Below are 255,834 nucleotides of genomic sequence, written 5' to 3' on the forward strand. Positions count from 1 at the left end.
TGAAACCTAACAAATAAATGAGAGTCTAACTGTGTAATATGTTCTAGAACTGTGAAACCCATTCATTTTTACATTACAGAGCTCTGACTCTTTGAAAGCACTTGGTTAAATATGAATCATGCTTCTAAGGTTAGGCTAAATAGTAAATGGAATATTTGAAAACATTTTAAGCAGTAAAATTACATATTTGTTTCTCATAACATGTTAAAGAAATTATTTCGATTCCATCCACATTTTATGATGGTGAAAATACACATTAATGAAAAACCTGTCTAAACCTGATTAGGAAAGAAAATGAGTTACCTAAAGAGTCTTGTTTGCCACTCTTTCACTTGCATGGGCATATACTTGGTGTGTACAGAACTGAGACTAAAACCAGAAGGGGGCAGTGGCTGCACATCATGCATCAAAAGTAATTTAAAAAATAAATAACATCCAGTAGCACATCTGGGTGGGAATGGGCTGTGAATGTGTACTTGAGACAATATTTCAGATGTGGACATCATGACCTTGTATAGCAACTGTTTAAAATTTTGCATGAGCAGAATATTTTTAGTCCGGAAAAGGTTAGCTTTCTGACAACTCATAATGGTTGATTTATGCTAATGTTTCTGATTTTGTCACTTTTGGTCTCTGTTCATATAGCATTGGTCAGCAAACTCCTGAGGGCTCACATCCAGCTATAAAAGCCAACAGTTTCTAGTTTGAGCACACAAACATCACAAGGAGATTGTGTATGAAAGTTAGATCACAAGGAGTTGTGTATGAAAGTTACCCCCAAAATTACCCCCCAAAAATACCTTCTGCTGGGCCAGGTCAGCTGACTCAGGCTCGCAGGACTCAGGCTGCAGAACTATAAACCTGTGGCATAGACTTCAGGCTCAGGCTGGAGCCTGAGCTCTGGGACCCAGTGTGGAGGGAGGGTCCCTGAGATCGGGCTTCAGCCCTTAGCCCCGTGAGCTCTAGTCATCTGACACAGCCACAAATGTTTAATAGCTGTGTAGCCAGCTATGGGAGATTTATAAAGCACTTGGTAGATGAATAATAGTACTATATGAGTGCAAAGTATTGTTACACTGATTTAACATGCAGACTTAGTATATATGTAGAACAGCTGAGGAATCTACTAAAATTCCTAAACTTAGTTCAAATCCCAAAGGCCAAACTTGTACAAAAAGTCCAATTGAAGTAAATTAACAGTGCCAATGGCAAAATTCCCATTGACTTAAGTAGGGCCAGGTTTTCATCCCTGGGTTCTGTAAGGAGACACCAGGATGAATGATCTGACATACCATATGATTCTCAAAATGTAAGAACTGATTTAAAATAGGGCTGTCGATTAATCGCAGTTAACTCATGTGATTAACTCAAAAAAATTAATCACGATTAATCTCAGCGTTAAACAATAGAATACCAATTGAAATTTATTAAATATTTTGGATGTTTTTCTAAATTTTCAAATATATTGATTTTAATTACAACACAGAATACAAAGTGTACAGTGCTCACTTTATATTATTTTTATTACAAATGCCTGCACTGTAAAAATAATGAAAGAAATAGTATTTTTCAGTTCACCTCAAAAAGTACTGTAGTGCATTCTCTTTATCATGAAAGTGCAACTTACAAATGTAGATTTTTTTTTTGTTACATAACTGCACTTAAAACCAAAACAATGTAAAACTTTGGAGCATACAAGTCCATTCAGTCTGACTTCTTGTGCAGCCAATTGCTCAGACAAACCAGTTTGTTTACATTTTATGGGAGATAATGCTGCCCACTTTTCTTAATTACAATGTCACCTGAAAGTGAGAACAGGCATTCACATGGCACTTTTGTAGCCAGTGTTGCAAGGTATTTATATGCCAGATACACTAGACATTCGTATGCTCCTTCATGCTTCGGCCACCATTGCAGAGGACATGCTTCAATGCTGATGACACTTGTTGAAAAAATAATGCGTTAATTAAATTTGTGACTGAATTCCTTGGGGGAGAATAGTATGTCTCCTGCTATTTTATCAGCATTCTGCCATATATTTCATGTTATAGCAGTCTCGGATGGTGACCCAGCACCCGTTGTTCTAAGAATACTTTCACTGCAGATTTAACAAAATGCAAATAAGTTACCAAAGTGAAATTTCTAAAGATACAGCACTCGACCCAAGGTTTAAGAATCTGAAGTGCCTTCCAAAATCTGAGAGGCATTAGGTGTGGAGCATGCTTTCAGAAGTCTTAAAAGAGCAATACTCTGATGCAAAAACTACAGAACCCAAGCCACCAAAAAAGAAAATCAACCATCTGCTGGTGGCGTCTGACTCAGATGATGAAAATGAACATGCGTCAGTCCATGCTGCTTTGGATTGTTATCGAGTAGAACCCGTCATCAGCATGGACGCATGTCCTCTGGAATGGTGGTTGAAGCATAAAGGAACATATGAATCTTTAGTGCATCTGGCACGTAAATGTCTTATGACTCTGGCTACAACAGTGCCATGCGAACACCTGTTCAGACTTTCAGGTGACATTGTAAACAAAAAGCGGGCAGCATTATTTCCCAGAAATGTGAACACACTTGTTTGTCTGAGCGATTGGCTGAACAAGAAGTAGGACTGAGCGGACTTGTAGGCTCTACAGTTTTACATTGTTTTGTTTTTTAATGCTGTTATTTTTATACATAATTCTACATTTGTAAATTCAACTTTCATGATAAAGAGATTGCACTACAGCACTTGTAATGGGGGAATTGGAAAATACAATTTATTTTGTTTTTTACAGTAAACATATTTGTAATAAAAATAACTATAAAGTGAGCATTGTACACTTTGTATTCTATGTTGTAATTGAAATTAATATATGTGAAAATGAAGAAAACATCCAAAAATATTTAAATAAATGGTATTCTATTATTGTTTAACAGTGCAATTAATCACGCGATTACTTTTTTTTAATCGCTTGACAGTCCTAATCTTAAAATGGAAAATAATTTTATGTTTTAAAATGCTAACATGAAATGCAACAGGTCATGCTTAGGATGTGAATGTACTGATATTAATACAATATGTAGGTACAATATGATGAATTATGGTTTCCTGGCTCTTATTGGTAAAAATCAGTCTTACTGTTTTTAAGATCCCTTGTCATACTGCATTCCTGTGTAAGTGTCCGTCTAAAACAAAGGTGAGCCAACTGTGGCCCGCGGGACCATCCTGCCCAGCCCCTGAGCTCCTGGCCCGGGAGGCTAGCCCCCAGCCCCTCCCCCGCTCTTCCCCCCTCCCTCGCAGCCTCAGCTCACTCTGCCGCTGGCCTAATGCTCTGGGCGGCAGGGCTGCAAGCCCAGTCTGACCCGGTGCTCTGTGCTGTGTGGCGCAGCTGCCTGTCCTAGTGCAGCCACTCCACCAGCCACCAGTGCTCCAGGCAGCACGGTAAGGAAGCAGGGAGCAGGGGGGTTGGATAAAGGGCAGGGGAGTTTGATGGGGGTGTGTGGATAGGGGACAGGGGGGTTGAATGGGGGCAGGAGTCCCGGGGAGGGGGTCAGTCAGGAAGGAGAGGAGGAGTTGGAAGGGGCAGCAGGGGGCAATCAGGGGCAGGGGTTCCAGGGGCAGTCAGGGGACAGGGAGAAGGGTTGGTTGGATGTGGCAGGGGTCCCGGGGGGGCAGTCAGAAAGGAGAGGGGAGTTGGATGGGTCCCCGGGGGGCCATCAGGGAACAGGGGGAGTTGGATGGGGCAGGAGTCCAGGGGAGGCTGTTGGGGCAAGAAGCGGAGGGGGGGGGGGTCAGATAGGGGGCAGGGGCCAAGTCATGCCTGGCTGTTTGGTGAGGCACAGCCTCCCCTAACAGGCCCTCCATACAACTTCAGAAACCTGATGCGGCCCTCACGCCAAAAAGTTTGCCCACCCCTGGTCTAAAAGTAGCTTACATTGTAATTCCTTGTGCAAACAAATGGGACTGTTTTCAACTTTTAGTATACTTAGTCTTTATTATTTATTACTTTTGTTATACTAATAATGGACACAGTGCTTTCCCATGAACATAGTTTAAATTGTTTAACCAGGTTCTTGCCCTGAAGAGCTTTTGATAGAAGTTGGACAGACTCAATATAAAGACAGGAAAAGGTGGGTGACTTTGTCCACGCTGCCAAAAAAAAAAAAGGGTGTGTTTTTACTGCAGGATAACTTATGTGCCTTAGCTACCCTGCTATAAAATCCTACTGGCAACAAGAAGGCACTTGGGGTTTACTGCAAGGTAGCTAGGTGAGGTCAACCGCAGGTAGAGGTGCAGTGTTGACCTTGCCTGGCTACCTTGTGGTATAAACAAGTGCTTATTGCCAGTAGGACTTTACAGCAGGATAGCTCATATGCATTAGTGATCCTGCTGTTTAAAAAAACATCTGTTCTGCAGTGATGACATAGCCTTCGTGTGGGAAGACATGGAAGGTTAAGCAAACATGGAAGATTAAGCAAGGAGCAATTTGAAGGAGAGAGAGATTGAGCTTAGAAAAGGTGGAGTGGGAGAAGGAGACAAGAGAATGGTTTCTTTCATCTATTAATATCTTGATCAGCTTCTCTCATTGAATCATCCTTCTGTCCCTCTGCACCAAGACTGCACTTGAATTTGGAACACATCAAATAATTAGGTGTCCTCTTTAAAATTGTTGGCTACCTTTTCAGAATAGTTACTTATAAGCCACTTTTCACAGATGTGAAATTAAAATTTCCCCAAATGGACATCAGTGTACCTGCTAAAAATCCACACACCCATTATGCCCACAAAATCAGCATATGTTGATGCAGATAAGCACAGCTGTACAGTTGAGCCCCAAGTTGTATGTGCTATGGCAGGTTTTTCCAAATGCCCCCATACTGCTGACTTTTACCCCAAGTGTAATATATTATTTTCATTGCACAGGGCTTGGGAGGAGGGTGGGGGTTGTGCACAGGTTGTACTAATTGTGTAATGGGATTGCCTACAAAGACCCCATAATATATTAGCCATTTGTGTTGTTATTTTCAGAAATTATTAGTCACACTTTCTCAATCTGAAAATCAGCAGGATATGTAGAACTTCGAGACTCTGTTTCTGCCCGTTTGTCTTTTTAAAGTTACTTGGAATTACACCCAGGAGGGGCCTATGTGATCCTCTCTTTCGTTCCTGTGAGATTTGCAGATACCACTATTTCTGAACCTCCAGTGCTCCTAATGCCACTATTGTTATTCTACCCGCTATGACTGTGATCCTTAGCTGGAGCCCAGAAACACAGAGGGCCGCTCAGGAGAGAGGGTGCAAAGATGGGTTTGGCCCACCTTTGCATTACATTTGTTACTGCCCTGTTCCTGGTTCGGCTATGTGCCTAGCCTGTCCCCTGACATAAATTAGAGCTACCTGAAGGGTTCTCATGTCAGTTAAGTGATCATCAGCATCAGCAAGGAGTCCGCAATTAGTCCCAGAAAGGGTAGTACAACCTGCACAGTCCCCCTGTACATGGGGCAGCTGAGGCAGCGACTCTCTTTGAGGTAAAATCCCTGTCTAAAACTTCCTTTGGGGCAGAGCAGCTCCGTCCTACTCCTTGCTTTGACTAAATGCCTAAATTTGCCCTGGTTTTGAGGAATGAGTGGAGCTCTAATAAAGAACATGAAACATGCAAATGAAACACTTGATGTTTGTAAATGAGCAAAGTCAAAAATGAAAGTTATTTAACTTCTGATTATTTGGTGGTGTCTCTTCAGGTGTTCATTGTATATAGCCAGCTTCAAATTATAGAAGCTGGGTAACCAGACAACACATACGGCAGTTAAAATCAAACTATACTCAGTGAATCATTAAATTTTCCCAATAAATTTATATAGTCCTACTTGAATTCAAAATGTCCACAATAGGAAGAACAGAATGTGAAATATTTCCAGCGGGCAGACAACTTTGAGGGTAGTATGCTTGTCACACTGTAGAGCAGAGGCCTGTTGTTTGAAAGTTTGCATAATAACTCCATTAAGAATATTTTTGTATTGACGTAAAGCTTTACACCTGCACTGTTGGCTATGACAGCTGATAGTTGTATTTGTTTTACATATGTACACAGTCGATTTAAAAAAAATGTCAGTTGTAACAAACATCCTTTCAAGGTGGAGTGAACGGAGTGCTGAAGAGTAAACAGTCAGATTGTTGGAGACTACAAGGTAAAGTCCTTCCTCCCTGAAAGTTATTTATATAAAGTAAGGAATGTGCAAGTCATACTGGCATGAATGTGGCAATGTCTTGTTTATTGTGGAATTTAATGTAAGCAGGAACAAATCTAAAACCCATACTAGGTGGCTTCAGAGCAAGAGTTACTATAACTTTGCCTTTTGAATCACTTCTTGCTATGTAACGTATAGTCCAGGGAAGACTTAAAAATATATGTATGGACAAATCCTCAGCCCAGGTAGAAGGGCAGATTGGAGGAACAGGAGTTGGAAGGAGGACTCCCAGAGCAGCTATGGAGCTTCTCCTTAAAAGTTATTACAGTTCAGTGGTTGTAGCAGGCTACATGGCTCCTTATATGCCCTTATCCTGTAAGGCCTCCTGGAATTCTGCCAATTCCAAAAGGCGCACACACTTTGTGCTGCAGAACCATGCCAGTTCCATTGTCCCGGGAGCCTCTGGGCTTGAGGAGTACTGTTTTTCTTTTCCCAGCAAGACAGAACCTACACATTTTAAATTCTTCTTTGAGTGGAGGAGGTTTATCTTTTAACTCAATGAGCTTTCGTTTGGGTCACTTACAGTGTTGTGGGGCACCAGTCCAAACCTGCTCTGCCTTGTGGACCCCATGAATTCTGTGCTTCCATGCATCCTTTCTGGAACCTTTAATTAAGCATTGGCAGGCTTAATTTCTCCTAAATTAAGCTGTCTGCTGTTGTCCACTCCCAGTTTCTGGCAGTTAAAGGCTTAGGACACCCGAGGCGCATCTGCACTTAAAATGTTACATCAATGCAGCTATACCAATGTAACTGCACCACTGTAGCACCTTAATGAGGACAGTGTACCAGCAGTTGTCAAATTGTGGGTCAGGAACCCAAAGTAGGTCACAACCCCATTTTAATGGGGTCGCCAGTGCTGGCTTAGACTTGCTGGGGCCCGGGCCAAAGCGAAAACCCGAGTCCCAGCACCTAGGGCCGAAGCCCAAGCCCCACTGCCTGAGGCCAAAGTCAAAGCCTGAGGGCTTCGTCCCTGGGCAGTGGGGTTCAGGTTGCAGGTCCCCTGTCTAGGGCTGAGGCACTGTACTTCAGTTTTGGCCGCCTCCACATGGGGGCGGTAGGGCTCGGGCTTTGGTCCCCCTTCCTGTGGTCATGTATTAATTTTTGTTGTCAGAAGGGGGTCGGAGTGCAATGAAGTTTGAGAACCCGTGCTCTATGCCAATGGGAGAGCTCTCTCATCGGCATAGTTAATCCACCTCCCCGAAAGGCAGTAGTTATGTCAGTGACAGAAGCTTTGCTGCTGACATAGTGTTGTCTACCTGGGTTCGGTTGGCATAACTCACTCGGGGGACTGGAGTTTTCACATCCCTGAGTGATGATGTTATGCCCATCTAAGTCTGTGATGTAGACTAGACCCCAGAGCATGGGGTTGCATCCCTGACTATCTTGGCTAATTGCCATTGATGGACCTATCCTCCATGAACTTATCAATTCTTTTTTGAACCAAGTTATATTTTTGACCTTCACAACATCCCCTGGCAACAAGTTCCACAGGTTGAATGTGCGTTGTGTGAAGAAATGCTTCCTTTTGTTTGTTTTAAACCTGCTGCCTATTAAGTTCATTGGGTAACCCTGGGTTCTTGTGTTATGGGAAGGGGTAAATGACACTTTTTCTCCACACCATTCATGATTTTATAGGCCTCTATCATACCCTCTCTTTTCCAAGCTGAACAGTCCCATTCTTTTTAATTTCCCCTCATATGGAAGCTCTTCCTTCGCCCAATCATTTTTGTTGCCCTCTCTGTACCTTTTCCAGTTCTAATATATCTTTTTTTTTTTTTTTTGAGATGGGGCACCGGAACTGCACACAGTATTCAAGGTGTGGGTATACCAGGGATTTATAAAGTGACATTATGATATTTTCTATGCCTGTTCAAGTATGACAAAGGAAAAAAAAGTTACAGATGACTGACCTGCATGAGATACATATCAATATGCAGGTAAGACAAATCCCTTCTTAGGCATCTCAGGTAAATTGAATCAAGTTTTTTACCAGCATTATACCACACCCTAGCCCTGTCCTTATCTTTTATTATTCCTTGTTGTGCTATATCATTTAAATTATAATCTTTGGGGCAAAAGTTGTCATTTAATAATCACCTCTAAACTGCCATACATACCTGTGGTACTGTATAAACAATCATACATTTCTACTATCAAAGGGAAAAAATTCTACTATCTGATCCATTAGGCAGACCTCAGCCCAGCTATTCCGGTCTCCCTACTGTTCAGAGTTGCAACCTTCCCCAGAGTACAGCAGTAAATCAAGAATCACCAGGCAGCTCCGAGAACAGAACTTTGCCCTTTGATTGCTTTCCAAAGAAATGTCCTCAATTCCTTTCTCTGATAGATACACATTGTGGATCATATTAACAAATTTTCCCAAGCCTTCTTGACCCCTCCCCCAGTAGTTAATGAATTTGTACTCGTGATTGGAAGACCCGTAGAGAATTACTACATTTTCCCAATTTAGCAAATGAGTGCTAAAATAATCTAGGTCCTGCGTGAAACGAAGCATTTTGTTCATTTACTTGGAAAAAATGGGACTTGGGATGTTTGTAATATTTCACTGTATGTTAGCGAATTGTCTGCACAATGTTTTACTGAAGTAATGCAGCCTAGAAGCATTGCTTTACTACCTTACCCAGGGCCCAATATTGATTTCAGTGGGAGTCGAAAGTACGAGGCATCTTGCAAGACCAGAGCCTCTGCTACTAAATCAGGGTCAATGGCATTTGTCACAACTAGTGATTCTTTGAATTAGCAACGTGAGAAACGGTGAGTCCACTCTGATTTTTGTTGCTACTCGCAGTTACACAAATGTATGCCAATTCCTACATTTTGTAACATGAGCTACAGCTAGATGGAAAAATAAGAATCTTTTTCTCACACACACACACACACACACACAAAGATCCTTTAATCAATATTTTTTTGATTTGCTATAAAAAACAAAAATTTACCCTGGTATTTTTTTTAGTTGAGGTTTCAACAAAATATATTGCCAAAAATCTATATTCTGAAACATTTCAAGCAGCTATAATGGCAACAGGTTGTTTCAATTTGCAGCAAAACATTACAACAGCAAAGAATACTAACAATATATCTTGCGAGGACAAATGCTTCAGCTGGTATAAAGGGTCATAGTTCTACAAAACTCAGTGGACATATTAACAGGACCTGGCCCTGTGAACTTTCACACTTCCGATCAACTCTAGTTTTCCATTAATAATATAAATATAGGGACAGATTTTCCATTGAAGTCAATGGATAACACTGTTTTACCTTAACTGAGGATCTGGTCCTTCGGATAAAGTTATATGAAGACATGGTCATGGTTTATTTACGTTTTTGTTGATTGTCATACAAATTTAAACTAATGGGCCAGATTCTGAAGAGGGTTTTTTTGGTTGATTGGTTGAATTCAATGAGTTTTAACTGAGTAAAAACAGAACTTCAGGATTTGGTCCATCAATCTTAAATCAAAAATTCTAGTATACTATTTCCAAGTTTCTGTTTACACTCAGAATTAGAAATGTACATGTTTTGTATCCGTGAAAAACATTTTGATATGAAAGAATTTGTTATTCCTGTGCTTTGTGTCAACAATCAGGAGTAAACCTTTGGATTTATTAATTCCTAATCTTTCAGCTATCTTGCATCATTATAATATAATGAACTAGAACTCTGTATGGTGCATTATCAATAAAATCTAATATTGAAAAGAGTACTGATCGTCTAGTGCAAATGGAAAGCACAGTAAATGATTTAGAGAATGTGTTAAACATTAAAGCTATCTAATACCTTCTAACAAAGATTGATACCCATAAATCTAAGATAAATGACCTGTAAAATTACTTAAGAAGAAATAATACTCATTTAATCAGGCTTCCCGAGAAAAGAGGGGAAAGGTTGGAGAGAAACTCATAAAGAATTATTAAATCCCTTCAAATTCAATACTTAGCTGATCACAGAGAGCAAATGTCTCTCCAAGCCCAGACCAGATAAGCAGTTTCAAAGCAGCACACCTGAACCTGTCTTTGTGAAATGGCTAAATTACAAACATCATTGAAAAAATCCCTGTTTGCCATCTCTACTGATTTTACAGTTCTGCTGAACATTCTCTTTTCCAGATTCAGCATTGTTTGTATCAGAGCATGATGCAAGGTGCATTTATTTGACTTAGCATTTGATTGTGTCCAGGGCTGGAATGTTAGCTTGATTTCTGGCTTTTTGACTGTAAATATTTTTCTACTGGTAGAAGTGATAGCTTAGTTTAATGCTCTCCATTGACCATTCCTGTAGGGAAGAGGGGCTAATTTTATATTGAAAGGAACACCTGTATGAAAATCAATTAAAAATTATGTTGGTATTCTATGCATGTTAGACTGAAGACAAATCTGCTTCCCATTCTGCTGATAAGATTAACTTTACTTTTCAAATCCATTTTAGAGTTTGAGTAACACGGATGCATCCGATGAAGTGAGCTGTAGCTCACGAAAGCTTATGCTCAAATAAATTAGTTAGTCTCTAAGGTGCCACAAGTACTCCTTTTCTTTTTACGGATGACAGGAAAATTTGGCCATTTTTTTTTCACTGCTAAGTAAAGACCTGATTATTTAATTGCTGCCCACTCAAAACTGCCACTGATTTCAATGGGGCTTTTGTTTGCAAGATGAAGGCTCGTTGTTTGCAAGATGAAGGCAGTAAGTATTAAATATCAGAATTGCTGTTTTCAAAAATATAAGTAGATTATTAGAGCACAGATGATCTACTTTGTTTATCCTTTGGTTTTATTATTATCTTGAGCTCAACACTATTGATGGTGAAAGCCTCTATTAGAACTCAACACAGAACTTTTCATGAAGCAACACAGTTGTACTTTTATCGGGGAAGGAAACACTTTCTAAGTGTGAGTCAAACTCCATTCTGAATCATGTGGATCTGCTGTAACTATTGACCTTCATGTAGTTAGTCGTCATTTACATAGGGGCACAAGACACCAGCATCTGGCACTTTTCATTTGATCCTGTGTGTGTAACATGCAAACACTTTTACTTTAAATACATATTTTATTGTTAAAAATTGTATCTGAATTCTTGCTGTGAAAAATAGGAAATTTGTTTGGAATAGAAAAATGAAATCCACGTAGTGAGCATAGCTGATCCGATCAGAACCTCTTGACACTACAGAAATAACCATATGATAACATGGTTGTGGCCAGCCCATGTTATAACAGTTTATTTTTGCTTGTGTTAACAGGGGAAAAATACATTATACCATGGTTGTGGTCACATCATGTTTGTTTAACATGGTTCTTTTTGTAATGTAGATGGGGCATCAGTGTTACAAATTGACTTTTTTTTTTAATAAAATGGTGTAATGTTAGTCAACAAAGGCCTGTTGGCTGAATTCTGCTCTCATTTGAATGGGCTTAAATCCATAAAATCTCCACTGAAACACCAATCTGTGAGTAAATTTGGCCATATATGTTAAAGGGTAAGAAAGTGTTGCAGTATGTGTTTCTGAACCCTATCACTCCTGACAAGCAATTCCTTTCCACCCCTTTCCCCTGCTTATTGCTGAAAACACTCAAGTATTGTTACTCTCAGACTCAATGATTTGTAGAATGGTCCATATTCTTGTCTCCTAGAACTCAGTAAGATAGCTGAATACACTTTTCTCCTATATGTTGTTTGCCAGAGGCACTGTACCGAATGGCTAAGAACGAGTGCAGAGAAAATTTCACATGCACTTCAATCTTCCTGGAGGAGCTCAAGACAGCAGCACCCACCAGATACAGTGAAGTTTGAGGGACTGAATTAGTTGGAATCCGTTTCAGAGCTGCTAAATTTTCACTTCAATGTATATATTCTTTTAAAAAAGAAAGAGTATGAGAAATTATGAAATTAGGCTGGAAGAGAAAGATGCATGGAAACCTCTGGCAGGTATTGCTGGGGGGAAAGGAGGAAATGGGGCTCTTGTTAATTTGAGTTAATCCTGTGAGTTGCTGTTTGACCATAACTCAGCAGAAGTGGAAATCACTCAGCATCTTACTCGAGGTGCTCAGCAGTTTGCCTGATTGGGCTGTTGACAGTCAGCTGAAAACTATATATAGTGCAAATCATCAACTGCTGTAAATTATCATAGCTCCACCAATGGAATATGGCAGTTTTTACACCACCTCAGGGTCTGCCCCCATACGAATGCTTCTCCCCTATGTTTGACACTCCCTAAAACTGAGTATGGGGAAGATTCCCTCCCCCATCCTCATTTACACACACATTCTCCCAGTTAGAATTAAATTAAAATCCTGCTAATCTCAGAGTTTTCATGTCAGGTTCTCTTCTAGAATAAGCTGTTCTTTCATTTTCATACTCTTCTGCTTGAATCCCAAGCTATCAATGCCCTTAAAAGAAAAAGGAGTTTTGCTTTAGGGGAAAAAAGGCTATTCAAATTATTCATGATTTATATCAAGAAGGGACCTTTCCATCTTTCAACTAGCAGAAAATGGAAGTTTGATCTTCCTCAAAATCATTTATTTGAGAACCTTCTAAATTTCTTTCTAGTAGGTTAACTTTCTTACAAAGCATCAGTATTCAGCACAATAATGACTATTATTATATAACTGAAGCACAGTACAATAACCATCGGGCTAATAAATGGTCTCCTGGTTCTATAGAAAATTTAACAAATCGTAAAAGCATTTATTGGAGCTAGGCCAAGCACAAATGACAAAGCAAGTTCAATGCTGCTTTTGGAAATGAGTCGTGGTCAGAAATACTCTCTGGGACCAAAACCATTTCTTTGAAAGTCAGAGGTAAATTTACTCACCTTAATTTTCAGCCTAGATTTTATGTTGATTCTGAAGCACTGAATAAAGTCAATTCCAGCAGAGCTGCCTGCTACTGCAGCTGTTCCAGATGTTAATGCAAAGAGGGGCATTTAAAAGGATCTGTTCACTTGAATATGTTGTTTTGAAATTATGCAGATTATATTCGAATATGACTTGATACTTCCCTATTATGTGTTTTTAAGGGAATAGAAAGATGCTACGCTATTAAGTGGTTTATTAACATTTCTAATCACAGCTCTTTGACTTAGAAAATAATTGTTCTATTGTGTGCTGCGAAGCTGCCTGTAAACAACTGGCAAAGGGATATACTGCCTTGCATTCCCCATAGAGAAAATATCAAATTCAATTGATTAATCAAAGGAGACATTCTTTGATGGAACCTTTTCAAACTTTATTAAAGATACTGAATAAACCATAAGCAATCAGAGATCATAATCTGAAATTCTGCTATGCTCGCAAATACAGTAGCTGCTGTGTAAACCTTTAACATAACTCACAAGCCAGAGATGAGATGTATGTGATAATTTTTTTCAGTGCTACACACAATCTTGATTTGAAACATGCAATCTTGATTGGGACCTCAGACCAGTGTAACTCTGTTGACTTTATTGGAGTTGCTCTGGATTGCCACTGGAGTGAGTGATGTTAAAATCAAACCCATTGGTTTTTTTGTTTTTGTTATGTTTTTAATCAGTAATTCAACAACTGAAGTCCTGTGCTTCCTGGCTCTTGCAGAGTTCTTTTCTATGCTCTTCTTGAATGCGGGTAATCTAGCCAGATCCCTGTCCACAAATACACTCAATCCACCCTTCCCCTTCTCCAGAATAAAGGACCGGAGGCCAGGAAAGGGAACAGCTGAAGATTGAAGGTGATGAGGAAGGGATGTTAGCAGGGAGGAAAGGAGAGATCAAGAGGTGAGTTGAGGTGGGGTCAGAAGAGCTGGAGAAGAATTTGGAATGCATCCGATGAAGTGAGCTGTAGCTCACGAAAGCTTCTGCTCAAATAAATTGGTTAGTCTCTAAGGTGCCACAAGTACTCCTTTTCTTTTTGCGAATACAGACTAACACGACTGCTACTCTGAAACCTGTCTTTATTCAGTGAGAAATTCAAAGACCTGATTTCCAGATCCCAGCCTTCACATCCATGGATAGCACACATACAGATGATCAGTTGATATGTAAGTGCAGAGATAGATAGGCTTTGCAGAATTTGATTTTTTGAATAATTGTATTGAATAGTATCCATATTTATTTTTAAGAATTTTGAAACTATTAATTTAACTTTTCACAATTGCAGAAATTCAGGGGGCTGTCAGAAAATAATTATTTAATGGGGGTGAATGGCGAGATTCAAAAAGTTAAAGCTTTATAACTACTAAAACATAAATCATCACCATCACATATCAAAATATACAAAATTAATATCCTTAACACAAACTCCAGTTCTCAAGTAGCATTATTCTTACTTCGCTTATCTGCAAATTTTGATTACTGTGCATGGAAATATTTTTTTCGTTAGTTTGTGCGTGTACAGTGGAATCAACGTTTACCTATAAAAAGCAAATCCTTCCAAGCCTACAAGTGTAACAACTGTCTGTAGTGCGTGTCTGAAAATCTGGGCTTAAATTAACTCTTTTGCAGCTGAGAATGTTCTTATTCATCGTTGGCTGCAGAGGCAGGTCTGGAGGGCGGCAGTGAAGGTGATGCACTGCTAAAGCAGTGCCTTTCCATCTCTTAGGGGTAGAGCAGGGAGGAAAGAGAAACTGTAGCTGCTGCTTGGCTCCCCTGTCTACTCCACAAAGGAGCGGGGTCAAGGGCTACTGCAGAGTTTCCTTGCCCCAAGGAGGGGGAGAGAGGGAAAAGGAAAGAGCTCTGGTAGGCCTCCTCACTCGACCCAAGTGGGGAGAAGAAAAGAGAAACAAGCTCCTGTTGACCTCCTTGACCTCTAGTTGCTCTGTCACCATGGTATCTAACCCTGCCCTGGAACACTGGGAGCAGTGGGAGAGCTGGCGTGTTTCTCTGCTGTTTTGCCCTCTGACTGATTCTCATCTATGGTTGGCGGCAGCTCTCTCCCCACCGCATCTTCCACTCTTTGTGGTCTCCCTGGTAGGTGTTTCCTCCTCCATACTATTCAGTGGGGAAGCAGAAAAAGGAGGCATGAAGAGTAGCTGACAACAGGAGGAGCAGTGGTGGTGCTGATCAGAGAGGACAATCCCATGCAGCAAACGATCCCCATCCAAGCCTTTGAAGGGGAAGAAGCAGATCTGCTGCTGCAAACCCACCTATCCCTAGGATGGGCAGTGGGGAGCAGAGGATATATAGTCTAATATCCTTGGGGATCATTACTATTTGGGACTAGCACTGAGGTAAGTGAGGCTGGGGGAGGGGTTGGGAGTGGGAGAAATCAGGAGTAGGTAAGGATGAGGGTGAAGTAGAAGCTGAAGCCTCTCTTTGAAATGTCAGGTCAGCTCTGCCCTTGGTGATTGGCGCTCTGCTCTCCTCTCTGCCTATAGCATAGATAGAATAGAGAAAAGAAGACAGATCACAAGACAGGCCCATTGGTGTTACAGGTGCTGCTCCCACCACCTGAGCTCGCCTCAGGGAAAAGAGGGCAACCTGGCTACTGAAAACAAACTCTCAATAGCTTGAAGTCTTTTGGATAAAGTGGGATAAAGTGAATAAAGAGGATAAAATGTAAAAGGGAGAGAGTCAAAAATAAGAGGGCCAGACTCTGATACATCAAAGCCCTTAAGCATATGCTTAACTTTAAGCACTTAAATGCTTAGGTCCCACAGAAGCCAAGTTAGCCTTTTCTGAATCAAGGCCTCAGAGAGCAACAGGGAGCCTCACAGGGATATATGGATGGAGTGAAGATATAAAGGACTCCCTTAATATCCTGAGAGTCTAGAAATCATCTTAGCAGATAAGTGAAAGAGACCCTGACTTTAAGCTCTTGTGTTATACAAGGTATTACTATGCTCGAGCAACACCAACAATATGCTAAGTCAGGGGTCGGCAACCTTTGAGAATTGAGCTCAGCACGCCTCCGGTCTGGGGTTCTGTTTGCCGGGTCCTGCCAGCTGGGGTCCCGGCCGCCGGCCCCGCTCAGCCCACTCCCGGCCAGGGGTTCTGTTCACCCAGGCAGGCAGTGGGCTGAGTGGGGCCGGCAGCTGGGACCTCGGCTGGCAGCAGCGTGCCAGTAAAAATCTGCTCACGTGCCACCTTTGGCATGCGTGCCACACGTTGCCCACCCCTGTACTAAGTTTACACACATGAAGCCACAGTCCTTGTCCTGGAGAACTCACATGGTGCATATAGGCATTTATGTGTGCCCAATGCACTGGGGTAAATTTCACGCTCTGGAAATATGCACCAGGCCTTCTCTGTCCTCCCAACAGAAAAGCCCCAGTTTTAGTTTCTCTTCATCCCTGCAGTGCCCATAGCAAAGGAATCACTTAGCACTTTCCAGATTTCCGTTACTAGTTTAAGCTCTCTTTTGGTACTTTTAGCTCCTCAGCTTAACTCATGGGGTACCCAGGAGAGACTATTCCATATGTAACTCCTTTGGGCTCTGAGATGAGGCTAGCCCCTTGGTGGGTGGGGGGTTGTATTATCATCTACATTTGTTTCAATAAAAGATGAGAAAAGCTTCTCAGGCATTTATAACAGTTAGCATTCCATTAGGGTTTTTCAGACTCCATCCCCTCAGTGTCATCTTTCCCCTCTATCTCTCGTTCCTCCTTTTTCTCCATCCTCTTTCTTCTGCTTAATCCCTCCCCTCCTTCTCCATACCCAAGGTCAATGGCCCTTTTTCTTTCCCAGTGTTTGGGAGGACAGAGAAGGCCTGGTGGGTATTTCTGGAGCATAGGATTTACCCCAGTGCATTGGGCTCACACAGGGGCCTATGCACCATGCAGGCCCCATTTAAAGCATTAAAGGCAAAGCGACACTATCCTGCCTCCAGTTAATCCAGTAAGTGAATGTTTCCTCATTAAGGCCAAATTCTGGTACACTCACTCATGGTGGGTGGCACCTTACCCCACACCTAGTTTCATGGGAGTACTTCAGGATTAAGGTGCAACCTAACATGCATAAGGATATCAGAATCTGACCATAAGAAAGGTTGTAAAGGCAGTGTATGTATGGCCTTTAGTTTGGTAATTTAACACCACATAATTCCAATCTGTGTTTCAAGCAATTAAGTTTAAACTGCATGCAGTCACAACAAACTACGTGTAAAGCATTGAAAGGACAGGGTGTGTAGGCGCGGTGGGTGCAATGTTGCATTCCCTTATCTGTGCTCTTGAGGTCTTCTGTGAAAAGAAACATACTAAAATATCCTCCCATATCAAACATCTCTATGTTCCTAGCTTCATCAAGGTCGCAGCTGGAACAAATTAGAAATTAGAATTAGAAAAGGGAATGATAGCAATAGTAAAAATAATACGTTATGTTTTCTTGTCAAATGGATATTGTCCTTTTCACCAGAGTCATTCATTTAGAATTTTAATTTGAATAGGGCTTCTGTGATGTGATTTGCTGCCTGCCATATTGTTCGCTACTTTCTCATATTTTCAGTCTCTTTTCAGTTGTTGTTTTTTTCCTTTATAACTTCTCCCCAGTGGTTGAATCGGGCACTGGTGCTCATTTTTACATTAAATACACAAACTGTGTCTACAGATTTATTGCTAGTAAATTTTCTATTACTAAAGTTAACTGTGTACAAGTGTTGGGAGTGGGGAGGACGACAACAGACTATCAGCAGAGAGTGAACAAGATGGAATATAAAGAAATACTAAGTGTAACTATAAAGCCTTTGATCTCCATTGGAATGATAGCTGGATTCAGTGAAGCATAATACGGGTAATAACATTACTTAGCACTTATAGCAACTTTCATCCCTAGATCAGGTGTGAAAATTCATATGGGAATGTGGCCAGTAAACTATACGTGAGAGAGAGACCTATCAGTAACCTGTGGGCAGATCCTTAGCTGTGTAAATTGTCCTAGCTCCATAGCAGTAAATGAATCTGTGAAGGAGTGTACTGCCTCTTTAAGGGACAGCCTGGAGTGCAGTCAAGGTGGCCCTACCCAGTTCTAGGGCTGGGCTATATAAAGGAAGAGGAAAGCGGGGAAACTGAGCAAGGAAGAGGGGGAGTAGAAATTATTCAGGCTGTAGCAGGTGGTGATTTTCCTCTCAGGTTCCAGGAGACTAGCCTCATCAGACTCAGAAAGTTGGTGTTTTAGCTGTCAGGTATGGGATCTCTGCACCATGCTCCTGAGGTGAGGATCTTGTGTGACAGATATTGCAGTATCTCTGGGGACCATGTTGTATTAAGTTTATGAATGATTTATGGATCATTGTAGGCAAGGAATTGTTGCCCCAGCTCTCCCCAGAACTAAAAATGGGGAGAAGGGGATCATTAAGGTCAATTGCCCAGGTGGTAAACCCCTCCAGAGAAGTACTGCCCCCATGGGGAAGCTAACACATACTGGTTCAAACTGGGTTTTCCATAGACCAAGAGACATGGGGCTTTTGGTGTAAAAAGGCTTTGTTTTAATGGACTTCCTGCTAGTCCAGCAAATGGGGACTCCCTCTGTCCAAGGGAGTGGCCCGGGAGGGGGGGCACACTTGCAGAAGGGTTGGAAAGACTTTTCATCGTAGGGCCCCAGAAAACTGGGGGGTGCCTTCTAGTAAGCTTTTAGCACATGTAGGTGACTCTTATTGGTTTTTATGCGTCTATCTATCTTTGTCATGCTTTTGCCCTAAGATCAAAAGCAGTTTGCTTATGAAAGTTGGTTGATAACTGCTGTACACTGTTCTAGCCTCTGGAGAAGGAGTTAACTACAGGTGCTGGACCCTGGTCAGATGAGCTGGGAAGTTGCAGTGAGATACAGGAGTACTGCAGGGCTAAGCCCCCTGGTCTGTATGGGGAGAGACGTAGGTCTCTGGTCCAAGAGAGGTGGTGGCTGGGAACCCTAAAACCTTAAGTGGTGCCTTCAGTGATGACCCAGGGCAGGGAGTGTCCACCTGTAAAACTGTGACAGACCTTATGAACTATTTCTTGTAACTGCTTCTGTCTGGAAGCCTTACTTTTGTTCTTTTAAAGTGCTGTTTTGTTAATGTACATTGGCAGCTTCTTGGCCTGAGCTGTTAAAGTGAATCTATTGCTGCCAATCAGGGGAGACTAAGGTGGGGTATTCCTGCAGGACTGCATCAGGCCACAAGGGGGTGAAAGGACTGCCCAACAGAGTCTATGACCATTCATATGAGCTGAGGATCTTCCCCCTGGGTTGTAGTATTGGTAATTTAGGCACTTCCTACATTTTTAAAACCTCTTCTGTTTAGAAAATATTGCTTCCCACTATGATTTCTGTGATTTATTCATCCTGTTTTTTTCAGTGCCTGCCCATGCACCCCTGTTGTATGCAATGCTGCAAAATGAAAGCACCTTTATATTCCATTATAATAAGCTAACACGTTAAAACAAAAGAGAGAGCCACTCCATATAACAATTGCTTCACAGGGAGTTACTGACACGTTAAAACTTGAATTATCCTCTATGGAGGAAAATTTTCTAAGGACAAATGCAAAACAAAAGTGATAGTGAAAAAAACCTGACAGTATATTGCACAGTATCATTTATTAGGTCTCTGTAATTGAAAATTTACATCAAACTCGTTAATTTATTATTAAACTCTTCCCTTTTATCTTCTCTGTGTGTGCATGTGTCGTATCCCCTCCCTTTTTCTGTGCTGGGGAATGTTTTACAGTTATGACCATCAATGAGAGATGGTCCAGAACTGTAACCTTAGATCCAAACCCCTGGCTTTATTGGTGCAGGGCATCTCAAAGGGTTTGGGTTTAAATCTCCAGATTCAAACCCATCTCTTTTCTTGATTCTGGATTGGGTCAAAATGGGAAGATGCCTCATTCTGACCTCGATGTGGCTAATATCTTGCAAAAATGGCTATTCTTAGGGGAGGATTACAGCCATTTTGGCCAAATCACATGAGAACATCTTACTAGATTTAAGCACAGTCTATCTGCCACTCAAATGCAAGCCCTGATTCAGCCTCAGACAAACAGTGAACTTTAGTCCTAAACCTATTCACATCTGGATCCAGCTCTAAATATGGTCTCCTTGATCTATTACTAAAATCACTTCATAAAGGGGAGTTTGCACAAAATAGCATTCTCAACCAGCTAGAAACAAGTTGGCTGATGATGGAGACTATCCAAAGGTCATTCTGTCACCTCCTAGAAGATGTGGCTGAGTGGGGAGGGCATCCATGGCTCTTAAGAGCTCAGAAAGTTGTGAGTTTCTTTCCCCAGATGTCTCCATGTGGTTTGTGCCCAGCGGCATGCCCCTATACATTGCAGGTCTCAGTGAGTGATGTATGCCTTTTCTGTCAATCTAAAAGTAGTTTAAAAACTGTCAAGAGCAACAGATAAAATGACCTCAAACAAACCCAGATGAAAGTCCTTTGTTTTTATTTTTGGAGCACTTTGCCAGCTTGATTCTTTCATAACCCAATATAAATTTCAGAATGTTTTATTTCAATACAAATACATGTATATCAGACCTGGCGCTATATTTTAGTGCTAACACTTTGAGCAAGAACATGAACTGAACAAGTTACAAGTGTCCAGAAAATTACATCACTTTTTTCCAAACTTTTAACTCTGTTTTCTCATCTTTATTTAGAATATTCTTTTCTCAAATGGATTTACAACACTTATCCCTATTGCACTAGGATTTATAAATAAAGGGCCTGATCCTGGGAAGTGCTGAGTACTCTCAGTTCCCACTGACTACAGCTGGAGTTACAGATGCTCAAAGCACCTTGCATGAGATGCTTAGCACGTAGCAGGATCTGTTTCAAATACTGTTTGCTGGGTGCAAATAACATGGAAGTCTCCCTGTTTCTAAAATTAAACTGTCTCTTTGCAACTGCAGCTAGTATTGCAGCCAGCTGTGCACAGACTGGCTTCCTGGTGCCTCCTGCAACCTGGGCCCTTCTGTCCCCATTCCAGACAGGTTGCTCTAGGATTTAATCTTTACATTATAGGTCTATCTGCATCTTTTCTTTGCATTGATAGACCTTACATCTTAGGTGTTGATCCCTGCAACTCATTGGGAATGGCACTGTGCAGGTGTCTGCCTGAATGCACTGAACTGCATGATCAGAGACTTATTCTGTAAATGAAGCCAGCTCCCAAAAAGAATATCTCTGCTGTGGTTTTGATGCCATTTAAATTTCTCATTTTACTCTGAAAAGTCTCAGAGATTCCAGGAGAACACCACTCGCTGTGAAACAACTCAGGTAGCTTTTAATAAATCATAGTACCTTTGTGTTATTGAAATGCAAGTGGATTGTCTAAGTCCTGTAATAACAAGTCTTCAATGAGTCCAGAGGCAGCTGATCCAGAGCAGGCAGGGCAGGCAATGCCTACTCTATTTTTCCAGGGTCTGTGCAAATCTCAAAGAGAAAAGCAAGGAGCCTCGTCCCCCAGCATGAAGTGCGATAAATAACATATCAGTTTGTTTGTCCATTTGTAGATGTCACCATGCTTCACTGAAAAAGTCTAGTAGGGCATTAGAGACCCTTAATCACACTCCAGCATTCATCATGAAAGCATTTTCTGAGTCCCTGCACAGCACACTGTTGGTCCCCATAAGCTTCCTGTAGTTGTTATAACATATATACTGCAGTAGTGTCCAGAGGTCCCAATCAGGTGCGGGGTACCATTTTGCAAGATGCTGTACTGTATTCTCTCCTTACTTGCATTTGAACCAAGGATTCCCGGCTTGAAAACCTTCAAAGATTTGTTTGCATACTTGCTACATCAGAGATGCAGGCTCAGGATCAGCTTGCAGCAAGAATGAAAGAGCAGAGATTCCAGGAAGGGTATGAAAGGGGGTGATGGAGTATAGAAATGCAGTAAGCTTCCCCAGCAAAGGTTTGAGGCTTTTCATGATGCAACATAGCAGGTGGACAAAAGAGAAAATGTCAAAGACAAGATAAGGGAGACAGGAAATGGCAAAGCCTCCTGATTCCAGATCATCACTCTCAGAAGTTAAGAAGATAAATGGAAAAGGCTACCACTGATGTTTTAATGGTACCAAAAATGAAAGGACAGATTCTGCCTTTAGTAAATTATAGAATCATAGAACTGGAAGGGACCTCAAGAAGTCATCTAGTCCAGTCCCCTGCACTCGTGGCAGGACTAATTATCTAGACCATATCTGACAGGTGTTTGTCTAACCTGCTCTTAAAAATCTCCAATGATGGAGATTCCACAACCTCCCTAGGCAATTTATTCCAGTGCTTAACCACCCTGACAGTTAGGAAGGTTTTCCTAATGCTCACCCTAAACCTCCCTTGCTGCAATTTAAGCCCATTGCTTCTTGTCCTAGCCTCAGAGGTTAAGAAAAACATTTTTCTTCCTCCTCCTTGTAACAACCTTTTATATACTTGAAAACTGTTATCATGTCATAGAATCATAGAATATCAGGGTTGGAAGGGACCCCAGAAGGTCATCTAGTCCAACCCCCTGCTTGAAGCAGGACCAATTCCCAGTTAAATCATCCCAGCCAGGGCTTTGTCAAGCCTGACCTTAAAAACCTCTAAGGAAGGAGATTCTACCACCTCCCTAGGTAACGCATTCCAGTGTTTCACCACCCTCTTAGTGAAAAAGTTTTTCCTAATATCCAATCTAAACCGCCCCCACTGCAACTTGAGACCATTACTCCTCGTTCTGTCATCTGCTACCATTGAGAACAGTCTAGAGCCAACCTCTTTGGAACCCCCTTTCAGGTAGTTGAAAGCAGCTATCAAATCCCCCTCATTCTTCTCTTCTGCAGGCTAAACAATCCCAGCTCCCTCAGCCTCTCCTCATAAGTCATGTGTTCTAGACCCCTAATCATTTTTGTTGCCCTTCGCTGGACTCTCTCCAATTTATCCACATCCTTCTTGTAGTGTGGGGCCCAAAACTGGACACAGTACTCCAGATGAGGCCTCACCAATGTCGAATAGAGGGGAACGATCACGTCCCTCGATCTGCTCGCTATGCCCCTACTTATACATCCCAAAATGCCATTGGCCTTCTTGGCAACAAGGGCACACTGCTGACTCATATCCAGCTTCTCGTCCACTGTCACCCCTAGGTCCTTTTCCGCAGAACTGCTGCCTAGCCATTCGGTCCCTAGTCTGTAGCGGTGCATTGGATTCTTCCATCCTAAGTGCAGGACCCTGCACTTATCCTTATTGAACCTCATCAGATTTCTTTTGGCCCAATCTTCCAATTTGTCTAGGTCCTTCTGTATCCTATCCCTCCTTCCAGCGTATCTACCACTCCTCCCAGTTTAGTATCATCCGCAAATTTGCTGAGAGTGCAATCCACACCATCCTCCAGATCATTTATGAAGATATTGAACAAAACCGGCCCCAGGACCGACCCTTGGGGCACTCCACTTGATACCGGCTGCCAACTAGACATGGAGCCATTGATCACTACCCGTTGAGCCCGACAATCTAGCCAGCTTTCTACCCACCTTATAGTGCATTCATCCAGCCCATACTTCCTTAACTTGCTGACAAGAATACTGTGGGAGACCGTGTCAAAAGCTTTGCTAAAGTCAAGAAACAATACATCCACTGCTTTCCCTTCATCCACAGAACCAGTAATCTCATCATAAAAGGCGATTAGATTAGTCAGGCATGACCTTCCCTTTGTGAATCCATGCTGGCTGTTCCTGTTCACTTTCTTCTCATGCAAGTGCTTCAGGATTGATTCTTTGAGGACCTGCTCCATGATTTTTCCAGGGACTGAGGTGAGGCTGACTGGCCTGTAGTTCCCAGGATCCTCCTTCTTCCCTTTTTTAAAGATTGGCACTACATTAGCCTTTTTCCAGTCATCCGGGACTTCCCCCATTCGCCACGAGTTTTCAAAGATAACGGCCAATGGCTTTGCAATCACAGCCGCCAATTCCTTCAGCACTCTCGGATGCAACTCGTCCGGCCCCATGGACTTGTGCATGTCCAGCTTTTCTAAATAGTCTCTAACCACCTCTATCTCCACAGAGGGCTAGCCATCTCTTCCCCATTTTGTGATTTTTTTTGCCCAGCGCAGCAGTCTGGGAGCTGACCTTATTAGTGAAAACAGAGGCAAAAAAAGCATTGAGTACATTAGCTTTTTCCACATCCTCTGTCACTAGGTTGCCTCCCTCATTCATGTCCCCTCTGAGTCTTCTCTTTTCCAGACTAAACTAACCCTTTTCCAATCTTCCCTCATAGGTCATGTTTTCTAGATCTTTAATCATTTTTTTTTGTTCTTCTCTGGACTCTCTCCAGTTTGCCCACATCCTTTCTGAAATGTTGCACCCAGAACTGGGGACAATACTCCAGTTGAGGCCTAATCAGGGCGGAGTAGAGTGGAAGAATTACTTCTCATGTCTTGCTTACAACACTCCTGCTAATACATCCCAGAATGATGTTCACTTTTCTTGCAACACCGTTACACTGTTGACTCATATTTAGCTTGTGGTCCACTCTGACCCCCAAATCACTTTCCGCAGTACTCCTTCCTAAGCAGTCATTTCCCATTTTTTATGAGTGCAGTGGATTGTTCCTTCCTAAATGGAGTACTTTGCATTTGTCCTTATTGAATTTCATCCTATTTACTTCAGACCATTTCTCCAGTTTGTCCAGATCATTTTGAATTTTAATCCTATCTTCCAAAGCAGTTGCAACCCCTCCCAGCTTGGTATCGTCCTCAAACTTTGTAATTATACTCTGTGTGCCATTATCTAAATCATTGATGGAGATATTGAACAGAACTGGACCCAGAAATGATTCCTGCGGGACCCCACTCATTATACACTTCCAGCATTACTCTGAACCACTGATTACTTTCTGGGAACAGTTTTCCAACCAGTTTTGCACCAACCTTATAGTAGCTCCATCTCGGTTGCATTTCCCTAGTTTATTTCTGAGAAGGTCATGCAGGACAGTATCAAAAGCTTTACTAAAATCAAGATATACCACGTCTACTGCTTGCCCCCTATCCACAAGCCTTGTTATCCTGTCAAAGAAAGCTATGAGGTTGGTTTGACATGATTAGTTTTTGACAAATCCACGCTGGCTGTTACTTATCACCTTATTATCTTCTTGATGTTTTCAAATTGATTGCTTAATTATTTGCTCCATTATTTTTCCAGGTACAGAAGTTAAGTTGACTGGTCTGTAATTCCCTGGGTTGTCCTTATTTCCCTTTTTATAGATTGGCACTATATTTGCCCTTTTCCAGTCTTCTAGAATCTCTCCTGTCTTCCATGGCTTCTCAAAGATAATCACTAATGGCTCAGATATCTCCTCAGTCAGCTCCGTGAGTATTCTAGGATGCACTTCATCAGGTCCTGGTGACTTGAAGACATCTAATTTGTCCAAATAATTTTTAACTTGTTCTTTTCCTATTTTAGCCTCTTCTGATCCTACCCCATTTTCACTGACATTCACTACGTTAGATGTCCAATCACCACCAACCTTCTTGGTGAAAACCGAAACAAAGAAGTCATTAAGCACCTCTACCATTTCCACATTTTCTGTTACTATTTTTCCCCCCTCATTGAGTAATGGGCCTATCCTTTCCTTGGTCTTCCTCTTGCTTCTAATGTATTTGTAGAATGTTTTCTTGTTACCCTTTATGTCTCTATCTAGTTTGATCTAATTTTGTGCCTTGGCCTTTCTAATTTTGTCCCTACATGCTTGTGTTGTGTGTTTATATTCATCCTTTGTAATTGGACCTAGTTTCCACTTTTTGTCGGACTCTTTTTTTATTTTTAGATCATTGAAGATCTCCTGGTTAAGCCAGGATGGTCTCTTGCCATACTTCTTATCTTTCCTACGCAGTAGGATAGTTTCCTCTTGTGCTCTGAATAATGTCTCTTTGAAAAACTGCCAACTGTCTTCTATTGTTTTTCCCCTTAGACTTGATTCCCATGGGATCTTACCTACCAACTCCCTGAGTTTGTTAAAGTCTGCCTTCTTGAAATCCATTGTCTTTATTTTGCTGTTACCTACTATTGCTTAGAATCATGAACTCTATCATTTCATGATCTTTCACCCAAGCTGCCTTCCACTTTCAAATTCTCAACCAGTTCCTCCCTATTTGTCAAAATCAAATCTAGAACAGCCTCTTCCCTGGTAGCTGTCTGCACCTTCTGAAATAAAAAATTGTCTCCAATACATTCCAGGAACTTATTGGGTAACCTGTGCCCAGCTGTGTTATTATCCCAACAGATGTCTGGGTAGTTGAAGTCCCCCATCACCACCAAGTCCTGTGCTTTGGATGATTTTGTTAGCTGTTAAAAAAAAAAGCCTCATCCACTTCTTCTTCCTGGTTAGGTGCTCTGTAGCAGACCCCCTACCATGACATCACCCTTGTTTTTTACCCTTTTATCTTTACCCAGAGACTTTCAACAAGTCTGTCTCCTATTTCCATCTCAGTCCAAGTGTATACCTTTTTAATATATAAGGCAACATGTTATCCCTTTTTTCTCTGCCGATCCTTCTTGAGCAAGCTGTACTCTTCTATACCTATATCCCAGTCATGTATATTACCACGTCTCTGTGATGCCAACTATGTCATAGTTGTGTTTATTTACTAGCATTTTGAGTTCTTCCTGCTTATTCCCCATACTTCTTGCATTATATACAGACATCTAAGATACTGATTTGATTCCCCCCCCCGCCCCAGTTCCGTCTTGTGTCTCCTTTATCCCTGATATAACAGCCCATGCTCCCCCCAAATTCCAAACTTTCTCCCAGGTCTCCATGTTCTTGACTTACCTGTGGGCTTTGGTCACCTGCCCAAATCCAGAGTAACTGCAGTGAGCCCAATTAAATTGAGTAATTTACATCAGTGTACAGAGAGCAGATTTTTCTCCTGACGTAGGTGTGATGATGTTAGTCATTTGGATTAGGATTATCCAACCGCAGATACAAACTCAACAAATTATTTGCCTTGCTATCTGTAATATGTTAATGAAAGTGTTAAACTGTGACAGAGACAAGCCAAGCCAGGAACGATAAGCTTGTCTTGGAGAATTTTGGTATTACAAACAAAAGGATACAAAACTGTGTCCAAGGTAAATATTGATATGACTCAAGAGGAACTAGTAAAACTTGCAGTATTTTCAGCTTCATTACATGTGGGAGATGTTTATTATAAAATATGAAACATTGGCGTGCAAATGACTTACAGAGTAGAGTTATTTTTATGTTAACCAATTTGGAAGAATGACATCTTTTGAAAGGAGATGTAAGGTGGGTGCATGTTTTTTGTGAAACATGGAAAAAGTGTAATGTAATAAAAATACAAATGAGTAAGTAATTATGGGACATTCAGAGTAGATTTAGACGAATAGATGCTCCCAATTCGTCACTATTCCAGAATCCATCCATTGACTGCTGAACTTACTCCCACTACAGCTTCAAATTTACCCCCTTACTCCATATAGGGTATGTCTACGTTGGGAGGTGCTTCTCAGCATGGGGAGACAGACACGTGCTAGCTCGGGTTGAGCTAGCATGCTAAGAATAGTAGTGTGGCTGCCATGACATGGGTGAGTTGCCTGAGTACAATCCTGGCCAATCCCCTGGGTATGTACTTGGGCAGCAAGCCCAAGCCTCCACTGCAGCCACCCTGCTATTTCTAGTGCACTAGCTCAAGCAGAACTAGCATGTGTCTGTCTAGTCCTGCAGGGAAGCACGCTTCCAGCTGCTGTGTAGCCATACCCATAAAGTCACATTTGTTGAGAGGCTCAGCAAAAACACAATGACATCCAGAAGGGCATTCCTCAAAGACAAACTAGGCTGAGAGAAGAATGTTGACGCAAATGGAAACTACAAGGAGTAGTTGTCAGTGCTGGGCCCTGTGAGATGGCTCTCAGCCAAGATCTACAATGAGCAAGGAAAGAAATAGGAGGAAAGCTATTAAAATAAATCAAGATCAAATAAGACATCAAATAATGTTGTTGTTGTTTTTTCAAATGTGATTGATTTTGTGTTCACTAAACCATTGACTGGTTCTCTTTTAAGAATATTGGGTGCGGGGGACGGACTAAAAACCAGATACACATAATTCCTTGAAGATTTTTTGTTGTTGTTTGTTATCTTTTTGCACCTTACTCTTAATGTTGTCTTTACACCAGGTCTGTCACTTTTCTTTTCTTTTTTTTCAGGATATCATTACATGTGTACTGACTTGTAAGTAAGAAATTGCAACCATAAACATTCAGATTGTTACATGGACCGTGTTTTTTAAAAATTACATAGGAAAATTCCACAACTCTAGTTAATTTTCACAGATCAGATCAGATCCTCAACTGATGTAAACTGGCGTAGCTCTATGGGTTCCAGTGCATTTGTTTCAATAAAGTAGTTCCTCAGTTGAGTGTGTTTCAGGACAAATGACTTGCTATGGAAGATAATGTTCTTGGAGAACAGAATATCTTCTTGGTCCTATAATACTCAGGAGGGTCTTAAGCAATAGATAACTAACATGGTAGGCTGGAGTTCTGGAGAAATGTAAAACCAAAGAAATTAAAAGAGGGTCCCCCCTTCCCCACCATTTATGGGGGGTCTGCCAGGAAAATATTTTAAAAGCTATGGATTATTTATTTAAAATCAGATAGTTTCTGCATCCTTTGGCAATGGTTGTGAAGTCACATTGCAGATGATAGTAGGCATTGAGAAGTCCACAGCCCTTTCAGGAGCTGAAGCAAACTGGTCACTGGAATTTTCAGGTTCAGTTCAGTAGTCCCAAGCCAAGGTGTTTGAGTACCCTGGTAGTTTATGAACCCCAGCACACAGAAGAGTCTTCCATTTAAGATTTTTCCTATTCACAAATTTGTATTTATTTTGAATGGTGTTTTTTGTCACAAGAACGTGGTGTTAAAAAGACAATACATTGAAGTTGTAAACATTTAAGATCCCTTCTTTAAAACATGTCTAAAAATGTTGCTGTTGGTGGGGGATAATTCCCTGAATGTTGTCAAATTATGAAAACCCACCCCAGGAGGGGAATTCTTGAAGCTGCACGTTTATTTGGGGGGTATGGCTAATAAACACTGTACAGCATGGTGATCTGTCTATGTAGAATGGAGTTTTACTGTACTGTGTACTCTGGAAGTAAACAGGGTTTTTGTTCCCCCAGCTAACTGCCTCTAAGCTTGTATCTCTCACACCAACTCCTTGTTGTTCACACTTCACTTTCCTTGTGAATCTTTCTTTGCGGGGAAAGCATGTTACCAAAAGGACTGATCTTATGATCTTTAAACCTTAAAAAAAAAAAAAAAAAAGAGTGAATTCTGGATTATCTATGACACTTTGGAAATTCAGACAATTGTTTCTGCTGTGTCACTCTATTTATCTTTTCCTTTTGTTCTCTTTTCATTTCTGCTTCACTTTTTAAAATATGTTTCTAGGCTTGGTGGAGATGAGGGATCTGCACTTCCTCCATTCAAAGGTTTAAAAATGTCCCTTTGTAATGTACAAGAGCACATACATTTCTTTATTGTGACTATGTCTAGCTATAAACTATAAAATGAGGTAGAGATCATATTGATTCATATGTTTTAAGGGTATTGCTCCACTTTCTCTGTATTATTGAAGTAATGATCAGTCGCTTATTTTAAAAGGATTTATAAAAGTAGACCCAACAGAGAAATAACTTGGTAGAAAATAACTCTGCATTTCAGAAGGGTTTGGGTTTACCAAAATTTTCAGGGCCTGTGATCCTCTAGCTGCAGGGCATGGTGCAGAGGCCTCTCCTCCTTTAGCACCCCCTGCTGACAGCCAGTCCAACCTTCTTATAGATTCATAGATACTAAGGTCAGAAGGGACCATTATGATCATCTAGTCCGACTTCCTGCACAGCGCAGGCCACAGAATCTCACCTACCCACTCCTGCGAAAAACCTCTCACCTTGCAACTCAGCCCTCCAGACAAGTCACTTTTAATCCTGCCTCTTGTGGGGAAACCCAAGGTCAATATGCTACCGGTCTGGCAGCATCACACTGGAGGTTCAGCTCAATATCAGGCTTTTGGGTCTCCTAGCCTTTGGCTCTGGGAGGCAGACAGAGAAACCCAGGCCTGTGCCCTACTTTGGGTTCCAGCTCAGGGACCTTGTATGAAGCAGATGAGATCTGTTTGTTCAGAACCTCTGCTGTATCCATGGGCTGCTTCCTACGGTGGCCTGCAGCTAGGCTTTTCTCACAGGCTTGCTTCATAACGGCTGGAGCCAAGCTCATGGAAAAACACAACAGCAGGAGTAGAAAGGGTCATCCAGGTCCATAGATAAAAATCCCAGTTTTAAGGTAGCTCTAAGAGTGAACATAAGAACTGCCATTCTGGGTCAGACTAATGGTCCATCTTGCCCAGTATCCTGTTTGAGACGGTGGACAGGACCAGAGCTTCAGCGGAGTGTACAAAGAAGGGCAAGTGGAGTGATCCATCCCATCTTCCTCTCCTGGCTTCTGGGAGTCAGAAGGGTCACCCTGAATATGGGGTTGCATCCCTGCTCATCTTTGCTAATAGCCATTGATGGACCTATCCTCCATGAACTGATCTTGTTCTTTTTCAACTCAATTATAGTTTTGGCCTTCGCAACATCCCCTGGCAATGAGTTCCACATGTTAATTGTGCACTGTGTGAAAAAGTACTACTTTGTATTAAACAGAGGGTGACCCTTGGTTTTTGTGTCATGGAGAAGGGTAAATAACACTTCTCGATGCACTTTTTCCACACCGTTCATGATTTATAGACCTCTGTCCTATCCCCTCTTATTTCTCTCTTTTCTAAGCAGCCCTAATCTTCCATCTGTCCTCATATGGAAGCTATTTCATACCCTTGCTCATCTTTGTTGCCCTGCTGTGAACCTTTTCCAGTTCCACTATATCCTTTTTGAGATGGGGTGACCAGAATTGGACACAATATTCAAGGTGGGGTTCACCATGGATTTATATAGTGACATTAGGATATTTTTCTGTCTTATTTTCTATCCCTTTCCTAATGTTGTTAGCTTTTTTGACTGCTGCTGCATGTTTAGCTGAAGAGGGATAGACTAACCTCAATATCTGGGCAGGCACAGTGATTCCAATGATGAATCAACAGCACAGAAGTCATCAAGGGCCACCACTAGAGTGTGATCAGCCCTTTAGCCTTTGTCCCTCCATACTGAGCTTGCTTTGGCCAACACTGTGCTGTGAAGGCCATCATTATGTCTCATTGCTGCCACTGGGCATGGCAGCATGGAATTCTTCTGCAGGGAAGATTTACTGTTGGTGTAAACATGTTGCTTAGATATTGGAAGCCTCCTGAGAAGGAACAGATTCTCCTTCCATACCCCCACCCTGTCAGTCTTTCTGTCTACCCTGCCTCACCCACACATATTGCTATTCTATTTTTTCCTGATAATATTCACCCACTCTTCCCACCTTAAATATTTTATTCTAATTATGAGGTTTTCACAAGTCCACTGCATGATTCTGGAATGCATAGACTATTAAGATTTTGCCAGGTGGTAACCTTCTTTACGAAGTCAGAGAGACTGAGCCCATTATAGCATGAAGCATTTAAAGAGCTACAGATATTTGAAAGAAAGAATTCAGTGCTCTGAACAGATAGTCTTTTTGTATAAGAATTTCAGGCTTGCTGGAATACTACGTACTAGGGAGAGAGTTATCAAATGTATTACTTGATGTTTATTATCATTCAAAATGATAATAAACATAGCAACATCAACAGTTGTTTTCTTCTGATCAGCTAAATGTATTTTGATCTTTTGGATTTTAATCGCCTGAACCTTCAATCAATGTCTAGCCTACTAGTAGCAGTTGATTCTCAAGAAATTCCATTGGTCCTACAGCCATGGAGTCCTGCAGCCAAGATGAGAAGAACATTCATACCTCTGTGACATAAATGAAAACACAAGTTTTTACACAATTCACACTGTGATTTTATTAGCTAGATAATTCCCTTATCTAGAGAGTACTTAGTTCTTTGTTTCAACACAACTACTAGCTACCCCATCTTAATGAGACACACCTCTAAATCTGGAGAAAATCTGCCATGGTGACCCCATAAGGTTGTAGCAGCCACTGTTAGCTGGGGGATTGTCCTTCGCTGTGTTTCAACCTTTTCCCAGAGTTCCAAAGGTTGATTCTGCAAAAGCATACCAGTATTTAATTAAAAACCTGAAACAGAACTAAACTGTATATATAGCAATTAATAAAATTAGCAACAGATGCTGAAACAACAAAACTCTGATGGCTGTCTTTTGTGTATGTGTGTGCTCAGTACAACTTCCAACCCTAAACCGGATGCCAGGTTGACAGTTGGCATTCTCAGAAACATATGCATCTGATATGTCATTGGCACTGCCTGTTCACCTTTGGACAAACTTTCACATCTTGCAAATGCTTCAGAAAGCTTCAGTTAGTGCACAGATTTTGTGCCAGGTCCTTGCAAGTATTTTGCATTATACCTAACTATAAGCAGCCTCTCTGTGACTGAATTTTCTCTGCCCACACCTCCACCCCCAACTTAGTAAACTGTGCACATACCAGCTGGTCAGTGTGAAAATCTCCACCCATTTATTTGGATACTGTACCTTACTGTGTGTTGTTGTAAAGTCAGGCACAATAACAAGACTTTTTTTTATATGAATAAGTTAATGACGCTAGAGCGATTTTGTGCTATCTGAGGATCTCACTTAGATCTGTATCCAGAAAGATACAACTGTGTCATTTATTGCTCATTCATTATTACTGCTATCTTTCAATAAGGCCATAAATTAAGGTTAAACTTGACATTCCTTCCAGAGATAAATGATCGAGAACAATTCTCTTTAAGCAGTGTAGTAAAGGAGGAGTCAAAAGTGAGAACCTTTAAGAGACAACCTGAGCTTTTAAAATGATGTGTTTGGCTCTTAGAGTCTTTGGTGATGGTGCATTAGAAATTCCTGGATATACAAACTGAATAAAAACCTTGTGTGTGGATTTGCTACTGTTCTCTTTAATTTCTCGACAAAACACAGCATGCAGTCAACAAAGGAATGTTGTGTGTCAATAAAAACGTACATTGATCATCATCAAACAAGTTGATGATGATCAATGTATATTTGACTGGGTCTAATTTTGCACCTGCAATTCTGCATGCAATTTAAGTCAGTTAGAAAGCAAAGTTCCTGAGTTGAGTAACCCGGTGACCTATTCTGAGGGCACAAATGATTATCGATTTAAAAAAAAATTACATTTGCATTTCTTTGCACCACAAAAATAGGGGCCTGGTTAGGAATGAGCTGAAAATCTGGCCCTATGCAACTGTTCAGTGTCTGTGTGTATGCCTATCTTGGGGTTTTATAGGATCACCCATTACAGTAATGACTTAGCATCTGCCACATAAAATCAGCAGCAAAAGCGAAGTCCCTAGTGGACTTCCTGAAGTCTCTGACCCTTCTCCCTGTGTGGGGTGAAAACTCTGCTTGGGGTGGAGGGCCATTTTTGGGGAGTGAGGGGGTTAGGAATAGAAGGGATGGTCTTATTGTGAGCATCACTTATGGTGGAAAGCCTTTCTCAAAGAAGAAGTTTTGGCATAGTTTCCTAATGAGGGCCAGATTCAGGATTTGCCTGCTCTCTTCTGGAAGATTGTTCCATAGTTACTTGATAGCTGGGGACAAAGAGTTCTCTGTTACATGCTTTGTCCTGGGCTTAGTGATGCGCATTGTCCCTGAGACACACAGCTGTCCTGGTGGTTCATAGATCATAATTCAGTCTTTGATGTAGCTGGGGTGTGATCCATTAATTGATTTGAGAAATATGATCGAGGCCTTACACTGGCCTTGGTAATCAGTGATGGGACTTTAGCATGGGCTTCCTGTGTTCATGGCCGCCTAAGCCATGGAGAAGGGAGGCAGGTGTATTCTGTAATGCTGGAGCCCGTGCATCATTTTCACTCTCAGCTTCAGATACAATAAGTTACCCAGCCTGGAGCAGTGACAAGGTACCATGGTCCAAGCACTGAAGTCATGCCAGGGCCCATAAAGTTATTGGGGTCCAACCAAACAGAGTGGTACTCTGGCACTTCACCTGGTGCATGGACTTGCTATGCTACTCACTCACATTTGGCCCAGCCACCCTTTCGTCATGACTGGGGGGTGGCCAGGCCAAATCTGAGTGAATGGCATTGCAACTTGGTGCATGGGGTCACAGTGCCACTAGGGGCCCCATCACCCCTCCATTATGAAGGAGGGTGGCTGGGCAGGCCAAAGCCGAGTGGCGCTGTGACTCCATGCACCAGGTCACAACTCTACTCACCATTCAAATTTGGCCCATTCCACTTGAGTGTATGGGATGATGGGACCAAGAAGAGCCACTAGGCAACTAGGATTGGAAGGAGCCACCATAACCCAGGACAGGAGTGGAGCACTGAGCCAAGGGATGAAGGTGCCAATGAGTGGCCAGGAAGGTCCTGGGGCCAATGGACCAGGAGCTGCGGGGCAAGCTGCAGGTGGGCTATGGGTGAATGGGGAGTGTTTGGGGAGGAGGGGAAGAAGGATAGAGGGTGAACGAGGGATGTTGAGGGCAAGCAACATTTCTGATTTCGGAATCGGAAACCTATTCTTGCACCAGGACGCTCTGGGCCTTATTCCACCGGCCTGGAGGTGATAAAGGCATGGCTCACTGTGACCAGGTCCTCATCCATGAGGAAGGGACAATGTTTCCGAGAAAGCTGGACATGAACAAGTTATTTTGGGAAACAGAAGCTACCTGGTCATCCAAGCTGAGTTGAGGAGTCAAACAGGACCCCTGGGTTTCACACTACTGTGCTGTACACTTTCAAAAGAAAATGGCCACAACCTCAGGCCCAGCTCTTTGAAGAGGTTCTTCATTCTGACCAGTATTGCTTTGATCTTGCTGAGTTATTCTTGAACCAGCTGCTCTTCATCCAAGAACTGATTTCCTGTAGGCAAGTATGAGTATAAAAGCATCTGCCTTCAACAGCTGGCATGTCATTTTCCTGCCAGTATCCTATATCAAACCTACTTCTTGTTTATAAGCAAGGAAACGTTGGTGGCAAGTTGGGGCTGCTGAGTCTGGAAGTTCTGCAAATTCATAGCCCCTCAGAATGGGAAAAATTCAAATATTCTTTGAGCCCAACCATGCCAGGCAAGCAGCTCCCTTCTGCACCCTGCAGGAGACCAGAAAAGGCAAGACACATGGTGACAGAGTGCAGAGGAACTGCCTGCTCTGCAGTACACAAAGAGTGAAGTCCATCTTGCTTAGCCCCTACCCCTTTACAGGGAGGCATTCAGGGCAAGGGATATAAGAGGAGTGTTTGGGGACAGTGGCTCCCTGCTCAACCGTGGGATGATCCCCAGAATGCAGTAATGCTTCTCCTGCTGATGCTACCTCGTTGTGGGTTGTATTTATAAAGATGCCCTCCTGCTGAACAGGCCGCCGTGCCTGTAGCTCTGTTTTGCTCCTGCTTCAGCACCCCCCCAGCATGCAGCTGCATATTTCATTTGGGGGGAAGGATTACAGTGGCTGCTTTTAAAAGAAGTAGTACAAAAAAGCCAGGCAAGCACCTTACCACAATTAGAGATCTCATTCAATGCCATTAATGACAGTGAAAATTGCTAATATTTAATTAAAGGAAACGTCACTGAATCAATGGGACTGGTATAAAATAAAACAAAGTTCCTTTCCCTGAGGCACCCATCTGTCAATCTGGTGCTAGGGGGTTAATGGGGAAACCTCAGTTCTAAGCTGCTAAATGTTTTGCCTTGTTTTTTCTAAAATGGAGGAAACACTAGGAATACTGTATCAGGGGATGGACATAGCCTAATCCAAAGGAACATCCTGGATAATCACCCCTATTTCTCTTGAGCTGCGGTTTTGATACTATGGTGTGTTCTGGGAGGTATTTCTAATGGAAGGAACACCAGCCACCATCAGGAAACTTCCCTGCCCTCAGCATATGGCGGAGGAAGCAGGAAAGGGAATGGGGCTGGGGGTTGGTATTGGTGTGGCAGGGTTAAAACACTTCAGCTAGAGCTAGGAGGGCTCCCCCCCAAGCTGTGCACAATTTGGCAGCATAGGTGAAATACAAACTAGACTCAGGAGTCCCAGTTTTACAGGTAGCAAATTAATTTATGTTTTGAGATGTTACATGTAAAATGTTCAGTAAAGAAACACCATGTTCAATAAAGAAAGATACTATGTAGGACCAAGGAGACGGTTAAAATCTTGCCCCCAAAATAAAAGACAATTAGCAAACATTTGAGGCCAAATTTCCCCCACGTTGATTCTTCTGCTAGTAAACATCATCCTGGTTATACCTATATTCTTTGTTGTCATAGGTCTGCCTCACAAAACCTTCTTTTAGATGCATTAGTGAATATAACTGTCTTAGGACTTATCTGTATTAGAGATATTTGCACTGATGTAGCAAATTGGTGTAGTTACCCTGATGCAATTTAGAGTCTAAAGAAAGCATCTGAAAATGTCCCTTTAAGAATGGACTGTGCCAAGGTACCAGAAATAGGTGAATCTGATTTAGCATCCAATCAAAATTATTAATCAGCAATTTAAAAAAAACTGATTTAAGATGGTAGACAACTAAATTGATTGTTCTTAGTCAATTATTTGAAAAATGTATTCCTGTGGACTGCATTTTCTAGAGCTGGAAGAGCAGAAGGTTTCTCATAGGATTGTGAATACGATATTTAAGTTATGTTAGAATTTATTGCCTTATCGCATAACAGAAAACGGTGGCCAGATTTTTAAAGATGCATTAACTCAGCCTATGTTACTGGCATAATTTTGCCCTTACAAACCTGGAGGCATTTTTATTTATTTTGTGAACTAGCCCCAAACAGTGTTTGCCTGAAGCGTAATTTATGACTAAGAAAAATAGCAAGGCTATAAGTAACAATCCTTGATTAGACTGTAAGCTTTTGCAGCAGGAACTGCTGTTTGTTAGATGTTTGTACAGCACCTAGTACAATGGGACCCTGACCTTGCTAAAGCCTCTAGATGCTATCACAACATGAATGTTAAGAAATGGTAAGTGTAGAAAGGTGGAGGCACTAGGATAACTCTTTTATCCTATATTGGACTTACGAGATCAGGGTTAAAAATCCCAGTTAGCATCTGAACTGTGATTTTATTTTCATTTATATAAAAGGATTTTAAATCCTCAAAAACACTGCATTTTTTTAAATAGGTCACAGCACACTGGGTGTTGGCAAAAGCTGCATTTATCACAGGAGAAAGACACGCTCAAATAATATAAAACAAATAACAGAAAAATCAAAGTTAGAGAAACACGTGTTTTTAACTCAGCGTTGATGAGTGTCATATTTTTGTTTCAGGAAAGTGGGCCTTCGTGAAGCTGTAGGTATGATCCAGAGACTCTAGGTAACAAACTCTGCAGTTCAGCAAAACATCACTATTTCACACCACATAGGCTGGTGCAAAGAGTTTCTGATGTTTCAGTTCACACAGGTTCAGGGCCCCCTGAACTGTGATTTAAATTTTTTGGGTTCATTGATATTTCAAAAACAAAAAAATCACAAAATTTCGTCTAAAACCATAAATCCAGCCCAGGATTCCTCAAAACAAAGTTAAGCCTTGAGCAAATGTTTCTCAAGTCAGCAAACCTTTTGACAAACCTAGAAAATGTTTCCAGTTTGAAAATAAGACCCCAAACCAGGTGATTTTTGTATGGGTTGGGATTTTGCTACTGAGATTCTCTCTAGTTCTAAGCTAAATCCCCTCCACATGCTCTGATTGTGCTTTCACTGTTCATATTTTCTGCTGACATTCTAATTCTTCACTGACAACAAAGCAAACACATAAAGATAATAAATACAGATCTTTAACTGTATTTATAGCGCACCCAGTAAAAGCAATTTTGGGGTTTATTCAAGTTCTGCTTATGTCCATTCATATGTATCAATTTGTACAGAGCCTATTATTTTAAAGCATTAAAACAATGTAAAAATCCACATATTATATTTTTATATTGCAGAAAATTAATCCAGAATAAGAAAAAAATTATGCCACATACATTTTTTGTACATTAGCAGAAAAATGGTGATTTTTTTTTTGCTGATCGTTAACACCTCACCACACCTAATGTGATATCAGAATTTCACTTGCCCAAGGAAATTGGAAGTATCAGGACACATCCTGATGTTGCCTTAATTTAAAACTGCTGCCAGGATCTGCAAAATGTAGCAGCTTTAAAGCAAATGGTTGAATTAAAATTATACCAAACCCTTAAAGGTTCTGCCTTGTCTAACTGGTGTATATCAAGTAGCAAAATAAAATATGATCCTGGTATAAGAGTATCTGAAAATACATACAATCCTGCAACAGTAAAGTTAAGGACAGTCTAAGCTTTTTCTTAAGTGCCCTTATTTAAAGCTTTAGCTCAGCTAAGTGGAGACACCTGGTGTTTGTTGTTGCAATTCCACTAATACATCAAAGGTCAGAAAGCAGAAGTGTAATGCTGTCAACTGGGCAACTATGGAAAGAGCACCTCCCAATGTATCTGGGAAAATAATCTACCCCTGCAAGGGTCTTCCACAAGCCTAACGTTTGTTCTTGCATTCTTTGTGTAATTAAAAAGGCAATGTGAATAGATAAGTGCTTTGAATTGACACCCACCAATACTGCATGTATTTAAGGGGGGAAATGCCTCCTTCTGTCAGGTATTAAGTAAAAGTGCTAACTTTTGTGTAATAACTGTTTTGTAATACTTAATAAGTAGCTTGTGTAACACAGTTCCAAGGGAGGGAAAGTTTATACAAGGCCAAAAGAATATTAAAGTTTCACTATAGAAGAAATACTAGGGCTGCCAAGGCCTGATTAGTCATAAAATCCACAGCATTATCATCATCCATCACTGCCTGCTTTTAATGACTAAACTAAAGAGAGAGACAGCAGAGTTTTTAAAAAAAAAGTAAGTTTCTATAAATGCTGGACAAACACTAGATTCCAAAATACTTTGATAGAACCCTAACCCAAAAAATCATTTGAATGAATCACAAAACATATGTTGTTATGTTTTGCTCTAAAAGCCATGAAGTTTATGCAGAGCTCTATTATGGTAACTGGTTGGCTTTTCATGCATTCCTAAATTACCATGTAATCTAAAACCTTGTTTTCAGCTGCTCTATATTGGAAAGTCCCTTGCAATAATCAGGATGATTACAGGCTAGGAGGAGAACAAAACTTGTTTGTATTATTGCAAAATAAAATTGTAATTTATCAGACATCCTATCTTTTCAAGGGGAAATAATCAGAATTCATTTTTTCCTCTTCCTGGAAATATTTTAAACAAAGGTTTAATTTTGGCTACTCTACAACTTTAAAACACATGGATACTTGGTGTAAAAAATAGTTTCTTTCCTGTAGGGACTTGACTGTAATTGGTGTGCCAAAACTATCTCAAAGAGATTTCATTGTCTTATCTACTTACATCATCTTAATGCGATTTTATTTTACTTTGTCAAAGTCTTATTAATGTAAATGTGTTCTTGATAGCAAACAGAGTTCTTTTTTATGCAAAACAGGATTCAGCTGACTCTAATAAAACAGCTTGCAATCCATTAGACTATAACAGTAATGTACTTATTTTGTTTCCAAATCAAGACTGTGTCAGAAAGCTATATAAGGAAATTTGTCTTGTTTTTCCACAATAATTTCTTGGGTGGGGTTACATTATGATCTTTAAATGAATAGTATCGCTTAGAACAAACACTTCATATATCTTTTATCTTCCCCTGCATACAGTTCTGAGTTTTCTTTGAAAATGCAAAGCTACTTTTCCAGATAAGTCATCAAAATGTTTCCAAAGTATTTTAACTGCCAGATTAACTATATCTTGAACACAAAGATAGATTGCTTACATTCTTTATGCAGAAATCCTGCCAATGTGTGGCAACTAGCAACAAATTAATTTCTTTTGCAACAATGCAAAAACGTTTTGCTAGGCAAAGCTCAAAAAGGTAAATAGATACTTAAAAAGAAAATAAGGTTACTCATTCTGAAAGGGTAGTCTGTAAATGAAGAACAGAGGATTAAATGTACTCTCTCTCTTTTTTACATCTCTGTTATCGCTTCTGTTAATGTATTCAGTTAATTAAGGATTGCAGCGACCTTGTGGCAATTTGTGAAATCTAGGAATTTTTTTAATTCTGCCTCCCCCACAGAGTCTAACATAATCTGTTTCACGTCAAAGTCTGTTTATGTCAGCAATGTTCATAGAACCTAACTCTAAAATGTTTTAATAAATTTATCAGCTGGAAAATATTGCAAACATTTCATTTCCTTTGATACAGACACAAAAAACCCTCTTCCTTCATTGCAAATTCTTGCTCATATGAATCACTCTGAGTAATATTTGCTTTAACTTTCGTGTGGTTCTACAAACAGCCTTTATATGGCCAAACTTCAAAGCTGGTAGAAATAAAATTTAGAAATGTGATAGGAGTAATCTATTATTAGGCATGAAACATTAAACCACTTTTAGTTATAAACCTTAAAATCTGAATAATCTGGGTTTTTAACTTGCTGTATATTTATTGTGTTTTCACTTACTTAGGCGTATATCATGGAGGGCTGTTTTGAACAGAAATATTTTCCATAGGAGTATGAACCACAATTGGATTTAATTTATCCTAATATTTAATTTAGAAAAACTGTACTGTTATAACAGAGTTCTCATATGTCAAAGCAGAAATACTTTGCTTGGTGTTTCTTGCAGTGTAAAATTAATCTGTTACCAGCATGCTGACCTGAAAGTCAGGTTTCAGAAAAACAGGCATGGGGTAAAGGAAGGGGATTGGGGAGGAAGAGATAAGATCTTGTTCTTTGACAAGGGGGAGGAGGGAGGGAAACAGGAATGTCACAACCCACCACTGACATCAAATAATAGAAAATAAACCAAATGTGTATTTGAGTGAGGAGTTCTAAAAAAAATTTATTCGCTTCATCCATAGCTGCATACATGGCAGGAATGTTAATTGTTAAAATCTGCACTGTAGTATTTCTTCTAAGCAAAAGAGTTGTATTTAATGTGAGTTCATGTTTGTCTCTTCTCCACCCCACTCCCCCCACCCCCGGTATATTTACAGTGACAAGAATGTACTAATGTTCAGAAATGAGTCAGATGTCAGAAGGAGATCTTTATGAAATTAGGGAACTTTGAACTGATATGTGCATGTAGGAACAAAGCAGCATCGGTAACATTTTGTTCTTGATTAAGTTTGTGCACTAATACAGTAGATTAAAAATAAATCCAACAGTTGAAAACACATTACAGTTCAAACAGAGCAGGTCAGCCAGAAATAAACTATCATTCAAACCCCAAATTTAAAATTCTTGTGAGTCTTGGAAAAACAGGGATACAGCCTGGGAAGCAAAGTTAAACAACAGTAGGGCCAGATTTTGCTCCTCCTGAAACCAATGGGAATTTTGCCATTGATTTCAAAGGGAGCGGGAACAGGCCCATGTCCCCTAATTTTTGGTTTGTTTATTTTGTGGCTTAAAGCCTAAAAATGTCATAATGTTTTCTTAGGTCATATTGTGGTCAGCACAGGTTTCGTTTTGTTATGTTTTCTCAGGTTACAGATGCACAGGTTTCATTGAGGTGCCAGCTGAGAGGTGTCATGGAAATACAGTTGTATGCTTTTGCATGCGCTGATGCAATATTCAGGGTCCAACTCTCCAAGCCTTCCAACTGGGGCACTCCTATAGAGGTCAGTTCTGATACGGATACTATCACAGGGTGGCACTGGCCGTTTAAGAGCGAAGAGGCTAGTGTACCTGTGACTGGTCATCTGACCCCCCAGATGGGCTTAAAAGAGAACAATGGGACCAAAATGGGGGTGAGAGCTAGTGAGTGAGGGTTGTAGCACAGACTGAGTTAGTCAGGAGAAGAGCAGGTGAGAGCTGTTAGAGACCGGGGGAACTGTGGAAGATCCTGGAAGGCACAAGAGCAGCAAGAGGGGTTTTGCTGGCTTACTTCCCAAAGCCACAGGGCCAGGGCTGAAGGCAGAGAGCAGCAGAGGGCAGTGAGTGGTGATGCTTAAGCTGAAGAGGCACAGCCAAGGACCAGAGAGAGTTGCACTGGAGGAGCTTACCTGATGATACCTCCATGCCGGAGAGCTGGCTGCAGGAGAATAGTGAGAGAACTCTGGGCCTGGGGGAGGCTCTCCTGGTGAGGAGGCTCTCCCAGCAGGGAGGCTTTGGGGGTTTCAACTAAGAAGACTGGGATTCCACTCTAGTTAGAGGGGCTGTGGTGGCTGTCTTGGCAGAGGGACAAAAGAGGACTGGCAAGGCAGAGGACACCAGAGTATGATGTGGAAGGGCTCCCAGCAGAGAGGTTGCTGCGGGGGGCCCCTGCTGGGAAGAGCAGGGTTTTAAGGACTATATCCACTAGGTGTGTGAAATTGACTATGTTTAAGACTTCTTGTGTTGAGGATTATGTAGTCTACATTTTGATAATAAATTAGCTCCAAGGAGGGGCATTATTAAGGCAAGTGAGCTGTTGTGGAGTTACTGGCAACTCTGAAAGGGAAAACTGAGGCAGGTGTACTGATTCTGCTCCGGAAGGGTTGCCTTATGTTTGAGATCTTGTGAGAGTGCACCCTCAGCTACAAAGGAAGTAGCCTAAAGTCACTGATCACCTGAGAGAAACTAAATCTTTGTCATGTAAAAACAAGTGAAGGGGATGATATTCCCATTAGAAAGGAGTCTCAGGGTCCCAGTGGTCTCATTTTATATAAGTGAGACTTGGAAGATATTCCAGAACTTTGCTTCCCCAGAGTTCCTGGGACTGTTTCTCTTGGGTTTGGTCCCTGGGGGGATTTGTGTCCCCCAGTTTGGCTTTGAATTTTAGGTTTTGAACTCAAAACTCAGTCAAAATGGACAAATTTCCCCTGACTTCACAGGGAAACACCATAGGCAACCATAAATTTTACAAGATGTCAATTAGGAGACGGATGTTGTTCTAAGTCCAGGGATGAAACTGGGCCCAGATCTGTAGGAAAGAGCCATGAAACTTAGCAAACTTTCTAACGAATCTGGACAGTCTTAAGTGTGTAACAAAAGCTGAAACCAAGCAACTTTCCTATTGTTCCAGATTCTGTTGGGACCATTTCGCTCAGCTGTAGTTTACAAACTATCAAAAATCAGTACAGAGGAGAGTGGAAATAGCTCTTCAGCTATTTACATGTATGTCTGTGAAACAATTCAAGCCACACCCACATACTTTATTAGCTTTAAAAAGCACCAACTATTTCCTCCCCTTTCCCTCCACGAGACCCAATATTTCTGGTTTAATAGCTTACCCATAGCAAGTGCTGTCACATCACAGAGCTTGTGGTATTGTGTAGATTTGCACATTCACAGGAAGCATACGTGCACAAAGCTGTGACAGTCGCAGCCTAAGGAGTAATAGCTCCAGCAAGCAACTGGGAGGGCTGTTAATATTGCGGGTGGAGGTGAAACATAATTGAAACCGTTTATTTTGGGGCATTGGGGACTGAGCAGTTTCTGAGCAGCAAATGTCCATAATTCATGTGTCGTGGCCTTATAGACTTCTAACTTGCTGTACAAATTTGGGTAGTTGAAGGAAGTGTAAACACCAAACGCTGCTCACAGTGGTCCATTTGACATTAACTTATTGTAGATTTAAAGACCTGTCTTATGATCTTAAAAACAGAAAAGGACAAAGATCCCAAACTAGTAGGTGAAGCTAGGTTGATTGTGAAGAAGAGTTTAGGGTGTTGCCGTCCAGCTTTGATATTTGAAAAGGACCTTTTGAAAATCCCAGCTACTGAGTCTTTTTGAGTTATTTATAACATTCACTGTAACCAAATTGTTTGCTTGAATTGAATTTTCCCCACCTAGCAGTGTCCTCTCAAACCCGGAATCCCCCATTCAGGGGCCAGATTCTGCCAGCTTCGCAGCTGAGCAGTCAGCTGTGCCCTGAATAGGCCTATTGACTTCTATGGGATTCCTTGTGAGCATGGTATTGCTCAGCGCAAGAGTAGCAGAATCTGACCTTTTATTCTCCCTTTCTTCAAAGGGCCCCAAGTCCCAGTAAACTTCCGTTCACTATATACCCCATTTAAACAAATAGCTGAGGTGCTTTCTGAGTTGGAACATAGGCTGGGATTTTCAAAGGAGCCTAAGGGAATTAGGTGCCTGACTCCCATTGAGTCCCCCATTAAGACTCCCATAGGGACCCTAGAAAATCCCACCATAGTCATCAAAGCACTGAGCCTCTCTCGATTGGAAGGGTGTTTGGAGCCCGCTGGGTAGGGCAGATCATGCTCCTTCTGTTGTCTGCTTGGTATCTTGGGATCAAAGAAGGGCTCTTTTATTAGCAAAAAGGGGGTCTTTTTATTAGCAAAAGATGGGGAAGGGACAGAGAATGAAGGTTAGAGAAAATAGGTAAAAAATTGGGGTTGGTGGAAGGGGAAAGAGACCAAAAAGAAGAAATCCCTGTATCGCCATTCTTTTCTCCACTCGCTATTCCTTCGGATCCCTCATCTTGGCCTTCCCATTTCCTCCAATCTCCTGTCCTAAGTTCACTGACCTCTTTAAGAGTTAAATATGCAGTTGCCACTGTTACCTCTAGCCCACTGGTCAGACACTAGAATACAGTGCTTTCTGTATGTGAATCATAGAATCATAGAAGATTGCGGTTGGATGAGACATCAGGAGGTCATCTAGTCCAACTCCCTGCTCAAAGCAGGACCAACCCCAACTAAAGCATCCCAGCCAGGGCTTTGTCAAGCTGAGCCTTAAAAACCTCTCAGGATGGAGATTCCACCACCTCCCTAGGTAACCCATTCCGATGCTTCACCACCCTCCTAGTGAAATAGATTTTCTTAATATCCAACCTAGACCTCCCCTGCTGCAACTTGAGACCATTGCTCCTTGTTCTGTCATCTGCCACCTCTGAGAACAGCCTAGCTCCATCCTCTTTGCCCTGGTTGTAGCTTACAAGCTAGTTAAGGTAGGGGTTGTCTCTTTACTAATGTTGGTACAGAGCAAAGGCCCTAGGCATTTTGCCAGCCAGAACAGAAAATATTTTTGGCGCACATTCACCCTCAAACAGCAGAGCAACAAAAAAAAAGTGGGGCAGCAGTTCAGTGGCCCCTGAAAGAATTGATATCCAGAGGCCCATCCTGCTTGCCTGCCTGCCACCCCTAGAACCAGCCTTGTTTGTATAGCACAATGGGGCCCCAATCCTAGTAGGCATTACTATAATATAAATTTTAATTCAGCTAAAAAGGGGGCAGATGCAATTGTGTTAGGACCAGAGTATAAAATGTCTGTCACACAACTGTTAGAAGAGGCACCCAGAGATTCAGTTCAGGCAGCAGGTGTTTTGGTAATTTCATTGGTAACATTGCGCCACCTCAGAACCCGGTGGACACGCCATGCTGTTGTACATTGCTGCTGATATTCCTAACATTCCTTAAAATGGTGCTTTGGTTATGATGCTTCAACACTGGGAGATAGTATTGCCATCAAATCGGAGACCCCTACTAGTTCAGAGTGTCCACAGACAGGTTGGGTATTTGGCAGGCTGTGTCTGTCTGTCTTAGGTGCTTCTATACTGTAGTATCTGAGAACTTCAGTCTCTGATGTATTTATGCTCACAACATGTCTATTGTGTATGGAGGAGCGCTATAGAAATCTATGTAAAGCAGGGGTTCTCAAACTAGGGGTCAGGATCCTTCAGGGGGTCATAAGATTATTACATGGGGATAGTGAGCTGTCAGCCTCCAACCCAAACCCCACTTTATAATGGTGTTAAATACATAAAAATTTATTTTAACTTATAAGGTGGAGTCGAACTCAGAGGCTTGCTGTGTGAAAGGGGTCACCAGTATGAAAGTTTGAGAATCAATGATTAAAGGAATATCCTAAATTAGTAGCAACCAAACAATAAATAAATTGAATACCAAGCAAATGCTGCAAGTGTTCTTGTCTTCAGTGCTTTTCCTGGGGAAGTGGTTTGGTGGGGGTTGTTTAGGGCAGTTGTTGGAGGTGGAAGTTATTTGATGGCTGGGGAGAACAGGAGGGATATTTCTGATATGTTATAGTTGTGTTCATGATCTGTAAGGGGCAGCTGGGGTCATGAGGTGACTGTTTTGTTTTAAGGCTAGGTAGATTGTTTTATGGTACATTTGATGTAATGTATGGGGCTTTCTAAAAATATTGTAAACAACAAGGGATTATTAAAAGGCACAATAAATCTTAAACCTTATCTGCACTGGCTGCCTATTGATTTCTGGGTGGAATTTAATATGTTGATTTTTAATCTATGATCTTTGAGGTTTTGTCTTGAGTAGGAAAAGTGACTGAGTTTAGGCCGGCTCATAGAGCATGTGCTAGCTAAGCATGACCTTTTTCCTTTCCTAGATGCAGGGAAATACCTTGTAGCTGTAATTAGCTGGTCCAAGGCTGCACCTCAACCAGCTAAAATCAAGCTACAAAATGTTTCCCTCTGTTTAGATGTAGGCTGGCTTTGCTAGCATGTGTTAGTTAAATCTCACCTAAACTCAACTGTTTTTTCTAGTCCAGACAAAACCTCTATGGCTTAGGAGCTACCTGATTGAGAGATCACTTTCTCCCCCTGCCCTGCCCATCTGCCATAATTCAGATCAGCTGAGGCATTCACGCCAGACTCTGCTCAGTTTAATTCACGAAGGGCCCTCAGCTATAGAGCCTGCCTTCATCTGAACCTACTTCATATTTTTTCCATTTAATAACCATGTTTATGGCAGATCCTAAGGGCCAGCAAAGAATGGGGCCCCATTGTGCTAGACACTGTACAAACAGTAGATGGGACATGCCCCTAAGGGCTTACAATTCATCAGAAAATTTTGATTATTTTTTTTTTTTAGCCGCAAAACCAACAATGTTTGATCCAATGCCAGTTTTGACCAAAATGTTTTTTTGGTTTTCAATTAAATCTAGACATTTTCTGTGGAAAGCAGACACTGTGTGCAAAATGAAGTGTTTATTCAAAAACCCAATTTTCCATTGAAAAACAGTTTCAACTGAAACTTTTCGACCAGCTCTCTCCTGGAGTAAGGTCCTACACAGTATGAGTGGGGGATACCAAAATCTGGGTTTGGGGAAAGATGAGGTTTGTTGAGAGCTAATGTTTGGGGATCTGTTGCTGTGAGCAAACAATAAGTTTGCTAATGTTTCTGTTTGACTTATTTTAACTGCTCAGCTGCCCAGGGTAATACAGACATGCCTTTCATGTAAACTTTATTAAAAATCTCAAATAAGTAAACAGTCCTTTACTTTGCAGACAGATTTCAAATCAGTGTGAATATGGCACAGAGGCATCAGTATCATCTAGATAACAATATAACACCATCTTTTGTTAAAATACGACTTTTTTTTAAAGTTCATTCTTGGATTTTAGCTCTGTGCAGACCTTCCCGTAGCTTTTAGCCACGGTATTTGCACTTTTGTTTCACATAACTAAACATCCAACACTACTTAACAAAGAAATAAATAACATATCAATAAAGTAGTAGATATTTAGACGCAGGCAAATGCCAAAGCCGTTATCTATCAAGCAACGGCTGTGAGCATTCCCTTTGATTAATCAATAACGTTCTACAATAGGTGAAGGAATGTTGGTCAGGGCTCCAGGGGAATCCCCTATGCTTTTCTAAACAACAAGGTTTGTTATCTTTAAGCAGAACTTTTAATCAGGACCTTAATTAAATATAATACCCAAAAGCTCCTCAAGACATGCCTCACTTCCAAAGTACACTAAACGGTGGTAGTTAAATTATGCCCAACCAAAGGCCCTTATCTACATTTGAAGGGGTTTGCCAGTAGAGATATACTGGTAGAAATATACCAGCAAGCCCCCTCTGCAGAGAGTTATTTTGCCAATAGCTTTTACCAGTTCTTAAAGGGAGTAAGCTATACCGTCAAAGGACCTTTTTTGCTGGTGCAACTGCCTCTACACTAGGGTTTTTGCATCCTAAGCCATAGAAGAGCTATAAGCAATGTTCCCCCTAATTTTTGACAGGCCGCGTGTGCAAAAAATTTCTTCTGTGCAAATTGTACTTCTGTGCAAATCTTTGTGCGTGCGGTGTTTTGCCGTGTGTGCGGGGTTTAGGATCTGTGGGCGCATGTGCACAGTTTAGAGGGAACAGTGACTGTAAGTGCAACATTTTTCAACATCTTGGTTTCTAAGTGCTGATGGCAGTTCTGGAGTATTTTAGTTTCAAATAAAATAATCAAAACCTAACTGAATCCAGTCCCACTCAGATAAATGATACAAAGTGAAATCAAATTAAATGTACTGTACCGTTTCCATTAGAAAAAGAGTCGATACGTCTCAGAAGAACCTTGCTGACTATGAACCTGGCCCAGCACACGATAAAATCAAGGGGAATTTTACCATTTACTTTGAGTATGAGATCAGGCCATCTGTTGGGATAAGTCTTCCATAATATTTGTGACACCACATGTCAAGATGTATAGTTTGCAAGGACAAATTTGATCTGGCTTAAATTTAACAAAGAAAAGAATTGTGAAAATTAATCTTAGACAAATATATTTCACCCTGAAAAGTTGGATTCATTTTGATCGGTTTTTTTAAACAATGAATGCGTTGAAATTGATGGAGGTTGTCTATGGAATTTCTTTCCTCCATGAGACAGGGAAGCATATCAGTATTCCAGAAAGTGAGGGCAATTCTAAAAATATTTGGCCAAGCTCCTCCCTAGCGTAATTCCACTGGCTTCAGAGACTAGGAGAGTGTAGTTATAGTGGGGATGATTCTGGTCCACTAGATTGAGTAATGCAGTGTAAAGGGTAAGATACAAAGATGCCATACTAGAAAGACAACATACTAATTAATTATAATATATATTTATGAAGTCCAAAACAAGATCATCTTTCTCCAGGACTGGAACATACTCAGAGAAAAAACACCTTAACAGAGAACTTGCTGATTTGCCATTAAAGTTCATTTTATCTTCACTGGAAGAAAGTTTGCTACCCTTTTTGGCCCAAGAGATTAGCCAGTATTCAGGGTCTTGCAGGTTGCTCCTGCTAGGAGAAGAAACTGATGATGGAGTCAGGCATTTATTTAATGCAATCCAATTTATTTAGAGGGAAAATACACCATGTCCTGTTTCTCTGAAAACAGTAGGGGATGAAGCAACAAGAGGCAGTTTCCTTGCTCAAAATTCCAATCCTGCTTTTCTAGCTAGCACTCTACCCAAAAACCTTTCTCTCGGGGCTTTCTTTCAAGGGCACACTACATGTGGTTCTCTTCCTGTCTCCTGGCTTTCTTACTGCTTCTGACGCAGACACACAGCTCCACCAACTATACATCAGCCCCTGCCTTTATATACAGTCTAGTCTTTGGACAGAGATGAAACAATGGAAGCCAATCACTTAAACAAAGGGGCATTTAATTTTTCCTGCATTGATCCTGAATGGCAGGGGCTAACAAGCTCATCAGCTTCAGTGAGGTCTGTGACTGCCCACAGATGCTTGCACAGAGCCACTCACCTTCATCATAACATTTCAAGTACGTCTAGACTAAGATTTTCCTAAGTGTCTAGTGAGTTGAGTGCCTCAACTGTTAGGTGGTGAACTTGAGATATTTTAAGAGTTGTTAATTTTCAGACCATGAGTACTCAACACTTTATGAAAGTCCAACCCCTTTAAGATATCTCAGGTGAATCACTCAAGAATCACTAGTCATTTTTAAAAATTGTCCCCTAAATCATTCCTATGACTTTTCTTGTGTAGAAGTTACTGACTCAAAGATGCCTTTCCACTGGGTTCCCAAAATAAACAAGGTTTCTTCTGATGGGGTCTCCTTATTCAACATTGTCCTTTGACTACCTCCTCTAGCCTTTCCTTTTAAATGTGGGCACATAGGCAACTGTATCATTGCAGGATACCCAGGGCAGTTTAAATCAGGTTAGGTATAATCAAGACGACCCAGAGCATCTGTCTCTCCAGAAGATTACAAAGAGTCCACCATCCCCCAAAGGTTTGGGCCCATAGTGCTTAGAGTTCAAAGACCCTTCTGTCCCTAGAAAGTGCCTAAAATCCTCTTCAGTAAGAACAGAAATAAGTTACAAAAGAGGAAACAGAAGATTCTTTCCTTGGTATAACTACTGTCCCATACAAACAGTAGTTGGAGAGCATCGTATGTTTAGCAGAGCTGGATTTACAAATCAATTTCATTTCACTTCCAGTGGTTTAATTTGACAAGCTTACATGAACCAGTAGAATGGAAAATTATTTCTGCACAGTCTCTGGTATTTATTAGGTAAATGATGTGTTTAAAAATCTATTTAAAATAGCCAGGCATGTCAACCTGGTTCTAACTAAGGTTTAGTGAAAGGCACAGCAATGTCAATCAATCATCCTGCCATTGGGATCATAGTACTCGGGAATAGAAAAGAGCTAGTAGATTATTGAGTCCATTCCCCAGCACATGCAGAATATAACCTGGTGATTTTGGGGTGGGGGGCAGGTGCCAAACCAACATTTGCCTTTGGTTTAGTTACCCCTTCATTCTGGGCCAGATCCTGAAGTCCTTTTTCAAGCAAAACTCCCGTGAAGTTCAGTGGTTAGAGCACTATCCTGGGACTGAAGAGGCCTGGGTTCATTTCCCTGCTTCTAAAAACCTTGGGCAAGTCATTTTGCTTCCATTCCTCATCTGTAAAAGGGGAATAATAGCACTGCCTTACCTCACAGGGGTGCTTTGAGGATAGATATGTGAAACACTGTGAGGTACTCGCTTGCCGGACAAATGGGGGTCATAGACATGCCATAGACAGAAACGGACTCTAAAGCTTTGGCTAAGAATAAAAGGAAGACACGACCAGATCAGTTGCAACCAACCACAGGCTATTCATCCAGCAATAACATAGAATTAACTATACCTTTGTATTAAACATGATCTCCTTGAGATGGTTTTGAGTACAAGACAAGTATAAACTGAGGGCAGCACAATATTGTTCTCATATGGAGAGTCCTGAACTCCTCCACCTTCCCCATATCTTTCCTTGGGATTTCCCTATGAAAATTGTGATTCCTATTAGGAGTACATGTTTGACTTTTCTTGTTTCGTCTCTCAGCACTGACACTGTGTAGTTTAAAAGGGCAGATCGGGGGGGTCCCATATGTTCCTATTTTTGATTTAATTAATTTACTCCAAGCAGTAAGGTTAGTCATGTGTTTAATATTTAAGTGGTATTTGATTCCAACGGAGTGTCCTTTCTTATGGAAAATAAATCTTCACCACAACAGCCCATGAGGACTGAAAGACATTTAAGCCTTGTCTCTTATTACAAACAGAACCAGATTTGACATTGGTTGTCAAACACAGCTCCTCACCCCCTAACCATGGCGGAACACTATCATCCTGCTGATGTTGACGGGTTCAACCAAGGTCACCTGTTTGTAAGAAAGAGGCATCAGACTCTTGTTGGACCTACTGTCTACCATACTGTATTACAGTGGGTGTTTGGCTCCGCCCATGCCAGGGGAATATCCATTCTCACCATGGCAAAGAGGAAAGCCATGTTTGAAAACCAGTGGCTTTCAAAGTATAGACACAGATTAATTTTGGAAAAACGGAGAAACATGTGAGTTGAATAGGATAATACCTTACATGCCATACTTATATAAGAGCCTACAGAGATCCAAACTCCTGCATCTACCTCCCTTTGAGAACTGGAACAATCTGTTTGTTAACCTAATTTTACAACTATTATGCATATTCATGTGAGTAGTCTCACTAAAGTCAAATGCACTACTTGAGTGAATAAGTGCTATTCAGTGAGCATAAGCTGAGCTGTTCCCTTAGATGGCACTTATGTTGACTATTAAAGCCTCAGACACAGTGGGCCCAAGTACTTGGGTGCACATATGAACAAATAAAAGGCCACAGTAGTGACTTAAAGAAAATATACAGAGTGCACTGGTCAACTCTCAAAGTAGGTGGATATTTGTCATAAATCAAAGCTGATTAGTTCTGGTGCTTCCATACAAGGAATGCCTTATAGCTGATACTCGCAACAGGAGTGGTGGTTCTTTGTCCCCCACTGACTGTTCTCCAAAAGAGTTTTCTACAGTGGCCAGCTCGAGAACTCAGTCCTTAAGCTCAAGTAGTAAAGGCTCATGCTTTTAGGGCCTGATCTAAAGCGCTTTGAAGTCAATAGGAGGATTGCCATTGATTTCAATGGACTTTGGATCAGGCTTTAGTACTGCTGGTCAAGTTCAAACCCAACTGGTGGCCACAGTGGGATCAGTTCTACAGCCATTGTGCTTGCTGTATAGTATAATCTGTGACTCAGAAGCATGTAACTCATCATGCCCAGTAAAGCTGTGCAAACCACCACTTTTTCAGTTTATGTACCAAAATGAAAAATCTAAAAGAAAAAAATGCTTTGGGTCAACATGAAACTCAAGTGTTTTGAAATTTGTGATTAAGAAAAAAGGTTGACAAATTTCAGCTGACTCAAAAAGAAACAAGGTGGGTGAGGTAATATCTTTTACTGGACCAGCTTCTGGTGGTGAGAGAGACATGCTCTGCGTTGCTCAAAAGCTTGTCTTTCTCACCAACAGAAGCTGGTACAATAAAAGATATTACTTCCCACACCCTGACTCTCTAATATCATGGGACCAACATGGCTCCACTGACATTCCAAAAAGAAACGTTTTGTTCAGTTCTGAGTTTCAAATTTTTTATTAAAATTTAGGGAAATTAAAAAAAAAAAAAGTCTTTCCAAAATGAGAAGTCAAAATATTTCATTTTGGAAATGCTGAAATGAACCCTTTAACACTTCTGATTTTTCTTTCTTTTGCCAACCAAAACAGTTTGTCAAAATCAACACAAGCTCACAAATTGTTTCAGTTGACCCAAATCTGAATTTTTTTGCAAAAATAATGGTATTAACACACAAAATGTCATGAGCTCTAGCATCTAACACCATTGCTGGGAATAGGAGATTTTTGAATAGTTTCCATATGTGACGCATTGCCTTGTGGAATGATATTGAGGACCAACTTACATTCTGCAGCTTGCAACATTTGTGTCTCCCTGTCCCCACTGGGGATAAAGCACTGTAGATTGTACCCAATCTGCCAGATCTAAGCTCATAGGTGTGACAGCCACCTATTACAGACACTGTTTGTAAAATCCCTTTTATGTGTAAATGCAAGATGTTGTACAAGTACTGCATATGAAGACATTGCAAGCAGTGGTTTCTTGCAAGCCTTTGGCATCTTGGTGGAAGCAAGTCTCATTCATACATTCTGCACTGGTACCTGAAAACATCTCTGTCCTCTCTACATTGGTATTTAATTTCTTTCCAGAACTAATTCAAGGGGACCCCACTGCTGACAACCTTTTTCAGCAACAGGTCCATTTCCTAGTGTAATCAGGGCTCTACACGCAGATTCAAAAGCAGGAGTGAATCACCCGTAATGACCACAAGGTCAGATGTCATGATGTAAACAAAAAATGGAAAACTGGAGGGAAAATACAGTCCAAAATGAAGGTGTAAATGAAAATGTCACCAACAGCACACAAAATTGTGGCAAAAACATTCCAAATTAATAAGGAAATGAGAACTGCCTTCCTGGGCTCTCCATGTTGGGGGCAGGTGAGAAAGAGAAAACCTATGCTTGGATCATAACTCCACCAGGAAAGAATCCCATATTTCCCTCCCAGAATTGTTCCCATTTCTAGAACTATGCCTTTCTACTTGGAAACATCTGATCACTATAACTGATGCTTCCGGCTCTGGTCAACCTAATTCATAAAAACTAAGTATTTCTTTTGCTCGGAATAAAAACTCTATGGCTAAAATGAAGTGGAAAGAAGACAATTTGTTTACTTCAATTGATTGTAACCTGGCATAGTGAGAATAGCAACTTGTTTTGACCTCTGACTTAAGTAAATGTGGCATGGGATTCTTATGAGGATATTTACAACTCCAAGCTGTCGCTATGGCAGAGGAGAATATATATATATAGTCCACTACAACAGTTTGAGGTAAATTATTTGACAGGAGATGGATGTGAAATGGTTGGTGTGCATATTTCCTGTGCATCATTTAGAAAATGCAACGATATTTAAAGCCATAACAGCCGTGCTTCCTTTCTGTGAGCTATGAATAAAAAACTTTTGGTTGCACTTATTATTGTTTCCATTGAAGAGGTTTTATTCTGGGTTTTGTGAAAGAGCAACTATTTTCAGTAGGGAAATTAGCATGTTTTCTGTAGTTATAGAAACAGAAAAGCCTCGGATAGCTTATTGGATAAAGTGATGGCTTTGAAGTGACAATTCAGCTCATGCAGCTCAAGATAAAATGAACTCAGTGGCCTTTGCTCTGTCTCTTTTTCACATTCGTCCACACTAACACCACACATAACAAGGCATAATTTTACATAACTAGCAGTCTGTGCTCTGAGCCTGTATACAAGTCATACCTGATTGAATAACACTGTTTCAGAACTGTTGTCTGATCACATTTTTTCAGGCTGTATGAACAAAATAATGTTAATATAATTACATGACCATAATTATATAACTATTAATGATATTTTAGATAATATTGCTGCTTCTATGAGCTGTTGTGGTATTAAGAAGGTACGACAGAAAGATATCTGACACCATTTGAAACCCCGCTTGTATTTTCGCATCTCTCTCGCAAGTAATTTAGGGACTTGATTTTTATGAGGTATGGCTCTGATGTCACCAGTGTTTTTGCCCATAATGGGTCTCTCTGGAGCAACACTCATCAACCCACAATAATAACATCTCAAATGTGTACCTTGGTTAATAGCTGGTCAGGTGGAAACCTCATGAATTTTATTTTAGCTGAGTGATCTTCCTGTGCTATTGTAGGAAACTGGTCTTTATTTAGCATGGGGAGATTACTCCAGCTTAATTTTTGCATAGGGCTAAGTAAACAGTTTGTTAAACTGTTGAGGGTCCAGCCCATATTAAGGGGTTCACATACTCAGAATGGTGACATATATCTGTTCTTATGGGCTTTGAACATCCAACGACTCTACCAGTTTAGAAACTTCCATGTATGCTGCAAAATTGCCAGCTTCTCGTTATTTAAGCTTGAGTGTCACAATGTTCAGTGGTTTTCTTAAAGTCCCAGCTCTGGAAGTCATGTAACTATATATGAGAATCTCAGCATTCATGGTTTTTAGAAAAGTAAATTTTTAGTTCTCCTGGTTGCAGAGAAAAACTGGAAAACATGATGCCTAAAGGCTCAAAAATGAGAGGGTAAATAAAAGGAATGCTAAACGTACTTGTCTGGCTTAAAAATCATAACATGGGAAAACAAACAATCATATTTTGGGGGAGCCTGACTCATGAATTTTCAGTGCTTGATACTGTGATCTGAAGAATTCCATGACACAGCACGTGGCCCAATGCCCAATCAAGTAAATGTGTGGTTTGGATCATGCCCTTCTCTCTGGCCTGGTGTGCTCAGGAGCTTGATTGTTCCTTGATCTAACAAACTGAGCACTTTCCCCAAAGCTCCTCCACAATTTAAATCCCTGGGAGAGCAATGCTCTAACCAGAAAATAAATAAATGAAATAAAGCAACAAGCCTGCTCTCTCCACACATGCAAACATACAAGGCTTAGGATTGTATCTCGGCTGGGTTTCATTCTAAGTATAAAAATGGGCTTAGAAGACTTCCATTTAAAATTGTTTCCTGTCTCCTACCATTCCTAACCACAAATATTTTTAATTGTAAGCCATGAAAATAAATTTACACTTTAAATGCTTTTTGGTTCAACTTTGACTGTTTTTAATAAACAGTCTTATTTTGGCTTTTATGTATTCAGTTCCAGCTACTACGCTGTCTGTACCCTATCTTATTTCCCTCATGTAATCTACAGATCTTCCGTTATCATTGCTATGTTTTATGGTTTTGCATTACTTTATTGACTCATTGCACTGTAGTTTCTCTCCCCCTCCCCTCCCCCTTTGAAAATAGCCTTTTATGAGAAGCTTAAGTAAAAGCCTGGAATGTCCAAAGGAAAGTGCGGAAACATTACAACAGTTTGCAAATTTCTTCTGTCCAGAGAAAGTTACAAAATATTCATACAAAGAAATGTAGCCAGTGCCTGCAGGACAAAATCCAACTTCTAGTTATACATGGAATTTAAATTCCTGCTATAAACAAACTATTTAAGTGTATGGAGTTTGGAAAAAAAGTCTATATAACGTATGCCAGCAGAGCAATGATGAATATATATTCTCTTGTTACTGGGAATAAATGTTCTACAGCATCATGACAGATGCTATTGATACCACATTTGAAATGTTAAATACATTTTAAACTTAAACAGGATGTCTACAGTCATAAGAACAAATAGAGTTGGTTAAAAAGACACTGTCACTATCAGCTCAGAAAATCACAACCTCCCTCCCAGTTCCCCTGCTGCTCCAGGGTGGGAGTCAACTGCCCCGGGTCTCAACTCAGCTCAGCATATGTTCCCCAGTATACTGGCACAGCTATGCTAGTTGCATTTTGGAATGGCAGAGCCAAAACCCTCTCCAGATCCACTTCAGTCCACCCATTCCTTCCCACCTACGAAGATCCTCCACCCCGCTCACATTGCTACCGGTAATGCAGGTACTGATGGGATGGAAAGATGTAGCCCCGGTGCCAGCTGAGCCACACTTTGGCCCTAAACAAACTGGAAGACAGACAGACAGACATATGTTTTCACCTCCTTCTTTCAGTTACAGTTATTTAGGTGTTACTAATAACTATTATTTAAATCAATGGGTCTACTTGAGGAGTATCGCAGATGAGTATCACTATCTGGCCTGCTGGTAAGTATTGCATTTTCAGAGAAGTGTGTAATTTTTCAGGTTGATGGTATCCCTTTAAGAGGGCCTTCCAAAAACTCAATTTGGCAATGCTCTGAACATTTTTGATTTCTAAAAAGACAGCTTTTTAATCTGACACAATGAAAAGAAAATGCTAGAGGGATCTATGCGGGAAAATGCTATAGCAAAATAATCTGATACTGGGTATTCACATTTTTCATCCATGAGTGCATGCATTCATGTAAGGTATGGCTATTTGTGTATGTTAAATTAGAATACAATACAGTACATTACACTTTTGGCATTAAATCTGCCATTAAGGGTCTGCATCCTGAAAGATAAAACTCCAATAACATTTGGGCCAACCCCACATTTGAAGGTGTTTGGAAATGTTATTTTGGATTAACCTTTTATAGAAATGGGATCAGCTGTGAATTTTGGAGCTGAACTTTCCCAAAATCTGGAGATGTTATCGAGGCTGGTCCTTAGCTTTGATCTTTGGCAGATGCTCCACAGCAAGAGAGGCTTGAAGGAGACTCAATCCAACAGATCAGAATGTAGAACAAGTTTCTAGGCTTACTGCATTACTACACTTAGATAATGCAAAGGAGTCAGAAGAACTCAAACATGGATGGAGAGTTGGGGTTTTCTTGCAGTGCTCACAAATTACTTTGGATTTGTTTGAAGAAATATTGATAGGAACAAGAAGATCAACCTTCCTGAAGTAAAACAAATAACCAAATAAAAACCTATTTGTGCCAAATACCTTCTAACAATTGTCCAAGCCTAGTTTATCTCTTGTGAGACTATAACGCCAATAAATCTTCCAAGGTCAGTGAGATGTAGGGTGAAATGCCGCAGAAATGCAAGTTACACTGGCTAGAAGTTTGCTGTGGGCAAAATTAACACACACACACACAGTTCTTCAAAGGGATTTAAAAACCACATCCCCCTCACTTGCATTATCTCCTTCCCCTTTAAGAAATGTTCTCGCCCCTTTAAGATGGCAACACTTACTAGTAACAAGCACCAGATTCTAGCAGAAAAAGTGGCAGCTATATGCAATTCAAATGAGAGTGAGAGGTGTTCTCCCACTTTGTCCATGTAAGATCCACATAAGAGAGAGCTATATGGAATAAAAATGAAAGCATGATGTTTATATATGTTCGACTTCCTTGAAACGTGCCTATCCAAATGTCCAACACTAAAGCCCCCAACTAAATCCCCACATCTGAGCTTTCCTATCACTTTCCCTATCGACTCAACTCTTCCCCCAAATAACCTAACAACCTGGGAAAGTGGAAAAGCTCTCCAGTGTGACCTGCAGGTCTTGGACTCTAGAAAAACAACAGGGGAAGCAAGAACCATGTTCAAGGACCCCTCACTGAAAGTGCCCGGCCTCCAGCCCCCTCCTATTTAAGCCAAAAGGCTGTTAGACTGAGCACCAGATGCACAATATAAGGAAAGAGGGGGTCATAGAAGTGTGCAGGATCCAAACAATTTAGAGCTTTGTAGGTTAAAACCAATGCTTTGAATTTCCCTGGTGAATAAATTGGAAGCCAGTGCAGCTCATGAAACAAGTACAGCATGCTCACTGTGAGAAGCACCACTGAAGTGACCAGTGTCATTTTGCACCACATGAAGTTTTCAAGTGGTTTCAGGGTGCAGCCCTATGCAGAACTCATTACAACAATCTAGCCTAGCCATGACAATGACAGGAATCACATTGGCAAAGTCCATATATAAGAGACAAGGTTGCAAAGTTCTGGTCAAGTTAATATGGCCACTGCTGCTATCTGTGTGGATACTTATTTGGCCTCCAATACCTTAGTATCTGAGTGCACCACAATCATTCATTAATGCATCCTCTCAGCCCTCCCTGTGAGGAAGGGGAATTGTATCCCCATTTTACCAATGGCAGAGAGAAATTAAGTGATTTGTCCCAGTCACATTGGAAGTGTGTGGCAGGTCTGAGAACAAAACTCAGGTCTCCTGAATCCCAATCCAGTGCATTTACTCCAAGACCTTCCTTCCTTCCCTGAATCTTGTGGGGGCTGTGGAGAAAGCAAGTTTGGCAAAGGGCCCTCAGTCATCACAGGAGATCCTCCTTACCAGCGGGTAGACCAAAGGCCAGACTCCTTGCTTTGGAAAGGCTTATTTCCAAACCAGGGTTGTGATTATCTTTAAAAGAGAGAATCACTACATTCCAGGGGGCTTCCTTTTGTTTTGTCAAACAGCTGGAGATAAACCTGCAGAGAACAAAGCCTGTCATTTTGGCCCACAGCTCACGTGGCATTTCCTGATGCCTGGGTCTGGGAACTGGAGGGTGATGACTGTGAATGACAGTCATGCAGAGGAGTTAGAACATGGAGTTACCCATCTGTTGAAGTAGTGGGATAGAGAAACCTTCGGGATAGCCATTTGAACACAGAACTTTTTACCGGAGTTCCGGTATGTTAGATCTATGAGTTATAAGGTGCGCTTTGGTTTTGTCATCAAATAGCTCTGCTTAAAGATGTGCCTCCTTTCAATAAATTGATGAGACTATAGTATCGTGTATCGGTGTCAGTTCATTTCTCTCCCAGACCTATTCCTGGAAACCAAACCTTCCTCACTGATCAGAAGCTGGAATGAGGGCACGGCAACACTACAAAAAGCTGGACAGGGAATGAATAATATTGTATCCAACCGAAACTACAGGGGAATTTAGGTAGGCATAATACCAACTTGCCCAACTTGGAATCAGTCCAAGACACCTGAGGCAACCACCTCCTTTTACAAGTAGAGCTTTGGGAATGTTCAGTGTCTTGATTTAATGCCACAGAGGGCATTTACTTAGGCAGTATATGCTAAATTGGGGGAGTATGAACTGGATGATCTAATAGGTGCATAATTGTTGTGAGCATACTTGGAACCCAAGGGCTGCACCTACCTTTCACATCAGTATCATCCCTTCTTGTTGAAAGCCCAGGTACACACTCCTATTTTTAATTCTAACTTCTTTGATTTGGAGAAATGGCTCCTTATTGTTCACCACCACCAACAACAACCTACAGGTGATCAGCATCGTCCGTGCCTTACAGTTACTCCTAGAAAGCAACCTCAGAACATCCTGGGTCCTTAGCCCATTCTCGGTGCCTCCCTCCATCACTAGTGTCTATAGTTTACTGACCACAAGTGGGCAGAACCTCAGAGGATGGGACCAGCAACAACAGACCAGCAGCCTCTAGCACTGTGCTAAGGTATTAATTCAGGCCAGCGTTAGATGAATGAGAGCCATAAACAAACATCACGCCCATCAATTCCTGCAGTACCCTGCAATCCAAGACTGAGATGCTCAGAGTTCTAGTTGTTGGCACAAATAAAACATTACACTACATTTTATCAAAGCAATGTACTTCATGTGCACAACATGTGATTTTAAACATGGAACACTTATTTCTAAACCAAATATAATCAAAAGCATCATACATTTGCCCTCACCCAGACTCTGATCCTGCAAGCACTTAGGCATGTGCTTAACTTAATGCATGTGAATAGTTTCATTGAAGCCAATGGCAATGTGACACTGAAGTTTAGCATGTGCATAAGTGCTTGCCACGTCAGAACCACTGGGGCAAGTTTTGCCTATGGATATGCACACAAAGGTACTCATGGACTTCCAGGGGAGCATCGTGCACTTTAGAGAGCAGAATTCGCCTCTTAAAAAACGTTATATTTAAACTTTAAAAAGGCATCCCTGGCCAGGAAACAAAAGCCACACACAGAGTATAAAGCAGAAAGACCTCTTCCCCATGCTGGCTAATTCAAAACCAGCCAACTGGAATTATAGAAAAGTTTATTATTAGTAAACATCAACAGTGAGCTTGGCTCCCCTACAAAACACAAAGATAAAGACATTCCTGCCCTCCAAAGCTTGCATCGGAGAAGTGTATTATTTTCTATTATTCATATGGCAATGACAAGCACAATCCTCAGTTCGGATCAGAGCCCCATTGTTCCAGGGGCTGTATGAAGACATAGTAAAAGATATCCTCTGCCCCCCTTAAAGCTTGCAGTGAAAGAGAGTTTTGAAAAAATCTTAAAAACTCCTTTTGGATCAATTAACAGCCACTAAAGGCTATGTTTCCATGAAGCTGTAAGTGTCTTAAAATAGCAGTTTACTGGAGAACTAGGCTGGCTACGACAAATAAACTCTATAATAAAACAAGATCAAAAACACAAACCAACCAAAACACAGCCCCGCTGCTACCCAGACTCTGAGCGCTAGGAGTCGCAAGAAAAGCAATGACCAGAGTAACCTGTCTGATTTCTTCCCCTTAACCAATAGACTTGTTGCTGCCTCTCATTAGCATAACCCTGGGTTATGTTGGCTCATGATGTAAATACTCCTGCCGTAATAATAGTCATTAATAAGGACAGCGGTTTGAGTCTTTTTTTCCAGGGCTGGAATGTAACTGCTGCGGAGAGGGATTGGCTTGTAAAGCACATCCTATTATCAGCTGTGATCAAGCTTACAAATTCCCCAGTCCGCGCATCTGCCCAGATGGTCTTTTGGGGGGGAAAGGGAGGGAGAAGCGCTTCAGATCGAAGATCATTACAGAGAAACGTCGCTGCTGAGGAACAGATTCTCCGGGTCTGAACAATGGTTTAGCGCCTCCTTGTAAACACAGCCCCGCACACGCGAAAGGAGCCATGCCAGTAGGATTACAATCACTGCATTAAGTCTGCCAAAGGCCCTGGCTACCCCCAACATCTCTTCTTTTCTCTTTATGCTCCCCCCGATCGGACCCACTGACGTGTCTGACATGTGGATGGAGATTACGGGACAATTTGCTTTCTTTCTGTTCTGGTCTCTTGTGTCGCTGGAAAAATAAGCAGCTCCTAGCAGCGAAAGGAAGGGGGGAGGGGGGTGCGCACAGCCGGCTTGAGTCTCCAGGCTTTCTCAAGGCATTCGCTCACCAATAAAAGAAGGCTGCAATTGCAGATTCAAGCCACATGCGGTAGTGTGTAGCAATTAGTAGATAAACCGCTGACTAAAGTACTAAAACATGAAGTATTATTGAAGTCAAGGTCAAAAATGCTTCAGTTCTCTTGCAAAATAATAATAACAAAAAAAAAAAAGTGGGGAGAAAGAAAGGAGGGCGGGACACTTGCACTTTCCAAGGAAGGTCCAATTTCTGCACACTGTACTTTTTATGACAGTGTTGATTACAGATGAAGGTCCCCTGATTGTTTCACTGCTGGTTTTGCAACTAACTTAATCCGCCAGTTCCTTTATGAAACGGTTCACAGACACATTGAATAACATTCCCCCCTCCAGCTATCCCCCCCCCCGCCCCGCCTCCAAGAAACCAGCTAAAAAGATGACACAGGACTTTTTAAAAAATGTATATCTGTGTGTGTTATATATATATACATATGGCAGGAAAAGCAGTACTAGAGGCGTGTGGCTGCAGGTGACTCAATCTCAGACCAGGAAACACACTAGAAATGGCTGGGAATATAAACACCCCAAACTGCTTATTTCACTCCTCTTTTATATTCAGAAAAGCCTGGCTACAGGCTTTGATAGATAAATAAAGCAATTGCTTTCATGATTATAACTGTCCTGAATGGATTGTCTTCCTACACCATTCAATCTGTTATGAGTATTTACTTTACATTAGTAGAGAGACCCTGCACTGCAGGAGTTTGCTGCTTTTCCCCTGGGTGTCAGTGTCTGAAGCCTTACATCTGCTCTGTGATTGATGGAGCCTTGAATACACGTTATTACTCTTTCACAAGCAGAAATCAAACAGGCTATTAACTACATTACTTCAAAGAACAGTTTCAATACAATCTACTTATCTTAATTGAAACTTTCTTTGTATGGATATTTGCAGAGGAGATAATTTACAGGTGTGTAGCAAGCATCACATTAAGGGAAGGTAAAGTAGAGGTGGATTTATACCATGATTTTTAAGATACACATTTAAAAGCCATTCACGGAACTGGACGCAAAATTTTATTTGAGGTAGTTTCTTGGGGGTGGGCTATCATTATGCCTTGGGGTTGGGTCTCTGCAGCACGAATTTGGTTACAGGACTGCAGGTTTTCAGAACTATCCAAGGCATTGCACCGCAATTGTTAACATCAGAAAAACCTTATCACAGATTTTTTTTTTTTCTCCCTGTAAGGATTACGCAGCATGCAGTACTATAGAGCTCCTACCTTTAACAGACAGTGATACAGTGTTTCCAATTAGATAAAGTATCTTATAGACACTTGGAGACCACAGCTTCAAACAAAACAGAAGTTGCTCAGCTGTTGTAAAACGTTGTGCATTGGGGGGGGGGGGTTAATATACAATAGAGGAATGCCCGGAGGCTTTCTATTGAGGTTTCCTGCATAAATGCTGCTGCATTGCTTATACAGGAAACTGACTCAGTCAATCTTAAATATGATCTTGTCAAAATACTGCAACCCAAGTTCTTTAAAACAAGCTTACTTCAACTACACTAGATGCTTACCAGAACAGTGCACTGCCTAATACACGTATCAGTCACCTCTAACGTTAAAGCAATCTTTAAATGCCCTCTGGCCACCAATAGGCATACTATTTAAAGATGGATAAAGTAGGTTAATTTAATTAAATGTATACTATACTTACTGCATGATAAAAGAAAGCAACACTGAAGTGTCATTTAATTCAGTAACCCCATATTCTAATTCAGTAACCCCATATTCTACACTACATACTATAATGATCAGATGAAATTTCGAGAAAAGCTCATTAAAGAGTGATGCCAACAGATCACCTAACGTGGCTATGCTGAAGAATGGAAGAGAACAGTATAAATTGTTATATAGCCTCCTACATCTGGCAGAGTTGTAATATTAGTTTAAATTATTAAAATAGTTTTCGACAGCTTTCAGTTCTTTGGCATGGGCTTTTATTTCTTATTGTAATTTGAGTATCTGCCATTTTCTTTCGTTTCTCGCTGTGTGTATAGAAACAAGCTAGATCTTGCTTTTATTACTTCACCATGTTTTTTTAAATGAGGTTTAGATAATGTTAAATACTCTAATCTTACCGAAATGAGCGCCTGCATTAAGAAAATGTAAAAAAAAAATCTATGCTCTAAGCCGCTAGTCACTGAGAATCCACATTTATCACCCCTAGTTCCCCCCCCCCCAAACTATTAACTTCAACCATGTGAATATAATTTTCATTAGAGTAATCCTGTTTCAGCTAGACGCTGTGACTAGAGGTGAAATGTTGCGAAAGCGTTAAAAATAGCTTACTAGTAATTTCAACATCCTGTAATTTTATCACAGATCAGGTTTCAACTGTCATACTGTACAGACCTTATTTCCCATATATTACATGTTTACTTTTTAACATGCCAGACCTACTTTGGTAGGATCGGTGCCAATATAATAACATTAGAAGAGAGAAAGCGAGGGTGCACCATTTTACATCAACACTGCGAAAATGCATCTAAAGACTGCTGGTGAAAACATAGGGGCTGGATTGGTGCTGGGCTTTGCCATTTGATTTCCTTGCTCACTGTGCCCTTTTCTTGTTCTGTCGCTCTTAAGTTTCTCAATGTTTGCATAATAACCCTGCATGCAAACCTCGTAATGCTTCAGGGCTCCAGGACAATAAATATACACATTTAAAGCCTTTATTGTCTCACGGTTCATGCCCCCGGTTTTAAACAGCTTAATTTCTAGTTATATTTAACTAGTTTCCAAATGGATTTTTTCCCCCTCTCCTCCCCCTCCTCCCGGTTCCAAACTATTACTGAGGTAGCGCTCTAGCTCTCTCCTGTGTGTGTGTTAAAGTCAGTATTTCTGCAGCACTTGGTTATATAAACACATTATGATTTGAGATCGCCCTTGGCAGAGATCAGCATTGTAAACACGTACTAATGTATATACATCAAAATTAAAGTATGCACACGCAGATCTGGGAGCAGCCTGAATTCCTATTCCGAGAAGACCCACTGCTCCCATTTATTGATTTAGCATGCATCGTTTATTGTTCCATTCCCTATATGCAGTAGCTGTCCGTTCAATATTATTTGCAAAATCCAGTGATTGTGTGTGTGTGTGTGTGTTGTGTTCATTAGTCTCGTCTTTTTTTCCAAAGCGAACAACTGCATTAATATTTATATGTTTATATAATCGATAACCCACTTTCTTCCTTTCCCACACAAAACAGGCATCAGGCAGCTAATGTAACAGATTAAGTTCCTTGAAAATATGACAGTGAGGGAACGTCATTTAACTATCAAACAAATCTACATGTCTAATAAAGGCAAATCTGCTAAAGAGAATTAGAAAGACGAGCTGCGCCCCAGAATCTCTGCAGGAAACGTTCTTTATATTAGACATATACAAGCAGGTCCTGTCAGATCCGCAGCTGAACAGGGCAGCTTTTCTGCCTATCAAAAATGAAACGGTGATGCTATCCATCATCATTGGGACTTTGCAGGAATTAACTCATGTCCCCACACAGGCTCCAGCTTTGCAATATTTTTTTTAGGTTTTAGATCTCAATTTTGCCTTGATCCATCCGCCCTTGTCCTATGCTTTGACTCAGCCCCGTCCCATGTTGCCAATTAGATCAGGCAGCAGTTGGGGAAAAAACTCGTCTTTTCCACACCTCTGGGAAATTGGGGGCCAGGAGAAATATTGGGCTGCTTTTCTGGTCATTTTGGGTGAGCTGGGAAGGCGAGGTTCAGGTTTTATATTGAGGGTTCGGGCTGGCTGCTGGAGGAGAGAGCTTTACCCTGCCAGGACCTGATGCAATCCATTCAAGCCAACAAGTTTGGAGAGAATGTTGAGTTCAATCAATTCAGAACGCCGAGATGGAGCCCAACTCAGTCCAGGTATTCGTCTCTCCTCCGCTTCTCTGCTCCGATTCCCCCCCCCCCAGCCCCAGCCCCCCACTCTCTGGCCCCCGCCCACAAACTTTCCACCAAACTTTCCCCCTCTGCACCCCCAAATGGCATTTCCCCCCTTTATAGATTCCTTCACTGATCATACATAGGCACAAATTATTATTATCATGGTGATGATGATTATTTTTCCCGTGGGGGGGGGGGGGTTCTTTGCTGGGTACTGCCAGACTCCTTATTTTAGATGATGATATTCCCACCTTAAACCTGTGTGTGTGTTTGTGATCTATATACGATTGCCTGTCTTATTTATTATGATGATTATATTTATTTTATTGACTTGATTTTTTTTTAATTCCCTGCAGTGGGTCGGCTCTCCGTGTGGTTTGCACGGTCCTTACATTTTCTACAAGGCTTTTCAGTTCCACCTTGAAGGCAAACCAAGAATTTTGTCCCTTGGCGACTTTTTCTTTGTAAGATGTAAGCCAGAGGATCCGATTTGCATAGCGGAGCTCCAGCTGTTGTGGGAAGAGAGGACTACCCGGCAACTTTTATCCAGCTCCAAACTTTATTTCCTCCCAGAAGATACTCCCCAGGGCAGAAATAGTGACCATGGCGAGGTGGTAAACATATCTCACTCTGTCTCTCTCTGTGTGTGCGTCTGTGTGTATCTGTGCGGATTTTTCCTCCCCCCGTAATGTTTATTAAAGGACAGGATTGAAATGTTCCCTTCTGCAGGCAACGTAAGACTCTTTTAAAGGGGTAATGCCACAAACAGGGGCTTGAGCTGTTTGCCATTGTAAGAGTTTCGATGGCAGCTCTACCGGGGGCGAGGGGGGATGCTCTTTAAAAAGCCACAATCAAATAACTTGGGGGGAGGGGGGATTTAAGGATTTTTTAAAATGATTTTTTCCACTTCTTGCTGTTGCTGTGTGAACGTCACATGCTTTGGTGTTTTGTGTGCCCCCCCCCTCCCCGTTTTCAGTGTCTGGTTGAGGAGTGGGGGATTTGGTGGATTTAGATATTGTTAACATTTTTTTTAGTATTTGATATGTTTAAGAGGGCGGAAATTACGAAATGGAGGCTGAGTGAGATCAAAAGCTATTGAGCTGGCAAAGACGTGTTGAATAAAGTGATAAATGACAGGTACTGGAATAATACATTCAAATAACTTGCAGAGATGCCTGGGCGTATTTCAAAGCAGTCATGTAACCAGCACAAACACGTTAAGCATTAACAACGATCTCTCTTTTCTGGTGCATTTCACTAGATGTGTTAGTTTAAAATTACTATGAAAAAAAGTGGACATTTTCCAGAAAGACCGGTGGGTGGAAGGGAATGAGTTAAAGGCTAATGCTGAAGTCAAGCTGTTTCGTTTTACAGTCCCCCTGAGTTACTTCTAATAGGGAGAACCCATTGTCAATTTCATCCTGGAAAGTTTGATTAGAAGTACCCCATAACTGCAAAGCTAAGGTCTGGAGCCCAGATTGCGTTTACAGTGTATTCTTCTAGCTCTGTAATTTCATGTATGACCGCAATTTTGCTGGCTACTCTAGTCAGCTGACTGCACTGTTATTGAGGAACTATTTCAGTGTAGTGTACAAACGGGGCTATGTTTATGCGGAGAGATGGCCAGTTCAAAAGCGCTCAGAAATAGCCAGATGTGGCTGCAATAATATTTCAGCTGCCTAAAGTGCAAGCATGGGGGGAAATGACTGGAAGCCTTCCTTATCTCCGCAATAAGCCCCCATACCATCCGAGCTGCCAATTCCTTCAACAGTCCATAGGCTGATGGAGTTAATTGTAGTTTTTCTCAAGCTCCCCCCCCCCCCGCCCCGAAGTATCGAGTTACCCATTCCTATTACATGCTACTTAATTATTGTAACCTTTCAAACATTCCCTTATAAATTGCTTCTTCTGAAATAAATATGTAGTTCTGCTGTCTTACTTTTTTTTTAAATTGCCCATCTTTTCTGATGTCAATAATTAAGACATTTTGGAGCATGGAGAGGGTATTGAAAAACATTAACAGGTTGACCTCTCTTCCACTGAAAGTGCCTCTGTCCCCTCCCCCTGTCCAACTTTCCTGTGCAGCTGTCTCTCTTCCCCTCCCCCTCACTACTACTTATTATTTGCTTTTCAAATTTATTACTTCAACATGGGCTGTGATCTGGAAAAGGGGAGGATTAAATATCCAGAAAAGACTACAAGTGTAATAGACATTCTGCTAAACCAGACAGGAAATCATTCTGAATTTTATTAGATATTTTGTGGTAACTTCTTTTGAAAATGTGTTTGAAACATTTCTTTTAATCCTCTTCTCAATTTACCACTTACCTATTTTAATTTCTGTGTTCGCAATTTAAATTGAGGACCCTCTTCTAAGGATAAAAAAAGATGACAGTGAAGGATGGAGGTTCTAAAATTGCTAGTAGTGAATATTTAGAAGCCATACTCCTGTGTGTGTGAGTGTTTTAAATGAAAGAGTTTTGGATGAGAGGGGTGGGAAATGGGACACAAATCATTTTAATATGCTTTAATGATCAGCTCATGTTACTGTGGTATGAACATCAGAGAAAATTAATCCTACCATTACATGTAAGAATGTTCTTTCTATGCAGTAATTCTCAGCTGCATGTACATTCGTAATATTATGCATGATTTGATTTTTTTAAAAATGCAAACACTGATAGTAATTAGCTGTATGATTATACTTGTATATTTCATTAGGGCTTTAACTGATGTCATTCTGAATTATTCAACCATATGAAAACAATTTTCATTTGAGATAATGGCATGCCTTGGAATTATGCAAATTATTATTGAATTGTATAGAAAAATTATGACAAATGTAAAGCAGGTAGAAAGTTTCCTAATGCAGGTCTATTTTACACCCCAATGATGTCATTTCCCCTCTGGCCTAAGTTAGTCATTCATTAGCAGAGTAGCAGCCGCAGCAAGAAATAGCAACAGCTCACAGAGATACTTCTTTGGCAGAGAGCCTACAGAAACTAGCATTTAGAGCCAGGGCCTAGAGAGGGCAACATAACACTCCCATTAAGAAATGTACTTTGTTTTCACTTACTCCATTAACTTGTTTATATACATTGACATGATTTTTTATCATTGATTTTAAATAGTTTTGAATGATAAAACCTGTTCATAAATGTGCAGCTAAAAGACAAAAGGCTGCATACTGATTGGCAATGTGTTACTTAAGGAAACATTTTACATATTGTATTAGTATGTAGCACAGTTATTTTAAGTCACTAAACCAGAGTAATAATTCTTTTATGTAAATGGCAGCCACATCTAGTCCTAAAGCACAGGCAGGGCTGTGTTTAGAATAGAGATGTTTTGTAACCCTTTGTATGTCTTCTGTGTATGGAAATGCTATTCTTGAAATACAGGTAATTATAACAATAAATTTAATAATTTAATAATAAATTGGTTTAAGAAAATATATGGATTTAAACTCCCTATCTTGCATTCAGAAAACTGGTATAAAGTGAGGTTGCACTTTTATGTGTATTGTAAATCTGCTGTATCAAAGGTTTTCTGTGATGTCAGAGGTCAAGAGAGGCACTTGCTGTGAGTAAAACTGTTGATTAGCAGAGCAACTGGTTTGATCGTAAACTGTTGATCAAGCCAGTCAGAGGTATAATTATTGTCAGGAGCAGACATCCTCACTAGTTTGAGGATTAGGAGTGCTAGCCTTTTCTAAATGTGGTGTCTGCAGTACTAAGGAACATAGAATCATAGAAGGTTAAGGTTGGAAGGGACCTCAGGAGGTCATCTAGTCCAACCCCCTGCTCAAAGCAGGGCCAATCCCCAATTTTTGCCCCAGCTCCCTAAATGGCCCCCTCAAGGATTGAACTCACAACCCTGGGTTTAGCAGGCCAATGCTCAAACCACTGAGCTATCCCTCTTCCCAACTGAGCTGTCCCTCCCCCAATTTCTTACCGTTGTAATATTCAGTCAGTGGCTACTTATAGAGGAAATAGCGAAGTGTGTGTGTAATGGTTCTGTTACTCAGAAATTACTGATGGCATATTTTATCTGATTGCCAAATGTTTGAGCTAATCAGAGATGGGTGTATACAAAAGGCTTTTTACGAAAGGCCCGTTTATCCATCAGCCATATCTATATTTAACCATCTGTACTGGTAAAACTGGATTTTGTTAGTACACGGGCTCTATTTTAAGCATGTTTGCAGTTCCCTTGATGCCAATAGAACTACTCATCTGCTTATAGTTAAGCATGCTGGATGAGGCAATAGAGCTCCATCATACAATCAAGCAAACAAAATTTAGCTGACTTCAAATTGAATTTTGAATGTGTAACAAATGCAGGATCAGTCTCTTCCTTAGCTGAAAGCGTCAGTACTAATGTCACAGAATTAACCTCTCTGGCTACACCCATGAAACCTGAGTTAGAGACGTGGAAACGAGAGCAGAACAGAGCCCTGTATGTCAGGCTTATGCTGATGTTCTCTCAGTGTGCTCTTGGTGTATGTCAGTGAGAGCAGTGGGATGGCTGACATTGCGTGAAAGTACCACACCGCTATTTTCTCTCTAATCACCTGGGTAGGATGGGTGAGGTTTGCCTTCTGGCATAGTATAAGGTGGTGTTGTCCTCCAGCTCTGTAGGTGGCCCGAGATCCATGGGGAAAGCTTTCAGGTCCTGGGGCATTCACAACACTACTCTTTGAGACCCCATAGGGAATCAGGTTGCCAGGAGTTCCGGAAATGCCCCACAGCCAACTCCTCTAGGCCCCATCCCGCAAAGCACTTAAGCACATACAGTACTTAACTGAGCACAGGACTACTCCTTTTGAAGTCAGTTGGACTAATCATGTGATGATAGTTCAGCATGTTCTTAAGTGCTTTGCTGGATTGAGGCCTCAAGTACAGCTGAAAGTGTCAAGTGGGAGTTTGTATAAAACAGGGCAGACTGGATCAATATAATTTGATGTGGCATGGGGCAGGGGAGGGAAGGTTCCTAACGGATTTGCAGGGAACTGATGCCATGAAAGCATCCTTGACTCTGCCCCCTCCAAACCCTTCCTGCCCCCAAATCTACAGCCCTGGCTCAAGCTCTCCCAAGCTCAGTCTACACACACCCCAGCAGCATGTAGCTCCAAACGGGTAGCACTCGCATGAGTCAGATGAAACTGGGGATGATGCCACATTGGCTTAACCACACCTCACAAACCCAACAGAATTGTAGTTAAAGGCTTCTGCAGATTTTCTGCTCATTTAACCCTCTTCAACACAAGTTGCAGCAGGGATAATTTGGCCCTCTAACACGATTGACCTTTTTTGAGAAGATATTTGAGAGAAGAATGCTTGTTAACAACTTGCATTTTCATGTTTTTAAAGCTGTCAACATTAATTAGCCTATTCTTTAAAAAATATGAAAAGCAGAGTTCATTAAAAGTAGGCATGGTATTTGATAGGAAGTATACATGCTAAAAATATTAATTTTCTTAGTGTGAAATGTCACTCTTTTGAATACATTGTTGTTAATTTTAATTCTACTTTACTTTGAGTGAATTTATCTAAATCTAGTTTTAGTAGAGATCAAACATTGACTCAGTCTCTCTTACCAAATGATGATCTGATCTTCTACCTTTACTCATGCAAGTAACCCTTACTAACACAAGTAGTCTGTATGAGTAAGAGTTGCTCATATGAGTAAGGGAAGCAAGGCCACCACCCCTGTTTTATTACAGACAGTATTTTGTATTTTCAGACTATTTTTTTTAAATTTTACTCTGTTAAAAAAGGTGTAATTTATAATAACAAGACTGATTTTTTTCAGAAAGTTTTGGAAAGCAACAAGTTTCCAAATCTTAATGGGCAGCAGATTTAAAACAAATAAAGGAAGTATTTTTTCACATAATGTACAGTCAACCTGTGGAACTCCTTGCCAGAGGATGTTGTGGAGGCCAAGACTATTAGAGGGTTCAAAAAAGAACCAGATAAGTTCATGGAGGATAGGTCCATCAATAGCTATTGGCCAGGATGGGCAGAGATGGTGTCCCTAGCCTCTGTTTGCCAGAAGGTGGGAATGGGTGACAGGGGATGGCTCACTTGATGATTAACTATTCTGTTCATTCCCTCTGGGGGACTTGGCATTGGCCACTGTTGGGAGACAGGATACTGGGCTAGATGGACCTTTGGTCTGACCCAGTATGGCCGTTCTTATGTTCTTACATTCTTAAATTTATCATTTTTTCATTGAGGGTCTGATTCTTTCACCTTTACAGATGCTGAGCAGTAACATGCTCCTCAAAGAGTCTCCCTGATTTCAATGGGATTACTTAGATGAGTAAGTGAGTAAGGGTGGCAGAATCTGGGCCTTAAGCAACTGATTGCATTCTTATTCCCATGGTCACGTATTGCCACCTTTCCTGGAAAACCTCCTATGTCGCTTGCATATGAATGGATTTTCTCAAGATCTGTAAGGATTGGTATTCTCTTAGTTGAAATTAGAACTGAGTCCTTCCTTAGAATTCAGAAGGGTTATCTTGCACCAGGTCTATCCACACCAATAAAGTCAACAAATATGCAGAGTACAATTATTAAAGGGTGCTTTAAAAATCAAGCTCATAGCATCAATTGCCAATGTATTGTTGCTCAGATTAATGCAGCATTGGAAATCAGGTACACCTGTAATAGCAATGTTAGAGATATGATATTCCTCATAAAAGATCATGGTTTTGGTAATTGCATATCCACTCTTTATATTTATGTCTCTCTCACTACCAGTAACATACATTGGCAAAGGAAGAAGAGGGAAATGACATTACTCAGTGAAGCCACATGTTGCTAGCCATTAGCCAGCAATCTGGTGTCTATGGTCACTTAAGCAGATTTTTTTCCCCTTACCTTTCATTTCTCAGTGTATTCAGACTGTAAAATGCACCCACTGCGCTCCATAGTCGCTTTTCCCAGCCTGATCAGTGGCACTAAACATTAAACTCTTGTCTTTTGAGAATAATAGGCTTTACATGCTACACCCTCAAGCATGTTGAGATACTGTGCAGGCTGGAAAATAAAAATGTTCTAATTGTGTCTTTTAAATAAGCATAGGAGTGAATTAATTAGACTATATTTTGTCTTTAGTTGCTTAGTTACACAATAGTATTCCTAAGCACAAGTAAGATAAATTGGCTCTTTTTGTGCTGCTTGTCCCTTAATCACAATTACTGTATTGCTCAGGAGAGTAAAGCATACATAGGTTTTGCATTTTTAATAATATTCAAACAATATGCATATGATATAGAAAGTATGTTCTGGTTCAAGTTCTTATGTGCTTTTATTCATGAAGAATCTCTATTATGATGGGAGCAGTATTTGCATTAGTTGCCCAGAGATATAGTTCTGGGAAATGCACAACTGAAATATTCTTGAAATGCCTATTCTGGCCCTTTCATTCATATTCAAAATAACAATGCCTCACATCTTAAAACAATCATACATATTTGATTGAAGAGATTTTTCTTTGTGTTTATGTGTGTGGGTTCACACCCTGTTTTAACCCTGTAGAGACTAGATGAAGGTATGATTGATAGTCTCATATCAAGTTGAGCTTTTTATTTTGTAGCTAAAATGTAGTCAGAAGGTCAGAAGGACATTGGCATTTTATGGCATTTATCCAGTGACATTAATATTTGGCAGCCATCCATGTTTCTATGTGAAGGTGCCAGGGTTATACATAATAGAGTTTGCTTTCATTTTCAAGGTATTTTACCCTGTCTGAACAAACTAGCCTCTTTTAGGGCATATTGTGATGGAGCTGCCACTGGCGACCTAAGAACTTTCGTTTCTTTCTGCACTGCACAGTGTTGGTTCTGAATGATGGGCAAATTGATACAGATATTGAACAATGGAAGATTCTGGCAAGAAACCCACTGTAAATGCTCAGTAGATGTATGTGAAAATTGGCTCCATTGTTCCGTTGTATGAAAAGCAAGTAAATTATTTACAGATATTTGCTAATTAAAGCATGTATTGTTTTACCAGCACAATAGAATACAATACAACAAAAGACAAAAGAATAGGCTTGCATAATTTAAATCTGCTAATGCAATGTACTCTTTGTTTAGAAAAATATAATTATGTAATCCACAAGGAAAGCTTTTCAAACTGTAACAGTACTAGGCAAAATTAGCAATGAAATGCTTGTCAACTTGCCTAAACCAAAACAACTACCTGAGATCTGTAGGCCATCTGATGAGAAAATATTTTGAGTGAAACCTATTTTCTCCTTGGTCATAACTTCTATCTGCACTGGCAGATATAAATTCAATTTGAACTTCTGTTCAGAAGCCCTCCCCCCCCCCAGGAGTTGCTATAGAAATCAGAAATCTAAGTGTTTGCACTCATCCCTCTAAAAGCCCCCGCTCCCTTCACAGTCCAGCTTTACTGGTATCCCACAAAGAGCCGGTAATGCTCCATTCCTTATCATTTTATGTGATTCCTTTTGCAAATGCTGAATCATGAAGAGGAGTTTGTACAAAAGATCTATTAATGCCAAGGGAATAGAATTCCACATCGTTTTAATTATGTTACTTTACGCAGATCACTCATGTTGTGTCTTTGCCTTGTTTATGGACCTCAGTAGGCTTGGAGCTATATTATAGGTCCTAATGCTCCCAGGTTTTGCATTTTTGAATATAATTAAGTTGCAAACAAATATGTAAACTAAACACATGCCAGTAGGCAGATCAGAGAAATGGGAGCAACACCAGTCACCTGTATTAAATAAGATCTTTGTTGCCCTTTAAAATTGGCTAAGGATTACAGATCAAAGGTTTTAGCCTAGCTTTTTAAAATTCTCCTGTGTCACTTAATTTTCTGTGCTATATGTATTTACAGTTAGACTTTATACAGTGCCCTCAAGTGCTTGAATGAAAAATGGCGGCCATATAAATGTAATTTTGAGGTGCATATGCTTCACTCCCAGCACACTTGCCTCTTCTGGGTGACTGACAAGTTAGTTGCTTAGTCAAGAAAGCAGTCTGCCCAGATGCCCTTCAGAATGCAGGAGTATGTGCTGGAATCACTGTGTGCCAGAAGCAGTGGGAAGGTTGTTTGGGTATGATGTGCTGAATGAGGAATTTAAGTGGAAAGTGAAAGTGAAAGCATTCTCTTCTTGTTAAAGCACACTACTGGTCAGTCAGTTCACCTCTGGCTCTGCCGCTGACTCACCACGTGACCTTGGGCAAATCACATAACTTCTCTGTGCCTCACTAAACACATCTACAAAATGGGAGGAATGGTACCTACCTCATTTAGTTGCTGTCAGGCTTAATTTGTGGCTTGATGCTGTGGAAATGCAAACTATTTTACTGATTAAATGACAGCCCAAGCCTTCATGTGCTCTAGAGATGTAACGTAGTATCTATTTTGCCACTGTAAGGCAGCTTTGCCCTGCTACATTAAAGTAAACTGTATGTTGCTACCTCTTCTATGAACTTCCTAACGCCCAGTGCTCTCTGCTGCTGTTGACCCTGCACATTAATGGTAGATGGGATGAGGACACACTTTGGAGCTTCATCTTCTGAGATGAGGATTGTTGATTTTGGTCCCTCCAAAAAGCAAAACCCTTCAGGAATAGAGCCATAAACTCCACTAGCTGATTTATCGCCTTATTGTCTTAAATAGTATTTGCCTACAATGGCCACAGTAAATAAGCTTGAAGGGGCAAATGGGAGAGGTTGTTTAAGAATGATTTTCTCCTATAAAAATGTTCCTTGCCCCTTTAATACTCGTGAGGTCACTGGAGGAAGGATGGTTTTGTGGGTAAAGCTATTGGCTGGGACTCAGAAGACCTGGGTTCAGCTCTGTCACAGACTTCAGGTGTGACCTTAGGTAAATCATTTAATTTCTCCGTGCCTCAGTTCCCTCTCTGTAAAATGGGGATGATACTTCCCTAGCTCACAGGGATGTTGCAAGGATAAGTTCATGATTAATATATGTGAGGTGCTCAGACACTGTGGTTATTGGGCCCATGTAAGTAAGTGTGCAGGGATCTATAGTAATCTGCAGAGCATTGGTAGCTGACGTTAAAGCTGCATGCATGAATTTCTTCGAGATTTCCATTTGTTTATAAATTAACTTGATCATTTAAGATAATTTCTCCCCTTTCTTCCCCTCCCCCCCTTTGGACATGCACTGCGGTCCTAACATCTACCAAGCGATCTAAGATGTGCACCCAATTCCAGAGGCAAGAACAACAATTTTGTATAATTTACATGAGGGTCGTGCAGTATCAATTTCCATCTAAATTACAGAAAAATCAAAACTACATGAGGTGTAAATAAAGAGGATAATAGAGCCCTTTATATCAAAATGAAACATACAGTTCTATTATCCTTAGCGAATGTAGTCCATAATAGTCTAATTGTGTTTTGTGCTCCTGTGGGTGAATGTGTTTTCAGCAACAATGCACTGGGTTGTAAAATATGCATCCCCAGCTATCTACTGTGGTAAAGGTTTCAGTAAAAAGGCTGAAGATGTTTTTCTCATGCAAATTATACTGATCAGATAAATGGCACACAGTGTCTCCTATAATTATCAACAACAGTTTTTACAGTATGTCTCCTGTTTCCCTAGGCCATATATTTGATGTTACAAGATCAGTAATTCAGTAGACAGCCGAGCAGGTGTTCAAATCACTCCTGACCTCCAGAATTCTTTAAATGACCCCTGGAAGCACTGGAGTGAAAACATTCTCAGCGTGTCAAAGTTTTGAGATATCTTAGTTGCCATAATTTTTTAAAAACTGCCTTCGTTTCTTTAAAAAAACCCAACTCCTACTTATTGGCAGCGAGTGAGAAGTTGTGATGCACTGTGTGCCCGCTTACACTAAAGTTGTACAGTCGCACCAAGCCTCCCTGTGGTGATCTGCCTTCCAAGAGTTAATTTTTCTTTAAAAAATAATAATAATAATCTGCTTTAAACTGTTCTAACTACCTGCTCTCTTTCCTTCGATGTAAGCATTCCAACCATCTGCTGAGGCGGGCAATATAGGGTTTTGTGCTTTCAGGAGGCTCTGACGGTTGCTTAGACAACAATGACATATTTTAGCATAATGGCTCTCAAAGAGGTACCATCCCTTTTTACTGAACTTCTCCTCCAAAAATAATAATCGGACACCTTCAGTTGGGTTAAAAACAGAACGTAAGAAGGATAATTTGTAATAGTGTCTTTTCTAGCCCTCTCCCCACACCTCAGCTTGATAGTGGCAAATATTTTACTTCACTCTGGAGTCTTGTAAGATGTATTGCAATTATAAGCTGACTAGATGCCACATTTTATTGGAATAGAAGAAAAAAGTGGCTCCTTTTATAGGCAGTTATTTCAAGATTTAGATAACTGCATGGACAGGGGAAACATTCCCGTTGGCTGGTCAATATTCTTAAGAGGGCAGCAGAGATAAATCTAATTCCCAAGCAGAGTTGAAATTCACCTCTTTCTATCACAAACCTAATTTCATTGTTGCAGGAAAAATTTGTAAATGTTGCCTTCATTAAAGTCTTACCATGCAATGGGGATCTCATAAATATATCTCTTCAGAGCATAGTTAATCTCATATGAGTTGAATATTTTTATGCTGTAATCAACTTGGGTGGTTTTTCATGTTTCTATGGAGATATAATTATGGATGACATAAATGGTATACAGCAGATTTCTTTAATCTTCTAAAGGTTTGGTAGTCGTAAGTCACTGCATAGCTGGTTTTTATTTATTTAACATCTCTATTCATTTGTCATCTTGTTTCAAGGGTTTCTTCATAACCAGGGAGTCTAGAAAGAGATATACAACAATGTATGTCAAATAGTTAAGAAGGCTTCACTGTGTTAGTGATTCCAGGATTTGTTGGTTTTCTGAGGGAATCCATGCCCTCAGGAGATTAATAATTTGGTTGTGCCTGATACCTTGAAAAGCCATGGAGGTGCTCGAGGGGCACTCTACTATCATTACTTGCATCATGGAGAAATCAACTCCTTTTGAAGAAATAGTCCTGTTTATTTTCATTTTCTTGCACAAAAGATGTTCCTTCTAGTTTGGATTTTAACGTAACACCAGAGAACAGAAATATGTGTGGTTGGTTTGGGTACTGAAATGTTGAAAGGTGCCACGTAAAACCAAAGGCCAAGATTTTAAAAAGTGACTAGTGATTAGGGGAGCCTCCATTTTTAGATGCCCAATTTGGAAAACTTTAAAGCAGCCTGGTTTTTGTTCAGTTGGTTGGTTTGGTTTTCTTGTTTTAAGAAAGTAATGAGCACTTATCCTTTGAAAATCAGACCCATTTAAGCTGTCTCTCAGTGAGCACCGAACAGGTGAGGCTCCAAAATCACAAGTCAATTCTTGGAAATGTTAATCCAAATCTATTTTGTTTTTAAGGATAAATGTTGATTCTTTAGTATTTAGAACTTGTTACACTGATTATCTGTTTTTTGCAATTTGAAATCCCCCTAAAGAGTTTGGGTGTTAGATACAGTGAAGCTTTGGCCCACACAGCACTGGGCACACCAAGGGCACAGCATAAGCATTGGCCCTTCTCACCAATATGGCTTTTCATTCATAAAACTCAAAGTGCTTTACAAAGTCGGATAAGCATAATTAGTATCCCCATTTAATAGATGAAAGACTGAGATAGTGTGAACTTGGGCAATTGCACTGTCAAAGAAACAGCTGGGACTAGAACCCATGTCTGCTACTCTAGTATCCTATCCAGTGGCCCAAACTGCCTTTTCGGGAAGAAATTCCACATTGGTAATGGACACAAAACACAAGGTTTAGCTTTAAAAATGTTGACGGGACAAACACACAAGCTGACTTTTGAACCAAATGTGCTTTTTGGAAACTTTAAAACATATGCATACCCAAGTCATCAATCTGGGTTGTAAATTTGCTTTTCCCTTAATATTAGTTTAATCTGCCTGAGGGGAGAGAGAGACTGAATATTTTTCAAACTAATTGACTCTGTATGGTTGGTTCCCATTGAAGTCACTCCGCATGGGTAAGGAATCTATCTATTCATGGAGTCAGCTGCAGGAATCAGGACTTAAGTTTCTGCAGTCAGACTGGTTTCAGAGTAGCAACCGTGTTAGTCTGTATTCGCAAAAAGAACAGGAGTACTTGTGGCACCTTAGAGACTAACAAATTTATTTGAGCATAAGCTTTCGTGAGCTACTGCATGCATCTGATGAAGTGAGCTGTAGATCACGAAAGCTTATGCTCAAATAAATTTGTTCGTCTTTAAGGTGCCACAAGTCCTCCTTTTCTTTTTATATCAGACTGTAACCTGAATTATTTACCACAGTGGAACATATCGATAACACCACTGTGGAGAAACTCAGACTTAAGCACTTTTTCAACCATCTCATCCAGGATAAATATTTCTAAGCACTCTAACTGAAGCTGTGGTTCCAATCATTCAATTGTGTAGCTCTTACTCACCCTGGTGTGCACTTATTCATTTGATTGAAGTCAGTGAGGCTACTTGTAGGAGTGAGTAAGTGCTCACCATCATGAGTAAGAGTTACAAAGTCTGTCCCGTAGCTGGCATTGCACATGTCAGGGCTAACCACATGGGTCTGCAAAGGGAGGAATCCAGAGCCTACTGAACTTGATGAAAAAGACTCCCGTGACTTTCAATGACTTTGAATCACAGTGAACAGAATGGGGGGAAAAAAAAGAAATACAGCAAGAGGGAGCATGTTTAAATGATGTTTTTATTTAAGAGGAGGTTACACAAAACAGAAAGATGCACTTGGTTTGTGCTTTAAAGCATGAAATAGCCTGGTATCTTTTGCCATTAATTAGCTGTGCAAATATTACTGTGTTGCTAACTAAACACCCACTTTGTGGCTTGTCAGATTATCCCAAACTGGGAAGGAATCATTGAAATATACAGACAGGGGGGTTTGTATTTTTCAGTTTAAAATTAATTCAAATTTATTTGCCTCATAGAATGTACTCAGGACAAATGGTATGGGCTGGCTTTATGGGTGGGTGATGTGGGCAACTGCCCAAGACACTGTGGTTCAGAGGGCACCATGGTCAAGAGGCAAGGAGCGGGGTGGGCCTCAGGTGCAAGGCCGCAGAATGGAATTTGGAGCAATGAGGGTGCCCGGGGGTGATGGGGAGATGGTTGGGGAGGCAGCTGGGGCCAGGGGCACTGAGTGGAGTCGGGGGAGGCAGTGGGGCCAGGAGATGATGGGGGAGGGAGCCCAGGGAGGCAGCGGGGGCCAGGGGTGCCAAAATACAAGTTTGCCCAGGGCATCATTTGTCTAAGGTGGCCCGGCAAATGGTACATCAAGAGAAGGCAAATTATTGGTTAAATTCACAACAGAACCTTAGAAGCTATTTTAAATACTTAGAAAAAAAAATCCAGGAATCTTGTTTTTAACAAGATTGTATTGGAGTATTGGATTCAAAACCAAAGCTGGACCCAGCTGTCTCCTTATCCTTATATTTTAATGGTCAAGATGGGTGTTTGTGTTTTATTTAATGGCCACAAGTAGGCTTTGAAGTTAATACCCCCAGTAAGATAAATGTGGAAAGTTCACACCTCTGGTGGTGCTGTTGAGTCGACATTTAGGGCCGCAGACTCGAAAACCCTGCAATGCTCATGAAGGACGCCATCACAAAACAGGATTTCTCTACAGTGGTAAAAGTCAGACCTGTAACTCACTGCCAGCACAGCTCTTCCAGTTGAATTGGGAATAGCTGTAGTGTAGACAAAGCTTAGTTGTTTTTAACCACCGTGCTTCGTAACCCCATTGCTGCCCTATTGGAGAATTACATATCTTCTTTGCTTGTTTGTTTCTTGACAAACAGAGAAGGGCTTCAAACACCGAGAGTATCACAAGCCCAAATTTTCCATACACGGATCTGGATTTCCCCTGCTAAAAACTCGTCAGGATATCTTTATTCTAACAGGACACTGAACAAAATAATTATTGGTCCACAAACTGTCCTTTTCTATATAAAAATATTTGCAATAAAGTCAGTGAAATGCTGTAGGAACCAATATAAATATTGTTTGCCCTGGTTTACTTTAAGATTAACTGCCTGGCAAATAAGAATGCACTAAGACAGGGAGTGCCTGAACATAAATGGTTGGTTCATGAGCCCACTTGAAGGGTTGTGTTCCAGTTTAATGTGATGTTGGATAATGTAGCAACATGGAGATCTGCATTGGTTTGGATCAGTGCAGGGACAAATTCTGCCCGCGAGAATAGTTCAAAACTCCCAGATGAGTTCAGTGAGACTGTTGCATGAGTAAAGACTGCAGAATTTAGGTTATAGTGTTTTATATATTAATAACACAATGGGACAGATTATAGTGGCTCCAGTGCCTAAGCACTGGATAGCCCCTACACCTCCAGCCCTCCTTCACCAGAGGTACTCAGAATGCTATATCCATACGTCCCCAAGTGTAGTTGTGAGGTCATTAGCATTGTCAGAGGAGGTGTGTTTGGGCAGGCTGGGGTCATGGCAAGGCCAGCACCCTATGCACAATGGCAAGTGGCAGGAGACCTTTCCTGGAGTAATCACATCACATCTGTTAGACGGGGTTACCAATGGCTGCTAGTGTTCTGACTCCTCTGGACACCAAAAACATTCTATCCATTCTGCCTACCTCTGCCATGCTTTCCTCTAGGCCCCCAGCTAATTCTGACTCCAGTATCCTTAACCTGAGACATAACTCCTATTGAAGTCAGAGGAGCTTTTGAAGGCAATGGGAGTTTCTGCTTCATAGAGACTGTAGAATCAGGGCCTTGAGATACAATTGGCTGCAATTCTGAATCATTTTCATCTTGTTCACAACAAACTCAGGAGCGTGATGCAATCCCTTTGATACAACTCCCCTAAGGAAGCATTAGGAGGAAACTCAGCAGGGTGAGCCCGGAGGACTTTCCAAGTCCCTTTGTCCCCTTTCTGATTCTACTGTGGGATGATATGGCCTTGGCTATTGGCCTATGACATTCACAGTGTAGGTCCTGATTCAAGAAGATACTTGTGTACATGCTTAACTTTAAGTATGTGGGTAGTTTCATGGAGGTTAATGGGGTTGCTTATGGGTGAGATTCTCAAAAATCTAAGGGAGATTCCTGTCTTCACTTAGGCACTTCAGTGGGACTTTTGTGCCTTTCTCCCTTTGGTATTTTTGAAAATCCCATCCTAAGTGTTTAAAATTACATGTGCTTATAGGTACTTTCCTGAATTCATGCCAAAAGCATTCATCATTGGCCTAAATCTGCTCCCACAATAATCAGTTTACTATTGACTTTGGTGGGAGCAGAGTTAGGCCAACATAGAACATTTTTGAAAATCTCACACTAAATAATTTCTTTATAGGTAATGATGCAAACAATTATTTTATAGGCAAAGGAAGCTAAATGATTTAGGAGCACAAGTACCACTGATTTTCAAAGATATTTTTGTTCCTAAGTCACTTAGGTACTTTTGAAAATTCCACCCAGTGTACTTAGTTGCATTTTGATCTATTTCTCCTCCTCACCCATCTATAAAATGTTTAGAAAATGAGACATCCTTAACTGCATCCGTTACCACAGTAACCGGCTAAATTTTTGTTACGGTTTGTATTCATACTCTTGGTTTATGTGCTAATCTGATTCAAAATGCCTTTCTGTGCATACCTTTTGTATTACATTAGCTGCCACAACAGTATTTATGGTCATAATACTTATTTTGCAAATTGCTAATATGATCACATGACAATTTTTGCAAAGATTCTTTTTCTAGCCGTTCACACTGATGTAGGCAAAACTAAGTATAAAATACTTTGGTCATGGTTGCTGGTGTGTGGTCATTTTGCTGTCACACAAAACCTTGTGTGAACATGTGATTTATGCTCTTTAGTGTTTCCTGATACTTATATCTTCCATATTTTGCTGCTGCCTTATCAAATTTCCAACTAAATTCTGGCATATGACTGTATTGCAAAGTGGGTTTGCTGCTGAATTGTTAGTAAAACACACGGGTTGTTTATCAACCAATATTCTTGGATTTATGGTTTCTGTATGTACCGTGTCTGTGAAGGTTGTAGTCTGAAACTGGTTAATTCATTGAAGATGTAACAGTGATTGTACTTTTCTGTTAGTTAATAGGTTGTTTGCTTGGCTAACTTTGTATGCCAGCCAAAGTTAGTCATACCAATTCTTGGAAAGGATATGAAGAAACTGGTAATTGAAATCATAATCATTTGGCCATAAAAGTTATTTTGAAAATAACACTTTAACCAAAAACATATCTAATCTGGAAGTCAGATTTCTATGAAAGATGCTGCTAAATAGAATGTTTCTAAGTACTCTATATTAGAAATTGTGATACTTAATGATTCCATTCAACATCCTATACAGCAGACCCCATCCAGAAGCTGTTAAGTCTGTCTTCATGCAGACTCAATTTTTTCACTCTGACATTTAATAATCACCATGTAATAGCTATAAAATGCATAGCAACTACAGATCTTTTATTTCAAGTGGATGGTGTAATGAAATTGGGTGAAACCATCCATTGAAAATGTACTGTGTAGTATGCAGCATTGTTTACAAAGTAATAACATTTGTCATAAGCAGAAAGTTAAAACATTGTCTTGATTGTTTGTTGTTCAATGGAAGTTCATATTCAGCACAGTGATAAAGGAAAAGATTCCATTACTAAAATTTACTTAGCGTACAAGTATGAGGCTCATTTTTGAGTAAATATTTGCTATTGCACTAAAAGTAATAGAAGATGACTGCTTATAAAACAACTTTGTGTTATACAAGGAAGAGTGAAATATCAGATCTACGTTTTACCAAAGCTACTGTGTAGGTTTCATGTTGTGTGTAACTTATCACAAAACTTACCCACACTTCCCACCCCACCCCCTTTTTTTTTTTTTTTGATGCTATTGAGCAGTATTTTATTTCTTGAGGAATGTGTTAAGCAAAAAATACAGAACCAACCATGCAAGAATTTCTTTCTTTTTTTCTTTTTTCCCCATTCCTAAATAGTTGTGTTTATTTTGGAGAAAGAAAGAATTATGGTTAATATTTTTAAAGTGACTATACTACCCATGTTTTACCTAGAAATGTGTGGTGTGAAAGGTGTGTTATAAGTCAGTTCAAGTTTAAAACATCAACTGTTTCAAATATTTAACTTAAAGATCTCAAGTTTATCTTGGTGGGAGTTGGGGTTAGGTTTTTCTTTTTCTGAAGCCTTCTTAAGCCCTGCCTACAGTAGGCAGCTATAAAACATTCTGCTTATTCATCATGACTGAGAAGAGTTGATTGTTTCCTGGAAGGATAAAAATGTAGCAATTAGAGATGTTTAATTCAAGTATATATTCAGCAGGCTAAACTGAAGTTAAATTGCTTTTTCATAGAATGTATGCTTAAGAAGAGGGAAAAATACAGTTCTGTTCTTGAAAAAGTTTTAAGAAACATGAGAATATGCAAGTTGCTTTTGGTGGGAAACGCATAACATTTATGCAGTATTTCTTTTGGGATTACATCACAGTTTTATTTAATTTTTAGGACAAAAGTTAAATTCAATATTTGTGTATAAGCCAAGGGAAAATGTACCATAAACACAGGAATTTTCTGGTGAGTCAGAGTTCCAAGAATCTAAGATTTACTTAGACCATTTATTTGAGGACTAGCTATAACCATTAGTCATCCAGCCATGAGTTTTTACATTTGCAGCTAATTGCACCTAAAAAGCAAGCTTTCATCCAAGCCTTTGGGATATACAAAATGCACTTTGGCAATCCACATTTAAAATACATTTTAGGACTGCTGCCCTGATGTTCTTGGACATTTTTTATCACATAAATATTTGCTTCAAATAAACAACCAACAGTGACACTAAAATGGCATGCAAATTGCATGAGTTATTGGATATTCTGTATCACAGAAAAAGTAATCTGCCAAGAGCAAGATAAACTTTTCCAATAACATGTCAAAGAGGCAGTGCTACAAACTTATCTTTCATCATAAGCCACACATGACACGCTCTGTTCTCGTTTGACTACATCTTGCAGGATGAAGTTATTGCCGTTTCAGAGAAGGTGACTGTGAAGCTCGAAGATTTGGCAAAATGGGCACATTCAGATTTCTCCAAGTGGAAGTGTGGTCTCCGGGCTGACCCAGTCATTACCATGGAACTGGGCAAGAATGGGCAGAAGGAAGCCTTGATGAGATACAGGCAGTCCACACTCAACAGTGGCCTGAACTTCAAAGACATTCTAAAGGAAAAGGCTGATCTTGGTAAATATAGTTTCCTTTTCTAAAATTGCTGTTTGCCTACCTGTGAATGTATTTCTAAGGGTAACAAGCCCAATCATGCAGTGCTTATTCAGACAAAACTGTCATTGACTCTAAGACTGTAAGCATTAAGGCTCAAATCCTGAAGTTGCAAGCAAAGGTAGTTTACAAGGGCTTCTCACAGAAACTATGTAGGCACTGGGCTCAAGTATGTGCTATACATCATATGGGATTGAATCTGATGCCTTCTCTCTGTGCAATTAGAATCACAGAAGAAAGAGAGAGGTCAAAGACCTATTAGATCATATTGCCTATATTCTTGCCAACAAAGGGTTGTTGCCTATCACTAGTGCTTCTCTAGTCTTTGTCCAATACAGTGTTAATTGTCTTAAGTAATGAGGTTTCCACAACTCCCTTTGGGACACTGTTCCACAGTCCAATGCGTTTTATTTTAAAGTTTCTTGTAACATTCAGCCTACGTTTTTTTAAAAAAATCCATTTAATTAATCATACTTACACCCATTTGTACCGTCACTTTGGTTTCATGATGAAGTGGATCTTTTCTTTCTCACTTTTCCCTCTCTGCAAAAATGGAGAAGCATGGGAACTCAGATAGACAGCTTTTCTGCTGCGTGGGCTCGCTAATGCTTTGGATCTCTGCAAGCAGGCTTACAGTTTTTGGGATGCTTCTTGCTCCCCATATGCATGTAAGTCCTACAAGTTGGTTCACATGGACAGTCTCCTGCACTGCCTGGCTCTCCTTTGACTTCAGTATGTCAGTGGGATGTGGAGGCAGGATCTGCCCACATGTATCAGCTTGCAGAATTGGGGCCTAAGTGGCTACAGAATCTGGGTCTAAAAATGCCAACTTTGTAGAAGTTATGCACACAACTCCCATTTCCTTTAATGGGACACATTCTTATGCAAGGGCCGTAGGATGACGTCTGAGGCAGCTGGTCTTCTGTTGGTAAATATGCCTAATTGCCATTAGCTTTATTGGGAGATTGACATGTACATTGGCTGACAGGTAAATATATTTCAACGTGTGCTTCAGTGAAATTTATTTCCTGTAGTACATTTTTTTTTTTTTTTTAGAAAGCTAAGCTTAGATAGCTTCTAGCTTAGCATATAAATGGATGAAAGGTAAGAAATCAAAAGTTAAGGCTGATACTCTGCCAAGTCCATGTGCAGAATTTTTTTCTCATCTACATGAATTGAAGATAGTGGGCCAAGTTCTCAGTTGTGTAAGCAGCATAACTCCATGGACTACAATGGAGCTATGTCTACCTACACTAGCTGAGGATTTGCCTTATAGAACTTACCTTACAACAGTGCTGAGTCTCTCATTTCCCATCTAAGCAAATGGTGAGGTGAATTTGTCAGTCTTACTTTATAAACTTCATCAGCTAGTCAGGATGATGTTTCATTATGGTTGAAAGTTGATATTTTAAATCAATATCTACAGTAAAACACTTGCAAAACTTTTGTTAGAGGTTTCTTCTTTTTTGTAACTAGATGTACATTTCCTTGCATCTGTTTGGTGTATCAAAAGAATCTGAATGCTTCTCAGACAGAGCTCTTGAGTTTTAACATTCTCTTGTTTTGTTTTTGACAAACAAACAAACAAATCCTTTGTGGTAAGTTTATAAAACCAGTATTATTGACTCAAGAGCCAAAGAAAATTATCTTCAAACGTAGCACACACAGTTCATAGCTGCATGTTAAGCCTTTGAAAAGAGGGGTTACACTAAAAATGCATATGGTATCTGAACTATAACAAAGTAATTGTGAAAACCCAACACTGAGAGCATTGTATGTGGCTTTCTTTTTGGTCATGAATCAGGCTGCTTTGTCAGTGCCTATACAGAAAAAAAGTTGACTCCAATTTTTTTTTAAAGTTTCTCTCTGTGACTGGTTATCATTGGTTTGAAACCCCCCACAGGCACAAGAAGACATTTAGCCATTGGGCATGTTGCTTTTGAGAATGGGTGCAACTGCTGAAAGATAGACAAGAACTCTCTTGCTGCTTGGTTTATTTAAATGTAGTATTAATATTAAAGGGATTAAATAAATGTACAGTAGAACCTCTGATTTACGAACACCTCGGGAATGAAGGTTGTTTGTAACTCTGAACAAAACATCCTGGGTGTTCTTTCTAAAGTTTACAACTGAACATTGGCTTAATACAGCTTTGAAACTTTACTAGGCAAAAGAAAAATTCTGCTTTTAACCTCTTAATTTAAATGAAACAAGTACAGAAACAGTTTCCTTAGCTTGACCAAAAAAAAAAAGAACTTTCCCTTTATTTTTTAGTAGTTTGTTTAACACAGTACTGTACTGTCTTTGCTTTTTTCTTTCTTTTTGGGGGCGGGGGGGCGGGGAAGGGTCTCTGCTGCGGCCTGATTGCCTACTTCCAGTTCTAAATGAGGTGTGTGGTTGACCAGTCAGTTCGTAACTCTAGTGTCATAACTCTGAGGTTCTACTGTAGTTTTTCTGTTCAGTAAATAATGGGGAGGAACTATAGTTTTCTTGGTCAACACAATAAAATTTGTAATACGAATGAGTCCAGTTAGAGTAGGGAAGCTTGAGCGGTTGACCTGCCTGTGCTGAAACTTCTCTCTTGTCAAAATGGCACCTTTAGTGAGTGTAAAGTACACACCCGGAGAACTCTTCCAACACGCCGCATCATGCCAACGAAACAGTGCATGCTGTGGTTAGAAATTTGCTAGCTGTAATCATGGCTAGTAGGGTTCCAAGCATGGTCTCTTGGGCAAGGTTTTTCTTCTCTGTTCTGTAGATGACATACAGCAAATTGATGGTCAGTTTTATAGTGTTAGACTGGCCTTTAGGGGAGGTAGTCTGTAGTCTAGTTCTTACAAACAAATCCCTGCCTGAAGTAGTCAGGAAAACGATTCGTGAACTCTGCTAGCAATACTGATGTTTAATGCTGGTTGTAGGCTAGTAAATTTCTGATTCTTTTGTTGACAAGACCTAGATAAACAATGTGATTGCCTGAAAACATTTTCCTTGTGGAAATGCACATTTCCTTTATGAAAAATCCTATGTAGTTGAATAAAAATGATTACTTTCCTATAGGATATATTTGACCTTCCTCTAAAATTAAACAGAAAATTATATCCCTGCTAAGGAATTCTAAACGATGGCTCAAAAAACCCCATATAATTTTCCATTAAATTCAATAGGTTTTAAAGGTAATTTCTGTAGAAATAGATTACATTTCTATAGAAACTTATTGTTTTCATCCCTATTAAATTATGTAGGTCTTTTCCTTAGGAAGTGCATTAAATATATAAAAATCTCATATTTCTGAGGTTAAGTTTTCAGCCTGAAACATGATTCCAAAAATTCTATCCCTGCCTTTCAGGGTGTGTATTTTATACATTCTCTCTCTCTCTCTCTCTCTCTTTCTTTTTACAAATATGTCATGTGAGTAGTTAATGTCTTAAGTCTATTTATATTTTTCTAACTATTTATTTCAAATGTTGGTACAAATAAGGAATAACAACAATGCAGTATATAAAAATAGAATAGTTGCGTAAATATTATTCATAATAAACATGAGAACCTATTTTTCCAGAAGAATTGGCCTGACAAAACCATTCACTACCAGGGCTTCTAGTTATTTATTTTTGTCTTTAGAATTATTTAGGAGCTTGGGGTTATTTGTAATAAATAGACTTCAATACCCATATTTGGTAAATCAATTGGAAATAGCCAGATGAGGAGTCATTTCATTTTAAATTTTTTTTTCGCAATTAAGCAGTGTAAACACTATCAGTTAAACATGGGTAAGTTACAAATTTGTATTCCTTGGGCTATAGTTAAAAAAAATTCAAATTATTTTATATAACACTGCTTCTTACAGAGTTCCTTTAAGTGAAGTATGAAAGCTGCAATGTAAGCTTTATTGGCCTATAAATATGTCATTATAGTTGGACTACATTTATATGCTTTGGATTGTTGTTTAAGCCAAGAAAATATGTCTCTACAGGTTGACTTTTTATTGAAACCCTTTGAGGCATACAACAGAACGTATTTTAGGCTCAGGTTATTAAAACAGCATTTTCATTTTTGCAGCAGACTCATTGTCAATTATGCTGCCACAAACTGTCTGTGGATAGGCAGTTATGAATGGGTTCATCTCTAAGTGTGTCTTTGGAAAAAGAAATAAAAGATAAAGGAGTCAGAGCTGAAATTGAGAAACGAGACTGACGGGGAAATGACTGAATTTAGTGCTCGGGGGCACCGTTGGTTGGGGTTCTACTGTACTGTGGCACTGCCTGTGGTTAGTTGAGAAATGACCTGCTTTCCTACCTCGTCTGCTGTTGCTGATCGGAGCGTGCAGGGTTTTTAGATTTTTGGGGGGTGGGGGTGGGACGGTTTGACTCCTGACTCAGGGATAGCTTTTTTTTGACTCTTGTCCTTCTTGGGCTAATAGATCAGTTAGGATAGATAGATTGGTTCTCTTGAGCGTTTCAGGACAAAAGCTGTGGGATCTGGGCCCATACCTGTTATTAGGGTTGCACGCACGGTGTTTGGCCTTTTATCATGCCAAAAATTGCGGCTCAGGTTGTCGTACTGTGAGCTCCTTGAAGTCTGCATCCGGTGATGTCGTTTGGAGGAGTCATACAGGTTCTGTTTCTACTGCAACCAGTGCCCATTATTTTGGCTCTTTAGCTTTGAACTCCAAAATAGTGGTGCGGAAAATGAATTGAGTTTAGATAACGAACCTTCACTGCCTGTAGATAATACATTCCTGAGGTTAATATATATTTATGTGGAAGATATTGCTATCCTTACTGTTCCTTGAATAATCTAGGAGCATTGAGCGCTACTTTAAGTGAGGCTCAGCTTTCAGCAGCCCTTCCCTTTGTTGATGGAGGACATGGGGCAAGTCAGATTTTTCCCTTTTCCCCCGGCTGTCTGCTTTTCTGTCAATTCTCTGAAAATCTTTTCTTGTGAACACTTTGGGTCTGATTACCATGGAGTTACACAGGCATAAAGCTGGAGTAGCATGGTGGCAAATCACACGCCTTGCCTTTTCCTGTCTCATCTTTTAATTTGCATGGGCCAAAGAGTGGCCATGGTTCCATGTGAGCTCCCTTACTGCCACATGTGTGACTCTGCAATGTCCTTGCTGCTCCTCAGCACATCACAATGGGTTTGGAAGGAAGAATGGAGCAGTTACCCTGGTGAGGATGCAGACTTCTCAGAATCTGCGTAGCGCCAGGGCGGCATGGAGCACTGCTGCAGTGCCCAGCACCACCTGGCCTCTGTGTCCTGGTGAGAGCAGGGCGATGGCCCGGTGTGTATGCTTGCACTTACCAATAACTGGAGAACAGCTATGGTTTCTCTCAGTAAATATTACGATTTTGGTTATCGGGACATCTGGACTTTACAGTTCTTGATGATTTTAGAACTGGCATCAGTTCTCTTGTTCGTCCTTTATCACATTCTTTGGACTTCTGAATCTTCTGGCTTAACTCAACGTGCTAATTTCTGATCAGCTAAATGTCTCCCATTCAGTATAGTTATTTTTTTTTCCTGTCTTCCCCATGGCTTCCTGTCTTTCTCGTTCTTATCAATCACCATCTTGATCTTGGTTAACCTTGTGTGAGCATCCCATCCACATCACTTCATTTTCCCTTTGATACTCGCTGCCACCTCTGTCCTAGCACTCCTTATTTTGTCCTCTCTTGGGGATTGAGGTGCTCTCTTATTACACTGTTTTAGCCGGTCTTATCAATTCAGCTACTCTTCAGTGAATAAGGGTGATTACCCTCGCTTGTCTGTGGTGCTCTGAGGAGTTTGAGAAAAGAAAGATGGCTCTTTGGGAAGAGGACTGTCTCCGGATATGCGTTCATACAGCTTCTAGCACATTTTGACCACCACTGCATTATAAATAACAATAGATGCAGGCTGGTGTACAGGACTCTAGTGATTGTTATATGGAGCTACTTTGAAGGTTAGGCCTTTTTTTGGTCATATCTAGGGTAGCTCAATTGACGTACAATTTCTAATGTTTAGTCTTTTACTCCTTTTTTAGAAATGGGATGCTAAAGGTACAAAATGGACCGTTAACTTGACCAAAGTCACACAGCTAGGGCCCAATCCTGCAAGATACTGAGGAAATTCCCGCTGAAGCCAATGGCTGCTGCGTTCGCACAGCATTTAAGACCTGTATATGGATTTGACCTTGCAACCTCCTGGGTTCTTATATCTTTTCTGTGTGCACTGGACCAATTTTTTTAAATGCATTTTTGTACTCTTAAATTAAGATTAACCAGGATCTGTAGAATTGTTGATTTATTTAGAATCCCTGGTGCCCCTTAAATGCCGAGCGGCAGTGCTGTTCTTGGGGTTGGCATATCTTCCTAGCTCTGTGACTACTGCCTTTCTCAGACACTAGTAGTGTCTGCACCTAGCTCTCCATTAGTGGTCCTTTTCTCCCCCTCATTTTCCCTTTCCCCAGTCTGCTCAGCCACTGGTTTTCCTCTCTGAACTTTCTTCAGCAACAGTCTGAGGACATGATGGGGTTTTCTGGAGGTTATGTTTGACCACCTGATCTTTCAATTCCCTGGGTAACTTGGTTGCCCAAGGAGCGTTTGTGTGATTTAAGTGCTGTTAATTTCTTCTTTTCTCCTGGGACGACACATTTTGTTACATTTGAAGCTTATGGTGATGCCGTGGCCTAGCTATGGAAGCCCTTCTGTTGTCATTGTTTTGTCTGGAGCCTCTTTTCTATTTGTGGTCACAGGTTATTGAGAAGAGAGTTTTAACACGACACAACTTACCTTATTAAAGAGGCATTGACTGGATCTAATCTCACATTTTGACCTAGTTTAACGTTGTTATAAACTGGGGAATAAAATCCTCTGGATACTAACTAGCTTGGTTTGTAATTTAATTGCCATTTCTTCACCAAGAAATTTAACCAAACCCCAAATAACTACTCTTTTTGTAGACCCTACAGGAACGATGTGTGTTTTTCCTGTGATGATTCCTACAGCAACAGTAAACTAACATTATTCTCAGAATGTACTGATATCAGTTACCATTGTGTCAGCATTTTCAGTTACATATCAGTATGACAGGGCACTTTGTTAGTATAGAGTACAGCCATTTTCATTTCAGTTCCATTCCAAACATTAGGGAAAATCAATGTTGCTAAGTGGGAAAGGACAAAAAGACAAATTCTGGTCCCAGTGAAGTCAGTGGGGCCAAGTTGCACTAGTGTAAACCTGAAACAATGCCAGTTTGCTCCATTTGCCAGGAGTTTTCCCATTGACTTCAATAGGAGCAGGATTAGTCCCAAATCATTATAAGAATTCTCAAACTCTTAAGAAAGTACTACAATAAAACAGTAAAAAGGTGCCAGCTATTATGTGACCATGTCCCTTTAAAAGTGTTAGACAAGCTTAGTCTGGTTTTTGTTTATTTCTTAGCACCAAGATTGATCTTCCCTGGGCCTGAATATGTTTGCTATTCAGGATTTTTTTTCCCATATGGTCTTTGCTGAATTTTACATTTAAATCTTACTAACCAGGAGATTTTGTTCCAGTAACTGAAAACTTGTGTTCTGCCTTCTGATGCAGCACTGGTATGGTTTGAATCTTACCTATTTTAATGCGTAAGTTTCTCTTGGGTTTTTAGGGTGCTTTCTTTCCAGCTAGCCAGTTTCTGATGTTCAGTGATCACGCTGTGCTTAAGGAGCTTGCAAGAGATTTGCTTCGCTCTGTGTCTGATGGGTCCAAATGGCTATGCATAACAACTAGAGCATCACAGTGCCTCACTCAGACTCTCTGTCTCAGGGCCCAGTACCACAGCTGTCACCACTGCCCATATTGTTTCTGGATCCCTCAAGGAAGAAACTGGGTCTTCTATTGTTTTGTGTCTCTTTCTTTCCTTTGCTTAGTACTATTCAGGGATGTGATCAGCATTCTCTCCTCTAATTCTGGAGTATTGTTTCCAGTTCTGGGCACCACATTTTCAGGAAAGATGTGGACAAATTGGAGAAAGTCCAGAGAAGAGCAACAAAAATGATTAAAGGTCTAGAAAACATGACCTATGAGGGAAGATTGAAAAAATTGGGTTTGTTGAGTCTGGAGAAGAGAAGACTGAGAGGGGACATGATAACAGCTGTCAAGTACATAAAAGGTACACAAGGAGGAGGGAGAAAAAATGTTCTTCTTAACCTCTGAGGATAGGACAAGAAGCAATGGGCTTAAATTGCAGCAAGGGAGGTTTAGGTTGGACATTAGGAAAATCTTCCTGTCAGGGTGGTTAAGCACTGGAATAAATTGCCTAGGGAGGTTGTGGAATCTCCATCACTGGAGATTTTTAAGAGCAGGTTAGACAAACACCTGTCAGGGATGGTCTAGATAATATTTAGTCCTGCCACGAGTGCAGGGGACTGGACTAGATGACCTCTCAAGGTCCCTTCCAGTCTTGTGGTTCTGTGATTCTCTAGCTGTCATTTAGAACTGCTGGCCCTTATGGATCCAGGGGACCTTTTCCTGCATTGTATCAATTCCAGTCACATAGATAAACATGGCTGACTGCTAATGTCCCTAAAATGAAGACCTACAAAAGTAGCATTGTTGTTGATTGGGCCCTGCTAACATCTTTTTCTTTCCGCCTGGCTGTTTTCCTCTGTAGTAATTCTGCTCTACCAGAGTCCAGAATTTGGAGTCTTGCTGACATCTTTGACTCCAAACCTCTGTTAATCAACTTATGAAACTGTCTCAGTGCAGATCATGCACTGGTCCAGATTGTGACCTATGCTACCTTGTTAAGATGCTGAAGCTCTTATGTGCGCTATGATGACTTTGCGACCAGATCGTGTAATTCCTTTTGTGGGGGTAAGGAGTAGAGCCAGACATAACTTATTCAGAACCTCACCTCCATGTTGCGCTTCAGAATCAAGAACTATAAGTGAATTACTCCTGTGCCCAGAGAACTTCACTGCCCTTTGGTGAGGAAAAGTAGATTGGTTTTAAATGTCTTTTGCTTACATATGTACAATTCTGCGAGGGTGGCCTATCATCTTCATTTCTCCCAAAACGTCTGTGTCTATCCTCTGTCTGCTCTGCTGCTGAAGACTGTTAATTGTTTCCTAAAATACAGTTTGGATTGAAATCATTTCCTTGCTTTTCTTCTAACCTGTGGCTCATCACAGATTAAGTACTGAGGGGGTCTGTCACTGGTGCCGTGCCGCAGCGTGTGATCGAGACGCATTGAATGTGGAAAACATAAGCAGTATCAGACTGATAGCCCTTGGCAAGGTGATCTAATTAGGTCTTCAAAGTTAAACCCAACGTGCTCGCCATAGCCTCCACGCAAGATACTATCACTCCTCTTGAAAAACTGGTGCGCCATATAGGAACTTGAACAACCAGTCAAAAGACCCCTCTCTTCTCCTGCCTCCTCTGGGCACCACCATTTCCTATTTCAGGAAAGGATCAACCAAGCTCCTTGTGTAAAGTGAGTTCAGTCTTCAATCTCTTGTAGACGGCATAATCTTATTTCATGGATATTTGGCAACATAAACCTCCCTTGTTCATGTGATGCCTGAGGAGGTCACTTGCCAGTACTTGCTTTTTCTTTAGTTTCTCCTCCCTGCCTCCCCTTTATGGGCCAGTCTGCTCCGAGAGAGAGAGAGAGAGAGAGAGAGACAGGGACAAAAATCTGAGGTACACAATCCACTGATCATGACACCCGTCATACATGTGTGAATGTCGGCAGCAAACGCCGGGACAGAGAGGTAGTAGTGCGTAAGGGCTCAGCATCATCTTTGCTAAGCACATCTTCACTTAGGCAGGCAGGAAAAAGTGAGTGACTGGCAGGTGAGAAAAGCAGAAAAAGAACTGAGAATCTTTCTGTGGTTGGATAAGCATGTGACAATTGAATCATTTCCCATGACCTCTGACTTGTCCAACTGGTGTAGGAACTAGCTAACTGGTGTTAGCCTTTGGGCAGAAATGCGTGGGGGACACCTCACTCTGCCGATAGCAACTCCTCAATGATAGATTATGTGGTAGCCAGCTGGCAAACCTGCTTCCCCCTTGGATTTGAGGAGCAGAGATCTGCCTTAGTGTGTGCATAGCTCTTATTAATGTTAATGGGAATTATATACACACACCCCTCAAGAGCACAGTGGACTCTGAGCATTTAGCACTGTTAAATGAAGTCTTAAGACGTCCTTTATTAGTATTGTGACTTCATAATCTCTTTAAGTTAATTTGGATTATACTTGTCATCACTTGCTTGATGATGTTTGCAGGAGGTGGAAGTAATTGATAGTTTTGTTTAACCTAGTAGATGGTAAATCTGAATTGTGTGTGTGTTTAAAAATATATAAAATGCCATGGATTCTAATTTACTGGCTGGGTTCATTGTTGCATAACCTTTATTTACTTCCTTTAATGAAAGCTGTACCATGTAAAATGAGTTCTTCCTTAATTTTATTGCTAATGATAATTTGCTAATAAAAATAAATCCTCAATATTGTGAATGTTCAGCCTGTATCTCTGTCTAGCTGACTCTTATTTTGTGAGGGACAAATACTTAATACCATAAAAAAGCTTCTGTTAGTGATAGATAATATATATTATTTTAAAGGAGTGTATTTTAGTAGCTCATGAAAAATAAAGGTGAATTCTCACATCTGTGCAATGTTGCATAATTGATATAAGCTGAAGCGGAATATGTTTTTATAAAAGCATACATTTGGCTTCCCTAAACATTTAAATATGTATATCACACCGTCATTTGAAGATGCTGGTTAATGACTTTATGATCACGTTTGTAGTCAGAGCATTGCATGTGGTTTGAGAAATGTGTCTGGATATGCTTGGTAAGCAGTATTATTCTGACAATGAACTAAAGGCCATCTTCAGTTTGACTGTGCTCTATTTTGTTATGCTGTGAAAGAAAAGGATAATTCAGCAGAGCATTGTGCTGTCAGCTAGAGACGCCACACTCCAGAATACAAATATTACTAAGGATAAATGAATCATTAAAAGAACAGTAGCATAAAATATTTGATGAATGAACTCCAGGAAGCTGTGTTGGAATATGTTTAGGATTCATGGACAGTACCATAATACATGAACTAATAACATCAGTTCTATGCTCAGATGCCAGAAACATTGATGGGCCCAGAATAATTGTGAATTACAAGGCTACACATACAGAGAGGGTGGTTTGCTGATATCACAGTAAACCAAGAGAAAGTGGTTAGAGTGGTTTCTAAAAGTTACCAGAACCTTGGGATATACTTATAACCTTGTTCACAGTCCTACAGTTTTAGGGGAGCAGTTCTCTCAACACACGCTCATGAATTCCATTTGTGCCAAGGGACGTTATACATGTGTGTCTAGAGTAGAATAGATCCATGTGTGTTTTATAACACAAGGATGTTATAACAAATCCAAAATATAATTAAAATAGAAAATGTGACCTCCAGTTCTCCTTTGAGCTCCCTCATGTCCTATTCTTCTGGTAAAGGGAAATAGGTAGAATGTGAAAGTGTGGCGGCTGCTTTCCTTAGCACTCGACCCACTTTTTCACTGTTTGTTATTGCAAAACAAAACAATCAAAACCCAAATGTTCTGGTCCAAGTTTTATCTAAAATAGAGAGTGATGCATTTTATACGTGGGTTTTAAATACCAGGGAATGTAAGAATAGCCAGCAATTCTGGCAAAAGGGAGGCTTCACAGTTTAGGTGTCAGATTTGTACATGATAAAAACTAGTAATTGATAAATGGAAAATTAGAGATACTGGGGGCCTAAGTCAGCAAGATACTTAAGTGCATGCCTAGCTTTAAGCACGTGAGTAGGCTCAGTGAGGATTCACATATATATAGTTTAGGTACGTTCTGAAATACCTTGCTGAACTGGGGCTGAGCTAGGTATTTTTTGTGCCGTAATGATAACAAGTAATCATGTGACTGTAGTATTTTTAATGCAATTGATTGCTCCTGATGTGCGGGTAAAAATCCATCCCAAATTATTTACAGCTGTATGACGTCCCTTCCAAAGTATGTACAATTTCCACCTCAAGCTGATTTGTAGGATTCTTGTCATCTTATATGTTTGTATAGCACCCACTAGGAGGCCCCAATCCTGATTGAAATAATAACAACAGTAGGTACAGTGAATCCTATACTGGTATCCTTAACATCTTTATTAAACAACATACTATCTAAGGAAACCTCTACACCAAAATATCCCCAAATGTACTGAGTTCAATTTGTGCTCCACCTTCACTAGAAGGCCACCTTTGTTGAGCAACCAGTTTTTGCTGGTCCCTTGTGTGTGGGCTTAAGGCAGATTTCAGAGTATATGCAAACCACTGACTGCAAAAGTTTTCACAATTCAGAAGTTATATGGCAGCACAAATCAGTGCCTGTACCAGATCCATTGGCACCGCAAGACCTCACTCTTCTCCACATTCTTTAGTGCCACCTGATGACGCAGTCCCAGCTCTTTGCTCAAACAGGCATTCCTTCTGCTCACCCCTACTGGCATGTTGATTCATGGCATCTCTCTTGTTCCCTTGCATACCAGGTTGACCCCAAGCTTGGCCAACGTGAACACTCAGGCTTTATCTCCATTCTGCCTTCAGTTGTGTGTGCAATAGTTATGATGGGAAGGGGGTTGTGCTTAGTCCTCCCACACACATGCACGCTCTTTCTTCATGTTTTTTCCTGTTGTACTCATTTAAGGCTTGATCCTTAGCTGGATCAGTCCCTTAATATGTGTGCTGGGCCTATTGTCTATAAAAACTGCTTTAAACAGGGCAGAGGAAGGAAAATGTTACTGAATAGCCACCCATACATAAATAATGGAAGGAGGCCCATTGCCACTGACCTCCAGAGAGGTCAGGATACTTAATGGAGATGGCTAGTTGTCTGATTTCATCAATTAAATAAAGCTCTATTTGGATGGCTCCAAATTAGGCATTATATGCTATGGTTTCCCTGTTTAACGGAGCAAACACAATGGAAAATGTTGGTGCTATTGTGAGGTCATGAGATCATTGGCTCTTTGTTTTTCATTGATTACTGATGACTGTAACTTGATATTTCAAACAAGCTGTAGGTGAGCTCCTGTTTGAAACCCATGTAAGCATGTGTGCGGAATTACAGTAGGTATTTTCCATGACATTATCTTATAACCATGGCCTCCTGTTTTCTTTCATATCCATTATTGTCTAGTAAAAGCTTTCCACAATTAAATTCTTGTGTTCTATAAAGATCTGTTTAAACCCCAAAGAATCTAAAATGTTTTCCCACCACCCTGCTCTCCAAGCTTCTGCACATCAGCTTTATAAGCTCCTAGTTACGGATCTGGACATTCCACATAACAGATATCCAGAAGTGCATGTTGGGGGGAAAAATGCTACCAAAATGACCCCAGATAAGCCTTTTGGAAGTACCAAACAATGACCATTGCCATCCAATTTTTATGCAAATACAGGGGCTGATCCCGTAAAGTGCTAAATGCCTCTTTTGAGGTGGTGATTTCCCACAACTCTGGTCAATGCAGAATCAGGTCTGTATTTTGAATTTCCTTACTCCATTAGTGACACTTAACTTCCTATATGCAGCAAGCTGCACTTTTCATAGAATTAAAAAAAGTGGTGCAAAAGTCCCATTGAACCTGTGTTCCTGTTCCATAACGATATAGTTGGGATAGTATCAAGCATCAACCAAATAATTTTGGTAGTTCAGAGCAAAAACTAAAAATAATCTGCCAGTGTGAATGTAGTTTCATATTTATACTGGTATCTGGCCTTACGTGTGGAATAGCTATTTTTTAAATAGCTTCACTGTAGCTCTTGAATATTTTTTTACTAGAAAAATTACCAGACCGTCATACACCTTGTTTACTATCCATATTAAAAGGCAAAAGAATGTAGAGGATTTCAAAACACCAGTACCTCTCCCCCCCTAATTTTTTTTTCCAAGCATACTATAATATAATGCAAATGATATTTTGGAAATTCTTTCTTTAATTTATTCCTCTTGTGTAGCTTTTGGGTACATATTTTAATGTCACATGTATCAAACTAGAAGGAAATTCTTTAAAAAAAATGTGTGCAATTCCAGATGCCCAACAATAATGGACTACAAGCTTTGGCTTTTTTCTACCAACAAATGTCTTTGGCTCTAAAATAATTTTGCCAGTGGGCAGAGGATATGTTTCATTATCCATATGGGAGAAATAATGGCTAGTGCATCTGAAGAAAAATGTTAAAATAATGTACTAAACAGGTAGACACTATAAACGGGTGGCTAATGATTAGCTGTTCTCAGTTCTAAGGGACAATGTATCTTTTTATAGTTTTATGAGCCTTGTCCAGCCTCTCTTGAGGGGGAGTTGTACGTTCAGAATGATATATTTTGAATGTCCAACTACTTAGAATTGCTAAGCTTTACAGATTTAGAATATCCCTATTTAAAGGCTGTTGGTGAATGTAAACCCAGACTCCTATTCTTATTGCTATATTTTTTTCATTAAAACATTGTGAGGTGAACCTAAAGTAGAGGAGAAAATATCCAGTTTTAAAACTGTAATCCAGAATCCATTTGTGTGAGTCACTAAAGTAAAATCACTCAGTGGTTTGGCTAAGAAAAGGCTTCTCTTCCAAAGGGAATGTTCTATTAAAATTTTTAAGCATTTGTCATGTTTCTTCCTGATTTATGTGTATATTGTCCTTGTGCTATTGTAAAGCATCAGGGGTCAGATCCTATAGCTCTTATTCATGCATAAGTCCCATTATTTCAGTGGATTTGTTGACTTGAGTTGGGGCTTTAGGATTGGATGCTTAGAAATGTTCAGCCAATTTGGGTCACACAGTTGGCTAAATACTCTGATCCTTGTAATTTTCTACCCATAGGAAATCTCTTGACTGTTTCCTGTGACAGAGGAAGGAGACATACCAACTTTCATTTCAATAAAACTTGGAGGTGCTTTTTTAAATAGTTATTCTTAATACAGTTATATGGAGCCCCCAAGCTATGTCCTTGGGCCTAGGTTTGCTCCCTTTGAATTCAGTAGCAAAACTTCCAGTAACTTCATAATGGGAGCAGGATCAGACCCTGTATGTACTAAAGAATGAGTAATCCAAGAAACAAAGGAAAATTGGAGCAATTCTTTCTCCTGCCCTGCTATAACACACTTTAACACAAAAGGAAGCACAATTCTAATTTAATCGTATGAACCATCATTTAATTTCCAACCTATTCCGTCCTTCCATTTTTTCAAGAGGTCAGTGCCCTCTTCCCTATTGTTATTCTTTAACATTTAAAACTAGACTGGAGGAAGCACTTGGAGGAAGGGCTGAGGATTGCTTACTCCACAGTCTCTGCTTCACTGTATTTTTCTTGGAGTAAAGAAAAACTTCTGTTGCTCAATTTTTACTCCATTGTTTTAGGATTTGGCTCTCTGACTCATGTAGAATGGATGTGAATGGTCCAGAATTTGGTTCTGTTTGAGATAACATGGAATTAATGTGTACTTGTTGTGACAGGCTGCCCCCCTTAGGATGCCACCTGATGTGCTGAGATACTACTGAGCCCACCTGTTATGCCAGCCTGGGCACCCTTTCTACCTGTCTTGCTGAGCCAGGCTATTAAGCCTCCTCCAGCACACACACCGGCAGGGCCACACCCAACTGGAGAATGACACAGACACTGAGATCAGCTCTGGGAAGACTCAGCTTAAGGGACTTGCCCCAGCACTCAGGTGTCCACCTCCCCTGGAGTGCAGACCCAAAAGTATATTATGAAATCCAACTCCTCCTCTCCATAGCCTGTCTACCCAAGAAGAAAGACTGCTAAAGACACCTGAAGGGAAGGGAACTGGGGAGTCAGACTGAGCTGGGGTCCAGTGTGAAAAAAAATATAACTGGAACTCTAAACCACAGAGACCTTGCAACCTGCCTAAAATAACATTTAGGGTAAGAAAGTACATTTTGTAACCTGTTTCTTAAGTATATTGAGCTTAGCTTGAGTTTTTCATTTTATTTGCTTAGTAATCTGCTTTATTCTGTCTATCTCTTATATTCACTTAAAAGCCACCTTTTGTCGTTTATAAACTTATTTCTTGTTTATAATATAACCCAATTTGTGCAATTCATAATGGGGGGGGCGGCGGCAGAGGGAAGAGGCTGTGCAAACCTCCCTCAACAGATGAGGGAAGAGGCAGATTTCCTAATATACCTTTGGGTCTGCATTCCAAGGGAGGTGGACACCTGAGTCCTGGGGCAAGTCCCTTAAGCTGAGTCTTCCCAGAGCTGATCTCAGTGACTGTGTTGTTCTCCAGTTGGATGTGGCCCTGCCTGTGTGTGTGTGCTGGAGGAGGCTTCATAGCCTGGCTCAGCAAGACAGGTAAGAAGGGTGCCCAGGCTGGCAGAACAGGTGGGCTCAGTGGTATCTCAGCACATCAGGTGGCATCCCAAAGGGGGGCAACCCATCACACTTGTAAATTATTGGGTTAGGCTTATTTAATATCTCAGGAGTATATGATAGGAGAGCAGAGGTGAGCATGATAGCTTTCAAATATAGAGCATACTGTCAATGGCTATGTATATTTAGATTTATATGAAATATGCAGGAAATGAAGCCAACTTTCTGTGTTTCACAGATATGTCCATAGAAGGGTGTGTGTGAGAGAGACAGAGAGAGATGGAGCACGTGTGGTCAGGAATACATATGTATGATACCAGGTGTCCAACATACTTGCACAAATGCAGTGGAGGTATTTTCTCCCATACAGCAGGCGTTTCATTTGTAGCTCTTTTGCTTTCTTGGGAGATGACACTTATCTAATAAATCATCCACAGATCTACATATAAATTAATATTATAAATCATTACCTCATTTCTAGCCAGTCATATCCTTCTTAAGCATCAAAATCATGTATGTATATGAACAGCACCATTCCTTTGCTTCCCCTTTCAGAATGCAAGAGGAGCTTCTCTTTAAAGAGCAGAGAGATTACACTGCTGTTACATATTGCATGTTCTTCCCCCTTACATTTTATAACCACACTATGTGGATCAATAATAGATGGTTTTCATTTTTTACCCATAGCACATTTGTTTAGCATTCTCTGTAAAACAAGACACATTTGCGTGCACAATGAAACTGTAGCCTGATTGCCTGAGAGGTCTGAAATGATTTCTAATCCTGCCATCACTGTCGTCTTCTGCTGTATAAATGAAATGTTCCATTCTCACCAAGACTGTCAGACTATTTGGTGTATGGTTGTTTTTCTTAAATAAGCACTTCACTTTCTATTTTCTAGGAAAAGAATACAATTAATTATCTTATTTGAAGAGAGATAAGTACTACAATAACAGTGCTTGGAAATTACATTGCCTGACATGGCCTGGCCATGTAAACATTTTGAGTGAGCATATCAAAGGTGGTATCACATACCTGATCAGGCATGTAATAATTCTGAACATCTAGAGCATTGAAAAGTTCATGGGCAATAGTGATGTTTTGGTTTGGCACATACCAGGGTTTTGCAAAATGCATGACTAGGCAGGTTACCTTTTGAGGAAATTTTTGATTCTGTGGTTCTGTTTTCTTCCTTTTCTGAGGTGGGTCTGTCACACAGATTGCTTATGAGATAACTTGCGTACGAACTATGCATGCACACTTATAAGCAATACTTACTCTTGGGTCCAATGCTGCAAGGTGCCGAATTCCTCACGTGAGGCGCAGGATGCTACAAAGTTAATGGGAATTGAGAGCACTTCACAGGAGGGGCTCAGCCTCATGTGGGATTGGGCCTTTTGTGATTATAAAAAAAATTAGGCTGCAATCACAACCTTTCTTTCTTTGTTGAGTATGTGTTAGCAGGGATCCCGTTGTAGCTGTGCATGTGCCTTGTGCGTGGGAGGTGGAACTCTTTTGAATAGCAGTGTCTGTCAGGGCTATGCCTTCTGATCGCTCCTGCTCCCATGGGAGAGCATAAGGGGCAGGGCAGCCACGACCTTCCCTCAGTTTCCTCCTACTGCATGGCAGTGAAATGGAACCCAGCAAGTGTCCAACCTGCTACTCTCTTACGAGATTCTAAAGACTGTTTTCTTCAACCAAATTTGTGAAGAAATCTTATCTTCACACTCCTAAAACATCGAAGGACATTCCAAAAAAAGAAAATAAAAGGAAACACTCACTGACCCTTTCCCTGTATAGAAAGGTTTGGCACTTTGCACCAACTTCGTGGTGAACTCCAAAACCTAAGTGGGTTCAAATCCTGTCCATCGTGCAATGGACTGACCCTCACCAAGGACAGACACAGTTGATGTCCCTTCTGCCCAGGGGAGAGCCACAAATGTTCTGTGTGTGAGTCCTTTTCCAAGAGGTCCCACAAATCCATGGAGACTCAGCTCAAACTACATCTGCTAGAGCAGCCCAAGTGGGTAACTTTGAACCCAGAAGTGACGGTCATTACCAGAGCAAAGCTAGAAAAATCAGTGTTGGCCAGCACTGCCTCAAACACATATCATACCTTGGGTTTGGGTAGTGGAAAGAAGACAACGAGGATGCTGGCAGAACTGACACTGATGACTTCAATGCTGACCAGGTCAGTCTGTTCCCCCAACGAAACACTAAATGTGTCAGAAGGTCATAGTTCCACCTTACATCATTGCAGAACTGGGATGGTGAGAGGAGCCCACAAATGTGTGTGGAAGGGTACCATTTTGTGCCCCTCCAAGAGAAGGACTCTTAATCATGGATGTGCCAGGGAAAGATTGCGAAGCTCACCTGGACCACCTACACATGCTAGGGATCTGGTCCCCAGAAGACCCAAAGCTCCACATCAACCTCGCAGTGCTCAGAGCCACCAGCTAGTCTGAATGGGCTTCCTATCTGTTCTTCAGAACTCCACAGTGCAGAGCCTGATAGACAACATGGGCATGAGGCACAACTGTATGAAAGAGCAAGAAGATGCATACTCATCTCCCATCTGTCTGGAAGCTAACCAGTTCTAGTATTGGTACCATTGACACAGGATAACCTCCTCACCTCCCAGCGGTCACCAACAACTTGGCAGACTTCCTGAGCAGGCAGTCTGTGGCCCCCTCACAAGTGGTCCCTGTGGATGTCCTTCAGAGAGCCAATATTTCTGCATTGGGGGAGTTCTGGGATAGGTTTTTTTTTGCTACCGGTGTCAACACCAGGGGACAGAACATCTGTTCTATAGGGGGCATGAGCCCAGGCTCACTACCAGATATCTTCCTTCTGCAGTGGTCCCAAGGTCTCCGATGTACCTCTTTCCACTAATTCCCGTGATCCCAAGTGTGTTTTCCAAATCAGAAGAGACAAAGACACAGTCATTCTCATAACTCCCTCCTGGCTGAGGTAGTTCTGCCTGACAGACCTGCTACAGAGGTCCATTCAGCCACCAATCCAGTTTCCAGACTTCCCAGACCTGTTCTCATAGCACCATGGTTGATACTCCATCCAGACCCAAAGTCACTGCCACTGATGTGTTGCTATTGCCTGGTTGAGTATCACAGACAAGAATTGCTTCCTTCAGATCCTGGAAATTTTGTTACAGAGCAGGAAAACCTCAACCAGATGTATTTATCTAAACTGAAGAGATTTTCAATATAGGCAGCCTAACATGGTCTGGACCCAGTTCAGGCCTCAGTACTGAAGATCCTCATCTCTCTGTTGCTCTCGAAGCAATAGCTTTTCATTCAGTTCTAGTAAGGTCCACCTTGCAGCAATCTCACCTTGCCATGCTCTGGTACAGTTGTGCTGAGTCTTTTTTCACTCGGCAGTATCTAAGTTCCTCAAAGGGCTATTACCTACTTTCCCAGAGAACCCTGAATCAGAAAACTTTCTCTTGTGTGGCACCTCAACCTACTCCTGTTAAGACTCATGGAGTCTCCCTTTGAACCTCTCACAGAACTCTCCTTACACCACCTCACTCTGAAAAAGGTCTTCCTCGCAGCTATCACTTCAACCAGAAGAGTGAGTGACCTCAGACACTTATGTCTGAGCCCTGCTATTCAACATTACATAGAGACAAGGTGGTACTAAGACCTCACCTGAAATTCATCCCCAAGGTGGTCTCAGAACTTCATTTAAACCAGTCAACCTACCTACGTATCATCTTCCCAAATCATGCAGCATTAGGATAAAGGAAATTATGCACATTAGATACGTCCAGAACTTTGGCTTGACCTTGTCAATGTCAGTCAGACTGGCAGGGATGTGGAGTAACTCACTGACCTTTGTAAAACACTATGCCTTGGACTTAGCTTCTACGTCAGATGCCAAGTTCTGGAGAACAGTACTACAATCACTGTATGACTAGTGCAGCAGATACTCCTCATTCCCACCATTCTGAGGGGATGCTGCTTGCCAGTCACCTAGAGTGAGATCCACACTGACCAATATTCAAAGACAGAATGGTTACTTACCCTACAGTAGCAGTGGTTATTCCATATGTTGCAGTCAAGTGTAGATCCCATGACCTGCCCCCCATCCTTGTAGTTCAGACTCCTGAGCTTCAAGTTGTAAGGGAGCTGGGAGAAAGCCTGAAGAGGCACAGGGGGCATGCGCAGCTCCTTTGGACACTGCTGTTCAGAAGAATCCGGACTCGTATGCACAAAGTGCATGCTCACCTCCAGTGAGATCCATGCAGACATCATCTCAAAGAACCACCATTACTGTAGGGTAAGCAATCGTTCCTTTGCCTGTGCTAGCCTTTCCGGAGACTGGGGGATTGCATATTGCATTACTAGTGACCAGAGTCACTGGACTGTCACAAAATGCTATTATTTCATAGGATCATTTAAAAACATTTTCTTGGAGAAGACAAGCAGAAATCTGATCCAAGGTCTTCCTTTAAAACTATATGAACTAAGGGTCTGTTCCAAAGGTGCTTTCGCTTCCTGAAAGCAGTGTCTTAGGAAGGATAGGTTACCCAAGCAACAGTCAACTTTATCAGCGTATTCCATTTCTGGGCAATGAAAGTTTGAAGTAGGTCCTGAATCTGGATTCTGACATACTGGATCATTGTGCACTGCTACCCTGGTCCCACAAGCCAACAATGAATGAATAAATTATGGGCAAGAAGAAAAATCTAAATTGACTGTAAAGTGTATTCAGGTTGAATAATTCTCTGACCTTCAAGATCATTGAATTCTAAAACAGATTTCAATATAGACAAAGGAAACGTTACTTTAGTGTAGATTAAACTTGTGTCTAAGATATAGAAGGATTATTGTGTCTGTTTCAGATGTAATTTCATGCCTGAGAATTTACATTGAAGGAAAACTGGTCTGGATCACATTAGTGAGGGCCCTGTTTTGCTGTCAGTTTAATTAAATGGAAACTGCTGGCAAGGAGACCGGAGGAGGTTTATAGAAGCAATACTATTTTGATGTTGAAACAGGAAACTGTCGTCCAGTTTGAAAGGGACACAAAAATGAAACCTGATATTCATTCTTGTTTACAAACTCCCAGCTAGTTTACAATGGCCTTTGGTGATAAATTAACTTCAATTACAAGTTATAGATAGAGAGCTTTACAATAGCTGAAGACTTCATAGTTATGAAAACTTTGACCTTTGACAGAAAGATTAGAACTTTAATGTTTTTTTCCAGACAGTACATTGATCTTCAAAAGTAGGCACTTTCCCCTTTCTATTTTATGTGACTAGATTGACAAGATGTGTAGTGGGTGTTCTGTTTGCTTGTTGCAAGTTTGTTGTCAGGCAAAAAACAAAAAAACAAAAAAACCTTCAAGAACAGTGATTTATCTGTTAACTGCGTTTGGCATGCTGCCTTTTGGCTTTGGTTTTTGAGAGAAGCATATTTGGTTACTTTAATAGGCAAAAGCACCAAACTTCACTCCTAGAAAAAATTGTTTTCTTTTCCCCTTTTCAGTTCTGTTTATTGTATTATGACATTCTGTGTCGTAATTGTACAGTAATTCTCAATTGGAGTGAAGAATAGTGGAACAGGGCTTTGGAGTCCTTCTTCCAGCTGAATTATTTGAGAGCCAGTTGTTCCATATGACTCAGAAAAGTGACTGAAAATGAATGTTTATGTCTTTTAATAGCTACACTTTGACATAGACTGAGATTACACCAAATGTTTTTTCCCCCTCTAAAATTGTTTTATATAACTGCCTTGTAGCTACATATTTTGGAAATTGTAAGTAAAACTTGTGAACAGAAAAGGTGATCTGCAATGGGGGAAAATGGGCTGGTGCCCTTTATTGCTTCTTTAAGATGTATAAAAAAGGCCTATAAGGTTTTTTGACCCCCCCAAAAAGTGTTTTTCATCCCTTCCACTTCTCCACCCCTTTTTTTCTTTATTTTGGAAGTTATGGGCTTGTCTACCTTCTCTATGGCAACTGGAGAAATAATGACATTATAAGATAGTAAAAACTGAGCATTTGAGAAGGGGTTTTTAGTGAGATCATTAAAGATGTTTTTTGTTAATGCCTGTTGAATTCTGATGCCTAATGAGCACTCGGGCAAAAGAATGTATTTGTGAAAGATTCAATACCCTTCGGGTAAGGAGTCAGAACTACCAATATGCATTATTTGAGACCTGCAAGGGTGAAAAAAGCAAGTAGAAAAAGGATTTTTTTAAAAAACACAGCAACAACAACAAACTTTCAGCCCTTCTTCATACAATATAGAGAAGCAAAATAAAAGGGGAGCAGACTTCAGCCAATGCAAAGTATTTTTGAAAATCCCACTCTGAAAAATCTTCTGGTTAAAGGGCTAGGCTTATTTTCTCTCCTTAACTCTTTAGAGACTATGAACATGTTTGTGCAGATATGTTTCAGTCATTTCATCAAATGAATTGTTGGATCAAATGACCCTTCTATTCTGGTATTTGACTAAATGACTAGACCCTGGTCAAATGACTTACAACAATCACCAGTCATTGAGCACAAAGTTGTCGAAGAATATAGAAAATTGCCACATACTGGGTCAGTGGTTCATCAAGTGCTATATCCTGTCTCTGACTGTGGTGCTGAACTAAATAACCCAAGGAACAAGAGTATTACATTTTATTGCATACTGCCTATTGCAAGATAACATCAATCATGCAGTAACTGTGAATGCTGTATAGTTTTGAATCACCATGTGCCAATTGTCTGTTCCAGCTTCTTCTGGAAGTAGTTATATCTATTGGTTTTACACTTCTAGCATCCTGAACAGTTCCATTTTAACAAATCATGAGCCACCAAAGGAAGATTCTTCTTGAACAGCTTCTTCCACTTTCCTGGTACACAGATCTCAGTATCAAACTGGCTACAAAATATTTCCTTTTCCATATTCCTGATGTCATATTCATTTTTATTTATGTTCTTAAGAACCCCAGGAATATTTCTTAGATTTCCCTGGTCTCTGCCCACTCGTGAAATGGGTTCAACTAAGTTGCCTCCCTCTTTACTGACAGCCATTATAATTTGATTGATTTCACCATTTTGCTGCAAATCATGTTTTTGATAGTCTTCCTTTTTTGAGGACAGTGTCTCCCCAACTGCAACTTGAAGATCCCAATTACTTCATGTTAAACTGCTGCTGGAAACTAAGCCTAATATAAATGAATATTCTGTGGAAAAAAAAACTACTTGAACCCTTTAACCCAGACACGAAAAATTGGTAGCTATACAAAGAAAGGCTTTGTAGCAAACAGAGAGCCTGATTCTGTTCCCTTTGAAGTCAACTGCAAAACTTTCATTGGTTTCAAGATTGAGCGCAGCCAGTGAAAATAAGTGACTGTAAAATAAGTGTTTCAGAGATGAAGTGAGCTGTAGCTCACGAAAGCTTATGCTCAAATAAATTGGTTAGTCTCTAAGGTGCCACAAGTACTCCTTTTCTTTTTGTGAATACAGACTAACACGGCTTTACTCTGAAAAGAGATCCTGTTGTTCCTTAGGCCTGGTCTACACTGTGCGGGGGGGGGCGGGGGGAAATATCGATCTAAATTACGCAACTTCAGCTACATGAATTATGTAGCTGAAGTCAACGTACTTAGATCTACTTACCGCAGTGTCTTCACTGCGGTAGGTCAACTGCTGACACTCCCCCGTCGACTCCACCTGTGCTTCTCGCTCCAGTGGAGTACTGGAGTTGACGGGAGAGCACTTGGCGCTCGATTTATCACGTCTTCACTAGACATGATAAATCGACCCCTGCTGGATCAATCGCTCTGGAGGTAAGTGTAGACATGCCCTTAGTTGCCTCACTTGGGTCATCACCCCACCCTTTTCCATCACTCCAGTTTCACTTCACCTCCTCTTCTGCTCCTGGCACTCTACCTGTGTCCTTCTGTGCTGCTGCCGCTGCTACGTTTCACCCTCCGTTGCCTTAGTTTTCCATGTTTGAATGTCTTCCTTAATGCCTCCCCTGCTAGTCTCCACCCAACATCTTTTATCCCTGTCCCAATTATTTTTTTAAATATCAGAGGTGAGGGGGTTTATGATGAAAAGTTAAAGTGATTTTGTCAACCTGAGAATCAATCACTTTTCTGTCTGAGCTGTATTTTACCCATTATTGGTACAAGTAACACCCAAGATAATTATAAATGACGGACGTCAGCAGAAGGGGAATCTTTTTCCAGTTAGTTTATATGGTGCATTTCATGTCACCTTGTGTATGGCAGTCTCACTGCTTCTGCGATGGTCTGTTCCACCACTTCCATGCTCTGCTGCTGTGGGGAGCTCACATATGTGCTCTTCCCTGGGCTCTGCAGGAAGGTGTTTTATGAGTACCGCAGCAGAAGAGCTGCTGCTGCTTCTGAGGTTAGGATAGTGATTGGTGCTGTCTTTACTCGGGGCCTCTGCAAGGAGTTATGGAAGAACAGGAGGCCGGAATTGGCTGAGGAAACCCCCTTCAGTTTGCAAGGACCAGGGAGCCCCCCTTCACTAACTGAACCCCTACAGAGAGCCATAGAATAACTGAAACCTGGGGTCAAGAAGGGCCTTGTTCTTCTCTTTCTCTGGACTAAGGAGCATTGGAGGCCTGGGAGGCAGTGGAGGCCAGGGGAGCCACCTTCATCCCTCCTTGGACCCCTGTCTGGTGCTGGGGATCAGTGGGAGCAGGAGGAGGTTTTATATCACCTAACATCACCGTTTGAGATTGATACTGCACAGCATAAATAGTCTGTCTGTGATAAATTAGTAATGTTTTGTGACACCTTTTAAAAAAAGGGGATTTTGTTCTTTAAAAAAGTCGGTGCATGCTGATTAAAGGGGCCTCTCCCAGAAACTTTTCAGACACTTTTAAAAATCATTAATGGCTTTCAAAAAACAATTTCAAGTTGACTCTGTCCCTTCACATTTGAGACATTAAACACACCTGATTCAAGCAAGGCTGAGCTGCAGCTAATGGTCAGCATTCGAATGCTGGGTGTTATGTGTCTCACACTGAACTTCGCATTCATGTTGTTTCAAGCACTTTCCTACAAAGGGTCTTTGGGGTTGCTTTTTTAGTTGTATTGGAGGGGAGTGGGGAGTTGGGGCAAAGAGAAGAGGAAACATAATGAACTGTTGCTCTTTTCCATCATAAGTGTAGTGTCTGATATCAGCGCTGGCCACAAATAAAAGAAACTTACCATGAGGATGGTAGCTGCTGCACATACAGAGATTTAGTACTTGTCTACGCTGCAGCTGTGGGTGTGACTGCAGTTCATATAGACATACCTGAGCTATCTTTAATTTAACTAGTTTCGGGACCACTGAAGCCACAGGAGCGTGGACTGCCGCATGAACTAGCTGCCTTCATGTGTTTGCCGGCAGGATTATACTCGAGTGGCTGGCCCACGGTGCAACCCAGGCTGCTGTGGCTTTACTACGGTTCGTACCTGAGCTAGCTGAGGTGCATATATGCTCAACCATGTCAGTTTCACCCAGCTCAGCTGGCCAGTGGCTCACTGAGCTAGCCAATCTGCTGGAGTTGATAAAAATGAGGAGCCAGTAGAGTCTTCTGTGAAACCAGCACGGACAGTCCATGAAAAGAGGGACATTCCCAATTCTCTTACCTCTTTGGTTATAAGACTGTGTTGCTCCTTCGCTCTACTGCATTGTGGGGCATAAGTATAGTGGACAAGAGTCAGAGAAAGGTCGGCCAGGAGGTGCTATATTATTTTTTTTGTGGGGTAAATGGCAGGTTGATTGCAAAATATTTCACAAGCCTGGCAAAGATGCTCAGATTGCCCTACTTCTGAGGCAAGGAGGGGCTTGACACATCTCCCTCCAACACCACAAACATTACTTTGAATGTCACTAGTGGTGCTAGATATTCTGAGTCTGATCCAAAGACCACTGAAGGAGTCTTCCCGTTGATTTCAGTGGGCTTGGATCAGGCACTCTCTAATTCCAAGCCCACCTTCCAAAACTGAGTTATCCTAGTCATGTTGAAAATTCCTGAGCAATTGTAATGCAAACGTATTCATTATAATATAGAGTTGTAGGATTCCTTTATATAGCACAGACCATTGTATTGAAAGTCTACAAGTTTACTCTTAATGGAGAAATTGCCTTTTAATCTTTGGCACTGAAATAGTTTATATTTGTGCTTGATATTTTACCTAGATATTTTATATTTGTGCTTGATATTTTATCTAAGGAGAAAGGCTTTGCCAACCATAATGTTGCTGGGAATCAATGCCAGTAAAAAGCTTTAGTCCCCAGAAAGCAAAATGAGATTCTCATGTAGCTAACCAATTTATTTGAGCATAAGCTTTCGTGAGCTACAGCTCACTTCATCGGATGCATCCGATGAAGTGAGCTGTAGCTCACGAAAGCTTATGCTCAAATAAATTGGTTAGTCTCTAAGGTGCCACAAGTACTCCTTTTCTTTTTGCGAATACAGACTAACACGGCTGTTACTCTGAAATCTGTCATGTAGCTAGTTTATTTTATTTTTTCTTGTCTTTTCTAGTTCATGACGGTATGTCAAATAAGTATGTTGATTTATGATTATAGGTATCTTAAATCTATTGGATGCTATAACAAAGCAATGCCAGCTTATTGTTTCTGGCCCCATACAATTATACAATTGAGGTTAGGCATGTAATAAAGCTCTAACAGAAATATCCATCGTAGTGGATTGAATTTCATGAAGTACGATGTCAGAATATTTCTAGCTTCACTCTTAAAGCCACTGTTTGGTTAGAATATGCCTGCTTGGTTTGGCTTTTGAAGAAAGGCCCTTTGCTAAATCCAGCTCTAAGCCTAATATGGAGCCACAGCCCAGTGACAACAAAGGAGGACATTTTGACGGCAAGCAGAATATGATAGAATAGGGTAATTATTTCCACTAGAAAATGAGGATCCTGCATTATTTGTACAATAACACAAAGTCATTATTTGGCTACACCGCTGTAATGAAACAATAAAGATCATATTTAATTTAGGTATCATTGCCTGAGGGACTTCTTGTTTTCTTTCAAGTGTTTTGGCTACTAAAACACATTTAAATTCCTAGTAGAGTTTCCCACTATTTTTAGAGAGAGGAATAAATGGATCCTTCCCTCCTCCCCTGCCCACTTACATGTAGACCTCTGGCATTCCAGAAGTCTGACCTTGTTTGTAGGGAATGGTTCATTTTTGTAAAATGTAATATGAAGCACTCTTCTGTTTTGATTCCATGAACTAGAGAATTTAATGTTCCAGCTTGCCATGATAAGGATATGATCTGTTTAAGATAGACCCATGAAAGGAAATTAGCTATTGTACTATTCTTTAACATATTGTTTGTATAACAGTTTACTTAGAATAATTTTGAGTAATCTTGAAGTTCCTTTTAAAAGATTTTTTTTTTTGGGGGGGGGGGGGCAAGATAAAAAGTGAAGCTTTAAGATATTTCTCCTAAAATAAATTTCAGACTGCCTCATTTATAGTCAGCATGCCTTGATTACTTGCAGACATACTGGAAATTTACATGCGCTTTTCTCCATTATAAAACACTGATCTGTTCATATCATTAGTTCCCTCATGACTAGAGTTTGGCAGCAAGCCAAGGCAGTCTAAATCTGTAGCTGTAAATCGTGAGTTGAAATAGCAGAAAGTGGATTTGTAACTTTAAAAGTGTAAACAGTTTGGAAAATGAAGTAATTTTAGAGTATGATTGATTGCCTTGAAATTGTACTTTAAATTAGCCCAGGGTCTCCAACGCAAATATATGCACTAACTGCTTATTATACATTTTCACTATTCTGTGGAATAATAGCATTGTTGGTACGCTTCTAAACAATGTATGCTTCTCCTAGAGTGACCTTTTAGGAAATGAATAGTTTTATTGTATGTCCATTACTTTCCCTGAAACAACATTTCTGAGTTATTAATTTGACTTGTTCTATAAATAAAGGATTCAAAATGCAAAGCAGCTGCATTACACAGTGTACAGTTTATCAAACCTATACTTAAACATCACCATTTGAAATTGATAATGCACAGCATAAATAGTTTTTCTGTGATAAATTAGTAATGTTTTATGTAGGCTACAGTTACAGAAAATTAGTCCTTGAATATTATAGTAGCAAAAATTATGATTACTTTAGCACAAGTGATTAGTTAACATTATGGGGACTGGCACATCACACCCGCTTCTTTCAAGGGCCCTGGTTCACTTAACTGCATAGGAAGAGTCAGAAATACGCTGACTGGAGAGTTTCTGGATAAAGAAACACAGGACCATTGCTGTTACCGCTCTTGTATATACATCCTTTTCAGTTCTACAGGGATCTTTTGGGTGTCAATATTCATGTAGCTCCTTTCATAAGAAAAGGAACGTAACAGAGATTGTGTGTTTGTGCAGCACCCAGCACAATGGGGTCCTAATCCTGATTTGTCACTATCATAAAATAAATATTTGCTACTACTACTTACAATAATAATAATGGACCCAGTTTTGCTGAAGCCAGATTGCCAGTTTTCCATGATGTAAATGAAAGTCACATAAATCAGCTCTCTTGTCTGAATTACATTAAAGCCTGAAATGTGTAGGATGTTTCAGAAAAATAGGGCTTCTAGGAGGCAAGCATTGTGGTGGGAGGTGGGGTGAGTATTGGAACCACCTTGCATTCATGATCTAGCCCAAGAGAAGAATTAGCATTGCACCATTCTGAGGTGTTGTAACCTGTGGTAATGTTCATGAACAAATTGATGACTGTAGGCTGAGCTGAACCTGCACCAGAGGGCAAACTGGAATGAATAAGAAAAGCCTGATGTTAAAAAGGCATATTAAAAAAAAATTCAAAGAAAATGTTTAACTCAGGTTCCAAAGATTATTGGGAAAATTCTCCATGCCCATGCATTAGTGCACTGAGTAGGAAGGGAAGAGGATGATGGAAGAGTCTCCTCATTTCCCTCACTGCTGAGCAGGAGCCAGACACCATGTAGACTCACTGATGCCTTGTCTACTAAGCTAGGTGACCAGCTGGTGCATCTGCACTCCATGGTTTCAAAGGCAAGTTCAGGGTATAGTCAGGGCCCTGGCCCCCAAGTCAATCTGCTAATATCTGTTAGATGCTGGCTGAAGCACTTGATATTGCTTTCCAAAGAGCATTGTACAGCATGCTTCCACCTACCTCTCAGGCCACCACCACTCACTTATTTCAGCTCAGCATCCTGCACCTCAAGATCTTCTGGAGTGGAGAAAGGCCTCCATTTAACCTTTAGAGAGAGTGTGTGTGTGTAATTTAAATGCACTTGCAATGTTTGGGCCTGATGGTGGAACCTTCATTCACAATGGTGAGGCAGTGTGTTTCTCATTCACACAAGCGCTCCCCAAGGCAGTAAACTAATATGGCAACATAGATGAGTCCCAGAATAGCAACAGTATCAGAAAGTTTGGAGGCAGTTCCCTGGAGCCTAGACTAAGAGGCATGAGGTCCTGCAGAGCTGAGGCTTTTTCAGGCTGGTCCTGGTTGTTCCCAATAGGGTGGTGAGGTTCAGTGGACATTGGGAACCTGACTTCTGTGCAGCCCTCGGAGATCTCAGCTACAGTGCGCATCACTAGTGTGAGTTATGTCCACACACACTGCATGTTTCTGGGTACATAGTTGTTCCAGGATTAAGTACCATTGTTTGCAGTTGTGGGACCCTTTGATAGCAATGTGCGCTGTAGTGCCTGAGGGACAGTGACGCAGTGTTGTCAGCCTCTACCATTCAAATACTATGAGTCAGGCCTCCCAAAATCATAAGAGTGGCTTAAAAACCAGGAGATTTAGAAATAATAAGAAATGTTGGGGTGTTTGGGGGGGGAGGGGCGGAGGAGGAGGTTCTTCAGGTTTCGGTGCCATGAGGTCACATTTTCAATCAGTTCTCCACAACCACCAGGGCTAGAAACTTACTTTAAAAAAAAGAAAAGTGTGAGAGAGGGAGTGGTGAGATTGTCATGTAATCACATGATGCCAGTAGGCTGGGGCTTTAAACCCCCTCCCACTGACTACCTAGAGATTCGCAGTAAAATCTCAATAGCTGGCAACACTGAATGTTGAAATAAGGATAGCAGGGCAGCTTTGTCACAAAATTTCCTTGCTATTTGTCTTACCCAGAGTATAATTTTGGTGCAACGTTTCCAATAGTCTATGTGGCAGCTGGGAAGCAGGCACAGTCGATGTGGATTATTGTCCATTTGTTTCTTCTGAAACAATGTTTCATGTTATATCTGCTGCAAATGAAATCGAATGCAGTAAAACTGTGGAAAATAGCTGCTTATCTTATAAATTCATAAACATTTATGGTTACATAAAAAAGACCAAGAATTCTATAATGCCCCATTTAAAGCAATGACGAATACCTATCACAATAAGTGCCTACTACTACTTAAAGCAAACATGTAAAGGAGAAGTTATAGTCGCAGAGTCTGAATATGCTTATCTTGTATCACTTTAGTTGTGTGAGGCTTGATTTTTGGGATCCAGTAGAGTGCAAGGTTCAGTTCTTCGGCTCTGTCACCCAAATGATAGCCAATCCCTTGAGAGCTGCCTATTTGTTCTCCTCAGTTGTTTCCCAGCCTCTAATTGGTCCTAGCACATTGGTGGCAGCTTCCCTCACAAAAAGTATTTTTCCATGGTTTTTTTCCCCCATTTATCTCAAGAGTTTGCAGTTACATTTGTAAAAGAGGTATAGTTTAGAAGTCCGAGTCCAAGAGTGGGAGCCAGGAACTGTTGAGAGCTAATCACATCTCTGTCACTGACTCCTTTTGTGGCCTAGGACATGTTACCCTGACTCAGTTATCTCGTGTAAAATTAAGAAAATATTTATCTATGTACCTACTTCACAGAGATGCTCTGAGGATTAGTTAGTGTCCATTAAGTGGTTTGAAAACAGACAGCACTATGTATTAACACACTTCAGGTTAATAGATAGTATTTTGGAAGGATTGTCTATTCCTTGGCCTTCCTCTCTGCCAGAGACCAGACTGCACTGTTGCATGAGTTCAGCACACATATGGTATGATTTCATGCTCACTTTGCCAATAGACTTGCTCACCAGGCCCTCCTGGGCATATTTCACTAGAGGCTTCCTCCCTGGCGGAAGACTTGGAGGGACTATTTGCCTAGAGAAAGAAGTGGGAGGAACCTCACCCTAATGTGGGTTCTGACTAACAATTGCTGCCTTTATCCTCCAGGCATAACCAGTCCTAAAATCCTTTTCTCTCTGTGCCTGAGAATGTAAAATGCATGGAAACCTGTTTGTGGTGCCATTCCAGACTGTTTATACACCACAACCTCTCCTCCAGCCTGGGAAATTGTTTCCTGGCACTCTGCAGAGGAGCGGTAAAACCATAGGCGCAGGAAGTAGGGTGCGGGGGGGGGTGCTGTAGCACCCCCAGGTTTTGCGCCCAGGATCCCAGCCACCAGGCCCGCGCCCCTGCTGGCTGGGGTCCCAGCCGTCAGCCCTGCTACTGCCTAAGGGCTCCGCTGCTGGCCCTGGGTCCTGCTTGGCCACCAGTCCCACTCGGCCACCAGCCCCATACCAGTGGCTCGCTGCTGACCCAAGGTCCCTGCTGAGCCACGGCGCCCCGACCGCTGGCCCCGCATGTGGAATCCTGGCTGCCTTACCCCTGTCCACATTCCCCCCTCCCAGAGCCATGGGCCTGCTCCCAGCCCCAGCTCTAGGGGGCAGTGAGGGGCGTGGACAGGGGGGTACAGCTCAGCACCCCCACTCCAAAAAGTGTTCCAGGGCCACTGGGTAACACTGTAACAGTCCTCAGTTAGGATATGAGGCCTGAAAGATCTCTGAAAGGCTTTCCATCTCTTTTGAAGTGAATGGCCAATACCTGTCATCTTGAATTCTTTCTCATTTGAAAGGGCCCATCTCTCCTTTCTTAAAGAGCAGGGGAAGAAGTCTATCCCAGCTCTCCCTGTTCATCGTCCAGTCTAGAAAAAGGATGCTTTCTGATAAGACCCCCACCCCAAAAAACTGATTTTGTATAGAACAGCAAATTGTATAGTAAAGTGCCTGATTCAGAGTCTACTGAAGTCAATGGGAGTCTTTGCATTGATTTCAATGGGCTTTTGATAAGGACATATATCCCTTAACCAGCAGACTTTACCTCTCAGGCTGACCTAACAATTTCTTTCTTCACTTGCACATCTTCTCTCACCATGAATTCTTGCATCTCTCTTAAAGATGCCATTAACAAACAAATCAGAAGGAGCCAAGTCCTGGTCTCATTGAAGTCTGATAGATAAGCTAGTTTTTCAGTGAGACCAGGATTTGATCCAAGTGGACTTGTCAGGTGCTTATTTCTCTCCATTTGTGCATCACACTTCTCTCAGGGCATAACTAATGTTCAATAACATGGGGAAACCTGCACAAAATTTTCCAAGGGAATTTAGAAGGAAGCTTTCTAACTTTTAATAAAATTAATAAATTTTCTGAACACTTTATCAGATTTCCAGCCAAGTTGTTGGTATTTCATTGCCTGCTCATCAGACACTCTAGATGTGCTTATTCAGCAGAAACATTCCTTTTAAAATGAAGTTGAGGGCTCTTCTTTTACCAAAGATAAGCTTTAATGGTCAAGAATTGGCCAAATAGCACGAATCTGCTCTACCTCATACCCACCCATTCCCAGCATGCCCCCTGCTCCTCCCAATACACCCCCTTTCTTGGCAGAGGAAGGAATCCAAATGTAGGAGCTGCCCCTTCCTAACCCCATGGGTGGATGCCTGGAGAGTTCCTTTCCCCAAAGAAATGAGAATGTGTCCCAGAGTGACTTACCACAGATCACACAGGGTGTCTTCAGCCCAGCTGAGAATCAAACCCAGGTCTCCTGAATCCCAATCCAGTACCTTCCCCCCCCCCCTCATCTTTTTCCTGGATATCCCTTAGTTTCCTGTCAAAATGCTATTCAGTGTTATCTAAGAGGGCAAATGTTAGCTATCTTTTTCCTCTGTTCCTCCTTTTTATTGTTTTCGTTCAAGATAAGGTATTCCTTGGGACATGAGGTCAGACTAAATGATCACAATGGTTCCTTCTGGCCCTATGATCTATGAATTTATGTTCTGCTTCCATCTCATCTTCATTTTCACTCAGTCATGGAGAAGGAGGAGAGATGCTCCCAGGTGGTAGTGGATAACAGACACTTGTTGCATAGAGATTGGTTGATGGACAGAAAAGACTAAAGAAAATAATTAACAAGTGGAAATGTGTGATTATTCTTATTTTAAAAACAATCACATTTTCCCAGCATTAAATGCATTTTTCACTATGGGCTCTAAGAGCAGAAATGTGTAATTACGCTGAAAAAGATACCATGAGTTTATCTGTAAAATATTTTTAACAGAGTTTTTGCTTCCTAGCTTGATTTTTTTTTCTTTTCTTTGATTGGCTTCCACAAAAAGTTATTAAAATGTTGCAAAACAAATATAAAAGAATACTGGAGCTTCTTAAAATTGGTTCTTTTGTTCCTATCTGGCAGTTGACAAATTGTCTTGTGCTCTATCTTACCTGTTCTAGTGTGAAAGGTTAACAGAGAAAATGGCTGCAAATAAATTGCTACTGAATGTTGTTGAAGATTAAGCATACTGCGTCTCTAGTAAGGATCTCTTTTAAAGCTCTCTATTCCTCCTCCTCCCTGCATGTCTCTCTAACACTTGTCTGTTACATTATGTTTGGCGCACACGGAAACATTAAATAGAAAAGAAACGCCTGACTGTGGTGTTACTAGACCCTATTATCCCTCTGTCACATGTCCACATGAGAAGGGTACAATATTGGTCCATATTGATGAAGATTGCTGAAGGTTTTACTAACCACCTTCACAGAGAATTGCTAGAAACAAATGAAATTGAAAATAATATTTTTGCAGCTTTGAAAATCTTACGTAAATCAATGTAATGAGACACACTCAGTAAAATGTAATTATTCTCACTTCTCCATGTGTCAGAGAAATCACTCTAGTGAGCTCGTTATTTTTATACAGAGCCAGATATTGCCTGTGTGTTGTAAACTGTAAATCGTGTAAAAGGCAGTTTTTATGTATACTAAATAAATTATACCCTGCAAGAATTAACAGGGTTGTAATTTCATTAAGGGTTTCAAAGAGGGCATAAATGTCAAGAGCAAAGCTTAACTGTTTAAATCACTGGATGGTTTCCACCCTCCACCCCTCATTACATGGCGTGTGAGAGTGGTGGCTACTGTACTTGCTATTTCAAGGGGGCCAAAGTTCCTCTGAATTTTCAGAAAGATAGTGAAAGGGCTCTTGCATGAAAAACAAAGATAAGGCTTTTGACTCATACTTTTGGGGATAGTGGAAAGTGAAGGCACTTCATTATGCCTTATAGGAAAAGGTCGTGATAACAGTCCCTTTTAACTAATGGTGCATAAATGTCTCTCTCTTTGTGTGTGGGAGACACAGACTGTTTCAAGCTGGCAGAATAAGGGCAACATAACCTATTTAATCAAGGGTTAGGACCTTTAAATGGAATTTGGTGAGACTGGTGGTGGGTCTTCATCTTTTCAGTTTCCTCAGGTCAGCCATCAAAGGCAGGGTATCTGGGGATACCCAGATGTGGCAGAAATTTGTTGCTACTGATCAAATAACTGGCTCTGGAGGTTCTGTAGAAACATTTTGATTTTGGCATAAGAGAAAGGTACACATGTGCTCTCTCCCCAGCTTGAGGTAGGTAGCTAAAAATGTAGCAACTAACGAAATAGTGTGAAGGGCATACCACAGCACTGGGCATGATCAGAATGCCTAGACACTGAAAGACAAAAAGGTGGTTTGAAAACATTAGATTTTCCATTTATCTCCCAAAGCCCTACTACTAAGCAACATGACACTGAGTTACAACCTCAAAATTAAAGTTGCTTTGTCAGGGCGGGGCAATGAAGATGCTATGTTGCATCTTGGATGGAAGGAGACCAAAACATAGATTTTTTTTTTTTAAGTACAATGTATGGCCCAAGTCTTGAAAACACTTAAGCATAAGCACAACTTTAAGCACATGAGTAGTCCCATTGAAGTCAATGGAACTATTAACATGAGTAAAGTTACTCACCTGCTTAAGTGTTTGCAGAATCAGGGCCTGATTTAACTACGCTTCACTGGTGCTTTGGATGGTGTTCAGTGACTGTTGAAAATGGTGCAGTTAAATTGCACTTTGTGAATTGCATTTAACTACAAAGTGCTGGTTCAGTTATGTCTGTGTGAATGATAACACTTATTATCTGGCTGTTCACTGTGCCAATCCCACGGCAGAAAAAAAATGAAATGGTGTTTGAATTCAGTTAAAGCAAAATATATTATTTTTCCTTCATTATTAAAAGGGATTTTTACTGTTTGTTTGCTAAAACTGAAGCAGCTGCCATATTAGGGCATTAGATTGTTTAAAAGCAAATACAGAAAAATAAATACATTTAAATTATAATCAGCTTGTTTGATGTCACTTGATTCCTCTTCTTGGCCTCGTCATATTCCCAAATTATATTTTATTCCTTTTTTATTCATTCTTTTCATTATCAGCGGAATTGAAGTGTCTTATCAGTAACCAAGACAACCAGGATAAACATTTCTTTCAAAGCTGATGTACATATAACTCGAATGTTCCATATTACACAGAACATTCAGTGTGCTAAAGAGAACAGCGAGCCTTTGCATGGGTCTATTTTCATTCTCCCTTTCCCCCATCTACATTCTCTTTAGAGGTCTAATAAGGCAGATGACAAAACCTTTTGTATCACCGTGTGTGATTTCCTGAAATGTTCTATCACCTTGAGGATTTGGGTTGACTCATTCCCAAAACTAGTCCTATAGCTTTAAAAATAGAGAGAGAACAAATCTTTAGTTTCACTTTTGTTTGGGTTGGGTCATACAACTCCAATCTCTTGGGGGGTGATAGGAGAGCACATCAGAGCCCATTTCTGAACTTGGCTGTACCCTTTGCAAGTGCTAAATTTTCTGCACCCTTGGCTTCTGCTGTGTGGCAATTACCAACCACTAACTGGGAGATGAAAACTAGGGTCTGAAAAATACCAGACAAGAGAGAAGGAAGATAGCGTCTCCCAGGCCAGAGAGGAGGACAAGAAGACACACAATGTAATTCTGTAAAGTAAGGGTGAGATAGGACACAGAAAATAATTTTCAAACAGACTATTTTTCCCTTAAGAAAGAAAACTGTGGTCCTCAGTGTGTGATTTGTGAGCTTTGAGGGAGTTGCTGGCAATTGTCTAACATGGAAAGTGTGGAGCGTCTTGAGCCAGCTCTCATTTTCTCAGCCTAATTCACCTGTGGAATAGGCAAGAACAACCTCATAGAGTTGTTTGGTTATGTCCAATGTGAATTTTGCCAGTTTCTTTGGTCTTTCTTGGAAGCATGTTAGCTGAATGGTGGATAGTGCATTGGACTGGGAATTGGGAAAAACTGGGGTGAAAATCTTGGCCGCATTGAAGTCAATCGCAAAACGTCCATTGACTTGGTTTTCGTCCCTGAATTCTCTTACTAGCGCTGTCATTTACTAGAATTTGTGACCTTGGATAGGTTTTCTTTAAGCCCTCTCTCAGTTTCTCTATCTGTATAATGGGAAGAATGGTATTTACTCATCTTTGTAAAGCACTTTGAGGGCTATGAATGAAAAGTGTATATAAGAGCTGAATATTATTATGCTTGTCAGCCAGTCCTCTTCAAATGCTAGAAGCACCTCAGAACCTGCTTCCCAAGATATACAAAAGATTCGGTGGGGGAGGGAGCTCAGGAGCTGCGGTTTTGATTAGCTTGATATTTGTTCATGGTATAAAAAAGGATGAGAATGTCTGGTTGGATACTTGTATACATAATTCTCCTTTTCAGTATTAAATCTCTTTCATCTTCTACAAAAATTGAATTTATTATTTGAATTTAAAATGATTTAACAAGATAAATATTATGGAAGATTTGATTATGTGGGTCCACTGCCAGTCGTTGATCAACATACTCAATTTTGACTTTGTTAAGTAGGACTAGAACAGATCAGATCCAAATCACTAGCTGTAAAATAATGTTCTTCAGCCCCAGGCTTTAAGTACATATTAGATAGTGCTGGGGGTTTTATATGACTGCATTGCCGTGGGATTGAACAGTAGTTTCAGTCTCCAGTAGATTTGTAAGTGTTTTCTTTCTTTCAGATGTTAAACTAATTTTAGGAACTCTCTGAACTAGTGATGTTCTTACAGAAAACAGAGGGGTTGTGGAAATGACATAAGACTCTGTGAATTAGTCCCCTGTTCTCCTTATGGGGGGAAAAACATCTGACACATCCAGAAAGATTTTGTCTGCATTTCATTCTGTATATTGGCCATATATCTTTTCTATTTGAAGTTATCAATTTAAAAATAAAATAGGACAACTAAATATCCATGGAAAATGATTGTGATGGACAACTTGCTAATGTCGCCATTATCCAGTAAACACATTAAAAATCACGTTAGTCCATTTACTATAATACATTGCCTTTGTTCTTGATTGCATTAGCATTCAAACAGAGGGGAGTTGCATAAAACAGGGACATGTAAACATGGGTGGCTTTACTTCCTAAAAGTCCTGTCAACAAAGCCGTATCCCTGTTGTGTGGATAATTTACCCAAATTTATTTAATCCTGAAAACAAAGATTTGCAGGTTCATCTAGCAGGGTTAACTAATTATTTTATTTGCATTTCTTCATGAACTAAATGCAATAATTCAAACATTAATATTTTAAAAGTGTTGTAGTTAATTACCTAGCCAAGGCATACTGCGTAGTTTTACAAGAACAAATGAAGACAGCAGAAATGAAATGTTAGGCTGGAAATTAAGAGTTCTCTTCAGTGTGCTCCCTCTTTTTCGCGGCTGGGGGGAGATCACCAGTATGCCGTAGAACGCAAAAGATGCTTCGCCCTTGTAGAATAGCTGATTGAAGCCCATGGTGATGAAGTTGAAGTCACAGCTATTTCTTCGGACAAAGGGAAATGGTCCATATTGCATCCATTCACTTCATGACTACCAGAAAGGACAGCAGTGTGTGCTGATTAATTCTCCCCACCCAGCCAACAATAACTTGCCTGCAAGGGCTCTTTGGCTAGGAGAAATGTCCCATGCCCCACAGGACTACTCAGAGATTTAGCATGTTATTGACATTGAAACTGCATCAATTGCACACACCTGACAGTGGACAAGGCAGTTGTGACTGGGTGGTGGTAGAAGGAGCTGGTGAGGAATGGTGATCCTTATTCACCTGGTGAGTCAATTTAAAACTTTGCACACCAGGTACCAGCTCTTTCTTCTCCCTCCCTTCTCATAGGTCTACTGTTTTTCATAATTATGTGTACAGTTTGTTTATCCCAGTTGGACAGCTGTGTTACGGCTCTTGGATTTTATTGTAATGGACACGTTCATGGTGTAGATTTGTTTTTACTTCCTTTATGGTCCACAGTCATTGGTTTTTGTTGAAACAGCCACATGTCTCCATTTCTCATACACATGTATACTGATTTTACAGAGAGGTAAAGATAGGAGGATAGTGACCTTCTCTCAAGGGTGACAGCTCTGTGGTTCATTAGCACTCATGGGGTAAAGCTTTATTATCTTCTCAGATGGCAGGTGCAGGTAAGATAGCCACTTCCTGCCCAAATATGGGCCTTTGCATAGGGGGCCTTTGCATAGGGGGCCAGGCTAGCTACTGTGTCACCTACTGACGGTGCCAGATGGATGCATCTGCTTTGCAGATCCAGGTGCCGCAGGTGGAGACCTGTCATTTTAACCTGCCTTGGTGATAGCTGGTGACTTTGAGCTAAGACTCCAGTCTTGCTGCAGGGCCGTGGAGATGCAGGTTGGGATTTTGAAAGGCATCTAAGGGAGTCAGGCACTCAACTCCCATTGAAAGCTCTAGTCCCAGTCAGTTGACGTGGCTAGCCCTTTCCATTCTTTATCATTAAAAGTCTCCCACTTTTTCATCCATTACTGATTCTCTGCTTCTTGTTGGCAATGTAGCCAAATAAACGTATGTAGAAAATGGTAAATAAATTAAGATAGGCATGTCATCCATGAGGCCTTCTTCGTAACAATCTGCAACGAAAGAAAGCAGCTGTGTTAATGCTCTTCATAGTTTCCTTTGCAGATTATTCAGGAAAAAAGTTTGATGGTCAAAGCCTTGCATCTTTCTTTATTTTCACTGTGCATTCAAAATAACTGCCTTGTTCAATTTGCAGCCCATACACCAATGCATCGTCCCACTTTATTTAGTTCCCCTAGTACTTTCATTGCTTATCTTATGAAGACCTGTGTTAACATTTATCAAAACAAATGGCAAGCCTGGGACCTTTTAGTAGTTTTTTAGTTAATAAAAACAATATTCTAGTTCTGTTATGTTAAAAGTACATTATCTTTTTATTACATACTCTACAGCTCTGTCTGTTTTCCTTCTTGGCAATTTCATGACTGCTTCAGTTGATTGCTGTATAGAGAATTACAAAATCATTAAGGGTGGGGCTTTACCAGCTGACTTACAGTACAAACTATTTCTCAAAATAACCACAACAGTACAATACTGATGTGTAATTTACGTCACAGTATGTTTTTATGAAATACTTTGTGGCACATTCATTTAGATTTAGGACTGAATCTCTCTGTCTCTTTTTAATCAAGCTCTTTACTTTTTAATATTTTCCACTCCTTGCCTTGGCTTGCCTCCAATTTAACAGCTTCAGTGAGAAAAAAATAACTGATCTTTTTTTCAGCAGTTTAGCTGCGAGTGTATTTTCCTCTTTGATGTATACATTTGTGCTAACTTAACTGCCTTGGGGGAGATATTTAGATTTGTGGTAGGACACATTGCACAAAGCTGAAACAGAGAATTGATAAAGTTGATGCACAAGTTTGGAATTTTAAATACTACCAGCCAATTCAAGCTATTGAGTCTTATGCTCTAGCACATTTCCTTTTTACAAACGCCTTTCTGTATAATGTCTTGTAATTAGAACAGGAAATCATTGAGCAACTGTAAGATGACTAAGAGCACTTAGACTGAAAGGAAAATTACCTTCCGAGAAATTATATTCACAATTTTTTTTTGCTTCACATTACAGTGTTGGTAATGGTAGTAACAGATGTATGTACTCTTATCTGTATCATTGTTCTACTTCTGTTTTCTGGAATAAAAATTCATTTTCAGTAATATCAAAAATGAATGGGCAGCAAATGAGAATTGTCTTATTATGAAAAATATTCTGTGTCACAACAGAGTAGCAATTAAATTGAAACTTCAATATAATTATCAATAACAGTGAAATCTGGAGTTGTGCCACGTACATAAAGTTGGTGCTCAGCCTTTGCTTGGTTGCTAGGAGCACAGTGAAAGTATAAAGCTTAGAGAAAGGAATGTCTAATATAATAAAGTAACAGAAGGTAGCATAAATCATTGTGAGAGCAGTGAATATTGACATTATTTTGCTTAAATTGGGTTGAAACTAGACGTTTAGTCCTATGAGAAGAGCAAATTCATATTTCTTTTGAAAAATAACTACATCTACTCAGGGAGGAAGTGGAGAATTTGTGTTTCTAACATAGGCCTATTTGGACTCTTTTAAGCAAAAATCTTTAAATGTTTGTTTCTGTTGGCATCAAAATGCATTCACACTAATACGATTAAAAGAACTAAAGGGCAAAATACTTGGCAGATTTTGCAGTAGAGGCAATTAGGTGCAGGAAGGAACATGCATACTTTTTCCATCAAGCTCTATAAAATCCTGGTGTGAAGGTCTTTCTAAAGAAAGAAAAAAGCTTACTGATGTTAGAAGTAGATTATGGTGGTTAGCAATAACCATTATAGTCTGATGTTTCAGAAACAAGCAAACAAAAAGCAAGTTTCTGTATATCTCTTTTCTTTCTGTAAGTAATTTTTGATCTGAAAGATCAAAAATGGCTGTACTCATTTGGAAAGTCAATGCTGCATAGATTCATTGTGTTTGGTGTTCCCTGAAGCTCATACAAAGACAACTTGAACAACATGCAATTCAACATGAATGCCAGACCATGCCAAAGCTGCCCCACCGCTTCAAAGAAACTATATGGATTAAATCTATACATATATAGTTAGTATTAATATTTGCAAAGCACGGGTGGAACCACACATTGTAATTACCATTTCTCTACAGAAATCTGTTTTGAACTTGAAATATATAAAAAAATGAAAAATTGACATTGAAAGAGGTTATTAAATATGTAATTATGATATAAGTATAGGATTAGAGTAATTTCAGCTAAGCCTTACAAGCAATGTACTGTAGGTATAATCTTTTACTATGTACAGTTCTCATTATTGAAACTAAAATTAGCTTCAGTAATTTAACGTCTTCTGTTCAATAAGAGCTTAATGAAATATTTTTAAAATAAAATTATTTTTCCTTATTTTAAGGGTAAGTGATTATCACTGTTTAAATATCAGTTTATAGCGGCAGCAAACTCGTTCTGATTCTTTTATACAGACAAGTACAGCCAAATACACTAATGGAATTGGATGACATCTACACTAGATTCTTTTAGAAGAAAACTCCTTTTGGGGGGGGGCGGGGTCTATTTTCTTGGGGTTAGATCTACTTTGATTTTCTTTGCTCCTGTGGGTGTGGGTGAAAAAAATCTTTGTTCTAGGGACACTCTTTGTCTTTCGCTAAAAAAAAGTGCAGTTTATCCATTCTTAGATTTCTCTGTTGAACCTGTTGTGAATAGGGAAGGGGAAAATGCATTACAAAGCATGTATTGGCGACAGTTATTGCCTGCTTAGCTTTCCATCCAAGTTTGTTTATGCACTTACGAATTGCATAAGAAGCAAAAAAATAGCTAAAGCAACAAATATGTAGAATAACAGCTCTGTAAATGGTGATTTGGCTTTATTTGATGGAATCAGCTTGAGTTAAAATGTCATTCATCAAGCCCAGAACAGCATACAGAATTCTGTGTAGTGACTTATTATACATTTTAGTGGAAACAAATGGTTTGCTACAAAGACTTATGGGAGGCATATTTATATACACCTTGTTACAAAGGCTGACCACATCCTGGCATAAGAAAAGTGCTGTCTGATCAACAGATTTAATTCACCAATACTTCTGTGAAGAGATAGAGCAGCAGTAGCAGGCCTACATTAAACTTTCATTGTACCTCAAGGATGGATCATGTGCTTGCTGTCTCTTGAAGACTCTGGCCCCTGATCCTGATTTAGGGGTTCTTATGAATGAGGAGAGACGACACATACAGCAAGGTGCTATTTTCACAATTATGTTGTTGCATTCGCTCATGGGATAAATAAAAAGATCATGCCACACCCTAACTGACCAAAAGATACAAAGTCTACCTTTCTTAGAACAGTCTGATGGTGTGTGCCAAAAGGTATTACCAATGCATGTAGACAAAAGGAATGGTTTTGGTTTCCTCTGTTGATGCCAGAGGAGGTGAAAAGGCTCAGTACTTAGGAAAGTGATTGTTTTCAAGAACTGTTGTAAAACTAGTACTTTCAGCTTAACATTTAATGTTGATTTTTCAAATAATGCTTTCATCTATAACAGTAGAGTTTTGGAGAAAGTCTAAAGTACGTTAGTATTTATTTTTTTCCATATTACCACTCAAAACACACATTTCATACTTTTAAAAAAGTTCTGTATTTCTGCTTTAGAAACTTAATCAAAATGAGCATTACCTGTAGACATGAAGAATAAAATAGTCTCAATAGGAGTTTTACCTTTGATTTCAGTGGGACCAGGATTTCTCCTACTATTCTTTCCAACATTTGAAGCATACTATTCACTTAAGAAGAAGAAAGGTTATGTGGGTATTGGTAGTGTGATTAAATATTTAATTATCTGGTTGATGACAGAAATAGTGGCTAGGTTACTCAGTAATGAAGCAGTAGACTAGAAAGTGTAAACTACAGACTATAGCTCATCTCAATAGATAGGCACAGAAAGATAGATTCCGCTAATCAGTGTGAGGACTTAAGTGAACATGAATAGAAATACAGCAGGACAGTGGCCTGCAAAGGTCATACCAATGCCTTCTGTTGCTTCATATGTTCTGTCATTTGCTATTACATTTGCCACTGGTTACCAGATCAGACATTATTGTGATCTTTCTAAATCAGCTACCTTGATGCTTAATGTTGTTTAAAACATAACAGAATGGAAATCTCAGTTTTGGATGTTTTCCATTTTGGATCTGTAATTAAGAAGCTATGGAGAAGTTCATTTGACTGCATTGTACTGTACATGTGTTTTGTTGAGGGACTACCTTTACAGTTCATGTGAGGAAAGTTATTTCCATCTGGTGGGATTGCTTAGGATAACAGGCATTGCCAAACTGGATCAGACCAATGGCCTGTCTAGTCCAGTATCTTGTCAATGACAGTGGCCAATACTAGATATTTCAAAGGAGGGTGCAAGAAGATCCATAGTGATCAATTAATTGTCTTTAAAAAGACTTTAGAGGTATAAAGACTAGTTTAATAAGACTATATAGAAATTTAGTACAAATGGTCATGAAATATCTCTATTAAAGCATTTACAACAAACTTCATGAAGTGTGATATCACTTTCAGAATAGCTAAGGGCAGATTTTGCCACCCTCACTTAAGTCAAGTAGTATCTTACTCCAGTGGTGTAAGGTCAGACTCATTGTGAGTAACAGTGTTAGAGTCTGGGCCTAAATCTGTAAGAAAAAAGGGTGTGAATGTATCATTGTCTGTATTATTGGTTGGCCTTCTCTGTGTTTGAAAAATACTTTCCTACAGAAGATAGAACTTTGAAGAGCAGAAGGCCTAATCCTGCTCCCATTTAAATCAATAAGACTTTTGCAATTGACTTCAATGGGAGCTGGATTGTGCCCCAGAAGTGACGGATACATTCCCTTATTTGCTTTTGGGTTTTTTTTTTTGTTTTGTTTTTTTGTTTTTTTGCATTACTCCTTGTGTAATATTAAATATAATTAATTTAGATATTTTTCTTCCAGGTGAGGATGACGAAGATTCAAATTTGCTAATCCTCAGTTATCCACAGTACTGTCGATATCGTTCCATGCTAAAGCGTGTTCAAGACAAGCCATCTTCAATACTAACAGACCAGTTCGTTTTAGCCCTTGGTGGCATTGCAGTAATCAGCAAGAACCCCCAAATCCTTTACTGTCGGGATACATTTGATCACCCAACTCTTATAGAAAATGAAAGTGTATGTGATGAGTTTGGTAAGTCATTTTGCAACTACCTTCTTTGTATGACAAGAAAAAGCATTTTTCCCCATTTAAGAGTTTACATGTTTCCAAGTGAAAAATCATAATAGAGTGAATCCTTTAAAGAAGAGCAATGCTATTTACATTTGAAGTGCTAAGTACCAAATGTGCTGCCCCCTTCACTATTTCTGAGCTGGTAATGGGCTTTCCTCTACTTGCAGTCTCCATGTTACAACTTCTATTTATCACACCCAAGGTTGATGTTATTAGGGTGGAGTACGTTGCACAATTATTCAGTGTAAATTAAAGGGATACTTTGTTAGGGTTTGAAATGACCTACCTTGACAGTTAACCTATACTGTAGCTTTCCCTTCAGGACTCTAGTTTTATGAATTTTTTTTTTTAAAGGAATCATTGCTGCAACATGCTAAGTAGTGCAAAATAGAGAAGACTCTCTGAGTGTCCCATTGTAAACAAGCTATCGAATATCTCTTATCACAGTGCTCATAATAATAATAATGCCTACCCATGCTACAGCTCTTTAAGTTTACAGAGTGCTTTATAGACATTAATTAATCCTCACACCAGCTCTGGAGGTAGTCAACTGTATTATTATCATCTCTGTTTTACAGGGGGAGACCAAGTAACTTGCCCAAGGTTTGTAGTCACACAGTTGCTTTCACTGTTCCACTATTGCCATATGAAAGAAACAGAGTTAGTATTAGAACTCAGGAGCGCCTGGTTTCTAACTAGGTGCTCAAACCCCTGGCGCACACTGTTTGTTTCTAACAGGGCATAGAAGAAAGAGCAACCATACACTATGTGTTGGTGCAAACCTAGACTGGCAGTCGTGGTAACTTCAATGGGAGTGTTGCCAAAGCGAAGAGTTTGAGTCTAAAAGTGCTAAATCCTTCCTGTGAGTTGTGCCCTTGATTCAGCAGGAGCAGAAGATGCTCAGCAGTTCCGAGGCAGCACTCAGAACTTTGCAAGTTCAAGCCATAAGGAAGGTCTGTAAGATCTGGCCCATTAAGACTGCCAGATGACTAACACTTTTGTCAGATTAACCAAAGTGCCAGAGGATACACAGCTGAATTTGTGGCAGCGTACATGCTCTGTGTACACACTGAGTAACTTCAGTAACTGGTCCAGGGTTATTTCCAAAACAGTTTACCTGTGATGTGAGAATCAAAGTTTATTAGCCATATCACCAGATGGATGAATACTGCAGCGGATGGCAAAAAGTATTGTTTATAGCATTAAGCATCTATACCTTTGACCACATGAAATTCATAAATCTCTGCAAGATAGCGTCTGTTTCTTTTAGAAAGACAATTTATGTTTATCCATTTAGGTCATAATCATGTTTTTCAGGAAATCTCAGTAGGGAGAAAATTTCCCTCTGTTTTGTTTCCCAGCAACTACCTGCTAGCTGATACTGGTCAAGCCTTCTTCCTTTAAAGTTGACATTGTTACTCTGAAGCTGTAAACCCACCTCTGTGACTGGAATTGGGTGTTTCATATATGCAGTGCAGACCTGCTTTATTATAAGACTAAGGATGCCCACTTGTAGGATCTGATCCTGCAGTCATTAACTCATGGGAGAAATTCTTTCTTCCATGAATGGCAGCACTGAAGTTCGTGATTACACGAGTAAGGGATTGGCCCCTACATGTCATTTACTTTCAGTAAAATGTCATAGAGTTTTATTAAACTATTGACCTGAGATATTAGTTGGTATTGGGGAAAAAATGAATTAAATATCTTGAAAATCTGGTCCAATGGCATGATAGTGTCATCTTCATTTTTATTTACATTGAGATATCCAGAATAGCATATAAAGTTTGGGTTTAATTGATGATCCTTCTTACATTAGGAAGGTTATTTTAGGAGTTTGATGAGCATGCCATCTTTTTTCTGCACTATATTTTATTCCGGGTCATTCCTTGATGACAGCTTTGTTGAAATAGTTGGACCTATAATGTAAGTATAGCATGGGATATTAGTAATAGGTGAGTCAAAGAGAACTGGAGCAATACAGGAACCACATTTGGCAAACTACAGCTAGTGCCTTTGTTCAGGCTCTGAAAGCTATGCCATTCTCTTGACCTTTGCAAGACAATTATCTGATTATCAAACCAGAGCCAAAGAAATCTTTTCCCCCAAGTTAATTAGGTGTATTTGAAATTCAGTTTAATTTAACCAGCAGGTTTTTTTAAATAACTAAAAGAAAAACTGGCAGTCTTTGTAAATATATTTACAAAACTAATGATGTGGTAAAATTTGCAAGGTCTGCTGTGTTAGGATGTTGCAGACTGGGCTACATATAATTCTGTGGCTGTGTTGTAAAATGTATGGTGTCAGTTAGATTACCTTGGTTGCATGCAGTACACAAAGTACCTTTTTTTTTTTTGCTGGCAGGACAATAAAATGTGCAACACGTTGTTATACAAACTGTTTACACTGATAACATGTAGATTGATGTCACATGTGTAAAGTAATGACTGCTAAATCTAAACAGGCAGGGTGGTACTGTAGATAAATGGATTACTCTAAGGTAAGGCACTGGTATTTATCAGTCAAATCTGAGGAGGAGACTAGATTACATAAATGTGAATAACATTCTTAAAAGGTGTTTGTTAAAAAAATCCAGACACATTTAATTTGATGGTCTTGGATGTTTCTTACACTGGGAAAGATAATGTGAGGAAAAGGGTGCAGAAGGCCAAGGGAAAGGTACAGATGTATATTTCTCCCGTTGCTAAAATATCTACATTAATTACAAAGGAAGTGAAAATCTTTAAGAGGGTATCTTACACTCACAGCTCCTTTTGAGAACACTCTTACCCATTCTGATTTCTGATGTGGGTGCGAGATCTACTTTACTTATTGTGCTACTCAGTAAAATCTTACACTTATTCTGGGAACTGCAGCACCTTGTGATAAATACAGTGTGTAACAAATGAGATACCAAAAACACCTAGACAAAGAACTCCATTCACCATAGCATAGGAGCTGCTGTACATGTTAGACCATTTTAATAGAGAGAAATGTTCTTCCATCAAACTTTCTCCCAGTTTTTATTATGCATTTTTAGCAAGAACATTTTGTTCTGCTAGGTATGACCTTTTTTCTGTTCAGTGAAGGGGGGGAAAAACAGCAACACAGGAGAAAAAAATCTTGCCTCAGTGTTCTTCATGAAAAAAAGAAAGGTGGGAAATTGTTCTGTAAGTGGCAAGGGCAGCTAGACTGTGTCTGTCAATCATCACAGACATGGGTGGAAGAAGATTACCTACACACCATTTTAGACCCGGATCCTGTGAGGAATTCCACATGGGTGGACCCCTACATTCACATAGAACTTCCTGCAGGATTGCCACCAGGGTATGGCCTCAGGTTAATTTAGATAAATTACTGCAATGAATGCCCGCAGGCATTGCAAGCTGAATCTGGGCATAAGCACATCCCGTTCTTCTTCTCCATATCTTTTCCCAAAGACACTATGGGTAAATCTACACTGTTATTAAACACCTGTGGCTGGCAAACTGGGATCAGGCTGCGGGGCTGTAAAATTGTGGTGTAGATGTTAGGGTTGGGCTGGAACTTGGGCTATGGGACCTTCCCCCATTGCCAGGTCCCAAAGTCTGGTCTACAGCCTGAGCCCTGGGAGCCCTCTCCCGTCATGGGGTCCCAGAGCCAAAGCTCCAGCCTGAGCCCAAACATCTACATGGCAGCTTTGCAGCCCGAGCCCCATGAGCCTGGGTCAGCTGACTCTGGTGTTTAATTGCAATGTAGATATACCCTACCAAGGCCCTGCTTAGCAAACTGGCTTCACAGTCTGATTGCTGATGCAAGTATAAGGGGCGCAGCTCTGCAGTGGAGAGAATGGACCCACTCATATCTAGCCCTTAATTTCTCTTAAATTTACCAGGAAAAGATTGCTGTGATAAGGAAGCCTGGAAGTTTCACCCTTACTGGTGGTAAATACTTACTAACTTATCTAACTGGCTTGAAGGATCCCCCTCTCAAAGGCAAACATACTTAAAAATTGTGAGCTTGCATGTGCACAGGAAATAGGAGGTATCAAACTGAGTTCACATCTCTTGATACCCAAAGTGAATGGAAACAGCCGTGGTTAAACAGCATGTCTCCTCCACCCCAAGGAAGATCAGTTAGATACCCTTGCAGACAAGCATCACCCATACAGAAAACGAGCTGCAGTAGTGGTTACAAGCAAAAGAATTGAGAAAATTTGAACTTGGGCAAAAAGGCAGGAGCACCATTGTCCACTGTGGGGCAGAAACAAGGGGCATGATCCCTATCTGTGACTACTTTTAGGTCCACTAGGATTCTAGATGGCCAATAGAAAGGTTGTTCTGAAAGCAGGCATTCACGCAGCCAATCAGAAGGCAGGCCAGTGTCGGAATCCCTGCTACATCCTCCTTCTTCCCCATCCTTCCATAAGGGGCAAATAGGCCAGAGAAAAAGGATCAAGGGGGATTGGTTCTCCATCTTGATCCCACTGTATTTTCATGTATGCATGATTAGATTCCATACACATATTCATTTCCCTCTAAATGCCCACATCAATTGGTATGTAAAAAAACTCCCTGAAAAGATTACTTATGGGCCATTGACTAATTTCTCTTAAACAGAAAACTATCAGTAAAATACACACTGCATATGATTCATTTTTTTGGTTGCTATTATGGAGTAACTTTTGTAAAGGCCTGTCATTTACTTTTATTGCTAGGCAGATATATATGCTGCCAAAGAAGAGAAAAGAACAAAAAAGTAAGGGCCCCCTATTAATTTTCATTATAAATTCCAGTGAACTAGCCATAGGTAAAACTGTCTGTACAGACATCAACAGCCGCTTTTTGGAAAATGGGAGTTGCGGGTCAGTGTGCCGAAATGTGTGGTGCAAATGTGCACCTGGAGTTGCACATGCACTTATTACAATTGTCTGTGCACATTAGGTAAGGATAAGCTTCATTCTCCCAATATGCCAGGTTCACACCTGGAGCTACTGCAGATGCACAGTGATGACAGTGAGAGGAGGATCAGGCCTTGTCTGTGCAGATGGGTAGATGTCTAATTACCCATTTATGCGTGCTACTGTCATATTTGTATGGGTGGTTGCTGTAGATGTGCACACAATGTGCACATTTGCATGTAAAAGGAGGTCTCTAGCTTCTGGAAACTTTGTCTTCAAATGTCTCTTCTGTTGCTTGTAATGAACGAGATGTCAAATTGGCTTCAGGAACAAGCAGCAAACAGCAAGCAAGAAAATAAGAATGTTTGGGCACAGGCCTTAAAAGTCAGAAGATCAGATGCTTAGATGATATAGATCAGTACAGCTCCATGGACCTCACCAGCTGAGAAGCTGGTGCAGAATGTTTCATCTCAACAGTATGGTGGATAATAACATATCATGGCTATTAGATGTTAACAGGGAGACTTTTTTCTTGGTTTTGTGCATGTGTTTGCTCTAAATATAAGCAGAGTATGAGGGAAAGCTGGATAACATTTCTTCCTTATTTTTCAAATATGCTTGGTAAATTTTAAATCATTCTGGATTACTTTTATAGCGCGTTGGGCCCAATATACCATTAAAAAAGCTGTTTCGTCCCTGGGTTACAATAAACACCTGTTCACCCCCCAAAGAAAGTTAAAAGTTTTATTAATGTCTGTAAAGGACATTCTTTTACTAAACAGTTCATACCAAAAAGTGAAAGAGCTGTATCTAGTTATACTATTAATATCAATTTTCCCCCTGAAAAATGAAACTGATTCCTTTTACATAAAAAGATCAATGCACAGAAAAAAACAGCTAATTGGAAAATGACGTGTAAAGTCATTACAGTACCCATTTCCCTCCCTCCTCCTTAAAAACCAACAGTATATCACTTACATTAGGAAAAATCATCTCCTTAAAAAAATCCCCATCTTTCCCTAAAACAATGTAGAAAGCAGAGTCTCTCACTTCCTAAAAGAAAAGGAGTATTTGTGGCACCTTAGAGACTAACCAGTTTATTTGAGCATAAGCTTTCGTGAGCTACAGTGGAAAATTCCACTGAATGCATCCGATGAAGTGAGCTGTAGCTCACAAAAGCTTATGTTCAGATAAACTGGTTAGTCTCTAAGGTGCCACAAGTCCTCCTTTTCTTTTTGCGAATACAGACTAACACGGCTGCTACTCTGAAACCTCTCACTTCCTAGGTTAGCAAAGTTAGGATCACTATATAAGGCATTATGGTCACCCTCCTGGGCTTATGCGGTAATAAAAGGATGCCCTCTGGTCTAAAAAATAATGTTATCTAGCTGGTCTTCTTTGGCCAGGTAATTTGTGGCCGAGATGAGAGGGCTCCAGGATTGGGCTGTAGAGCAGAGAGGACTGTGGGGGCTAGCTAATGTTCCATAAAGAATGAGCAGGATGAAAGCAGACTACTGGAGACGTTGCAGTGGTGCCATTAGTACTAGTATAACTGAAATTTTGTCGTTGCTTTCTATATATGTCTCCACGGCCAGAGTTTTGTGACTCCTAGATAAAATCAACTGTTTAGAAAAAACTGGCATATAAAATTACTTTAAAAATATGCACAGTTCCAGTGCAATAAAATACAGAGAACTTTCCTGTTGGTGACACTTCTTTATTCCTGTAACTCAAAAGCAGCTTCCTTTTTAACCCAACCTTAGTATGTAGGTCTCAATTTGGACGAAAACATTTTTTTATAAAGTAAAATACTGACGTTATTGGCATTTGGCTCCTTTACATGCACTGTAACTTATTTCAATAGAAGGACTAGAGCTAAGATCTCCTGATGCCGAGGACGGTATTTCAATCTCAGGACTCTCCTTCCTCCGATCATAAAAAATGCTATTCCCTCCTCAGGAAAGGTATCTGGGGGTCTTCTCCCTTCTTTTAGTGGTCCCCATCACTCTGTATTTATCTCTTACATCTAAATTAATTTTGTTGTTCTCAATATTAATCAGTCATTGCTTTCTATGGATCATGAAGAGATCTTGATGCATGTTATTCTTGGCTCAGTCTGATATAGTCTGTATCAGTGAATAGCAGCTCTCCTGCATGGTCAGCATTCATTATCCAGAAGATTTGTCTAGGGAAGGATGTTTTACCACACCAACATTTGGACTCCATCAGAAGAGTTCTACCGAAGCTTAATTAGCTGGCATTAAATGTGATCGAAAGCAAGAGTTTTCTCAACATGTCCCAAATTCTGTGCCTTCTGGGGATTGTATCCAGCACCAGAATGTGTTGGTAGATTTGACAAGTTCAGCAGATGGCATCTTCTTTCATGCTTAAGTGCTCCCTGGACTCTTCTATGTTGCATTATTTTACTCTTTTAAAAAAAAGCATTTCAGTGTTCTATTCCTCTCTTTTAAAAAATGTACTTGCCCACCCCCATGGATACCCCTCTGGTAACATAGCAGGGCGAGTGCCTGCTGTAGGAAGACAAGGTGGGTGAGGTAAAACCTTTCAGGTTTCTCCATGCATCCAGGGAAGGGGAAAATATAATGGTCTTGATTCTGATCTTACACTGGTTTTAGGCTAGTGTAACTTTTACTTACTTGGGTGGAGCTATTCCTGATTTACCACAGTGCGAAGGCTTGATATACACCCCCTGAAGGTAGAAGTAGTCTTTCCATTGACTTTAGACATCCAGTGAGATCAGAATCAGGCCCAATATCTTTGCTGTGTAGTCACAGGGGATCTAGGCTGTGAAAAGCCCACACCCAGGAGTCTACCCATCCTATGCACCACACAGCTCCCTGTCAGAAAAGGGCAGCTGATTATATGGCTAGTGGGCTTGAACCCACTGGTCTAAAAAGTGTACATTGTGGGGAACAGTAAGCCATTTCTGCCTGTCTCCTGCTCATGCCCTGTAATAGTGGGTGTAACCTGGCCTGCTGGGATTGAGGCTTCTGGTCTGTTCCTATGACTTGTATAACAGGAATTAGGGTTCTAGTGTAAACCCAACAGCTCATGTGCTTAAAGATATGCATATGTGCAAATGCTTTGTTGGAGTAGGACCAGAGTGCTCAGCAACATGCCAAATTGAGCCTGCAACCCCCTAAGAAGAAAATTCATTTTGTTTTCAAGTCAAGTAGCGAGAAAAACTTACTCCATGGATTTTGAAAAATATATTCTTTAATGTTATTTAGAATCTATTTAGTTTTTTCCACCACCATTTTTAATGTGCCCAGGGCATGCTGTTCAGTACTGTATTTTAATACAAGTATGGTACTACGGCGGGAAAGTTGCTAGTATCCCAGTTGTAAGGCTAGAACATTTTAGCATTTATATGTGTTCTTAAAAATATTATACGAGTATATGAAAGCTTTTGTATTAGCATGGATGCTGGGACCTCCTCAGATGCAGCTTTACAGTGGCATCTTCAGCAGTCTGAAAAATATGCAAATATTTTCCATGGCTCTGGGTAGAGTGGTTTAGCTAAATATTATAATTTTTAACTTTCCCAAAACAAAAAACAGGACGTAGCTAGAGGGGTAGTAATGATTAATGCATAACAGAGTTATATCTAATGTGTATGTGTATATATATATTTTTCCCCTCATCTCTACAAACATAAGCCTTTAGTTTTAAAGAGAAAATCTGCAAATGTTTTGAATTCTTGGTCAGATCTTTTTTTTTTTTAATTTTGTTAATCCAACTGTAGAGTAAGTTATTAATGATCCCCAGACGTTGTTTATAATGATTGATTTTGCAGTTGTGAAATAATACTTCCAGTTTTTTTAAACAAGTGATATTTCCCAATATGCTCTGCAGCATTTGAATAAAATATCGGAAGGCAGAGCTGTTTATATGCCCAGCCTAATTGCTTCTGTTAAGTGATTTCCTCATTCTTAACAGTTTTAGCTCTAATTGCTTTTTCCCCCCACATCTAAAAATAAATATTTGCAAGTTTTGCATCATGTCACTCATTGTAAAGGATAAAATATTTGTATACTTGCAGCAATAAACCCTGATAATGGATCCTTTTCTGTCTCACAGTGGTGTAAATCTGGAATAACGCCATCCACTTCAGTGGATGTTACACAAGATTTACACCAGATTAACTGAAAGCAGAATCTAGCAGAATCGTTAGCAGTGAGTTGTTAAGTGAAAGAATTTAACATGTTGTAAAGTGAGATAAACTTGGACTAGATGACTTCTCAAGGTCCTTTCCAGCTCTACATTTCTATTATTTTGTGATCCGTATAAACTCAAAAGAAGCAAAATATGTTTCTTTCTTTCCCTTTTTTGCTAAGTATATTTTTCAATAGCAACCATATTTTTGAGCTCTACACATACTCCATAAATTCACTTTTACTAAACAAAACCAGAATCTAAAATTTCCTTGTTAGAGAATATCTACTGTAGTCACTTTTTACAGAAAAATTAATTTTTTCAGGTTTATATGCTCACCTCCCCCGCCCAGTAAAGCCTATTGGAGGGGTGAATCCTATGTGAAATCTCATTGGCTTTTTTTTAAGCTCTTCAACCAGTATTCAGAGTACAGTAGGCAGCACTATACATCCTCAACCTCTGCCTCATTCCCTGGGCATCCAGTATCTTGTAAATCTGCATTGAGGTATGCACACTTTATAATATGTGTGCATATATATTTCATACCTGGCATGAAAGCTAGCATAGTCCAGAGCACACTTGTAAACTGTACATTGAATGAGACAGCGCTCTGTAAGAGCCTTGGCCTGTTCAGCGCTCACCGGGCCTCACTGATAGCACACAGTGCGTTGTCAGGCAGGCAGGGCTCCTCATTCAGTGCTTTACAGGAACCATTCCCTCAATCTCTTGTCAGTTTGAAAGGTAAAACTGTGCGGCTTCTGAGATGTGGAGAAGAAGGGCTCCCTCCTATGGACCTTTTAAGGAGGTAGCATCTGAGCTTCCTCCTCCCACCCCCATCTTTCTTTCTTGTGAATAACAAAAAAACAAACAAAAAACCCATCCATGTACGCGCTTAGAAATTCCATTTAAAAATACTATAGTGAAGAAGCATTAAGGTTGCTGTGTTAAGCACTTAAAAATCAAGAAACTCCCAAGTTAAAGTTTCGCATGCAACCTTAACTCTGCCCTCCCTTGTGTGTGCATTACAATACAGACCGATAACACGATCACGTGCTGTAACATAATATGATACGTTTTATTTTGCAAAGGTTTTACTGAGAGAGTCTGTGGCTCAGCAGCATAGAAATTTAAGTCTCTGGAGTTCCAGTCCAATGCCTCAACCAGAAAACCATCATTCTTCTCTCTTTTTTTAGGGAATACATGGTAGTGTGATATGGTTTAAAAGTGTTATCTGCTTAGGTTTAGGATAACGATGATGTCAGAAATAGTTCCAGCAAAAAAGATTAGTGGGCAGAGTACTGGTGAGGTGGACAAATGTGTGTGATATATGTAATTTATCACATAAGTATAATGTGTGTACCCATGTATTGATTTCTGTTAATTAAGTGGGTTTAGATACAATTTTTAAAATTACTGATTCCCATATTTGATTTTCAGTGTGTTGCTGCTTTTGTGATTCATCTAACAAAACCATATTAAGAGCCACGTTTTCAGGGCAGTAAAACAGAGTCTGTGTAAGCTCACGGTGAATGTGAAAACAAAGTCATTTGGATATGTTGACAGTTTTGGAGTCATCTTTTTGATATGTATTCTTTAGAGCATCCTTGTTTAATGTTTCTCCAGTTTCAGTCTCTCTCTTGGACCACCATGCATGCCAGAGCTCTTGAGCTTTGTCTTGGAAGAGTTTTCAATCAATCAGAATACCAAATGTACATTGTTACATTCCCTCAGGTGTTCAAGCCTTAAAATCAGTAATTATTGTGAATAGAAGAGAACTTTGCAGCCAGTCTCAGTGCCAACATTCCAAAAGCCAGTACAATGGAAACGAGAAATGGTTTATGTCAGAATATGGTCACATTCTTCTGATTAAACCCACTCAAAAAAAGACAACATTGTAATATTTTCCAATGACTGTTTATCATGAATTACGTCAGCCTTAGTTTAAATTGCTATTATTTCTTCTTAATGCTTCATGGTGCCTGCATAATTTACAGCATTGGCAGCTGTGGGGCTATGAAATAACCTTTCACAATCACCATACAATAGTAAAGAACATGAAGTTTTTGTTGTTAATTATTATGGGACTCCTTTAACTTTTTACAAAGTGACATAAAATATTGTTGAGGTACTTACGGTTAAAGCTACTTTTACATGGATCTATTTTGCTTCTGGCTAGTTTCTTAACTAAAGCAGTCATTTGTGGTTATTATGCCTTGGGAGATATTATGCCAGAACTGGTTTAAAAGAATTATTATGTATCACATGTCATACATTACATGTCAGCACTTGAGGCTCTTTTTCAATAAAAACAAATGTAATTTTAGTTAATGCTGTTTTACGTATAGGCCATTTGTAAACTTACCTAAGTTAATTTGAAGGTACTAAAAAAGCTTTGTTCCTTCTGGAGTGCACTTGAATAATTTTGTTTTGGCTTCAGATGGAAATTCCAAAATATTTGTCATTATTTTAATCAGACTACAGTAATGCATCTACGAGCAAATAGTTTCCCTAATACCCAGGTGAGTGTACACATTTCAAGGAGTTGGAATTGATACCCATTACTTTAAGTCTCTTTTAGCAGAGGGCTTTCTCGGTTCCCGAATGGTACTGCTAATAGGATCAGCCAAGGCTACTGAGTTGCTTAATGATGATACCTCCGTTTTTTAAGCCTTGTCATTGTATAATTTGGAAAAAGTAGTTTATACAGTCTAGCTAATCCTTGGGTGAAGGGTGGTATAAATTAAACGCTGTAGGCAGGTCCTGAGTTTCCTTAAAGCTACATTTCAAATATGGAAAATGCAAACTTATACAAAGCCACCTTTGAATTAATATGTCCTTCCCTGTAGTTCCAAATACTATACATATTTTCCAGGGCTTACTTATTTAAAGCAAGAAATGAAGCAGCCAGGGTGTGCCAGCCAGCTTACAAAGAATGAAAACACATGAATGACTCGTGAACATTTTCTGATTTTTCTTACCTGTAATTAGTTAGTTACAGTTAGCCAAAATAATTTGCATGATTTTCCCCACTATCTTTGTTTGAGAACCATAAAAATGATCAAAGCCTCTATTTGTCTCTCATGGGGTAACATTTAACTCCTTGGTGCCAGTGGTTTTGGTGACTCTATTGTTGGCAGTGGATGTCCTGCTGGGGAAAAGATCAGTCTCTGTCCCAACCCAAATGGTCAAGCTGAAGCCACCCGAGCATTGTTTGAAAGAGAGAGAGAGAGAGAGAGAGAGAGCATTTCATGTATTGTTACTTAAAATTCAACAAGGAAAATTGACTCTTCTGAAACTTGGATAAATTTACATGTATCCTGATAGATTTTCAAAATTGGACAACATGCTTGAGTGCTCTGGAAATGAGCCTGCAAGGCAGATTTAGAATTCTTTAGTTTTTTTAATCAAAGGCATTTCACAAGCCAGTTGTGAGTGGAAAGGGGAATCTAGCATTACATAAGAAAGTAGCAAATTTTTCTGTTTAATGAGTGAATATTTGGTATTTATAAAGCAGATAAAAGATGGTAAAGCAGGAGACAGACCTGAAGTTTCAGAGATTTTAATAAAGACTGAAGTTAGTAGTGAAAAGGTCAAAGTGCCGTTTGCTGAGCCCCTCATTTTGGCATGGTATCAAAGCTTGTAGAACTGACTGTGTGACTGTGATGCGTGTTAATGAACAGTTGTGGCACTTAACTGAGATCATGGGTTTGTCACATGAATATATATAAAAAAGAGATGAGAAAATTGTTTTTTTTCATTTTGCTGTATTGTGGCTGTTGGAAGGACGAAACAATTAAAAGAAACATTTGAATACCACATTGTTAAGTCACATAGCTGGACTGTAAAGAAAACTAGTTTTGAATAATTGAATACTGATGATAGTTAAATATAGTTATTCAAAATTGTTTTTAGCTACAGATGTTACGCCATTTTAGAAACTTAGACTAAATAATGTCAGATCTTGTTTGCTTTTTTAGTATGTTATTCATTTATTGGGAAATTCAAAATGTAAAACAGCTGGGAAAAGAGCTTGGTGTTCACAAAGTAATCTTTAAAATGTGTACATTTCAGACCCACTCTTATATAGCTGTTTAGAAATGCCTGAGATGTATATTATAGTTCATAAAGTTCTGTAAACATAGTCCAACAAGTATATGACAGAGAAATATGAAATAGGAACATGGGGATAATTTTGAAATCAAAATCAATTTATTATAGTCTTTATAAAACAGTAAACTGCTCTCAATTCAAATAATATGTAATCTTCAGTAACATGCATTTAAAATTATCTATACTACATATCAAATATCTGAAGAAAAATGTTCATTCATGTTTAATTCTCTCTGTGATGCTTATGTCAAAATGAAGGAGTTAATTTATCTAAGAGTTTCAATGCATGAGTTAGAGCTGTACAAAACCAATCATGTAGAAATAATAGACTACCACTGGAAGTGCTGTACTATTGCAGTTTTAATAGCTCTTCAGTTCTGCTCAACAATTAGTCCATACATTTTATAGCTGGGCCTTTAAGAAACTGGCATACTCAGCAAAATCACAGTAATTGGGAGATGATGCAATGTAGAGACAAGTCAAAGGAAAAAAATGAATAGCAAATGTCAGTAGTTTATATTTTAAATATGCCAGCAATATCAATAGAGGAAAAAATTAATAGCAAATTTGAGTAGTTTTTATATTTTAAAATATCCTAGTACTATGATCTGGAGAGAGACTGTGATTTCTGCAGATTTTTAAATGTCATGTTGACATGATTGTAGTTTTTAAAGCATTAGCAAAATACCCATGTACCACTTGAAAAAACTGTGATATGATCTACTCCCCGAAATTAGGCACTAGGATATAAGGACATGATCCTTAGCCTACTGAGTTCAACGGGAGTCTTTACACTGTCATCAGTGGGCTTTGGATCAGGCCCTTAGTCTCCAAACTCACTCATCATAAACCTGATCAGAGAGGAGCGTGGTGAATGTCAGCATTCTGACTGGTTCATAACTCAAGCTAAAAAGCAAAAGAACCCCTCAATAATCTATTTTTTTTATTCCCCTGCCATTACCTGAACTACCCCTGAGCATTTCTAAACACCACCTCTTCCCAGTAATAGTAAATGGATACACCGTGCCTTCCCATATTTTGATTCTATGGGTGAGTAGTGAATATATTTTCCTAACTAGACAAAAATCAAAAAGTAATTACCTTTGGCAGAAAAAATAAGAGGTTTGGCTTCTCTGAGCTTTATAATAGCCATTAGAACTTGTACAATGAAACTTTGACTGTCTGTACACTGAGGACCAAATGCCAATGAAATCATGGAAGTTTTGACATTGACTTCAATGGAAGTATGATTTTTTGGCCTTTAATACGTGTAGCTTTACCTTAGTCCTTTACCTAATTCAAATCAGTCAAACATCCCCCATGTGAGTCAGGGCAGCTATATTGGTCCTTATTACTGTGAATGGGACTTAGGGATAATGATGGATACCCAATCGTGTGATGCAGTAGCTAAGACAGCAAACGTGATCTTTAGATGTATGAAGCAGAGCGGTGGGTATTAGCACTGTATATAGTGTTAGAGAAATCACTACTGGAACACTGTGTGCAGTTCTGGTTCCACACTAAAACTGATGTTGAAAAATCTGAAAGGGTTAAGACAAGACCTACAAGAATGATTTGAGGTCTGGAAAACTTGCCTTAAAATGAGACACTAAAGAAGCTCAATGTATTAGTTTATCCAAGAGAATGTTAAGAGATGACTTGCACTCACTGTCTATAAGTAACTACATAAGGAGAAGATTTCTGATAGTAGGAGGCTCTTTAGTTTAACAGGCAAAGGCATAACAAGATCTAGTGGCTGAAGCTAGACAAATTCAGCCGTGGTCCAATGTTTGGTGGAGTTTGGAGAACTTACTGAGCTCTGTCCTTCTTCAGACATATACGCATACCTTTCAATTTGTACTAGCGAGCTGTACATTTGAAGCATAGTTGTTGGCTTTTAATTTCACAGATCGTGCCTAATACATTAGCCCTACATAGGAAGTGTTGTAACTGCCCTATTGTGTTTTAGTTGTGGCAGGATTTGAAAATCTAACTTGATAGCATCTCATAAAATATGTTAACTAATAACATTCTCCAAAATCACATACAGACTTAATGTGACTCTTTATAGATCCTTCAGGAGTATCTCTAGTTACCTGAACTTTTTGCATAATAGTTTGAAAGACTGTGTTAATTGAAAAGTCTGTTAGCACCACCTGAGTACAAGAAGAGGAGGAATTTGATTTTAAACAGGTGGCTTCAACCCACAGAAAGGGTAAGAGGGAAACTGAAAGGGGCAATTGTAATAACCTTGTCAATGAGGACAACATACACAAACAACAGCTGGTGTCACAATGACAGGGGTGCTGCTATAAGGAAGCTTTCAGCATTGTTGGAGCCCAAAGTGGGTTTCATTTCAGACTTGCTATTACAATAGGCTACAGTGAAAGAAGCAGGGAAGGTGGGAATAAAATAAAAGTTCATATAACAGTGAAAACTATTCCTTACAATAGTATGGAATGTGTACTTTAAATAGGCATTGATGGTTTTGCTTCTCATTTCAATGGTGAAATTAAGCACGACATGGAATGTACATCCTGATCTTGCAGCCCTAACTACTGGTTCTCTTGAAATGTACCAAGACAGTCCCATGGCCTATTCTATAATGGCTATGGGTGAAAAATCAATGTTTGAAAAGCAGGAAAAATATCTTTAATAAAATACTTAAGCTCTTCCCTCAACCTTTTGTAGCAGAATAATACATTCAAGTATCAGCAATGTAGTTATCCTTGTTAGATCGTACCAGAATGCACTACAATCATTTGACTGATTTACCAAAAATTATAGCTCTTTAAGGTTTTTTGGTGTTGGTAATTATGAAACTCTTCCTGTCATTATGTTGGATGTGTGTTGTATATGTTTAGTTATGACAGAGAGGGGTTTGTTATTAAAAAAAACACACACACACACACAAAAAACCCCCCAACCCTACCTAGCTGTAAATCCTTTCAGCTGCTTAGTTTAGAAGTTAGAGTCAATTTATGGAAGTCTGTGTTTACTGTCTTTCGAGCTTGATCATGACATTGGAATGTTTTTTTTTGAAGAAAAAAAAAACCTCTATAAAATGAAATCTGCATTTACTGGTATGAAGCACAGAGCACTTGGCATCAGCAATGAGGCTACAGTATCTCTTTGAAGTGAAGCAAGTAAGAATAAACTTGCTGGTTCCATTTTGGGTTTAGAAGATAATTGGCTGATATGTTCAGCAAGTTCTAAAATTAACTGTAATAACAGAGGAGCCCGAAGTCATCAGTGGCTTAAAAAATGAAAATATGAAATGTACATGTCAGAGGAAAAGTATGGAAAATTGTAAACAAAGTAACAAGCAAAAAGATTAACAAGACATGAAGTAATTTATCTGTTGAATAAGGCTCTGTTATAGAATGAGGTTATTAATTTTTTTGGTTTGTTTGTTTCTGTGACGTGTACTGTGTGTGAATAATTCTCAAGACTCATCCAGCCCCTGACACACTGCAGCCATCAACATTCCCAACATTGTATCTGGAGTTGCCTGATGTAAGGGAAACATCCTATTTTAGGTATGGTGATGTTCTCAATTTTAAAGAATTTTTAATTGCTCAGACAATTAATACTTCATGCATATTTTCAACAATAGCTGCCTAGCAACCAGCAAAAAATATTCTGGAGAGCAAGAGGGGCTGAGATGAATGAATAGAAATGTGAGCTCTCATTTCAGGTGAGTTAAGGAAAGGCATTAGGGCTGTGCTGCATATTTGGGTCCAAAAGTTAATATTCATGGAAATGGGGAGGTCTTGAGATAACAAATATCCAACTTGTCTTTACATCCAAATCAAACGACAGTCTAAACAAGATGTAGGATTTCATCTACACCCCGTGAAATGAGGTCTAAGTCTGATAGGCTTTGTTAGTCTCACAGGCCAAAACCCAGACTAAACAAAACAAAAGACCTCATCAGTTGTTGGGGGGAGGCTTTGTAGCACCCCATGAGCCACATCCCACCTGCAGCTGGACAGCCTTCAACACTTCAAAATTCTGGTGGTTTCGGGGGGCTCTTTAGACCCAAGTCTAAACACACAAATAAACCCACTCTATGGGACTTTGACCTTCGCTACCGTTCTCCTTCCATTTTCTGATTCTCCACTTAGGTATTTTTCCCCCATTTTAATTCTGACATGATTTTAGCTACTCGTATTTCATGAGCCTTGAAAGCTGAGCTGCTTGGGAATTTCCCACCAAAATGCTTTTATGGAAAATGCTATTTCCCCAAAAACAAATTTTTCCACGGGGCTTTTCAGTTTTGCTGAAATGCTTCTATTTTCCATCAGTAAAACTGAAAAGAAACATTTCATTTGGGATTGGGTTGGCCCAAATAAAAATATTTTAGTTTGTCCAACTGAATTAAAACTTTTCATGTTCAGTCATTTCAACAATAATCTGGCTGCTGTGGGGCATCATGGGAGCTGTAGTTCAGGTGGCCTCATGCCGCTGTAGGCTGGTTTGCCCGGCTAGACTACATCTTCCATGATATTCCACAGTCTCACGTCTCAGTGAACTGACATGGTACATCACGGGAGAGTTAATTTGGCAAAGGAGCCTCACCCATAGAGGAGAACTCAGAGAGGGCATGAGGCACTCAAATTACAACTCCCACAAGGCACAGTGGCAGCTCAGGGGAACACAGACTATGGCTGAATCAATTCGAAATGAATGAAACATTTTGATTTGGGAATGCGGAAACATTTCGTTTTGTTTGGAAATGTCAAAAGAAAACATTTTGAGTATTCCAAACCAACATTTATCGGAACTGTCTGTTCCATAAAAACAAATTGATATTTTGACTTTTTGTCCTGATGTGGGACGAAAACAAATTTCAAAATGCTGGAATTTTCTATTGGACAGAAATTCTGAGTTTTGACAAGCTCTTCTTCAAAGGTGAAGGTTAATGATGAGATTCTGATATCAGATTCTCTCATGTAAATCAAAAGGAACTCCACAGGAATCTATGAAGTAATTCTGGATTTATACCAATGTAATTGAGATCAAAATGTGGCGTTGAAGCTACCTGGATCTGATCCTTCTCCCACTGATGTCAATGCAAAAGTGCCATTGATTTCAGTGGGGCAGAATCAGACCCTATGTCATCTGAAAGCTGAGCCTCGGCTTTTGGCAAGATTTGGTTGCATTGTGGTAGTGTCCCTCGGGCCCGTATAAAACATTGGTTTACTAGATTTAGTGGTATGGGAGATTAGCTGCTAAAATGTTGGAATCAAAGTTTGTGGGGAAAGCAAGATGGTAATCAAAATACTATGATTTTTAAATTTTGGTGTTTTGTGACTTGGCAGGGCCAGAAATAAATCGTTTATATTTTGGAGATCTGAGAATCGCACCCTTTCCAATGGTAAAAGACATTCATTTCTGCCCTTAATGGTTGATGAGATATTAGATGTAAATATGTCAGTGATACTATAAACCAATAGTGTCTTTTGGCCCTGCTCCATGACTAAATATAACCAATCCTGAACCAGTGTGATTAAAGTTCATTTCCAGGTTTAGTAGAAGATTCCAAGATAATTCCATAGGCAAATGCAGAACCTGAAGTCGCTGTTTTGGACCTTATCTTTGCATACGCTGTAACTTCCTTTGTTACATTTTTTCTATTTGCAGTAACCATCTAGCAACTGTCCAAAGTACAGACAACTGTTAACCTAGGCATCTCATCAATTCATGTTGAAGCATAAATAAATACATCATTTTTTTTAAACCTAAACTATTTCAGACATTCCTTTTGTCTTTGTAAAATGCCTTGCTTCATTTTTACCTAAAGGTGGTGTATAACAAATATTTGCATTTCCAACATCACTAATTGTCATCAACTCAATATGGTGTAGTACCATGCTGACCCTCATGTAATATTGTCAGTTTAGTGGTATTTATCTGTAGTATACTCATGGAGGGTTTGGAGTGTGAATTTTGGAGGGGGGAGATCTCTGTTTTCAAAGGCTGCACTTCTGAGATTGAACATTATTTCTATTTTTTAGTAAAGATCTATTTTTTCCCCCTTTTAACTCATATATATTTCTACCAGGCCATTGTTTAATTTCAAGATGGTGTCTTTGGTAGAAAGATAATCAAATGTAATGTCTTCCACAACCGTTTCATATGCATGACTGCATAAAGCTTGTGTAATAGTTTATTATTGTAAAATTAGTATACCATAGAATAGACCAAACCGGGACCATAGCCAGATGAAATAGACAATGAATAGTTATATAAGGTTTTGAAGCACATGTAGTAGAACACAAGCACACTGTGTTTTCTTCTCAATTGTCTGCTGTTTGTTAATGTTTCCCTTTCAACATGATTACATCTCAGTTTAATACCACTTGCCATTTCAGGGTGTACAGTGCCAGCATTGACATAGTTCTATCCCCTCCGTGCTACAAGTACTGCATGTATATATTTAAACTGAACGAGGCATGGTTAGCTAATGGGTTCTTCAAGAGATATGCACTTATAAAATTAAGTGATGTATATAATTGTTAATTTTGTGTTAACAAGTTTGAAAGGGGTATTTCACCAATAATTATAACACTTAGTTCTATGAAAAGTGTGACATTTTAATTTTTGTCAAACAATTTCCTACCTCTAATCTCTGGGTTTTCATGGCAGGTTATTATTTCGTAACCAAGGTAAAAGCATTATTTATTAAAGTTCTAAAATATTATATTACTTTAAGTTTTAAGTTGCAGATCTATCTCCTGGTTTAGAAAAGCATTTTATTGATTTTAAAAAAATGTATATTTGAATTTAAACTTCAGTTCCACATTATGGCTTCCATATTATTTCAGAAGCAGATACATTTTAGTTCTTTTCAAAGACTTAGTTGCTTTATAAGAAACAGTGAATCTTATACATCTGAGCTTACACCATCACCGAAGTTTAGAACTGTGCACATTTGGAGTTTCACCTTTCCTGAATTTTTTTTGTCTCCCCAAGCCTGAAGGAGAAGTTTCAGAATGACAGAACACTGTTGTTACTCACTGTGGCTATGTCTACACTAGAAACACTGCAGTGGTGCGGCCCGTAACATTGTAGTGTAGACACTTACCACAGCGATGGAAGTGGTTCGTCTGTCGCTATAGTAAATCTACCTCTTCGAGAGGCAATACCTAGGTCGATGGAAGAATTCTTCCATCGACCTAGCAGTGTCTTCACGGGGGCTTAGGCTGGCTTAACAACATCACACAGAGTTTGAAATTTTTCACAGCTCTGAATGATCTAGTTAAGCCAACCTAACTTTGTAGTGTAGATCAGCCCTGAAGAAAGGTGTGGGGTATGGCTGATTTCATTTTGACTTCACAGCAAAGTAAAATCATCCCATTCACCAGTAGAGAGGGATGGTACTAGAGAGAGAAGAGTGGGATGAATACAGAACAAAATAAGAATATGAATGGAATAAAACAATTAGTGTTTGATCCAAAGCTCATTGACACCAATGGTCATAGGATCTACCGTATACTACATTTGAATGGGCACAGAGTTGAAAATGGGTGTTCATTACCATGTTTTGGTACTTGAATCTGGATGAATAAAAGAGAAGGAGGAACTACACATTTATTGTTCACTTTGGCTGGCATTTTCAAAAGTGTCTGAGGGAGATAGGATCCCAAATCCGATTGAAATTCTATGGGATTTGGGTGAAGAGTTTCCTCAAGTGCCTCTGAAAATCTAATCTAATCATTATAAATTATTTGGAATTTCTATTTTAAACATTCCTACTTTGTGGTAGGCTGTTTGAGTATACTGTGGCCTCAAACAAAAATGGCCAGGTGGAAGACCTATTCAGAAATGAGAGAGTAAGTTTGGAACCTGAGATAAATATTAGGACTAATATACTTGCCACAGTAAATAATAAGGCTGTAACTAACTTCCCCCCAAGATTTGATTGACAGCATCCTCAAAGTAGTTTGCTCATGGGAAGCAGAACCCTGAGATAAAGTTTCAGCCTGAATTTATGTATATTTGGGAGGGGAGCAGGGTACATTCCTACCCAAGAAGAAAATCCTGGTTGTCTGAAACAATGTTGTGTGATGAATCAGTACATTTTTATTGTTCATATCCTCAGAGGTCAGAAATACTGACGTTTGGAATGCAAACCAGACAGATAGCATATGTAAATACTGTATGTGCCTCTGCTCTGGCTACAGCTGTGGTCAGTGAAAGCTATAATTCACTTTGCACTAGATGAATAATAGGTTCTCTCTAACTTCTTCTCCATTTAGAATGTTGATTTAAAAGGAAACAGGGTTACACTTTTGAAATCCTTAGCCATAATGAAGACTTCCAGAGATTTCTGATAGGCTTTCAGAATGTATGTAACATTATGTCTAGATTTAATGTGTCTTGAGTAAATATTGACCAGTATTGATTTTTGCTTTGCCTCAGTCAATATTTACCTCTTGAGTTGATGAATCTTGATATTCATCTCAGCAGAAGTCCGTATCTTCTTAATACGAAACATGGAAATCTGTTAGAGGTGCTCATTTCTTATGGATTGGCTCGAGGTGTTTGAAGCTAGTGAAAAGTAGCTATGTAGACACTTCTGGTGTTTATTCTCTCTAAGCTGTGATTTTTGTCAGGTTTCCTAAGCTAAGCAGCATCAGGCTGGATAAGCACTTGCATGGGAGACTTTTTGGAAAAACCCAGATACAGTGTTGGTGAATCTGTGGCTTTATGGTGTTTCTTTCTGCCAGAACAGAATCATTCCCCCAGGGTGGTGTTAAGACACTGTGCTGAGGTCCTTCCAGATGATATGTAAACGTGAAGTCCTTACCCACTGTGGTCATTCAAAATCCCATAGCATCTTTCACAAGGCGTGGGGTATTAATCCTTGAATCTGGCCAAACTGCAATTTAGAATAAGGTAATTATATTCTACTTATTATTGCAGTAATACTTAGGGGCCTTGATGGAAATTGAGGCCCCTAGGAACTACCCACCATTGTGTAAATACATGGTAAGAGACAGGCTTTACCCGGAGGAGTCTGGATCCTTTACTGAACTCCACTGAGGCTCTGCAAAGTGTGCAGAGCTCCACCCACACAGAATTCATTATATGATCAGGCCTGGATACATACCTGAATTCCCACTCTAGTTTCAGGCATGTAATTTTGCCTGTCCTAATGTGGTTGTGTAGTGTTGCTGTGTGCTGTTAAACAAATGCCCCAATTTACCCCCGAGGAGGCTGCACTTTGGTGACGGAAAAAGTGATTCCTATAGCTATAATCTGTATGCTGAGCGAGATTAAAAATTGAAAAACACTGTGATCCATTTGGAAAGAATGTGCTATATAAATATCAGATTATGCAAATCTAAACTATTCATCTTTTAAATGTTCATTTTGCCTTTTCCCTGATTATGTTTTTTGAATTGCCATATGTACTTCTTGTGGCATTTCTGTCTTGTCAAACTAAAAAGAGAAATCCTTATCATTAAGTTTTTATGGATTTCCATTTCCAGATAGAGCTATATTTATCTTTTTTGAATGTGTAACCATTGAGTGATACTGTAGGTGGTTTTTAAGTCCTTTTTAAAAAAAATTCCTCAAACTTGTTTTTTTATAAACATTGTAAGTCACTATCAAGGGCATATGCTTGGGAGTAAGGAATTGGGAAAGAAGAGGATTTTAAAGTTGCACAATTGCATTGGAAAAAACCAGAACAAGCAAATCATGTATTTCTAAAGATCACACTGTTGTTTAATGTTATAGCAACATTCTTTCAGGAATGCTGATGATACACAGGAAATAAGTGAATAATTCTAATTGCAAAACTCTGTTGGTTTGTTATATTTCAAATGTTAAGATTTAATCTGCCCTGGAGTTGTGTTAAGAATAACAGAACATTTAAAAAAAAAACCCTGACTGAAGCAATAGTGATTTATCAAAGCAGCACTCAAATTAAATAAAGATTTGGCAGGATAGGCTGGAAAGTGCATTTATGTTTTCATGTACTCTTTTTTTCCTGATGTACCCTTATTGGCTTGTTTTAATCCCGGTGTTATTTACATTTCAGGGATGGATCTATTATGCAGGAAATTGTCCAAACCCCTACAGCTGTATTTTACATTGAAATGTTTTTTTTAATGAAGTGATTGTGCAGACTTAATTTGGTAATCTATTATTAAATTTATAGTTTCAGGCTGTATTTGATATTTTTGCTTTGTATCGAATGAAAATGGGTATATATGAAGATATACAGTGTACATATATACCTGGTTTTGTATAGTAAATCTTTATATATGTTGTCCATTTTCAGAAACATACTGATTCTTTTGCAAACTCTCTTCTATGTTAGGGAATTCTACAGACTCCTGTGTTCCCTAGCTGAACCAGCTTATACACCAGTCTATTTTTAGTTATGAATGAACGATATAGAATGCAGTAGGTACTGTGATTTCTTTTCAGAGGTTCTAACTCATAAAATCATTGTGCCATACATTGCAATTATAGTGGTAAACATAATCCCAGCATCATGTTTCAAACAAAGAATTGTAATTCCACAAGGTTAGAACTTCCTCCTCATTGTTTATAAGAAATATTATCTGTACAGTAGATCACATAATATTAAATTAGGATAAGTTCTGTGATCTTTATTCTTGAAAATGTTCATCCCTGAATATTTTAAACATGACTGTACAATTTGTGTGTATTTCCCTCTCTCTTGCTGCTATTCTGCATGACATTCATGTAACACTAGAGGGCAACTGAGAGTTTTCTTTAAACAAAGCTGGAGATGGTTTTAATATCAACTAAGTGTTTAAACTCATTGAGGATTTATTTCCCTGTCTGCAAATTTCTACATATATAACCTCTGAGTTTCCATTGACAGCAAATAATAATCCAAATAAAGTTCTTCTGAGGGGAAAATATAGACAGAGTGGTTGAGAAGGCTGCTTTTGCCCAAATAAGGATTTTTTGGAGACCCCATGTGTTAGATAATGATCAACTGACAGTTGGTCATGAGTTAATAATGCTGGATGCTGAAATACGCATACCATGTGGTATAAAACAGTTCTGTAGATGGGGACAAACACGGCTATAGTTAGACATCAGAAACACAAGGAAATGTGTAAACTGTTTAATCGTGTTTCTGTTTAATCCACCCAGATAATTTCCTAAGATCCAACACTGACTGCAAAAGAACATTACACAACCATCTTCACAGTTAATGTTAAACCTTGCTCTATGTTACTAAAATGTAAAGAATAATAATATACTTTCACTGTATATAGATTTTTGTTTAAGTGCTTACTAATCACACAAAGATGGGCCTGATTCTGATCTTATTTACACCTGTGTAAATTGGGAGTAATTAAACTGAACTCAGTGGGTTTACATCAGGGCTATTCTATTTAAAACCACAAACCTCTCAGGTGTTATGATGAGGACTATGGTTACTATTTCCATTCTTGCACTCCCTGAAAAAGCTCCAGCTGGTGAAAAATACAGTTTCCCATTTGCTGAGTAACTCAGGTCACTGTGGACACATCACCCCAGTGCTCTGCCCTGCTCCAAGTCTGAATCCCAAGGAATGCAGACCCAGTTCAAGGTCTCTGTGTTGCTATTCAAAGCTCTAGCTACCTGAAAGATAGTTTCTCATTCTGTGACCATCGCCTCTCATGACAGCTATGCTACAGGGGCTCGATGAAACTGCCAAGGGAGGCTTATGAGTGTGGGACACAAACTGTAACAGGAGCTGGACCTGGACTATTGAAATCATTCCTGCAAGAAATAAGAATGACTGTGGTCCTCTCCGCTTTCTGAACCAAAAATACAAAACTAATTTCTCTGACGTGGCTCTCCCTCAATAAATATATCATCTATGCACATACACAATGCGCAGACACATCCATTCACTTGCCCACACACAGACAAACAAAACTCCTATAAACTAATTAAGATCCATCTCCTACTGGATGGGACAATACAAAGAGAGGGTGAGGGATTGTTATTTCTAACTCGGAATGCTTGTTAGGTGTAGGGATACTATAGGGCAGTGGTTCTCAACCTTTCCAGATACCTGTATCCCTTTCAGGAGTCTGATTTGTCTTGTATACGCCAAGTTTCACCTCCCTTAAAAACTACTTGTTTACAAAATCAGACATAAAAATACAAAAGGGTCACAGCACACTATTACTGAAAAATTGCTTACTTTCTCATTTGTACTATATAATTATAAAATAAATCAGTTGGAATATAAATATTGTACTTACATTTCAGTGTATAGTATCTAGAGCAGTATAAACAAGTCGTCTGTATGAAATTTTAGTTTGTACTAACTTAGCTAGTGCTTTTTAATGCAGCCTGTTCTAAAACCAGGCAAATAGCTAGATGAGTTGATGTACCCCCAGGCTTACACATACCCGTGGTTGAGAACTACGGAAGAGGATCAAATACATACCTAGATATAGAAAGATTACTGGAAAGAAATGTGGGTCTGGAAAATTGCTGGAGAGAAGGCGGAATGTTGGTACCACCAACATGTACTCACATAAATGGACACATTTTTTAGAACTCGGCTCATAAAGCAACTAGAGAAAAATTGTGATCATTGTGGCCCCAATAATAATTTTTCAGTTGATCACAATGCTGCACAGTGGAGATACTGTGCACCTAGAGTGGAATGTTCACCAGTAACCCAATAACTTCAATAGGGGCAGGGTTAGGCCAAGGCTGAGTGCTTTGGAAAATCCCACCCTTGCTGTCTGGGTGCATTTTCCACCTGATTCCCTTTCACGCTATTCATTCTAATGGAAGTTACAGGTAGATCTCAAGAACGGAGTACACGCCATAGTTTCTGCTAATCTCACTTCTTGCATCCTCAACCAGTGTGAGTGTCTCTAGCAAATTATAATGACATCCCAGTGCAGTGGTAGAGTTCTGAGAAAAGGAAAGGGAGAAAGTGAACCCATAGCATTCTTATGTTTAAAGTAAAGCAGTTTTACTTGCCACAATGATGTGATACAAATGAGTAATGCAATAAGGGGCTTAAATAACTTATTTGTCATTTCCACATGCGAGCAGTAAGGTGTTCATGGCTTCATAGCTCCCACTATCAATCCCAAAAGCAAGGTTACTGGAAATATGCCTTTTTACTCCTCTTGGGCGAATCTCTATGTATCTATTTAGGTTCTTATTACAATGCCCATTTCTTACCTGTCTGTCAGCTCAGCTGATGTGTCTAATCTTTCTATCTGTGTGGGAATGATTGGGTATGTAGCTATCTTATTATCAAGGTATGTAGGTCATGTCTTCATTGAGTAGTGCTGACTCTGCTAGAGAGCAGTTTAATGAATGCTAGTTTTTGTCAGAAATAGAAGGAAATGTTGCCAGGAAAACCTCCTTAACATGTGCTGTATGTTCTTGTTTGTCTTTTATTTTGTAAAGGTTCCTAATGAGAAGTTAGTTGCTATTGGCGCATTGTGTGTTTTGCCCAGTTTGGATGAGATTACTTGATTTACACGGGTTAGCAGTGCACTGTCATTTGTCGCTGCTGTGTTTGCAGTCCTTTTGTCTTGGCTATTACATAATCAGTTGTTCCTGTTCACTCTTTTGCCCTGTTTAAAAAAAAACACAGAATATTCTAAAGAGTCAGATTTTCTTTTGCAAGTGCTGTGATCGGCATACAGTTTTGTCTGATACCAAGTTCAGAGTCCACTGTAATTGGAGGCAACATACACAAGTGCCCATTGAAGTTTGTGGGTGTGGAGGCTAAAAGTCAGTTTCACACTGGGGGAAAGAAAAACTTCAATGAACAAGGGTCAGATACTCTACCACAGTCCAGACATGTCCTACTTTATAATTAACTCTGATAGCTTCTTCTTTGTGGGCTAAATCCTGCTCCCCTGTTGAACTGGATGTAGGGTTGAATTCAGCAAGGCTCTTAAACATGTGCTTAACTTTAATCATGGAGACTAGTTCCACTGAAGTCCAACAGAACTACCTACATGCTAGTTAGGTGTGTGCTTCAGTGCTTTGTTGAATCAGGGCTTTAACCTTTAATGTCCATCTTCCTGTTGTGAATATTCCAAAAACTCACTCTTTTCATCGAAAAACTCACTCTTTTCGTCAATGCTAACATAGCGAAAGGGAAGCAACAAGCCTTTATAGCAAAAGTTTTGAACTCTAGCCATTTAGCAGTGAAGAAAATTAGTCCAAGTGCCTGATCCTGCACGGTTCAGTGCCTTCAATTTGTATTGTGTTCAGTGGAATTTGAAAACATTCAGTCTTCTGCAAAATCAGGCCCTTAATTATCTAGTGTGATATGTGCAATACATCCAGTGTTTCTATTTTTAACAAAATAATTAAAATAGTCATCCCCACAGTGGTGGTCTTTGCTTTTTTTTTTTTAAGCAGTAGTCTGGGGAGCGGGAAAGGCAAACCCAAAATCAATCTGCAACAAGTCAAATGTCTCCATATTAATCCCCACAAAAAAGTGTCTGTTCCACTTATTTCCAAATGAGGAATGTTTTCTTTAGAGAGGAAGCAAATTGATTTTCCCCACATTGAGAATAGAATATCTCATTTCCAAAACAAAACCTTTAGAAATGGTTACACAAGTACACTCTGTATACTTATGAGTTAGAAAATTGTTGAGTGCCTCTCTCAAGGATATCGAGTCCACAATAGTTTTCAGATTTATTCTGACATGTTCCATTATAAGTCCACAGTGTATATAAATTACAGAAAAGAATGAGCAAGTCCTTGGATTAGAAGAACATGAAAAAAATACCCTAATATTAAAACTTTTTGGACACTCAGAATATCTATCTATCTTGAGTCTGTGTGTGTGTACAGATACATACACAAATATTGACTAGTATTTACAGCAATAGCAGTAAAATCCTGCTATAAAGGGAAATATTGTTCTGAAGGTTGTGTTAGAAGGATTAATATTAATCTCTATATTGAAAAAGGTAGGAACCTAGTCTGGCTGCCACTGAAATCAGTAGGAGTTTGCCACTGATTTCCATTGGGGGATGGGGGGGGGGAAGGGTACGGCAGGATGGGGCCCTGTATCTTGGTTTATAGAAAAGTTTCCCCAAATTAAAATGACTGAGATTTTTCTAAACTAGGGTCTGACTTTCCACCCTTGCCTGACATTTGAGCTTTTGCCTTGCATTATGGGCCACTTTCATTTCACCCCAATCTGCACAATCCCATGCTGTGTGCCGACTGCCCGCCCTCTCCTCATGGCATGAGCTCAGAAGCTGTGCTTCTCTTAGTCTGTGTGCAGTGGGTGCTGCTTCCAGGAGGCAGTAGCCAATACATGGACTTTTCAAAAATTAAATGCAAAACCTGTAACTTGGGATGTGGAACAGGGACTGGGGATGAGGTTAGAGATATTAAAAAAAGAAGGCCAAGAAGAGGAGGAAGTCAAGGTGGCAGCTATGAGTCCAAAATCACATTGGAGATAATCTAATCCTAGGCTATCTTTTGAGACTTCACCTAAATACAGCGATACGTTCATTCTTATCTTCCAGATACTGTGGGATGCTGGAAGCTCCCTTGTATGGGTGGTGAATGGTAAGGGACCCTTCTTTAGTAAGGTGGTTGGCTTTCTAGTAATTATGTTTTAAAAGGTGCAACATGTAATAATAATCTTTGTGTGTGCCATTCTCTGTGAGTGACTGTCTGCCACCTTCCGTCACACTTGATCAACTCTGGGGGTTTCTGGGATCCAGGGCGTAGCATCCATCTCTTTACCTTAATTCAAGGCCCGAGTGCATCTGCACCACCTTTCGCAAGGTTCAGTTTTAAATCATCCCTTCAGTCCCATGCCAGATGTCCAAATCTTCCTCCTCTCCTCATTTGACTGTGGCCCTGAATATTATTACAAAGTCACTTGGTTTCTGTATTGGTATGGCTAATCATCTTTGCTGTAGGCAAAAGTACCGTTGCTTCTCCTCCACCCCAATCCTTCCACAAAACAATAACAAAGAAATAAATTCTACAAGCTGCAAGAAGCAGTATGGCACTACAAGTTAGAAGCAGAAATGCAGAACAGCTACCTTGCAGAAATGCAGAACAGGACATTCCTCTTTTAAGGAAGTGGTGATAGGCTTTTTTGTTCTTTTTAAGTGTTTCTGAGAAACGTTAAAACCTAGAGGCCAGGATGAGAAGTCATATCACGAAATAGTTATGCAGTTCAGAGAGCCCTGAAAAAGTCTGAGACTTTGATCAGGGGCATTACAATTGCTTAGACATTCGCTAGAATAAGTAATGTAGAGTGATCAAGAAAGGGTACATGTTTTAGGCATTACTACAGGACTGTTTACTTACATGGTTTGTTGAGCAGCCAGCAAAGTCCAAGGTTATTTTGGACTTAGCATGCGTAAGTGATCCAGGTATGACAAATGAGGTAATACATTCCACTCTCATTAAAGACTCTTGGCTGCAGCACCAATTTTGACACAATGCCACTGTTGCTGGATCTCAACTGGGCAAAAGCCACTTTTTCTCACCCTCCCTATAACAACATGTCTTTTATGTCAGTCAAAATACACGAATCCAGAGAACAGTATTATCATGAGGATTCAACTAGTTGGACTTGTGATTATAAGCAATGTCCAAAAATATTTTAAACTGTAACACTATCCTACAAAACCCAGTCAGGCCAACACCAAGGCTGGCATGCTGCCATCCCTTTGTCTGTACCTACACTCCAGTGTGGCTGTACCCACATGGTGCTGTGAGATCTCTCCAGTATCCTGGGGATGTGCTCTCAGGAAAGGAAAGATTCAGAGCTTAGGTGTGTACTAGTCTGGTTTGTGTACGGCTCAGAATTTTAACAGTACATAAACGTACTACATAATTGTATCGTAGCTCTGTTGCCTCAATATGTAGTGAGAAACAGTGCTTCAGTGCATAGAATTTACTGAATACACTATAATAGTTCCAAAATTCAAATATGCTATTTAATAATTCTTGAAATCCATGTTCGGTACTTTCCCTTATGTTCAAACACGCATGGGGAGGAACAAACTAAGACAGTGAAGCCCATGGCTCTGTGCGGTATGAACTGGATGCTTTTTTCCCTTGGTCTGATGAACTTGCAGTGTTACAGAGGGTTGGGCCAATGGAGGCAGGGGATCTGTGGCTCCTCCTCTGACCCTGCAGATTCCTGGTCAGACCTGCAAAGGGACTTTCCCTCTGCAGTCCCCATCAGCTATTAAAGTATAGCAGGGCCAGCAAGTGTGTTGTCATCAGTCATCGGCCCACTCTGTGGCCTTTTGGGCAGGGGGAGTAAAGATCTCAGGGCACACAGGAATGATCATGCTGCTTTGATCAGCCTTAGCTTGATGCCCCCTTTTTCTATGGTTCTCCCGAGAACATGCTGCTAAATGTGGCTTCCCTTACACCCTTACCAGGTCTCCTTTTTCTGAATAGCGGGAGGGAGAGAGGTGACCATGTGGAGGGAGCAGCCTGTAGAACTGTCTTCCATTTTGCTCCCGTATGTGCTGCACCGTCATAAGGATGTGGAAGGAGGCAGAGCACAGGGCCACATATATTTCACTCATGGTAACAGGAACTTTGGAGCTTTGATGTTTATCTTTGATGTCTGTGGCAGTTCTATTAAAAGTCAGCTTTGGGCCTAACAGACCCTGGACCAAATTTTTACAGGGGTTCACTGAAGTCCATGAAGCTATACCAGTTTACACCAACAGATAATTTGGCCCTCTTTTGTTGTGCTACAAATAATATGGGGTAATTGCAGTCTGTCTATGTAAAAAAAAACTCTCGTAGCATTTGTTATGATTTATTTACTAAAGCTATATTATGTTCAGCCAAAGTCTGGAAGGAGGTGGGCTAGCATGAAGCACAGAATGGTTAAATCTTATTTTCAAGATACCAAGAGCTACTTAGTCATGATAAGGACCAACTCCTAATTTTCTTTTTAAAACATGTTTTTGTGTGCATTTTGGACAGAGGAAAAAGTGTCAGAAATTTATGAACATAATGTTTCCTTTCACACTCATAAACTTACCAAGAGCTGGATTGTGCAATGTTTCTTTTGTTTGATTGTCATTATGGAAGGAGCTTGTGGATAACCACAAAGGGAACATTCAGAAAAAGTTGAACACAGCTAATGATAGTTAAACTTGATTTCTTTCACCAATTGGCTAGAATATTCTACGGACACACACACACACACACACACACCAGCTAGTAGGGAAATAAATTACAGCCTTTGCTTTGCTGTGTATCACAGTGGCTACCACTGCCATCCTTGCATGTAGTGGGCCAGTGCAGCATAAAAAATAGATGGGTATGGCTCAGGAAGGTGGGGGATGTGACTATAGAGAGCTTCTCCTCAGGAGCCTCTGCTGGCAGGACCCCAGTAGAGACTTTGGTGGGAATGAAAGCCATCTCCTTTCCTAACATTAACTCCAAGGGAAGGAGACAGCGATAACTCCACCTAGCCTCCATGGAGGTGAATGTCCCTGGAGTGTATTCCCTCTCCCCTCAATGGCAAGGAGATAAGTAGTCTACATTTCTCTGCGTCAGTGAATGACTTGCTGCCTTTTTGTTTTCTGCCATGTGGAAAAATTTTTGATCACACTGGTTAAGTGTCCATGATCTTCCCATAGACACTGACCTCTGATATCAAACTGTGTGAAATACCCTCTCACAGTCTGTGTATATGATTTTTACTGGGCTGCCAAATCTCATCCCACCTCACACACAGGGAAAAAAGTGTTCCCATCTCTGAGCAGATCCCTATAAATAATTTCTCCTGAGAATTTACAGCTAAGGTGGCAATAAGCTGTTTTCCTGTATGGGAAGAGCTGTCAAGGGATGGTTGTCATCATGGCTTTTGTAACTGTTGACATTCATGCTATTTCCATTTCATGCTCTTTCATCTAATCAGGAATACAGGACTTTACTACCAGGAAGTAGTAAACTGAAAAACAAGATCATTCATACTATACATATACCATTTACTTTGTCAGTAATTTGTTATACTTCCCTTTTATTGTTTTACTATTACAAATGTTTGTATTTTAAATAAACCTTTCTTCATCTGCACCTTTTGCTTGATGCTGCAGTGTAGTCATAATCCTGTGTCCATGGCATCAGACTTCTGGCCAGTGTTATGACTTCATTGCATGACCAAGTAGGAAGAGCAGATGGGTTGTGAGGGAGAAAATCAGATTTTAAGAAACAAGGGTCTGATTCTCCACTCAATTAATGAAATCACACTGCTGCAAAATGGCAGAACAGAGTGATGTATTAGGCCCCCTTTCTGTCTGTCAATTTAGCAAAAGTGGCCAGCAAAATTATTAAATGCACGTGAAAGTAATAGACTAGCACACCAGAGAAATCTATGGAATGTTAGCTCATGCCTGCTACATTTTGCAGCACAGTTGGGTGTGTTTTACCTGGACATACCTGAAATGTCTGGCAGACCTCAGCAGTTGAAGTAGCATTCTCCAGTGCAGTCTTTTCCTGCTCTGTTTTAGATTGCTGTCTGAATCACAATTTTAATTGTGACGATAACTTCTTTTTATATGTATAAATTTTGTGAGTGAATTTAATCCTCTTGGTGAACTACTAAACTTGAAATAAACTTTAATCTTGAAGACCAGGGTCCACTTTTAAGCACATGAGTAATTTCATTGATTTCAGTGGGGGTACTCACATGCATAAAAGAAAGGTATATGCTTAAGTACCTTGCTGAATCATGGCCTAGACAAGTAGATTTGAACCTTTCATATTGTGAGCAGGTGCTATGCAAGTTTTACCACACAGCACTGTCAATGCACATGCATCTTGAACTTCAGCACATCTATTATCTGAATGCCTGACCCTCTGGAGCAGAGATCTCCAGTGCTATGGAATTGTTCCAGACTATGTGGTAACTTATTGATGGGGACGAGAATGACCTGATGGAATACATTTCATTTGTAACTGAAGATTGAATTGGATTCCAAGTGTGCAGAAGCTAAGGGCTTTAAGAAAGAATCTGCCTAGATCCCAATTTGAAAATCTCACAACTTAGTACAGTGACGTTCAGAGCTGAAACTGAAGCCCTTGGATTTGGGCTGTGTTTTCAGGATTCATTGTGGTGTACACTTGCTGGAGAGGTTTCAAGCACCTTTCAGCCCTTAAGATATACTGCACCATGCTGATGAGTGTGTGCTGCACTCCGCCAAGGGTTCCAGTGGCATTTCAGTGGCTGGGTTTGGTCTCTTCCCTTAGCTATAGGAGGAGAAAATTACGCACAGCCAGGTAGATAAAGAGGAATATGTTGTCAAGTTTACAGCAAAAATGGCTTTTATTTAAACTGATAGTATTTCAAACCTCCCAGATTCATTTTTGGACATGGGTTAGGTCACATTGACTAGAATGGTGACAAATAAGTAACATCAGTTTTCTATAACTATTTGTTCAGAGTTTCACTTTCATTTGTTTTGCTCGTGTTGACTTTCTGTGACCACTGAAGTTATCAGATCTTATTGGCATAAATGTTTGCAGAAAGTGAATTTCAAACCATATGCGCGAGTATTCCCAGAAACCAAATTTTCCATTCACATATATACATGAGTATTCATGCCAAAATTTCTCATCCAGTCAGGGAACAGGAAAAAAAAATTGTGTGAATTATCTGATCAGTCACAACCAGCCAACACATCTTGAATATCCAGTTCTCTCAGAAAACTGTTCATAATCAAACTGCAGAGTATTTTTAAAAACTGCAGTAGGAATAACTATGAATAAACAAATTCAAGGAAATAGCAGTTTGTTCATGAACATGCCACAAGCTGAAAAGGAGGCTAAATTAGTCAAATACATGATTTGTTTTGAATTATTCACTCAGCTTTAGTCAGTTATCACAGCTCAAGAGCACAAAATGGATATAGTTGAAATTTAAACAGTCTTAGAACAATATCTGTAATGGGTTTGGGAGCAAATGTTGATGTATATGTTTCAAGTGTGAATGGAAATATTTCAAATATTTTCTTTTATGGAGTGGATCTTAGAGGCAAATGCCTTCTCCTAAGCCATCAGAGTGAAAGGCTCTTGTCAGTATTAATTTATATTCATGCTTTTCCGTTACTTGTATATATGATTTGAATTAGATTGTAAAATGCTAGTATGTCATATGTGAGGTAGTTCTATAGCATTCTAGAAAGAGCCATATTTCTGCTGCAACTCCTTAGCAACTGAAATGATGTAAAAAACCTGATTTTATAACAGTTTTGTTTCACTCCTGCCATGTAGTGTTCCAATTCAAACTGTATTCGTATGCAAGCTCAATATACCTGGAATTTTAGTAACAAATGCTTCTTTTTTTTTTTTTTTTTTTTTGGTTTTAAAGCTTTTAACAAAACATTAGGAGTGCTTTTAGTATGAAACAAAGTACAATGCCAAAACTCAGGATAAAAAATGTCTTTGAAAGACATCAAGCCTTGAACTAGTCCTGCTTGTTTCTTTCTAAAAAGACAAATAAATAAATAAAAATAAAGTAGTTCAAATAAAAGTATATTGGGCTAAAATTCATCCCTGTAATTCTAATTACTTTAGTTGAATTGTGCCAGGGATGAATTTGGTCTATTAATTCTATGGTGGTCATTAACATTTTAGTACTTGTGCCAAGTTGTTATAAATTGAGGAAACTTTTTTTTTTTAACACAGTGTTTTTTAAACAAGATATTAACACCTTGCCTCAAGGCTCCGTGTAGCTTAGGATTTGTGGAACTCAAAATGACGTCCCAACAGTGTACAAGAAGTCAGGATCAGCAAAACGGTTAAGATGAAAACACAAACTACAGTTATAAATTAAGGTGGGATAGTAAAGCACTAGCTGGCAGCCTGGCAGCAAAAGCTGAAGTCCAGCGAGTTCATCCCACACTCTGTGCTAGTCACTCATCTATGTTTATATGAGTAATGGAGCAGCTGGGGGAGGGGATTTGTAAGCACAGAGCAAATACTCCTAGTGCTCATTTTGTGTAAGACTGACATCCACACCAAGTCGAGACTTCCAGGGATGTAGTGTGCAGTCACATGCTGTAGCATTCATGAGTACAGATATAAATCAGACAGATGTTTGTCGACTGGAATGGGTAATAATTTCTTTATCTTTTTGTTTCATTTTGCATGTTAGCCTCAGAGGACAATTTCAGCATTGCTTCCTCTGGTACTTTTCAATAAGCAGAATGTGCTTCAGAGGATGTTTTACAGTGTGTCAGTGCTGAAACAAAAACGGAATTTTTTTGGACTTTTTGTTTTAAACCTAGGACTGCTATCTTTTTTTTTTCTTCTGAACAAACCAAAAATGACACTGTTGTTCAAAGTATAAAATCAAAGTAGCGCCCTTTACTGTGTTTGCAAACTGATTAAAATGTAAAATGTCCTGAAATCACTGGCTTACTATGTAACAAATGTAAGATTAGAAACCATTAGAAGACACTCAAGAGGTTTGTGGTGTTTAGATTTCTGACATTGTTATAATCATCCTTTGAAGTAATGAAAACAATGGTTACCTAGAAATTAAAGGTTTAAAGCAAATTATCTTCTCCAGTATAGTCATTAGTTAATGATTGTTTATCATTTTTAACGTTGCTGGAGTAGTCTAGTGACTTGGGCTGATTTAAATTTGAAAGCATATGCAGGACATTTTTAATATTGAACAAAGCATCTGCTTTGCCTTTTATTTCTGTATGTGGGTTATAAGTGGTCTTGTGCTATAACAATTGAAAGAGAAGTCTGATATTTTTTTTCTCTTATATGACCTATATACTAGTTTTCTAAATATAGCTCAGAATGGCCAGGCTTTATTCAGTATGGTATTTCACAGCTATCTTACCAAAACATCTTAAGTATTGGATAAAACTGGAAGTCATTCATTTTAATTAAGATGTATCGTATCTAACTATTATGTTTTTATGAAACCATCAATCAATTACGTTAATACTTTTGTACTTTTAGAAATACTTTGGGTTTTTTCTTAATGAAAGAACTTTGATAGGAATAACATATTGTATTAAAACTCATTAGATTTGTTGGGAAGTTTAAGATTTCAAAACTCTTCTGAAGGACCAATATTTTCAAATATTTAAAACACCACTTAGTACTTACACTTTGGATAAAATAGATGCATTATGCTGATTAATGCAAAGTTCTGTGTCAGTGTTCTATTTTGGTCTTTTGATACCATGCAGAAATACTTGACTTTCTGGAAGTGTTCTTTGGAGCCAAATGCTTGACTTTATATTAATTAGATATGTTGAAATTTCATAGATACACCTTGAGAGATATGATGTAGAAATGTATAGTATATCAAGATGTAACCCATAGAGGATGAGAATGTCATAATGAGCCTTTCCTGTAGATAGATGTGTACATATCTGTGACTGATTTCATTGGAATGATTTATTATGCTTTCAGCAGTTAAAAATCTTGAATAAGAGAATGTGCTCAAATTGTTCTCAATTAATTTTCAGCGCCAAATCTTAAAGGCAGACCACGCAAAAAGAAGCCATGCCCACAGAGAAGAGATTCATTAAATGGTGTTAAAGATTCCAACAATAATTCTGAAAGCAAAGCTGTTGCCAAGGTAAATCATTTTGCAGTATTCTCTTAACTACACTTTTTTTTTAAACAATGTAGTCCTCTTTGTTTCCCAATAGACCGTCTCAAATTTAGAGTATAATTTTTTCATGTAAGTAAGTGCAGATTCTTTTCAAGAAGTTGTATTTTTTACTTTAGACTGCCTCCACTTTAGAAGTTACTAACAGCAATAATCACCTAGAACCTAATCACTCAAAATCTAAGGCTATGGGCTTGCTGGGAAAAGGGCAGTGATTAAGCTTTTATGGCATCTAGTGCTAGTTTTCACATTCTGTGACACACAAAATAGTTTGTGACAGTATCTTCATATTAAAAATAAACCAGTAGAAGTAGTCTCACCATTACAGTGTAATTCTAAATATACATTTGAAGATAAACAGAGTCTGAAATGAGAGCTGCCTCTAAATAATGATTTCCAAGAAGCAAAAAAAGTATGTTAGAGGAGGAATGTTAAGGTTCTGATTTAAAAGGAAGGCAATGAAGGAAATTCAGAATGAAAGCTAAAAGTCTGGACTGGATCTTTAACACATGCTGTTGTGCCTAGACATTCCAGAGGTCTTGGGATAGTGTATGTTCTTATACAATGGGCTGGGGTACATAGCTACACATTGTTAGTGAAGGTTGCACTGTCAGTCTGTAATTTTACGTTTAACTCTTAGGCTTTTGTGGGTTTCAGTCCATCTGCTAACATTATTTTAAAACTAATTTTCTGTAGATTAATTAATTACTTTGTATTTTGTGTGTGTGTGTGTGTGTTTTAAATATGAGTTTGGTTTTCTCTTTTAAAAAAAAATTCCACTAAAGGCTCCTTCAGGACATTTATGGCAAGTTAAATTTGAGAGCAAATTGTCAGGGTCAAGCTGTAAGATGCAAAGACAGAAAGTTAGAGAGGGATATACCAATAGACTCCTAACTATTTCAGCACGAATTCTGTCACCATGATACTCTAAATATTGACCAAGTAGGTGTGCATAGATTTAATTTCCATGCCAACTCCTTGAGTTTTACATTTCAGCAAATTCTATGGATGGGCATCTGAAAGGAATTCCCATTGTTGTGAATATTTCTTTGGAAAATACAGTGAACCTCTACAAAGCCATCCAAATTCTTTTTTGTTTTACATACTTCATGTCCTGGGGCGATTACGGGGTTAAAGAGGTCAAGTGAAACTGTTATATTCTCTATTACCCATAGGAGGGTAAATTAAATACCATCTCCCACTCCCCCGCTTTCAGTTATGTTAAAATCATGGCATAAATTGAGGACAGCAAAGAAATCCAAAGTTAATGATGAAACTGTGTCCTTAAGTCAGCATTACCCTCCTTTGTGTGCCCTGTTATGCCCAGACATCAATTAAAAGGAACTGGATCCTGATGTTTTGACTTTCAGGACCCTGAAAAATATGCTAGGACTTTGTCAGAACTTTATAGCTTCAGATATATACAAATTTGCAAAGCCTGCAATGAAAATATTCCAATTTGGCTAAATTACCCATGCTTTGTGGGTTACATCATTGTACTGCAAAGCACGTGATGGACTGCATTTTCGAAGCACCATTCAAGTAATTATAGTCTATGCTGTATACAATGTGTATGTAGGCAGTTTTCTAAAACCCACCTTATCTGATTATCTCTATTCTATCAATGTGGACACATTTACTCGTCAAACGTAAGAATATTTCATATAAGAAGAAATATCTACCTGTTTATCTAGCCATACTGTGCTCATTACTGTGCAGACATTAGTAACATTCATTATCCTGTCCAATTGTATTTCATTGTAGATAATAAAAGTGTTAATGATATAGCCCCTGATGCTGAAAATCTTACATGTGCTTGTAGTCCCACTGACTTCACTGGGACTCGTCACATGAATATGTGTTGCAGGACTGAGTGTATATTTTAAACTGGATGAGTTCCCAGCAAGTCAGAATGGCTCAAACACAGGCTTATTGAACTTCAAGCTGTTTGAGTCTTTATCTAGCACTTTGTGTCTTCTTTGTGGAAAGGGTTGAAACCAACCCAGTTTCTCACCCTTACTGCTGGATGCTTGGGTAACACAGATGTCATATTTGGATCCAAGCTGGGTTCCCCTGAAGATTTTCCCTTTTCTGTCCTAGGAAATTGGCCTATATCTAACAATAGCTGTCAATGGGTTCACCTAAACCAGTGTTGAAAATGGTTTAACTCCTAGTGTGGATGGGACAAAACCACTTTCAGTGTCAGTCACAAGATTGTTTTTGGTAATGGTGTTGGAAATGGTTTTGTCTCATCTACACTTACATGTAACTAGTAGTTACACTGATGCAGGGCATCCCATTGTTGACTGCTGTTATTAGCAAACAGACAGTTTCCTAGGGAATACGGCTTTTTCTGAGGGAAGCAGTGTGGCCTGTCAGTTCTCTCGTAGCTGGAGCCCCATAGGTGAGGTACATGGGAAAAGTGCTGGGATTTTGAACATTGAGGTTTTGATCCTGTCAGGATTATGTACAAGACCAGCTCAGACCACATAGTAATAACCACTTGCTAAACTTCATGTTCTTAGCTGTCACTGAGTGATTAAAAAGCTTTTAAAACCATTACGGCTCTAGTTTTCATTAAGCTTGTTTATCTTAACTATGAGCAAACAAGAGTGTGGACTTTTTCTATTACTTGACACACAAAGGCATTTGATTTGGTTTCAGTTCGGAATAAATTCCAGTTCAGGCAGCCTTTTAAAAACTGAATTACAGCACTATATCAACAGTCCGGGGATTGAGAGTTCTGTACTGGGAAACCCATACCTCCACCAGGCAATGTGCCTGCTCTTGCATTTGATCTTTGTGCTGCCCTTTTTGTCCACCTTACACCAACTAGGAGTATCCCTGGATTGAAAGATACAAGGGATAAAATCCTGGCCTCTGAAGTTTTCCAGTATAACTTCAATGGAGCCAGGATTTCATCCCAGGTGGGAAGAAATATCTCAAACTCTCTCTTTTATGAACAGTGGCCTAAACTCTCCCAAGAATCCTGAGACTTTAATATTTCATATGTCATCCTTACTGGATAGACTTCCACAATTTTTAGTGGAACCTAACCACATCTGAAACTAAGCCATCCTGTTTTCTTGGTGTTGTGCTGCCATAGAAGGTCCCATTCAACATCTGTAAAAATGGGTTATAAGATTTGTTAAAATGGTCTGATCTGCCAGTTCCAAGAGGTGGAAGGATTAATTTGTTAAACATGGAAATTGTTCCCTAAATTAATGTACTCATTACAACATCCCCTAGTGCAAATACTGAAATCAATTTCTCACTTCTTGTGGGTGGCAAGGGCTGGGAAATAAGTTTATGTTACCAGCATATGCTCTTCCAAAAGTCACAAGTGGTCTGGCACACTATCAGACCTGAAGAGTTATTCTTAGATCTCCAACATTATCTAATTAAAATAATTTAATCTGGTTCTTTAGGGAACTGTGAGGTGCGTATGTGGCCTCTGGCAGAACAAAATGAGTGTAAGGCTTTATCCATGAGCGTTGTCCCCATTGTCAGTAATTGGAAGATCTCCTGTCACTTGCCATGAGTGACACATCCAGTGCTAGAGCATATAATAAAGACATGGATAGATGTTTCCAGAGTCGTCATAGAAAAACCTCCCCACTCCTTATACCCACTTCCTCTATCCTCAGCCTCGTCCTGTTGGCAGTGGACTGTCATTTTTGCCACAGGGGAATCAAGCTTTATTTTGGGTTGGGATTTTTCAAAGAGGCCCATGGGGAATTAGGCACCCAATTCCAATTGAAAGTCTCTTTGAAAATCCCAGTCTTCACTATAAAATTGAATAATCAGGAAAGGAGTTTAGAGTTCTCTGACCACACTCAAAAACTAAATGATTTTCCCAGGGCCAACCATTATCAATCATGCAAATGAATTACTGTTAGCTGGTTCAATTGGGTTGGGATAACTTTCCCAGGGATCTGGAAAGTAACTGACAGTTTACTGGATCCAGATGGAGTCTGGTCTCAAATATAGTGAAGGGGATACATCGAAGTAAGTGTGGGGGGGATTGCACCTCAACTCACCTGGTATAAATGTGGTATGAGGAAATGTGTCAGATTTTTTAGAAAGAGATATGGGGTGACTATCCAGGGTGGCTATAATGAAAAGAAGTTAAATTCCTACAGAAGAAATTTAGAACTTTGGTTTTATAACAGAATCAGTAAGGCCCACTAGCAGAGTGCTGCAGAGAATGTGGCCAAGTAGGGCTCCCCCCATTTGTTGTCTTTGTCCATCTCTTTATGCCTTCTGGGAAGTTAAAAAAAAAAAGTAGTCAACACTTTGCAAACTCCTATTAAACTGGATCCAAGATTGTGTTTAGAGCACTGGTTTTCAACCTTTTTTCATTTGCACACCCCAAAAAATTTTGGATGGAGGTATACGGACCACTTTGGAAATCTTAGACATAGCCCCATGGGTCGGTGGGCCACAGGTTGAAAACCACTGGTTTAGAGGGATAAGAATTTTGGGTCAGTTTCTGATCTTGGTTATGACAGTGTAAACATGGAGTAACTCCACTGACATTAGTGGAGTTATGCTGGATTTATACCAGTTTAATCAAGAACAGAATTTGGCTCTGTAGGTCCTAATTATTCAATGATCATTAATTCATATTGCCTGTCACATAAAGGTGACGTTCCAGAAACTAGGCTTATGCCTGGAACACTGAGAGTATGAAACACTGCAGCTTTTCTCAAGGGATCATCAAATCTGAGACTGCTTATGTGCCCTTCCTTGGCATTTTTGGCTCCTTTGAGTTCTGCAGACACTTTGACCTCCTGGCTCTGTGTAGTGAGGTGGAGGAAGCTGTGTATTACATAAAGATTCCCCACTTCCAATTTCTTTTTTTCATCCTATTTTCTTTATTCCCTCATGTCTACTAGAGAATAACTTCCCTTACCATTAATTTGCTTTTGTGTGAATAAGTCTTCTTCTGACTTATAATTTATGTGTAAGTCATCATTGCTTGCTTGTATCACCCTATTTTAAAATAAAACATATTGAAAATGGGCCGATGGACTTTTTTCTAGCAAGCGTGTTTTGAAAATGAAAAATGCTCCCAGTCTGGGAATGTTTATTCCAAGTTTTATCCTGCAACAAATTTATGGCTCAATTTAAAAAACGTGGAAATTATTGAAATTATTATACTGGAAGGTCTAACTTAGCCCTCTGCAGAGCACTGATAATGATAATATAGTATAAAATTTGTATGGGGATGCCTTTGAATAATTTTCCAGGTAACCAGAGTAAAAAAAACCCAAGGGATTTGCGTTCCAAACAAAAAAAATAAGGGCCTGATCTAAAGCCCATTGAAGTTATTGAAAAGACTTCCATTAGTTTCACTGTGCTCTCAATGGGGCTTTGATCTTTGCAGAAGTCTCATCAAGTAAATATGACTAAAAGGCAAAACACAATATATTGCATCATAGGAAGAATATTTCTTCCTAACATCAGACCAGAGAATATTGAGGAATACTGTGAAAGCACCTAGATGAATGGATGGATGGATAAAATAAATAAATCTTTTAAGGGAAACCCAATTTTCTAATCCCAGTGATTCTTTGTTGTGGAGATGTAAGGCTATTCCATTGAAAACATCCCACAGAGATGTTTCTTCAAGAAGACAGAGACCATGTAGGGAACCTGCCACCAATTGCTTCCTCAGCCCATATAAGAAGAAGGAAGCATCCTGCCCTCAATCATTGTTTTAATGCTTTGGAAAAGAGACCTGCCCCTGCTTTTTAAAAAATGGTAGAAAAATGCAGAAGTGTTGGTAGAAAAAAAACTTCTTTTGACATAAGTAAAACATTTGATAATTTGACCCTTCTCTGGTTTATTTTCTATTTCTACATGGTACTTGCCTTACACTCTTCAGCTTCAAAGCTCTTATTCCCAAAACACAGACATGTGTGTAAATTTCCCATTTTACAGGTGGGGAAACTGAGTCACAATAAGATTAAATAACCTAGCCCTGGCAACTCACAGCAACAGAGTGAATCAGTGCCAGTTGATCATTAAAATCCAAGGGTTCCTGACTCTCAGTCCAGTGTTTGTGCTACTAGTCCAGGGATTGGCAGCCTCTGGCCTGCGGCCCGCCAGGGAAAGCCGCTGGCGGGCTGGGCCAGTTTGTTTACCTGCAGCATCCGCTGGTTCAGCCAATCGCAGCTCCCACTGGCTGTGGTTCGCCGTCCCAGGCCAATGGGGGCTGTGGGAAGGGACGCGGGACGCGGGCCGAGGGATGTGCTGGCCGCCCTTCCCGCAGCCCCCATTCACCTGGGACGGTGAACCACGGCAAGTGGGAGCTGCAATCGGCTGAACCTGCGGCTGCTGCAGGTAAACAAACCGGCCCAGCCCACCAGCGACTTTCCCTGGAGGGCTGAGTGCCAAAGGTTGCCGATCCCTGTACTAGTCCATGCTGTTCCCTCCAGGCACTGAAATGAAATAATTTGTTTACAGTATCCCTTTTCCCTTTCTGAAGACACAAGGAAGATTTCCACCCGGGTTATGGAAACATCGGAAAGTCTCTTGTAATGCGTACCTATGTAGAAGGAACAGTTTGTTTCCAAAATAAATCATGTAACCATGATCATCCCCTCTAGCAGAGTATTTTTTTATTACTAGTATTTACTGTAAAAGTATTGATCACACATTATAAAATAACCAGGTTGGCTAACTTCCAAAAATAGTTTTTAATGTTCCTTGTACTCTTCATTATCGAGATACATAAACTATTAGAGGATTGAAATTTAATTTATCGGCGGCAGTATTGTATCTGCATAAGGACTGCAGGATTAGTCTACTTCTTCTCTTGTTTTCCTTGTTTTCAGTACTGGAGAATTAACATGGTTCCATATTGTTTACTCCCTTATTGGCACACTAATATCGTTGGCTGGGTCAGCAGGCAAATGAACAGTTTGGGGAATTGTGTATCTGGAGGCTACTGATGGTATACATGGGAAAAGGGAGAAAATGGCTCACATTAAATGGTCCCCTGATTCAACAAAGTATTCAATTTTGAGCACATGCTTAAGCCTTGTTGCCTTAGGTCCAAAATCATACAGAGCTGCCATTGCTGGGAATGGGACTTTTGACTGGATAAGGCCCGTCAGATTTGGCCTATATTTTGATGGGCCAGAAAAAAAGTTGTGGCCTTTATGAGCATGATGCTGTCAGGTGCTAAGCATGCCTGTGCAGTCCTGAGACCCGCACCTCCCACTGAAATCAGTAAGAGTTAAGGGTGCTCACTATCTCCCAGGAGCGCACAGCATCAAGCCCTAAAGGAGGGTGGTTATTCATCTTGCTGCTGTTTGAGTGTATGTGAGGGCTGGGAGCTCTCCGTGGAATAGTGATGGTGGGTAATAAAAATACAGATCTGGAGAGAACATTGCTGTTGGGTTACAACAGTTTTTTAAATGTGTGGCCATTTTAAAATGTTGTGAATAAGATTCAGAGCAAGGTAATATAAATAGCTTCCCCCTACCACCCTCAACTCAGTTGTGTGGTTTGGCCTTCATATTAAAAAACACACTTGTTAGGCGAGGGTGTGGGGGCAGTTTTTTGTTCATCTTTTAAATGCAAATTAAAGGTCAGCCAATTACCGAGATCTGATATGACATCTTTTTGTTTTCCAGGTAAAATGTGAGGCTAAGTCAGCTTTGCCCAAATCCAAAAGTAACAACAGCAACTGTAAAAAAGGCTCAAGTGAAGATAAATCAAAGGTTGCTGTAGGTGAAGAGTGCAGAGCTGATGAGCAGGTTTTCCTTGTGGCACTTTATAAATACATGAAAGAAAGGAAAACACCCATTGAACGAATACCCTATTTAGGTTTTAAGCAGAGTAAGTATAATTTTTATCAAATTTTGTTGATGTTTTAGAACTGTTTGGCTTCTTTGTAGAAAACATGCAAACACTGAGACTATTTTAAAACCTTTTTGGTTTTGTGACTGTGTTTATATTTACACATTTTCCAGTCCAGACATTTTACTGTCTCTTACTTCTAGATTTGCATCTCTTCCTTCTGGGGCAGTTGCTGCAGGATATTTATAGGTTTAAATCCACTGATTATGACTAGAAATAGGCATGCTGAAAACTCTCTAGTTTTCTGTTTTGTAAATCTGCAGTGTCTGTAATGCCTTTCTTCTGAGTTAATAATGTGACGTACATTTATTGTGCCCAGATGTTCTTTATGAAAAGACAGATATTAAAGGGAGACATTTAAAGGCGGTCAAGAAAGGCAGAAAAGGGATCATATTTTTAAGCCTAAAAATTTGTTTATAGGCAATAAATTACTGACTTCAGAGACTATAAAAATAGACTGTATCTGTTTAACACAGAATACAATGTTTAGAATTGCTTTGGCATGTACAGTTTTTAGTGACACAATTTGTAAAGCAATTGTAGGTGGAGAAGATGCAGTTGTAACTAAATTCAGCATAAATATTGCATAGTAAGTAGGGCTGTTTCAGAGTTTACAACAAAGCTGTACCTGGGAGATATATGTGTGTGTGTGTGTGTGTGTGTAAAAATAAGTGTGTGTGTGTACACACACATTATATATACAGTATGTATGTATATATTGTCTATAGATTGAATGGTACTTAAATTACTTTAAAGGGAGAAATCCATGGTTTGAAATATTATTTACTCGAACTTATCTCCAAAGATTAAAACCATGTGTTATTTTGATGAAGAATGTCAAACCTGTATGTTTTACATAACAATTTACATACCTAATAGCAATTGGCACTGATTGCAACAGACCTCTAGCAGCCATTATAAACGTATATAACTCTGAGTGATTACAATGTTTTGGCTGCTTGAAATAGAAGTAAAATTAATGTACTATGAACAGCTTTGTTGCATTATGCATTGATTCAGATTAAATCAAGGCCTAAACTAAGCTCTTGTTAGCTTTGAAATTGCACAATGAGACTTTCTGAACGTTTTATGTGGAGGAGTGCTTTTTTATTTTCATATTATCCCACACACCCCAAACCAGGAGATACTGTAGGTTCAAATGATAAGAAAGGCCATTATTTCCAAAATACCCAGGTCTGTGGTAGAATCATACAATAATATTTAGCTGAACTGTATAGGGTTGCTTGACATACATTACAGTGGATGGGCCTAGTCCTGCAAGCACTTAAGCGAGTAAATGTACTCCTGTGAGAAAATTTACTCGTGTGTGTAAGTGTTTGCAGGACTGGGGTATATATTTGTCTGACATGATATGTGTAAATATTGCTAATATAAATAGGTTAGAGGGGAGAAACCAGTATGTACACTACAACAGAGAATTCCCCTGTGGGTGAACAAATTCTGTCCTCTTTGATCTGCATTATTGCTGACTCTGGCTTGATATATTTGTATGAATGCCACTGGGAGTCACTATGTTTTGCTGAAATCCTGTATAGGTCTTTAATACAGGATCACCATCAGTTACCCTTCTATCAATTAAAGATACATAAATAAATGAAAGAACTAGCGCATCACATTATGGCCCTGTTCAGCTGTGGAGTACGGGACAGGTGGGAGGCAGTCATGTGGAAAGAGGCACTATGCAGGAGGGAGTGCAAAGAAGAGTGGCTCTTGCTAGGCCATATTGAAGGTGTTTCCTCTGTCCCCTCTCACCACTACCACCATCACCATGTAGCCCTGCCAAGGCTTGATAGTGCACAAAAGGCAAGGCAGGACCACCACAACTCTGAAGTAAGAAATATAGTGGTAATTCTATCTTGTCTCCACCTTTGAGCTTGCCAGCACTCGCAACCAAATTATGGCTGTCTATTGTACATGTGTGCTGATGTGCTAGGACAAATACCATGCCTGTGTATTCTCCCTCCATTAGTGCATTCTCACATGGTCCTACAGTGTATTGATTATGGAGGTACTTATCTGAGCTGCAGTACATATAAGATATTGTTGTTTAGTGAATGGCTGCTCTATAGCACGTGGGCTGAAGCTCTTACTGATAACTAAAACTGTTTTTAAAAAATAATAGCCTTTGTGCTAGTTTTTACCGGCAGAGTTATGGGAACATGTAAAATGCAGCTATTATACTGTGTTTCTTATTAGAAAAGTAGAATAAACTCCATAACTCTGTCTAAATGTAATTTTCACTCCTGTAGACATATCTAAATGTGTTCCTTCACATGTTATTTTTTAAAAGATATAATAAGGAGTAACCGTCACTCTTCAAATTATGTACATACCTTTTGTAAATTGTTTCTCAAGAGCTTTTTCAGGGTTTGTGAACATTTTTTTCTATTTTGCTTTAAAATAATTGTTTAATTTACATTTCTTTGAAATAAGTTGGTTAATGGAATGCTTATCTAAATACTTATTGTCCCTCTAACAGTTAACCTTTGGACTATGTTTCAAGCTGCTCAAAAACTGGGAGGATATGAAACAGTAAGTGTTTAAGTAACTTAAATGGAATAATTGTGCAATCTAACTTTCCCCTGTTAGAAAAAAATGTAAAAGCAAACAATCATTTACTGCATTTTAGAATAGCTGTACACATTGTGGGTTTATTGGGCCATTTTTGGAAATGGTCCCAATTAGTTCCAGGTTTGGCAAAATTGTAAACTTGTCGTAAAAACTACAAGTGGAAAACATATGTAACTCTTCCCTGTCAAGGAAATTAGTTGGGTCTGTAATTTTTTCCCATGTTGAGAAAGGGCTATTATTGTACAACAAGCCAAGATTGCATAAAAGAAATTTCGCTTGGCAACATCCCTGACATCTGTTCATGTCTAATATGGGAAATGTATTAAAGGCTTTCAAAAGTAATCAGTATTGCCATTAAGGGATAGTATGTTGCAGTATCTTCTCCTTTTTGCTAGTGTAAAAGGCCTTTATTAGACAAGGGTCAGTACCACATAAACAGGAAGTTATCAAAGTAATTCAGAAAAGTCTCTGACGCTTTTTATCAACTAACCATATCTGACAAGAGCAGTTTATTTTTAGCTCACAGGAAAATTTGATGGCCATGGATTTTAGAGCATGTATTTTGAACTAATAAAATATTAGAGCAAAAAACTTAGATTAAAATCTTGAAATGAGAAGAAAGAGCTGCATTAATACGCATGTAGAGATGACATCTGTAATAAAAACCAATTGACATAGGAAGATGTCGTCATTGGAAATATTTTCTTTACACACAATGATCTGATTAAGTTGTGCAGTTTCTGCTGCAGTTGGTTGGGGGAAATTATTTTTGCTTTGTTTACGAAGTATTCTGGGATGTATCTGTACTGTTGAGAAATGACACAAAATCAAGAAACTCAAACTGATTTGAGCCAAAATGTAATAAACACTGTTTCTTTCCACGCAATAAAGCATATTGTTCTATTAATTAATATCATCACTATACTGGGGCGAGTGTGGTGGAGATTTTGTGAAACCAAGTATCTAGTGTTCGTAATAGAGATATTTGATTTGGTTTTTACAATTTAGCTTCCTTTCATTAATCTACATGTAACATCTTTATTAAATGCACCCAGATGTGTGTATGTTCCTGTGTATATGTGTACAAATAGCTACCATAGATATACATCTACAGTAATTATGAGCTATGAGTAATTGCACCAAGTTGTAAAATGTGCTGAAGGTAAGGACTGAAAACTTGAACCTGATCCAGAAAACTCAAGAGAAGGCAGTGAAGAGATTTGAATATGAGAGTGACATGTTCAGAATGCTCAGGGAGGCAGATAATTTTCACAGCAATGTTTTGGATATACTTGCAGGGAATGAGGATAGAAGCAGGGAAGGCCAGCATGGAGGAGTTTGCAGTAGGATAAGCAAGACATAAATCTGGGTTTTAGTGCCAGAATGAGTGAGGAAAGGATGGATTTAGGCATGTTTAACAAGGTGGACTGGCAGGATTTGGGGAAATTCTGAACGTGTGCAGAGGAGGGAAGGAGTTGACTAGGAACCCAAGAGTGTGAGCCTGGGTGACAGGTAAAATAGTGAGATTATCATCAGTAATGGAAAGGTGCAAGGGGAATGAGGGTCTGAGGGGAAATATGAGGCGTATCACTGTTCAATAGAAATTAGTGACAGTACATCCCTCTCTCAAACCTCTTGTCCTTTTTCATTAATAGATGTCTTCAAATGATGAGGGCATTCCTCATTTCCAGGAGAACAGGCTTATTGGGATTATTCAACTGAAACGTAAATGGTAGTATGTGCTGATCACAAAAGATGTGTAAGCACATAAGTAGGGTAGTTTGCAACTGGGTGTGCAAAATGAATATAATTTTTACACCAGTTTGATATTCTGATATTTGATTTAGCTCTGGCATAATCTAGAATAACTCCCATTGAAGCTAGTGGGCCTGATCCACTCTTTTTGAAATCAGTGAGACTTATACTTTCTTACAGCAGAACTGAAGAACTGTCTTACTCTGGGACAGATGAGGATGGTTTGGGCATAAATTAAATTTTGTATGTAGTGGGGGATACTGTTTTAGCTGCACCTCTTCCTCTTCCTCCTACTACACTTCTTCCTCTGTCCAAACCCTCAGCGACTACAGTACAGTCATAATCCTGAATGCTAAATTGGAGACTGTTAGAGTGTTTTGTCCCTTTCACCCACTTTCACTCATTTTCTGACCCATTCACACCCTACTCACCACCATGGAATTTAAGAAAGTGTAATTAACTGTTTGTGCTATTGTGTGCATTGATGAGAGAGAAAAACGGCCCCATGGGGCTAGAATGGGATGTTTGGCAATATTTATTCCAGAATCATGGGTAGACCTATTCATTCCCAAGAGTACAATTTCAAGCAACTTAGTGATAGTGTCGTCTATTAAGGACCAGATTCTGCCAGCGATGTGCACACAGAGTATTCTAGTATGCAAATAAACCCATGGGCACTGATAGGACTATCTGCATGGCAGGGACCTATTCAATTTAAAGAGTGGCAGAATTTGTCCTTAAATAAAGTATAAATAGATCTAAATTAAATCTATCCTATATTCTGATTATTATGTAGTCCACTTGAATTTATTTATTTTTGTTTGTCACCTTTAAATGTTCCCAAACTTCTGGTGTGAGTTTGAGATAGTGGGATTATTTCAGGCTAGCCATTCACATCTCCAGTTTTGCCACAATCACACACATAGGAAGAAATCTATGACCCAAATGGTGTTGCGCATGTGTCCCCTCCACTGTAGTCAATGGGAGCTCTGAGTGTTCAAAAATCAAAAATTCTGAAAATCAGGCCAAATGGAGCCTTCAGAGTAAATGATTGTAGAGGTTGGATGAAATAATTATTCTCCATGGCTTTCTGTGCTGCGAGTAGCTTCTGTTCACCTTTCTCTTGGGGGGCAATAAGAGCTAGCTACATTCCTACTGGAAACTTTCTTTTGCCTGGAAATAGGGGTTTTCTTGTCATAAGAAAAGAACACTTAGACATATATAGATATGGGCGTGGTTTAGGGTAGCATGCATTTTGCAAACAGAAAGCAAATATAGGTGTGATTAAAATTACCCATTTGCACTTACAATGGCAAGTTGCCTGACTGCTATTGACTAGTATGTGCAGATACTTTTTAATTGAAATAGCTGTAAAGTTTACATTCTCACATTCGGTGGAATAATTAAAGCTGACAGATTTTATGTTCCCCACCCCATCCTGCCTATCCCGGCATGCAAACTCTTTTAAAGAGTCCTAAAAGTGGTTACACACATTTATTGGTAAAGCAGAGATAGAACAGTTGGCTGGAGTTAACTGATGTGGTTCGGGTCTCACATTCACTTAACATCAGTGTAAGCCCATTGAGCCTGATTCTGATCTCGTGCTGGTGTAAAACCAGCATAACACCATGTATTTTGCTAGTATCAGGTCATTATCAGTCCCAATGTGTCATTTATGTTTGTGCTTCTGCTAAAGATTCTCAGTTTATTTGTAGTGAAGGGTCGGAACATTTCTGTAATATCGGTCACCAGTGCCATATAACTCTCACTGGCTCATAGTACAGGCTAAATAAAAAAACAAAGGCTTGGCTAGTTCCTCACAAAATGGAGCCATCTCTTTTGAAACCCATGGGGGATCCACTTCCCTTCAAGTAAGCATTTAGGTTAGCTGCTGAAATTGACATCTACCATAGTAATACAGTAAAAGCTGTTTTATCTGGCACTTTACCAAACAGAAAGCTCTAGAAACTGGCATTTCTGATATCTCATTAAAAGTCCGGTTGGAGCGGGGCCGGCAGACTTCCTACCTGACTCCCCGGAAGTGGCGACATGTCCCTGCTGTTGCTAGGCGGGGGAATGGCCAAGGTGGTTCCATGCGCTGCCCCAGCCCCGAGCGCTGGCTCCGTCCAGCCAATGGGAGCTGTGGGGGTGGAGCCTGCGGGCAGAGGCAGTGTGCACAGCTGCCTAGCTGCGACTCCACCTAGGAGCTGAGGGACATGTGGCTGCTTGCGAGGAGCTGCCTGAGGTGAGTGCCACCTGGATCTAGCACCCCAAAACCCCTCCTGCACCCCAACCCCCTGCCCCAAGCCCCCTCCCTGACCCAAACTCCCTCCCAGAGCACGTGCCGCACACCCCCTCCTGCACCCCAGCCCTGAGCCCCTTCTCGCACCCAAGCTCCCTCCCTTGATTGGTAAGTATAACTCTTAGTTAATCAGAGTTTTTGACGAACTGGCACCCCCCATTCCCGCAACATGCCGAATAACAAAGCTTTTACTGTAGCAAAGTACTTTGCATAGTGGTTCCTACCTTAGGACCTTAAAGCACTTTACAAACATAAATGAACTAAAGCCTCACAACACCCCTGAGAGAAAGATAAAATGATTCAGTTTCTGTTGAATTAAATGCCACTGTAGCTGTACTACCTTGGACTGTGATCTTGTCACTCTTCCTAAGCTAATCGGGGTCAGGCTGGAGCAGTTCATAGATGGGAGACTTCCAGGGAAATTGAAGTGCTGAAGGAGCTATTTTTGGTGAATCAGGAAGTGACACCTTTCCCTCTGAGTCAGCATTAGAGCAATACATCAGCATATTTAAAGGAGACACCATGGGGCTGGATGTACTAACATACAGATGGGATGTAGGCACCTAAATTGCTTTTTCAAATGGGACTTAGCCTAAGTAGCCTAGGAGCTTCTGACAATGTTACCCAAGAGCCTAAGGCATCAATCACCAGTATTCTGGCTAAACCAGTGTACATAATTGCACAGAATCATAGAAAATATCAGGGTTGGAAAGGACCTCAGGAGGTCATCTAATCTAACCCCCTGCTCAAAGCAGGACCAATCCCCAATTTTTGCCCCAGATCCCTAAATGGCCCCCTCAAGGACTGAGCTCACAACCCTGGGTTTAGCAGGCCAATGCTCAAACAACTGAGCTATCCCTCCCATTAATTAATCTGTCCTGAATTAGAGCTGTACCTCACGAAAGCTCATGCTCAAATAAATTGGTTAATCTCTAAGGTGCCACAAGGACTCCTTTTCTTTTTGCGAATACAGACTAACACGGCTGTTACTCTGAAACTCTTCTTTACTCTGTGCCCTAACTGTCGCATAGTATTGCTACATGCTATTAAACCATTGCCACCTTTCATCCCAAAGATGCCTATACAGCAGTGGGATGCAAAGCCATACATATATGTACATGTTTTGTGCAAAATCAGTGTCTAAAGGGCTTTGAGATACTTCTTGGAGGAAAGGTGCCATACAAACAGGGGGTCAGCATCATGGCCGTTAAATCATTGTTAGGTATGCAGCATGAAATAAACAAATGCTAAACTTTGTGAGAGAGCGAGAGCTGGTGATGGGGATTATTGTGCAAATAACTTTTAAAATGTTTTAAAGCCAAAACATCAGTTAAAAGCTTTTCTATAAGCAGTCCTCTCCTTTTATTTATAATGTTATTGCTTTTAATTTTGTCAGCCTATGGCTGACATAGTAATGTGTAACTGATCATTGCTTGCCTTTGTTTTTATGATATCTGAATCTGACTTCACGCATCTGCATAGACCCATCTCTTGTTTAATTTTAAATTCTGTTGGCCAAGAATTATGTCATGGAGTTTTGGAAAGCTAGAAGTCCTGGAATGGAGCACAGGAACTAACATTATTATTATTAGCCCATGAAAGCTTATGCTCAAATAAATTTGTTAGTCTCTAAGGTTCCACAAGTACTCCTATTATTTTAGTAAGTTTCATAGTCCGTGTACGCCAAACGTACTGCCTTTGTGTTAGGTAGCTAACAGTAGGTATTGCAGGTAGGAAACTGCAGAGAGTTCATTTTCTTTAGCACCCTAGGATTTAAACCCTAAAATATTTTCTATGATTACCACAGAGATTAGGTCTGAAGTGCCTGAAAAGTAGCCCTCTGTGTGTTCAGTCCTGTAAGGTGCTCAGCATGGAAGGTATACAGCCACACACAACAGTGCTCAGCGCTTTTCAGGACACACTTACATCTTTGCACATGCACAACCTTGCATGCATATATCAGGCCATTTATGTAAGAAACTCAAGCATCCAAAAAGAGGACACGGAATGTGTTTTGAAAATTAGTGTTTTAACTTAACTAGGTAAAGGCACATTATAATGAATGGAGCCACATGGTTGTAAATGAGCTTGGAATGATAGAATGGAGCAAATGTCTGGAGAGTTCTGAAAAGCACTTTGGAACTAAATACAGCACTGGTGAGAAAAGCCACTGCAGGTGAAGGTGAGGGTGACATGTGATGCAACTTCCTTGAAATGTAGTGGCGATTTGGGTATTCCAAGCATTCTGGCTTTAGGAGCAAAGTTTATCAAGAGCACTGACAGAAGCATAGACAATGGACAAACAAGAAATTTCACCCAGCAGGGTAGTTTCAGCCTTTGAAGCATTCAATATTAAAGCAGGTCTGTACAAGTGGCACTCAGGAAAGTTAAACCAAATTAACGAAAGGTGTGAATTTAGTGCTCGAGTTAAAGGCCATCAAACCCCATGTGGACACTCTCATCTAGTAGCCTGAGTTAGCTTTAGCGAATCCCCTTCAAACATTGTTGCCACTTCCCTTCAGAATGAGAGCATCCACATGGGTTTAATATGCTTTAACTAATGCCCTAATGTAGATATGCCCTTAGTCAAGAATACATTTAACATTTTTTCCAAGTCAGGACACTATTTGTATTGACCTAGCTTGACTAATCATTGTGTAGTATATACTGCAGCTGGATAACAACAGTGGAAAAACCATTACCAAACAGCGCCTTTCCCATGTTACACTAGGATGTCCGTCACTGAAGGCAGATGTGAGTGACTTCAATTAAAGAAGGACCAAAGGAAGCTTTGATGTTGACCTGGACAATATTAATGTTAAATTTGAATGATCATACCCTGAATGACAGTAGCTATAGCTTCTGTTTGGTAAAGTTTTCACAATCTAGTATTTTGTTCAGGTTGGGTAAGGAAATTATAATCACATTTTTGGGCCTTTTTGAAATGTATTAATCATAACAACTGGACTTTTCAAGCACAAGAGGTACTCGGTGCCATGCTGTGTACACTACATCAGCACTTTAAATTTAGCCCTGACATAAGAAGGCACAACCCCATTGATTTCAGTGGCGTACTGACCTTTACAGCAGGTTGAATTTGTAGTAGAAATAAATAATTTAATGACCATGTTTTGTAAATAATAATATTTGTATTAGTATAGATGAGACAGAAATCTATAAAGCATATTCTACTACTTTAAAGAAATTGTTACATTTCAGTTTTAGGGTTAAATTTTCAAGGGTGATAAAGTGATTTAGGGGCTTAATTACCATTGCCTTCAGATGAGACTTATGCTCCTAAGTGCTCAAATCACTTTTGAAAATGGACCTTAGGCTTCTAAGTCACTTAGGCACTTTTGAAAATGGAAGCTCTAATCTTTTTGTTGCTCACTCTTATCTTCTGCTTTAACTTACAACTTATAAATAGTATAAATATTCTCAGCCAAACAAGCATTGCCGCCCCCACAGACACACCCCAATCCTTAGATTCAGCTGAGCTGTGCTTGGCTCAGGACACAAGATGGGGTCAATGGTGATTTTATACACCTTTGCATTCCACTAATCCCTGGGGCTGCTGGAGGCCTATGGACTGCTCTAATTTACAGCCCCCTGCAACAACCCCCATCATGCCACTGTAGTACACAGGGATCACCTTCCTCCAACTCGTCCACAGCACACTCCTATGCTTTGAGAACTAGAAATGGCCAGCAACACTATCCAGAGATGCTTCTATAGCAGGAAAATCCAGAGCTAGCAGCTTGGCTGGGTTTAAGGTGGTTTTGTGCTCTTCAAGTGGTGCAAAACAGCTTTATCAGAGCCAAGCATTTGCCCCATCGAGTCAGATCCTGCTCATATTGAAGCCAATGGCAAAATTCCTGTTGAGTTCACCGGAAGTAAGAGCAAGCCCTTAACAAACAGTTAATTGCGGAAGAAGAATCCATTCATGCTCACATGCTCGCATCACTATGGGGTTAAACTCGTGACTTCAGCTTTTTTTGAGCTGTGAGTTTAACCCCATGGTTATGATAGACAGTAGTGATAAATAGATACTACGGTGGTGAGGTGATGTAAGAAACTGAACGAAATACACTTGGGACCAAACTGTGACCTCAGTGGAGGGTATGACTCCTATTTAAATCATCCATTTAACCAAAATTTGTCCCTTAATTGCGATATATCACATCTTATTCCCCTCTTGCTTGCAGACTTTGTGGGGGTTAAGGAAGAAGGAAGTGAAAAGAGTGAATGCAGTCATTTCTTTATGTAAAACAAAAAGGTTGGATGAAGATTGCAGCTAAATATTGAATTTTCCCCAATATGTGCATTAAATACTTTCACATAAGTTTCTGTGACAAGCTCAAGCTACTGATGAATAAAGTATCGTAGCATTTTGATTTTACCTGCAGCTAGAAGTAGGTGACAGTTATTTCTAATGAGAACGAGACAAACGATAAACGTCAGAAACCTTCACAGAAATTATTACATTACCAAATAACATATCTCCGGCTATCCTTTTGTTTTCAGAGCATATTTTCTGCAAAGGAAGGATCTCCTTTTATGCAAAGCAGAAGAAGGCACCATTTCGCCTGTAATATTTAACCACCATACTAATCTCTTCTTCTTTAGATTAAAATTATAGGCCCCAGATTGCAAGTTATGATATTTGTTTTCTTCTGATTGCTGTCTTTAGCTCCTAAGTGAACTCTATTGACAGCTCTGTGGGTAACTTTGAAGAAGCCTCTGGGTCTGAATATATTAAGCTCCACAGCATTCCAAAGCAAATGACAAAATTCCCCCACAATTGTCTCAATCTTTTCCCCACAATTTCTCATTGGCCCTCTTTATGAGCTGCATGGAGAAGAGAGTGATCTGTTATGTTTGTCCTATTCCTGTTTTTCTTCCTGGTTTAAATATAGCAGAATATATAAAATAACGAGGTGGTATTCAGAAACAATTCTTTTGCCAGGTCTTCCATCTGTTATTCTGCAGAATCCTAATTTTTGTACAAAAAACAAAACCATGGAATGCAACTCAATATGTTAGAAGATGTTTATTTTCTTCGACTTAGTCCAATAAAATACATAGCTCAAATATTAATACTGGAGCAAGTTAAGATTTCATTACCATTTGATCTATATATTTTACTGACATAAATGGATAAAAATAAACAGCTTGTAACATATAGAGTTACAGCCTATGCTTTTGTGGATTTAGGGAGTCTGTGGTGGATTTGGATTTTGCAACAGATTTATTTTCTCTAATTCAGTTAAAATAACTACATAATCATTATTTGTGGTTAGTTCTAGGTTCATTTTCATAATGTACCACGGGATTTGTCTGCATAACTTCTGATGGTAATGACCCTATATTGATTGAGATTCTTTATTGCAAGACTGAATTGCTAGTGATTTGACAATGAACTAGTGCTAAAACTCCATTTTAGAAAAAAGAAAACAGATTAATATAATGTAATCTTACCAAAAAAGCATAGGAACACTATACATTCTGTGAGGGCTTTTATGGTATTTGTATTTCATGCTGTTCTGAAAGTACCACACATGCATTTGTTGCTGTGAACTCAAATGCTGTAGAATCTGTAAAGATGCAAGATTAAATTTTCCATTGCCATTTTTACAGATAACAGCCCGTCGACAATGGAAACATATTTATGATGAATTAGGTGGTAACCCTGGAAGCACAAGTGCTGCTACATGTACTCGCAGACATTATGAAAGGTAAGATAACTAATATGAAATGCTTGTTTAATAAAGAAAAAATTAATTTGGAGAGCCTTCAAAGCATTCTGTAAAGAATGAGAGAGAGAGAGAGAGAGAGAGAGCTCTCTTAAAGGCATAGTAAATATTCTTCCAACAATGTAGTCCTATAATCCACTGTAATTTAAACCAGAGTGTGTGTGTGTCTCCAATGGCAAAACAAACAACACACACATCTGATTGCTTTTTGCTTCATACCTACATTTTACCATAGCATTTCTAGTAGAGAAGCTGCAAAATTGAACAAAACATATTAAAGAGAAAATACTAAATGACAACTAATTGAGTCTACCATTTCTATTCAGAAATTTTCAGGAATACAAATTAGGCGAGTTGTCAAGATCCAAAATAATGGGGTTGCCCGCATTGTTGGATGCTGTTAATATTGAGGGTCATGCAAAGCACTGCATTTCTATTCCTCGGTACTTTCTTCTCTCTTCCTTGCATAGAAGCTGCTGCCAACACTCTGTTTTTCTTTGCAGCCAGTGTTGCTGGTTAGAATTGCAGATTTCTTGTTCTTCCAATGTAGATGATAACTTCCAGGGCTTAGGAAGCCAACACACATTAAATAAAATACTGTTGGAATTTTTTGAAAGGCATTCTTTTTTATACAGTTACTATTAATCAAGTGTGTGTGTGTATTCAAGTTCAAATAAGGGAAATCTGACCTCATGTTCCAGGTTATGAAGCGGCTGCCTGTGGAGGTCAGGAGGAAAGCATTTGGTTTTGCCCATGCAAAGCATTGCATAATTAAGCTATATGCAGCATGAGTTCTGCACCTTACTGTAGAGCATTAGATATTGGACATACTGCTGGATACAATAACATAACTGATGGGGGGAATTGCTAATCTTAAATTCCAACATCGGTACCCCCAACATAAGGCCCTTTGGTCCATTATGAAGAAGCTACTTCACCACCATCACAAAAGTTAGAGTTAGAAACGTTCTGGAATCCAACCCAAATAGACAGGATCAACAGGGTAAGATGTTTTACTTGGCTATCAGTGCACAGGGGCAAATTCCAGCTGACACACTTTGTAGTGTAACCTCATCTGAGTGCCCAAGAAGTCACATGAGTAAATCTCTATGCATCAAGAGAAGAATATACTCTGGGGTTGCATGTGTAAAATAATAAACCACTAACATGAAAGGGGAATGAACAAATGTTTTGTATGCATAGTTGACTGATCAGATTGTGTGCTAATCAGAACTGACATTAGACTCTGCCTCTCCATCACTGCACCCTCAACAGGCCCCTTGTCTTTCTGTTGTGCCTGGGCCAGCTGATCTGTTCAAATCCAGCAGGCTGGGACTCCCCTCACCAGATGTATTTTATAGCATATTGTTTATTTGACAGGGAATCCCGAGAAGCACATGAGATTTAAACATTACAGTTGGGCTGGGCCCAGAAGACATAGAGGCCTCTACTGGGCTTTAGAATGAAATTGTAAAAGTGGAAAGGAGAGGCTCTCTTGCTAAGAGAGACTCCATTGTAGTCGTGGAGAGATGAATGAGCCAGACACAAAGGTGGGGCCAGGAATATCCCTTTCTTTCCTTCCCCTAACATGTTAGTGGTTTATTATTTTGCATATGAAACCATACATTCTGCTCTTGATATATAGAAATGCTTTTCATGTGCCATCTTGAGCAGTTCAATGAGGCTATGCTGCAAAATATGTCAGTCTGAATCTGTCCTTATGTACCTCCAACCCAGTGCACTAATAGCAACGTGAACTAGATTCGTGACACTCCTTGGATTCGCGAGCATTCACTAGGCTACCAAAGGAGAAATACACTTCCCCCGCAGACATCTCAATGAGTTGTTTGAAGAAAAGGCTTTTTTTTGATTTATCATTGAGAGAGGCCTTAGGTGGAACTCCTGCGGTCCAAACTCCTTCATATTTCATGTGGCTTGGATTTGAATGCCCGAATTCAAATTCTTTCTTATAGATGTGGTTCTGGCTTAGACCTGAAATCAGAAAAGGCCTATTTTCTAATTCATGTGCATGCCATCAAAAGATGGCATTTGGTGTTGAAATCTTGTCAGATTTGGCACCATTAAATCTGAAGCCTAATCTTCATTTAGCCTCAAGCATGAAACTCATATTCTATCCTTTACCAAATCTTGATCTGAAAAGAGAAGGCCCGGGCTAATCTCTGGATTTAGAGTATTAGCTACTTTTTCCACCACAGGAAAAGAGTATTCATGCTGAAAAAGACAAATAAAGTTGCCTTGGTTTGTTTCAATTGGTAATTCTGACTACAGCAGCTGAAAATGTAATGCTCATTTATAGCCAAAATGCTCTGATGACATTTAATCTAAAACTAGTGCTGCACTACAGAAATAGATCAGAATTTCTGATTCAGGACACATGTACGCTTTTTAAATTAAAGGTGAGCTGCAAAGATAACTGGAAATTGAGTTAAGCCTGGAAGTAGGCACTGAATGACCCCACTATTCAGGCTGTGTGGGACATTCAGCAGAAAAATGAACTGCTTTACAATTTACTTTTCCTTTCTGAAGTCTGCTGGCCTTTCCCTGTTTACTGGAGACAGACTGCATGATTCCCTGACTTCTCTGATACTACTGTTGTTTGGCTTAGCCTTGCAGTTCTTCTTTAAAACTGGAAATCACTGACAGTCATGTTGCCTTAGCTAGTTTTTCCTAAGATGAAAAAGTTAGTAGTAGTTTACACACTGGCTTTAAAATATTGAAAATGCTTGAGTTTGAATGACCTTTGAGTGACAGCATTAGTAAGCCTCGGAGTGAAATAGTACTTGCCCCCCATTGGTCTGGTATTGCGTTGCTTTCTTGATGCTGAGGAGGGTTATTTCTGCACTGCAGCTGGGAGCATGTTTCCCAGCCTGGGGGGACAGACTTGCCCTAGCTCTTGTCAAGTTATTGCACTAAATACATCAGTGTGGATGCTGTGACTTGGACGGCAGAGCTGGCTAATAGCCTAAGCTTGGGAACGGGGTGGGATGGGCTTGGACTCAGGTGGCTAATCCAAGCTGTGTATGACATTACCCTGTTATTTTGAGCACTCCAGCAACAGCAGAGCTAACATGAGTTTGTCTATCCAGGCCGGAGGCCTGCTCCCAGATGTTCTCAGGAAGTCTTCCCTCCTGCTGGGTGGAGTTTCAGAAAGTTCTGAACTGATTCTAGAGCAGCGGTGAGCAACCAGCAGCCCATGGGCTGCATGCGGCCCATCAGGGTAATCTGATTGCGGGCTGCGAGATATTTTGCTGATGTTGAGCGTCCGCAGGCACGGCCCCCCACAGCTCCCAGTGGCCGTGGTTCGCTCTTCCTGACCAATGGGAGCTGCGGGCTGACGGAACATGCTGGGCGCAGCTTCCCACAGATCCCATTGGCCAGGAACGGCGAACCGCGGCCACTGGGCGGCGCAGGGGTCCGTGCCTGCGGACGCTCAATGTCAGCAAAATGTCTCACGGCCCGCAATCACATTACCCTGATGGGCCGCATGCAGCCCGTGCGCCACAGGTTGCCCACCACTGTTCCAGAGAGATGAGCTGAATCTTCTGATCACTGTGACGAAGAGAGTTGTCTTTCAGTAGGTGCTTAAAACTAACAATGCATAGGCAGAGGGCCAAGACATCACCTGAAACCCAATGGAATTCGGGACAATATCACCTCTTCTAAAGTTAGCATTATGAAGGGTGACAGCTGCAGAATTTAGTCTGGATTTGGGTGCCAGCTCACAGAACTTTGACAGTGTGTGTGTAGCCAACAGCTTGGAATGAACAGACCTCTAATGCTGTTACCTCAGCATTGCACATAGTAATCACTGTGACTAAGATAGCTTGCTTTTAACACTGAGTCTGTCTGCTTTGTTTTTCTGGAAGAGGAAGAACGATTTAGTATGCATTATCAAGTGATTCATTTTTCATGTAACATGCTTCATGTTTCCAGTAAATGTTTTCATTTTAAAACAAGGCAAGATTGCCAGTGTTTCCGTATGTGTTATTTGTGTATTAGTTAGGCTACTTTTGGTTTATTAATGAGTGTCAGAATGAAAGTGCAGGTTGCTGAATAGAATCAATGGATGTTTTTATTTAAAGCCTTGCAGGAATCATATAATGCCAATGAATGCATTATTGTCACTGTAGGCCTGACTGGTCTGAACCTGCCTCTGATTGGTTTAAATCAAATAGGCCCAATCACTTCATAAAAATGCCTTTGTCAGCCTAGTTTTGCTTCCAAACCTATTCATCTCTGTCAGTTTTTAATATTAGTACCAGGCTCTTGGCCATAGTCCATTAGGACTGTTCTTAATTGCTCATGTTACAGATGATGATTACCAATATAAAAAGCATTAATGTTTTCCCATTGTGGGGCTGTTACTATGTAGATGACTCGAACTGTACAAAGCTTACGAATGGTTGTTATTTTGGTCATTACTTTTTTTCTTTAACGCAGTTACTTTGGGTGATAACAGAAAGAAGCTCAGTCTGAGTGTGTTATGAACAGTATCTGGTTCAGACTGAGCCTTTCCTCCCCAACCTACACAACTTGACACTTCTCACACCTCACTTCAGGATCTGGATCTTTTATCATTGGTTCACGAAACAATCGGAAATGGCTACTTTTCTGCAAAGCAATATTCTTTTTCACAGTGTGTTCTAGGATATTAGTAATAACGCAGATGCGGTTTTCACACAAAGGGTTTGGGGTTTCTTTTGCTTTCGCACAAAATGCATGATTGACAGCATCCATTGTCCTGGGTAAACAAGAGGCTCCGTTTCTGTAATGTTCATGACGTTGCGTTAGGGATTTTTCATAAGGGTTACAAGAAAAACAATTTGTGACATATTTAAAAGCTCAAAGCAAAAGGTAATAAAAAAGTAAAGTGTGAGCAATAAAATGTAAGGGCCTTGTTCTGACCGCCAGACCTTACGTTTTCCCCATAGCAGTCTCTACACCAAAGGTGGGCAAACTACGGCCCACGGGACCCTCTTGCCCGGCCCCGGAGCTCCTGGCCCGGGAGGCTAGCCCTCAGCCCCTCCCCTGCTGTCCCCGCTCCCCCACAGCCTCAGCTCACTGCACCACCGGCGCAATGCTCTGGGCAGTGGGGCGGCGAGCTCTTGCCGGGCAGCGCAGCTGCGGAGCCCAGCCTGACCGGCTGCTCTGTGCTGCGCGGTAGCGTGGCTGGCTCCAGCGGGCGGCACGGCTGCCTGTCCTGGTGCTCTGGGCGGCACGGCTGTCGCGCTGACAGCCACCGGTGCTCCAGGCAGCGCGGTAAGGGGGCAGGGAGCAGCGGGGTTTGGATAGAGGGCAGGGGAGTTCGGGGTGGTGGTCAGGGGGTGGGGGTGTGAATAGGGGTCGGGGCGGTCAGGCGTCCTGGGGGGTGGCAGTCAGGAAGGAGAGGGGGCGTTGGATGGGGCAGCGGAGAGCAGTCAGAGGCAGGAGTTCCGGGGGAGGTCAGGGAGAAGGGGTGGTTGGATGGGGCAGAGGTCGGAGGGCCATCAGGGGACAGGGGACGGCAGGGTTGGATGGGGCAGGAGTCCCGGGGGGGGGGGGGGGGGCTGTCAGGGGGCGAGAAGCAGGGGGGGTCGGATAGGGGGTGGGGGCTGGGCCATGCCTAGCTGTCTGGGGAGGCACAGCCTTTCCTAACCGGCCCTCCATATAATTTTGGAAACCCAATGTGGCCCTCAGGCCAAAAAGTTTGCCTACCCCTGCTCAACACAGAGAGTTCACACGTACAACTTGGGAAATGCTGCAGTTGATATTTGTAATATGATACTTCTGTCTTACATGCTTTGATGAACAGTGAAATAGTTAACAATGTTGACACTGCAAGTATTTCATTAGCATCTGAATTAGCACCCATTGAAATGAATGGGGCAATTCATACCTCAGAGTCATTGTTTCAGACTTTCTGCAGACTCAGGTATCAGCTACAGTTGCTTCATATTTGGAAAGTTTTCTGCCCAACCATAACAGTTAGTAACTTAACTTTTTTTAAGAAATGAAAGCTGAAACACTGGAGAACAACTGAGAGGTCTGTTTGTACCCCTTTGGGTAGTTCTTCTTGACCCACCAGGGAAGGTGTGTCCCATACTTTGAGAAACAGTCTGTTAGTTTATCTGTTCTTTTAAACTGCACTTGCACTGTAATATCTGAGATCTGCAGCACATACTAAATATATATCCTTGTGCACAAGAAAAAATCTAGGTGACAACAGAAGATTGCAAAAGCTAAATAGGAGAGCTCCATTCTACTGATTGCTCTCCCACCACTGCCCCAGTATGCATATGTAATGGTGGGTTCTAAATTAACTATTACCAACTGAAGAAAGAGATCTTGGAGTCCCCATGGAAAGTTTTCCGAAAACTCCCACTCAGTGTGCAACAGTGGTCAAAAAATCTATGGGCCACTGCCAGAGAGAGGATACTGGGCAAGATGGACTATGGTCTGACCCACTATGGCAGCTCTTATGTAAAATAAAAATTAAAAAACAACAACTCATCATTGTGTTATGGAAACAAGCCAGGTCAAAATAAGGCCCTTAAAAGGTTTCTCTTTAACAGCTATAAAGACTTTCTACCCTAAGGATACTGTAAAGTAATTCAATATGCAAGAGAGTCTAGCATTCCACACAAATACTGTTTGGTTTTCTTAAAGTATTTAGATAACTTCATAAAGTGTGGGCATTTCAACAGTGTTCTGTAAGAAACAGCCACCAGTCTCCTAGATAGAAAAATAGGAGCCTATTATAACATCTATATAAAAATGCTTATGGTTGTCTTTAATACAAGTTGTAATTAATAGAAGGTTTTGGTTTACACTGAGTGTGAAAACATCCTCAGGGGAAAATTAATTAAGTGTTATGTCATTCTGTAAACTACAGCTAGTTCTTTGTTTGACCCAAAAAACTTGCCAAACAGCAGTTTTTCTTTGTCATACTAGCTTTGTTGTTTTATTTTGCTTTTCACCCTGCTTTTTATCCGGAACTCTTCATAGCTTCTAAGAAAACTTTGGAAGTTGCGAATTGTATCAGTAGTTTTCTATCAAGCATGAATTTAAATTTGAGGATAGATTAGGTGTGTTAGCCCTTTTTCTTTTTTGATAAATAACAAGAAGTTTTTACTTATGATTTTCTGTCCTCGGGGCTTTATCATTAAGATTAAATAACTGTAGTCTCAAGCATGCCACTGAACAAACATCTTTTCAATTATGTGAGTAACAGATGCTTTAACAAAGGAACTATTGAAAATTCAGAAAGCTTGGTTCCCCTCCCTCACAAAATTTTTTAAAAAATAAAGTATCAGATGACAGAAGAATGGAATTGTTTACAATTAAAACAGATTCTTAGCTGCCCGTTCAAAATATCTCAGAACATTGTGTTTTTGCAGAACTTACTCAAGACTTGTTTTGCAGTTTTAGAGACTTACTGGCCAGCACTGAAGTCAATAGAAATAAGTTTACATGTAAAAATGTATTTTGATAGTAGGACATTCTCTTCCAATGCTTAAGGACAGATTGTCTTTGTCACTTGCATGTGGAGGAGGGATCACAAGGAGCTGTGCTCCCAATCCCTTGAGCACCCCAAACAAGGGAGAGGGCCAACTTCAGTCCCTATACAGAAACAACTCCCTCTGAGTGCCACCCCTCTTCTGCACCGAACTTTGCTGTGGACTGAGCACGTCACAGGGGAAAGGCTGAACGTTGCAAAACTGTCCTCTGCAAAGCTCCCTGCACCTTAGTGGGTAGGCGTTGCTCAGGAAGGGCTGGTGGGTGAGCAATTGTGTGGATCCACTACGACTACTACTGCATTGGGTGGAGAAGATGGTGTTTGCAACAGAGACATAGGCTAAAGAAGCTTCTCTGGAGTGGCCTGGAGGATTCTCTCCCCACAGCACCCCCGGCCCAGTGCCCATCCCCTGCATCCAGCCCATCTAGTTGGGCTGGTCACTGGGGATAGGATTTGGTCCTTTATCTTTTCCTATTGCTTTATAGGATGGAGAGTTCCTAAGCTTTCATCCTCAGACTGCTCAGGTAAATCAACGGCGGTGTTTGTAATATCACTAATTTCCAGTTTATTTAAATCAAAGTGTGTTTGAACTCTCTTACACACAGGCAGTTCCCACCTCTCAATGGTGTGAGCGCTCTCCATACCCAGCAGCACTCCCAGTGTGCTGTAAGGCAAGTTGTTGATGAAAAGATGAAAGATCCATTTCTGTAAGGCAGGAAAGTTCTTTGGGAACAAAACTGAACTCAAACAAATTTTGTCTGTACTGATAAAATACATGCCCCTTTCGTACTTCAGACAAATGCAAATGATGCGATTGTTATTGTATTCTACACAAAAGAGTGCAACGCTTGCTTTCGGAACCCCTGCACAGTACAAATGAAATCAGCCTTTTGGAATACATTACTGGTTCCCCCAGCACACTTCATTTTCCTCTTCTGGATTCAGGGATCAGGCCTCTGGTTTTGAACTTCTCTTCTGCCCCTTCCTCTACTGCATATTTGCCTTGGTCATTAGGAGCTGTGTTCTTGTTCCAGTTTTCCTACGCTTTCAAACAGCTGAGCACTGTATCCCATGACAAAGCCTCTAGCTAAAGTGATGGCATGATCTTATGCCTTTCGTGATAGTGCTGCTTCTAATATCAGGCCATATGGCTTTGAGAAATTATGGGTTTTCATTTCAACAGTAGCATATTAAAAAAGCAAGAAACACGTCCCATTGAGATCACAGTGGCTCATTCCTGCTCCCCTTCAAGTAAATGGAAGTTTTGCCATGAACTTAGGAAACAAAATCAGGCCAGGGTGATTGAGGCTGTAATATGAATTTTGGCATTTCTATTACGCCTATCACCATAGCATAAATGTACTGAATTTATTGTAGAGAACCGCGAGTGGGTAAGACTCACTCCTCCCATTTTTAATCTAACTTCTGAACTCCAATCTCAGGTTCTTGTCTGAGACGTGTCAGGCAGCCCTACCTAGCTGCTATTGTTTATGTGATGGGGCTGTTATTTTAGGAGCACAGCAATTGCTACATTGAATCAGACAGGTGATCCAGTTTATCTGGTCTCTAAGCATGGCTAGGATCAGGTGCTTCAGAAGGAGGTGCAAGAAACTGCATAGTGGACAATGATGGAAATAGAAGTTTCTTCCAAACCCCTGTCAGTGTGAGTTTTTTTATTCCTTGATTGAAATACAAGGGTTTATATCCCTTCTCTGTATTTTTAAATCTTATCTGCTGTAACTGTGGACATTGCCACTATCCATATAAATGGCTAATCCTTTTTGAATCATACTAAGCTCTTGGCCTCAGTGATATCCAGTGGCAATGAGTTCCACAGGTTAATTATGCATTGTGTAAAACAAACTTGTTTCATTTATCAGATTGAAATATTCTGCCTTTCAATTTCAGTCAGGCTTCTGAACCCTTAGCTGCGAATGGAAAAAGCCTGGTCACCAGACCTTTAAATCATCCCTAAAAAAATCCAAAGTTTCCATTTTGCATTGTGTTAAGTCTGGAGTACTAGAGAAGAGAATAGGATATGAAAGGGAGACACATTGGGGAATTTCTGTTCTGTCATTCACAAAGAAAGAAATGAAAGAATTAAACCCAGGCATGAGCTATGTTAAAATAGTGAAAGGGTTTAGACTTCAGCATCCAAGCTGCCTTTGCGCCCATAACTCACCTTATGGAGCCTGTGGATAGAGCATCGTGTACTGTACATATGGTCACTTCCTGATCAGAGAGCCCTGTAGTACCCCAGCACAGTGGGGAGAGTTAAAGAAAGAATTGGCAGCCTTAACTTTTAATTTTCCTCCTCCTCCTGGGTTTGTCAGACCCTTTACATTATTCTAACCATTTTATTAATTATTATTACTATTCCTATAAATAGACACTCTCTCATGTCCTATGAAGCAGAGTTTAGCTAAAAAGCTCATTCATTCTGTGTGTGCATTAATCAATATATGAAACGTTAGTGGTTACTGGTTCAGATTAAATTTTGCATTGTTTTTTCCTGTAGCTGGAAAAAATGTTGATTTATAAAGATTAAGGGCTTTTTCTTTCTTTTTCTTTTTATGAAATGCCAGTGACGAAGATATGTTTGTTATAGGGTGAAATACATTTCTCTGATGTGAATTCTGCTTTTTGTTGGGAAAAAGATGCAGTCCCTGGAGGATTTTAGAATTTATAAATATAAAATTATCTGCCTCTGTGTTTCTTTCTTTCTTTTTTTCTTTTTAAATTGGCAGAAAGCCAGATTACTTACATTACTGTAATAGATTTGCTGACCTCTGACATCTGCTGCAGAGCAGTACATTGAATTTTTCATAATATCAGATGATGCAGATCTAAAAACTTGGTACACTCTGCACCATTATTTAATTCAAGACTCAGTAAAGCAGAATATTTTTAGACTAGCCATTTATATGTGATTAAACTTAATATTGCTGATTGTAATAAATCAGGATTAGTATAACACTGATTTGTTAATCTAACTTGTATTGATTTTAAGTTGTCTTTATTTATTTATTTTGTAAAGTCTCAGTTTTCACAGTGACTGAATTTAATAAGAAGCTCTGTGATAGCAAAGACTCCCCTACTGTTTCTGCTCTTGGCTGGAAAATGTTATTCTTGTTTCATTCCAAGGGAAAAAAACCTCATGCTGCTAAAAATCTGCTGCCTTTGGACAGATTTTTTTAATACACTACTGCTTACATATTCTATTTATGTTAATTGCCTTATAAATAATACATTTTGTTAATCTTAATATTGGAATCTTGATCATGATAAAGGCCCTTTTATTTGGGCTGCTTGCAGTCTTTAGGAGTAAATATTCTTTAGACCACAAAATATTCTTTTAATTTTTCTTATGAATACATTGGTACTTACCCCAGCCCTGCCATGTGAAACACAGCTACAGTTCAAACCAGCTGAAAATTTAGCTGTTATTTTAAAGTTTAATGTATTCCAGGTAGCCATATTTTTAATATGTCTTTACCTTTATATGCTTGAAGACTGATTAAATCTTAGTTGTGCTGCAAATATTTGACAAAAATCTTGAGCTAGTTCCAGGCATGTTGCATTCTGCTAACCTATTTGTATTATAGATAACCACATTTTTCCTGTGTTGGGCAACGTTGACCTTAAATTGGATAAGAACAGTGTGTTTTAATGGTGTATTAGCTGGTTGTTTAAATATTCTGAAAGCTGTATTAGCTTTATTACTCTTGTACTATAAAAACTTCTAATAATCAAATGATAAGATCATATCCTGTGGGTAATCATGTTGTACCATGACAGGATAACTGAAAAAACATTCAGTGCAAATTGTAACAAACGGAAATCTCTATATGAAGCAGCAATTGTTCATGGTGTCAGGCTTCTCTAGAGCCTCACAGTGCATATTCATGTATGCTTCCTTTTTGCTTTGTGTCTGTGTATGTATGTATGCGCGTGCTTACAAATTATCTCTGTGCTGTAGAGAAACAGCAGCACATTGGGCCTTAGTTTAAAAAGGGGGGGAAACCTCTAGAACAAGCCATCCGTGTGTTTTGACTCAGTTTTACCTTAGTCATGCCGCTTTCCCGATACAAGAAACATTTAATTCCAGATTTCCTGCTGCTGGCTCTAGGCCTTTGACCAGCTATGTGAACTGTGTTTTTTACTGCTGTCTCATTGCCAACTGCTGAACTCAGTGCAAAAGAACTGAAATGAAAATGTTGTATTCCCACATGAACTCTTCAGATTAGAAAAGGAAATTTAAGCTGTGGTTCCTAATTAGCACCAAACCTAATGAGTCCTGGTGCTCTATATGGCAACAAAGAGGAGGAACCTTTGTCAGAAAGTGCCATAAAAGAATCCATGGAAAGAATGCTAAAAGTGATTTATCTTGTCAGGCCCATCCTTATTCCGATTTCTGCCTTAACCAGAAGGTTAATCACACAGTATCTTTTATTAAAAGGACCACTAGTGGTACAATATCATCTTCATCTCATCTAGAGCTATGAACAGCTATTGAAACATTTACTGAGGGTATATGTAGATGGCAAATGGAGGACATGTTCCCATGGAAACAAAACAAAGTCAAACAATCGTATCGCAGTGCGAACAATTATAGCAATAAAATGTGTTTTTATTAAAAGTGACTTTAAATATTTAACACATGGCAGTAAGATATAAATATTGCCCAATATGAAACCAAAACTTGTCTCTCTAGTAAAGTCCCAAATGCTGCATGCAGCAGAGGGAGATATTAAGTGTTTCATGAATATTTGTGCTTTACAAATGAAATTTACCAGCCTCAAGTATGAACAAGATTATTTTTTCTTATTCTGCCTAGTTATGCTTTTTATTATATAAACATTAACTGTAATATTACAGTGGGAAGCAGGTATTTGGCAACTATATATTATTTTGCTAAGGCTGCATAGAGGGAGCAGTTTCCAGTTTTAGCAGCTGTAACATGTTTAAACTCAGTTTGTAATGGGATCTGAAGATGAATATTCCCTGTGGGCTCTGCTTAGCTTCATTACTGGAGCACTGCCAAATTCAGGGCTAGAAAATATTATTCACGCCTCTTTGCACATACCATGTCAGAGCATGCTCAGTTACTAAATTTTGTTTCTAATATGGCATAAATTAGGTTTATATTTTAACATAAATTATGTTGTATTTTATTAAAATGTGAAACATTAAGATCACAAACAATCTAATTTCTGCTCTCTTAAGCCCAAACTGTGTTTCAGCATCTAAGTATTTAAATCAAAATTGCATGGTTGGAAACTGATTGTAGGATAACAAACATATATCTGAACCAAAGAGTTTTCTGCCTTGGAGTCTTAGATTAAAGATAATTAAGGATTCCCAGCATTTGTACAGATTTATGTTGTTTATAAGCAAAGTACATTTTCTTCATTGAGTCAACTTGTCTTTTTTTTTAAACAAATTATGTTTGTTGTATTAAAGTTCATATTTTTAAAGTCTGAGTCTTGTATTAATCCCACAGTGAGTCATTAATCATACCAAATGCATTATAAAAACTTTAATCACTGAAGTTGAAACTGAGATTGTAATGCAATCCATCCCTTTTAATTACATCAGTTATTTTTCCTTTTAGATCAAGAGCTACATTGCAAAGGGAAAACAGATAGATTAAAACTCAAACTTTTTGAGGTTTTTCTTTTTTAAAAAGTGATTTCACACCCTTTGTTGAAGAAAGTTCTGCAATTAAAGTTCTTTATTTTTTAAATCCTTGTGATTTTCTTTGTCATGCTCCCCCTGCCACTGTCCTCCGAGCAGCAACCCCCACCCCTCTTGCCCTTTGACAGAAGAGCAAAGGAACATCCTCCAGAATGGGGACCAACCTAGCTTTCACTTCATGGATTTGCCAAAAAAGGCAGCTCTGTGCTAGTCAAATTGTTCTACACCCTCCATTGGAGGCAGGGTGAAATAATCTCTCTCCCAAGTTTTCAGTCTACATGCAAATTTACAGCTTTTATGTTCACCGCCAGGCTGGAAATATATGGGTGTGCTATTAGGTTGCCTTAGCTTTGTACCATTTTACTGGCATTCACTCTACAGGTTTAGGAGTAGGCAGCCAAAAGAAAGATATGATTGACTTTTAAACGAGTTGAAAACACTGTGGGACATATCCTTAGCTCCATAACCAACATGCTCTGTGGGCATCTGTGGAATGACACTGATTGGTACCAGCTGAGAATCTTGCCAAATATGTTGCTTTATCATATGTGGGATAAATATTAAGGTCAAGGTTACAGAATTGTGTTTATGCTGTAGAAAAATTAGGTTTATTAAATAAACTGCTCAGAGGTGCTACATTTTTTTTCTTTACGAGAACTGCAAAAACTGATCAATTATTTGTTCCTTAATCCTTTAGATTAATCCTGCCATATGAAAGATTTATTAAAGGAGAGGAAGATAAGCCATTGCCTCCAGTGAAACCTCGAAAACAGGATAACAGTTCCCAGGAGAGTGAAACTAAAACAAAAGTGTCTGGAACAAAACGCATCAAAAATGAAAACCAAAAGAGCAAGAAAGAAAAAGATAATGCACAGAAACCCCAAGATGTATCTGAGGTTAGTTAATTTCCTTCTTTTTAACTTTTCAATTAACAATGTACTGCTTTAATAACATAAAACCCAATGATAAAATAAATCATTTAAACCTGACAATTCCGAAATGAGTTGGCCTTCCTTTGCTCAGTAGCTGAAATCCAATTGTGTTGGCATTCTGAGTGTTATGATTGTGCTGGGCTATAAACAGCAACCAGCAAGTTCCATGTTGCATAGAAATGATGGCAAAATACCAAGACTGGATTTAGGAAATACAGTTTCTGCTCATTGTATTATCCAGTGGTCACCATTAAAAAGTCAACACTAGCCAACAGGAAACCACGCAGTTTCCACAGTGATTTCCTACTCTAAATATAGGGTAGGGGGAACTGAAATGCCTCTGATAACATTGTGGTAAATGTTGGCAAATGCAGACTTTTTAATGGCACTTCCACACTTATGGATGTATTCACATTTCCATGAAAAACTCATTTTTCCTGGATTATTAACAAGACTAAATATCCCCTTTGGGTTGAAATCTAAAATTCAAGGGTCACAGCCTTGTAGTCCTTACTCTTGACAGATTTCCCAGTTAAGTCAATGGGAGTTTTGCCATAGTCCCCTGTCCTTCAAGCTCTCTCAAATGGACTGACCCCTACACCTATGCAGAGCCCCATTCACTTAAGTGGGGCTCCATGCAGACCCAGAGATCAGACCTCATAGAGTAGCTTACAGGACCAGAGCCTGCAACAGGCTCGCCCCCAGGAGTCAGCAGAATACACTTTTATCTGTTTTAAGTCATGTACATAAGAGTTTTTAGTATTGCACACGGTGGGTGGGATTTTCAAAAGTATGCAGGTGACATAGGAGCACAAGTCCCATTGAGTGTCACTGGGACTTATGCTATGACACCATTTAGACACTTTTGAAAATCCTACTCCCTCTCTTATATACAGTATCGTACACCCTTTGCCATTGACCTAATCAAGTTGTTGTTGTCTGTGGCATACAAAATATACTGTGTCCCCCTTGACTGGAAATCACAATAGCCATTACAACCCTTCTTGGAAATAAGTATTTAAAGAATTTTTAAGACATGCTTTGTGTAGCCAACAGAGCTTAGCAGTCCCTTCGATGCAATTGCTGTCTGGCATGTACAGATGTACTGGATTTAGACCAGTCTGAAAATCTAGTTTGACATGACTACCAAAAATCCTTCTTTCTATGGCTTAAAAATAGCAAAGCAGCTAAATATGTACATGGCTGAGGCCTTGTCTGCTAAGTTTCAAGTATAGTGAATTTTTATAATCATGTCAAAAAACCCCAAAAGTCAGGTTTACAATGGACCCATAAGAGACTGCCTGATTCAGAATGTGTGTTTTATACTGACGTAATCAACAGAGCCTTTAAAGTTGATACTTCACAGAGAGAGACTTTTCCTTGAATTTCAATTTTAAAGCAAGAAACACTGTAAAAATCTCCACTACTAATTACAAATATATAAAGAAAAGAGCACACAAAAAACATGCTTAAGTAACTGGAAGGTTGCAACACAAATTGCCAAAAGCAAGGAAATGCAAAGTTAAAGCTAGCATTCCTTTCCTCAGTCATCCCTTTGTGCCTGGTTATTTATTGCCGTGGTCTCAGATCAGTGAGTTATGTTACATACCATATGTACTGCAGCAGCTAAGCACAACATAACGAGCCAGGGATGGAGTGTCAGTCTTAACTTTGAATTTCCTTGCTTTTGTTGTTTTATATCTCAAACTTCCTGCTGCTTAAACTGCAGTTATTTTTGTATGCGAGTTTCAGGAAGAGTTCTTAGCAGTGTTTGTCGGAAATGTGTAAGAAATAGAGCCATAGACACTGTAATGCACAATTATAGTGGTTTCCTACTGTAAAATTTTACCTCCTGTATCAGAATTATTCTTTGCTGTCTGATTGTAGCTTAGATATTTTTAATACTAGGGGCCAAATGCTGTCCCTGTTTATGAGGCAATAAGGGGAATGGCTATGTTACTGGGCCAAGTTATCCACAGGATAGCTGGACTCAGTGTGTAACTTGGAGTGGAGGGTATATGCACCTGTTCTATGGGTGGGTGTTCAGTGATGGCAATAGCTCATGGAATTGAACTTCCCTAAAGAAGCTCTATTCAGATCTGGAACGCCAAGCCTGTACAGCCCACTTAGCCTCCCTAGTTGTCAATAAACCATCCATCCATCTTGAGCGATGCAGGGGTAACTCTGCCTCCCCTGAAATCATTGCGCAGGGACCAGCCACTATAAATGGCCTTCTGAGTTGGTGACATAATGGACTGCATCCCTGGGGTTGGTGCAGGGTCAGGACAGCTGCACAAGCACTATGTAACCACCTAAATTGGGGGGCTTTCTAGCATAGAAATATCCACAGCTGCAGCACTCCTCTGTGCTTTGCCTCGAATGAGGGCTCCACGCCATGGGCTCCCAGATCATGCCCCTACAGTGTCCATGAGAAAGAGGGGCTCAGCTGTATGTTCAGCTCCTGAGGAGCTACATTTGAGTGCGGTGGGATTAGAGTCCAGGCTGGGATGGGAGGCAAGAACTGGGGTGAGAATATCCACACCATCTCTCTCTCGGTCCCCAAGAAAATTAATCAGAAAATATAGTACAGCTGACGGCTATACTGGTTCCAGTGAACTCACCTGTGGGGGGCAGTCCCAGCCAGGAAAGGCCCTGATAGCATGTCTGCAAATGAGCCTCACTGCTAGGCAATCAGAGGTCATTGGGGATTGATCAGGTGCAGAAGCACATGGCCTCTGGCTAGATGGCTCTGGCCATCTGAAAATCCTCAAGGATCCACCACATCTAGGGTTGGGGTCAAACCTCACCCCCAAGCAAGCTGGCTTTCCATGGAAGGGGATGATCTGTGCCAGGAGTAGTTATAAAAGTAAAAAAGAGATGTAAGAGTACAGTCCTTCCTAAGGCACTTTCACCACTTACCTGGATATAAACATGAACAGGGATGTCACTGGGAGACTAGAAGCTTTAGCTGATTACTCAGTTTTGTACTCCTTTATTCTATAGGAGTCATAATGACATTGCTCAATGTAACTAAATAGAAGAAAAAAATGTTATTAGCCTTACATTGTGCATGTCTTTAAAATAGCTAAAACTTCATTCAAACTGTTGCTTAACAAAAACAAAGAGCAAGAACGTACAATTATTACATTTCATTTGCCTTTCCTCCCTGCTTTGCTCATCTGTCTGGTATTTTTCTGTAATTGTATAATCTCAGGAGACCAGTGATAGTACTTTGTGAAGGACTAATGATGGTATTTGAATTGAAAAAGGCAGCTATTAGTTTTTTTTAAAAAAATAGTGCTTATGAAGACTAACAGACACTGTAACTAATAGGAAAACCCAACACAGAGGAATATTTAAAAGCAGCTGTGAAGAAATAAATCTTTAAGATGGTTGTGATTCATTACATACTTTTATATCCCTCCCTGACATGATAGACCATAATGCAGCATTTGGATAATAACTTTCTTGATGCCGCTTATCTTTACAACTAAGAAAGAAAGAAAAAAATAATAATAATAAAAGGCTCACACAATGCTGCTGTTTTCTGACTGTCTTCTACCAAGGCATGTCAGAGGAGAATGACAGCAATTTTGAAAAGGGTTGTCAGTCAGCTGTATGACAGATGGAACGTTATAATGACCTCCAGGGTCACAGTTCATTCGTCTACATAATGGAATGAATAGTGTGAACTGTGCACACAAGCTTTATTAATGGAGAAGCATAAAGAGCTGCAGTCTCATTGACGATAACTTATAAAAGCTATATTTGTAATAGCGCACACATACTCTCTGAATGTTGACAACTTCATTTTAATCCATTAATAAAAAAAGCATGCCCCAGTTAAGCTATACCAGTGATTTCTCAGTCTACAGCACTGATTTCTAGTATTCCATTTCTAGAATTTTTAACATTTTAAAGAAATGTGGCTCATCTGTTCTGCAGTCACTGAATTTCAAAATAGCCAAACTGAAGGGATTATATCTACAATATAGACACGATAAGAAAAGCCAACTTGGACTGGTCTCTATTTTTCATATGTGGGATAGAATACTGAGAATATTTTACATTCTTCTCAATTGTGTTGTGAAAAGTGCAATTATTTATTTAGAAAATTGATTCAGAAAGAAGACAACCTTACCATTAAACTATCTGGTCAAATCATCAGATGATCCAATTATTTATAGTCCGGTTACAAGCTTTGCTATTTTAATAGGTCTTATTGTGTCATTAATGTGGGTGTGGGTATATTTTCCAGTATTTTGGGGAGTTAGATTGGTTTGTTTAAAATCTGATACATGGTATTAAAGCTTTCAGATTTCAACAAGATGATTGACAAACATATTTCCAAAAGAAGCTTCTGTGTACTGTATTTGATTTTATAGGCAATCTGTCAACACACACTGTATTCTTATTACTGTCTATTGAAACATTTTATTAGGTTTCGTCAGAACAAGAGAAGGATCAAGACTCTTCAGACCAGAAAAGTTTACCTGAGCATCCTGCAGTGGAGGAGACCAAGAAACCCATTGAAGGGTCCCAGCCTCTTCTGCCAGAGGCAACAGGGCCAGTATCTCTGGAAAAGACAGACTTGGTGGAAAGCAGCTCCAACAGTGAAAAGCCCAAGGAGAAAGTTCAGCACTCAGTCTCTTTTTCAAGTGCTTCAGTGCCTACTGAAGAGGATACCATATTGGAGCCAACAGTCAACAAACACTTGCACACGCCAATAGATGCCCTTGATGACACAAAGCAAGAACAAAGAGGACACAGTTTTACAGACAGTTTAGAAAGTGAACCCCAAGAACTTACTTTTAATAATTTCCCTGCAATCCAAGTACAGTTACCAGGTCAAAACGACATGGAAGACGATAAATTGCCAGAGATGGCTGATTATATTGCAAACTGCACAGTGAAACTGGATCAGTTAGGAAATGACGACATACACAATGCACTAAAGCAAACGCCCAAAGTTCTTGTGGTACAGAATTTTGACATGTTCAAAGAAAAGGAACTGCCAGGTTCCATTAACGATGATCCCAGTTTTAGTTACACACCACTAATCTATTCAAAGGGTAATCCAGGCATCATGTCACCACTGGCAAAGAAAAAACTTCTATCGCAGGTCAGTGGGGCAACCCTGTCATGTAGTTATCCTTATGGGTCACCTCCACCTTTGATTAGCAAAAAGAAATTAAACAGCAGAGATGAACTGTCTGCAAGCATATCTCAGGCTCCCCATGCCCCCAATTCTGATTCTGTGGCAGTTAATAGACCATCTGTAATACAACATGTGCAGAGTTTTAAAACCAAGAATTCAGAGGAAAGGAAATCTATTAATGAAGCTTTTAAGCCTGACATGTTAAGTAAACCAGATCCCAAGCGTTGTGATTTTTCAAAACATCACCTTAACTCTCTTGCTGAATCTTATGTACTGAAGCCAGATATCCAGGACTGCAAAGATAAAATGAATGAGAAAAGGGCACTGCAGCATTCCCATGTGCCCAGTTTCTTGGCAGACTTTTACTCATCTCCTCATCTGCACAGCCTTTATAGGCACACGGAACACCACCTTAATAATGAACAGACATCAAAGTACCTCCCTCGAGACATGTTCAGAGATTCAGAAAATATTTCTACTTTTGCTCAACACAAACACCAAGAAAAACTTAATTTAAATTATCACCCATCTTTGCATCAGCAAGAAAAAAAGACTGCAGTGGAAGCCTCTTCAGATGATCAGCCTACGGATTTGAGTCTTCCAAAGAGCGTACACAAACAGATTGTAAAGACTCCAGGGTCCAGTCTCCCGCATTCATCAATGGTGCCACAAGAAAGCAAAAGCATTTCCCAATTCCATGCATCAGGCAGCCAGGGGGTGAGCATAGACTGTAATCCCAAAGCTTGCCGTGTTTCTCCGATGACCATGTCAGCACCTAAAAAACATGGTGAATCCCTTCACAGGTCCGGAAAACAGCAGAATCAGAGACTTGAGAATTTAAGAAAGATGGAAGGAATGGTCCATCCAATAATAAGCCGCAAAAGTAGCCCCCAAAACATTGGGGCAGCTCGGCCTTTAAAACGGAACCTAGAGGATTTGGACAAAGTCATTTCTGAAAAAAAAATCCGAGCTGTCTCCCCTCTGCACTTACCAAAGGAGGCACCTGCAAAGGAAAAGGTTCCCGACCGAGAGGGCGAAGGCAGCAAATCAGTTCACGGTCTACATTCTGGCAACATGTTGGAAAGCCACAAATTTCCCCTTTCAACCCCTATCTTCACAGGCTTGTACCCAGGAACTCTGTGTGCGGGGTTGAACAATCGCATCCCAGCTGGATATTCTCATCCTTTGCAGTACTTGAAAAATCAGACTGTGCTTTCTCCACTAATGCAGCCTTTGGCTCTTCATTCCTTCATGGTGCAAAGACAATTTCTTACATCCCCTGCAAATTCTCAGCAGCTCTATAGACACTTAGCTGCAGCAACACCTGTAGGAAGTTCATACGGTGACCTTTTGCACAACAGCATTTATCCTTTAGCTGCTATAAATCCTCAAGCTGCCTTTCCACCTTCCCAGCTGTCTTCTGTACATCCGAGCACAAAACTGTAAATCCCTTTTTAAAAAAAAAAGTATCGGAGGAAAAAATGTTGTTAGCTACATTCCTTTCCCTGTGATAATGTCTTGCAGAATTAGAAATCAATATTTTTGTTAACCAGTAAGTCTCATCCCATGTAGCTGAATGCTTCAGATCTGATTGAGACAAAACAACTTTTCAGTTTGTAATTCCAGCTCCCACACCTACTCCCCAAATCATTTCATTTTGCATATTAGTTTTTTGAAAGGTCTTACGTACGTCGAGAGCAAAGATCAGAGCAAACCAATGGAAGTTTAGGGACAGATCGTGATCTCTTTGAAGCCAGTGGAAAAACTTGCTTTTTTTTTCAGGGAGTGGAGGATGAGGGTACTTAGATAGTCCTTGACTGAATCGAACTCTAGATGAATCTGAAAAAGAGAAGGAGGCAGGGAATACACACAATCAATAGATATGCTTTTGGGGGGTAACTTTCCTGACTTTCAAAGGTTCAATCAATGCAATGTATAGTAAAACTGCAATAGATTCTTCATTTTAACACTATTAGAACAGAAAGGTAAACACTGTTTAATTTGACTGTATATATCCGCTTTGAAAACTATCAGTGTCACATTTGGTCACATAATTTATATAGTTTCATTTGTCCAGTATATCATGTGCTCTTTTTTTTTTTAAATTAAACAGTATCATTTTATCTGCAACTTATTTTAAAGGCTGTGGCTGTCCTAATTTGTGTGTGTGTGTGTGTGTTTGTGTTTGTAGTTTTTCCAGTTCTTATACTTTTGAGCAGCTTTTTTGGTGGTGACATTATTGTTTACAAACCGAAGCAATTGGTTCAGGCTATAAACATACTGTAGATTATACAACAATGCAACTGATGCAAACAAAGTTCTTTTTTTTTCTATGGTCTGTTCCTGATAGGTGCTGAGCACCTGTCGCTCCCACTGGTGTTGTCACAATGGCTCATACACTGCTTTACTGGCCACAGAAGCTTTTGGTCTGTGAATTTGTTAACAACTGTATTTACCTTATCTAGGCTGTGAAACCCTCCTGCATACCAGAGAAATAAAGAACAAAATCTTACTGGCAACAAGCTGCTGAGTAACAATGGAGTCCAGAAGACAGATTTGTGGGTTGTAAGAATACGTTAAGAATGTCAAAAAATAGAACAGGAGCCAACCTTTATTTTTTAATCAAAAGGTTTTAAGAGTTCGGTGCCTCGAAACAGGGATGGGATGGGGGCAGGTGCCTCCCCCCACAAGGAAGAATACCACTAAATAGTCGCCCAAGGTTCAATATTCTGAATAGTGGGTTAAGCGGTGATGCTCACTTACCCAGCCCCTTCCTCCTAGTTCAGATCAAGTGAAACTCACCCCAGCTAGCACAAAGCCTAAGCATCAGGTAAACCCTATTCAGAGAGCTAGGTTCTCAGCTGGCAAAAATCCGCATGGCTCCGCTGAAGTCAAAGGAGCTGTGATGATTTGCATAGCTGGGACTTAAAGCCTGCGCACCTTTTGTGATAGCCCTCTGCACTCATGCTGAACAACTAACCCCAGTCATTGGGAATAATTTGTAAGTATAAAAAGCCCATGAGTACAGGTTTTCAGTTTCCATAATGAAAGAACCTTCCTATGCATATGGTCACTTGAGAGCTAAATACAGAAATTGAGTCAGAGGTTAAATTTGGAGGTATTTGACAATGTGAAAATGGGTTATGATTTAAACCATCTCAGTTATTATTCAAATGCTGCATGATCAAAACTGTTAAAAATAAAAATGGAAACACCTTGCATGCCACGCATCTTATTAGAACTTCCCAGGATATAATGCCAATTACAATATATTATGGAACATATTTAATATCCAAAGGTGGAAACCAGAATTATGAAGTCATCTACTGTTAAAGATCCACTTTCTTCAATTAAATACTTCATATTTCTGTGGAAAAACAAGATTTAATTGATCAGTAAACAGACTAGTAGAATCTAGAATATAAATGTGCCAATGCAAATTATTCTGCTATTCCACATACTATATAGAAAACAAAATCACAAGCTCATTTGGTCACAGGCCATAGCATAGAAGGCATCTCTAGTGAAGTTGCATGAGACCTAAATCATGTAAAAATCGAGGGTTGGGGGGAAATGTATAAACCTACAGCAAACACAAATATGTATGTGCCTGCCATTTAATCAGAAAATGGAACATTTCTCTTATTTGTTTATAATATTTTATACATCCTGGATTCATGCATTTGTTTACAACAAGTCTCTTATTTCACTTTTGATGACATGTTGGAATTTGATCACAGCATTTTAAAACAATGTTAACACAGTGCAGAGTTGGCGGGGGGTGTGGGGGGGCAGGATTTTTTCCTTCATTTATTCCATGAGAAGACTTGCTGTTTCAGTCTGAGGAAGCTCATAATATACTGGGCAAAACATCAGGACAAATAAAAAGAAATGGTGGCATAACTCCCCAGCAGAAGTAGTACATTATTTGTTTAAAAACTCTTACCAGAAATCTGGGAAATCTTTCAGAAAGACCATTGAATTCTCCATTGGCTGAGAACTACTTTTTTTTTTTTAAACTGTCTTAAATGGGGCTTTGTTTGCATTGTTTGAGTTCAAGGGGCCTTATTATTGAATGAAATTGCACAAGCCTTTCTTTGTGCAATCAAAACCATTGTTATTGGTAGGGTTGTAAAGGAAACTGTGGAATCTAATTGGCAATAGAGTCATAAATATATTTACCAAGAACCAGTGCCAAGAAATGTTGCAATTCAAATGCACTATGTTCAAGATTCATTACAGATTCTGAAGGTTGTGAGATTCAATTAAATATAAAAGCCCAGCAAAAACAATATTCGTGTAACTTCTGGTTACAGATTGAGTTTAACTTTAGAAAACAGAACCTAACTGACTTTCGCAACAAAATATATTTCTAGTAAGGGTCAAAATTTGTAATGATTGCATTTCGCAATAGATCTGTCGTATTTATTTAGTTACTGGACAAGATAAGTTCCCATTCGTATCAGGGCATACAAAGTAGTTTGTTGCAACTAAGTATTTACTTTACAACTTATTGAATTGGTGCATGAGTCCTTAAGTACTGTATCTTACTATGTTGATGCGTCTATGAGGTCACTAAAACATTTTGTGTAGTGTGCCTTCAAAGAGAAGGGTTAATTTCTTTAATTAATTGTTCAACATAGTCACTTTTTTTTTTTTTTTTTGTGTGTGTGTGGTGGTGGTGGTCAGTCAGGTCACAGCTGGTCTTCTTTTACAATTGTCATGATTTTAATGAGAAATGGGAATTATTTCACTTATGTGAGGCTGACAACATTGAAACTATTATCATAAGCACTTACTAGGTGTTTGCTGTAAATGTGTTTGATATTTTACTTGTTCCCCTCTCCCCCAGTTTCAAATATGTTCTAATAATGGCAGCATAATCTACTAGCTGTTTATACTTTTTTACCTTTCATTTGTTGTAAATATTGTACACTTTTTGTGATTCAAGTTATGTAGCCTATATGCTCTGTAAGGTGATTATCTGTATATAGCAAAACGGCCCAGTAATATGATATAGTATCCCATTTAAAAGGTTATTGAGTAACCTTTGCATTAGTTTAAACACTACCAGAAATAAAGCTGAGCCAACTATAAACACTCCATTTTTGTATGTTTTCCAAATTGTACTTATTAATGCTTTTGATACTGTATTATGTGCCAATAGTTTCCCAATCACATAGCAGGCAAAAGATATTTTGTACTTTTTGATCCACTGTAATATTTAATAAAAAAGGCTACTATCTGTTCCCGTTTGTGTTTGATTAATAATTCTGTAAATAGCTCTTATCACAAGGGATTACATATTATCCCAGACGACCTTTCAACCCTTTTATATTGGCTTCTCTTGAGAAAATATCCCCTCCCACTAATGATTAGATTAAAGAACTGGAAGTTCACAGTTTCCTAAGGAGGAAGAGACAGGCATCTTCAAGGTTCCTCCATGGCTGCACTTCTCTCTCGTTAAAGTAGGGCTATGGTCAGAAGGGACTGTAAAAATAGTCCTTCACTGGATAACATTCAGGCTCAGACAATGACTTCCACAATACATTTATTCCATTTGCATTTCAGAATGGGATTTTTCTAACTGCTAGCACTGCAGATTCAGGGTGGCATCTGAAAATCAATCTCTCTTCTTTCTGGCTCAACCAACAATAAAGACTCTGGAGTCAGATGTTAGCTAGGAATTTAGTTGATGACAGTAAACAACCTCTAACTAAAACTCACATTAGTTATATTCCCAGCTGGTTCCAAAAATCATGGTGGCCCTTTAAAAAAACTGCCTTTCAATAAAATATGCCAGTACACTGTTACATTCCCAGCCTGTCTAGCTGGAGAACATCATTTACTTCTGTGTATTTTCAGCATGTATTTACATTGCAGCCATATACCAGACCTCCTCAGCTTTAAGGGCAAATTCACCACAATGCTTAGGGCCATTGCATGGTCCCAATTAATGGTTAAGTGATTCCATGGGCCCTCAGAACTAGAATGCATGTCATCCTATGCATAGACTACACTGAAACCTCCCCCACACCCATAAATTCCCAGCACCAAGCAAAAGTGAGCGTGACCTCATCAAAATTCCCAAAAGCTGACACCACGTTATGTTAGGGCTTCCCTCTCATCGGCTGTACCCTACAGGACGATAGGGTAAAGCTACTGGCCATTATGATGATGACGCATTGCACTCACATGCCATCTTCCAGCTGAGGAGCGCAAAGCACTCTGCAAACACCGAGTTAGTGTATTCACAGTCTGAACAAAATAAGCTCCCACCCAAAGGAACTAGTTCCGTGTACAGCACAGAGAGCGAGAGAATGGTATCTCATCAATCATCAGTACAACAGAACAAATACTGATTACGTTGATAGCACCAGATGAGGCTGCCAGACATAGCTCGTGGTTTAAGGAAAATAACCAAAAACATTTGGGAAATGAGAGACAATACCAGAAAGACTGAGGGTCTAGATAAGGGGTGGGTGTAAATCAGTGCAGTTGCACTTTACTCAAAGGAGCTATCCTGGTAGCTACTAAGTGAGGGACTGTGTTAACAGCTGACATCAATGCGGAGAAATGTTTTAGATAGGCAGCATTTGTATTTTACATATGGGGGGAGCTGGACTGAGCTGCAAAGGCTTTGTCAAAGTGCTCCACATGCCATAAGCCACACAGGGGCATCTGCATTTCCTGGGCTCACGTAAATGCTGCAGTTCAGCCCTATGGCCTGCCTGCAGATTTAAGGCATTCCAGTCCTCCCCAACTCAGGCCTCCTGCACAGAAGGGGTGAATGTCACTATTCTACAGCACCTGCCAAAGTGCTTAAATATTAAGGAATGACACACACACACACACACACACAAAGGATTAGCTATGTAGTTGGAGAAACTGAGGCACAGTGGGAATAATGCCTGGGATCGTCAAAGCTGCCTAAACATATTAGGCATCCAAATCCCATTAACTTCCTTAAGTGCCATTGAAAAATGTCAGTCTAGGTGATTGGCCCCACAGCATATCGTAAATCTGCTGTAGAGCTGGGACCACAATGCAGGCCTCCCCGTCATGTTTTAGGTCGATGCCCATCTACTTCTCTTGGGGAGGCAGAGCAGAATGAGAGCACGGGGTAATTTGACCAGCTACACGTCAAATGTTTAAATGGTATGTATTTGGCTACTGGAGTGCAGTGCCCCCCGCCCCAACTGTGGAGCACAGAGGAATATTTGGGGGGGGGAGGTGGCAGGTGCAGCGGGGCCTGGGCTACCCATGCTCACCCCCACCCCCGATCAGCTCCACCCCAATCCCATTCAATGCCCCTGGCCATCCTTCTCTGGCCCTCCTCAGTCCAGCTCCACCTGTCTGTCACCCTCCCCACACAAACACTCTACACACATCCACACACACACCCAGCCCAACTCAGCCTCTAGCCCTCAGCAATTCCCCCAGCCCCAGTGCTGTGCCCCAGCTCTATCTTCAGCCCAGGCTCTGCTGCTGAGAAATCCTTGGCACTGGAGTAATGGGGCGGGGGTGGGGGAGGTGGGAAGAGAGTCTGTGGATTTGGGAGGGGGACTGGAACAGTTTGCATGCCACAGCTATAGTGTGGCAGGCTGCCCAATGGACCTTAGGTCCCTTTGTCATCTTTTTTAACCCTTTTTAGTCAGTTACATATGGTAAGTTATGCATCAGCGCAAGTAATGGGGGGGGGGTGTCTTTCCACCCCCACCCCGGCCGCCCCAGTGAGTCTATGGACCCATTTCTGTGCAGTGCTGGGCCCTTATAGAAAGGGTTTCAAATGTACTGAAACTATATCACTGGGGTAGCCCATCTGGCCCAAAGTCAGAACGTGTCATGTACTCTATATGGCTGGGATACGAACACCTGCTATGGCAATCTATTATAATACGTTGTTGCTACCGGCCAGGACAGGCACACACCCTGTGCAGGTGTGTTTGGCACTGCTGTTGGTGGTACCTGCGGCATAATACACGGCAGTTTGAATTTCTGCCACTATGGTGCCACTGCAGAGCTGAACCTATTACAACCCCTTTTTAATCAGTCAAATATGCAGGCTTGCTTCAGAAGGCAGAGGGAGCCAACGGGACCCAGGGGTTGGTATCTGCGCATTACTAAAGGCACATCTACGTACAGCGTTGCACTTTTATATCAACGTAGTTAAACCAGTGCAGACGGCTGTGTGGTCAGTCTACGTAATTTAAGGAATAGGTCTAAGCTGAACATTAATAAACCACCCTTCAAATGCCATCAGAGCAGCCATGCAGGGATAGACGCTGCTTAAAGTAACCGGGCACAAGCTTGTGTGCCGCCAAGGCATGCGTTTATACAGGGTTTACAAATTAAATGATGTCGTTTAGTTTGAAAAATTTCTTCGTAAATTACGCAAAACTTATTGATATTTATGTTCAGACTGAAGGCAGCATGTCTAGTCCTTTCAGCAGACTGGGTCACAGGGGACTTCAGCACGGAGCTGGACGCCGCCCACACACTTGTTGCATTATCACGGGCCAGCCCCTTCACCATGCTGTGGCTCAGTTTCCCCAGCTGTAACTAATGGGTAATTGCTTTGTGAATCTAAAAATGGAAGGTGCTATAGAACAGCAAAGGATTATTATTAGGGTGCTTTACTTCTTCTTTTCAGGGTCAGTACTTTTTTGTAGAATGTGCTTAATGTTAGTCTGGATTGCTGTACTGACAGGGTTAAAATTCAGTGGGAGAGTAGAAAAAAAAAGAGCAAGAGGAACTATTCACGATTCCTGCACAATGTTTCAATACTGCCGTTACCAGTGAACGATGACAAAAGCAGGCACTTGTTCTGGTTTGCTCCCTTTTCCACTCGGATTAAGTTGCTGCATTCTGCTGATAGAATAACCCAACTCATCTGAAGTTAAAACTGAGCGTGTCTCCACTGTAACGGTCACTTTGGGACTGTTGGCAGCCTGAATGGGCCCTTGTGGTGCCACCCCTTCGCCTTCAGTGGCAGACAGGAGGCGCTACTGCTAAGGCTGGTTATTCAGCACGAAAAAGTTTTTAAAAGCTGTTTCACACTGCAAGGGCACAGCACCTTTTTTTGCACCTTTATTCAGAGCCAAGTTTTCAGGTGGTTGCTCAGCATTAGCTCCCCATGTGCCTACAGAGGATTGTCTAACTCAAGCACATTTCCCTCAGGACATATGGTCACGGGGTAGCATTTTCAAAAATATCTATATGCTCTAGGCTCATAAGTCCCATTTTCAAATCTAAATGAGGCACTTAGGCCCAGCTCCTTAAAGGTACTGGGGCACGTACCTCTCAGACAGCCTTAAGCACATAAACCTTTGAGCATCTGAGCCATTGGAGCTCAATTCACATTGAATGTCAATGGCGTTAGTTACCTAGCTGCTTTTGAAAATGCCCTTACGCACCTATCTGCATCCTTAGGCACCTAAATGCCTTTTAAAACTAAGGGATTTTTCACATTGAAATCAATCAGACATAGGTTCTTAAGACTCATTTTCGAAAGCGACGTAGGCCCAAAGCCGCAAAGGTGTGTAGCACCTAAATTACTTTTAGGTGCTTTTGAAAATGTTACCATAGCTTTTCAAAAGTGTGGGCCCAAAGTCAGGCTCCTGAATACTTCTTTAGACTGCTAAGTACGTTGGGTTGCTTTTCAAATGTGCTGCTTACACAGCATTAGTGGGAGTTATGGGTACTCAGCACGTTAGCAAATGAGGTCGCCCATATTTAGAACTGGAGCTTACCGCTGGAGCTTGGAGCCTAGGGTTAGACGCTCATTTTTGAAAATCTTGGCCTACAAGTCTAACTGCCCTGGCCCGTGGTTGCCTGACCCAGTTAGGGACATCCATGTTGCAACAGGATTTTCCAGTTAATGCAGACATGACAGCACAGTGTGACTAGCTAGGGACTTTGTCTATGTACTCTAAATAATTCCGTTTCATCTACTAAACGCTCTGTATGTGGCTTTATCAGACTGCAAACGCCATTACGAATGTGGGTTTGTTTGCCTTTTCTCTTGTACTTTTGCCTCCATAGATTGGCACAAGGCTAGCAAGTGTTGTTAAATATTGGTGGTGGGCATCTATTCAAACACGAACACCCAAGCCAGAAAGCGGGCACCTACTCCGAAGAACTGGTTTATCAGGGGAGAGGTCACCTGGCACTCAAGTCATCTGGTCGGGATCTGTGCTCAGCTGTTGAGGCTGATCAGGAGGTCACATGGCAGAGGAGACTGGAAGGTTATAACAAGGCTCTGCATGTTTAGCCATGTTCATCAGAGAGAAGCTGGGGGCGGGGGGCAGGGAAGTATGCTGTCTACCTAATCACAGATAACACACAGAGAAGGGTTGAGCTAGAGTGAGGAGCATTTCATTCAGGGAGGTGGTTGTTTTCTAAATGATCTGGGCTTTCTGCTTAGTACCTTACATAAAGAATAATTGTGTTAGACACCTTTATTATTGTCTATTCAGTGCATCAATGACCAGCACACACTGATATCCCCCACAGCCTGGCACTGGGGAAGTTTCCAGAGGCATGCACGCTCTGCCACGCACTGGTCCTGAAGCGTTCTACCCCAGGAACCAGCACCACCACCATGCCAGGTATGGGATGAGATCCTGGAATAGGAGGGTCTTATACCACTAGCTGCAGTTTCCAGCATAGGCCTAAGTACTGCCTGGGATAGCATCAGAGTCTATTTCTGAGAGCTCTGAAAGCTTCCTTTTTAACACAGTGTCTGGTAGTTTGTGCCTATCATCATTGCAATAGTATCCAAAAAATGTTTGAGAACGCTACTGGCAAGAGCATGCTATGCCCAATCATTTAATCACATGCAATCTTTGTTGTCCCTTTAGTTACTTTAAGAAACTACTAGCTAATTCCCAGTGTTTCTTAGAGTGTGAGGAGCCACAAGCTTCTTTCAGGGAAGCCTCAAGCAAGCAAAATGCAAAGAAAGGAAAAGAGTAAATGAAAAGGTGAGTTCTTAAAAATTTCCTTTGTTGAAGGCAGTACTGGCAATTTCCCAGGAAAAACTAGTTTAGGACACAGGGCATTGGTAAATACCAGCTTAAACCTGGTTTAAACTGGGAAAAGTAATCATCAGTGTCCAGCAATTACAGCAAGCATAGAATAAATCTTTTCAAACTTCGGATATATCCATTCAGAACTGAGGAACAGCCTTGATCTATCCACTACATCAGAGTTGGTCTTCTGCTACAGAATGCTGCATGGCCAGATGGACCTGGACTAGTCGTCTAATGCCACATGCTTCTATTGCTTAATGCTTCAAGCCTACAGCTTTGCATTATTGTCATTTTCCTATAATCAAATGTTTTCAACTTTTGTTTACATAATATTGAACACTGAAATATGAGTCATGACTTGTATAACTTCCTTGAGAAAATAGTGCACCAAAATGTATGTAGACATTCTGATCTTCAGTATTATAACTACATATACCCATATTATGCCCACTGCAAATTCCAGGCCATCCCTGGCTGAAGGCCCTTTTCTGCCCCTTTCCATGCTCCACTTTTAACTTTGCATAGTGGGGAGGGACTGAGAACCTCTACAGTGTTGGGGGAGAGCTCTTAGACAGCTTTTGGGAAACTCAATCAGATGTGTCAAAGAAGGGGATGTTGCGGGGAAGAGACACTACCAGCACTTGTAGTATGAGCCAGCCAGTGTGACTATGTGTAGCCTTGATATTGTCCCTCTGCTCTGAAGAGCACCTTAGGTGCTGAATTTTTAAGAATGAGGATGCTACCCAATAGACGAGAACAAACTCTCCCTACTATTTTCTAATATATTCTTGAGTCTGTGATTATGTAGATCCACTGAGGCTGAAGAATCTGCTGCAGATAGGGTGACCAGACAGCAAGTGTGAAAAATCGGGATGGGGGTGAGGGGTAATAGGAGTCTATATAAGAAAAAGTCCCCAAAATCGGGACTGTCCCTATAAAATCGGGACATCTGGTCACCCTAGCTGGAGAGTAGCTTTGCTCCCCTTCTGTAGCTGAGAGGCAAAGATACCTTCCCACACGCCTTAGAGCTGGCTCAGAATGAATCCCAGTGAAAATTAGGTCTATTATATCATAATACCTAACTTTTATATGCATCCCCTAGTGCTTGTTTTCTCCTAGCTCTGTTTATCCTGCATTCATGGACGTGTTTTTCATTTAAAAAATGTTACATACTCCATCTAGTGTTTTACCTGAGGAATGAGACTTTGAAATGTGATGGGCAAGCCCCTGTATGGGGAGCTTAATGCCATTTTAAGCAGTGTCCCCTGGATATTTTTTTTGGGGGGGGGGCTGAATAATTTGACCCTTCTTTTTTGCATATAAAAGTACAGGGCCTGTAACTGCTTTGGCTGATTATCTTTTTATAGACATCTTGGAAAAGAATTAGCCACTTCAGAAGTTAATTGGAAATTAACTAAAACACTCCTCCCTGCAGTAAAGTTTTTTAAAACTGGTTCAAAAGAACAAGAACAATCCCAGACTGCGCTCAGGATCAGGCCTATTGTGCTAAGTGCTGTACAGACACACCAAAAGATGGTCCCTGTCGCAAATAGCTTACAATCTAGTCAAACTACACTAAAACAGAGCTGCAGTAACAGGCTGTGCATTTGCCACTTAGCTATCAAAAGCATTTCATCCAGCTGAGCTGAAGTGCCTTTTAAACAAGCTGCCTGGCCACTGTGAAGGCTGAAGTCCTCTGTCTGCCATCTCCACCTGATGCATCTCCTGGAGATTATCAAATGGGAGTCCCACTGTAGCAAACCATGGGCTGTTTCTTAGCTGCAGAAGCCAGAGAAGGGCTAGTACTCCAGCCCTGTGACACCTCAGCAGTAGTGCACTTCCCATCAGCTCTCCCAACTAGCCCATGCTGCAGGTTCTCTTCAGGCACTTGGCTGCAGCAACACCCATGAGATGTGTTCTTCCACATAATGCCCAATCTCCTATGGTCTCACAAACATAGGGCCTATGGGAGGGATGCCCCTGACAAGCCTCATGAGACTCCTTGGTAGATAGCTTAGAGACTAACCAATTTATTTGAGCATAAGCTTTCGTGAGCTACAGCTCACTTCATCGGATGAATCCTTCATGCATCCGATGAAGTGAGCTGTAGCTCACGAAAGCTTATGCTCAAATAAATTGGTTAGTCTCTAAGGTGCCACAAGTACTCCTTTTCTTTTTGCGAATACAGACTAACACGGCTGTTACTCTGAAACTTGGTAGCTAGATGCACCTTCCCTTACCATGTGCACCTGGTGGTAATGGGATCCCCTCCAAAGGGTCTTAAGAAGCCCAGGAAGTTCAGCTTGAAGACTTCACATTGGGCTGGCAGTGTGGTCCAGATAATAGGGCACTAGACTGGGAGTCAAGAGACCTGTCTCTGCTGATGACGTTGCTATATGACTTTGGCCAAGTCACCTCACCTCTGTGCTTCGGTTTCCCCATCTATGGAATGGTGATGATACTTAATCTCCAGTGTAGACTCTCAGATCTATGGGTGAAAAGTACATAAGAGGTAGGTGACGATACAACAAATAATAACAACAGTATTTAGAGCTAAAAAATTAACTAAGCAACCGCCAAACCAACTTTGTTTTTCTCACACAGAGAAAATAAGAAAAATATAACATTTGTTATCCATCCATAACTGTTTCATTTTATCAATGACTGCAAACCTAGAATACCTTCCTCTTAATCACACAGCAGCTGGGCTGCTTTCCAGCTGCCTTTATGGCCATATACACAAGAATTTTACAAATCCTTGATTAGACAATTAGCAGACTCAAGGCAATCATTCCTCTGTCTTTACAAAGGGTCCCATCCTGCAAGGTACTGCCAGCTCTCCGATCCTTGCACCCGTGTGCAGTGCTCAGGGTCTGATTGCACATGCCAACCAGCTACCAGAGTGCCCTTAGATGCTGCCTTAGCATGGGTCCCCAGGCATATCTCATCCACCCACAGCCTGAAGTCTGAGCACTAGCTTGAAAAAAGCAAAAGTCCATGCGGTGACAAATCACACGTGGCATCAGAGACGTCGATGTATGAAACAAATGATGATATTCTGTGGTGCACATCTGAGAATGTGTGGAAAGGGAAGATGCTAGGCTCTCTGTGGGGCTCAGCTACTTGGGTGCCTTTTTGGAAAAGTGCAGATGTTATTCTGCTTTTCTAAGGTTTACATAAAACTAATGTTCTTAAAGTAATATCCCCTCAGACCACTTATATGACCCTGCAAAATTAACAGCATTTTATGTTGGAATTTATATAGGGCCTTATAAATACTAATGAATTAATCCTCCCTATAAGGTGGAGGGAGATCACTATCTCTATTTACAGATAGGGAAACTGAGGCTAAGAGGTGCACTGACTGGCCCCCGTTCACTCAGCAAATCACTGGCAAACCTGAGATGAGAACTCAGGACCTTCTGACTGATGTTCATTTCTCCACTGCCTCCAGTCCTCTGACTCATGGAGCACCCCTCTGGGAGAATTTTTGGAAATTGTTCCCACTTTTCTTTGAAATTCCTCAAATATCACAGAAGGCAGCGAGGCTTCTGTGACTAAACTAAGTCACTTGGCAGTGATGGTCTGAAACTAATCCCACCCATCAAATGCTTTTTGTACTGATATTTATACAGTGAAACCTGATGTCTGGTATCAAGTCAATAAAAGGGATGATGTTCGGTAATTTCAGTGCCAAATTTACTCTGTCTTAAAATAGCGAGGTTGGGAATTCGAAATATTTTTTATTACTCTATCCCCGTGAGATGGAAAAGCAAACAATACCACCTATTTATTTAGGGCCTCCAGTGTTTAGTGCTCTGCTGCCACAGCAATAATGAAGAGTGATTAACAAATCTATTCCCAGAGAAGCATGGACACTAATGTTGCTAGTGCATCAGTAAGAATGTAAATTGAACCGAGTGAGGATGAGCTGAGCTCCGTAAATAACACAAGAAGGGAAACGATCAAAGTTTGCAACTGGGAGAAGAGGCCACAGGTGGAAGGAAGTGAAATCTTGTTTTTATTTTCCTACATGAATATGAAAAAAGGAGAATTAAAAGAAATCAAAGTCAGCATAGCTCCAACAGAGCTGCATCGCCTTTACATCATCTGAGGATCTTGCCCTAAAACTATACCAAACCTTCTTGGCTGTGTAAGGAAAGTAAGCTGTGTTGAAGGAACAATTTAGCTTAAACATTTCTTTTGGCTGAGAACGCATATCAATTGTGTATTTCAGACTCTGACGCAAAGAGAGAAGGCCTGTTTGGAACCCATACTGATACACCACTCAGAAAGGAAACCACAAAGCTACATTAACCCTTCACAGGACTGATATTAGGCCCAGCCACTGCCACCTACTTAATCAACTTTCTTCTTACTGGGCCTCTTTATATCTTCACTCTCCTTCTGTGGACAACAGACAGATTCTTCTCCTCTTTGAGTTCCTTGTGTCTCCTTCCAGCTCTCTCTACCACGAGCACTTTCCCTTCCCACTTCTCTGTGTAAGCCTCCCGAGTCCCACCAAGTCACGCCTTTCCAGTGCTGTCACCTTCCCCATTCCTGTGCCTTTTCCTCACCTGGTCTCTCTTGCTGCTGCCTTTTACCATAGCATCTGAGCACCACTCAGTCTCTAATGTGGTCAGTCTCTCCACTCCATAAGTACCATTATCCCCATTTGGGGATGGAGAACTGAGGCACAAGGAGTAAGAATATCACAGGTATTCAGGCAGCTAACAACCAGATTTGCAGGTACCCAAATACCTTTAGAAGTCTGGGATGAAGTAACTTGGAACTCCGTGGTGGAGTTTGGAATGGAACCTATTACTTCTGAGCCCCAGTCTCGTGCCCGGACCATCCTTCCACTCTGCTTTCCACACCCAATACTTGGTGGAAAAACACTTACAAAGTTACCCATTCCTTTTTCCTCTTTGCTCGTTCCTCATCGGGATAAGAAAACTAGTCAACTTTGTTATGGTTAGTACATGAAAGGGTCTGGCAGCTGAAATAACTTGGCAGCTAATTAGAACTCTAGTAAACACGCAAACACAATGAATTTCAGTGACGTTTAGCACTCTAGAAACATTAATGAGACACTGTGAGGCACAGCAGCCAGCATTACAGCAGTGTTCCTGTACTGTAGATGGGGAAACTGAGGCACGGGTGCGTAAGGTGACTTGCCTAAAGTCACATGGAAATGAGATGAGAACAATGGAGTTCCTGTCTCTTGTCATAGATCTTATTCCACTGGACGATACCGCCTCAAGCATTCTTAGACATACAAGCATGAGGGAGGGGGGAAATCAATGTGAGTAAATTGGGAATGGACATTGTTTGTAGAGTGAAGCATTATTTATTACAAACACAGTGGTGTAAGGAAAAACAATCAAGTACTTGACAGCGCCATTTTGGAGTACAACCCACCAATGAATGAGCAGTTCATTAAAGCAAGAGGCTTTGCACCATTAACAAGGATGCACCAGAGTCGGTAACAGTCTGTTACACACCAGATTAGTGCTTAGATTGTTGTTCCTCCTACAGGCAGGAAGGCTCTTACCAACTGCAGTAGCTGAATTGTGTGGGAAGATGTCTTTTGTCTGCAGCGCAGTGCTCCATCAGCTCAGACTTGCAGTTTTGTTACCTTGTGTTAACCCCCACCAAATCCCACTCCTTCCCTTCTGGCCAACTAGTTTGTCTCACCAGTTCTAAATGCTCCAGGGCAGGGACTTCCACTTGCTATTTATCTGTACAGCACCTAGCAAAATGGGGACCTGACCCGATTACGGGCTCTAGGGGCTCTCACAATATTTAACTATAAGAAGTTATCCCTGGGCATGGAGAATTTTGGCCACCATAAACCTCCCCAGCTGCTGCTCCCTGCACGTAGAGGAGAGCACAGTGTTCCTTCTTCTTCACCTCTGTACACCAGCCCAACTGTGGTCTACACAGCCTTTCATGCCTGAACATGGATTCTTCCTCCTCCCCCTGTCCTAGGGCTGGAGCAAGCACCCTTCCACATCTATCTCTTCTCAGAGGGTAGGAGGGAACACCCTCCACCAGTAGAGATCTCTGGCAAGGGGTTACAAGAACACGTTTTGCCCCCAGCTATTTCTGGTCACAGGGACAGAAAATAAATAAGTGAATTAATGTGTTGCTTGCAACTCTCATAGCAGGAGTAGCGCAGCTCTGAAGGCTGATCCTACCCCACTGGCGTAAGCAGGAGTCCTGCCGTTGACTTCGCTAGGGGCAAGATTCAGCTGCTCCTTGCTCTGTGCGTGCAGCAGCTCTAGCATGGGGAAGGGGGTGCTCAGCACTAGCGCCACTGTAATAAGATGAAATCAGCAGCCTGGCCCCTATAACCGTATGGGGTGACAGACAGTACACACTGATTACAGGTTTGGGGGCTTCTTTGGCTTGCAGAAAAGCTGCTTTTTCAAATGTCCGCAGAGCTGTAAAATGAGAAATAAAGCCATTTGTTTCTAATTATAGTTGGCAGGCACTCACACGCACACAGCTGAGGACTACAGCAGGCAATATTTTGCTTGTGATAAAACACTTGACCTCGTAAGCAAGAGGCAAGGGTTTCAATACACCCTTTCCTCCCATTCCAAGTGGACAAGGAACAAACAGCACAAAAAGATTTTGCTTAGATTTACAAAATGGCTGGTTACAAAACCAGAGACAGAATATTTAGTGGATGACTTAGGCTTGCCTAGGGCTGGCCAAACAAGGCCAACGCCTTGTTTTAAAATGTACAGTACTGTATGTATTCTGGTCCAATACAAACAAAACAAAAGACCCATACGGTCTACTGAATTCACAATGGCACATATGACTGAGACCCAGTCATTATCTAGAAAACCAAAATACCTTCCAGTAGTGACTGGAAGTCCTTACCACCTCCTTGCCTATGTGAAATGAGTTGGATGTTCAATTCAGTTCACAAGGGACAGGTATCATCAAAATCAATACTTTTCTTGCTTAATGCATTTAACAAAAAATTCTACAAACACCAGGGCCCAGATACTCAGATGGTCTAAATTGGCATGGCCTCTTTGAGGTCAATGATACTGGATACACAGAGGTCTTTGTGATCAATGATCCTTTGTCAATTTGTACCTGCTGAGGGTCTGGTCCCAAATTAAAGCTAGGTTTCAGAGTAGCAGCCGTGTTAGTCTGTATTCGCAAAAAGAAAAGGCGTACTTGTGGCACCTTAGAGACTAACAAATTTATTTGAGCATAAGCTTTCGTGAGCTACCGCTCACTTCTCTAAGGTGCCACAAGTACTCCTTAAATTAAAGCTAGTTAAGCCAATTGACAATATGCCAAATTTCAGATCAGTTTTAAATTAAACAAATAAGCAAGTCTCCTACCACCAAAGAAAGTAGCCTAAAGAAACACTGTTGGTGCAAATCATCTGTTTCCACTGGTAGTTCTGAATTTAGAGGAAAATATTTTTCATTATGAAGAACATTTTGTTCTAGTTAAATGTAGATAGATAGATAGATAGATAGCAGGGCTGTCAAGCGATTAAAAAACTAAATCGTGATTAATCACAGAATTAAAAAAACTAATCGTGATTAATCGCCCTGTTAGACAATAATAGAATACCATTTCTTTAAACATTTTTGGATGTTTTCTACATTTTCAAATATATTATTTCAACTACAACACGGAATACAAAGTGTACAGCTCTCACTTTATGTTTATTTTTATTACAAATATTTGCACTGTAAAACACAAAAGAAATAGTATTTTTCAATTCACCTAATACAAGTATTATAGTGCAATCTCTTTATCATGAAAGTTGAACCTACAAATGTAGAATTATGTATAAAAAAAAGCATTCAAAAATAAAACAGTAAAAAACTTTAGACGCTACAAGTCCACTCAGTCCTATTGCTTGTTCAGCCAATCGCTCAGACAAACAAGGTTGTTTACATTTGCAGGAGATAATGCTGCCCGCTTCTTGTTCACAGTGTCACCTGCAAGTGAGAACAGGTGTTCTCATGGCACTGTTGTAGCTGGCGTCGCAAGATATTTACATGCCAGATGCGCTAAAGATTAATATGGCCATTCATGCTTCAACCACCATTCCAGAAAACATGCATCCATGCTGATGACCTGTTCTGCTCAATAACAGTCCAAAGCAGTGCAGACCGATGCATGTTCATTTTCATCATCTGAGTCAGATGCCATCAGCAGAAGGTTGATTTTCTTTTTTGGTGGTTCGTGTTCTGTAGTTTCCACATCAGAGGGTTGCTTCTTTTAAGACTTCTCCACACCTCATCCATCTCAGATTTTGGAAGGCACTTCGGATTCTTAAATCTTGGATTGAGTGCTGTAGCTATCTTTAGAAATTTCACATTGGTACCTTCTTTGTGTTTTGTCAAATCTGCAGCGAAAGTGTTCTTAAAATGAACAACATGTGCTGAGTCATCATCTGAGACTGCTACAACATGAAATATATGGCAGAATGCAGGTAAAATAGAGCCAGATACATACAATTCTCCCCCAAGGTGTTCAGTCAGAAATTTAATTAATGCATTCTTTTTTAATGTGCATCATCAGAATGGAAGCATGTCCTCTGGAATGGGGCCAAAGCATGAAGGGGCATATGAATATTTAGCATATCTGGCATGTAAATACCTTGCAATGCCGGCTACAAAAGTCCCATGCGAACATCTGTTCTCACTTTCTGATGGCATTGTAAATAAGAAGTGAGCAGCATTATCTCCCGTAAATGCAAACAAACTAGTTTGTCGCTAAGCGATTGTCTGAAAAAGAAGTAGGACTGAGTGGACTTACAGGGTCTAAAGTTTTACATTGTGTTGTTTTTGAGTGCAGTTATGTAACAAAAAAAATCTACATTTGCACTTTCACAATACAGAGATTGCACTACAGTACTTGTATGAGGTGAATTGAAAAATACTATTTCTTTTTTGTCATTTTTACAGTGCAAATATTTGTAATCAAAAATAATAATATAAAGTGGGCCGAGTAGACTTTGTATTCTGTGTTGTAATTGAAACCAATACATTTGAAAATGTAGAAAACATCCAAAAATATTTAATACATTTCAAATGGCATTGTATTGGTTAACAGTGCAATTCATTTTTTTGAGTTAATCGCAAGTTAACTGTGATTAATCAACAGCCCTAACGGATAGATACTCCATCTGCATTAGGCCTGAGTAATTGGACTATGTACAGCAGTAGAGGGAATACAGAGCTGTTGGACAAGTAAAATGCAGCTCCCCCAAATGAATGCCATTGAATGGGCTGCTGTGCAGCATGCCCTGCAGCTATGATGGAAGAACAGCCTCTGTTCTCTCCACCCTAGTGGCAGCATTGGAGCTGCTAGACCTTGTCTACCCTCATAATGGCCTTCTGAGCTGGCCTATCCGGGGCTTGTATGGGGGCCCTCCCCGCTGCACAGAATGAGTCCACAGACACCTCTTTTTGGCTGCTCTGTCTGCAGTCCCCTCAATGCAGCAGGTGAATGTGGCAGACTTGCTTTAGATCTTGTGACGGGTGGCTAAAGATATTTTCCTTTCACTCAGGCATATGGAAAATCAGGATTTCAGGCAGAGTCCCATCTTCAGTTGGCGTACACTGGGGTAGCCACACTGCAGTCAATGCGGTTAGGCTGATATATACAGGATGTAGATCAGGCCCTTAATTCAGTGGAATTGTGCAAGTCTACCACTGACTTTGCCCAGCCACAAGGTCAGCCCAAAGATGAGGCTAATCATATCAAAGCTATGTTTTGCAAAGTCAAGAGGTTAACCTGGCAGCCCCAACAGGGTTTGGCACCCATAAGCCCTTTTCCTCCTCGAGCCTGTGATTAGTGACCCAAAACCAGCTCCTTTAAAACAAAGTATTATTAATTTCCTCACCTGATGGCACATAGCACTCAGAACAAAACAACAGGCCGATATGCATATTTCCCCTGACCTAAATCTTAATCTTCCCTTGCAAGCTCTGGTGAGTTCTAGTTAGCCGAATTACCTCCACCTCTGAATTGCGAGAGAGCACCTGCTTTGCTGCAGCATGCTCTCTGGGTCTCCTTCCATCCCTGCCAGTGCACATTTACGCTCCCTGGGTAGCCCCCAGCAACTCACTCAACCATCACCCACTTCTTCCCGAGACCAACATCACTTTAGGTTTTAATATCTCCTTTGATCCTGGGCTCAGGGACAGGAAGAGCAAACCTTGCTCTACTAGTTGAAGCCAAGTAGGAATTATTCCCCAATCAATAGCTTCCCCGTTGTTTCTTCAAGGACCCCTATGGACTACACTTTATCCTTGCCAGTTTCACTTCCTGTTTGTCCCCCCTCCCCACAGCCTCCTTTTGATTTAATTCTATGCAGGCAGGCAGGATAATTTCACAGGTAAACTGAAGTGCATTGGGTATCAGTGTTCTGAAGCTTTCCCATGACAGTTCAGCTGCCCTTGCTATTTAGAGGCATTTCTCTCAGGCTAGACCTATTGCTCTTGATCTCTCCTGTAACCACATGTCCCACAAATTATACGGTCTCTAATTAGAAATCTTTGATGTCTCCAAAGTTACCAGAATTCTCAGCTCTAATTTATCTATTCCCTCTTCTTTTTCTTCATTTTGGGGAAAACTAACAGCAGCTCTCTGCAGTCTCTTTCTGTCTGGGGGTCACTATACTCCAACACCTTTGTCAGCTGTTCCAGTGCTTCAGGCACTATTCCTGACAACAGTGTCTCTATCACTCATCCTTTTCCCACAATGTGATAGTAAAAAAGCTTTACCTTCATTTTTTTCATCTTGATCTCCATGATCAGCTCTGTATACAGAATCAATGCTTGCTTCCACCTCCTCCATGCTTGTGCAAGGTTTGTGTGTGTCTGGAAATCCACTATTGGCATTACTAGTGGTGTGATTCCTTCCATGCTGCCTGTTTGCTCTCTTTCTAGGTGTTGCTTTGTTTTCCTGATGACCATCCTCTCCTTGCTGTGGCTTTCACTAGATTGACCAGTGCCACCATGTTTCTTGTACCACTTGCTGGGTAACACCATGAGGACACCATGTTTCTAAAACTAAACTGGTTCTTTAGTAAGAGACATATTTACAGAGGTGCTGGAACTGCAGCTAGCTTTCAAGCCACTTGCAAACAGACTTCCTCCTGGTGCCTGTGCCTCCTCCAAACTCTTCCCTCTTGCCACCTGTGTTCCTGCTTCCGAGTTCAATGCAGGTTGCAATAGAGCAGAAGTGAAAGAAATTTGTGCTGATTTGCACACTGCTTACTTTTCCTGAATGCAGGGAAATATTTTTCTGCACAGATCATTTAAAATAAACAGTGCCATGATAACAAGATGACATTCAGAGCAGGAACAACTTGAGGCTGAGATTCACCACTGTGCTGTGGACCAGCACAAGATCTATGTATCATTTGTGGCCCAGATATGCTTCATTTTGAGAATTTAAGTGACGCTTAGGCCTTCTGCCAGCTTTCTGCACTAGATGGATTTCCCCAGGGCATCTCGCCAGCGCGTACTGTATTCACTTCTGTGCCACCCTTTGGGGCTGATATAAGTGCAGCAAGATTGGTTATTACAGTCACTGTATAAAGATTCCTTTTCTAGCAAGGAAGCCAGTCAGTGCTTTTCAAGGCATCAAGAGGCATTTATGAGCACTCACCTCGCCTGAACCATGCACTGTCTATGATGTAATACAGTGGTTCTCAGCCTTTTGCTTTCCGAGGCCCCACAACGTGCTATAAAAATTCCACGGCCCAGCTGGGCCAAAACTGTTTTTCTGCATATAAAAGCAAGGGCTGGCGTTAAGCGGTAGCAAGCAGGGCAATTGCCTGGGGCCCCACACCACAGGGGACCCTACAAAGCTAAGTTGCTCAGGCTTCAACTTCATCCCCGGGTGGTAGGGTTCAGGGCCCCAGGCTGCAGTCCTGTATGGGGGCGCTTCGGCTTTCTTTCCTGGCCTGTAGCGAGTCTAACGCCAGCCATGCCTGGAGGATCACCTGAAACCTGCTTGCTGCCCCCCGTCCCGACCCCACTGGGTGCCCTGTACCTCTGGTTGAAAACCACTGATGTAATACATGTAATAGTAAGGTCCCAGCGCTGAAGAAGTCACAATTTAATTGATAGAGATATTACAATGAATAAGGGCAAAGTGTGTGTCTGGGGGAAGGGGGAATTAATGAGGTGACAAAATAATGTGTGTAGGGAAGAATTATTGGAAAGCTGTTTGTGAGAGAGAGAGAGAGAGAGAGAGAGCATATGCGCGCACGGGCTGATTTTAGGCTGCCATCACTTCACCACAGCAAATACCAAGCCCAGCCCCCCTCCCGGCCCTCTGCACCGCCCGCCTCCCCCAGATCACAGAGGAGAAGGTACCGCCAGGGCTAGGGGCTGCAGCCTTTCCCCCTCACTCACCACAGCTGTGCCTGGTTTCCGCACCAAACCCAATCTGGATCTTGCCAAAATTATCCATGGCCATCACCACATGGGGCAGCCAGGGGCACGGGGCGAGGTTCTGCCAGCCAGACATGCAGTGGGGGTAGGGAGGGCACAGATTGGTGGCGGTGGCAACAGTAGCTCCAGGGGGAGGGGAGAAAAGGTACAGGAGGGATACAGCAGGCACTGGGAGCTGCTGTTCCTGTACACCCCAGGGAGGCATCATGGTGGCAGCAGCTGCTCACTCACATGTGGGTCACTTCTGGGTTTATATCCAACACCAAGATGTCCGCTGTCTTTCTCCCTGACCTACTGGATATGTATCATAGCCAAGGGAAGCCCCGCTTTGCCCTGGCCAGGGGGGCTCTGGTTCCAAGGGTGTGTATGCTTGTGACTTCGACTGGCCAGCAAAGGAGGATTTGGTCCAGGTGGGCATGTGCCTGTGTCTGCTTATTTGAAAGGCCACCAGGTGGCAACAAAGGGACATGGATTGTCTGAATTGCCCAGATTTGGCCACAAGAAACAGTTTGTAGCCCCAATAGTCGCATGTTGCCAAGGGCCTTTCAAAAGCAGCCCAGTGAGGGGGAAATTGCCAAGGTTTTAATTTAATTCTTGGATCTTTGCTTGGTTTTGGTCAGCCACTGGGAGTGCCACAATGGAACTGGGTGGTGGAAAACTAAGCCAAATGCAGTGAATTTTCAGAGGGAACATGAAGGAGGTAAATGAGTGGCTAAGTGCCCTATGAGAGGTTGGGCTGTTCTAGGTCTCGGAGGCGGAGTGAAAAAGGGACAATCATGAACAGGAGGCAACAAAGGAAGAATGAAGGCCTGTGAAACTAGCAGAGCAAAGGAGGAACCTTAGGAGACAAAAGATGGGATATAGGCAGATGTATCAACAAGCTTGCCAAAGCTGGTTAATGTGATAGAATGTGTTCATGAGAGCTGTCGGTATTTCTTTTACCCTGCCGTGAGTTGCTCAGTGGTATAGGAATGTAAAATCAGCCCAATGCATTTTTTAAAATATAGATCAAATTTGCCTTACACTGATTGCTGAATCACTCATTCAAATCATTATACTAACTTAATGCATAAGAAGATAGGGTTATTACGTGACCTCATTTACATGTACTATAGAGTTCGTTCAACTTTTAGCTCCAATGTTTGCTATTTTGGTTGCGTTAATGAAAGCACAAGAATGTGTTTCAATCACATACTATTCAGCTGGCAGCTAACCAAAGGAAATAGTAATGCTCTTGATGGCACTTTTTAAAATAGCAGAGAAACCATCTCAGACAGAAATTAACTACCCTGCAAGATTCTGTGGTCCATAACATTCTTCCCCAGGCTCCAAGACTTTAAAGTAAGATGAAAGTAATACTTTCCATAAAAAGTAGTTAAACTAGCATACAAATTTTTCTAGTTGTAATTTTGAGTGTTGTACCAAAACAGAATAGTTATATAAGCATTAAATTATACATTAAAGAAGGCTGATAGACACCAAATTATAGAGCTACAGTAGAAGAGTTCAGATACATAGATAAAAACAGCTATTAACATTTTTTGTTAAAGATTACCTGCAAAGTGGGAAAAATTCTGTGTGCCATTTTTTCATTCCATCTGATGTATATAGTTAAACCTTCTCTTCCTTTCATCCCTTCTCCCCACCCCCCAAAAATATATATATGGAGAACAGCTGGAGATGCTGCTTGATTTTTACTTTAATTGCAAGTATCAAGTCTTGTCTTCTCTGTTTTTGCTGCAGACTTTAGAAGGTCTTTCCTTAGAAGACCAGAAGAGCGGAGCGGAAATTGTCAGTCCTCAGCTAAGAGGGTGGTGAGTTGAATCTTTCATTAGAAATGTTTTTCTCTCAACAGTTTGTTAGGTGTTTGAGGTAAACCAGTAAATAAAACCAAAACAAGATTTGCAATTATCCTGCATAAATATTGTTTCTCTTCTGAATTGCTCAGGTTTTATTCCCTTGTTGATGTCATCATCTTACTTATTTTCCAGACATCTACAGTCTTGGAGGAAAAGCAGCCTAGACAAGATTTGCATTTCTAATGTAAAAAACAATCACTACTGAGTGGCAAATGTTGATATTTTTAAATGGTGCCTATGGTACGTTTCCAAGACTATATATAGCCAGTAGTTGCACAGCTACCTTTAGGGATACATTACCAGCAAGGAAGTGAGAACAATACTATACAATATGGCAGAATGTGAGTCATTTTAATCCTTAGAGCAGTGAGAACAACTATATATGTCCCCATGTTCTAGTCCTTCTGCTGCCCAGCAAGAGGGCGACCTCTATGCCCATTCCTGCTCCCTCCCTCAGATCAGTGGAGATCTCCATATAGAGAGCTTAAACCATTTCAGCTTCCAGCAGCAAATGCATTGGAAAAGCTTTGGCGAGTCAGCCATGAATCCTTAGCTGGCTGCACTCTATTATCTCCTGCTTAGTTTTCATCCCCAGCAATAGCCAGGAAGGTAACAGACTCTGATCCAGAGCCCGTTGAAAACAATGGGAGTCTCTCCACGGACTGTGATAGACTTTGGATCAGGCCTGCGATGAGGTAGTTAGTGCTCTCCACCCATAGTTGCAGAGTAGTTTGAAGAAGACGACATAGCACACACCTATCTCAGCATGGGATGGAACAAGTGAAAGTAATCCAAAAAGATCTGCCAGAGTTGAAAGTTGAAGACTGGGGATCACACCTTTGAATGGCAGTTGTCAGTCAATGGCACTCATGCTGTAGATCTGCAGCAGGCCTGTATGACTTAACACACACATTTAAAAAACACAACATTTTAAAAGCTGTACTGTAATATGTAAGAATCTCCTGTTCTTCTGTGAAGCTTCTGTGAATCCAATGCCACTGACTTCAATGGGTGCTATAGGAGGTCAGCACCTTGTGCTGGTGCTCATCACCCTGCACAGAAGGTCCTGAGTGTGAAAGACATCAACAGGTTTTTTAAATGTGCTGCACAGATTTCTTGGGAAGCAAAGTGTATTTTGGTTTTAAATGCAGAAGAGTATTTCCCCAAGATTCGAGATCTAAAACTGTATTTTTTTTCTCTTCTATAAGCATCTGTTCCACAGCAGTGTTACTTTTCACAGACTGAGATGTCATTAGTGCATGTTCATCTGTACCGAAGTGTTTAGCCACTAGAGATGGAAGTAGAAATGGAGCGATGTGTTTTCTAACCCTTCTGAAATGTTTATATGACTTTCCAAGCATCTGGTTGTTCTCCAATGTAAAGCATGTCACTCTTTCAGCAATTATTTTTTAAAAAAGGCATATTAACATCCCCAAAATTCAAGTGAAGAACTACGACCATATGTCTCAGCTCAGCTGATGGTGGACACGAACAGTTCCGTTCATTATCTGCACAGTAAAATGAACATGGCCAAAAGTTTCAGGTGTGCATCTCAACTTCTCCAAAATCCAGGAATAGCCAGATGCAGGATTTTTGTTTAGAGCACTACAAAGATGATTGCTTAGAATTAAGTTGGTATCAAGACCTGAACTGGATTTAGGGGTTTTGTTCTAGCTGATCTCCATGGGCCTTCTGAGGTCTCATTTGTAGATTAGAGGTATACATTTTCAAAAGTGGTTCATGATTTTGGATGCCTCTGTTTTTGGGAGGCCAATCTCAGACAGCTGAGAGGGTTCTGTTTTTCCAAGGGTGGGTACTCAGCAACTTCTGAAAATCAGGCTGCTTTAAGATACCTTAACGCTGGACATCGCAAAAATGAGGCAAGTGATCATCGTTTGCTTTTGTAGTTCCCCCTTAACCTAGCACTAAACTCACATGAGTTTAAACTCTGGGAAGTTAATCTGGAGGATAGATAAAGCTACAGAAATGGCAGGGCTTTTGATTTTCAGAGAGCGGGGAAGGACTCATTCTGGTTTTGGGTTTAAAGTCAATAGCTGGGGAGGTTTGTGCCTGGGATCTACAGTTCCAAATAACCAAAGATGAAGCCTGCTGATGGTGAGGCCTTTGATAAAAGGTTCTGGATAGGTCTAATTTTTGCATAATGATGAACATGAAATATGTCATCTTGTGTACAGCGCTTCAAATATAAGGACTATAAACATTTGTTTCTAATCTTATCTGGCATGCACTCACACTGTGCAGTGTTAAAGCATTTATACATAGTCCACTTCCATGGGAACAGCCTGAAATGTTTTTGTTCCCTTTCTGAAAGCAGACACATTGAACCATTTGACCACAAGATGGCATTGTGTACATCGTCCTTCCTTGAACAAACAAAAAGCCTTTGGAAAAATATTTCATGAAGTGTTTTCTAAAACACTTCATATTTTAATTCTTTCAAGAAAGCATCACACAATAGCCAAACTTAAAGAGCAGGCACTGTTGAGTTCTACTATAGCTAAGGGGCTGTCTGGTTTTCCATTATAAATCCTTCATTGAAGGATTTTATAACTTGACTACAAAAATATGCTCTCAGTTGAATAATAAGTGGGGAGGAAAGACTTAGTGAAAGCAGATCAGCCAATTTGCTTCAATTTACTTTTTATGAAAGCAAGAAGTCAACAATATTAGATAGAGCAATGGATAGAAAGGATTAAGTTTTCCCCGTACAGTCTGGCATAGCGATTCAGTCAAGTGCTATCTCACAGCTGGGTCTCCCCAAAATAAGTTTTATCAATTATAAATCGTGAGAAGTTTTTTCGTTAGCAAACACACTGAGATCAGCCAAATCCATTTAACTTGTGGACAAAATCAGATCAGATCTGATCTGCAAAGCTAGTCTAAAACTGCCACCACCACCCCCCCTCCACGTGTGGCTGTCTAAAAGTCCAAAGTCCCATCCATTTCAGTGGTAAAGGGCCTCTAAGGTAGGAGTGTGGGAGGAGGGTGTTGTACAGACTTACTCAGTAAAAGGACATTAAATGTTTCTCAGCAGTGGGCTTTGTTTTTGGAACTAAAAATGATGGAGTGATGATCACTTTCATTTTACTGCACCCACACATACAAAAGCAGTTCAAGTTCTATATAGCGTTCCTAGCATTTACCTGCACCCTATGGCCCCCATGTGCACCACCATAAAAAGAGTCTCAAAGTCACTGGACTGGCAATTCTTGCATTTTCCTCTGAAATTTCGGCTTCTGTTCACTGTAGGAGACAGAAGTTATTCAGATAAAACTGAACTATTGGTCCTACTTTCTAGTGGCTTCAACTTGAGGTTTTGTTTTGTTTTCTATTTATTGACAGTTCTACTCCAAAACGGCATCTGTTTTTCGTTTAGAGCCAGCTTTTAGTTTCTTTTACAACTGGGTTAGTCGAGATGTAAGAAGGTCAAATAATTTTGAGTCCATATGTTGGTTCCCTAAGTAGCACTTACTGATTAAGACAGAGCTTACCCACAAATTCTATCACTCTGAAGCTCTGAAGCACTGCATGCATGCACCTTGGGGAAAGGGAAGAGGACTCCTCCATAGGGTCTTGGGGAGATGATCTTCAAAGATATCTATAAGAGTTTTGTCTAGAGACTGCAAGGTTTGATTCTACAAGTGGAAGTGGCTGAATAGATTCTGAACCTAAATCTCTATGCTTTATGTGCGTAAGGCGTTCCACGATGCCAGTCACCCATAGTATCTTGGACTGACATTTTTCAGGTATTTAGGTGTTGCTCTGCTCGGTGTTGCAAAGCCTAAGTTTTATTTTCAAAAGTGACTTAAGCGCCTGCATCACCTAGGCCTTGCAACACTCAGCAGAATGATACCTAAATATCTTTAAAAATGTAGGCCCTATTTCCTGTTAAACTTTACTTTTTAATCTCATCTTACTTTGGAGCCTAATGCTAACTGAATGAGGCTATGCAGAAAGAAGAATGAAGCAGCTTAGACTACTTCCAGATGCAGCACAGTAATGTCCTGGATTTACATAAACGAAAATGTGTTTAAGGCATGGTAATTCTTTATGACTGTGTGGCAGCCAATAACCCTTTTTAAAGTTTTTCTTCCCCTGTAACTCCCAAATGGAGAATTAAACTTCTATAGCTGGGGCAGCTAAAAAGTGTGGGATTTCTTGAGAAATTATTCTTTGCCAGAAACGATACATTCTGATGTAAGTTTCCCTGCAACATCTTATAAGACTTCTCTCTGCAGGGATTTCAACTTTCAGCAGATGCCACTGCAGGATTGCTTGAGGTTTCTCAGAAACCCCAAGGCCTGATTGTACTATGAGGAAGATATGTTTATTATTTGATGAAAGAAACAAGCTAATTAACTCTTTGAACTACAATAAACATTCACACTAATTACATTTAAGCCTTGTTAGTATTTACTGGCCAAAAAAATTAGGCTTTTGGCAAATAAATATTTAACTGAAGAGCCCTATTTCTGTCTGTCCGCCCTGTCCTGTTTCTTAATATGAAGTTGACTAAGAATGATACGGAGAATTACAAAGCTGATGGCTAGAAATATGGAGATAAAATTTCAGGCTTTTGGAGCTTAATACTTGCCAGTAAATCTTGACCTTAATTTTGACAGGCTTTTACCACTAAATATCAGTTTACATGGGAAGCCCTACTTATTGTTAAGGAACCGTGTGTTAACCTGATCCCTAGACGGATCTAAGTGTACCATATTAATAATCAATGCATCTTTAATTTAAAAAGCATGATTATTAATCTTGTTTTCTTTAAATTTATGATCTACAGCTAATCATATGAATTGTAAATAGCCCATTTCAGCATCAGTAGTGAGCTCTCTCCTGCCATGGGAATTTTTAAAGTGACATTTCAATTCCTCCCTTCCCTATGGCCTTAATTTAAATATGTATTTTCACTTAGTATTTACCAATACCTTACCTTTATACTATTACATGATTACAGGTCCATTAACTAATCACATTTGACAACTTGTTTATTGAGTAGAACTACTATTTTACATCTCTTGCATGGACAAAAAATATTGTAACAAACTGATGACATTCTAAGTTGATATTTCAATTACTCCACTGCAGCAATCACAGAACATTGAATTAACTGCCTTGAAGATCTCAGTCAAGAAAGTCTTGATGAAATATAAAAAAAAATTGATTTGACAGAATGCATGAATGAAGATACCAAAAGGGGAATCCAGTTCTGTAAGACAGCTTGTTCCAAAAAGACATAAATGAGTATCAGTAATTGGAGAGTACTATTGACCAAAATGGTGGATTGTCAGAAGTGTACAAGGGTTTTTGAAAGTTTTAATTTATTAAAACAGAAAACACAATTTCATTATAGGACTATTCCATTGCTATGAAGACAAAAGCTTTTATAACCACAAGGGAAGTGGCATACACTTATTAAAACCCTGCAAAGCTATGGGCTGAAATATGGAAATTGCATCTGTATAACCTCTCTAACTTAGCCTTTCCATCTGTACTAATAATTAACCCACAAGAGTATTGTGGAGGCGCCTTTAAGATCCTCTGCTGAAAGGAGCTACAGCAGTAATACTGTAATGTAGGCACTACACTTGTGTTTGTGCAGGATAAACTTCAAGACAATTTATCTGCCTCACCAAGAGGTGGTGCATCCCATGAACTGGAGAGCAACATGACTAATGAATTCATTCCATAATTTATTTAAATCATGTGTTGGTCAAAAAGTCAAACGAAAGTAGAGAAAGTAGAACCATATCATATAAAGGCTACATCAGCAGACCAGCCATAGGCCCATAATTTCTTCTCTCCCGGCCAGCTCCAATAATACAGTGAGTGTGCATGTGTGGACGCATGCTTGCAATATGAGCCTTTGTGCTGTGGTCCAGGCTCATATCACAATCTCACCAGCACCTGCTCAAGCCACTACGTGGACTGGAGCCACATAAGAAAAACCTAGTTGCAAGGTTGGTGATTCAACAGAAATGCTGTCTTTGAAGTCAATATTGAGCCAGTAGCCTAGCATGGTGCCAGAAGCCACTGTCCTGATCAAGTTGTCAACATTGTGACACATGTAAAATAGGGGGCCCTGACCACAACTGGCAAAACCCCAAAGCTGTGGTCACTTTTCATAGGTATTTTGTATGGGTTGTTTTATCTTCTGGATCTGCCACATTCCTCTGTGGATGATTTTGCCTAATTAAATTCCACTTGCAGCTTTAACTGGATGATATTTGAACATTTTGTCCAGAATTTTTGGAGGAGTTTTGTGTCCTGGGTGGTGTGCTATGTTTCCCCTACAGAAGATTACATTTTAGTGGTGGGTGAAAGACCACATAGCACTTTGAATTTCTTCAGGATGAAAGGCTCTATCAAAATCTAACTTCATTCCTTTGTAAGAGGAACAAGCTACAACAAAAACGTATTTTCACAACTGGATGCATCTTTTAAACATATTGACCTATTTAGAAAACCTTAAATGCAATACATTTGGGATACTTCAGCTGAAAATAAGTATTCAGATAGGTATCATTGTCTAATCACTCCCAGTTTGAGCAAACCCAAACAATAGGACTTAACTGTGCCCTGATTTTTAAAAGCAGTCTCTACTTCCAAAAATACAATTTTGCACCCACCGTTAATAGTACATGCAACTGCCAGTGCTTAAAAATCGAAATGCTAGAGGTCTGTGGTATCACTTGTGCCCACAATTAATTCTGAGAGCAAAATTAGACCTGTAAAAAGGGGACAATGAGGCCGTTTTGAGAATCAGGGTCCATACCACTATTATCCATTAGCCTCCAGCACAGGGGTGGGCAAACTTTTTTTGGCTGGAGGCCCACATCTGGGTATAGAAATTGTATGGCAGGCCATGAATGCTCACAAAATTGGGTTTGGGGTCTGGGAGAGGATGAGAGCTCTGGTTGGGGTGCAGGCTCCAGGGCAGGGCCAGAACTGAGGAGTTCAGGGTGTAGGAGGGGGCGAGGGCTCCGGCTGGGGGTGCGGGCTCTGGCATGGGGCTGGAGATGAGGGGTTCGGAGGGCAGGAGGGGGATCAGGGCTGGGGCAGGGGCGCAGGGTTGCAGGCTCCAGGTGGTGTTTAGATCAAATGGCTCCTGGAAGCAGTGGCATGTGCCTGCTCCGGCTCCTACATGGAGGTGAGGCTAGGCAACTCTGCATGCTACCCTGTCCACAGGCACTGCCCCTGCAGCTCCCATTGGCTGCAGTTACCAGCCAATGGGAACTCTGGGGGCGGCACTTCAGGTGAGGGCAGCATGCAGAGCAGAGCCCCCTGGCTGCCCCTATGTGTAGGAGCTGGAGGGAGGCCATGATGCTGCTTCTGGGAGCAGTTTGGAGCGTCCCCTGACCCTGCTCCCTGGTTGGAGCACCGAAGCGGGGCAAGCCCCAGGCCCCGCTCCCCAGCGGGAGCTCAAGGGCTGGATTAAAACAGCTGGCGGGCCGGATGTGGCCCGTGGGCCTTTGTTTGCCCACTCCTGCTCCAGCATGACATGCACTTAGTCATGTTTCTCTTAAAGGTAAATGTTTGTGTCAGACAAATTGCATGGCCTTTCAGAGACAGATGACTAGCACTGTAAGCCACAGTGGGCCAAGTTAGACTTAATAATAAGGGCCAAAGCGTAAAGGGAATGGATCAAGGATCAATGTGCTTATCACAGAAGAGGGTGGTGAGGTTGATTGACAGTTGTCTCCAGACTCTTACCTCCACTTACTGTGTCCTACAGAAAAAGCAGCTTGAAATAAGTTATTTCAAGTCCTCCCACCTATTAGAATGGAGTCTAGCAAAGAGGGATAATATAAAAAAGAAAATAGAACAATGACACCAGCTGCATTAAACTTTTCACATGATCTGTACAAAATGTACTTGATAATTTTCTAAATATCTGTCTACTTTAGACTACCACCTTAGAGTTAATTTGGCAACTTTTCAGCTTTCCATAAGCAGATCAGACATGCTGTCACTCAGTACTTGGTGCTTAGATTTTGGAAGACCTTTATGCAAGGGTTCTCAGACTGGAAGTCGGGAGGTTATTACATGAGAGGTTGCGAACTGTCAGCCTCCACCCCAAACCTCGCTTTGCCTCCAGCATTTATAATGGTGTTAAATATATTAAAAAGTGTTTTTAATTTATGGGATGCGGGAGGTTGCACTCAGAGGCTTGCTATGTGAAAGTTTGAGAACCACTAACCTTATGTTTGTTAGGCGTTCTTTAATAATCATAATTTGCACCACTTTTACTGCAGAGCTTTTCTTAGGCTTCCTCCCCTCTCAATTGTGATTCTATGAACCATCTTCTTTCCTGCTCACCATCACCTAACATCCCTGTGGCAACTAAACCAGTTACCATGGAAAAGTAATACCAATATATTTACAGCATTTTTAGTTGTCTTTTAAAGCACTTTAGCAGCTGGAAGTAAGGAGCAAATACCCTATGACTAACTAGCTCTCTGCAGACCATCACAACACCAAGGATCAGAGTTTGGAAACCTCTTGTTATGGGACATTGATATTGCCTTCATTATGCTGATGAAGGAGCAATACCTGATCTAATGGCTAACCCACTTTACGTTTTATGAGAGATAAGGGAATAGTGTGCATATACAGTAACTCCTCGCTTAACATTGTAGTTATGTTCCTGAAAAATGTGACTTTAAGTGAAACTATGTTAAGCGAATCCAATTTCCTCATAAGAATTATTGTAAAGGGGGGAGGAGGGTTAGGTTCCAGGGAAATTTTCTTCACCAGACAAAAGAGTATATTATATACACACAGTATGAGTTTTAGACAAACAATTTAATACCGTACACAGCAGTGATGATTGTGAAGCTTGCTTGAGGAACTTAGGGGAGCGGGGAGCTGCTGGTCCACCCTGGTTCCAAGCCCCCACCAGCTCGCTGCAACGGGCTGCTCTTCCTGCAAGCAGTGGACAAAGTAGGTGGCTGCCAAACAAGATTATAAGGGAGCATTGCACAACTTTAAACAAGCATATTCCCTAATTGATCAGCAACATAACAACGTTAACCGGGACAACTTTAAGTGAGGAGTTGCTGTATTTTAAATCCCTTCCTAATGTAGTTCATTATAGCAGATTGATCAAAGTACGCAGCTGCTAGTATTTTCACACCTCTTTATTCCCATTCTAATTAATCCTTATGCCACAAACTAGATTTGAATAGTGTTTAGGACGTACTTGTGGTGGATGCACAGAACTGTTGTCACTGGTGCACAGGCAAATTTTGCAGCCAGCAGGAATGCCTGTTTTAAGCCTGTACTCCAGTCCTACCTTAAATTAATTTGAGGCCTGACTCCTGTTGTCAGGGTCCAGAACCGGGGGTCTTCAATTGCATGAAGCAATGCAAAGGTAAAGTGCCACAACACTGAGTCCAATATAGCAAGATGGGCAATGAGCTAGTTTCAAGACTGAAAGCAGATTCAATATGGTAAGTTCTTCAAGACAGGGACTGTCTTTTGCTCTGCATTTGTACAGTATGTACCACAATGATGGTCCCCCCTATAAAAATAATCCTTGATGAGCTACAGGTTAATACTTTATTTTTCCCTCTAAACAAAGAGTCTGGTCCTGTTACAAAAGTCCAGAAGTCCTTTATGAATATTGTGTACAGTAGAACTACAGAGTTACAAACACCTCGGAAATGGAGGTTATTCGGAACTCTGAACAAAAAGTTATGGGTGTTCTTTCAGAAGTTTACAACTGAACATTGACTTAATACAGCTTTGAAACTTTTATTATGCAGAAGAAAAATGCTGCTTTTAAACATCTTCATTTAAATAAAACAAGTACAAAAACAGTTTCCTTACCTTGTCAATTTTTTTTTAAAAAAACTTTCCCTGTATATTTTTTAGTAGTTTACATTTAACGCAGTACTGTACTGCATTTGTTTGTTTGGTTTTGGTCTCTGCTGCCAGATTGCGTACTTCCAGTTCCAAATCAGGTGTGTAGTTGACCGGTCAGTTCATAACTCTGGTGTTTGTAACTGAGGTTCTACTGTATTGCTTTTGCTTGATCATGAGAAGCTGGCTCCTCACTCATGCCCCAGATGAACTGCACAGAGGAACAGATGACCTATAACTTCAGCTGGCAACTGTTGCTTTATGACTATCAAAACACCAGTTGTACACAGAGCCTACTAAGGCTAGTTCAAAGCTAAGAGTACTGATTTCCTCATCTTACTGGTTCTCTTCCACAGCTCCAAGACATTCCATGCCAATGAATCATACTTAATGGAAACCTCAAGTAAGGCCAGGAAAACAATTTCCCATGCTCACCAGGGACATAATTCCTTGTAGCAATATCTTCAAGCTAGCAGTCAGCAACAATTTAACCCTCTGAAACAGCACACACAAAAAAAAGTTTTTATAGAACCAATTCCTTTTTAAATTGCAAGGTAATTCCTACAAAGGCAGTATTTAGCATCTCCAAATAAACAGAATGAACAAGCAAAGGAAAAGAAGATACCAGACCTCCACAAATAAGGGGAAAAAACAAATGGTTACTAACCTTTCCATAACTATGGTTTTTCAGGATGTTTTGCTCATGTCCATTCTGCATTAGGTGCGCACGTGTTGCATGATCCATTGCCCAAGACTTTTCCCTCACTGGTATCTGTAGGGCTGCTCTAGCGCCCTCTGGTGTTGTGTGCTTATGTGCCAGTATAAGGTGCACTGCTCGCTCCACACCCTGTCAGTTCCTTCTTGCCAGCTAACTCCTACAGAGGGGAAGGAGGGTGAGTCGTGGAATGGATATGAGCAACGCATGTCAAAGAACAAGTTACAAAAGGTTAGTAACTGTTTTTTCTTCTTCCAGTGCTTGCTCATGTCCATTCTTACAACTTATGATGTCATCTTCACTGTGCTGCGTCGACGGGAAGCTGGAGTACCGGAGTCAATCGGAGAGCGCTCTTCCATCGATTTAGCAGGTCTTCACTAGACCTGCTAAATCGGCACCTGCTGCATCAATTGCAGCAGCGAACAGGAGAAGTGATCACTCAGAACACAGGAAGAGCAGCAACTACTAAAATTTGTTTTCCAAATGGTAATGTAGACACAAATCTCTTACTTATGCTCAGCATACCTCAGCGTGTTTGCCTCTGGTGGAATATTCATAAGTCAGATGTTGAACTGTCCATAATTACACCCAGACTTTATTTTCTAAAGTGAGTTTATCTTGAGAGAGAGCACAACATCTTTACAAATAACTCAATGAAGACCTCTCCTTTTTTGACTAAATTGCTCATTGAGCAAAGAAAATGTTATGCTACATAAGAAATGAGGGAGACTACTATTGAAAATATGTTCTTAATCAATAGCACCCTCCCAGCTGAAATTGCATGTTCAGTTCTGATCACCTCAACTCAAGAGAGAGATTTCAGAAATGAGCAAAAAGTGATATAGCGGCAAGAATAAACCTTTGAAGAGTTAAAAGATTGGGATTGTCTTTGAGGAGACAAGAGAGTACACAATAAAGATGCACAAAAATATGTAGACAGGGAAGTTATTCACTCCCTCAATACAAAACCAAGAAAACATTCAATGAGATAGTGGCAAATTCAAAAATGATAAAGGAATTTAAAACTCAATGCACACTAGATTGTGAAATCCATTGTCCCAAGATACCACTGCAACCAAGAACTTGTTTCAGAGGACTGGAAAATTATACAAATATTTAAAGTTACAATAGTAAGAACTGAAAAATAACCAAGCATTTTGGAAGAATATTAAGACTCATGCTTTTGTGTATAAACCAACCTCTAACTAATGGGGATGAGGAATAAGCTATCTGTTGATAAAGGTATTCTATAACTTCCTTCTGCAGGAATTCTTTGCACTTTCCTCTAAGGCAGCTGGCACTGGCCACTGTCAGAAAGAGAATTCTATTCTGACGCATAACAGCAATTCTTGTGTTGATTTGTTACTTTGGAAGTTTATAGAGACCTGTAAGAAAACAGCCTTTACAGTATAAAAGAGAGACAAGGTGAGTGAGATAGTATATTTTATTGGACCAACTTCTGTTGGTGAGAGAAAGAAGCTTTTGAGTTGCACAGAGCTCTTCTTGGCTCGAAAGCTTTTCTCTCTCACCAACAGAAGTTGGTCCAATAAAAGATATTTTCTCACCCACCTGGTCTCTCTAATACCAACATAGCTACAACTACATTGCATTTACAGTATAAAAGACATTTCACAAGTCACTATGGTTTTGTCTTGGGGATGTATATAAAGAACTTGTAGAAAACTATCTATATATAAAAATGTTGAAAGAGGTTTTCCCCTTGAGAAGCAATTTATTTTGATGTCTTGCAGACAGATTATGTGAATATATTATACACAGATGGGAAAACTCAATATAACCATTTTGGTAATGGTTATATTAAGAGATCATCTTATTTTGATATGTTCCCTTAAAGCAAACTGCAGCAACTTTAGTTACAACATGATTCATTAAATCACTCAACTGTATTGGCTTACTTTGCAATTATTAATGATATTCTAGAGCAGAAGTTTGCATATGTGGATGATTTGGCACTCGCAACTCAGGCCCATAGCTTTAAAGAACTTGAAGTGACCCTTGCATCTGATCTTAAGATCATGGAGTACTTCCAAAAGTGGTAGCTGAGACCAAATCTGAGCAAATCGGTAGTCTTTACTTTCTGCCTGTGCATAATGACTCAAAGACAACATATCTCGGTGTCATTCTTGAAGGCACAGTAATCTTTCATGACCACCTCTAAAGCAGTGGTGGGCAACCTGTGGCCCCGGGGCAGCATGTGGCCCATCAGAGTAATCTGATTGCGGGCCGCAAGACATTTTGCTGACATTGACCGTCCGCAGGCACACCCCTCCCCCCCGCAGCTCCCAGTGGCCGCAGTTCACTGTTCCCAGCCAATGGGAGCTGCAGGAAGCGATGGGCTGCAGGGATGTGCTGGCTGCTTCTTCCCGCATCTCCCATTGGCCTGGAACTGCAAACTGCGGCCACTGGGAGCTGTGGGGGGACAGTGCCTGTGGACAGTCAATGTCAGCAAAATGTCTCGTGGCCGCAAAAAGATTACTCTGATGGGCCGCATGCAGCCCGCAAGTTGCCCAACACTGCTCTAAAGCAAAGACTCAAGTCAATATTACTCCTGGGGGAATTCTGGGCCACTGCGTGCACACATAATTAATGAACCAGGCATATTTTAAATTTTTTGCACAGAAAAAGCTTCTGCCAGAAAAGTTGCTGCAGTTCCACCTTTTGCCCACCAGAAGGCGTTGTGACAATAGAACAGAGCAGCAGCTCCTGGCCAGCTAGGGAAGAGAAAGAGCCTGCAGTGCCTTCTTCACAGTACCTGTTGGGCCAGGTCAGGAGACAGAGGTTATGTGGAGACAGACAGCATGGGACTGCTTGGGGGGTCACAGACAGGGGCTCATAAGGGCTAGTGGGGGAGGACAGACTAGACCATGGTCTGAATGGGAGTGGAACCACAGGATCACAGGGGGGAGGGAGGAGCAGGGCCACCTGGGGATGGGGTATGGGGTGCAGGGCTACATAGGAACAGGGTGTGCAAGAGTGAGGGCACAGAGACCCATGGGGACAGTGAGAGGGCATGCAGGGCCATATGGGGATGGGGGAGTGGTTATCTGAGTGGGGGTAGAGGGACACAGGTGGACAGGAGGTGCAAGGACACATGGTGTGGGGGCAGATGTGCCTGACTGAATGAGAGAGGCTAGGGTCTGCCTGGGGGAAGCTCCCTAACAATCCCTCCCTGCGCCCCCAAAAACATGTTCCATACTGTTCACACCCAGGCTTCTTCCCAGCAATTACTTCCCTCTCCCTCAGCTCCTCATTACCCCTGACTCTTCCAAGCCTTTGCACTACTTCTGAGGTGTGTGGGAAATACAGCTCTTTAGTGTAGTTTAAATGAATTATTACTCAGAGTTCTGTATTAATATGCCTATTAAGGGATCTATTTGTCAAAAAAATTTCCTGAATCTTTTGTTGTCTGTATTGTTACAGACATATTTGCTGACAGGTATTGTGAAATAAATGACCAATAATAATTGAAACTGGTGTGATTCTATTGTGTTATTTTGACAAATAAAATATGCAGAATTTTGCAGAATTTGAAAATATTGTATGCAGAATTTTTAATTTTTTGGTGCAGAATTCCCCCAGGAGAACAACATTATTCAAAAGTGAGCAGGAACAAGCTAGGGATCAACTGCTTTGGTGCTATGAACATCAGCCTTGGCCCTGATGTATTCGGTACTGTGCACCAATGTGGACAAGAAGCTGCCGTACCCAACTGTGGATAGGCAGATGCATCAGACCATATAAAGCATCATGGGAACTTTAAAATCAATACCTTTGCCGTGGCTTTCTGGATTAGTAAACATCAAACCTCCAGCTACCCATCGAGATATAGCCACAGCATGAACTTAAACGTGCTGAAGACTACCCGAGCTTCTCAGCAGGTTATGGATAACATACCCCAATACCATGTGAAATCACAAAAACCACTATGGACCATGCGTGACCTCGTCATGTGTCTAGATCAGGCCAGGGAACGGAAAAGTGCCTGGACCTCGTCTACCATTCCAAATAAGCACATTGTTACTGACCCAACAAGCCATTCATCCAGTTTTAACCTGCCACTCAGACTTTGGACCACATTGAACTAAATCTGAACAAGCCATGGAAGATGCGGCTACTTGCTGCATTAATGGAAAATCAAAGACTCCCCTTTGTGCAACTGTGATAAGAACATCCAAACCATCAAAATGCAGTGCCCCAACTGACCTGGATGATATCCACGTCACAGAGGAGGCCTTGAAATGGCTTATGGCCCTACAACCACATCCATAGAATATTGCTCTGCAGATGCCATATGAATAGGGCCAGTATTTTCCAGCAACAGAAAGAGTAATTTTGAATTTTCAAAGCTGTATATTTTCGAAATTTCAGATATGTATTACATTAATACAAAAAATAATGTATTGACAAACATGAGCAATATGAATCCTTTACAGCACGAAAATGCAGTAGCCTACATTACAATGTTTACAGACACTTAAAATTTTCTTTTTACAGTTTTAGAGCCAGCTGTGTGCAGGGGATGGGAGACAGATGCTAGGCCCTGAGGGCTAGAGCTGGGACAGCTGTGTGCTGAGGGGAGCAGGAAGGAGCCAGCTGTGCAGGGGAGGTGGGGGACAGATGCTGGGCACTGAGAGCCTAGAGCCAGCTGTGTGCTGGAGGGAGGGGGCAGGAGGCAGCTGTGTGTAGGGGAGGTGAGCGGTGGAGAGGTGCTATGGATGCTGCCGAGAACAGGCGTGAGTGTTGTCTGCTCTGCAGCATGGCGAGGGAGCCTGGTGCCCCGCTGCCAAGTGCCCTATCTGCCCTCAGGAAGCTTGGTGCTGGTTTTTCTGAGCCAAGATCTGTGTGAGGAGGGGACAATTTGATGGCGAGTCTCAATAGCAGCCAGCCCGCAGCCTCTGCCCTGCACCCTAGGGAGGAGTCAGGTGTCTCCAGGCAGAAATCTAGGGGGGGGGTCCACACCCACGCACCACCTCTGCCCTTTGCCCTGGGGAGGAGTCAGGTGTCTCCAGGAGGAAATCTTGGGGGTGTGACCCTGTATGCCCCACCCACCCTCTGATCGGCGATTCTGGAAATGAAGTCATTTTGGAAAAAAATATGGCAATTTCTGGAAAACACCGGTTCTTCATATATATGAGAGAGAGAGAGAGAGAGAGAGAATGAGAATGATGGGCTTTTTTCTCCATTAATTCAAATCACTCAGACATTTTAATTTTAAATTTACCTCCTTGTAACAGTTTTACATTTCTTTTATAATTGGACAAAAAGTACACCCTATTTGCATAGTGCCCTTTGCTTTCAATTAGCAGAGCTCCAAGCAGGTTTCATTTAGTGAACAGAACTGTAATTTTTTACTTTCCATCCAAGAAAACAATTTAACAGTTTTAATAAAGACAGTGATTCACTAATAAAGCCACCAAACAAGTCTTGGAGGCCAGGTTATTCTAAATCTTTGTTTGCTCAGTGTTACTTACAGGATACCCTCAGAATAAAGAGAGCAGTACGACATAATGGGAAATATAGCACTAGCACATGCCTGTACAAACAAGACGAATGTCAGGTTATAATGTCCAAATATAGTTTATAAATATCTACATAATGTATATACCAGGGTATTAGCAATTAATATTAGCTAGTCAAGTGGATATTTTTATCATCTCTTCTGATTACTAGATTGAGGTCAAGATGCTTACTATTGTTAGTGCTAGCCTAGACAGATGGACTCAGACTACACATTCTGTTCTGTCTGCCAAGAGGTAGTTAAACATAAGTTAGTTCTTCGATTTTACAAAAGCCATGAGCCACATTCTTTATAATCCTAAAACTAAATAATATAGTCCAGTTTAAAGAAAATTAGAACACAGAATCCTTTTATTGCAGACATGTTTTTATCTTGGATGTACAGTTCTAGTTGCAAACAATCCACATTTTAGCAGCAAACAATTCAGATCCTTCTCCAACATTTCACAATACATTAATTTTCAAATCTGTATTTTTCTATTAAAGCATCTTACATTAGATTATAAATCAAATGAACACTAAAGCAGTAATTCCAAATATGTTGAATCAAAATAAAATACCTATTCAGTATTAAAACAATTAGCGTAGATGAATTAAATCACAATACAAGTAAACATGTTAAGCTAACATCTAAGATACAATTGCAAAAATTAGCTCCACCTACATACAAAAACCACATAGAATAGTCAGGACATTCTGTACAGTACAAGAGATTACTACCATATTAATCTTCTCATAGCCAGTGGTTCAAGCACCACAGTAAAGAAACACTTTTACTAAATTTCTACAAAATGAAAGGTTGTGCCATCATTGACATCTAAATTGTAGTTCACAGTATATAGGAGTTGTGTACTCTTTCCAGCACCCGTGTCCTCAAGGTCTCAATCACACAATTTTTAAAAATTGCATTAACATAAAATTGTATCAGGTTGTTCTTTAACCCTAGATTGGGATGAACTGATTAATTTTTAAGGCCTGGTCCACACCTTGCTATGTCACTCAGGGATATGAAAAATCTCAAGCCCTGAGCACCATAATTAGGTTGACCTAACCCCCTGGTGTAGACATGGCTAGATGGATGGATGAATTCTTCTGTTGACCTAGGGTACTGCCTCTCGGAGGAGTGGATTACCTACAATGATGGAAAAACCCCTTCCGTTGATATAGGAAGTGTCTATGCTATCGTGCTGCAGCTGTGCCACTGTAGCACTCATCACGTAGACATAGCCTAAGCATGAAGTTAAAGTTCCTGAAAAAAAAAAAATACTTAGAGCTGAGACAATACAAATATGATTAAGTAACAAATGAGATGCATAAAACTCACCCATTGCTCTTTTCATTGTGCTACATTCAAAATGTTTTAGCAATATATTAAAACACAAAGGTTCAAGTATTTTCAAATGAGTTGTATTGTTTTCTAGGTAGTAGAATCCACTTAATAGGTACCCTGATAGATGGCACCCCGCTCAACAGCCCCAAAATAAATAAAGGTAATGAATTTCAACAACTGTGGATAAAGCTGCATGCCTGGTGCTGTCTAGTAAACCTAGTCACCCCTTTTGTGGACCTTTATTTATTTCATGTTGCTTTACTGTTCAGTTATGGATGCTAATCAAATAAGATTTGGATTTTTTTAATGCTTCCTACACTGCTTACCTTTAGTTCAAGTAATGAAATAAAAGCAAATATCAGGAGTCTCATAACTGATAAGATAAATTAATTGGCATAGTCCTCAGAGTACCAGGAAATGCCAATTAAGAGAATTCCACTATATTCATTCAGATATCAGACAACTTAAGTAACACTATCCCTCTGCTACATGCTTTACTCCTCAACAAACAACTTGGAAGATCGAGGTAAACCAGAAAGCAGATTACAATTGTTCCAGCCCAGAATACTACTGTTATAAAAGCTTCAGCATGTATTTTGTATCATATATTCACAGCTTGGGAAATAAACTGATGAGAAATCTGAAACAGTACCTTACCAAACTTCAGTAAAATGCTGAAATTAAACATACAATATAATTGCATTTTTAAAGGACCATTGGAGCATTTGAGGTGGACAACATATTAAAAACAAAAAGCAATAAAAGTAAACAAACATTCATGTTACAATTCTAACCAATCAAGACATTTAAAGTGAAACTCAGAAAAAGCAAGGAGGAAGAAAGAGGAAAGTCAGATTTCTAGCAAGTGTATGATAAAGAGAAATTTGCAGCTTTTTCGGTATTGGTAACCAAGTATGTAACCATCCATAATGTAGAAGAATAAATAAACATTTCCTCTACATATCTAGATTTTTAACTATAGGAAAGTTGCAAAAACTTTGTTTCAGGTGTATTACTGAAATGTTTGTTCTCTTTTATGGACAATACTTAATAACTAAGCTCCCCAAAACGTTGTTTAAAGTTATTTTCCCTCCCCTCATTGCTGTTCTTTGCACCAAAAGTTTTGTTTACACTTTATTCCCTAGCAATGGCTTTATTTCTAAGGTCATTTTGATGGCACACTTTGAAGAAAAAAGCACCTGCAAAGAAGATACTGGATTTGGGACATTGGGCATACATGGCAGGACTTGACTCCTTAAAGAGACTATGGATTCCTCATATGGGGGAAAGGGAGAAACAACTTTGGGCATGCGTGGTGTACAGTCAGACCACTGAAAACTTATGAGGAAAATGTGACTAAAGTTAGCTGCTGGTGAAATAAATACCTATGCATTTTTTTAAGAACCTCTCCATCTTTCTTCCTTTTTCCACACCACTTTTGTGATAAGCAGGTCATTCTGACCCACCAGTGAGTCCTTGATAAAAAGAAGAGTCTGCCTCTGTAAGAATGAAGAAAAATCTGTTTGGTAAAAATAGTCTGAATAGGAGTAATGAGATTGCATAGTTATTACTGCAACCTGATGGGAGGATTCACAGATTGGAATGCTAGGTCAACTTAACCCTGTAATGTCGACCTGCCCTAAGTTTCACGACTCCAGCTACGTGAATAATGTAGCTGCAGCCGATGTAGCTTAGGTCGACTTACTGCACTGTCTACACTAGACCCGCTAAAATCTATCTCTGGTGGATCCATCACCGCAGTGTCGATCCACTGTAAGTGTAGACATACCCTTAGTTATTGGCTAAATCTATATTGGAAAGATGGTGAGGGTTGGTGCTCTACACCAAAGATAACATTTCCTGTTTTGGAATTGCCAACATGGAACCAAAGGCTCTTGAATGCTTATACATCAATGTTTTCATTCATAAAGCACCTTATGGGGGATTATGGGACCTTACCATGGGGGATTACAACCTGGGGGAATAAATGCTGGAGGACTCATGCTGCCAGTACTAAAGTGACCTTGAAGTTTACCAATTATATGCTAATTTCTTTAAAAAATATTGGATCTTATTCTGACAGATAAAGATGAATTGATCACTGAAATAAAAAGCAGTGTTTGCCTAAGTGCAAGTGAACAAAATTGATTGAGAAGAAGGTCAAAAGTAGTGTGAAAAAATACTCAACACTTTACTACAGTGGTTTCCAAACTTGTTCCGCCGCTTGTGCGGGGAAAGCCCCTGGCGGGCCATGCCGGTTTGTTTACCTGCCGCGTCCGCAGGTTCGGCTGATCACGGCTCCCAGTGGCCGCGGTTTGCTGCTCCAGGCCAATAGGGGGTGCTGGAAGCAGCGCAGGCCAAGGGATGTACTGGTCACCGCTTCCATTGGCCTGGAGCATCGAACTGCAGCCACTGAGAACCATGACTGGCCGAACCTGCGGATGCGGCAGGTAAACAAACCAATGCGGCCCACCAGGGGCTTTCCCTGCACAAGCAGCGGAACAAGTTTGGGAACCACTGCTTTATTAGATGCCCAAATTGCTATAATTCCTGTCTGTCTGTCTCTCACACATACATAGTTTACTTAATTAAAAAACCATGATTTACAGGGGATGTGAAAGCAGCAATAAAAAAGTCAATATATAATAGGAAGGAAATAGAAGTTGATGGCTATAAATACAAGTTAAATTGTAGGCAATTGACAAGACAAGCTAAAAGTATGAATAAAAAAATCTATGGCAACAGACTTAAGGGCAATGAAAATAATTTTTTTAAAAGAAATCAGAAAAAGATTGTAACAATGACAAAAATCCATTAATAGAGATGATAAAATTACCAATGATGCAAAAACATTATTTTCGTACTGTGTTTGGAAAGGATATTATGTGATATCAATTCATAATCAATGTTGAAACCCTTTCTATTCCAACAGTAGCTAAAGACGACGTTAATCATCTGCAAAAGTTGAATACTTTTAAAACAGGTAATCCAGATGACTTGTACCCATGAATTTTTACAAGAAGTGTCTGAGGAGCTCTCTGGACCAATTAAGTTAATGTTTAATATATCTTGGAACAGTAGGGAAGTTCCAGAGGTCTGGAAAAAAAACAATGCTGTACCAATCCCAGGCAAAATATAGGAACAGCTGATACAAGATTCATTTAAAGATGGAAATGTGATTAATGCCAGTCAACATGGTTACATGGAAAACAGGTATTGCCAAATGAGCTTTATACCTACTTTGATATGTAAAGTTTAGCTGATAAAGATTAATGCACTGATATAACATACTTAAGAATTTTGTAAGGTAGGTGAATTAGTTGTGCACAATTCTGATTAAAATACTAGTGCTATATAAAATCAATATGGCCTCTAAAATAGATTAAAACAAGCGGAAAGATCTCAAAATGTAATACCAATAGGGAATCAATGAGAGTGGATGTTTTTAGTAAGATCTCAAGAGGATCAGTTCTTGGCACAACACTATTCAATATTTTTAATTTATGATGTGGCAGAAAATGTAAAATCACTAATGATAAAGTTTGCAGAGGACACAAAGATTGGTGAAGTAGTAAAGAATGAGGCCAGGTCACTTTTACAGAATAAACTAGACTGTTTTTTCAATTGGACTTAAGAGTGTTCTGGTATAGCCAAATGCAAGGTCTACGAACAAATAATGTGGGTCATAACTGGAGGATGATGGATTGTATTCTTGAAAGAGTGACTCTGAAGACAACTTTGGTCATCGTCAGCTCTCAGTGAAATGCTGTGGCAAAAAGATAATGTGATCCTTTGGGAATATCAAGTAGAAGTAGGGAGGTAATATTACTCTGCGTAAAGGTTCAGACTCACCCCTGCGGCGCCTCCTGCTGGTAATCATCAGGAATTAGCGTGGCCAGCCACCAGAGCGCCCTCTGCAGGCCGGTGATCCGCCTTACTGCCAGCTCCCATGCCCCCCCCCAGGAGCCAGTGCCCCTTTCTCTGGGGGTGCTGCCCCCCTGGCAATACCCCCACACACTCAGGTTCTGGATCTCCCCACCCAGGGGAGGCTCCACCTTCTAACCCCACCTCTCCTCAGTCTGGGCTACTGACAGTCCCCACTTAGCCCCTTGTATCGGGGGCAGACTGCAGTGTACGCCACTCATCACAGGCAAGAGGGTTTTGGACCTGCTGCCTCCACCTACCCATGGGCTGTCCCTCTGCAACTGTGCACCTATTTGGCCCATAGTCAGGCCTGCAGACTGAGGCTTTTCAGGCTGGAGCTCCCAGCTCCTCTGGCCCTTCCCCAGCCCTGCTCCAATCTAGGTGTCCTGCTCAGCACCTTGCAGCCAGGCCCTTCTCCCTCTACAGGCAGAGGGAGACTGACAGGGCTCCTGGCTCACTGCCTCTTATAGATAGAGCTGGCCACAACTACAGCTGCTCCCTTAACCAGCCTGGGCTTTTCCCCACAGTCGCAGCCCTCTCCCAGGACTGGTCTCAGCCCTGTCAGGGCTGGAGCGGGTTACCACCCTGCTACATTTTGTACATAGTATTTGTAGAATCGCTACTGAAATATTGAGTCCACACTTCAAGAGGAATGTTGAAATAATTGAGAAGCTCAGAGAAGAATGATCAGAAATCAGGAAACATTCCTTGAAATAAGATTAAGGCATTCACTTGATAGTGGTCTATAACTAGCTACACAGAAGGAGAAGATTTGATAGTAGAGGGCTCTAAACTAGTAGACTAAAGCACAATAAGATCCAATGGCTGAAAGCTGAAACTAGAAAAATTCAAACAGGAAATAAAGCGCACATTTTAACAGTAATAATTAACCACTGGAATAGCTTGCCAATTGGTGAATTATCCATCACTTGAAGTCCTTAAATAAACACTAGATGTTTTCCTAAAAGATATGCTGTAGTTCAAAATACAGGTACTGAACTCAATGGAAGAACTTCTGGATGAAATTCAGTGGCTTGTTATACAGGAGATCAGAACAAATCATTATGGCCCTTCTGGCCTTAAAAATCTCTGAACTATAACTATTTATTTAGTTTGGTAGTTTCGTCAAAAAAGGGAAAAACAACATATCCTTCCTTCCAACAGCATTGCTAGATTGAAGCTGAAAGAGCAGCAAATACATCACGGAAAACATTCCATTTAAAAATAGTTCTGTTTGTTTTATTCTCTGTATTTCTGTTCTGCAGTCCAATTAGTTGAGGGTGTCCAATTTCACATAATCGTGTATTTTTTCTTTAGTTTGTCTGCTTCTGCTACTTATTTTCCCACCTTTGTAACATGATGATTTGTTGCTGCAAGAATGATTACAGATGTCAATGTCAGAAAAGAGGATCATGATGAAATGAAGATTGAGCAGGGGCACTCTTAAAAACTTAACGCCCCAATCCTGCAAAAGGATTTGCAAGTGGGAACCTTACTCTGATGCAGAATACATGGACTCTAACGAACTAATAGGTTAGTAAGAATTCCATTTGTAAATCCTTTTACAAGATTACAACCAGAAAGCTTCCACTTCATGCACAAGGACAAAAACAGAACTCATGCCTGAGAAATTTAAAAACTTCTGATCCACAAACTACCCTTTAGAACTAAACCAAGATTTTAAAAAACCCGATTAAAAAAAAACCTGACTAAGGCAACCAACATAGAGATTTAGCAACTGTTATAAACCAGGCTAATTTATAACTCCATGAGGCATCTAGCACTAAACATTTGTTAGTTAAAAATACTTTGATCTTTGTATGAACTAAGAAGGCAACATCTGAAACAGTAAAGAACGTGTCTGGAAATTAAAAAATCTCTAAATAATTGAGTTTAATATTATTCCAAAATTCTTCCTAGGATTAAAACTATTTCTTTTTAAACACACACTAGCAATTCAGAATGCATCAGGCTCAGTGGAATATTAGATTTCTGTTACTATAATAATACTATCCCTTGCCTTTGAGCTTCAAAGCCAATGGTTTATTTTGAAGGCTTTGCTGCTATACGAACAATTGTATGTAAAATTACTGATAAGATTTTCAGAACACAGATCTGAATTCCAGTGTTTTTAATGGCTGACGAGCAAGCAGTCCTTTGCTTCTGGATAAGGCTCTAGTGTAAAGGAGTCTGCATCTTGTGTGATGCAGTTGTTTCCATGGAGGAAATGTAGTGGCCTGTACTCTGACACCCAGAAAGATGGTAGCACGAGGCCTCTCCATACATTGAGGATCACGTGCAGTAGCCCAAGCAAGTCTCCTGCTCACTGTAGTCTGTAGCTCCCATGAAAGTGGTGAACAAACCCAACGGGGTTGTTTGACCTAAAATGATTTCACCTACACGTGAGGTCTCAAAGTCAAAGAAAACAGTGAGGGGGAAAAGAAAAACAAATTATACTAGTAATAAGACTCTGCATTTAAGTTTGTCTACCACTAACTGGCGGAATGGCAGTATTACAGTCTTCTGATATGGAGTGCCTCGTTCCTTATAATGGTCAGAAAAGTAACTGTAAAAATGACATCTTGTGTGCTTTCTATGTGTAATCAATCATATATACCAATTTTTAGGTAATAAGATTTAAAAAAAAGTTCCATTAGCATTTCAAAACCAACAGTTAGAAGGAGATGAGACTA

At 40.3% G+C, this 255,834-nt stretch overlaps 1 protein-coding gene across 1 annotated transcript; it reads left to right on the plus strand.

Moving 5' to 3' along the window:
• Window positions 1-65,921: 65,921 nt before the first annotated feature.
• Window positions 65,922-207,839, plus strand: ARID5B (AT-rich interaction domain 5B). The gene is made up of 10 exons (XM_077822156.1): window positions 65,922-65,942; window positions 66,317-66,571; window positions 85,029-85,254; window positions 129,747-129,977; window positions 166,671-166,783; window positions 174,463-174,667; window positions 177,189-177,241; window positions 186,975-187,072; window positions 201,001-201,199; window positions 205,677-207,839. The coding sequence occupies exons 1-10, from the start codon at window positions 65,922-65,924 to the stop codon at window positions 207,837-207,839; spliced, it is 3,564 nt and encodes a 1,187-aa protein (XP_077678282.1).
• The last annotated feature ends 47,995 nt before the right edge of the window (window positions 207,840-255,834 follow it).

Source organism: Eretmochelys imbricata, chromosome 7 (assembly GCF_965152235.1).
Source record: "Eretmochelys imbricata isolate rEreImb1 chromosome 7, rEreImb1.hap1, whole genome shotgun sequence".
Classification (NCBI taxonomy): domain Eukaryota; kingdom Metazoa; phylum Chordata; order Testudines; family Cheloniidae; genus Eretmochelys; species Eretmochelys imbricata.

Coding starts and splice junctions, on each gene's coding strand:
- ARID5B (XM_077822156.1), top strand. CDS start 65,922: ATGGAGCCCAACTCAGTCCAG. Junction 174,668..177,188: donor CTATTTAGGTTTTAAGCAGA/GTAAGTATAATT, acceptor TCCCTCTAACAG/TTAACCTTTGGACTATGTTT. Junction 187,073..201,000: donor ACTCGCAGACATTATGAAAG/GTAAGATAACTA, acceptor TTAATCCTTTAG/ATTAATCCTGCCATATGAAA.